Source organism: Phyllobates terribilis, unplaced genomic scaffold (assembly GCF_046119375.1).
Source record: "Phyllobates terribilis strain yellow unplaced genomic scaffold, ASM4611937v1 Scaffold_5__5_contigs__length_657084704, whole genome shotgun sequence".
In the NCBI taxonomy this organism is placed as follows: Eukaryota; Metazoa; Chordata; class Amphibia; order Anura; family Dendrobatidae; genus Phyllobates; species Phyllobates terribilis.
Genome location: NW_027362765.1, coordinates 390,211,307 through 390,431,757, shown reverse-complemented (window position 1 = coordinate 390,431,757; position 220,451 = coordinate 390,211,307). Strand labels below are relative to the sequence as shown.

At 44.9% G+C, this 220,451-nt stretch overlaps 4 protein-coding genes and 3 non-coding genes across 10 annotated transcripts; 4 read left to right on the top strand and 3 right to left on the bottom strand.

The window, feature by feature from the left end:
• Nucleotides 1-4,509: 4,509 nt before the first annotated feature.
• Nucleotides 4,510-29,557, bottom strand: PI4K2A (phosphatidylinositol 4-kinase type 2 alpha). The gene is made up of 9 exons (XM_073684974.1): nucleotides 29,038-29,557; nucleotides 17,240-17,440; nucleotides 15,211-15,342; nucleotides 13,297-13,450; nucleotides 10,967-11,028; nucleotides 10,781-10,880; nucleotides 9,580-9,713; nucleotides 7,974-8,033; nucleotides 4,510-5,545 (listed from the first exon to the last, which is right to left on the bottom strand). The coding sequence occupies exons 1-9, from the start codon at nucleotides 29,410-29,412 to the stop codon at nucleotides 5,384-5,386; spliced, it is 1,380 nt and encodes a 459-aa protein (XP_073541075.1). The 5' UTR covers nucleotides 29,413-29,557; the 3' UTR covers nucleotides 4,510-5,383.
• MORN4 (MORN repeat containing 4) lies at nucleotides 21,934-53,803 on the top strand. Of its 2 annotated transcripts, none has more exons than XM_073684976.1 (5): nucleotides 21,934-22,047; nucleotides 38,578-38,675; nucleotides 39,059-39,173; nucleotides 39,798-39,907; nucleotides 46,274-53,803. In XM_073684976.1, the coding sequence occupies exons 2-5, from the start codon at nucleotides 38,609-38,611 to the stop codon at nucleotides 46,429-46,431; spliced, it is 450 nt and encodes a 149-aa protein (XP_073541077.1). In that variant the 5' UTR covers nucleotides 21,934-22,047; nucleotides 38,578-38,608; the 3' UTR covers nucleotides 46,432-53,803. The 2 variants fall into 2 exon arrangements, with proteins under 2 accessions (XP_073541077.1, XP_073541076.1); XM_073684975.1 differs by lacking the exon at nucleotides 21,934-22,047 and adding an exon at nucleotides 30,181-30,376 and having other exon boundaries at nucleotides 46,274-53,802.
• On the top strand, nucleotides 33,941-34,013 carry TRNAA-AGC (transfer RNA alanine (anticodon AGC)). Its single transcript has one exon. It is a non-coding gene; the product is annotated as a tRNA-Ala (tRNA).
• Nucleotides 35,729-35,800, top strand: TRNAG-UCC (transfer RNA glycine (anticodon UCC)). The gene has a single exon. It is a non-coding gene; the product is annotated as a tRNA-Gly (tRNA).
• TRNAY-GUA (transfer RNA tyrosine (anticodon GUA)) lies at nucleotides 36,831-36,920 on the top strand. The gene is given in 2 exon segments: nucleotides 36,831-36,867; nucleotides 36,885-36,920. It is a non-coding gene; the product is annotated as a tRNA-Tyr (tRNA).
• An 8,385-nt stretch (nucleotides 53,804-62,188) lies between the features above and the next one.
• Nucleotides 62,189-145,584, bottom strand: HOGA1 (4-hydroxy-2-oxoglutarate aldolase 1). 3 transcript variants are annotated; one of them, XM_073684972.1, is made up of 9 exons: nucleotides 145,433-145,584; nucleotides 145,032-145,285; nucleotides 141,467-141,595; nucleotides 130,755-130,882; nucleotides 130,528-130,662; nucleotides 128,897-128,993; nucleotides 104,190-104,323; nucleotides 89,895-89,992; nucleotides 62,189-62,416 (listed from the first exon to the last, which is right to left on the bottom strand). In XM_073684972.1, the coding sequence occupies exons 1-8, from the start codon at nucleotides 145,543-145,545 to the stop codon at nucleotides 89,927-89,929; spliced, it is 1,056 nt and encodes a 351-aa protein (XP_073541073.1). In that variant the 5' UTR covers nucleotides 145,546-145,584; the 3' UTR covers nucleotides 62,189-62,416; nucleotides 89,895-89,926. The 3 variants fall into 3 exon arrangements, with proteins under 3 accessions (XP_073541073.1, XP_073541072.1, XP_073541074.1); XM_073684971.1 differs by lacking the exon at nucleotides 89,895-89,992; XM_073684973.1 differs by lacking the exons at nucleotides 89,895-89,992; nucleotides 104,190-104,323; nucleotides 128,897-128,993; ... (3 more) ...; nucleotides 145,032-145,285; nucleotides 145,433-145,584 and adding an exon at nucleotides 93,172-94,244.
• A 2,182-nt stretch (nucleotides 145,585-147,766) lies between these two features.
• ANKRD2 (ankyrin repeat domain 2) lies at nucleotides 147,767-159,224 on the bottom strand. The gene is made up of 9 exons (XM_073681333.1): nucleotides 158,928-159,224; nucleotides 157,664-157,771; nucleotides 155,026-155,187; nucleotides 154,127-154,234; nucleotides 152,138-152,236; nucleotides 150,747-150,845; nucleotides 150,466-150,564; nucleotides 149,834-149,932; nucleotides 147,767-148,060 (listed from the first exon to the last, which is right to left on the bottom strand). Exons 1-9 carry the CDS (start codon nucleotides 158,994-158,996, stop codon nucleotides 147,962-147,964), a joined length of 942 nt encoding a protein of 313 aa, XP_073537434.1. The 5' UTR covers nucleotides 158,997-159,224; the 3' UTR covers nucleotides 147,767-147,961.
• Between the last annotated feature and the right edge of the window lie 61,227 nt (nucleotides 159,225-220,451).

Sequence of the window (220,451 nt, the reverse complement as noted above, 5' to 3'; positions counted from 1 at the left end):
CCCCCCCCCCCCCCATCCGGAACCGCTCGCATCGGTTGTTATAACCCGATCTACTAGTCTGGACCACTGTATGCCCGAGGTCAGATTTTCCATGTTTGTCCACCATGAAAGGGAATCTACAGCTTCTAGGGAGAGAGAAAACTTCCTTTCTAAACGCCCGCTGAAGGACCTCTGCGCCGACAGGACCTCCCACTGAAGAAGTCTCATATGCCCCTGAGCCCATCTGACTGCTGGGAGACAGGCCGTCATAGAGCCCAGGAGGGACATTGCTTCTCTTAGGGACATCACTGGAGACTGTATGGCTTTCAAGACTAAATTGATTACTTTGCGGACCTAGTCTTCTAGGAGGAAGCAGGCTTGGAGACGAGAATCCAGAATTAGACCCAGGAAGATTTGAGTCCTTGAGAGGGTTAATTTTGATGTTTGGGTATTTATCAACCATCCTAGCTGTTGCAACACCGCCGTGACCTCTAGAAGTTGACTGGAGCAGTGGACTTCTGATTTCTCCATTACCAAAAAGTCAACTAAGTAGGGAACAATCACTACGTTTTTGATTCGTAGAAAGGCTGTTACTTCCACAATTAATTTCGTGAATACTCTCGGGGCTATGGAGAGGCCAAAGGGTAGGGCAGTAAACTAAAAATGCCTCAGTTCTTCCTGAATGAACAGGGCTACTCTCAGATATTTCTGGTAGTCTGGATGAATTGGGACATGATAATATGCGTTCTTCAAGTCTATTACTGCCATAAAGCAATTGTGGTGCAAGAGCTTCACTGCCGAGCCCACTGACTCCATCTTGAAAGTCTGGTTCTTTATCAACTGTTTTAGACTCTTGAGGTGGATGATGGTCCTTAAGGACCCATTTGTGTTTTTTTTTATCATGAACAGAGGGGAATAGAATCCCTTCCTCCTTTGTGGTATCGGAACTTTGAGAAGGACCCGTTTCTTTACTAGCCCTAATATTTCTGACTCCAGAGGTATCTGTTCTTCCTGGACCTTCCTCTTCCTGGCCAAACAGGAGTCTGCCATCACACAGGAGGGAACAGAATTTATGTTTGGATTGTAGGTCGCCTGGACAACCCTTGAGCCACAAGGCCCGTCTGGCAGCATTAGAAATATTTGCTGATCTAGCCGAGAGTCTAACGGAGTCTGCTGAAGAGTCTGCCAGGAAGGCTGACGCTGCCTGCATTAGGGGCAGATTAGAAAGGATTCTGGCCCTAGGGATCTTTTTATCCCTAAGCTGGTCTTCCAATTGTTGGAGCCACACCATGAGAGACCTTGCAACACAGGTGCCAGCTACCGCAGGCTTCAGGCCTCCTGCTGCAGCCTCCCGAGTGTGATGTAGAAAGGAGTCAGCCTTTTTTTATCAAGGGCATCCTCTAAGTGTAGGGATGATTTTTTGGATGACCTGGCCACTGCCCCGTCAACTTTGGGGATTTTATCCCAAGGCTCAGAGTCCTTCTCCTCAAAGGAGTACCTTCTCTTAGAGAAGGAGGGTAGGGTCCCTGATCTTTCTGGTTTCCTCCATTCTCTATCAATGAGGCCCTGAATTTTAGGGTTTACCGGAAAGGAGCGTCTCTTTTTTTCTCCAAGGCCCGCAAACATAAGGTCTTCCTGGAATTTGGATGCCTTCTCCTCCCCACACCCATGGTTGATCTGACTGCTCTGACCAGTTTGTCCATACCTTCGATTGGGAAGCAGGGTCTGCCATTATCCGATGAAGAAGAGGATGATGATTCATTCAGCCCTAGATCCTCGGACTGGGAGGAATCAGAGTCAGAGGAGACATCCTTATGGGATCTTTTCTTCCCTCTAAGTAACCCCCTTCAGGGACCCTTGAACCTCTGGACTATGGACTTTAGATTGGAAAATCCAGAGAAGTTTCTGCTATGGTTTTATTAATGCAGTTTGAGCAAAGCTGTTTTTGCCAATCTATGGGAAGGGAAATTTGGCATAGGGCACAAATCCTGCGCTTTTGCTTGGCGCTATTCTTCTTAGACTCCTACAGAAGGAAGCACAAAAAGACTTCCCATTACTAAAAAGGTGACATTTACAAAGATCACTCACCCCTGAAGTCACAAACGGGTACCGGATTCGGAGGCTGTAGCGGAACATGCGATGGTCCCTTTCTAGATGGTTCAGAGGTGTTTGATACCTTGCTCCTGCCGCTACCATTGCTTCGAGTGGCTGTCCGTGTGAGAGGCGTCAGTCTGCCTCTTCCGTTGCGGAGGTGTGGGGGGGGGGGGGGGTTAGCTGCTGCTCCTGACTATCCTGGTCAGCCATCTCGCTAGAGCATAAGCCGCGCTCCCAGGATACCCCCCCCCCTTAAAATAGGGCCATCCAGAACCTCCTCCGGTTCAAGGCCCCCCCCCCCCCCCGCCTTTGGCTGTGAAACAACCCCATATCATCAGGCTTCCTCCTCCGAACTTAACAATTCTTTTGATTTCTCCATCTGTTAGTCCCTTTTCCCCTTGTTTCTTCCAGACCCATTTGCACTCATCAGAGCCTAGTCTATTGACTTTCGTCTCATTGCTCCAAATCAGCCATTTCCAATCTTGTATTGAGCACTTTTCTGACTTTTTTTTGTTGCAAACTTGAGTTGACATTTCTTAGGACGATATTGAAGTCAAGGCTTCTTCACCTTTTTTCGGGCCACCATATCAGACTTGTGTAATGTGCGTCGCACAATTCTGACATGGACGTCTGTGATCTCACTATTACGAAGCATACGAGCCACCTCCACTGCTGTGTTTCTCGCGCCAGAACTGATAAACCTTGTGATGAGACGACTTGTTTGCCTGGACGTCTACCTCTTGGCTTTTGAATGAATGGAAGGTCTTCATTTCGTACTCTCACAACCGTCATGGCATTCACATGATGCAGTTTGGCAATTTTCTTGGCCGAGAGACCGCTATCGATGTGCTTGATGATGCCATTTCTATTTTCTTGGGAAATCTTCATGGCTGCTCCTCGATTTGAACCAGTGACCATTCTCTTGGGAATCATCCTAATAACACACTGAGCTATTAGTGAATGTGAGAAAAGGTAATTTGTAGTGTACAGGGAGAAAAATAATTTTCCACCACTAGGAACAAAGCAGAACAATGCAGTGACATGACGAGACTCTGCATAACTAATCGCAACTTTTTAGCATATAAGTCAAATTAAAGTATGAGATAGCCAAGATGATTGTCTATAAAATGATGGTAGTCGCACATTCGAAGCAGCAGTGGATGGTGAAATATGGAGCCTGAAAGTCAAAAGTACAAAACATTATTACCCTTCTGCTCGTCAGTGTATATTCTGGTCCACAACAGTAAAGTCACATGCAACCAGAAATCCTTCAGGTTTGGATTTTTGGTACAAGACGTGCTAAAGTCAGAATATGTCGCAAGCTACATTATTATTGCATGGAAAGTCAGTCTGCAAAATGCTTAATGGTAATGGCCAACGACCTGAAGCCAAACTCTTCAAAAGGTTACAATACTCACTTCATAGACTCATTATGGCTCCATTCATTCATGGCTCGTTTTCCTGCCGCTGTCACTTCAATGAAAACTAGACAATGTCAAAGAGGCTTTTCTCCGGAAAGTAGGTAGGAAGGAAATCAGGGATGATTTTTTGTTTTTTATTTTTGCCAAAAATTTTTACCAGCTGAACAACCCCTTTAACGAGAAGCTGTCACCGGGACAAAAGTAGCTACTGTTCCCCTTATTGTATTCCCTTTGCTCCTCTTACATTCGGTTCCAGAGATATATGGTAGCTCTTTTTAGTGCTAATTTTTTTATGGTCTTTACAGGGGTGGGGTGGGGTGGGGTGGGGTGGGGTGGGACGCATGGAACGAGGAACCCTTGGGGGGGCAGGGGTGGGACGACGCGTGGAGGGGCACGTGGATCGCAGGACCCCCCCCCCCGGGGAGGGGCACGTGGATCGCAGGACCCCCCCCCCGGGGAGGGGCACGTGGATCGCAGGACCCCCCTGGGGAGGTGAGCGTGGATCGCAGGACCCCCCCCCCCCAGGGAGGGGCACATGGATCGCAGGACCCCCCTGGGGAGGTGAGCGTGGATCGCAGGACCCCCCCCCCCCCCAGGGAGGGGCACATGGATCGCAGGACCCCCCCCCCCCCAGGGAGGGGCACATGGATCGCAGGACCCCCCCCCCGGGGAGGGGCACGTGGATCGCAGGACCCCCCTGGGGAGGGTCGCATGGATCGCAGGACCCCCCCGGGGGAGGGGCACGTAGGACCCCTTGGGGGGAGGGGGGGCGGGGCATGGATCGCAGGACGCCCGGGGCGTGTCTTTAGATTAATTATGCTGAACAAACCTGTAAGCCACACCAAAAATTACCATAAAAATTAACACTATATAAAAAGGCCCATATCTCTGGAGCCGTACGGCGGATTACTCATGGGAGCAGCGGGAATAAAAGAAGGGCAGACACTGGCCACTTCTGACCCGAGGATGGGTTTTTATTAATCATGACCAACATGTAAAAGAAACACACAACACCTTTACCTTTTACCGGTTAACATTTATTAAATCTGCCATAGGGTTTATGTTAAAAAGGTCATCGCTTTAGCAGTAGCCTCTCTCCTTTCTTCACAAATCCACAAAGATTTGCAGAAACTATAAACGAATTTTATGGAGAAAGCTAAAAGAAAAAAAACGAGCCCTATCAGTCGCTTAAAAAATATATAATACAACCCTCATTGAGGATTTAGAAACTTAAACTTTGGAATAAGTGCAGGGATGGTGAGCGTGTCACTGTGCATACTTCCCAAATACACACAGGGCGGGATGCCTTTGTAGACAGCACGGCTAGCGGTGCATGCAGTACCCTCAGCATCCATCAGGTGGCAGTCTGTACAATACGCGGTTGAACACTCTAGAACATGCACGCGTTAAATAATTACCAATGTGGCACCTCTGGTTCCAGCTATTTCGTTGCAAGGCTAGCGTGCATGACTAGGTTATTTCAAGTTTAGTTTATGGACGAGACATGTGCCCAGTGGACTTTCACAGCCGGTGGAATTATACGTTCCAGCAAGCGGTTCTGAGAGAAGAGGCCCCGGGTGCTAGATGTAATACAATGGCAGGTAGTGTGGACGTTTTCCTGGATGGACTTGGTAATAGGACAATTAAAGGGAAACTCTTCCTGGGTTTTGGGTGTGGGGATTCTGCGCTGGTCGCCCTGATGCCACATACATGCACCCGCTATACATTCAGTGGCAGTGACTTCATCATTTATACCAGTGCTCTCAACATCCGCTTGTCAGTTCCAATCACGTTTCTTTGTTTTCTGTCTTGTGACATGTCCAAGAAGCGGCTTTACAGCAGCACGCTGGCACCTTGGTGGCCTTTCCATACAGAGCGCTGATGGGGTATTACCACCAGGAGAAGAAGGGCTTGCGGCTCTGGAAGCTCTGCGTGTACGACTCGCTGCTGCTCTTCTGATGGGAGCGCGCCGTCTCCACTATCACCGGAGGCGTCTGCACCAGCTGCAGAGGACTCTTTCCATCCTTAAGAGCCTGCGTCAGGTTCAGGATCTGGGGGAAAAAAAAGTGAGGAATCACGTCTCACTGCAATACCGGCATCAAGGGATTACTCCCATCATCCTATTACTGTAAGGGGAGCCGGCTCCTGTGCTCAGTGTCGCCCCCTTGTCAACGAATGCACTTTTTTGTAGAACCATAACGGAGGCAGGAGAGTGCACAGGTTATGGTCAGGTACCTTCTGGCTTATATCCTATAAGAATGGGTTGGCCATGCTGAAATCTAATATGTGGGATCCCTGATTACTTCAAATTTGTCATGGGCGACATATTAAGACATTTTCCACCATAAACATTACTGTCTTCTGTTTCCAGTAAGTTACAGGACATTGACCACTTCACAGCAAAATTTTACAATGCCCTAAACCTGTTGAGTGCCCCTAGAACTGCACTTACAAAGTAATGTGTTATCAGAAAATGACCTGTACCTACATACATGCATACATACAGGGTGGTCCAAAAGTAGGTGGCCAGAAAATAATAACATTTATTTTGATTTATATATAAAATTATATTTACTAACACAAGCATAACATTGACAATTACATTTTATTCTGAACAATAATACAAAAGCCCTTAAATTTTATCAACGCAGGTGCTCATATATGTACAGTACAGACCAAAAGTTTGGACACACCTTCTCATTTAAAGATTTTTCTGTATTTTCTTGACTATGAAAATTGTACATTCACACTGAAGGGATCAAAACTATGAATTAACACGTGTGGAATTATATACTTAACAAAAAAGTGTGAAACAACTGAAAATATGTCTTATATTCTTGGTTCTTCAAAGTAGCCACCTTTTGCTTTGATGACTGCTTTGCACACTCTTGGCATTCTCTTGATGAGCTTCAAGAGGTAGTCACCGGAAATGGTTTTCACTTCACAGGTGTGCCCTGTCAGGTTTAATAAGTGGGATTTCTTGCCTTATAAATGGGGTTGGGACCATCAGTTGTGTTGTGCAGAAGTCTGGTGGATACACAGCTGATAGTCCTACTGAATAGACTGTTAGAATTTGTATTATGGCAAGAAAAAAGCAGCTAAGTAAAGAAAAACGAGTGCCCATCATTACTTTAAGAAATGAAGGTCATTCAGTCCGAAAAATTGGGAAAACTTTCAAAGTGTCCCCAAGTGCAGTTGCAAAAACCATCAAGCGCTACAAAGAAACTGGCTCACATGAGGACCGCCCCAGGAAAGGAAGACCAAGAGTCACCTCTGCTTCTGAGGATAAGTTTATCTGAGTCACCAGCCTCAGAAATCGCAGGTTGACAGCAGCTCAGATTAGAGACCAGGTCAATGCCACACAGAGTTCTAGCAGCAGACACATCTCTACAACAACTGTTAAGAGGAGACTTTGTGCAGCAGGCCTTCATGGTAAAATAGCTGCTAGGAAACCACTGCTAAGGACAGGCAACAAGCAGAAGAGACTTGTTTGGGCTAAAGAACACAAGGAATGGACATTAGACCAGTGGAAATCTGTGCTTTGGTCTGATGAGTCCAAATTTGAGATGTTCGGTTCCAACCACCGTGTCTTTGTGTGACGCAGAAAAGGTGAACGGATGGACTCTACATGCCTGGTTCCCACCGTGAAGCATGGAGGAGGAGGTGTGATGGTGTGGGGGTGCTTTGCTGGTGACACTGTTGGGGATTTATTCAAAATTGAAGGCATACTGAACCAGCATGGCTACCACAGCATCTTGCAGCGGCATGCTATTCCATCCGGTTTGCGTTTAGTTGGACCATCATTTATTTTTCAACAGGACAATGACCCCAAACACACCTCCAGGCTGTGTAAGGGCTATTTGACCAAGAAGGAGAGTGATGGGGTGCTACGCCAGATGACCTGGCCTCCACAGTCACCAGACCTGAACCCAATCGAGATGGTTTGGGGTGAGCTGGACCGCAGAGTGAAGGCAAAAGGGCCAACAAGTGCTAAGCGTCTCTGGGAACTCCTTCAAGATTGTTGGAAGACCATTTCCGGTGACTACCTCTTGAAGCTCATCAAGAGAATGCCAAGAGTGTGCAAAGCAGTCATCAAAGCAAAAGGTGGCTACTTTGAAGAACCTAGAATATAAGACATATTTTCAGTTGTTTCACACTTTTTTGTTAAGTATATAATTCCACACGTGTTAATTCATAGTTTTGATGCCTTCAGTGTGAATGTACAATTTTCATAGTCAAGAAAATACAGAAAAATCTTTAAATGAGAAGGTGTGTCCAAACTTTTGGTCTGTACTAATTATATATATATATAACGATCAGGAATAAAGAAATAGTGGTGAGCTGTGACATTGCTTCCTCTGTGCAGCCACTTAGAGGTCATGGTCGTTATTGACTTCAGTGCCTAAGGGGTTAATCTATAGCAAACCAAAATCAGGCCTACTGGTGTAAAAGCATGCAAGTAAAGGTAACCATACTCACCTGCCCCCTCATAACGGCTATCTGCTTGTGGAACTGTCCTCGGTCAAACCCTGCATCCTTCTATAGAATAGACATTAATAATACAATATTTTAGCATCCCAGTGATGACAGCAAAGGGTTAATGTCACACCCATAAATACACTGCAGAATATATCCCCCAAAATACGGGTCTAGATAGGGGGCAGAGTCAGACACCCCAACAAAATGATATTAGGTTGGCATTATCTGCCACTCTGCACATAACTGGAGTTCCCAAACAGGACATGGAGGATCCACCTCTACCGATCATCGTCAGCTCTTCTATTCCCAGGATGCAAATCACATGGTCAATGAGCGCCCCAAATAAAGGGGTACCCGCAAGTATCCAATGTGTGGCAATAGCGAGGAACTGTCCCAAAAGGCCAACCTTGGCCAAGTGAATGGGCCATTCACCAATGTTCATCCTGAGCCACCTGGTTCATAAATAGAAAACTAGATCTGCTTTGATACAGGGGTAAGGTCAAAGAGGATAAGAAATCAAATAATATTTAAGGATCACGAAAAGCTGGGTGATAACAGAGGCGCAGACTCCAATCATATCATCAAATATCGGGCGGTGTCCCACCATGGGGAGAATCATTCTTCCTACAGATTTGTTTTACTGCCGATTCTCAACTACAAAGTCTTTTTTTTTTCTCTTCTTTTTGAAGAACGACAATCTCTAAATGAGATGAATGTTCACTGTAAACCTTAGAAAAATGTACAATGCGTAGGCAAGAATGTGACCGGCGGAGAACAGAGGTGGTATTGTGAGCCGCGCCCGGCCGGGGACGCACTTTCCTCTAAGCCGCTGATCAGATTACATACTTGCATTCATTTTCATAACAGATTTTGGAGCGTTTGGTTTCTCCATCCTCCGTGTCACGGTACAAAGACTGCAGAATGAGTTACCAGTGAATCTGTCAGTGAGCTCATCTGATGGTCAGTAACCCTTATCCATCTTCTCCAAATCTATCTTGTAGGCAGATTTTTGACCACATCAAAGATTTACTTTGATCCAAGAAGTACAACTTTTTGGGATTAGATAGTTTATGGATTAAAATTTTATTATTTTTATAGAGAAAAACAGGAAAAAAAAAACCTTCAATTCCGCCATTGTTACTAGCAATAATTTTCTTTTCTAGACAGCACTATATGAATAACATAACTACTTCATCCTATGAGTTGGCACAACCACAATGATAGCAATTTATGATTCAATACTTAGTACAGTATAATATATATATATATATATATATATATATATATATATATATATATATATATATATATATATATATATATATATATATATATATATATATATATATATATATATATATATATATCCACATTTCCAGATGTGTAACTTTTTGTGTATCTTGTTAGTACGTCCATTGAGGCAGCCGTATGGGGTGTCGTTTTCATAGTTTGTAAGTATTTTATTTAACTATTTTTATTTTTACTTTTATTTATTTTTTACTTTTATTTCAATCATTTTTAAGAGGTTGTCGATTCTTCAAAGATTAAAGTAAATTGGAAAAAAATAGTGTTTTTTTGGGTGGGGGGGAGGGGGCAGTTCTCTAACCTTGAAAAGCTCGTAGAGATCTTCCTCCAGATCTTTGACAAAGTTGGGGTCTGAGATTTTCGGGAGGATGAGATCTTTGATTTCCTGGGAAAATGGCATTTTGGCTTGTGGTAACCATGCCCAGTAGAAAGGATCTGAAGAGGACAAAAAAAAAAAACAACCCACAATAAACCATAAAAAGTTAAACAGCGCAGTGTGTATAGTACTCCTATTGGCAAGAATATCCCTTAACGCCTTTATTATTATTATTGCTTTTATGTTTTTTTCCTACACACTTTTTCCCCCAACAGCCGTGTCCGTCGACATCACCGTATGGGAGACTGTTTTTTGGGACGAGTTGTAATTTTCATTGATGCCATTCACATTTTATATGGTAATGTGCAAAAAAAAATGTAAAAAAAAAAAAAAAGCAATTCCGCCATTGATTTTTGGGTTTTGCTTCGCCCGGCGTTCATTCTGCGGTGCAGTGCAGTAAAGTGACAGGGCAACATGATTCCCCAGGTCAGTACAATTATGCCGATACCAAACTCGTATATTTTTTTTATTATTAATATAATTTTAGTGGCTTAAAACAAATTCTGAACTTTGTAAAAAAAAAAAAAAAAAATAGTTTTGTGTCACTATTTTCTGAGGTTTCTAACCTTTTTATTTTTCCATTGGTGGACCTGTGTGAGTGCTGGTTTTTGTGTCGCAGGCTTTCAGCAGTCCACCAGCTGCCATGGAGCTGATCGGCACTTGAGCAAACCCGCCGCCATGATTGCGTCACTTAAATACCACCATCAGACACTGACGGCAGCATTTAAGTGGTTGAAAAGCAGTGACTGGAGTTAGCTCTGATCGTTGCTGTTAGAGGTAGGCGTCTGCTGTATAACACTCCCTTAGCCTGATCCATGTAATATAACATGTAATGTGATAAATACTAGATCAGTGAGGGTAAAACTGTTGGACCTTCTTCAATACCAGAACAGTATTCCCCTCTGCTCCATTCAAATACCAGTGGTAGGAGGACATTGATGGACTGTTCTGGCAAGCAGTAGGGGTCCTAGATCGTGGACACCCATCGATACAGCATTTATCCCAGAATAGTCCATTAAAGGCTCCACAGCAATTATTTTAGGGTGTTCGTATTTATGCAGCTACTTAACATTTTCTATAACGTTTCACAATGAGAAGCATTGAGACATTAGAGGCGCAGACTTACAGGCTCTCCAGGAATCTGGATGCTTGAGTGGGAAGGCCAAACCGTTGTCTATGGCGGCGATCTTGATGATGGGTTCTCTTACCAAGACCCAATCTGAATCCTAAGGAGAAGAGAACGGTTACAAAAACCCTGATCCGAACATAAGTAAATGCTGCAGATGTCCATACAAACCCCTGACGTACGGACCTTGGCCGCTGCGTTCTCCATGGGGTAGTCATACTTTATCAGCCAGTTGTCATTACCTCGGTCTAAGGAAAAAGCAAATGCAAATACATCAGCGAGTTGTGCAATAGTCACCGATCAAGGTCTGCACACAGTTTATGCATTTTTGTTGCCTCTTGCTGTACTGGAGATACTCTCCAGTGTCTGTGTTCCCTATGGACTTCACTGAATAGTGATTGCAGAATTCATTGTCAGGGACGGGACCGCTCCTGTTTCGAGTATCAGTGGTTAGACCCCCCCCTCCCCTCCAAACCTAACAGACATTTATGCCATTCTCAATCTCCGAAGTTGGAAGTAGAAATCTTCCCCTATTCCATGATACCTAAGATGATGGAACCACCGTGGCACTGGAGGATTGACAGCAGATCCTGAAATTAAAGGAGTATTCAATAAATATACAACAGATGTGGGTCCCACCGATGGGATCTGCATAGATTTTGAGAGCAGGGCCACGTCAACCTAGAAGTGGTTGGAATTCCCATACAAATGAAGGGGAATAATGACCATCTCTCCACTGACATTGCCGCGCGTCAGGTCCCTATTGGTTAGAGTTGCATTTACTAAACATTCATGGCATATCTTATAGATATGCCATAAATGTACAAGGTCGGAATACCCCTGTAATGGACGTTCACCAATTTTAAAGGTACACTTTATTGAGTTAGCATAAGATTTACAGGTCAACAACTACCAGGGGAACTACACAGCTCAAAAAAATAAAGGGAACACTTAAACAACAGAATATAACTCCATGTAAATCAAACTTCTGTGAAACCAAACTGTCCACTTAGGAAGCAACACTGATTGACAATCAATTTCACATGCTGTTGTGCAAATGGAATAGTCAATAGATGGAAATTATTGGCAATTATCAAGACACCCTCAATAAAGGAGTGGTTCTGCAGGTGGGAACCACGGACCACATCTCAGTACCAATGCTTTCTGGCTGATGTTTTGGTCACTTTTGAATGTTGGTTGTGCTTTCACACTCGTGGTAGCATGAGACGGACTCTACAACCCACAGAAGTTGCTCAGGTAGTGCAGCTCATCCAGGATGGCACATCAATGCGAGCTGTGGCAAGAAGGTTTGCCGTGTCTGTCAGCGTAGTGTCCAGAGGCTGGAGGCACTACCAGGACACAGGCAAGTACACCAGGAGACGTGGAGGGGGCCGTAGGAGGTCAATAACCCAGCAGCAGGACCGCTACCTCCGCCTTGGTGCAAGGAGGAACAGGAGGAGCACTGCCTGAGTCCTGCAAAATGACCTCCAGCAGGCCACAAATGTGCATGTGTCTGCACAAACGGTTAGAAACCAACTCCATGAGGGTGGTATGAGGGCACTACGTCCACAGATGGGGGTTGTGCTCACAGCCCAACACTGTGCAGGACGCTTGGCATTTGCCACAGAACACCAGGATTGGCAAAGTCGCCACTGGCGCCCTGTGCTCTTCACAGATGAAAGCAGGTTCACACTGAGCACATGTGACAGACGTGACAGAGTCTGGAGACGCCGTGGAGAGCGGTCTGCTGCCTGCAACATCCTTCAGCATGACCGGTTTGGCAGTGGGTCAGTAATGGTGTGGGGCGGCATTTCTTTGGAGGGCCGCACAGCTCTCCATGTGCTCGCCAGAGGTAGCCTGACTGCCATTAGGTACCGAGTTGAGCTCCTCAGACCCCTTGTGAGACCATATGCTGGTGCGGTTGTCCCTGGGTTCCTCCTAATGCAGGACAATGCCAGACCTCATGTGGCTGGAGTGTGTCAGCAGTTCCTGCAAGATGAAGGCATTGAAGCTATGGACTGGCCCGCCCGTTCCCCAGACCTGAATCCGATTGAGTACATCTGGGACATCATGTCTCGCTCCATCCACCAACGTCACGTTGCACCACAGACTGTCCAGGAGTTGGCGGATGCTTTAGTCCAGGTCTGGGAGGAGATCCCACAGGAGACCCCGGGATAGGCAATATTATAACTCACTAGGGGTCCTGACCACTGGGACCTCCATCGATCTAGAAAACAGGGCTCTGAAATGTTATATCAAAATAGACCAGTAGCCCCACATGCAACCTTTGTGATTTAGGGGGCTGCTGCAAAAATCCGAGGCCATCTCTGGCAGTAACAGACAATGAATGGAGTGGTGGTCCCCATGTATAGCCACATTCACACATGGCATTTCAGAGCCATGTCTTTAGGACAGATGGCGGTCTCAGAGGGCAGACCTTCACTGATCTGCAGGTCACCACTCATCCTAGGGATAGGCAATAGCCCTTTAAGAAGTCGTGTAAAGAGTAAATGTACCTGTATTTCGGATTATGTAATCTAACACCACCAGCCTCTCGAACTGGAGCTGCAGCTGTCGATTAGTATTTTCAGGAAGAGGTTCAGCCTCAAACCTCCGCAGCCAATAATCTGCGTCCTTATAGCCCTTTACAAACAGCTGGAAGGAGCCAACCTGCAGAAAGAAAGTTATATATATATAATTACATTCTACTCGCAGTATACCATTTACAGTGGGGAAAAAAAGTATTTAGTCCGCCACCAATTGTACAAGTTCTCCCTCTTAAAAAGATGAGGTCGGCCTGTAATTGACATCATAGGTCGACCTCAACTATTAGAGACAAAATGAGAAAACAAATCCTGAAAATCACATTGTCTGATTAGGAAAGGAATTTGTTTCAAATTTTGGTGGAAAATAAGTATTTGGTCAATTACAAACAAGCAAGATTTCTGGCTCTCACAGACCTGTAACTTCTTCTGTAAGAGGCTCCTCTATCCTGCACTCATTACCTGTAGTACTGGCACCTGTCTGAACTTGTTATCAGTATAAAAGACACCTGTCCGCAACCTCAAACAGTCACACTCCAAACTCCACTATGGTGAAGACCAAAGAGCTGTCGAAGGACACCAGAAACAAAACTGTAGCCCTGCACCAGGCTGGGAAGACTGAATCTGCAATAGGCAAGCAGCTTGGTGTGAAGAAATCAACTGTGGGAGCAATAATTAGAAAATGGAAGTCATACAAGACCACTGATAATCTCCCTCAATCTAGGGCGCCAGTCACACAGACACTGTGCATCACACATATCTGTGTGACTGGCGCCCTAAGCAAATTCCATTGGTGTGCATGTATAATACTATACAGCCACCCCCTCCATGATTTGGTAGGTGAGTGAGTGGCTGTCTGCATCAGTATTCTGCACATGTGCGGCCCCCGCCTTTATCATGGAGGCTTGCTGCATCCGGCAGTGCATTGGTAATCTGACCTGATGGTTGGTAAGGCATTATCTTTTACTGTGATGTTTTTTGAAATGATGTCCAATGTTAGCCACGAAGCATGGGGGTGGCAACATCATGCTTTGGGGCTGTTTCTCTGCCAAGGGACCAGGACGACTGATCCGTGTACATGAAAGAATGAATGGGGTCATGTAACATGAGATTTTGAGTGCAAACCTCCTTCCATCAGCAAGAGCATTGAAGATGAAACGTGGCTGGGTCTTTCAGCATGACAATGATCCCAAGCACACCGCCAGGGCAGCGAAGGAGTGGCTTTGTAAGAAGCATTTCAAGGTCCTGGAGGGGCCTAGCCAGTCTCCAGATCTAAACCCTATAGAAAACCTTTGGAGGGAGTTGAAAGTCCGTGTTGCCCAGCGACAACCCCAAAACATCACTGCTCTAGAGGACATCTGCATGGAGGAATGGGCCAACATACCAGCAACAGTGTGTGCCAACCTTGTGAAGACTTACAGAAAACGTTTCACCTCTGTCATTGCCAACAAAGGATATAGAACAAAGTATTGAGATGAACTTTAGCAATTGACCAAATACTTATTTTCCACCAAAATTTTAAAAAAAATTCTTTCCAAATCAGACAATGTGATTTTCAGGATTTGTTTTCTCGTTTTGTCTCTCATAGTTGAGATCGACCTATGATGTCAATTACAGGCCGACCTCATCTTTTTAAGTGGGAGAACTTGCACAATTGGTGGCTGACTAAATACTTTTTTCCCCACTGTATCAAAGATGAGGCCATTATTTCAACTGTCTCTATTACAAAAAAGGTAAGAGATTCACCTAAAGTTTCCTTTAACTTTTTGGTGGTCTAAGGAGATCGCAGTGATCAGATCCCCACAATTTGATATTAGTTATAAATCGCTTTACTCCGATCCTGTCCCCACCGGGCAGCGAGACAAGTCACCGCTTTTCCTCCCTTACCTTAGGAGGCAATCCGATCCGATTAAACCGCTGACCCACTTTTGGCACTTTTTCCAACGCCAGCCGCTTCCCTCTGGACTTCACTCGGTCTATAGCACTGTAATTGAAGGTCTCGCTGGCTAAATATACAACCTGTAAAGTAAGCACAAGACAAATGTGAACATCTACAAACAATTTTGAATCCAGATCAACATGGCCAGATGACATATCTACAAGGAATATGAAAATACAATATAAGGCGGTGCTCAATCACAGTGGTCATGGCCTCGCAAAAAAAAAATAAAAATCATCAGGTGCTCTCATCAACCATCATAGTGATAAACTTTAGCTTGGATACGCTCTTTAATTTTCGCAAGCCCTCCACTATTTTCTATTAGAGAATTCTCTAAAGTTGAAGACCCTTGTGTATAAGTTAGAGCAAAGTTCCCTAAGCTAGAGGACTAATGATGGCATATCAGGCCTGTTTCAGTGACAGGGGGGCATCTTCTATTGGTTAAGGACATACTGGGAGCTATAGATTCATGCAATACAATTGTATATGGGACTAACCTGACACTACAATTGATTGATGTACTAAACTTGGTGCTGTACTAACAGAGGTTCTGGTGCTGCATTCATGTACTGACGGTGATTCTGGTGATGTAGTCATGTACTGAGGGTGGTTCTGTTGTTGCATTCATGTACGGACGGTGGTTCTGATCTTGTACATATATAGAAATCCATAACATGCTTCATGGCTATGTTAAAGCTTAAAAATCCTCAAAACGCAGAGATTTGAGATTATGAGGAGGATTTGGTGAGTTTCTGCTTCAAAAACTCAGTTTAAGTTAGCATGTGTTCACACGGTTTTTTTTTTGTTTTTTAAGCACAAATTCTCCAAATCCCTTTCAAATACTCAAAATTTGATTCTGGTGATGCATTAATGTACTAACGGTGGTTCTGGTGATGTATTCATGTAATTACCCCTTTACATTTTTTTGCAGCCCTTGGGATTGGTCCAGTATGGTAATGTGGCCCTTGGACCAAAAAATGTTGTGCACCCCTGCTCTATGTCTAGAAGAAAGAATGTTTAATTATCACAGACTGCGATTCTTTACTGTACCAGCAGTGAGACTATGGAACCTTTACTGTACCAGCAGTGAGACTATGGAACCTTTACTGTACCAGCAGTGAGACTATGGAACCTTTACTGTACCAGCAGTGAGACTATGGAACCTTTACTGTACCAGCAGTGAGACTATGGAATGCTCTGTCACATGATGTCGTAATGGGTGATTCACTACAAAAGTACAAAGAGGGCCTGGATGCTTTTCTTGAAAAATATTACAGGTACTAGATTTTGTGATGGGACGTTGACCCAGGGAACTAGTCTGATTGCGGCATGTGGAGTCGGGAAGTAATTATTCCCATAATATGGAGCTATTAGTCTCTGCCCCATGGGGTTTTTACCTTCCTCTGAATCAAAATGTTAGACTGTAGGTTGAACTTCATGAACTTAAGTCTACCTTCAACCTTAAAAAACCATGACACGACTGATTTAATGCACATCGGTGTAATGCTTAATTTTCCCTGTGGTTGCACTGCAGGGAAATAGAGGACATGTGACCGGGTTTCCCCACAGATTACAGCTGGGTGCCATGTGATCATTTACACGAAAGGAGGCTTTCCAAAGCAGAAAACCCCATTAAGGTTACATCTGACAGACAATGATTTTCTGCTGCTTGGCCACTGCCCTGGAGTCCAAATGCTAACTCCATTCCTACAACATATGAGTGAGCTAGGTGGGCTTAGCTTGGCAGCAGATGTGTTTTTGTAGCAGCATTGGATGGCAAGCTTGTAATGCATCCACCAAAAAGAGGCCACCATAAAGTGGCAAGTGGGCTCATGCAGTTTGATCAAAATGCAACTTTCCTTCCTAGAAGAAAACATTGAAGCCATGTGCAGACTGTTGTAATATGCAACTTTACTGCAATAACTGCAAATAACTGTAGGCCAAGGTTGGCCACCTGAAAAAGGAAAGCAGCATTACCCTGGTCCGAGGAACAATATTGAGCTCCAGTTTTTGGTCGACTAGACTGGCTCCGGCCTCAGACAGATATCCCTGGTTCAGAACGAGACAGTCCCTCCCGAAGCAGCACGGGCAGCACAGCTTCTGCAGCCACTTTGTCCACTTAGGGTTCAGCTGACCGTACGGCTCCTCTGTTTTCGGTTTGAAGACTGCAATTATTTCCTGGAAGATAAAAGCACATTGTCAACCATATTACCCCTTATTCTATAAGACAGGAGGGGTGGTAATGTAATCTGCACAGAAGGTTAGGAGTTTGGGGCCTTTATACTTTCTGACTTTTCAAAACACGGATGAGCGATCAGTTGGCATATTGGAGGGTATGTCATGTGCACTTCCGTCAGGATGATCGTTGCTGTAGGCACAAACAATGAAAGTTCTGCTGCTTGGCCCTGCACCGTACCCACCCGAGCAATGAAAGTCCTGAAGCTTGGCCCTGCACCCTACCCACCCGAGCAATGAAAGTCCTGAAGCTTGGCCCTGCACCGTACCCACCCGAGCAATGAAAGTCCTGCTGCTTGGCCCTGCACCCTACCCACCCGAGCAATGAAAGTCCTGCTGCTTGGCTCAACACCATACCCACCCGAGCAATGAAAGTCCTGCTGCTTGGCCCGGCACCGTCCTCACCCAAACAATGAAAGTCCTGCTGCTTGGCCCGGCACCGTCCTCACCCAAACAATGAAAGTCCTGCTGCTTGGCCCTGCACCCTACCCACCCGAGCAATGAAAGTCCTGCTGCTTGGCCCTGCACCGTACCCACCTGAGCAATGAAAGTCTTGCACGGTCCTCACCCAAACAATGAAAGTACAGCTGCTTGGCTCTGCACCGTACCCACCCGAGCAATGAAAGCCCCGCGCCGTCCCCACCCAAACAATAAAAGACCTGCTGCTTGGCCCTGCACCGTCCTCACCCAAACAATGAAAGTCCTGCTGCTTGGCCCTGCACCGTCCTCACCCAAACAATGAAAGTCCTGCTGCTTGGCCCTGCATCATCCTCACCCAAACAATGAAAGTCCTGCTGCTTGGCCCGGCACCGTCCTCACCCAAACAATGAAAGTCCTGTGCCGTCCCCATCCAAACAATGAAAGTCCTGCTGCTTGGCCCTGCACCATCCTCACCCAAACAATGAAAGTCCTGTGCCGTCCCCATCCAAACAATGAAAGTCCTGCTGCTTGGCTCTGCACCGTACCCACCCGAGCAATGAAAGTCCTGCTGCTTGGCTCTGCACCATCCTCACCCAAACAACGAAAGTCCTGCTGCTTGGCCCTGCACTATCCTCACCCAAACAACGAAAGTCCTGCTGCTTGGCCCTGCACTATCCTCACCCAAACAATGAAAGTCCTGCTGCTTGCCTCTGCACCGTACCTACCCGAACAATAAAAGATCTGCTGCTTGGCCCTGCATCGTACCCACCCGAGCAATGAAAGTCCTGCTGCTTGGCTCTGAACCGTCCTCACCCAAACAATGAAAGTCCTGCTGCTAGGCTCTGCACCGTACCCACCCAAAGAATGAAAGTCCTGCTGCTTGGCCCTGCATCGTACCCACCTGAGCAATGAAAGTCCTGCTGCTTGGCTCTGCACCGTCCTCACCCAAACAATGAAAGTCCTGCTGCTAGGCTCTGCACCGTACCCACCCAAAGAATGAAAGTCCTGCTGCTTGGCTCTGCACCGTACCCACCCGAGCAATGAAAGTCCTGCTGCTTGGCTCTGCACCGTACCCACCCGAGCAATGAAAGTCCTGCACCGTCCTCACCCAAACAATGAAAGTCCTGCTGCTTGGCCGTGCACTATCCTCACCCAAACAATGAAAGTCCTGCTGCTTGGCCCTGCACTATCCTCACCCAAACAATGGAAGTCCTGCTGCTTGGCTCTGCACTATCCTCACCCAAACAATGAAAGTCCTGCTGCTTGGCTCTGCACTATCCTCGCCCAAACAATGGAAGTCCTGCTGCTTGGCTCTGCACTATCCTCACCCAAACAATGAAAGTCCTGCTGCTTGGCTCTGCACTATCCTCACCCAAACAATAAAAGTCCTGCTGCTTGGCCCTGCACTGTACCCACCCGAGCAATAAAAGTCCTGCTGCTTGGCCCTGCACTGTACCCACCCGAGCAATGAAAGTCCTGCTGCTTGGCTCTGCACTATCCTCACCCAAACAATGAAAGTCCTGCTGCTTGGCTCTGCACTATCCTCGCCCAAACAATGGAAGTCCTGCTGCTTGGCTCTGCACTATCCTCACCCAAACAATGAAAGTCCTGCTGCTTGGCTCTGCACTATCCTCACCCAAACAATAAAAGTCCTGCTGCTTGGCCCTGCACTGTACCCACCCGAGCAATAAAAGTCCTGCTGCTTGGCCATGCACTGTACCCACCCGAGCAATGAAAGTCCTGCTGCTTGGCTCTGCACTGTACCCAAAAATTCAATCACATAGACTTACGCTAGGTCCAACAAGTTTCTGCAATTTTTGATAAGAGGAGTAATACTGGGCTATTCTTGTCACCGAAAATCCTGATAGAATGCAAAAGCCGACACAGACTGTGCTCCGTCCTCACATATATATCACCAGCTCGCTAAATACAATTAACATATTCATAGTCAGCGCTAAACACATGTCAGATTTCTCATAAGCCTCTGAGGTATGTGTTGAAAACCACCCGGAAAATGCGACAGGCAATAGTCCCATTCATGATATTAGGATTAAATGAAGAATTATAGGGGGCTCTGAAAAGCAACCAAGCAAAATAATAACACTATAAGGGTTTATTACTAAGTGATCGCCGGTTTCTTGGGGTAAAAGGGTCGGAGCTTTTGATGCAAGACACAATATTACCCAAGAAGCTAAACCTGCACAACCTGGAACTAAAGGAGTAATGGGATTTCCATGTATGAGGGCATCACAGGTTGCTGGCTATGGGGCTGTAGACCGGTCAGAGAAGGCCCATGCGGACCCCCATGCATTGCTAACAGTGCCTACAATGGCTGGACCATGGAAGTAGGCGGCCTGGTCTGATGAATCATGTTATACATCATATGGAGGATTGTGTGTGGAGGCAGTGTGATGGGGCGATGTCCTGCGGGGAAACCTCAGATCCTGGCATCATCTGGATGTGACATGTACCATCTGCCCAATATCGTGCAGACCAAGTGCATGACCGCAGGGAACAAGTCTGATTCATGAAGGCCACAGCTCACAAGACTAGATCGCCATGTTGGTACGGCTATTTTATTACAAGAAGTAAAAGAATTTAGGACATTTAGTCATGTTCAATACCCCAGCGTGCCGTCCTTTACTTGAAAATCCTCGATTGCATTCAGAGCATTTTACACAAAATTTTACAAGAAAAACTAAAGTATCACATGTAATAAACCCCGGAGACAAGCTTCCAATTATGCAAGAAAATAACTGTGCGGAGGCAGCGAAGACTCATAGCAGAAGTATGAGCAGCCGGCCCCGTGATTGATTAGTCAGTGGGACATAATGTAAATGCAGACATAATACAAATATGGACAAAACAACCAGGACACTCCACCACTGAATTATGGTTACTCATTCAGTCCTATTGCCCCCAGTGTAAAACATCTGGCCCCGGTGGCACAGAGCTCCCAGATACCAGCGCGATCCTGTAATAGGAGCCTCTGGGGTAACAAGTCCGTTCATGACATTTCTTCCTCCTGAATCTTCCCCCATCACCTGTGAGTGATATTATTGAGAAGTAGAAGGAACCGCAGCAACTCAGCCACGAAGTGGAGACCCCACAACGTTACAGAGCGGGGGGGTTGGGTGCTGGGTGCAGAAAAGTCACCACCGCTCTGCTGACCCCATAACTGCAGAGTCCAGACCTCCTCTGATATCAGCACAAACACTGCGCCCCAGCCAGGAGCTTCATGGCTGAGCAGCTGCATGCAGCCGTACATCACTAAGCACAATGACGAGCGTCGGATGCAGTGGTGTAAAGCCGCCACCACTGGACTCTGGAGGAGACGTGTTCTGTGCAGTGATGGATCACACGTCTCTGTCTGATGGAGGAGTCTGGGTTTGGTGATTCCAGGAGGACGTTACCCCCTGACTGCATTTTGCCTGCTGTACAGATGGTGGAGGAGGATAATGCCATGGGCTGTTATCAGGGGGTCAGCATTGGGCCCTTAGTTCTACTGAAGAGAAATCTTAATTCTTCAGCACAAGACATTGTGGATAATTGAAGCTTCAGCTCCGTGGGAACAGTTTGGGGTTCGCCCTTTTCTGTTCCCCATGACTGTGCCCAGAGTACAAGCTCCATACAGACATTGAGGGGAGAACATGAGCGGTCGCACAGAGCCCGGACCTCAGCCCCATCCAACAAAAACAAAAAGCTGGACCTCGCCATCATTGTAGACCAAATGTTCAAATTATTGTCAGACAGGCACATAAAATAGGGCTGTCACCTCGAAAATAAAGACAGAGTGAATGGAAAGAACGTGGAATGAAATCCAACCCATACACCCGGCATCAGTAAGGTGCAGAATCCAGCGGCTCCGCTTCCAAATTCAGAGTTTCCTTTACTTAAACATGAACGGCTGTTTTGTTATTCTAAATAAGAGCTGTAGATAGCGAAGGATCGATTCCGACTGAAGCGATAGGCGCCGACCCAAAATCAATAACCAGCGACCAAAGGGCCGGATAAAAGAAACGAAAATAGAAGCTCAGCAGATCCAGAAGAGCGATAACGCAGCGGCGCGAGCAACCGACAACATTACACGGGCGATAACCGAGGAAAGGCGAAACAGGAGCTCGAGTAAGGTGAGAAAGCGGGCGATAGAAAGACGAGACACTCGACACTTTCACTCCGCAACCTAAGAGATCAAAGGGAGATAGGAAGGGAAGGTCGCTCGGCTGCTCTTGTTTCAGGACACCGCGAAAACACAACAGCTCCAAAAGATGTGAAAAGAAGGGACATCTGAGGGTAAAATACCAGACCAGAAATCACAGGTCACCAGGACTAATGGAAGCGTCAGCAAGCTCCACCGATCTAATGTCTATTGGAAGACCTGAGTGGGTGGGTGATATTGCAGGGAATAGGCTTTCTATAGGAGTAGGCTTTCTATAGCAAGACCGATTTGAAAACAGACCCCCCCCCCCAAACTATCACCCCCATCACTGAGGGGATGGCAGAATTAAAGGGAATCTGTCAGTAGGACCAACCCTCCTACGGCATGCAGGTTACAGGAAGCTGAATAAAATGATACCTTGATACCTGCACTCTGATGTTTTATTTTAGAGAAATCCACATTTTTCTTAATATGTAAATGAGCTGTTAAGATCTATGGGCCGGACAGAGATCTTCCTGAGAATCTGCCTCCAGAGCTCATTTTATATGAAAGGGGGCGTTACCAGTGTGAGACATGTAATGACTGACAGTCTGCTCTCAATCACACACAGCTCTGTAGTGAGAGCAAAGTCGACGCGCTACGGCACAGCAGAGTAAATGAACTTTGTCTCGTTATAAATATTTGTGGCGACACTTGTCCTCTCATGCTGCTGGCAGTTCTGCCGCAGAGCTGAGCCCGATTACAGCTAACAGCACAGCAGAGGTGAACCTTGTCTCATTACAAGCACAAAAAGCACATTTCAGTTGTCTTCTTACACTCCTGTCAGCTTATTTCCCTGTAATAAGACATTGGATTGCAGATATCAAAGTATCATTTTATTCAACTTTCTATGACCTACATGCCCATATAAATGGGTTAAGAGGGTTCATCATACTGACAGATTCCCTTTCTGGACAGTCATCTATAGATCTGGAAAATCCTCATTCAAGGGCCTCTATCTAAGGCGTTATCAGACCTTCACTTGTTGGCTTTGTCTAAAGTCACTGGCAGATCTTAAATTAAGGGCCTTCACAAAAATGTCTGGTAGCAGAACCTGGTTAGAGGGGTTACGTCTAAGGAACTGGCCGCCCTTCACTCTCAGCGTTCACCTAAGGGGCCGCTGCAGACCCACCCTCGAGGAATTTCATCTAAGGCCACGGCCCCACTATTCGTATTTGGTCAGTATTTTTTCTCAAGAGTGGGAGCCAAAACCAGGTGAGGAACAATCAGAGAAAAAGGTATAATAGAAACAAGTCACCAATTCTGTATTTATCACCCACTCCTGGTTTGGGCTCCCACTCCTGAGAAAAAATACTGACCGAATACTGAAAGCGGGGCCGTGGCCTAAAGCCTTTAAGCGGCTGGTCCAGGACCTCACTCAGGAGCCTTCACCATGCGTGGTAGTACACTGTCACAAGAGGGTCTTCATACAAGGATTTTTATCTAGGGGTCTGCTAGACCAGCATGGTATCAATTGGGTTGCCCAACCTTCAGTATCCCCCTTACCAGTTGGAGGCTGTTAGGTGAAAACCCCTATAAAAACATCCAAGGGGCATCTGAGCTGCTAGATAATTGCAGGCGAATGACAGGTGCCTGATACGCTCTCCTCCATACACTGTGTTCCAAATTATTATGCAAATGATATTTTCTCAGATTTTCCCAAATTATCTATATGAATTGCAGTCATTGTAATTTTCCAGTGAAATAACTATTAGAGTACAATTGAAAGGTTTTTGTACAAACTGCCTATGATAACAGTATATTTAAAAAAGTAAAACACTCAAACTGCACTCAAAATGCATGTTCCAAATTATTATGCACAGCAGAGTTTTCAACCTTTTCATTTTAATAAAAAAAAAAAAAAAGGTCATTTTTGAAATGATAAGCATTAGCAGGTTATTACAAACTGAAATCAAACAGTTTTCAACTCAAAACTTTATTCTAGGTGATGTTACATTTGCACATAGGACCCCTTGTTCGAAAGGAGCTTCTGAACTCTCTCGTCCATTGAATTTGTCAGGTTTTGGATGGTTTCTGCTTCAATTGTTTTGCATGAGGACAGAATACCCTCCCAGAGCTGTTGCTTAGATGTGAACTGCCTCCCGCCATCATAGACACTCCTTTTGATGATGCTCCAGAGGTTCTCAATGGGGTTGAGGTCAGGGGAGCATGGGTGCCACACCATAAGTTTGTCCCCTTTTATGCCCATAGCAGCCAGAGATGCAGATGTGTTATGTGCAGCATGAGACGGGGCATTATCATGCATGAAATGATCTTGCTGTGGAATGCACGGTTCTTCTTCTTGAACCATGGAAGGAAGTGCTGTTTGAGAAACTCAACATACATTATGGAGTTCATCTTTACCCCTTCAGGGATCCTAAAGGGGCCGACAATCTCTCTCCCCATGATTCCAGCCCAAAACATTACTCCACCTCCTCCTTGTAAGCGCCGTAGCCGTGTTTGCATGGGGTGTCCATCAACCAGCCATCCTCCACTCCATCCATCTGGACCATCAAGATCATTTCATGCATGATAATGCCCCGTCTCATGCTGCACATAACACATCTGCATCTCTGGCTGCTATGGGCATAAAAGGGGATAAACCTATAGTGTGGCCCCCATGCTCCCCTGACCTCAACCCCATTGAGAACCTCTGGAGCATCATCAAAAGGAGTGTATGATGGCGGGAGGCAGTTCACATCTAAGCAACAGCTCTGGGAGGGTATTCTGTCCTCATGCAAAACAATTAAAGCAGAGACCATCCAAAACCTGACAAATTCAATGGACGAGAGAGTTCAGAAGCTCCTTTCGAACAAGGGGTCCTATGTGCAAATGTAACATCACCTAGAATAAAGTTTTGAGTTGAAAACTGTTTGATTTCAGCTTGTAATAACCTGCTAATGCTTATAATGTCAAAAATGACCATTTTTTTGTTCTTTATTAAAATGAAAAGGTTGAAAACTCTGCTGTGCATAATAATTTGGAACATGCATTTTGAGTGCAGTTTGAGTTTTTTATTTTTTTTAAAATATACTGTTATCATAGGCAGTTTATACAAAAACCTTTCAGTTGTACTCTAATAGTTATTTGACTGGAAAATTACAATGACTGCAATTCATATAGGTAATTTGGGAAAATCTGAGAAAATATCATTTGCATAATAATTTGGAACACAGTGTAGAACATGCGTGTTACGGAGGAAGTGAATCTTCCTGCTTAGAGATTCAATCATCCCAGACAATCACCAATTCATTGGATCTCAGGTTGGACCCACAGTCATGTCTGAATTCAATGAGGGCAGCAGGATACTTAGATGTTCGAGATAGTTAAAAAGATTCTCACTACCCTGGTCTGGCGACCACTTTGGTTCTCCGTTGCATCTGGACCAGGGTAATGCGGACTTCTTCAGCTGACACTCGAATATTGGCATCCTGGACCCCTTGTTATTATTTGGCTCCCGCGACGTCATGACTTCACACAACATGGGGGCCTAGTTGTCACAACAGGCACTCAGGATGCTCGAGGGGGTCCGCGCTGCCCAGATTCGGCTGCCACGGAATATCAATGCAGTCATTAAATCCTTTTCCTCATCTCTATTAGTCCAATGAATGAGATCTTTATCAACTGAATCAAACTCTTCTAGATATTTTAGAGAAGGGACCCTGGCAAGAAGGGGGTTAACGTAGACACTTTTAGTATACCACTCCAATAAATGAGTGGATCCCATGGTGGCCTGGCACGAGGACATGAAATAGTGGAATAGAAAGTGAAAGTCACATGATTTTTGCACCCATGTCCCCTCCCCGTGGTCATCTGCAGCCGTATTACCCCTCCATGAACATTACAATGAGCATTAAAATGCAAGAATCAGTCACCTCTCATATTACTGCTCCGTAAACTAATAGCCACTCCAGTTCTCATTCCTATTTAGAAGCACAAAAAAAGTCTCAAATATCAACTAAAATGTACAAAGTTTATGCAACGTATTTATGTGCAGGATACAATATCCAGCCAACCAAAAATCCCTGTACCTAACTGAATTACTCCTAAGAAATCTTATAAGTATAGGGGATTGTTCATCTGGCGAGACCGGGGGCCATATAACAGGCAGGGAGCTTGGGACCATGTACCCTATCTACGGAAAGTCCTTACTTTCCCTCTGTCCTAGTTCACTCGCAGCAATGAATAATTGAGAATGAGACATTGGAGCGACCGATCCTTAATGACAGACAAGGAGCAAACATGAAGGTGTGTGCAAGAATCCTGGAAATGTCAGACAGGCATGAGGTGACCGTCTCCGCACTCACATTCATGTCAAGTGCATTGCAAGGAGATGACGCAACGGTGGGACACAGGAGTCACAGCTCCTGAAGAAGCCCCCCACCTCCCATCGACCCACCTGGATCTTTTACGACCGACACAAGTAGCACCTACAGATGTTGTTGGTCTCAAGCTGGTATCTCTGCTCTCACCTGAACCTGACAGACTAGGAAAAGCCCTCCTCTGACCCTGGTCATTCCCTGCCTGACCACAGAGATTGGCAACCTTAAATAACACAATGGCGCCCCCACTCGATGACGGCATACCATTAATGTCTTTAGCAGCTCCTGATATAGCTAGAGTAGTAATTCTCTAAAGAATAAAGGAATCACATACAAAACAGCTGCAACCAACATAAACTACAGCGGAGTAAACAAATCCAACAAAGACTATCACCAGCAGGGGAAAGGTATATAAAGCTGCACCCAAAAGGTGATAGGACAGAAATACAGTAAATGAAAAACGCCTGTTACCCAACAGAAACAAAGATAACAGAACTAAAACACCCAAAGAAAAAGTGAATCTGCTGTGGCTCAGCGGAAAGAGACCACAGAATTAAGGGTTCGAATCCAGATGCATGACACCATCGACAGGATAGCGGATGACTTTTATGGTAGGGGTCCAACCACTGATAAACCCACCTTACCAGAAGAGGGTGCTTTCAACCAAATTAGTAATGTTAGTGGCAATGTTCGAGTCATTGATTCTCTATGGGACTGTTGTGGCGCTGTACTTGGCTTTCTCCAGTAGTCTTCCATTGAATCTCTGTGGATAATCAGCAACTGTCTCAGTTATTGGATTTCCCAATACTATTAAACTGTGGCAAAACTAGCGACCGCCGATCACAAAGAGCAGCGGTCCAATCGTAGGACTGCTAAATCACCAGTCGCTGTTCGGCACGACCATCTGCCCACAGACTTGCAAAGTGATTTCCTAGTTCTGCAAATCCCAGGTATAGTAATTTACTATTCAGGCACGATTCCAAGGACGCAGATGCACAGTGACATGTACCAGACTTTTTTGCATTAGACATTTGCATTTTCTGCCGGCTGCTGTGGTTTGGTGGCATGTATATCATTTATCGGTGCACGCCACATGCAAAAGCACCCGACGTGCACAGCCGACACCATCAGGATAATTCTCTCGTTATGGAGACAAGTATAGAACAACACCGGGATAAACAATAAAAACCTGAGGAGCCATAATTACCTCAGTGTCCATAATCTGCCTGCAGAAAGGGATCCAACGTGACAATCGGGCAGTGCGGTAACTTGAATTTCATGGGCCCCAATGTAAAATCTCCTACAGGGCCCCCAACTATGACAGGTCATTAATAGTATTGGTCTTTCATATAGGCCAAAGGGACTGCAGGGTCTACACCCAGGAGCTGTGTGCACCACCACCTAATGGGCATCCAAACAGAACTGATGCCAATTAAAGGGAAACAGTCTTCTCTGCCACCCATTTAAGGGGAATCTTGGAGCTTCATATGCTGCCAACTAATGTGGAAGAACGTACCCATCGATGCCGCCATCTAAGGGTGAACTAAGGACCACTGTGTGCTGTCAGCTAAAGTGACACCCAGCAGTCATGTGCCGTCAGTTAATGATGTATCCAGATCAGCAACTTGTCACCAAAGGGGGACCAAAGAATCCTTGGTGCCGCCAGGCAAAGGGAAACCAAGGACCCACAAATGCTGCCTGCCAAACATGAACTCAGGACTTGTGTTTCCCTGATAAAGGGAAACCCAAGATTCTTGGGTGCCGCCAGCTGCAGGGGAACCCAGGAGCCCCCGGTGCCGCCAGCTGCAGGGGAACCCAGGAGCCCCCGGTGCCGCCAGCTGCAGGGGAACCCAGGAGCCCCCGGTGCCGCCAGCTGCAGGGGAACCCAGGAGCCCCCGGTGCCGCCAGCTGCAGGGGAACCCAGGAGCCCCCGGTGCCGCCAGCTGCAGCGGAACCCAGGAGCCCCCGGTGCCGCCAGCTGCAGCGGAACCCAGGAGCCCCCGGTGCCGCCAGCTGCAGGGGAACCCAGGAGCCCCCGGTGCCGCCAGCTAATGGAGAATGCAGATCAGCCCTGTGTTGCCAGTTAGAGTAACACCCAGGAGCCCCCGGTGCCGCCAGGTAGACGTGAACCGAGGAGACTCGTACGCAGACGCTTAGTGCATCACCACTTAATCCAGATCCCTATTGAGCAGCCTCCTATAAAGGGGAAACCAGGAGCCCCTGCAGCAACAGGAACAATTAACCCCTTCATTCCAAAATCACGAGACCTCCATCCCATAGCCCGAGAGCCAGCAGAGGAGGCGGTGCAGCCGGATCACAGGGCGGTCGTGTGACTCAGGACACAAGATACAACCAAAAAGTGAAGAGACTCCATGTCCCAACAGGGCCCGTCTATAATAACATCCTACCATGTTCTAACCGACTTATCACTAAATCTCTGCTGCTGCCAGTGACTGGAAACGCCATAGATGGAAAACCTTGCTGGATGCAACTTAAGCAGACCCCCTGCTGTGATAAGGATGGGGCCCAGCGCCGCGTACGAGGACCCCCCGGGGCCCAGCGCCGCGTACGAGGACCCCCCGGGGCCCAGCACCGCTCACCTCCTGATCGTCCTTCACGAAGTAGCTGCCGCTGGAGCCCTGGTAGATCCGCTCCGGGAAGATGCCGCGGCTGATCGCCCGCTCCGCCCGCCGCACCACCTCCCTGAACTCCGGGTCGTCGGGGAAGCAGTTCTTGTCCCGGCGGTGGGAGCGCTCCAGCAGCGGCTGCCTCTCCCGCTCTGTGGGTGATCCTGGAGGAGACGGGGCCGGGACACACTGCGGGGAGGACTGCGGGATCCGGACCACCACCCCCGGGACGATGGGGAGGCGAGCTGCGGGGCTGAGCTGTGCCGGGGCCACCGGAGGCGGCGGAGACTGGAAGGTGTAGTCAGGCTGCTCCCGCTCCGGAGACACCAGCGGGCTGCTCTCGTCCATGGCGAACACAGACACCCGGAGAGGAGCGGAGCCTGAGGGGAAACAAGTTCCCGGACACAGCCGGTGACAGCAGCAGAGCAGGTGACAACCAGCTGACTCACAGTCACTACAGGAAACTTCCGGGACTGGCAGCCAATGGGAGCAGGCAGGGGGCGGGGAAATCACCTTATCTCCACCCAATCAGTACATCGTCTCTTTGCCCTTTTCAAAAATGGCCGCTCGGCCTCTCTCCTTAAATTAACCCGTCACAGTTTCTATATCCTCTAGTTGAGACTGTAAAATTCAGTGTCCGCTTTACGTTTCGCAGGCTATAAGGAGCGATTAGAGAGGTGCCGAATGTCATTTGTTTTCCCTCATTAAACATGGCGTCTTTCCTGTATCCTGAGGTTGTCCAATCACAGTGGTCGACGATAAACGTTGTCGTGACAACGTCAAACACTTCCGCATCTAATGGTGGAAGTAAGGAGGCGTGGTAAACAGGAGACTCCGCCTTCTCCGAGCACAAGGGTTAACCCAATGACTATTTACTGTAGACGGGCCGTATTTTCCCGGCGCTCTCATGACGTTCTGCCCTTTTCAAATATGGCCGCTAAGGCTGTGTCGGTATAAAAAAAAAAGAACTTCTAATATTTAAAAACAGGTAGTTAAATATTGGAGCTTGGGTCATTCTTCAGTTTATGTGTTAAGTGTAGAGACAAAATGAATGAAAGTATTTGCTGGAACGTGACGGTCCTATCCATAGTTTCCATCTTTAAAAATGGCCGCTGGACGGCTTTCCTGGTGTCAGTAGCTGTCCAATCACAGGCGTCGATGAGCTGTGTTGTCATGACAACAACCATCAGGACCCGACAGACTGATACCGGGGGTGGGGGGTGAAGGAGACAGGAGCAGAGGCGGCCGGGAGCAGAGCCAGGGAGTGAGCGGCGAGGTGTATGGAGAGCCCCGAGGGCCACAGCCCGGAACTGTAAGTGTCCTACACCTGGCGGGCCAGTCACTGACGTGTGAGCATCACCTGCTGCCTCTGCGGGGGTGACCCGGCCGTTACTATCACATGCAAGTTTATAGCAGCTGTTATGAGGCTGCTGGAACTTTGTTGTGGGGGCACTGTGTGTTATTTCTGCCATTATGGGGGCTGAATTGTTTTGGGGACACTGTGACATGATCAAGTTATGGGGTTCCATAGCACCTGCACTCATTCTGGGGTTAGACGTGACCGCCTGCAGCTGTCAGGAGAGGGGGGAGACGTGGCCGCCTGCGCTTGTCCGGAGAGGGGTTAGACGTGGCCGCCTGCGCTCGTCCGGAGAGGGGATAGACGTGGCCGCCTGCGCTCGTCCGGAGAGGGGATAGACGTGGCCGCCTGCGCTCGTCCGGAGAGGGGATAGACGTGGCCGCCTGCGCTCGTCCGGAGAGGGGTTAGACGTGGCCGCCTGCGCTCGTCCGGAGAGGGGTTAGACGTGGTCGCCTGCGCTCGTCCGGAGAGGGGTTAGACGTGGCCGCCTGCGCTCGTCCGGAGAGGGGTTAGACGTGGCCGCCTGCGCTCGTCCGGAGAGGGGTTAGACGTGGCCGCCTGCGCTCGTCCGGAGAGGGGTTAGACGTGGCCGCCTGCGCTCGTCCGGAGAGGGGTTAGACGTGGCCGCCTGCGCTCGTCCGGAGAGGGGTTAGACGTGGCCGCCTGCGCTCGTCCGGAGAGGGGTTAGACGTGGCCGCCTGCGCTCGTCCGGAGAGGGGTTAGACGTGGCCGCCTGCGCTCGTCCGGAGAGGGGTTAGACGTGGCCGCCTGCGCTCGTCCGGAGAGGGGATAGACGTGGTCGCCTGCGCTTGTCCGGAGAGCGGGGAGACGTGGCCGCCTGCACTTGTTCTGGGAAGGGTGCGATGTGGCCTCCTTTTTTTTTTGCATCAAATTCTTCAAAATGACGCACGCTGTTCGTGAATTTTTGTGCAAAATGAAAAGAAAAGTGCTTATTTTTGCCTAACACGTCGCAAGATTTGTGTTAGAAATAAAAAGCGAACACCTAAAATAACACGCACTCACACACTGCGGACACACACACTGCGCACAGTCACGGACACACACACTGCGCACACTAACACACTGCACACACTCACACTGCGCACACTCTCGCTGCTCTGTATCCGGAGCCTCTGGGGAATCCTCAGCCTTGTTACAGCTCAGTATATTATACACAGGGTGATATTCTGCGCTCCGTCCCCAGGGAATTACTTTGTTGCGATAATTTACCGCTCTCCGTTTCCTCTGACCTCTGCCCCCATCCAGTATTGGAATAATTTATTGCTTTGTGGTTTTGCTTTTCTTGCTAATGCACGGGCCGGGTTTTGTGTTTATGGGCTGCCTTTCTACACTTAGCCGTAAGGGTATGTTCACACTGCTTATTTTTCTGCCATTTTTTGAGCCGTCCGCTGAAAAAAAAAGAGGCAGAAAAAGCGCTAACAAAACGATCAAAAGCTTGGTCCTATTAATTTCTATGTGATAGCGACTCGCTGGTCACACCGTCAGACTTTTGAACATCTTTTAAACGATTCAGGCTTTTAAAGATGACGAGCGTTTTATAAGAAGTGACCCGGCCGATCATCTGTTGTTTTCTGCTAGGATGACGCTCAGTACTTTACAATAGAAGTCAGTGGGAAGGATGTGCATAAAAAAATAAATAAATCGTGTTTTCTTCAAGGTTTAATGGCTTTTTAACAAAATCCATTTAAGACACCCTAAAAAAAAACATCAATGGGAAGAAAACCGTTTGAAAAAGCATTGAAAAAGGGTCCTACTCGTGGTCCTACTATGACACTGGACAACTCCACATGATGCTGAGCTATGGTACGGCACCTATAGACGTGGTCACTGCACCTCTGATTTCACGCCTTTATAATAAGGTGACACATAGGGCACCATGTGGCAGCACACATCCCATGTTCTTTTTGTACACCTGTTACCACTATTAGTGACCCAGGCGTGGATGAGATCTAAAGAAGGAACGCTGCCATGTGGCGACTTGTCATGGAGGTGGAGGACAGTCTATATTAAAGGGGTGGGGTTAGTTGCTTTTCCTATTCTTTACTGTTATTAAGACAAGTGGTGTTCTGGGAATTGTGAGGCAATTGCCCGCTGACATCACACATGAGGAGTGGGCTGCGGGATCCATTACATGATTAAATCATCCCACCGGCTGTCTAGACTTAATTACACAGAGTACCCTTGTACAGCCGACGGCTACTTTTAGGGCTTCTGGAAAGAAAATTGCTGCTGGTATATGGTCTATTGTGATGTATTTAGAACTAGATATACAATCTGGATTAAAAAATATATATATACTTGAGACTCGCCTATACAAGTCTATGGGTCCCATACAGATCATCCGTATAACATCTGATTTTTACGGGCACATTGCAATTCCTTAACATATGAAACTGTATTTGGTCTTGTAAATTGTAATAATTGCTGATGTATGAAAATGGATTGCACGCCCATGACATTCATCCATTTTTTTTACTGGCTGAGAATTGGGCCAAAAATTGGGCGCTACGAAAATTCTCCATGTAGCTCCAGTTGCGGCTCTCAGATAGATTTCCATTTATTCAGGCGCTTGACATTATTATGAATTCAATGCATTTTTCATGGACCAGTCAAAACAGATCAAAAATGCAGACGTGAGCGAGTGTTTTGTAAAGGTCTGGTACCGACCCTGCATCCCAAATCACAATCCCGAGTGCGGCGTTACTCCCTATAACCTTCCTGCTGGTTACAGGCTGGGTCTGATAGGAGACCATCACTTTCATCATTGTCCCTATATTTTGCAAAAAATAAATAAATATATATATAATTTTTTACTTGCTTATATAGCATCACTCATTCTGCAGCGCTGTACAGACATCATCATCTCTGTCCCCATTGGGGCTCACAATATAAATATAAACACCTCCGTAAGAGTCCTATCTATCAAACTATAACATTATCTAACCCGTTAAAAAAGTTAAAACTCCAGAATTGAATGCCCTTTTTTTTTTTTCTATTGTTGCCACTCGTCCTACAAAATATTAAAAAGTGATCGAAATATGTAAAGTGCCCTGAAATGATACTAATAAAAACTACAGAAAAATGAAAAGGTTCCGGGGATCAGAAATTAACAACACAAACCCAATTTTATTTTATTTTTTTTCTAACGATTCATTTTTTTTTTTCATTACTTAAATAACATACAAGTTCGGTGTCATTGTAATTGTTACAGACCGGGAGAATCATTTTGTTGTCAGATCATATTTACTATCCCTCAAATAGAACCTAAAAAAACAATTGTGAATTGATGGGGGTTTCAATATTTCATTGCAACTCGGGTATTTTTTCTGGTTTACCAATATATCATGTGATTGATCTTAGCACTCTAATCAGTAAATAAAAATACTGATCAATAAAAAAAAAAAAAGTACAGACTGGGCTTATGTTTCTTTCTTGTTTAAAGGAACCTTCATCTTTCCTTTTCACAATAAGCCCATCTAGTAGCGCAGCTTCCAGTGAGGGGGATTAGCTCAAATGGTAGAGCGCTCGCTTAGCATGCGAGAGGTAGCGGGATCGATGCCCGCATCCTCCAGTCTTTTCTTTCTATTCATTCATTATTTTAATTTCATTCAGAATATTACCATCATTTAATTATATTTTGATTTCTCCAATTCTTCCTATTGATAAATAAAACTTTTTTTTCAATGTTTTACGTATCATCCACCCTGTGCAATGTTATAGCAGAGGAGGGTAAACATCAGACACGTGTGGGAAAGAGGTGTAATAATGTGTTTAACCAGGCATATAATACCATAGACGGATACACCGGGCATATAATACCATAGACGGATACACCGGGCATATAATGCCATAGACGGATACACCAGGCATATAATGCCATAGACGGATACACCAGGCATATAATACCATAGACGGATACACCGGGCATATAATACCATAGACGGATACACCAGGCATATAATGCCATAGACGGATACACCGGGCATATAATGCCATAGACGGATACACCGGGCATATAATACCATAGACGGATACACCGGGCATATAATGCCATAGACGGATACACCAGGCATATAATACCATAGACGGATACACCGGGCATATAATGCCATAGACGGATACACCAGTCATATAATACCATAGACGGATACACCAGTCATATAATGCCATAGACGGATACACCGGGCATATAATGCCATAGACTGATACACCGGGCATATAATGCCATAGACGGATACACCGGGCATATAATGCCATAGACGGATACACCGGGCATATAATGCCATAGACGGATACACCGGGCATATAATACCATAGACGGATACACCGGGCATATAATACCATAGACGGATACACCGGGCATATAATACCATAGACGGATACACCGGGCATATAATGCCATAGACGGATACACCAGTCATATAATGCCATAGACGGATACACCAGTCATATAATGCCATAGACGGATACACCGGGCATATAATGCCATAGACGGATACACCGGGCATATAATGCCATAGACGGATACACCGGGCATATAATGCCATAGACGGATACACCGGGCATATAATACCATAGACGGATACACCGGGCATATAATACCATAGACGGATACACCGGGCATATAATACCATAGACGGATACACCGGGCATATAATGCCATAGACGGATACACCAGTCATATAATACCATAGACGGATACACCAGTCATATAATGCCATAGACGGATACACCGGGCATATAATGCCATAGACTGATACACCGGGCATATAATGCCATAGACGGATACACCGGGCATATAATACCATAGACGGATACACCAGTCATATAATACCATAGACGGATACACCGGGCATATAATACCATAGACGGATACACCAGTCATATAATGCCATAGACGGATACACCGGGCATATAATGCCATAGACTGATACACCGGGCATATAATGCCATAGACGGATACACCAGTCATATAATACCATAGACGGATACACCGGGCATATAATACCATAGACGGATACACCGGGCATATAATACCATAGACGGATACACCGGGCATATAATACCATAGACGGATACACCGGGCATATAATGCCATAGACGGATACACCAGTCATATAATACCATAGACGGATACACCAAGGGTTAAGTGTTCTGTGTTTCCGGTAAAGTGGACGTTCGAATCTCTTGTTTCATTCCTCGCGGCCATCAGAATGGGGAGGATAGAACGCAGTGTATCAGTGTGAAGCCTACTGGAGAGACTAGAACACTGGCTGTCAATGTGGAGCGTTGGTGGTATAGTGGTGAGCATAGCTGCCTTCCAAGCAGTTGACCCGGGTTCGATTCCCGGCCAACGCAGCAAGATTTTTTTTTTTTCTCCCTGGAAAAAGGTTTTATTTTATATAATTGACAATGTTATATGTTTTATTGCATTTTGATATTCATATTGTGGAATGACCAGACCTTTCCTACATGATTGTGTCCTCAGTAAATATAGTTAGTATAGAATGTGTTTTGGCTGTGAGCACAGGATGTGTGTTGGGGGGATGCTCTGGCTGTGGCTACAGGAGGTGTTTGGGGAGGGGGTGCTTTGGTGGTGACCACAGGAGGTGTTTGGGGAGGGGGTGCTTTGGTGGTGACCACAGGAGGTGTTGGGGGGGGGTGCTTTGATGGTGACCACAGGAGGTGTTGGGGGGGAGTGCTTTGATGGTGACCACAGGAGGTGTTGGGGGGGGTGCTTTGGTGGTGACCACAGGAGGTGTTGGGGGGGAGTGCTTTGATGGTGACCACAGGAGGTGTTTGGGGGGGGTGCTTTGGTGGTGACCACAGGAGGTGTTTGGGGGGGGTGCTTTGGTGGTGACCACAGGAGGTGTTGGGGGGGAGTGCTTTGGTGGTGACCACAGGAGGTGTTTGGGGGGGGGTGCTTTGATGGTGACCACAGGAGGTGTTGGGGGGGAGTGCTTTGATGGTGACCACAGAAGGTGTTTGGGGGGGGTGCTTTGGTGGTGACCACAGGAGGTGTTGGGGGGAGTGCTTTGATGGTGACCACAGGAGGTGTTTGGGGGGGGGGGTGCTTTGGTGGTGACCACAGGAGGTGTTGGGGGGGGGTGCTTTAATGGTGACCACATGAGGTGTTTGGGGGGGTGCTTTGATGGTGACCACAGGAGGTGTTGGGGGGGTGCTTTGGTGGTGACCACAGGAGGTGTTGGGGGGGTGCTTTGGTGGTGACCACAGGAGGTGTTGGGGGGGTGCTTTGGTGGTGACCACAGAAGGTGTTTGGGGAGGTGTGCTTTAGTTGTGAGCAGTGGCATTGGCTGTAGCTGTTGAGTGTGCATACTTTGCTGTGTTGTATGTCTATCTCCCCAGCAGCACAGGCAGCCTGCAGGTTCCTTCGATAGCTCAGCTGGTAGAGCGGAGGACTGTAGTGGAATACGAGGCTGTAATCCTTAGGTCGCTGGTTCGATTCCGGCTCGAAGGAGAATTTTTTTTTTTTCTCTGTAATTACACTATTCATTATTTTGTATAGTTTTTAACGTTTGTAAAGTCCTGAGAATCAAGGAAAATAATTTTTTATTCTTTTAAAATGATGCAATATGCATTAAAAACATTAAAAAAAAAAAAAATCTAATAATACACCAGGGGGCGCCACTGTACTACACAAAAATGGAATAATCACATTACCTGGGAGACGTTAGCGCATTATATTGTAGCTTTGCCTACATAGCATCTACATATTCAAGCGATATCCCATGTTTGTGATACACATGTCGGGGTGCCACATGGTAAATTTGAAGGTTTGCAGGGCAGCGAAGAGGTGGAAATTCATCACTGTCTGCCTTTTCACATGGTGCGTTGACGCAGGGTTTCTAACTTGACTTTTTATTTTTTTTCTGGACAGCTTACCAAAAAAATCACAGACAGACGCATTGATTATAGGTAATAAATGTCCACAGCCTATAATTCTGATACAAGACATCAGCTGCATTCACTGTGAACTGTAAAATAATAAGTCAGAATAATACGTTTCATCAGCTTCAAGAAACTCACGGATGCTTTACATTGTTTTACAGACAGGGCAAAAAAGTGACCACGTTTTTACAGTCTTTCTTGTAATTTCTGGACGGTTGGCGACCCTGGTTGGCAGTGTGCTACTGTGCTTGGTACTAAGGGTGTAGTATTTAAAGGGGATCTGTCACTTGCTGTTAATATTGAATTGTTTTATCCAATGTAAATGCCGCTGTTCTCCTGAATCCGGCGTGGTCTTTCTCTTGTCCCTGCGCCTCTCCGTTCCTGAGATACGACCTCTTCTTTCCCGTACATAACTCTAGTCTTGGAAGCCAATCGGGCGTGGTCCTCAAGGACACGCCCACAGAGAAGAATTGAAGACCACACCCACTTGTTAATAAGATTACATTTATATACTAAGAAGAGGAGGCCGTATCTCAGGAACGGAGAGTCGCAGGAAAAAAAGAAAAACATCGCCGGATTCAGGAGAACAGCGGCATTTATACCTATTTAAAAAATACATATTTATGGAAAGTGACTGGTCCCCTTTAATCAATTGTTTGGTGGCTTTGTACATTATGGCGGGCATTGTGTTGGAGCATTTGTGGATGAGCATGTATCGGGGGGCACAATGGTGACCACTGGCACTGTTATTATGTTGTTATGGGCATTGTGTTTGGCACTGTTTATGGGTTGTTATGGGCATTGTGTTTGGCACTGTTTATGGACACTATGGCTGGTACAGTTTGGGGCACTGTTATGGGCACCATATGTGAAGTACGTTTTGAATGTCACTGTATTAAGCAAACCAGCTGCTAAAAACACACTTGACATGAAACTCTGTTTTAAAAAAAAGAGGTTCTGCAACAGCTCAAGTACATACTAAAAGATACAAGTATCCCTTGTATTAAAGGGGCTTTCCTGGAGTTTCAGATTTGATCACTGAGGGTTCAACTCTCAACAAATAAGGCCAAATGGTGTTCAAGTATGTGCCGCAACCTGTTATTGGTTACCCACCTGTGGTGCCGTACTTGGACTCGCAGGATTGGTGGGAGTGCCGGACCCTCCCGGTAATGAAATATTGATGACCTGTAGTAAGAACTGACACGTCTTCTCTTTTTTTCTAACAGTTTTCGCCCTTCCTTGTGACCTCCCGGAGTCATGACACTGATTAAAGGCTCCTTTACTTATTCCACCGGGGAGGAATATCACGGAGAATGGAGAGAAGGTAAGGACCCGGCCTTAGATCAGCTGCATTGGTTATTCAATGCTTCCCATTCACAAAAAGATGGCTCAGACTCCACTGACTTAAAGGGATTGTCCAAGCACTTGAGCACAACTCGCCTTACCAAGTCCCCATGGCTCCTGTCCCTCCACTTCGCGGTTCCATTCTGGTGTCACAGTGATGCCCCCCTACCATGATGATACTTCAATATGGGCATCTGACCACTGTAGACAATCACTGGCTGCAGCCAACACCACTAAGTTCACCATTGCAGTTATTGATTGGCTACACAGGTCACATGTCCATGTGGGTATATCATTGTTGGCAGCCATGTTTTTGTAATTCTATAGTAATGAACTAATGTGCCCATCACTCTCACCCCGCAGGTCGGAGGCACGGCCTAGGCCAGTTATTATTTGGAGACGGAGCCATGTATGTAGGGCAGTTTGAGAATGGACTATTCAGTGGTTGTGGGGTTCTGACCTTTCCAGATGGCTCAAGGTAAGTGAAAATCAGAAATTGAGTAAGCTGTATAGCTTTTTTTTCTTACTTTCGATGACTATCCGTTTTAGTCTTCCAGAATGCACTAGGTATTCTCAAATGGGGGGAGGGGAGGCTGGGGCTGCTGTCGCTTCTACTAATTCATTTTCCACCCTGAAATGAAGCGTCATCAGGGGGGCAACACGGAGGTCACTTACCACAGCTTCTATCATGGCCGCCCCACATCTTCAGTCCCCGTCACCTCGTTCATTGAAACGAGTCGTCATCAGGGGTCGGCGATAGAAGCAGGGTGAGTGACAGCAATTTCCCACATTTGTTCATCTGCATGGATAGGACCAATTTTGAGGAACCTTCGGTTACTTTGTTGTTTTGTTTCTTTTTAGAAAGTGATAAGAAGTTGTGTTTTTTTGTTTTTGTTTTTTACGTTTTCCTCAGTGTTCAGTTTTTGTATTTATTTATTTTTTTGGCTCTATTTTTGGGATTCCAGTATAAGCCTTTTTGCAATTGCTAAGTAAACACACCAGTGCATTGAGTTAAAAGATAAAGCGATTCTCGCCCTCCCTAATTAATTCCTTTTTGTTTATTGTCATTAACAATGTGTTATTTGTTCCGAATACTAATAAGGTACGAAGGGGAGTTCATTCAAGGAAAATTTCAAGGAGCCGGAGTATTCACCCGATACGACAAGATGAAATATGAGGGTGAATTTAAAGGGGGCCGCGTGGAAGGCTACGGTAAGATGGCTGCTGTCAAATGATGTTATCTTGTCTTCTGTTACCTTCATTTTATCTTTACAAGTCATGACAAATAAGAACGTTGACCCTTTTGACCCAACAACTATTCCCACCTCTCCCCTTTAGACATGCATGGGTGTCTGTCACGCTGTCTCTGTGTACTGGAGGTAGGGGGCCTAAGCTGACCCTAAGCTGGGGCCCTGACTAATCCCTCAACCTGGAGGTACTGTTAAAGGTACAGAGGTCCAGGCCGCCAGCGTAACCCCTACCTCCTGAGGATCCCTGCACCTAAGTAATCTAGTCCTGAGAAGGACCCCGATCACAACAAAAGGGGACAAGTAATAATATGCCCACACACAGTACTTAGACGAACGAGACAGTACAAGGGAAAAACCAAAACCACCTTGCATACAAAAACTACACAACTACAACAGAGGGAACACCAACGGGAAAGGAGATAAATGATAAAGCGAGGAAGGGAAAAAACACTCCAAATACACTTATCTCTGAAACTCCAAATACCACGATCCGCTCTGTTAGTCTGCATGAAATGCTTTCACCGACACTTCCCTAACAGAGCAGCAGACATATGAAGGAGTCTCACTACAGCAGCATTGATTGCAGCTGGGCGAGGCTGGACCTCGTTCGTCTAGCACAGAGAGAGAGAGAATTAACTCCCTCACTGCCGAAAAACACAAAGCACCAAAAAGTCAGCTGCGAGAAGTCAGGCTGTGTAATCGTGACGATCTTCGTGGCGACACACCCGTGACAGTACCCCCCCTTCTACGAGGGGCCTCCGGACCCTCAGGGCCAGGTTTATCCGGGTGAGTTGTGTGGAAGGCCCGAACTAATCGGTCTGCGTTAATATCCGACGCAGGAACCCACATCCTCTCCTCAGGACCATACCCTTTCCAATGAACCAGGTACTGAAGGGACCGGCGATTAAAGCGTGAATCGATGACCCTCGATACCTGGAACTCCAAGTTACCCTTGACCACCACTGGAGGGGGAGGTAAAGGTGACGGTACCACCGGCGCCACATACCTCTTAAGCAACGATCTGTGGAACACGTTGTGAATTTTAAACGTAGGGGGGAGGTCAAGACGGAATGCCACCGGATTAATAATAGAACTGATTCTGTACGGCCCGATGAACCTGGGACCCAGTTTCCAGGAGGGAACCTTAAGTTTTATATTCCTGGTAGACAACCATACCCGATCGTTCACACTTAGGTCCGGACCAGACACTCTCCTCCTATCAGCCATACGTTTGTATCGGTTCCCCATAGTATTCAGATTCTTCAGCACCCCTCTCCATACTGAAGCGAGTGATGAGGAAAATCGTTCCTCCTCAGGAACCCCCGAAGAGCCCCCCCTACTGAAAGTACAAAACTGGGGGTGAAAACCATATGCCCAAAAAAACGGGGACTTACCAGTGGACTCGCTCCGCCTATTATTAAGAGCAAACTCTGCCAGAGGTAAGAAAGAAGCCCAGTCCTCCTGGTTCTCCGACACAAAACACCGGAGATATGTCTCCAAGCTCTGGTTCATACGTTCCGTCTGACCATTGGTCTGAGGATGAAAAGCCGATGAGAACGACAAATGCATCCCCCGCCGTGCACAAAACGCCTTCCAGAACTTGGACACAAACTGAGACCCCCGATCAGACACCACCTTGGAGGGTACCCCGTGAAGCCTCACAATCTCCCCAATGAACACCTGCGCAAGAGTTTTAGCATTAGGGAGAGCCGGAAGAGCGATAAAATGTGCCATCTTGCTGAACCTGTCCACTACAACGAGTATGACCGTTTTACCCGAAGACGGAGGGAGGTCCGTAATAAAGTCCATAGACAGATGAGTCCAAGGACGCTCCGGGATCTTCAAAGGTAAGAGGGCCCCAAACGGACGGGTATGTGAGGTCTTAGAGCGCACACAAACCCCACAGGACGCGACAAAAGTTACCACCTCCTTATGTAAGTTAGGCCACCAAAACCGACGCGAGAGGAGATCCACAGTTGCTCTACTCCCCGGGTGTCCTGCAAAAACTGAGTTATGGTGTGCCTCGATCACCTTTTGTCGCAACTGATCTGGAACAAACAGTCTCCCCGGAGGTCCAACAGGGGCGTCCCCCTGAGCCTCCAATACCTCCTCCTCCAGCTCAGAGCATACTGCCGAAACCACCACCCCCTCCTGAAGGATAGGAATCGGGTCGTCCGTATTCCCGGCCCCAGGGAAACTACGAGATAAGGCATCCGCCTTTACATTTTTTGACCCAGGACGATATGTAACGACAAAATTAAACCTGGTAAAAAACAATGACCACCTAGCTTGTCTGGGATTCAGACGTTTCGCGGACTCCAGATATAGCAGGTTCTTGTGATCGGTGATGACGGTGACCGGATGGATTGCCCCCTCCAAAAAATGGCGCCACTCCTCAAAAGCTAACTTAATGGCCAAGAGTTCCCTATTGCCGACATCGTAATTCCTCTCAGCGGACGACAATTTTTTAGAGAAAAAGGCGCACGGATGCCACTTACCAGGGGACGAACCTTGTGACAATACTGCTCCCACCCCTACCTCGGAAGCGTCTACCTCTACAATGAATGGCTGTGACGCATCAGGTTGAATGAGTATGGGTGCCGAGGCAAAACATTTTTTCAAGGAGGAGAATGCTTGACAAGCCTTGTCAGACCACCTAGAAAAATCCGTCCCCTTTTTAGTCATGTCTGTGAGAGGCTTAACCATGGATGAGAAATTACGAATGAACTTCCGGTAATAATTAGCAAACCCCAGGAAACGTTGTAGTGCCTTAAGATTCTCAGGCCGATCCCACTCAAGAACTGCCCGCACTTTCCCAGGGTCCATACGAAAACCGGACGCTGAAACCAGGAAGCCTAAAAACTGGAGTTCCTGTACGGCGAACACACACTTTTCCCATTTGGCATACAGTTTATTATCCCGCAAAATCTGTAACACCTGCCTAACATGCTCCTGATGAGACACCAGATCCGGCGAGTAAATTAAGATATCATCCAGATATATGACAACAAACTGTCCCACCAGGCGGCGAAAAATGTCATTAACAAAGTGTTGGAACACCGCCGGGGCATTAGTCAGACCGAATGGCATGACAAGGTTCTCATAATGCCCCTCCGGAGTGTTAAACGCCGTCTTCCACTCATCCCCCTCCTTCATCCTAATCAGATTGTACGCCCCCCTGAGATCCAACTTAGAGAACCATTTGGCGCCCACGATCTGATTAAAGAGATCGGGAATAAGTGGGAGCGGATACGGATCTCGGACCGTAATCCGATTAAGTTCACGGAAATCCAGGCAAGGGCGTAGGCCTCCATCTTTCTTCTTAACAAAGAAGAACCCCGCAGCCACCGGTGAAGATGAAGGTCTAATATGCCCCTTAGCCAGACTTTCTGAAATATAATCCTTCATGGCCTGCCTCTCAGGACCAGAAAGGTTATACAACCTAGCTTTAGGTAACTTGGCCTCAGGGAGCAGTTTTACAGAACAGTCATACACGCGATGAGGAGGTAGTTCCTGGCACCCTTTCTCCGAGAATACATCCTCAAAGTCCGCCAGAAATGGAGGTAAGACCCAAGTAGTAACTGCACCGATGACCGTGTTCATGCAGTTTTTATTACAGAATTTACTCCATTGGCTTATCTCTCTGGTTTGCCAATTAATAACCGGGTTATGCTTAGTTAACCAAGGAAGGCCCAACACTATAGGAGTGGGAAGACCCTCCAACACGTAGCAAGACAACAGTTCTTTATGTATCGCCCCCACTTGAAGTTTTACGTCATGCACAGCTTGCAAAAAACTTCCCTGACCGAGAGGCCTGGCATCGATCGAGAATATGGGGATGGGTTTAGCCAACTCACTCAATCGCATACCTTGAACCCGGGCAAACCGAGCATCAACCAGATTAGCCCCGGCCCCACTATCCAGAAGAACAGATATCCTCTCAGTTCTCGTACCCACCACCACCTCCGCCGGTACGAGAAACTGAGACGAACCTAGGGACGAAATACCTACTCCCAGATTGCCGTCCACCACACAACCTGGGATCAACAGTTTTCCGACGACTCTTCACTCTGCAAGGGACGGGATGGACACCCCCCAATAAAATGTCCCTTTCTCCCGCAGAAGAAACACCTTCCTGTCTTATGGCGCACCACCGGTCCCCTCCCCCGAAATGATGTCCCTCCTAATTGCATAGGCTCCTCTGGACTGACCAGGGGAACCACCATATGAGGGGACCTTGTAGGAGGTGGAGTCATCACAGGGGGTGGAGTTATCCCGCACCTCTCCCGAAGCCGTCTGTCAACGCGAATAGCAAGGGCCATAGCGGCTTCCAGTGACGCGGGAGAGTCATACTGTGCCAACACATCCTGTAATTTGTCGGATAAACCTTGACAAAACTGGCTCCTAAGAGCCGGGTCATTCCACTGGGTGTCCGTGGCCCACCTACGGAACTCCGAACAGAATTCCTCCGCCGGACGATCTCCCTGCTGGATCCTACGTAACTTAGACTCAGCAAGGGAGATCCGATCTGGGTCATCATATACGAGTCCCAGAGCAGCGAAAAACCTATCCACTGACTGGAGAGCCGGGGAGCCCGGGGGAAGAGAGAACGCCCAAGATTGTGGGTCCCCTTGTAGGAGCGAGATGACAATTCCCACCCTTTGTTCTTCACTCCCCGATGACCGAGGCCGCAGCCGAAAGTACCACTTACATGCCTCCCGGAAAACAAAAAACTTGTCCCGCCCCCCAGTGAACCTGTCAGGGAGAGCTACTTTAGGTTCTGGTCCGGCTTGCTCCTGAGGATACAAAACCTTGGACCTAACGTCCGCCAGCTCCATGGACAAACTCTGCAACTGCCGAGCTAGACCGTCTACTGGATCCATGGTAGCTGGAGAAAAACTAAGGGGTCGGTGAAAATGTCACGCTGTCTCTGTGTACTGGAGGTAGGGGGCCTAAGCTGACCCTAAGCTGGGGCCCTGACTAATCCCTCAACCTGAAGGTACTGTTAAAGGTACAGAGGTCCAGGCCGCCAGCGTAACCCCTACCTCCTGAGGATCCCTGCACCTAAGTAATCTAGTCCTGAGAAGGACCCCGATCACAACAAAAGGGGACAAGTAATAATATGCCCACACACAGTACTTAGACGAACGAGACAGTACAAGGGAAAAACCAAAACCACCTTGCATACAAAAACTACACAACTACAACAGAGGGAACACCAACGGGAAAGGAGATAAATGATAAAGCGAGGAAGGGAAAAAACACTCCAAATACACTTATCTCTGAAACTCCAAATACCACGATCCGCTCTGTTAGTCTGCATGAAATGCTTTCACCGACACTTCCCTAACAGACCAGCAGACATATGAAGGAGTCTCACTACAGCAGCATTGATTGCAGCTGGGCGAGGCTGGACCTCGTCTAGCACAGAGAGAGAGAGAGAATTAACTCCCTCACTGCCGAAAAACACAAAGCACCAAAAAGTCAGCTGCGAGAAGTCAGGCTGTGTAATCGAGACGATCTTCGTGGCGACACACCCATGACAGTGTCATTGGGGAAGAAGCTAGCTGATGCCAGATTTGCTCGCATCGGCTTATCTCCTTTGAGAATAAATGATCACGCATGTTGAAATTCAACATGCCCAATCAGCTTTACCCCCTACATAGGCAAAACATCTCCCGAATGTCTCAGAAGACCTAAGTCTAGTGGGTATGGCCAGCGTTGGGCACCAAGAGAGGTCGCTGATCGAGTCAATAGGAGCTGAAGAGACTTTGTGCTGGCAAAATCAAACAGCCCCTTTATACTAGTGATCGGGGGGAATCTTGGATTCCAGATCCTCACTGATCCCATAAGGGCACAAAGGCAGCCCACGTGATATATTAGGGCATATGGATGGCATCGAGGTGACCCCCTTTATAAGCTAAAACAGCGATAATCACATTTTGGGGTACTCATCTGTCATCCAATACTGTCTTGTGTAAGTTTTGAGCCGGACTTGCACTAGAAAAGGGGTTGGGTTTGAGTGACTACCCCTATAGTGACCATGGATTTGTAATAAAATGGTGTTCAGGGGGTTCACATACTTTATAATCTTTCTACATATCATCAAAGGGGTTGCAAAGGAATATTAGGAAAATGTGGCTGCCCTTTTCCAGAAGTAGTTGTTTGTGGTTATTGCAGTTTGACGCTGCAGTACCAGACACAGCCTGAGGACAGCAGTCTTTTTTTATAAATATTGGATAACCCCTTTAGTTTATTGTTATTTTTTTTCTTTTACGTACAACCACTTTCCAATTATTTTTTTTTTCGCACTTTTTCAAACTCTCAGGTCTTTTGACATTTTCCGACGGTTCCCATGGAGCGCCTCGAAACGAAGGCCTCTTCGAGAACAATACACTGGTGAAGCGAGAGAAATGTCAAGCGGTAATCCAGAGGGCTATGAGTGCCTCTAAAGCGTCCTGCTGCCTGGCTGCCAACCAAGTCTGAGTGGCCGATGTCCCGGTCCCCGAGGATGGTCGTCCCCCCAACCTCCTCCCTAAGGATGGTCGTCCTACCTGAGGATGGTCGTCCCCCCACCCTCCTCCCTAAGGATGGTCGTCCTACCTGAGGATGGTCGTCCGTCGTCCCCCCCCCCCCCCGATCACGCTCTACAAGTGCACTCAGCTTTTTTCCTTTTTTTTTGGCTTGTTTACACTGCTTGCTGGTAAAAGCAGACAGACTGCTGTATTCTACGCTGTGAATGGCATATAGCGCTATAGAAATATATATATGTTTATTTATTACGGGGACAGAGTCTTCTTCTATGTAATAATCTGCTGCTTAACCCTTCCAAGTGCAATGGAAATGATACAGTGCCTCCTCCAGTGATAAAGAGCCCTCCTCCGCTTCAGCAGCCGGCAACGAATACGATCCCTGCGGTATACTCCGACACCTTCTCTCTTCACAGGGTTTTATTTTTGCACAGTTTTTTTTGCATGGGCATTATATTTAGAGGACTGAAATGCAATACACCTTTCATCGAGATGACACTCCAACAACGTCACAGGTGTATTGCTGAAAGCATGGACTGACATTTTATACCTTAAAGGCATTCGCTGCCTAAGGATGGGGCATGCCTATGCAGAGGTATGTCCCATCCTGCTTCCTCGGGGGCGGTACCTTCTTGAACAGGATCGGCCCCTTCCATAGACATCACAATAACTGCCTTCGAGGACACCTTCCATCTGAAATGGGTGTTATTTTATCTAAGGGCCCTTGTATCCTCCATATTAACCCTTTATTGTTTAATTGATCTAGTTATATCCTTGCTGCGATAGTATCGGCCACATAGAAATAATCTACTGTGGATTGTTATTATCAGCGATAATACGGCGAAGCTTCTTGATATTACAGGTAAAAAAAAAAAGTATTTGCATGGGGTTTTTAGGAATGTTTCCGGTAATGTCTGTATGGGGTGGTCTTCTTCTTTTATTGGCTACACGGGTTTACTGTAGGATGAGAGAGCTGACAACCATCACGTTGCAAATATCAGTGGTACAAAATCAACTTTTTTTTTTGGAATATGATTGAGCCGATGGGTACAAGGCGCTGGCAAGCATCAAGGTATAACGAGAGCATAGCTGGGGTGGGGGCCACGATCGGCCATGTTGCCTCGGTCAGTGGATTCACAAACAACACAGCAAACCAAAGCTGGCAGTTCAAAATATATACAGTCCAATGAGAGCTGAGCTGCAGTACCTGAGAACGGCCACTACGCGGTGTGTGGAGCTGTTGTGTTCTGGTTCTGAACATGGTGTACATCCAATGGCCGAGGCACCGGTGAGCGGTGGGGGTGCCACCAATCTTATATTGATGACCTCGGGTGGGCATAACTGCTTTCATTGGCTCATCTATAAGATTCCTTATCTAAAAGGGACAGGTTTTATGTGAAATATTTTAGCAATGTTCAAGCTGGGGTTTTCCCATTATGTGCCATCATTTTACTATCGGTGGGACTCCGACCTCTGGGACCCCTACTGATCCTGAAGATGAAGGAGATACAACACTTCGTCCACCCAGCAGGGAGGTGCAGCCGTTCCCCCATACACTTGGGACCCCCCACCCATGATGGTGCCAATGGTGACCAGTTTGATACCTGCCCTCTACTATTTTTCTTCTGCACCAAGTATCTGCCAAGAGGAAACTTTACAGGCGTTGGTCTTACTTTATGTCTATCGGACGGGTTGAATGTATTTCACGGCACCGTTCATTGGCAGTTACGAATGTTAAATGTAACGCTCGCCCTTAGTCATTGGGGTATGGTTAGTGATAATGGCCGATAATCCCGCAGACTGGTGAGGGTTATCGTAATTGTTCCATACATAGTCAGGTGCCGGTATTGGCAAAAAAACGTTGTGTAACATTGTCGACACAAACATTTGTTAGATGCCTTTTGCTTGACCCTTACGTTGGGCCACCATGTGCATTATTTCCAGCCCATAAATGTTTACATACTCCTCATCAGTGAACACATGGGATGACGAAAAGGTTGACTTTTGGACCATTTTTGGCCAATTTTGACTATGGTTTCCTTTAGCTCCAGTCCCAACGACGCATTCTCTGACACGGCCCATTTCTTGACCCATTAATCGTAAGGTCTAACCGTACCTAAGCGTAGACAAAGTTCCTATACTGAATACTCATCTAAATGTTAAAAAGCTGGTGCTTACCCCCGGATCCCGTGCGTGTCTTGTTTAGTCACAGTTGGGGTTTGGTTGACCAATATAGATAGGGCTGATATGGAACAAAAGAGAATTTTTGATAGGGATTTCCAAAAATATTTATATAATTGGGGCATTTGTGGGGAAAATATCCTAATGTAGGACAATCCCTCCTTGGACTTGGTGCTTGAGGGGGTCCAAAAGCTCCATATAAAAAAAAAAATCACCAGAATTATAAATGGCAGATGGTAGGTGTGGAGCAAAGGGCCGGTGAGGGATGTTGTGTTGGAGGACAGGCCACCAGTGGCAGCAAACAAGTAAAATGAATATAGTGTTCACTCCATCTTCTTGGTCTTTTCCTTGACACGTTCATCACAAAGTTTCATGTATTAAAATGCACTATTGATTTGTGCAAAATCAGAGTCATAACTTGCAAATCCTGGTCCCCAGTGGAAAATGTATGAAATGGCCCCGACCTACTATGTGACATTAATACAATACTAATTACTAATATTGATGTGTTCTTCTGCAGAAGAACAGCCTTGGGGGCCCCCCGGGCATGAGGTACAAATGCTATTTCTGCACCCCTTTAGATATTCCCCATGGCAAAGACTTGCAAACCTATATATTAAAGATGTTAATATTTGCATAAAAATGGGAATTTATTTATTTCAGTGCTGAAGGCTTCTTTAGTCTGGCCAGTCCAAATAAATCTTCCCAGCAATGTCCTAAATTTCTAAAGCTGAACTGTGCCCTGATGTCTCAATCAGGGGGCTGGAAATAAGTCTGTCCTACGTGCAAACCACCAACTAACCTAGAGAGATAGTTTCACAGGCTCAGACACCTTATGTGGGGCTTAGTATCATTCACTTAATTCACCTATGCATGGTATTTTAGTACATCGTATGAGTTATGTGTTGTAAAATTATTTATGCAATTGGTTTTGATTACATTTTTTCAGCTGTTTTGCTTCTGCAGCTTGCGTGTATTTACAATACACTGCAAGCTGCTCAGTCCTGTTTAGTCTTACTCTCTTTAGCTGGACTCCCTGGGTCAGTCTCCAGCCTCTGTTTACACTTATAAATGCTCATGTAAGCTCAAATCTTATTTTGATTTCAGTAATTGTGATAAGATTTGCGCATAGATGAGCATTCAGGAGAAGTGAGAAGCTGGAGAGTAAGCGGAATCCAGCTGCTTGCAATGTATTGAAATATATGCAAGCTGCTGAAGAGCGTATAAAAGGTTTTAAAGCAAAACCAATTGCAGAAATGTATTTATTACATGACACCAAAACTAAATAATAATACATATTTGGAAATGTGCCACAGAATTTAAATGGGGCTGAGCTGCAGTTTAAAGGCTCAGGAATATGTACAGACATTTCACTGTGCCTGGATGAATAGATAAGTGGCCACGATGCTTGATGGATCACCGTGGCTATTTAAAACTGTTAACTTGTGGGGATCCAAATGGTTAGACACTCACCAGTGGCTCATTGCTAGCCCAGGGCATTGGCCATCAATGTTGTGTTACACCCCACACCCCCTTTAAAGTGCTTCTTCTGTCTTCAACACGGCGGATATAACCATTCTTAGGTGTTTCACCGCTTTTTATGTGAATGTGTCATATTCATCCCTTACTAAGCGCCAATGTTGACCTGAGTAGACCTGCCCAAAAATAAATTACCAAGTATGGAAACTTCTTGACTTTCCCCATCAAAAATTTCCTTTTGTAGTCTTACAGAAAAACTTCTAATGATGTCCATGATGCATGAGATGTTGTCACACTGTCACAGAATACTGGAGGTAGGGGGCCTAAGCTGACCCTAAGCTGGGGCCCTGACTAATCCCTCATCCTGGAGGTACTGTTAAAGGTACAGAGGTCCAGGCCGCCAGCGTAACCCCTACCTCCTGAGGATCCCTGCACCACAGTAATCTAGTCCTGAGAAGGACCCCGATCACAACAATTGGGAACCAGCAATAATATGCCCACACACAGTATTTAGACGAACGAGACAGTACAAGGGAAAAACCAAAACCACCTTGCATACAACTTCAACACAACTACAACAGAGGGAACACCAACGGGAAAGGAGATAAATGATAAAGCGAGGAAAGGGAAATAAAACTTCCAAATACACTTATCTCAGCAACTCCAAACACCACGATCCGCTCTGTAAGTCTGAATGAAAAGCTTTCACCGACACCTCACAAACAGACCTGCAGGAATATAAAGGAGTCTCACTAACGAAGCATTGATTGCAGCTGGGCGAGGCTGGACCTCAGCTAGCCCAGAGAGAGAGAGAATTAACTCCTTCACTGCCGAGAAAACACAAAGCACCAACAAGTCAGCTGCGAGAAGTCAGGCTGTGTACTCGTGACGATCTTCGTGGCAACACACCCGTGACAGATGTGGGGAAAGCATTCCCATTGTTATAGCTGTTTGTAATTTGGGTCTTTGCCCAAATGCCTCATGGTCCAAAAATGGAAAGAAATAAAAACCCACCAACAGCTTAGGTTTTTGGCATCTTGTAGATGATCAACTATGGCTCTGGATTTTCAGTGGTAAATCACTGGGCTTTGGAGTCTATCACCTGTATGATACCTGACATCCCAGTAAAGTTCTGTCTTGAGGTGGCCACACGCATTGGATAGAAGTAGGTTGAAGGATGAAAAACCATCCAACGAAATATCATCTGGAGAACGATCTTTGTTCCGATTCAGCTGTACACCTTTTCAGACCTGGTGGCTGTTACAGGCGTTCAATCTGCCCGTCAATGTTCAATGACGCTAGTCAAAGATGGAACAACCCCTGCCGGGAAGGATCTTTCGTCTGACTAGCGGTCAAGAATTCAATCTTGGCCAACTTCTTTGGTGTGTCATCAGTCAGTCATTCGTTGCTAAACTCCACCCAAGATACATTCATTTTGGCTGATATCGTCCATTTTTCACCAATTTTGGTCTCCTATATCTGGGCACCTTAAAAATCAACCCTCAACTGTATATATGTCAGTAAGATCAACCCCAAACTGTATATATTTGCATTTAGGACTTATAAAAGATAAAGGTGTCGATGGATTTACATTTCAATCAGTTGCTGCATTTCCCCAAAAATTTGCAGTTCTGTTCATATGCAAATGAGGTGTTAAGTGCTCTGGGAGTGACAGAGCACTTAACAAGTCTGAGGTTGAAGCTTGTAGATTGTAGATTGTTTTACATTTCAAAGACCCGTAGGCTCATATATGTGTTTGATGGTGGGGGTTGGAGGTTGATTTTACTGACAAATTCCCTTTAAGACTTAGGGCTGGGTAACTTTGGATCCATTATGACCAATTGGAGGTTTAGTAGTGAAAAAGCATTAAAGTCCAACCAATCACAACATAGGTGTCTTTTTTCAATCGCAAAAGCAGAAATGAAAAATGACTTGAGATTGGCTCATAAATCTCCCAAAGTGTCTACATCGAAGTTGTAGAAACAAAACTGGAAAGACATTTTAATTTTTTTCCTCATAGGGAGATTAAAAATAGCAATTGATTTAAAAAGTGGACCCAGCATTTAAAAAGGTTCTCCTAGGAATATTACATGATCTATCTGCAGGATTGGTTAATTGTTGGAAACCCTACCATCATCCAACTCAAGTTGCCCAACATTCTTTTGCCATCGGCACATGCGCCCACTCCATGGCCTTCATGCCAAATCCCATCCCAGCGTGTCAAGAATAAATCATTTCCAGTATTTTGTATTTGGGTCAGATAGCAGCCTTACCTGCATTGATATCTGTAAATTGGACTTTTTTCATCCCAAGAGTCGTTATGGCAATATTCATTGGAGGTGCCACTCTTAGTAATTAAGTCCTATAAACCTTCAAAGTTGGAAGGTCCCGATACTCTTTCGAAGTGCAATTCTTGGTAATTAGGTTATTTATACCTTGAAACTCTTAATGGTGGGAAGGTGGCGATACTCGTTGATGCCACCCTTGGTATGCGATATAGGTTGTATAAACCTTCAAACTCTCACGCTCAGCAGGTGGCAATACCTGTTGAGTCATATAAACCTCCAAATTCTCAAGGTTGGATGGAAGTTGGAAATAATCTTTTGATAGTGCCACTCTTAATATTTGGGTCATATAGACCTCCAAACTTCCAAGATCAGAAGGTGGTGATACACTTCGGTGGTGCCACTCTTGGCATATAGATCGTTTAAACCTTCAAACGCTCAAGCTCAGAGGGTGGTGATACTTTTTGGTGGTATTCTCTTAGTATTTTTGTCATGTAAGTATCCAAAGTCTGAAGGTGGAGATGCCCTTGGGCGATACCACTCTTGGTATTTGGGTCATGTAAACCTCCAAATTCTAAAGCATAGAAGGTGGCAATATTTTTTGGTGATACCACACTTGGTATTTGAGTCATATAAACCTTCAAATCCTGAACCTTGGAAGGTAGCGATAGATTTTGGTGAGATCAATCTTGGTATTTGGGTCATGTAGACCTCCATACTCTGAAGGTGAGAAGATGGTAATACGCTTTGATGATGCCTTTCTTGGTATTTGAGTCATATAAACCTCCAAATTCTGAAGCTTGGATGGTGGCGATACTTTTTGGTGAGATCATTCTTGGTATTTGGGTCATGTAGACCTCAAAATTCTGAAGCTTGGAAGGTGGCGATACTTGTTGGTGGTATACTCTTGGTATTTGGGTCATGTAGACCTCCAAACTCTTAAGGTGAGAAGGTGGCGATACGCTTTGATGATGCCACTGTTGGTATTTGAGTCATTTAATCCTCCAAACTCTGAAGATTGGAAGGTAGCAATGCTATTTGGTGAGACCATTCTTGGTATTCGGGTCATATAAGCCTTCAGATTTTATTAAGGTACAGGGTTAAGGGTTAGAGTCCATAATTAACCCTAAACTGAGCTCCAGCAACTGAATCTCAGGAGCAGAGATTTATCGAAAGGGATCACTGTCACTATGAAGCCATTTTGGATGTAAATGTTCATTTTGTGAATTGATTTGACATATATGTTCAGCACTTCTCGCTTATTTATATGTGTACCTAAATATTCACTTGCAGTTATTGAATGTCTACGACGCACCACACGATCTGTCTGTTTGGAGACTTGTGCCTTGGTTGTCTTATGTCTGAATTCTACTATACTTGAAATGCATTAAAGTCACATACTCAATCCTTGGCTTGTCTGGTGTATTTATTTTTTATGAGGATCCTTGGCTGGTCCTAAGGGCTGACTGTGGACATTTGTTAACGTCTTGACGGGAGACATTGCAAATACGGGATTTACTTTGGATACATGAGGGAGGAAGACTGGAGCTTGGCAGAAGTAAAGAGCCAACACATACCGGCCACTCCTGTAACTACTACAGGTGGAGGAAGAACAAGATGTAAGAAGTAACCAAAGACATTTGCCCAACTGTTTGTAGAGCTTAGGGTAGCGTAAAAGTTGCAAGTCTATAAGGTCAAAGTCAATGGATTTTTTGCAGTTATCACAAGAGGTAAAAAGTCTCAACGTGTCACTTGCCAAAAGCCTTGCTTGATGGGAGGCTAGCTTTCCAGAGCACAATGAGGATAGCAATGAGTAGAGATATTAAAGGGGTTAACCGGTGAAAATAAATAATCACATATACGCAAGAAACCAACCTCTGGGATCCGCACCGATAGGTAGAATAAGGGATTTGTAATCTGTGATGGAGAACAAAATGGAGCGGCAAGATGGAAGCCCGACCACCGTTCCACTCATTCTCTATGGGGCTGCCGGAAAAAAGCAAGGGCAGTGCTTGGCGACCCCATAGGGAATGCATGGAGCGGCAGTCAAGCATGCGCACCATTGCTCTGTTCTATGCGGGATGAACGTGCCCCGTTCTGCCGATCAGTGCTGGTCCTAGCGGTAGGATCCCCACTGATCAATAGGTGATAACTTGTTTTCACGAGACAGCCCCTTTTAAAGCTTGTAATAGGGAGCATTGCCAATAGCTATAGGTACTATTCTATGGTTGGGGATATGATTGCACTGTATGACATCCTCCTGCCTGGCTGCATTAGCTCTTCTGCAATGGAAATCTTGAGGGTGAGGGTGACATCCTAACGTCTTAGTCATGTGCAATGAAGCCAGGTGTAGTCTCCCCAGCTTCATCGGTGCACTGCACATGCCCATTAGGGAGCAGCAGCACGAGCATGCTCAACATTTCTCGTGCAGAAGAGATGACGCGGACGCGATCGGGAAGACGTAACTCACACCCATGGCGGCATGATTGCAGTATGTAAGGCCGAACTGCTAGAAAAGACTATGTAGTGTAGTTCCAAGGATGTCAATAAAAGGTGTTTTTGCGCATGTTGCAATAGTTGTCCGGGCTATCAGGGACATGATTGGGATACCGAATTAGAATTTAAAATGTTAATTGGGGAAGTCTGAGGGGACTTGGGGGGTCTTGACCGTTTCCCTTTTACCTCTTAAAAGGATTTTCCAAGTTCTGCAAAGAAAAAAAATTGACTGGAAAAATGGAGAATATAATAAAAGAGCCTCTGCTTAACGGTTACACCCACCACCGCTCTCGTGCTCCCCGCTGGTCTTTGTTTGCGTGACTGCAATGATGACAGCACGATAACCAATGTAGTCAGTCAATGGCCTCGGCTGTACCACCATTATGGACCTATCTATTTTGCATCTTTAAAACCATGTAATTATTTTTATTTTTTAATTTTCATCCATAAACACATTCCAGGAGCCTTTTTGCAAAAAGTTCCCGTCAATGAAACTGTACAGGGGCTTTATCTTTTAATGTTTTGTTTTTTTGTCCGTCTGTCTGTGAACTCCATCATGGATGGTATGGCCTAATATAATAACTAAGGCTGACCCTATGTTAGACCATTTACTTGTTATCCCAATAGTATCCTACAAGCCTGTGGCTAGGTGCAAATGGGCTGACAGAACGAGGAGTCTCCTTTCTCTATCAAACCCCTTAGATTCTACTGTCAGCAGCGACCCCAGCATCTAAGGCATTAAAGAATTTGCCCATTACTTGGACAACTCCTTCTCATACCCCACGCTTGACCCCGATAAAATAAAAAAGCTTATACTCAACTCCCATGCCAGCGCCGTTCCAGCGGTGTCGGCACTCGCGGTCCCGGGGCTCTCGTGCGGTTGTTGTGACACGTGAATTCGATGCCCAATCAGAGCTTGCGTCACTGTCTCCTTCTGTCAAATTGACCATGAAAAGGAAGTCCAAGATGCAACTGATCTCTGACTTCCTCTTCATTTTCAATTTCATAGGAGGTATGGACAGCCGACAGTTTCAACAACCACACAGGAGACCCGGGTGTCATGCAAGGTGAGGTAAAGACTAAGTGCACAACGACGGGAAGAGGGAGGGAGCCCAACAACTAGGTAATGGGTGAGTGGAGACCACCTAGGCAGATCTAATACCACCCTGCCTACCCTACCGTCCCTATATAGGTTATACACGTATCGCCGAGCAGGAACCTCAGCTCTGAATGTCCCTAGAGCTTGGCCCTAGATATGGAGGGGACAGGGTGAGCACTAATCAGGCCACACTACAAACTAAAGACAAAGTAAACAAACAAAGGGGATACCCTTAGCTTGAGCAGACACCAGAGAGATAACACCAATTGTCCTACAAGGGCACCAGAGAAGAAGCTAGCCGACTGCTAGTGCTCCAATCCTGCACAAAGGTACATAGAACTATCACTGGCGACTCTCTGGAGCAACTCAGAGTTTTTAACTACCAAGCAAGGGTGTGTCAATCAGCAGCAGAAGGTGGAGGTCGCTGCTGGGTCCTAAAGGAAGAAGGATAAAACTATACTACAGAGATGAGGGAATCAAGAAGGCGTCTGCAATGCCAAGCGCAGTGACCTTCTACAGCCGGCTCCAGAGCGACTGTCTGTCACACCTGACACATTCCCGTGACACTGGGACCGCGAGTGCCAATACCACTGAGTCCCGGGACCGCGAGTGCCGACATTGCTGGAACGGTGCCGACACGGGAGGTGCGTTAAAGCTTTTTTATTTTATCGGGGCCAAACATCTAGATAAAGAAGGGGTTGTCCAAGTAGTGTTGGTTGTATATTACAGCTAGCGCTGACTGACAACGGTGCAGACATCGCTGCTATCACATCCATTAGACATTACGGACAGTGCACTTCAAACAGCACATAATGGAATAGGACAGACGTGACCTTTTGAGCTCCATGATCTTGATATCGTCCGTGAACTCCTTGGTGACTCCTAATCTTCTCATTTACAGTAAGGGCGCATCACCCCCCCCCCCCTATATATTTTGCAGGACTTGACCATTTATGTATTGCTAGAACATTTCCTAATGGCGCCTAAAATCTGATGCAACCGACCAGCACATTTCCTATTTCCATTCACTGCAGTTTTTAATGATGTGTGTACATAATATATGAGGCAGAACGAGCCCTCGGGATGTCACTTTTATTTTTTTTTTGTTTACCTCCGCTTCCCCGTCTGTCAAACACGGCATCAATCATCCGGCGGGAATCTCATGATGAGTAAGTTTATATGCCCTGCTAATGTGAGATCAAACCCTTGGGTAATAATTCGGGGTATGCATTGGTAGAAGGGCACGGCTAATTCTAGAAGTATTTTGTGGCAGCGCATCGTACTGTAATGTAATCATTACGCCTTAGTTTATGTGCAATGGATACCGGCAGCTACATGATTGAAAAATGCTAATGTTCTCACACCCAGCGGATTCTGTGACGCTTCTCTCCAGTTTACATCACATTTCATTCATATTCTCCAAAATTAGAGCTCGGAGTTTGTAGCCGAGTGCTGAAGGAGGCACAGGGCACTAAATACTGAAGACCTGGCTTCACCCTGACTCTCCTTTCTGCATCAATAATAATAGCATTTGTTGTATGGGTTAAATTACTTTGTACATCACCATCATGGGTGTAATAAGTATCCATGGGCCCCCATAACAAAACATAGTCTGGGCCCCCCCGATTACATCATGAACACGGAGCAGCAAGTTCAGAAAATGAATGGCACATAATTAATTTGGTCTCTTGAATGTGCAATAATAGTGCACACAGTGATGTCACAGTACAAGGAGAATACAGGTGCCGGTGTCACAGGACAAGTATAATGCACACTGTGATGTCACAGTACAAAGAAAATGTACACGGCAATGTCACAGTGCAAGGAGAATGCAGGCGGCGATGTCACAGGACAAGGATAATGCAGGCGGCGATGTCACAGGACAAGGAGAATTCACATGACGTTGTCACAGTACAAGGATAATGCAGGTGGTGATATCACAGTACAAGGATAATGCACACAGTGATGTCACAGTACAAGGATAATGCACTCGGAGATATCACAGTACAAGGAAAATGCAGGGGGTGATGTCACAGTACAAGGATAATGCACGCTGTGATGTCACAGTACAAGGATAATGCAGGTGGTGATGTCACAGTACAAGGATAATGCAGGTGGTGATGTCACAGTACAACGATAATGCAGGTGGTGATGTCACAGTACAACGATAATGCAGGTGGTGATATCACAGTACAAGGATAATGCAGGTGGTGATATCACAGTACAAGGATAATACACACAGTGATGTCACAGTACAAGGATAATGCAGGTGGTGATATCACAGTACAAGGATAATGCACACAGTGATGTCACAGTAGAAGGATAATGCACTCAGAGATATCACAGTACAAGGAAAATGCAGGTGGTGATGTCACAGTACAAGGAAAATGCAGGTGGTGATGTCACAGTACAAGGATAATGCACACAGTGATGTCACAGTACAAGGATAATGCACTCGGAGATATCACAGTACAAGGAAAATGCAGGTGGTGATATCACAGTACAAGGATAATGCACACAGTGATGTCACAGTACAAGGATCATGCAGGTGGTGATATCACAGTACAAGGATAATACACACAGTGATGTCACAGTACAAGGATAATGCAGGTGGTGATATCACAGTACAAGGATAATGCACACAGTGATGTCACAGTACAAGGATAATGCACTCGGAGATATCACAGTACAAGGAAAATGCAGGTGGTGATGTCACAGTACAAGGATAATGCACACTGTGATGTCACAGTACAGGGATAATAAATACAGTGATGTCACAGTAGAAGGATAATGCACTCAGAGATATCACAGTACAAGGAAAATGCAGGTGGTGATGTCACAGTACAAGGATAATACACACAGTGATGTCACAGTACAAGGATAATGCAGGTGGTGATATCACAGTACAAGGATAATGCACACAGTGATGTCACAGTAGAAGGATAATGCACTCAGAGATATCACAGTACAAGGAAAATGCAGGTGGTGATGTCACAGTACAAGGAAAATGCAGGTGGTGATGTCACAGTACAAGGATAATGCAGGTGGTGATATCACAGTACAAGGATAATACACACAGTGATGTCACAGTACAAGGAAAATGCAGGTGGTGATGTCACAGTACAAGGAAAATGCAGGTGGTGATGTCACAGTACAAGGATAATGCAGGTGGTGATATCACAGTACAAGGATAATACACACAGTGATGTCACAGTACAAGGATAATGCAGGTGGTGATATCACAGTACAAGGATAATGCACACAGTGATGTCACAGTACAAGGATAATGCACTCGGCGATATCACAGTACAAGGATAATGCACCTCGTGATGTCACAGTACAAGGATAATGCACACGGTGATGTCACAGTACAAAGAAAATGCAGGCGGCGATGTCACAATACCGGTATAATGCACACAGTGATGTCACAGTAAGAAGCATAGCTAAGCATTCAGCAAAACATATCGTATTGGGCCTTCAAGCAGGTAGCGCATGTTTACGACAGCAGGAGCGTACCCTAATAAAAGTGGACACCTCCGCAGACGACAATTCTGTTGCTGAATAAAAATCACAGACCAAGACTGTACCCTGACCAAATATTGGTAGATACCAGTTCTGGATACCATATAAGAGAAAACAATGCAGATATATAGCGGCTCACCATCTTTCCCATCTGGCCCAGACCGTCATGAAGACTTCTTCTTCTTCTTCTTCTTCTTCTTCAAGCCACGAGTCATCTGCAGAGTTTGCATCTCAGACACATTTGACTTCTCACATTTCTAGTACGGTCTCTGCCTATTCTCATCCTACAAAATGCCTTCATCCTGCTGGGCCTTTTGCTGCCCCTGCTGTGTGGTGTGGTACCCTAAATACTGTACTTTACAAATATTGGTGTCATAGTTATTACCCTTTTGTGCCCCATAGACAATAATAAAGACCCATATGAGCCCAACTGAAGGTTATAATATCCCAAGAACCCCCTTATAAAGCAGCAATGCCCTCAGTGTACCCTACAAACTAATAATGCCCTCAGTGTACCTTATAAACTAATAATGCCGTCAGTGTACCCTATAAACTAATAATGCCCTCAGTGCTTCTTTAAAGTAACAATACTCCTTAAAAGCCCCCCTAAAAGTAATAATGCCCCGTTATCAAGTTATATTGTCTTGACTGCCCAACAAAAAGTAATAATCCCTGAGTGACACCAAAAAGTATTAATGCCCCCTAATTACCAAAAAATGCAATAATGATTCTTGCTTGACCCTAAAAAGTAATGATTCTCAATGAGGGTCCCTTAACAAGTAATGATGTCACCTTTGTGGCCCTCAAAATGTAATGATTCCCCCCAAAAAAATCATGCTGCCTGCGCTGGGACCCTGATGTCCTGTGGGGGCGCCCACCTTCCTGGAAGCTGAAGGCATAAAGCGACCTGCAAAATGGCCCATGGCTCGTTGCTTTACCACCACAGTGTATGTAGTTGAGAATGGCGCTCGCCAGGGGATCCGCATGGGACCTGGGCGGACGCTCCTGTTCCTGACCCCCAGTAGCTAAGCTACTGGTCACTGTATAGAGATAATGCACCCGAGAAGGATCACCATGTACTGGTCTACACAACGCCCTACTCAAAAGTAAAGCAAAGTGATAGGGCTCATTCAGACATCTGATTTTTGCGTATGAGTGCTATCCATGATTTTCTGCTCGTACCTGTGATAGTCTATGGGGTCATTCACATGTCCGTGAAAATTGTGGACACATGTCCGACATTGATCCAAGGGTCGGATCACACTCGGCCATGCAAGTCACTGGGTCAGTGAAACAAATCAGATCGCACTCGGTTGCAGAATGCAGAAGATGCAGAATTTTATTTTTTTTTTAATTCTGAACGTATGAGAAACTCTAATCAATCAAGGTCTGATCAAACTCTGATCAATCAAACTCTGATCAAACTGTGATCAAGCAAACTCTGATCAAACTGTGATCAAGCAAACTCTGATCAAACTGTGATCAAGCAAACTCTGATCAATCAAACTCTGATCAAACAGTGATCAAGCAAACTCTGATCAATCAAACACTGATCAATCAAACTCTGATCAAACAGTGATCAAGCAAACTCTGATCAAGCAAACTCTGATCAAACAGTGATCAAGCAAACTCTGATCAATCAAACACTGATCAATCAAACTCTGATCAAACAGTGATCAAGCAAACTCTGATCAATCAAACACTGATCAATCAAACTCTGATCAAACAGTGATCAAGCAAACTCTGATCAATCTAACACTGATCAATCAAACTCTGATCAAACAGTGATCAAGCAAACTCTGATCAAGCAAACTCTGATCAAACTGTGATCAAGCAAACTCTGATCAAACAGTGATCAAGCAAACTCTGATCAAACTCTGATCAATCAAACTCTGATCAAACTGTGATCAAGCAAACTCTGATCAATCAAACTCTGATCAAACTGTGATCAAGCAAACTCTGATCAATCAAACTCTGATCAAACTGTGATCAAGCAAACTCTGATCAATCAAACTCTGATCAAACTGTGATCAAGCAAACTCTGATCAATCAAACTCTGATCAAATAGTGATCAAGCAAACTAATCAAACTGATCAATCAAACTCTGATCAAGCAAACTCTGATCAAATTCTGATCAATCAAACTCTGATCAAGCAAACTCTGATCAAGCAAACTCTGATCAAGCAAACTCTGATCAAGCAAACTCTGATCAAGCAAACTCTGATCAAGCAAACTCTGATCAAGCAAACTCTGATCAAGCAAACTCTGATCAAACTCTGATCAATCAAACTCTGATCAAACTTTGATCAAACTCTGTTCAAACTCTGTTCAAACTCTGTTCAAACTCTGTTCAAACTCTGTTCAAACTCTGTTCAAACTCTGATTAGAATAACAGGTCAGTTTTGCTCATACGTGGAAAGATCAGATGTGTGAATGAAGCCTTATACAGGTTTTTATTTGGAAAGTTGTAAACCAGGAGCAGAGGCTTCTCATCTACTTTTTGCAGAGTCTAAGATCGAACAGGAAACTACAAGGCAAAAAAGTTGGCAAGTCTGGACCCGTCACAGATTTACCCCTTTCAAATTGTGAAAATTAATCCAATCTATAGTACACAACGAAATCTAAAGGAGATAATAAAACATAATGTAGAGTTTTATTTCACCAGCACTTTTATTTTATCAGCATTTCTGTGTAAAGTTTCTGGTTCCGTCTTTGGCTTTGTGCAGTAACTATAGCCACCCGTTATTAGTAAAAACTTTCTTCAGTTCCTTCACCTCCTCCTCAGTCAGTGATACAAGGGGCGAACGGCAGCGGCCTCCATGATATCCAAACCACTCCATGGCCTGCTTCAAGCCTGGGATCCCAAATCTGCGCGTCACCTGAAGACACAGATAAAGGCGAAACATTCGGGAAAAAAATTCTAGTTTGGTCTTAACCACAATTCTTGTACAGTTTAAAGGGGTTTTCCAGGATAACTTTTTTTTTTTAGAACAGTGGCAATCGGTGGAGATATTCGGCTGTGAAAGGTCCTCTGTAAAAGCGAGTGCACCTTTAATACATGTTCCTGTAGTGTCATGTGCCAAGTAACTGAATGTGAAGCCTCCATTATGTGGCTGACCTTCTATAGGTTCACGTTACTTCATTTAATTACGTTCAGTCATTTTCTATAAATAGGAGAGAACAATTCAGACAACGACTTATGATCGAGGGATCTGAGCTCGAGGTTTATGGAGGGAACATGATGTCCATTCTCCGCTCATGCCAACGTGAGTGCCGCCAGGTGCAGAATAATAGACCCCCACCCACCATGTCCAATAACAGCTGGTTAAATATTAATGTACAACTTCACTGCCGTACATGGAATGAAATTAGGGGCTCCGGGTTACGCTACAGATATTTTAAGTTCAGTTCAAAACAATTAAAAAAAAGTTTATCCAACTTTAATATTAAAAATAAAGTTTGTTTATTGGAATTATCTCTCCGCAGACTATCTCTCCCTCCCTCCCTACAAACTTTACAAACTCCTGGCAAACAATTGATTTTGCCAAGAGAGGATGACACAAGCTGTTCATTTTTCCTGCAGTGGCCACTAGAGACGAAATGTGGTACTACAAGTGATGGTTAAAATAAGTGAATTGCTAAAATGTAAACAGGGACCTGATCTTAGGGGGGCTTCTAATCTACATAAGAGAATAACGATGACATATGAAGACAGTATGGGGTGACATGATAGATAAATCTGTAGGGAGGATCACATGCAGTGTAGATGTTATATCTATAGCATGACGATTTATGCTGCAGAATTCCAAACAGATTGCACCTGAGAGTGCAAACGATGAAATCCGAGGAAAACCCCCTGCAAAATCCAATACAAATCTACATATGACAATTCAGATTATTTTTTTTAGTCCAGTGTGGTTGTTCCCTAAATAATCACAAAAGATTGTCATCTATTATGGGGTCATCACTTTTGCACAGGACACCAAAGGCTTAAAGTTCTGTGTACATACATTACATTACTGATCCTGAGTTACATCCTGTATTATACCCAAGAGCTGCACTCACTATTCTGCTGGTGCAGTCACTGTGTACATACATTACATTACTGATCCTGTACTGATCCTGAGTTACATCCTGTATTATACTCCGGAGCTGCACTCACTATTCTGCTGGTGCAGTCACTGTGTACATACATTACATTACTGATCCTGTACTAACCCTGAGTTACATCCAGTATTATACTCCAGAGCTTCACTCACTATTCTGCTGGTGGAGTCACTGTGTACATACATTACATTACAGATCCTGTACTGATCCTGAGTTACATCCTGTATTATACTTCAGAGTTGCACTCACTATTCTGCTGGTGCAGTCACTGTGTACATACATTACATTACTGATCCTGAGTTACATCCTGTATTATACCCAAGAGCTGCACTCACTATTCTGCTGGTGCAGTCACTGTGTACATACATTACATTACTGATCCTGAGTTACATCCTGTATTATACCCCAGAGCTGCACTCACTATTCTGCTGGTGCAGTCACTGTGTACATACATTACATTACAGATCCTGTACTGATCCTGAGTTACATCCTGTATTATACTCCAGAGCTGCACTCACTATTCTTCTGGTGCACTCACTGTGTACATACATTACATTACAGATCCTGTACTGATCCTCAGTTACATCCTGTATTATACTCCAGAGCTGCACTCACTATTCTGCTGGTGCAGTCACTGTGTACATACATTACATTACTGATCCTGAGTTACATCCTGTATTATACTCCAGAGCTGCACTCACTATTCTGCTGGTGCAGTCACTGTGTACATACATTACATTAATGATCCTGTACTAATCCTGAGTTACATCCTGTATTATACTCCAGAGCTGCACTCACTATTCTGCTGGTGGAGCCACTGTATACATACATTACATTACTGATCCTGAGTTACATCCTGTATTATACCCCAGAGTTGCACTCACTATTCTGCTGGTGCAGTCACTGTGTACATACATTACATTACTGATCCTGTACTGATCCTGAGTTACATCCTGTATTATACTCCAGAGCTGCACTCACTATTCTGCGGGTGCAGTCACTGTGTACATACATTACATTACTGATCCTGTACTGATCCTGAGTTACATCCTGTATTATACTCCAGAGCTGCACTCACTATTCTGCTGGTGCAGTCACTGTGTACATACATTACATTACTGATCCTGTACTGATCCTGAGTTACATCCTGTATTATACTCCAGAGCTGCACTCACTATTCTGCTGGTGCAGTCACTGTGTACATACTGTACATTACATTACTGATCCTCTACTGATCCTGAGTTACATCCTGTATTATACCCCAGAGCTGCACTCACTATTCTGCTGGTGCAGTCACTGTGTACATACATTACATTACTGATCCTGAGTTACATCCTGTATTATACCCCAGAGCTGCACTCACTATTCTGCTGGTGCAGTCACTGTGTACATACATTACATTACTGATCCGGAGTTACATCCTGTATTATACTCCAGAGCTGCACTCACTATTCTGCTGGTGCAGTCACTGTGTACATACATTACATTACTGATCCTGTACTGATCCTGAGTTACATCCTGTATTATACCCCAGAGCTGCACTCACTATTCTGCTGGTGCAGTCACTGTGTACATACATTACTGATCCTGAGTTACATCCTGTATTATACCCCAGAGCTGCACTCACTATTCTGCTGGTGCAGTCACTGTGTACATACATTACATTACTGATCCTGTACTGATCCTGAGTTACATCCTGTATTATACTCCAGAGCTGCAGTCACTATTCTGCTGGTGTAGTCACTGTGTACATACTGTACATTACATTACTGATCCTGTACTGATCCTGAGTTACATCCTGTATTATACCCCAGAGCTGCACTCACTATTCTGCTGGTGCAGTCACTGTGTACATACATTACATTACTGATCCTGAGTTACATCCTGTATTATACCCCAGAGCTGCACTCACTATTCTGCTGGTGCAGTCACTGTGTACATACATTACATTACTGATCCTGAGTTACATCCTGTATTATACCCAAGAGCTGCACTCACTATTCTGCTGGTGCAGTCACTGTGTACATACATTATATTACTGATCCTGAGTTACATCCTGTATTATAGCCAAGAGCTGCACTCACTATTCTGCTGGTGCAGTCACTGTGTACATACATTACATTACTGATCCTGAGTTACATCCTGTATTATACCCCAGAGCTGCACTCACTATTCTGCTGGTGCAGTCACTGTGTACATACATTACATTACAGATCCTGTACTGATCCTGAGTTACATCCTGTATTATACTCCAGAGCTGCACTCACTATTCTTCTGGTGCAGTCACTGTGTACATACATTACATTACAGATCCTGTACTGATCCTCAGTTACATCCTGTATTATACTCCAGAGCTGCACTCACTATTCTGCTGGTGCAGTCACTGTGTACATACATTACATTACTGATCCTGAGTTACATCCTGTATTATACTCCAGAGCTGCACTCACTATTCTGCTGGTGCAGTCACTGTGTACATACATTACATTAATGATCCTGTACTGATCCTGAGTTACATCCTGTATTATACTCCAGAGCTGCACTCACTATTCTGCTGGTGGAGCCACTGTATACATACATTACATTACTGATCCTGAGTTACATCCTGTATTATACCCCAGAGTTGCACTCACTATTCTGCTGGTGCAGTCACTGTGTACATACATTACATTACTGATCCTGTACTGATCCTGAGTTACATCCTGTATTATACTCCAGAGCTGCACTCACTATTCTGCTGGTGCAGTCACTGTGTACATACATTACATTACTGATCCTGTACTGATCCTGAGTTACATCCTGTATTATACTCCAGAGCTGCACTCACTATTCTGCGGGTGCAGTCACTGTGTACATACATTACATTACTGATCCTGTACTGATCCTGAGTTACATCCTGTATTATACTCCAGAGCTGCACTCACTATTCTGCTGGTGCAGTCACTGTGTACATACATTACATTACTGATCCTGTACTGATCCTGAGTTACATCCTGTATTATACTCCAGAGCTGCACTCACTATTCTGCTGGTGCAGTCACTGTGTACATACTGTACATTACATTACTGATCCTCTACTGATCCTGAGTTACATCCTGTATTATACCCCAGAGCTGCACTCACTATTCTGCTGGTGCAGTCACTGTGTACATACATTACATTACTGATCCTGAGTTACATCCTGTATTATACCCCAGAGCTGCACTCACTATTCTGCTGGTGCAGTCACTGTGTACATACATTACATTACTGATCCGGAGTTACATCCTGTATTATACTCCAGAGCTGCACTCACTATTCTGCTGGTGCAGTCACTGTGTACATACATTACATTACATTACTGATCCTGTACTGATCCTGAGTTACATCCTGTATTATACCCCAGAGCTGCACTCACTATTCTGCTGGTGCAGTCACTGTGTACATACATTACTGATCCTGAGTTACATCCTGTATTATACCCCAGAGCTGCACTCACTATTCTGCTGGTGCAGTCACTGTGTACATACATTACATTACTGATCCTGTACTGATCCTGAGTTACATCCTGTATTATACTCCAGAGCTGCAGTCACTATTCTGCTGGTGCAGTCACTGTGTACATACTGTACATTACATTACTGATCCTGTACTGATCCTGAGTTACATCCTGTATTATACCCCAGAGCTGCACTCACTATTCTGAGGGTGCAGTCACTGTGTACATACATTACATTACTGATCCTGAGTTACATCCTGTATTATACCCCAGAGCTGCACTCACTATTCTGCTGGTGCAGTCACTGTGTACATACATTACATTACTGATCCTGTACTGATCATGAGTTACATCCTGTATTATACTCCAGAGCTGCACTCACTATTCTGCTGGTGCAGTCACTGTGTACATACATTACATTACTGATCCTGTACTGATCCTGAGTTACATCCTGTATTATACTCCAGAGCTGCACTCACTATTCTGCTGGTGCAGTCACTGTGTACATACATTACATTACTGATCCTGTACTGATCCTGAGTTACATCCTGTATTATACTCCAGAGCTGCACTCACTATTCTGCTGGTGCAGTCACTGTGTACGTACATTACATTACTGATCCTGAGTTACACCCTGTATTATCCTCCAGAGCTGCACTCACTATTCTGCTGGTGCAGTCACTGTGTACATACATTACATTACTGATCCTGAGTTACATCCTGTATTATACTCCAGAGCTGCACTCACTATTCTGCTGGTGCAGTCACTGTGTACATACTGTACATTACATTACTGATCCTGTACTGATCCTGAGTTACATCCTGTATTATACCCCAGAGCTGCACTCACTATTCTGCTGGTGCAGTCACTGTGTACATACATTACATTACTGATCCTGAGTTACATCCTGTATTATACCCCAGAGCTGCACTCACTATTCTGCTGGTGCAGTCACTGTGTACATACATTACATTACTGATCCTGTACTGATCCTGAGTTACATCCTGTATTATACTCCAGAGCTGCACTCACTATTCTGCTGGTGCAGTCACTGTGTACATACATTACATTACTGATCCTGTACTGATCCTGAGTTACATCCTGTATTATACTCCAGAGCTGCACTCACTATTCTGCTGGTGCAGTCACTGTGTACGTACATTACATTACTGATCCTGAGTTACACCCTGTATTATCCTCCAGAGCTGCACTCACTATTCTGCTGGTGCAGTCACTGTGTACGTACATTACATTACTGATCCTGAGTTACATCCTGTATTATACTCCAGAGCTGCACTCACTATTCTGCTGGTGCAGTCACTGTGTACATACATTACATTACATTACTGATCCTGAGTTACATCCTGTATTATACTCCAGAGCTGCACTCACTATTCTGCTGGTGCAGTCACTGTGTACATACATTACATTACAGATCCTGTACTGATCCTGAGTTACATCCTGTATTATACTCCAGAGCTGCACTCACTATTCTTCTGGTGCAGTCACTGTGTACATACATTACATTACAGATCCTGTACTGATCCTCAGTTACATCCTGTATTATACTCCAGAGCTGCACTCACTATTCTGCTGGTGCAGTCACTGTGTACATACATTACATTACTGATCCTGAGTTACATCCTGTATTATACTCCAGAGCTGCACTCACTATTCTGCTGGTGCAGTCACTGTGTACATACATTACATTAATGATCCTGTACTGATCCTGAGTTACATCCTGTATTATACTCCAGAGCTGCACTCACTATTCTGCTGGTGGAGCCACTGTATACATACATTACATTACTGATCCTGAGTTACATCCTGTATTATACCCCAGAGTTGCACTCACTATTCTGCTGGTGCAGTCACTGTGTACATACATTACATTACTGATCCTGTACTGATCCTGAGTTACATCCTGTATTATACTCCAGAGCTGCACTCACTATTCTGCTGGTGCAGTCACTGTGTACATACATTACATTACTGATCCTGTACTGATCCTGAGTTACATCCTGTATTATACTCCAGAGCTGCACTCACTATTCTGCGGGTGCAGTCACTGTGTACATACATTACATTACTGATCCTGTACTGATCCTGAGTTACATCCTGTATTATACTCCAGAGCTGCACTCACTATTCTGCTGGTGCAGTCACTGTGTACATACATTACATTACTGATCCTGTACTGATCCTGAGTTACATCCTGTATTATACTCCAGAGCTGCACTCACTATTCTGCTGGTGCAGTCACTGTGTACATACTGTACATTACATTACTGATCCTCTACTGATCCTGAGTTACATCCTGTATTATACCCCAGAGCTGCACTCACTATTCTGCTGGTGCAGTCACTGTGTACATACATTACATTACTGATCCTGAGTTACATCCTGTATTATACCCCAGAGCTGCACTCACTATTCTGCTGGTGCAGTCACTGTGTACATACATTACATTACTGATCCGGAGTTACATCCTGTATTATACTCCAGAGCTGCACTCACTATTCTGCTGGTGCAGTCACTGTGTACATACATTACATTACATTACTGATCCTGTACTGATCCTGAGTTACATCCTGTATTATACCCCAGAGCTGCACTCACTATTCTGCTGGTGCAGTCACTGTGTACATACATTACTGATCCTGAGTTACATCCTGTATTATACCCCAGAGCTGCACTCACTATTCTGCTGGTGCAGTCACTGTGTACATACATTACATTACTGATCCTGTACTGATCCTGAGTTACATCCTGTATTATACTCCAGAGCTGCAGTCACTATTCTGCTGGTGCAGTCACTGTGTACATACTGTACATTACATTACTGATCCTGTACTGATCCTGAGTTACATCCTGTATTATACCCCAGAGCTGCACTCACTATTCTGCTGGTGCAGTCACTGTGTACATACATTACATTACTGATCCTGAGTTACATCCTGTATTATACCCCAGAGCTGCACTCACTATTCTGCTGGTGCAGTCACTGTGTACATACATTACATTACTGATCCTGTACTGATCATGAGTTACATCCTGTATTATACTCCAGAGCTGCACTCACTATTCTGCTGGTGCAGTCACTGTGTACATACATTACATTACTGATCCTGTACTGATCCTGAGTTACATCCTGTATTATACTCCAGAGCTGCACTCACTATTCTGCTGGTGCAGTCACTGTGTACATACATTACATTACTGATCCTGTACTGATCCTGAGTTACATCCTGTATTATACTCCAGAGCTGCACTCACTATTCTGCTGGTGCAGTCACTGTGTACGTACATTACATTACTGATCCTGAGTTACACCCTGTATTATCCTCCAGAGCTGCACTCACTATTCTGCTGGTGCAGTCACTGTGTACATACATTACATTACTGATCCTGAGTTACATCCTGTATTATACTCCAGAGCTGCACTCACTATTCTGCTGGTGCAGTCACTGTGTACATACTGTACATTACATTACTGATCCTGTACTGATCCTGAGTTACATCCTGTATTATACCCCAGAGCTGCACTCACTATTCTGCTGGTGCAGTCACTGTGTACATACATTACATTACTGATCCTGAGTTACATCCTGTATTATACCCCAGAGCTGCACTCACTATTCTGCTGGTGCAGTCACTGTGTACATACATTACATTACTGATCCTGTACTGATCCTGAGTTACATCCTGTATTATACTCCAGAGCTGCACTCACTATTCTGCTGGTGCAGTCACTGTGTACATACATTACATTACTGATCCTGTACTGATCCTGAGTTACATCCTGTATTATACTCCAGAGCTGCACTCACTATTCTGCTGGTGCAGTCACTGTGTACGTACATTACATTACTGATCCTGAGTTACACCCTGTATTATCCTCCAGAGCTGCACTCACTATTCTGCTGGTGCAGTCACTGTGTACGTACATTACATTACTGATCCTGAGTTACATCCTGTATTATACTCCAGAGCTGCACTCACTATTCTGCTGGTGCAGTCACTGTGTACATACATTACATTACATTACTGATCCTGAGTTACATCCTGTATTATACCCCAGAGCTGCACTCACTATTCTGCTGGTGCAGTCACTGTGTACATACATTACATTACTGATCCTGTACTGATCCTGAGTTACATCCTGTATTATACTCCAGAGCTGCACTCACTATTCTGCTGGTGCAGTCACTGTGTACATACATTACATTACTGATCCTGTACTGATCCTGAGTTACATCCTGTATTATACTCCAGAGCTGCACTCACTATTCTGCTGGTGCAGTCACTGTGTACATACATTACATTACTGATCCTGTACTGATCCTGAGTTACATCCTGTATTATACTCCAGAGCTGCACTCACTATTCTGCTGGTGCAGTCACTGTGTACGTACATTACATTACTGATCCTGAGTTACACCCTGTATTATCCTCCAGAGCTGCACTCACTATTCTGCTGGTGCAGTCACTGTGTACGTACATTACATTACTGATCCTGAGTTACATCCTGTATTATACTCCAGAGCTGCACTCACTATTCTGCTGGTGCAGTCACTGTGTACGTACATTACATTACTGATCCTGAGTTACATCCTGTATTATACTCCAGAGCTTCACTCACTATTCTGCTGGTGCAGTCACTGTGTACATACATTACATTACTGATCCTGTACTGACCCTGAGTTACATCCTGTATTATACTCCAGAGCTGCACTCACTATTCTGCTGGTGCAGTCACTGTGTACGTACATTACATTACTGATCCTGAGTTACATCCTGTATTATACTCCAGAGCTTCACTCACTATTCTGCTGGTGCAGTCACTGTGTACATACATTACATTACTGATCCTGTACTGATCCTGAGTTACATCCTGTATTATACTCCAGAGCTGCACTCGCTATTCTGCTGGTGCAGTCACTGTGTACATACATTACATTACTGATCCTGAGTTACATCCTGTATTATACTCCAGAGCTGCACTCACTATTCTGCTGGTGCAGTCACTGTGTACATACATTACATTACTGATCCTGAGTTACATCCTGTATTATACTCCAGAGCTGCACTCACTATTCTGCTGGTGCAGTCACTGTGTACATACTGTACATTACATTACTGATCCTGTACTGATCCTGAGTTACATCCTGTATTATACCCCAGAGCTGCACTCACTATTCTGCTGGTGCAGTCACTGTGTACATACATTACATTACTGATCCTGAGTTACATCCTGTATTATACCCCAGAGCTGCACTCACTATTCTGCTGGTGCAGTCACTGTGTACATACATTACATTACTGATCCTGTACTGATCCTGAGTTACATCCTGTATTATACTCCAGAGCTGCACTCACTATTCTGCTGGTGCAGTCACTGTGTACATACATTACATTACTGATCCTGTACTGATCCTGAGTTACATCCTGTATTATACTCCAGAGCTGCACTCACTATTCTGCTGGTGCAGTCACTGTGTACATACATTACATTACTGATCCTGAGTTACATCCTGTATTATACTCCAGAGCTGCACTCACTATTCTGCTGGTGCAGTCACTGTGTACATACTGTACATTACATTACTGATCCTGTACTGATCCTGAGTTACATCCTGTATTATACCCCAGAGCTGCACTCACTATTCTGCTGGTGCAGTCACTGTGTACATACATTACATTACTGATCCTGAGTTACATCCTGTATTATACCCCAGAGCTGCACTCACTATTCTGCTGGTGCAGTCACTGTGTACATACATTACATTACTGATCCTGTACTGATCCTGAGTTACATCCTGTATTATACTCCAGAGCTGCACTCACTATTCTGCTGGTGCAGTCACTGTGTACATACATTACATTACTGATCCTGTACTGATCCTGAGTTACATCCTGTATTATACTCCAGAGCTGCACTCACTATTCTGCTGGTGCAGTCACTGTGTACGTACATTACATTACTGATCCTGAGTTACACCCTGTATTATCCTCCAGAGCTGCACTCACTATTCTGCTGGTGCAGTCACTGTGTACGTACATTACATTACTGATCCTGAGTTACATCCTGTATTATACTCCAGAGCTGCACTCACTATTCTGCTGGTGCAGTCACTGTGTACATACATTACATTACATTACTGATCCTGAGTTACATCCTGTATTATACTCCAGAGCTGCACTCACTATTCTGCTGGTGCAGTCACTGTGTACATACATTACATTACTGATCCTGAGTAACATCCTGTATTATACTCCAGAGCTGCACTCACTATTCTGCTGGTGCAGTCACTGTGTACATACATTACATTACAGATCCTGTACTGATCCTGAGTTACATCCTGTATTATACTGCAGAGCTGCACTCACTATTCTTCTGGTGCAGTCACTGTGTACATACATTACATTACAGATCCTGTACTGATCCTCAGTTACATCCTGTATTATACTCCAGAGCTGCACTCACTATTCTGCTGGTGCAGTCACTGTGTACATACATTACATTACTGATCCTGAGTTACATCCTGTATTATACTCCAGAGCTGCACTCACTATTCTGCTGGTGCAGTCACTGTGTACATACATTACATTAATGATCCTGTACTGATCCTGAGTTACATCCTGTATTATACTCCAGAGCTGCACTCACTATTCTGCTGGTGGAGCCACTGTATACATACATTACATTACTGATCCTGAGTTACATCCTGTATTATACTCCAGAGCTGCACTCACTATTCTGCTGGTGCAGTCACTGTGTACATACTGTACATTACATTACTGATCCTCTACTGATCCTGAGTTACATCCTGTATTATACCCCAGAGCTGCACTCACTATTCTGCTGGTGCAGTCACTGTGTACATACATTACATTACTGATCCTGAGTTACATCCTGTATTATACCCCAGAGCTGCACTCACTATTCTGCTGGTGCAGTCACTGTGTACATACATTACAGTACTGATCCGGAGTTACATCCTGTATTATACTCCAGAGCTGCACTCACTATTCTGCTGGTGCAGTCACTGTGTACATACATTACATTACATTACTGATCCTGTACTGATCCTGAGTTACATCCTGTATTATACCCCAGAGCTGCACTCACTATTCTGCTGGTGCAGTCACTGTGTACATACATTACTGATCCTGAGTTACATCCTGTATTATACCCCAGAGCTGCACTCACTATTCTGCTGGTGCAGTCACTGTGTACATACATTACATTACTGATCCTGTACTGATCCTGAGTTACATCCTGTATTATACTCCAGAGCTGCAGTCACTATTCTGCTGGTGCAGTCACTGTGTACATACTGTACATTACATTACTGATCCTGTACTGATCCTGAGTTACATCCTGTATTATACCCCAGAGCTGCACTCACTATTCTGCTGGTGCAGTCACTGTGTACATACATTACATTACTGATCCTGAGTTACATCCTGTATTATACCCCAGAGCTGCACTCACTATTCTGCTGGTGCAGTCACTGTGTACATACATTACATTACTGATCCTGTACTGATCATGAGTTACATCCTGTATTATACTCCAGAGCTGCACTCACTATTCTGCTGGTGCAGTCACTGTGTACATACATTACATTACTGATCCTGTACTGATCCTGAGTTACATCCTGTATTATACTCCAGAGCTGCACTCACTATTCTGCTGGTGCAGTCACTGTGTACATACATTACATTACTGATCCTGTACTGATCCTGAGTTACATCCTGTATTATACTCCAGAGCTGCACTCACTATTCTGCTGGTGCAGTCACTGTGTACGTACATTACATTACTGATCCTGAGTTACACCCTGTATTATCCTCCAGAGCTGCACTCACTATTCTGCTGGTGCAGTCACTGTGTACATACATTACATTACTGATCCTGAGTTACATCCTGTATTATACTCCAGAGCTGCACTCACTATTCTGCTGGTGCAGTCACTGTGTACATACTGTACATTACATTACTGATCCTGTACTGATCCTGAGTTACATCCTGTATTATACCCCAGAACTGCACTCACTATTCTGCTGGTGCAGTCACTGTGTACATACATTACATTACTGATCCTGAGTTACATCCTGTATTATACCCCAGAGCTGCACTCACTATTCTGCTGGTGCAGTCACTGTGTACATACATTACATTACTGATCCTGTACTGATCATGAGTTACATCCTGTATTATACTCCAGAGCTGCACTCACTATTCTGCTGGTGCAGTCACTGTGTACATACATTACATTACTGATCCTGAGTTACATCCTGTATTATACTCCAGAGCTGCACTCACTATTCTGCTGGTGCAGTCACTGTGTACGTACATTACATTACTGATCCTGAGTTACATCCTGTATTATACTCCAGAGCTGCACTCACTATTCTGCTGGTGCAGTCACTGTGTACATACATTACATTACATTACTGATCCTGAGTTACATCCTGTATTATACCCCAGAGCTGCACTCACTATTCTGCTGGTGCAGTCACTGTGTACATACATTACATTACTGATCCTGTACTGATCCTGAGTTACATCCTGTATTATACTCCAGAGCTGCACTCACTATTCTGCTGGTGCAGTCACTGTGTACATACATTACATTACTGATCCTGTACTGATCCTGAGTTACATCCTGTATTATACTCCAGAGCTGCACTCACTATTCTGCTGGTGCAGTCACTGTGTACATACATTACATTACTGATCCTGTACTGATCCTGAGTTACATCCTGTATTATACTCCAGAGCTGCACTCACTATTCTGCTGGTGCAGTCACTGTGTACGTACATTACATTACTGATCCTGAGTTACACCCTGTATTATCCTCCAGAGCTGCACTCACTATTCTGCTGGTGCAGTCACTGTGTACGTACATTACATTACTGATCCTGAGTTACATCCTGTATTATACTCCAGAGCTGCACTCACTATTCTGCTGGTGCAGTCACTGTGTACGTACATTACATTACTGATCCTGAGTTACATCCTGTATTATACTCCAGAGCTTCACTCACTATTCTGCTGGTGCAGTCACTGTGTACATACATTACATTACTGATCCTGTACTGACCCTGAGTTACATCCTGTATTATACTCCAGAGCTGCACTCACTATTCTGCTGGTGCAGTCACTGTGTACGTACATTACATTACTGATCCTGAGTTACATCCTGTATTATACTCCAGAGCTTCACTCACTATTCTGCTGGTGCAGTCACTGTGTACATACATTACATTACTGATCCTGTACTGATCCTGAGTTACATCCTGTATTATACTCCAGAGCTGCACTCGCTATTCTGCTGGTGCAGTCACTGTGTACATACATTACATTACTGATCCTGAGTTACATCCTGTATTATACTCCAGAGCTGCACTCACTATTCTGCTGGTGCAGTCACTGTGTACATACATTACATTACTGATCCTGAGTTACATCCTGTATTATACTCCAGAGCTGCACTCACTATTCTGCTGGTGCAGTCACTGTGTACATACTGTACATTACATTACTGATCCTGTACTGATCCTGAGTTACATCCTGTATTATACCCCAGAGCTGCACTCACTATTCTGCTGGTGCAGTCACTGTGTACATACATTACATTACTGATCCTGAGTTACATCCTGTATTATACCCCAGAGCTGCACTCACTATTCTGCTGGTGCAGTCACTGTGTACATACATTACATTACTGATCCTGTACTGATCCTGAGTTACATCCTGTATTATACTCCAGAGCTGCACTCACTATTCTGCTGGTGCAGTCACTGTGTACATACATTACATTACTGATCCTGTACTGATCCTGAGTTACATCCTGTATTATACTCCAGAGCTGCACTCACTATTCTGCTGGTGCAGTCACTGTGTACGTACATTACATTACTGATCCTGAGTTACACCCTGTATTATCCTCCAGAGCTGCACTCACTATTCTGCTGGTGCAGTCACTGTGTACGTACATTACATTACTGATCCTGAGTTACATCCTGTATTATACTCCAGAGCTGCACTCACTATTCTGCTGGTGCAGTCACTGTGTACATACATTACATTACATTACTGATCCTGAGTTACATCCTGTATTATACTCCAGAGCTGCACTCACTATTCTGCTGGTGCAGTCACTGTGTACATACATTACATTACTGATCCTGAGTTACATCCTGTATTATACTCCAGAGCTGCACTCACTATTCTGCTGGTGCAGTCACTGTGTACATACATTACATTACAGATCCTGTACTGATCCTGAGTTACATCCTGTATTATACTCCAGAGCTGCACTCACTATTCTTCTGGTGCAGTCACTGTGTACATACATTACATTACAGATCCTGTACTGATCCTCAGTTACATCCTGTATTATACTCCAGAGCTGCACTCACTGTTCTGCTGGTGCAGTCACTGTGTACATACATTACATTACTGATCCTGAGTTACATCCTGTATTATACTCCAGAGCTGCACTCACTATTCTGCTGGTGCAGTCACTGTGTACATACATTACATTAATGATCCTGTACTGATCCTGAGTTACATCCTGTATTATACTCCAGAGCTGCACTCACTATTCTGCTGGTGGAGCCACTGTATACATACATTACATTACTGATCCTGAGTTACATCCTGTATTATACCCCAGAGTTGCACTCACTATTCTGCTGGTGCAGTCACTGTGTACATACATTACATTACTGATCCTGTACTGATCCTGAGTTACATCCTGTATTATACTCCAGAGCTGCACTCACTATTCTGCTGGTGCAGTCACTGTGTACATACATTACATTACTGATCCTGTACTGATCCTGAGTTACATCCTGTATTATACTCCAGAGCTGCACTCACTATTCTGCGGGTGCAGTCACTGTGTACATACATTACATTACTGATCCTGTACTGATCCTGAGTTACATCCTGTATTATACTCCAGAGCTGCACTCACTATTCTGCTGGTGCAGTCACTGTGTACATACATTACATTACTGATCCTGTACTGATCCTGAGTTACATCCTGTATTATACTCCAGAGCTGCACTCACTATTCTGCTGGTGCAGTCACTGTGTACATACTGTACATTACATTACTGATCCTCTACTGATCCTGAGTTACATCCTGTATTATACCCCAGAGCTGCACTCACTATTCTGCTGGTGCAGTCACTGTGTACATACATTACATTACTGATCCTGAGTTACATCCTGTATTATACCCCAGAGCTGCACTCACTATTCTGCTGGTGCAGTCACTGTGTACATACATTACATTACTGATCCGGAGTTACATCCTGTATTATACTCCAGAGCTGCACTCACTATTCTGCTGGTGCAGTCACTGTGTACATACATTACATTACATTACTGATCCTGTACTGATCCTGAGTTACATCCTGTATTATACCCCAGAGCTGCACTCACTATTCTGCTGGTGCAGTCACTGTGTACATACATTACTGATCCTGAGTTACATCCTGTATTATACCCCAGAGCTGCACTCACTATTCTGCTGGTGCAGTCACTGTGTACATACATTACATTACTGATCCTGTACTGATCCTGAGTTACATCCTGTATTATACTCCAGAGCTGCAGTCACTATTCTGCTGGTGCAGTCACTGTGTACATACTGTACATTACATTACTGATCCTGTACTGATCCTGAGTTACATCCTGTATTATACCCCAGAGCTGCACTCACTATTCTGCTGGTGCAGTCACTGTGTACATACATTACATTACTGATCCTGAGTTACATCCTGTATTATACCCCAGAGCTGCACTCACTATTCTGCTGGTGCAGTCACTGTGTACATACATTACATTACTGATCCTGTACTGATCATGAGTTACATCCTGTATTATACTCCAGAGCTGCACTCACTATTCTGCTCGTGCAGTCACTGTGTACATACATTACATTACTGATCCTGTACTGATCCTGAGTTACATCCTGTATTATACTCCAGAGCTGCACTCACTATTCTGCTGGTGCAGTCACTGTGTACATACATTACATTACTGATCCTGTACTGATCCTGAGTTACATCCTGTATTATACTCCAGAGCTGCACTCACTATTCTGCTGGTGCAGTCACTGTGTACGTACATTACATTACTGATCCTGAGTTACACCCTGTATTATCCTCCAGAGCTGCACTCACTATTCTGCTGGTGCAGTCACTGTGTACATACATTACATTACTGATCCTGAGTTACATCCTGTATTATACTCCAGAGCTGCACTCACTATTCTGCTGGTGCAGTCACTGTGTACATACTGTACATTACATTACTGATCCTGTACTGATCCTGAGTTACATCCTGTATTATACCCCAGAGCTGCACTCACTATTCTGCTGGTGCAGTCACTGTGTACATACATTACATTACTGATCCTGAGTTACATCCTGTATTATACCCCAGAGCTGCACTCACTATTCTGCTGGTGCAGTCACTGTGTACATACATTACATTACTGATCCTGTACTGATCCTGAGTTACATCCTGTATTATACTCCAGAGCTGCACTCACTATTCTGCTGGTGCAGTCACTGTGTACATACATTACATTACTGATCCTGTACTGATCCTGAGTTACATCCTGTATTATACTCCAGAGCTGCACTCACTATTCTGCTGGTACAGTCACTGTGTACGTACATTACATTACTGATCCTGAGTTACACCCTGTATTATCCTCCAGAGCTGCACTCACTATTCTGCTGGTGCAGTCACTGTGTACGTACATTACATTACTGATCCTGAGTTACATCCTGTATTATACTCCAGAGCTGCACTCACTATTCTGCTGGTGCAGTCACTGTGTACATACATTACATTACATTACTGATCCTGAGTTACATCCTGTATTATACCCCAGAGCTGCACTCACTATTCTGCTGGTGCAGTCACTGTGTACATACATTACATTACTGATCCTGTACTGATCCTGAGTTACATCCTGTATTATACTCCAGAGCTGCACTCACTATTCTGCTGGTGCAGTCACTGTGTACATACATTACATTACTGATCCTGTACTGATCCTGAGTTACATCCTGTATTATACTCCAGAGCTGCACTCACTATTCTGCTGGTGCAGTCACTGTGTACATACATTACATTACTGATCCTGTACTGATCCTGAGTTACATCCTGTATTATACTCCAGAGCTGCACTCACTATTCTGCTGGTGCAGTCACTGTGTACGTACATTACATTACTGATCCTGAGTTACACCCTGTATTATCCTCCAGAGCTGCACTCACTATTCTGCTGGTGCAGTCACTGTGTACGTACATTACATTACTGATCCTGAGTTACATCCTGTATTATACTCCAGAGCTGCACTCACTATTCTGCTGGTGCAGTCACTGTGTACGTACATTACATTACTGATCCTGAGTTACATCCTGTATTATACTCCAGAGCTTCACTCACTATTCTGCTGGTGCAGTCACTGTGTACATACATTACATTACTGATCCTGTACTGACCCTGAGTTACATCCTGTATTATACTCCAGAGCTGCACTCACTATTCTGCTGGTGCAGTCACTGTGTACATACATTACATTACTGATCCTGTACTGATCCTGAGTTACATCCTGTATTATACTCCAGAGCTGCACTCGCTATTCTGCTGGTGCAGTCACTGTGTACATACATTACATTACTGATCCTGAGTTACATCCTGTATTATACTCCAGAGCTGCACTCACTATTCTGCTGGTGCAGTCACTGTGTACATACATTACATTACTGATCCTGAGTTACATCCTGTATTATACTCCAGAGCTGCACTCACTATTCTGCTGGTGCAGTCACTGTGTACGTACATTACATTACTGATCCTGAGTTACACCCTGTATTATCCTCCAGAGCTGCACTCACTATTCTGCTGGTGCAGTCACTGTGTACGTACATTACATTACTGATCCTGAGTTACATCCTGTATTATACTCCAGAGCTGCACTCACTATTCTGCTGGTGCAGTCACTGTGTACATACATTACATTACTGATCCTGAGTTACATCCTGTATTATACTCCAGAGCTTCACTCACTATTCTGCTGGTGCAGTCACTGTGTACATACATTACATTACTGATCCTGTACTGACCCTGAGTTACATCCTGTATTATATTCCAGAGCTGCACTCACTATTCTGCTGGTGCAGTCACTGTGTACATACATTACATTACTGATCCTGTACTGATCCTGAGTTACATCCTGTATTATACTCCAGAGCTGCACTCGCTATTCTGCTGGTGCAGTCACTGTGTACATACATTACATTACTGATCCTGAGTTACATCCTGTATTATACTCCAGAGCTGCACTCACTATTCTGCTGGTGCAGTCACTGTGTACATACATTACATTACTGATCCTGAGTTACATCCTGTATTATACTCCAGAGCTGCACTCACTATTCTGCTGGTGCAGTCACTGTGTACATACATTACTGATCCTGAGTTACATCCTGTAGATCTTTTTATTATAAAAATGAAAAACATAACAATAATAATAACAGAAACATAAGAAAATTAATAACCAGAAAATAAACAATGTAATGCAACTGGTCCAGCCGCTCACTCTCTCCTCACACACATATTATACATATATACACAATAATAACTACCTACACCATGACATCTGGTCCGGTTACCAAACAAATAATAATATAATAAATAATAACCGACAAATTATATACAAACTAATATATACATTTTTTTTTTTTTTTTTTTTAAATAAAATAAATACTAACTATACAAATATATACAAGACAAAACAAAACCCCCCACACTCAAGCCCACCAGTCCCTCCCCGGCACTGACCTGAGAGCTGGTCCTGCGCCTCATGCCTCAGTCCATGTCCAACGTCCATAGGCCAGATCAGGCAGTGCCAGTTTTTCACCCAAATAACCAGTGTCCCACAAGATGAACCCACCTCCCCCCTTTTCCCTCCACCCAACCTAACACCTACACCCAAACCCATATATACAATATATACAGAAACAAACAATACAATAACCACAACTGACAAAGCCCAAGTTCGGCGCCTGCAGCCCTACATCACTGTCTACTGAACAAAACAAAACAAAAATCTATGGTGTCGGCAGCAGCCCACCACCAGGAGAGGAGATGACCAGACTAGGGCACACTAAAAGAAAAGCCCCTCCAGAGGAGAGCGGCCCTCCGTGTACCCAGTCTCTCATACTCCAGAGAAAGCACCTTCACCAGGTCACCGAGTATGGTCCTAAACACATCGTCCACTGGGACGATTTTCCGTTGCGTCGATACTAAGCACCGTGCGTTCCACGTGTGATACCTAACCACTGCGCTAACTAGAAATAAGGTGCAGCGGTCCCGACCACCCAGGTGCCCGAATGCTCCATAGGCCCATTCCGCATAAGAGAGACCGGCCAGCCGGGGCCAGCCAATGGAGGCGCCCACCCTGTTGTACACCTCTGTGTTAAAGGGACAACGAAGAAGGAAGTGGTCCATGCTTTCCAGCATGGTACCACAATGCTCCCGAGGACAGTTCCTGTCCTCAGAGCTCCTACACTTCAGATTGTCCCTCACACACAGTTTCCCATGGAAGCGGCGCCAAGCCAAGTCCCAAATCTTCGAGGGGATCCTGATAGAATTCAAAAGATGCAGACCCACCCCAAGATCCCGACTTGGGCAATCTCTGAGCGCCAGAGGCCTCTGAAAATGGGTCAACAGAACCCTTTTGTCAAGGAGCTTCCTTGGCAGAGTCCTGACCTCCCACATTCCCAGACCCCACCGGCGAATTACCTTCAGAACCACGGTAGCGCAAGCCGGGAGATGTCCATGCGGTGTGCGGAGATCCTTCACTTGCCCTCCTGTCTCCCATTCCTGGAAGAAAGGCTGAAACCATTGCCTACAGGAGAATACCCACGGAGGAGCCCTCTCTTTCCAGAGGTCTGCAATATTGATCTTTATGAAGGTATTTACAAGGAATACCACAGGGTTGACCATACCCAACCCTCCTAATCTCCTCGTACGGTAAGTAACCTCCCTCTTGACCAGGTTCAGTCTATTCCCCCATAACAGTTGGAAGAACAAACTGTAGACCCGAGTCCAGAGAGGCTCCGGCAAGATGCACACACTGCCCAGATAGATCAGCAAAGGGAGCAGGTAAGTTTTGATCAGGATTACCCTTTCCCTTAGGGTCAAAGACCAACCCTTCCATTGGTTCACCTTCTGAGTGGCGATCTCTAGCCTGCTGTCCCAATTTTGTTTGGGGTAATCCCCCTGGCCAAATTCAATGCCAAGAACTTTTGCAGAGACTTTGGGTTCTGGAAGGGTGTCCGGGAGATCAAAACCAGGATCTCCTCCTCCCAGCCAGAGACTCTCACACTTATCCCGGTTGATCTTAGACCCGGATGCCTCCGAGTAGCGATTTACCTCTGACATCAGCCATTCTGCCTCCCCGTCAGAGGAAACAAAAACGGTGACATCATCGGCATACGCCACCACTCTCAGAGTGGCTTCCGGTGCTGCCCGGTCCATCCCGATCCCAGCCAACGGTCCACGCTCCACCCTCCTAAGAAGTGGGTCAATCGCAAACACGTACAGTAGCGGGCTCAAGGGACAACCCTGGCGAACACCACACCCAACCTCAAAAGAGCTGCCAATCCAACCGTTCACAAGCGGGAAACTCTCTGCCCCAGCGTACAAGGTCTTAAGCCAATCAACGAACCCCCCCGGCAGGCCATACCTCAGAAGGACAGACCAGAGGTACTCATGATTAACCCGATCAAACGCTTTTGCCTGGTCCAATCACAGCATGTACCCCTTCCAGTGACCAGCCCTACCCTGCTCCACCGCCTCTCGGACACAGAGTACAGCACTAATTGTACTGCGGCCCGGAACACAGCAATACTGGGCCCTCGAAAGGAGTTGGGGTGCAAGTTTCACCAGCCGATTAAACAGCACCTTTGCCAAAACCTTCCTGTCTGCATTGAGAAGCGCTATGGGACACCAATTCTCAATGCAAGATGGGTCCTTACCCTTTGACAAGATGATCAGGGCAGACCTCCTCATTGACTTTGGCAGAGTGCCCGAGGAAAGACACTCATTGAATACCTCAGTCAAGAGGGGAACCAAGGCGTCCTTAAAGGTCTTATAGAATTCAGATGTTAAGCCATCTGGACCGGGAGATTTCTTTAGGGCAAGCCCTTCAATCGCCAACTTAACTTCCTCTTCCCTGATCATCTCTGTCAAAACGCCAAGAGAGGGTTCTGTTATGTTCTGCTACCAAAGCTAAGGAAAGAGAGGAGATCTGTCCCTACTATGAGACTCAGCTGAATCCCTACGATGTAACAGGGAACCTGATCCTGCGATCAGACCTGCTAAAGTCCTAATCTAGTCTGTACGAAGACCTATAGATGTGGGGAGGGAATCCCTACAAGTACTAAGGACTGGGAGGAATATGGGACACCTCCTAACAGAAATAGTAGCAGACAGACGAACAAACAAAATAGATAGAACATAGAGGTCCGTAGACCAAGCAAACTAACAGAGTTAGATACAGAGCACAGGCTAGCTAGAAAGTAGATATACAATTAAGTCCAGCAAAGCCAGAAGGGCGGAGCAGGACTAAATAGGCCAACAAGGTCATGTGACCAGCAAAGGAAAAAAAACCTAACAGCAAGGTTCTAACAGTACCCCCCCCTTCTAAGAGGATCCTCCGGATCCCCTAGGACCAGGCTTATCAGGAAATCTCCTGTGAAACGCTCTGATAAGTCTGGACGCGGAAACATCATCTGACCTCACCCAAGAGTTATCCTCGGGTCCGAAACCTTTCCAGGCCACAAGATACTGCAAACTACCTCTATACCGTCTAGAGTCAAGGATGCGAGAAATTTCATATTCCCCGTCCTCCACCACCGGAGGAACAGAGGCAGAGGCGTCACCATCCGACACAACAGCTTTTTTTAACAGAGAGACATGAAAGACCGGATTAATTCTCCAGGAGGTAGGAACCTCCAACCTAACAGCAGATTGGTTGACAACCTGAAGCACCTTAAAGGGCCCTACAAACTTGGGACCCAATTTCTTAGAAGGAATCCTCAACCGCAGATTCCTAGAGGACAACCAAACCATGTCACCAACAGCGAACAAAACCTCCTGTCGTTTCCTATCAAAGTAGTCTTTAGATTTTCTGTTGGCCTCCTGAAGATTACCACGCACATCCGTCCAAACTCTTTCCAAATCACCGGAAAAATTCTCCTCCTCAGGCACGGCAGATCCCAACTTGGAGAACGACCCAAACGACGGATGTCTCCCAGAACAACAAAAAAAAGGCGAACAACCAGCAGAAGAAGATGTATGATTGTTCAGAGCAAATTCGGCAAGTGGCAGAAACTCAGACCACCCCTCTTGATTGTCTGCCACAAAACAACGCAAGAACTGCTCAACATCCTGGTTTTTCCTTTCTGTCTGGCCATTAGATTCAGGATGATATCCGGACGAAAACGACAAATGAATTCCCAACCTGTCACAAAAGGCACGCCAAAAACGAGCCACGAACTGAGGACCCCTATCAGAAACAATGTCAGTAGGAACGCCATGAAGTCTGACAATTTCCTTGACAAAGGCCTTAGCGAGAGTTTTAGCGCAGGGCAGTTTGACGAAGGGAACCAAGTGACACATCTTGCTAAAGCGGTCCACGACCACCCAGATGACAGTAAAACCCTCAGAGGGGGGAAGGTCAGTTATAAAGTCCATAGCCAAATGTGTCCAAGGAGCACTGGGGACCTCCAAAGGACAAAGCAACCCCGCAGCAGGAGTATGTGAGGACTTAGATCTAGCACATATAGTACATTGGCGCACCCACTTAATGACTTCCTTCTGCCATCCAGGCCACCAAAAACTGCGACCCACCAGTCTCTTGGTCTCAGAGATTCCGGGATGACCTGCCAACCGAGATTCGTGACACTCAACAAACAAATCTCTCCTAAAGGTCTCAGGCACAAACAACCTCCCATGAGGAGTGTTAGATGGGGCATTCTCCTGTGCTTTAAGAATCTCATCTTCCAAAACGGAGTCCAAAGCAGCTATCACAACACCTTCTTGTAAAATGTTTTCCTCTTTCTCAGCACCGACTATGGGAGAAAAACTGCGAGACAAGGCATCCGCCTTAACATTCTTAGTACCAGGGATGTAAGTAACGGAGAAATTAAACCGCGAGAAAAACAGTGCCCACCTAGCCTGACGGGCATTCAGGCGCTTGGCAGCATCAAGATATATCAGATTTTTATGATCCGTAAGAACCTGAACGGGAAATTCCGCACCTTCCAAGAAGTGGCGCCAGTGTTCAAATGCGAGTTTAATAGCCAATAATTCCCGATTACCAATATCGTAATTCAATTCAGTCTCCGAAAATTTTTTTGAAAAAAAGGCACAGGGATGTAATCCATCCCCGTTATCCTGAGACAATACTGCGCCAACCCCCACAGAGGAAGCATCAACCTCAACCAAAAACGGCCTAGTAACATCAGGCTGCATAAGGATGGGAGCAGAGGTGAACCTCTCCTTGAGATACACAAAAGCTTCAATGGCCTCAGAAGACCACTGAACCGCATCAGCACCTTTCCTGGTGAGATCAGTCAGAGGTTTGACAATACTAGAAAAAATTTTTATGAATTTTCTATAGTAATTGGCGAAACCCAAAAACATCTGTATCGATTTCAAACCAATAGGCCTAGGCCATTCCTGCACAGCCTGAACCTTAACCGGATCCATCTCAAAACCTTTGCTGGAGATAATGTAGCCCAAAAAACTAATTCTCTGTACAGCGAACTCACATTTCTCCAGCTTAGCAAAAAGCGAATTGTCCATTAATAACTGTAATACCTCACGCACGCTCCGCCAATGAGACTCCAGATCTGGCGAATAAATCAAAATGTCATCCAAATACACAACCACATTTTTACCGATCAAAGGTCTAAGGATGTCATTAATCAGATTCTGAAAAAATGCAGGAGCATTAGTAAGACCAAAAGGCATAACCAGATTCTCAAAATGACCCACAGGAGTGTTAAAAGCAGTCTTCCATTCATCACCCTCCTTCATGCGCAACAGATTGTATGCCCCCTTAAGGTCAATTTTAGAGAACCACTTGGCCCCCAATAACTGGTTAAACAGATCAGGAATCAATGGCAGTGGGTAAGGATTGCGTACCGTAATTTTGTTAATCTCACGAAAATCCAGACAAGGACGTAAACCGCCGTCCTTTTTTTTTACAAAAAAAAATCCAACCGCCACAGGAGACTTAGAGGGCCTAATGTGACCGGCGGCCAAGCTTGTCTGTATGTATTCCTCCAAAGCCTTCCTCTCAGGAATAGTAAGGTTAAATAAACGACTCTTAGGAAGAGTCGCTCCAGGGACAAATTCAATAGAACAATCATAGTCTCTATGGGGAGGCAAAACCTGCGATTCCTTCTCAGAAAAAACTCTCCAAAAATCCTGAATAGGAACAGGCAATTCTCCCCTATCCAAAGCTGCAATACGCCCGTTACAACACTTGTCATAACATTTATGGCTCCAGGATTTAATTTCACTGGTAGACCAATCCAGTACAGGATTGTGAAATTTTAACCAGGGCAAACCCAATATTACTGGAGAAGGCAAGTTATTCAACACTACCAAATCCAATTTCTCATGGTGAACACCATTAATAGTGAGAGGAAATTCACAGACCTTGAGAGTAATATTCTTCAAAGGGGAGCCATCCACAGAAACCACAGCAATGGGGGATGACAAAGGTTCAGGTTTTAAATTGAGTTTTTCCACGAATCCCCCATCAATTACATTCAGTGTAGACCCGCAATCAACAAACACCCGAAATTCCATTAATTTTTCCTGAGCAATCGTGGAAGCAGCTAAAAATATACCCTTGGAATTTAAACAGGCAATACGGGCGTGACTGACCATTTTTTTTTCTTTCTTCATACGAAGCTCACAGCCTTTAATCAAATGACCAGATTTTCCGCAGTAGAAACACAAGCCTTGCGAAAAACGACGGTCTTTTTCTTGAGAGCGAGGTGCCACCGATCCAATCTCCATCGGTTCACCACTGTTAGTACACACATTATCATAACCAGAAACTGACATAGCAGAGGATTTGCTCTCATTAACCCTAGCACGCAGTCTTCTATCCACCCGTATAGCTAATTGCATAGCCTGTTGCAAATCTTCAGGTGTAGGATAAGCAATTAGCAGGTCTTTAACCCTTTCACTGAGCCCAGCAAGAAATAGACTTTTCAGAGCAGAATCGTTCCACCCTGTTTGAGTGGACCAACGACGAAAATGTGTACAATATTTTTCCACATTACCCGATCCTTGTTTTAGACGTCTCAACTCAGTCTCAGCTGATGCGACACGGTCAGGATCATCATATAATAGTCCCAAAGCAGAAAAAAAACTATCCACTGATCTGAAGCATGAATCACTAGGTTGCAAAGAAAAGGCCCACTCCTGAGGCTCTTTGCGCAAAAGTGACATTATGAACCCTACGCGCTGGGATTCATCCCCAGAGGACTTAGGTCTCAAACGAAAATACAATAAGCAAGCATTTTTAAATGAAAAAAATTCTCGGTGTTCACCAAAAAACAAATCCGGCAAACATACCTTAGGCTCCAAGAAATGTGCTCCAGGACAGTTACTCACGTGCTGACGGAGCTCGGCCACCTCCAGAGAGAGTCCCTGCAGGCGATGAGCCAAATCCTGAACCGACACCATGATGGAACAGAAAAATCTTTCCTTAGAGAATTTGCTGGCTGGACTTACTGTTATGTTCTGCTACCAAAGCTAAGGAAAGAGAGGAGATCTGTCCCTACTATGAGACTCAGCTGAATCCCTACGATGTAACAGGGAACCTGATCCTGCGATCAGACCTGCTAAAGTCCTAATCTAGTCTGTACGAAGACCTATAGATGTGGGGAGGGAATCCCTACAAGTACTAAGGACTGGGAGGAATATGGGACACCTCCTAACAGAAATAGTAGCAGACAGACGAACAAACAAAATAGATAGAACATAGAGGTCCGTAGACCAAGCAAACTAACAGAGTTAGATACAGAGCACAGGCTAGCTAGAAAGTAGATATACAATGAAGTCCAGCAAAGCCAGAAGGGCGGAGCAGGACTAAATAGGCCAACAAGGTCATGTGACCAGCAAAGGAAAAAAAACCTAACAGCAAGGTTCTAACAGGATCTACCCCTGTTTCAGGGACGGCTTCAGCCAGAAAAGCCGACATCTCATCCCAATCCAGATCCCTCTTCCCCAAGAGGTGCGAGTAGAAGGATCTGACGACCTCCAGGATCCCTGATCTGGATCTTTTCAGGGACCCTGCAGTGTCAACCAGTCCTGTAACAACTTTACTATTCACTGACATCTTGCAGTTTCTGTAAGGGTCGGGCGAGCGGTACTTCCCGTAATCCCTCTCAAAAACCAAAGATGCGTGTCTATCATACTGACACCTCATTAGCAAAGATTTCACTCTGGAGATCTCCTCGCGGCTACCTCCAATTGAGACAAGATGCTCGAGTTTCCTCCTCAGGCCCTGATACAGGCGGTACCTGTCCAGGCTCCTGAGGCTCGAGAGCTGGTGGAAGAATCTCGCCACCCTTTTCTTAAACATCTCCCACCACTCTGACTTACTACTACAAAGATCCAGTAAGGGTACCTGGCTCTGAAGAAAATCCTCAAAGGACTGTCTTATCTCCGCTTCTTCCAAGAGAGACGAATTGAGCCTCCAAAAGCCTCTTCCCATCCGGGGGGTCTCTGTAACATTCAGGGAAAACAAAATCATACAGTGATCGGAGAACTCCACCTCAACAACAGATACTGCTGAAGAGACGGCTTCCTCCTTTAAATAAAACCTGTCTATCCTGGACCTACAGTTACCTCTATGATAGGTGAACCCCTCGTGGCCTGCGGTGTGCCGGATGTGGACATCCACCAGGAGAGCCTCACTAGCTATACTATTAAGGGCGACGCTATCATAAGTCAGCTTGTCTCTGGAACCTCCTCTATCCTGGGGCCTCGTGACAGTGTTGAAGTCCCCTCCAAAGACGACCTGCCGACTCGTAAAAAGGTAGGGCTTGATCCTCGTAAAGAGACACTTCCGGTCCCACTTAGATTGGGGACCATAGATGTTAATGAGCCGGAGCTCTTGTCCCTTCATGAGGACATCTAATATCAGGCACCTCCCCATTTCTAACTCAAGAACCCGTCGGCATTCTACCGGTGCGGTAAAAAGGACCGCCACTCCGCTATATGGCTCGGCCGCAAGAGACCAATAGGAGGGCCCGAGTCTCCACTCCCTCTTAGCTATAAACACCTCTGCCATATTTGGCAGCCTGGTTTCTTGCAAAAAGAAAATGTCAGCTTCAACCCAGTTGAGAAAATCAAAGGCCGCAAATCTAGCCATATTTGACTTAATGCTGGCGACATTAATGGACGCCAGCGTCAACGGAGTGGGTACCGCCATCATTGGTGATTAAGTTAGACGGCTTTCCTCTTCCCACTCCCCTTATCCTCTGCCTCAGACGAGGAATCCTTCCCCCTCTTTAATGACATAGAGGTGTCCATTTCAGCATTTTTCCTTCTTTTCTCGTCCTCGTCTCCGGACTCTGGGCCAGTCCCTCCCCCCAAGGACCTTGCATCCCCAGGAGAAGGAGACTCGGCTCCCCCCTGTAAGCTCCGCTGAAGCCGGAACCTCATCCTCAGCCTCCTCCTCAGAGGAAGAGATGTTATCAAGGGCTTGGAACCGGTTAGAAAGACCAACCAGAGGGGAGTCGGTTTTACCTTCCTTAGGTACCTTGGTCAGAGCGGGAGAAGATGTTTTATCTCCCTTCTTTTTCTTCTTTTTGGTGCCGAGCTTACGCTTGTTCTCTAGCCACCGCTTATTATCCTCATCCATACTTTCATAATGGGAGGATTCTGAGGCAGAGGCAGTTTCCTCCCTGTGGATCCTCCTGACCTCCTCATCCAACTCATCATCCCTCGGGGCCTCAGCAGCAAGACTGGCATCCAGGACAGGGGCTGCCCCGGTAGTCTGGGGCTCGCCCCGCTCCCTCTCCTGTCTGCGCTTGTCTAGACGCCTCAGCTGGGCAGGCGTCTTTTTATTGCTTTTCTTCCCTGGCCCCTCAGCTCCCCCACCCCTGCTAGTCCCCTCCCCAGCAGAATCGGCCTCACGGCTTTCTCCCACCGGGGTCTCGACTGCATTAGCGAAGGAGCGAGGACAACGGCTGAATGGGTGACCTAACTCACCACACAGGTGGCACCTAATCTCCACACAAGAGGCAGCAAGATGGCCGACACCCCCACACAACGCGCATTTCTGCACAGTGCAGTTTGCACTGAAGTGTGTGGGGTCGCCGCACCTGTGACAGAGCTTCGGTTGCCCCTGGTAGAAGACCAGGATACGATCCCTACCCAGGAAGGCAGACGATGGAATGTGGGCAACCGTACCACCTGAACGCTTAAGTTTTACCATAAACGTCCAGGCCCCTGACCAGATACCAAACTCGTCGCGGTTTTTCTTTGGCATCTCCACCACCTCTCCATACCGACCAAGCCACGTCATGATGTCATAGCAAGAAAGCGACTCGTTACGAGTCATCACGGTCACTTTCTTGATCTGGTTTTGGCGAGACACTGCCTGAACGGCAAAGTCTCGCCAGCCGGGCTCATTTTTTGCCAACTCATAATTCGCCCAGAAGAGCTCAAGCCCCTCCGGCCGAACAAAGCTGACATCAAACTCAGGCGTGGAATAGGGATGTATCAAGGCGTAGATGTCAATCGCCTTGAAGCCCATCCTCAGCAGGAGCTCCACAACTTTAGACCTTGGAGGACATGCATCACTGCCCCTCCACCGAAGACGGACCACATTCCTACGCACACTGCCTGGCCCGGCTGTTGGGAGGGACCACACTGTATCCCCCCCCTTTTTGCTCTCGGAAGGCCCCGAGGCCATGCCTCTCTATCCGGAAGGATAGATCAACCTCTCGACCCTCTACCATTAGTGATCTCTCCCCCTTCTTTAGAGCCTCCAGAAGGCGCCGTTGCAACATGCCATCCCCAAAGCCCGGAGACGAGGAGGATGCACTATTTGCCCCGGAGGTGACACTGGCATAACTCTGGACAGGTGTTGCCACCCCCGGGGGGGCAACCGGACCAGTGACCACATCAGCCCCAACAGTATCACCATTACCCACCTCCATCTCACCCTCCACCAAACCAGCAACCACACCACTAGACAATGAATTAGCCTCATTCACCTCCACCACCACATTCATTCCTGCTGGACCAGTAACAATGGTGGATGACCTTTTGACCTCCGCATCAGGCACAAGGGGCTCAGTCACCTCCATAGAACTGGAGACGACCTCTCCCCCGGTCTTATGTGTGCCATCCACATCATTGGTCGGTAATTTCTGCTGTTTGGCATTCGGTATAATGTGCCGCTGACATTTGGCTGCTGTTAGGCGCCGCTGATCTTTAGCATCAGGATCTTCCGGACCAGCGATGCCAACACAAAATAGCACTTTGGTGGGAGGACCGGAACGCTCAGCCCCGACAGCCCCCTCACACTGCCGCCGCTTCTCAACTAAGTGATCAGCGGCAACAGCATTCAGAGGCGCCGAGGCTACCGGAGCTGCCCCCGACACCGGGCCGCTCCCCCCTCCCACTGAGGAGCACACCACAGCATCGTGGCCTGATGGAACGCCTGCCGCCGGGCCGCCCTCACTGTCCAGCCTCTCGGCTGATGCACCTCCTGCTGCGTCCCCGCTACTACAAGCAGAGACGGAGCTCTGCGCCTCACTACCGCGCTCTGTAATCTCCCCGCGCCTTTGCACCGGATCCACAGCAGAACCCGGGCTGGGCTGGGCAACGGGGCTTATACAGCGAGCTGAGCCTGCCGCCGACTCAGGGAGGGGGGCATATACGTATCTTACCGCTTCCTGCAGCTTTGGCTTGGTCTTCTTTGCCTTTTTGTGGCCCCCAGGTGCCTCTTCTGGTAGATCGTCACCAAGATGGAAGTTTTGGAGGCACACTGGGGACTCCAGGAGCTTTATCTCGGCCATTAGCGCCCCTCCCTGGCCGCTGCTGTCACTGTCCTCCCCAGAGCCAGCAGAACTGTGACCGGATGTCACTGTCGCCTGTCCTGCAGGGAGCTCACTGCACGTGGCCTGCGGGTGACTTTGCAGGCTGCCAGGTGGGGCTTCCTGCTGGTCATCATCACTCTCATCATCCACCTGGCTCTCAGGCTGCAGCCCCATCTGCCTTTGCTCTCTGGTATCAGCCATTTCTCTGTAGCGGTCTTCATTTATTAGTTTTTCTTTGAATGGACCACTCTGCTCTCTGATGGTGGCGTTCCTTAATTCCAGCAGGTGAATCTCACTGGTCAGCCTCTTTACTTCAGCCTGGAGCTTGGCCTTCCTTGGTTTGGAGGCCCCTGCAGCTTTTGCGCTTGTGCAGCGCAGCTCCTCCCGGAGCCTCCTGATGTGCTTACTGGCATCTTCATACTCACGGAGGTGGATCATGACCCGGGAGGCATAGGTGGACACAGACTCCCGGGGTCCCTGCAGCGCCCAACCCCCCTCAGTAAGGTGGGCCTCACCTCCATGAGCACTCAGCTTTCCTCCGGAAGGAGCGCCATCATGCACGCCGCTGTCAGGCTTTTCCTCCATGCTGGAAGCCTTGCGGCTTCTAGGGGTCTCCACAATCCCGGGAGGAGTAGGAGTCACATTGCTGCGACTCCTGGTGCAGCGTCTCACCCCCGAGTCCTCTGATATGCAGGCCGGTTGCTGGTTTCTTCTGCCCCCCGCCGGCCTGGTTCGGGAAGCAGAAGCCTGGGATTTGGCTCCTTCACTCATCCCAGAAACCCACTCTCTCTGGAAAAGAGAGAGAGCAGGTCCCCAGGTGGAGAGGTGTTGGTTTCTCAGAGATCAGGAGCTCACAGCAGGATCTGCAGCCACCACACCCGTAATCAGCACACTGACTAGCAGCTGATCAGAGCTGCACCCAGTATGCTGCTGGTGCAGTCACTGTGTACATACATTACATTACTTCTCCTGTACTGACCCTGAGTTACATCCTGTATTATACTCCAGAGCTGCACTCACTATTCTGCTGGTGCAGTCACTGTGTACATACATTACATTACTTCTCCTGTACTGATCCTGAGTTACATCCTGTATTATACTCCAGAGCTGCACTAACTATTCTGCTGGTGCAGTCACTGTGTACATACTGTACATTACATTACTGATCCTGTACTGATCCTGAGTTACATCCTGTATTATACCGCAGAGCTGCACTCACTATTCTGCTGGTGCAGTCACTGTGTACATACATTACATTACTGATCCTGAGTTACATCCTGTATTATACCCCAGAGCTGCACTCACTATTCTGCTGGTGCAGTCACTGTGTACATACATTACATTACTGATCCTGTACTGATCCTGAGTTACATCCTGTATTATACTCCAGAGCTGCACTCACTATTCTGCTGGTGCAGTCACTGTGTACATACATTACATTACTGATCCTGTACTGATCCTGAGTTACATCCTGTATTATACCCCAGAGCTGCACTCACTATTCTGCTGGTGCAGTCACTGTGTACATACATTACATTACCGATCCTGTACTGATCCTGAGTTACATCCTGTATTATACTCCAGAGCTGCACTCACTATTCTCCTGGTGCAGTCACTGTGTACATACATTACATTACTGCTCCTGAGTTACATCCTGTATTATACTCCAGAGCTGCACTCACTATTCTGCTGGTGGAGTCACTGTGTACATACATTACTTTACTGATCCTGAGTTACATCCTGTATTATACTCCAGAGCTGCACTCACTATTCTGCTGGTGGAGTCACTGTGTACATACATTACATTACTGCTCCTGAGTTACATCCTGTATTATACCCCAGAGCTGCACTCACTATTCTGCTGGTGCAGTCACTGTGTACATACATTACATTACTGATCCTGTACTGATCCTGAGTTACATCCTTTATTATACCCAGAGCTGCACTCACTATTCTGCTGGTGGAGTCACTGTGTACATACATTACATTAGTGATCCTGAGTTACATCCTGTATTATACTCCAGAGCTGCACTCACTATTCTGCTGGTGGAGTCACTGTGTACATATATTACATTACTGCTCCTGAGTTGCATCCTGTATTATACCCCAGAGCTGCACTCACTATTCTGCTGGTGCAGTCACTGTGTACATACATTACATTACTGATCCTGTACTGATCCTGAGTTACATCCTGTATTATACTCCAGAGCTGCACTCACTATTCTGCTGGTGCAGTCACTGTGTACATACATTACATTACTGCTCCTGAGTTACATCCTGTATTATACTCCAGAGCTGCACTCACTATTCTGCTGGTGCAGTCACTGTGTACATACATTACATTACTGATCCTGAGTTACATCCTGTATTATACTCCAGAGCTGCACTCACTATTCTGCTGGTGCAGTCACTGTGTACAAACATTACATTACTGATCCTGAGTTACATCCTGTATTATACTCCAGAGCTGAACTCACTATTCTGCCGTTGCAGTCACCGTGCACATACATTACATTACTGATCCTGAGTTACATCCTGTATTATACTCCAGAGCTGCACTCACTATTCTGCTGGTGCAGTCACTGTGTACATACATTACATTACTGATCCTGTACTGATCCTGAGTTACATCCTGTATTATACTCCAGAGCTGCACTCACTATTCTGATGGTGCAGTCACTGTGTACATACATTACATTACTGATCCTGTGCTGATCCTGAGTTACATCCTGTATTATATTCCAGAGCTGCACTCACTATTCTGCTGGTGCAGTCACTGTGTACATACATTATATTACTGATCCTGAGTTACATCCTGTATTATACTCTAGAGCTGCACTCACTATTCTGCTGGTGCAGTCACTGTGTACATACATTACATTACTGATCCTGTACTGATGCTGAGTTACATCCTGTATTATACTCCAGAGCTGCACTCACTATTCTGATGGTGCAGTCACTGTGTACATACATTATATTACTGATCCTGAGTTACATCCTGTATTATACTCTAGAGCTGCACTCACTATTCTGCTGGTGCAGTCACTGTGTACATACATTACATTACTGATCCTGAGTTACATCCTGTATTATACTCCAGAGCTGCGCTCACTATTCTGCTGGTGCAGTCACTGTGTACATACATTACATTACTAATCCTGTACTGATCCTGAGTTACATCCTGTATTATACTCCAGAGCTGCACTCACTATTCTGCTGGTGCAGTCACTGTGTACATACATTCCATTACTGATCCTGAGTTACATCCTGTATTATCCTCCAGAGCTGCACTCACTATTCTGCCGGTGCAGTCACTGTGAACATACATTACATTACTGATCCTGTACTGATCCTGAGTTACATCCTGTATTATACTCCAGAGCTGCACTCACTATTCTGCTGGTGCAGTCACTGTGTATATACTGTACATTACATTACTGATCCTGTACTGATCCTGAGTTACATCCTGTATTATACCCCAGAGCTGCACTCACTATTCTGCTGGTGCAGTCACTGTGTACATACATTACATTACTTATCCTGTACTGATCCTGAGTTACATCCTGTATTATACTCCAGAGCTGCACTCACTATTCTGCTGGTGCAGTCACTGTGTATATACTGTACATTACATTACTGATCCTGTACTGATCCTGAGTTACATCCTGTATTATACCCCAGAGCTGCACTCACTATTCTGCTGGTGCAGTCACTGTGTACATACATTACATTACTGATCCTGTACTGATCCTGAGTTACATCCTGTATTATACTCCAGAGCTGCACTCACTATTCTGCTGGTGCAGTCACTGTGTACATACAATACATTACTGCTCCTGAGTTACATCCTGTATTATACTCCAGAGCTGCACTCACTATTCTGCTGGTGGAGTCACTGTGTACATACATTACATTACTGATCCTGAGTTACATCCTGTATTATACTCCAGAGCTGCACTCACTATTCTGCTGGTGGAATCACTGAGTACATACATTACATTACTGATCCTGAGTTACATCCTGTATTGTACTCCAGAGCTGCACTCACTATTCTGCTGGTGCAGTCACTGTGTACATACATTACATTACTGCTCCTGAGTTACATCCTGTATTATACCCCAGAGCTGCACTCACTATTCTGCTGGTGCAGTCACTGTGTACATACATTACATTACTGATCCTGAGTTACATCCTGTATTATACTCCAGAGCTGCACTCACTATTCTGCCGATGCAGTCACTGTGTACATATATTACATTACTGATCATGAGTTATATCCTGTATTATACTCCAGAGCTACACTCACTATTCTGCTGGTACAGTCACTGTGTACATACATTACATTACTGATCCTGTACTGATCCTGAGTTACATCCTGTATTATACTCCAGAGCTGCACTCACTATTCTGCTGGTGCAGTCACTGTGTACATACATTACATTACTGATCCTGAGTTACATCCTGTATTATACTCCAGAGCTGCACTCACTATTCTGCTGGTGCAGTCACTGTGTACATACATTACATTACTGATCCTGAGTTACATCCTGTATTATACTCCAGAGCTGCACTCACTATTCTGCTGGTGCAGTCACTGTGTACATACATTACATTACTGCTCCTGAGTTACATCCTGTATTATACTCCAGAGCTGCACTCACTATTCTGCTGGTGGAGTCACTGTGTACATACATTACATTACTGATCCTGAGATACATCCTGTATTATACTCCAGAGCTGCACACACTATTCTGCTGGTGGAATCACTGTGTACATACATTACATTACTGATCCTGAGTTACATCCTGTATTATACTCCAGAGCTGCACTCACTATTCTGCTGGTGCAGTCACTGTGTACATACATTACATTACTGATCCTGAGTTCCATCCTGTATTATACTCCAGAGCTGCACTCACTATTCTGCTGGTGCAGTCACTGTGTACATACATTACATTACTGATCCTGAGTTACATCCTGTATTATACTCCAGAGCTGCACTCACTATTCTGCTGGTGCAGTCACTGTGTACATACATTACATTATTGCTCCTGAGTTACATCCTGTATTATACTCCAGAGCTGCACTCACTATTCTGCTGGTGGAGTCACTGTGTACATACATTACATTACTGATCCTGAGATACATCCTGTATTATACTCCAGAGCTGCACACACTATTCTGCTGGTGGAATCACTGTGTACATACATTACATTACTGATCCTGAGTTACATCCTGTATTATACTCCAGAGCTGCACTCACTATTCTGCTGGTGCAGTCACTGTGTACATACATTACATTACTGCTCCTGAGTTACATCCTGTATTATACCCCAGAGCTGGACTCACTATTCTGCTGGTGCAGTCACTGTGTACATACATTACATTACTGATCCTGAGTTACATCCTGTATTATACTCTAGAGCTGCACTCACTATTCTGCTGGTGCAGTCACTGTGTACATACATTACATTACTGATCCTGAGTTACATCCTGTATTATACCCCAGAGCTGCACTCACTATTCTGCTGGTGCAGTCACTGTGTACATACATTACATTACTGATCCTGAGTTACATCCTGTATTATACTCTAGAGCTGCACTCACTATTCTGCTGGTGCAGTCACTGTGTACATACATTACATTACTGATCCTGAGTTACATCCTGTATTATACTCCAGAGCTGCACTCACTATTCTGCTGGTGCAGTCACTGTGTACATACATTACATTACTGATCCTGAGTTACATCCTGTATTATACTCTAGAGCTGCACTCACTATTCTGCTGGTGCAGTCACTGTGTACATACATTACATTACTGATCCTGAGTTACATCCTGTATTATACTCCAGAGCTGCACTCACTATTCTGATGGTGCAGTCACTGTGTACATACATTACATTACTGATCCTGAGTTACATCCTGTATTATACTCCAGAGCTGCACTCACTATTCTGCCGGTGCAGTCACTGTGTACATACATTATATTACTGATCCTGAGTTACATCCTGTATTATACTCTAGAGCTGCACTCACTATTCTGCTGGTGCAGTCACTGTGTACATACATTACATTACTGATCCTGAGTTACATCCTGTATTATACTCCAGAGCTGCGCTCACTATTCTGCTGGTGCAGTCACTGTGTACATACATTACATTACTAATCCTGTACTGATCCTGAGTTACATCCTGTATTATACTCCAGAGCTGCACTCACTATTCTGCTGGTGCAGTCACTGTGTACATACATTCCATTACTGATCCTGAGTTACATCCTGTATTATACTCCAGAGCTTCACTCACTATTCTGCTGGTGCAGTCACTGTGTACATACATTACTGATCCCGAGTTACATCCTGTATTATACTCCAGAGCTGCGCTCACTATTCTGCTGGTGCAGTCACTGTGTACATACATTACATTACTGATCCTGTACTGATCCTGAGTTACATCCTGTATTATACTCCAGAGCTGCACTCACTATTCTGCTGGTGCAGTCACTGTGTACATACATTACATTACTGATCCTGTACTGATCCTGAGTTACATCCTGTATTATACTCCAGAGCTGCACTCACTATTCTGCTGGTGCAGTCACTGTGTACATACATTACATTACTGATCCTGTACTGATCCTGAGTTACATCCTGTATTATACTCCAGAGCTGCGCTCACTATTCTGCTGGTGCAGTCACTGTGTACATACATTACATTACTGATCCTGTACTGATCCTGAGTTACATCCTGTATTATACTCCAGAGCTGCACTCACTATTCTGCTGGTGCAGTCACTGTTTACATACATTACATTACTGATCCTGTACTGATCCTGAGTTACATCCTGTATTATACTCCAGAGCTGCACTCACTATTCTGCTGGTGCAGTCACTGTGTACATACATTACATTACTGCTCCTGAGTTACATCCTGTATTATACTCCAGAGCTGCACTCACTATTCTGCTGGTGGAGTCACTGTGTACATACATTACATTACTGATCCTGAGTTACATCCTGTATTATACTCCAGAGCTGCACTCACTATTCTGCTGGTGCAGTCACTGTGTACATACATTACATTACTGATCCTGTACTGATCCTGAGTTACATCCTGTATTATACTCCAGAGCTGCACTCACTATTCTGCTGGTGCAGTCACTGTGTACATACATTACATTACTGCTCCTGAGTTACATCCTGTATTATACTCCAGAGCTGCACTCACTATTCTGCTGGTGGAGTCACTGTGTACATACATTACATTACTGATCCTGAGTTACATCCTGTATTATACTCCAGAGCTGCACTCACTATTCTGCTGGTGGAATCACTGTGTACATACATTACATTACTGATCCTGAGTTACATCCTGTATTATACTCCAGAGCTGCACTCACTATTCTGCTGGTGCAGTCACTGTGTACATACATTAAATTACTGCTCCTGAGTTACATCCTGTATTATACCCCAGAGCTGCACTCACTATTCTGCTGGTGCAGTCACTGTGTACATACATTACATTACTGATCCTGAGTTACATCCTGTATTATACTCTAGAGCTGCACTCACTATTCTGCTGGTGCAGTCACTGTGTACATACATTACATTACTGATCCTGAGTTGCATCCTGTATTATACTCCAGAGCTGCACTCACTATTCTGCCGGTGCAGTCACTGTGTACATACATTACATTACTGATCCTGAGTTACATCCTGTATTATACTCCAGAGCTGCACTCACTATTCTGCTGGTGCAGTCACTGTGTACATACATTACATTACTGATCCTGTACTGATCCTGAGTTACATCCTGTATTATACTCCAGAGCTGCACTCACTATTCTGCTGGTGCAGTCACTGTGTACATACATTACATTACTGATCCTGTACTGATCCTGAGTTACATCCTGTATTATACTCCAGAGCTGCACTCACTATTCTGCTGGTGCAGTCACTGTGTACATACATTACATTACTGATCCTGTACTGATCCTGAGTTACATCCTGTATTATACTCCAGAGCTGCACTCACTATTCTGCTGGTGCAGTCACTGTGTACATACATTACATTACTGATCCTGTACTGATCCTGAGTTACATCCTGTATTATACTCCAGAGCTGCACTCACTATTCTGCTGGTGCAGTCACTGTGTACATACATTACATTACTGCTCCTGAGTTACATCCTGTATTATACTCCAGAGCTGCACTCACTATTCTGCTGGTGGAGTCACTGTGTACATACATTACATTACTGATCCTGAGTTACATCCTGTATTATACTCCAGAGCTGCACTCACTATTCTGCTGGTGGAATCACTGTGTACATACATTACATTACTGATCCTGAGTTACATCCTGTATTATACTCCAGAGCTGCACTCACTATTCTGCTGGTGCAGTCACTGTGTACATACATTACATTACTGATCCTGAGTTACATCCTGTATTATACTCTAGAGCTGCACTCACTATTCTGCTGGTGCAGTCACTGTGTACATACATTACATTACTGATCCTGAGTTACATCCTGTATTATACTCCAGAGCTGCACTCACTATTCTGCCAGGGCAGTCACTGTGTACATATATTACATTACTGATCATGAGTTACATCCTGTATTATACTCCAGAGCTACACTCACTATTCTGCTGGTACAGTCACTGTGTACATACATTACATTACTGATCCTGTACTGATCCTGAGTCACATCCTGTATTATACTCCAGAGCTGCACTCACTATTCTTCCGGTGCAGTCACTGTGTACATATATTACATTACTGATTCTGAGTTACATCCTGTATTATACTCCAGAGCTGCACTCACTATTCTGCTGGTGCAGTCATTATGTATATACATTACATTACTGATCCTGTACTGATCCTGAGTTACATCCTGTATTATACTCCAGAGCTGCACTCACTATTCTGCTGATGCAGTCACTGTGTACATACATTACATTACTGATCCTGTACTGACCCGGAGTTACATCCTGTATTATACTCCAGAGCTGCACTCACTATTCTGCTGGTGCAGTCACTGTGTACATACATTACATTACTGATCCTGAGTTACATCCTGTATTATACTCCAGAGCTGCACTCACTATTCTGCTGGTGCAGTCACTGTGTACATACATTACATTACTGATCCTGAGTTATATCCTGTATTATACTCCAGAGCTGCACTCACTATTCTGCCAGGGCAGTCACTGTGTACATATATTACATTACTGATCATGAGTTACATCCTGTATTATACTCCAGAGCTACACTCACTATTCTGCTGGTACAGTCACTGTGTACATACATTACATTACTGATCCTGTACTGATCCTGAGTCACATCCTGTATTATACTCCAGAGCTGCACTCACTATTCTTCCGGTGCAGTCACTGTGTACATATATTACATTACTGATTCTGAGTTACATCCTGTATTATACTCCAGAGCTGCACTCACTATTCTGCTGGTGCAGTCATTATGTATATACATTACATTACTGATCCTGTACTGATCCTGAGTTACATCCTGTATTATACTCCAGAGCTGCACTCACTATTCTGCTGATGCAGTCACTGTGTACATACATTACATTACTGATCCTGTACTGACCCGGAGTTACATCCTGTATTATACTCCAGAGCTGCACTCACTATTCTGCTGGTGCAGTCACTGTGTACATACATTACATTACTGATCCTGAGTTACATCCTGTATTATACTCCAGAGCTGCACTCACTATTCTGCTGGTGCAGTCACTGTGTACATACATTACATTACTGATCCTGAGTTATATCCTGTATTATACTCCAGAGCTGCACTCACTATTCTGCTGGTGCAGTCACTGTGTACATACATTACATTACTGATCCTGAGTTATATCCTGTATTATACTCCAGAGCTGCTCTCACTATTCGGCCGGTGCAGTCACTGTATACATACATTACTGATCTTGAGTTACTAACTGCATTATACTACGGAGCTGTACTCACAATTCTGAGAATGTAATAGAAACCCAAAGAAATAGAAGACAAAGCAACCAGAAATAATGGGACCTGTTATACAAGTAATTACAATTTGGATTTTACACTATTGTGAGAGGTGGATCTACGTTGGTTCCTCCTTTCCGCAGACTCGGTGACTCCGGCCGGGGCTCCGTATGGCTCCTCTGGATAATTTATGTTACGTAGACGGCTGCCAATAGGACAGCTGCACATCCCATTACTTATAGAAATGGCAGCTGTGTGGCCAACTGGGCTCCGTCCTGGTTCTTGGAGAGGTTCTGTCTGGTATTTTCTTACCAAGGAACAGACATGAAGTCCTGAGAATGTCTGATGTAAATGATATATACCGGTGTGCTACAAGTCCGAAGAGACTGTTCAGCAATTATTAATAATGGCAACATTAATTCTATATCAAAAGGGAAAAAAATGCTTTTTTCACACTTAGTGCCTGTAATTTCGTAGGGCTATCCTTAATAATTGATGGTCTATCCTACCAGGTAAGATTATGACCCCCGAAACCTCCGCCAATCAGACCAGAGATAAATACTTACATTTAATTACCCTGCTCCTTTAAGACACAGTCAGACTAGACTTAACAGTGATAATATTGGCAAAAACTGCAAAATAGGCAAATGCCATGTGCTACATTATTGGTCTCACTTTCCATCAGATACAGACTAACCATAAGGCCACTGTCCAAGGGACCATGGAAAGACATAAAACAGAGTATAATGATCTGATGCAACACCCCACAAAAGGGGGCAATATAAAATAGAGGTGATACTCTTATGAATTTTCATGTGTTGCTGGACACCGGTGCACAGGGGAATTTAGCCACTTGCAAGATAAAATACTTACAGCACCATTTGGTTCAATTAATCGATACTGCAGCTTTCTCGCCTCCTTCCACTGCCCAGTGACACACAGACGCTCCAGTTCACATAGCTGAGAGCCAAGGATGTTAGCAAGAGCGCAAACCCCTCCGACTGCACCTGTACAGAAAAAAGGTAAGAAAGCAGATAAACAATGTGTAATTTTGTAAAAATGCATGGTACCTTCATATAAGGACATGTGCACATAAGGAGGGATTGTCCTGTTAAAGCACATACTAGCCTGCAAATACGGCCCCTATGTACAAGAATATAACAACTATAATACTGCTCCTATGTACAGGAATATAACAACTATAATACTGCTCCTATGTACAAGAATATAACTACTATAATACTGCCCACTATGTACAAGAATATAACTACTATAATACTGCCCCTATATACAAGAATATAACTATTATAATACTGCTCCTATGTACAAGAATATAACTACTATAATACTGCGCCCTATGTACAAGAATATAACTACTATAATACTGCCCCTATGTACAAGAATATAACTACTATAATACTGCTCCCTATGTACAAGAATACAAATACTATAATACTGCTCCTATGTACAGGAATATAACTACTATAATACTGCCCCTATGTACAAGAATATAACTACTATAATACTGCCCCCTGTGTACAAGAATATAACTACTACAATACTGCCCCCTGTGTACAAGAATATAACTACTATAATACTGCCCCTATGTACAAGACTATAACTACTATAATACTGTCCCTATGTACAAGAATATAACTACTATAATACTGCTCCCTATGTACAAGAATATAACTACTATAATACTGCCTCCTATGTACAAGAATATAACTACTATAATACTGCCCCTATGTACAAGAATATAACTACTATAATACTGCTCCTATGTACAAGAATATAACTACTATAATACTGCCCCTAAGTACAAGAAAAAACCTACTATAATACTGTTCCTATGTACAAGAATATACCTACTATAATACTGCCCCGATGTACAAGAATATAACTACTATAATACTGCCCCTATGTACAAGAATATAACTACTATAATACTGCCCCTATGTACAAGACTATAACTACTATAATACTGTCCCTATGTACAAGAATATAACTACTATAATACTGCCCCCTATGTACAAGAATATAACTACTATAATACTGCTCCTATGTACAAGAATATAACTACTATAATACTGCCTCCTACGTACAAGAATATAACTACTATAATACTGCTCCCTATGTACAAGAATATAACTACTATAATACAGCCCCCTGTGTACAAAAATATAACTACTATAATGCTGCCCCCTATGTACAAAAATATAACTACTATAATACTGCCCTATGTACAAGAATATGACTACTATAATACTTCCCCCTATAGACAAGAATATAACTACTATAATACTGCCCCTATGTACAAAAATATAACTACTATAATACTGCCCCCTGTGTACAAGAATATAACTACTATAATACTGCCTCCTATGTATAAGAATATAACTACTATAATACTGCCTCTATGTACAAGAATATAACTACTATAATACTGCCTCCTATGTACAAGAATATAACTACTATAATACTGCCCCCTGTGTACAAAAATTTAACTACTATAATGCTGCCCCTATGTACAAGAATATAACTACTATAATTCTGCCCTATGTACAAAAATATAACTACTATAATACTTCCCCCTATATACAAGAATATAATTAATATAATACTGCTCCTATGTACAAAAATATAACTACTATAATACTGCCCCCTGTGTACAAGAATATAACTACTATAATACTGCCTCCTATGTACAAGAATATAACTACTATAATACTGCCCCTATGTACAAGAATATAACTACTATAATACTGCTCCTATGTACAAGAATATAACTACTATAATACTGCCCCTAAGTACAAGAAAAAACCTACTATAATACTGTTCCTATGTACAAGAATATACCTACTATAATACTGCCCCGATGTAAAAGAATATAACTACTATAATACTGCCCCTATGTACAAGAATATAACTACTATAATACTGCCCCTATGTACAAGACTATAACTACTAAAATACTGTCCCTATGTACAAGAATATAACTACTATAATACTGCTCCCTATGTACAAGAATATAACTACTATAATACTGCCCCTATGTACAGGAATATAACAACTATAATACTGCTCCTATGTACAGGAATATAACTACTATAATACTGCCCCTATGTACAAGAATATAACTACTATAATACTGTCCCTATGTACAAGAATATAACTACTATAATACTGCCCCCTGTGTACAAGAATATAACTACTATAATACTGCCTCCTATGTACAAGAATATAACTACTATAATACTGCCCTATGTACAAGAATATGACTACTATAATACTTCCCCCTATATACAAGAATATAACTACTATAATACTGCCCCTATGTACAAAAATATAACTACTATAATACTGCCCCCTGTGTACAAGAATATAACTACTATAATACTGCCTCCTATGTATAAGAATATAACTACTATAATACTGCCTCTATGTACAAGAATATAACTAGTATAATACTGCCTCCTATGTACAAGAATATAACTACTATAATACTGCACCCTATGTACAAGAATATAACTACTATAATTCTGCCCTATATACAAGAATATAACTACTATAATACTTCCCCCTATAAACAAGAATATAACTAATATAATACTGCTCCTATGTACAAAAATATAACTACTATAATACTGCCCCCCTGTGTACAAGAATATAACTACTATAATACTGCCTCCTATGTACAAGAATATAACTACTATAATACTGCTCCTATGTACAAGAATATAACTACTATAATACTGCCCCTAAGTACAAGAATATACCTACTATAATACTGTTCCTATGTACATGAATATACCTACTATAATACTGCCCCGATGTACAAGAATATAACTACTATAATACTGCCCCTATGTAAAGAATATAACTACTATAATACTGTCCCTATGTACAAGACTATAACTACTATAATACTGTCCCTATGTACAAGACTATAACTACTATAATACTGTCCCTATGTACAAGAATATAACTACTATAATACTGCTCCTATGTACAAGAATATAACTACTATAATACTGCCCCTATGTACAAGAATATAACTACTATAATACTGCCCCTATGTACAGGAATATAACTACTATAATACTGCCCCTATGTACAAGAATATAACTACTATAATACTGCCCCTATGCACAAGAATATAACTACTATAATACTGCACCTATGTACAAGAGTATAACTACTATAATTCTGCCCCTAAGTACAAGAATAAACCTACTATAATACTGTTCCTATGTACAAGAATATACCTACTATAATACTGCCCCGATGTGCAAGACTATAACTACTATAATACTGTCCTTATGTACAAGAATATAACTACTATAATACTGCTCCCTATGTACAAGAATATAACTACTATAATACTGCCCCTATGTACAGGAATATAACAACTATAATACTGCTCCTATGTACAGGAATATAACTACTATAATACTGCCCCTATGTACAAGAATATAACTACTATAATACTGTCCCTATGTACAAGAATATAACTACTATAATACTGCCCCCTGTGTACAAGAATATAACTACTATAATACTGCCTCCTATGTACAAGAATATAACTACTATAATACTGCCCCCTATGTACAAGAATATAACTACTATAATACTGCCCCCTATGTACAAGAATATAACTACTATAATACTGTCCCCTATGTACAAGAATATAACTACTATAATGCTGCCCCCTATGTACAAGACTATAACTACTATAATACTGCCCCGATGTACAAGAATATAACTACTATAATACTGCCCCTATGTACAAGACTATAACTACTATAATACTGTCCCTATGTACAAGAATATAACTACTATAATACTGCTCCCTATGTACAAGAATATAACTACTATAATACTGCCCCTATGTACAGGAATATAACAACTATAATACTGCTCCTATGTACAGGAATATAACTACTATAATACTGCCCCTATGTACAAGAATATAACTACTATAATACTGTCCCTATGTACAAGAATATAACTACTATAATACTGCCCCCTGTGTACAAGAATATAACTACTATAATACTGCCTCCTATGTACAAGAATATAACTACTATAATACTGCCCCCTATGTACAAGAATATAACTACTATAATACTGCCCCCTGTGTACAAAAATATAACTACTATAATGCTGCCCCCTATGTACAAGAATATAACTACTATAATACTGCCCTATGTACAAGAATATGACTACTATAATACTTCCCCCTATATACAAGAATATAACTACTATAATACTGCCCCTATGTACAAAAATATAACTACTATAATACTGCCCCCTGTGTACAAGAATATAACTACTATAATACTGCTCCTATATACAAGAATATAACTACTATAATACTGCTCCTATGTATAAGAATATAACTACTATAATACTGCCTCCTATGTATAAGAATATAACTACTATAATACTGCCTCCTATGTACAAGAATATAACTACTATAATACTGCCCCCTATGTACAAGAATATAACTACTATAATTCTGCCCTACGTACAGGAATATAACTACTATAATACTTCCCCCTATATACAAGAATATAACTAATATAATACTGCTCCTATGTACAAAAATATAACTACTATAATACTGCCCCCTGTGTACAAGAATATAACTACTATAATACTGCCTCCTATGTACAAGAATATAACTACTATAATACTGCTCCTATGTACAAGAATATAACTACTATAATACTGCCCCTAAGTACAAGAATATACCTACTATAATACTGTTCCTATGTACAAGAATATACCTACTATAATACTGCCCCGATGTACAAGAATATAACTACTATAATACTGCCCATATGTAAAGAATATAACTATTATAATACTGCCCCTATGTACAAGACTATAACTACTATAATACTGTCCCTATGTACAAGAATATAACCACTATAATATTGCTCCCTATGTACAAGAATATAAAAACTATAATACTGCCCCTATGTACAAGAATATAACTACTATAATACTGCCCCTATGTACAAGACTATAACTACTATAATACTGTCCCTATGTACAAGACTATAACTACTATAATACTGTCCCTATGTACAAGACTATAACTACTATAATACTGCTCCTATGTACAAGAATATAACTACTATAATACTGCCCCTATTTACAAGAATATAACAACTATAATACTGCCCCTATGTACAGGAATATAACTACTATAATACTGCCCCTATGTACAAGAATATAACTACTATAATACTGCACCTATGTACAAGAATATAACTACTATAATACTGCCCCTCTGTACAAGAATATAACTACTATAATACAGCCCCTATGTACAAGAATATAACTACTATAATACAGCCCCCTATGTACAAGAATATAACTACTATAATACTGCCCCTATGTACAAGAATATAACTACTATAATACTGCCCCCTATGTACAAGAATATAACTACTATAATACTGCCCCCTATGTACAAGAATATAACTACTATAATACTACCCCTATGTACAAGAATATAACTACTATAATACTGCCCCCTTTGTACAAGAATATAACTACTATAATACTGCTCCTATGTACAAGAATATAACTACTATAATACTGCTCCTATGTACAAGAATATAACTACTATAATACTGCCCCTATATACAAGAATATAACTACTATAATACTGCCTCCTATGTACAAGAATATAACTACTATAATACAGCTCCTATGTACAAGAATATAACTACTATAATACTGCTCCTGTGTACAAGAATATAACTACTATAATACTACCTCCTATGTACAAGAATATAACTACTATAATACTGCCCCCTATGTACAAGAATATAACTACTATAATACTGCCCCTATGTACAAGAATATAACTACTATAATACTGCTCCTATGTACAAGAATATAACTACTATAATACTGCCCCCTGTGTACAAGAATATAACTACTATTATACTGCCCCTATGTACAAGAATATAACTACTATAATACTGCCCCTATGTACAAGAATATAACTACTATAATACTGCCCCCTATGTACAAGAATATAACTACTATAATACTACCCCTATGTACAAGAATATAACTACTATAATACTGCCCCCTATGTACAAGAATATAACTACTATAATACTGCTCCTATGTACAAGAATATAACTACTATAATACTGCTCCTATGTACAAGAATATAACTACTATAATACTGCCCCTATATACAAGAATATAACTACTATAATACTGCCTCCTATGTACAAGAATATAACTACTATAATACTGCTCCTATGTACAAGAATATCACTACTATAATACTGCTCCTGTGTACAAGAATATAACTACTATAATACTACCTCCTATGTACAAGAATATAACTACTATAATACTGCCCCCTATGTACAAGAATATAACTACTATAATACTGCCCCTATGTACAAGAATATAACTACTATAATACTGCTCCTATGTACAAGAATATAACTACTATAATACTGCCCCTATGTACAAGAATATAACTACTATAATACTGCCTCCTATGTACAAGAATATAACTACTATAATACTGTCCCTATATACAAGAATATAACTACTATAATACTGCCTCCTATGTACAAGAATATAACTACTATAATACTGCTCCTGTGTACAAGAATATTACTACTATAATACTGCCCCTATGTACAAGAATATAACTACTATAATACTGCCTCCTATGTACAAGAATATAACTACTATAATACTGCCCCTATATACAAGAATATAACTACTATAATACTGCTCCTATGTACAAAAATATCACTACTATAATACTGTTCCTGTGTACAAGAATATAACTACTATAATACTACCTCCTATGTACAAGAATATAACTACTATAATACTACCCCCTATGTACAAGAATATAACTACTATAATACTGCCCCCTATGTACAAGAATATAACTACTATAATACTGCCTCCTATGTACAAGAATATAACTACTATAATACTGCCCCTATGTACAAGAATATAACTACTATAATACTGCCCCTATGTACAAGAATATAACTACTATAATACTGCCTCCTATGTACAAGAATATAACTACTATAATACTGCCTCCTATGTACAAGAATATAACTACTATAATACTGCTCCTATGTACAAGAATATAACTACTATAATACTGCCCCTATGTACAAGAATATAACTACTATAATACTGCCTCCTATGTACAAGAATATAACTACTATAATACTGCCCCTATATACAAGAATATAACTACTATAATACTGCTCCTATGTACAAGAATATCACTACTATAATACTGCTCCTGTGTACAAGAATATAACTACTATAATACTACCTCCTATGTACAAGAATATAACTACTATAATACTGCCCCCTATGTACAAGAATATAACTACTATAATACTGCCCCTATGTACAAGAATATAACTACTATAATACTGCCCCTATGTACAAGAATATAACTACTATAATACTGCCCCCTATGTACAAGAATATAACTACTATAATAATGCTCCTATATACAAGAATATAACTACTATAATACTGCCCCTATGTACAAGAATATAACTACTATAATACTGCTCCCTATGTACAAGAATATAACTACTATAATACTGCCCCCTGTGTACAAGAATATAACTACTATAATACTGCCCCTATGTACAAGAATATAACTACGATAATACTGCTCCTATGTACAAGAATATAACTACTATAATACTGCTCCTATGTACAAGAATATAACTACTATAATACTGCTCCTATGTACAAGAATATAACTACTATAATACTGCGCCTATGTACAAGACTATAACTACTATAATACTGACCCCTATGTACAAGAATATAACTACTATAATACTGCCCCCTATGTACAAGAATATAACTACTATAATACTGTCCCTATGTACAAGACTATAACTACTATAATACTGTCCCTATGTACAAGACTATAACTACTATAATACTGCTCCTATGTACAAGAATATAACTACTATAATACTGCCCCTATGTACAAGAATATAACTACTATAATACTGCCTCCTATGTACAAGAATATAACTACTATAATACTGCCCCCCTATGTACAAAAATATAACTACTATAATACTGCCCCCCTATGTACAAGAATATACCTACTATAATACTGCTCCTATGTACAAGAATATAACTACTATAATACTACCCCTATGTACAAGAATATAACTACTATAATACTGCCCCCTATGTACAAGAATATAACTACTATAATACTACCCCTATGTACAAGAATATAACTACTATAATACTGCCCCCTATGTACAAGAATATAACTACTATAATACTGCCCCTATGTACAAGAATATAACTACTATAATACTGCTCCTATGTACAAGAATATAACTACTATAATACTGCCCCCTATGTACAAGACTATAACTACTATAATACTGCCTCCTATGTACAAGAATATAACTACTATAATACTGCTCCTATGTACAAGAATATAACTACTATAATACTGCCCCTATGTACAAGAATATAACTACTATAATACTGCTCCTATGTACAAGAATATAACTACTATAATACTGCCCCCTGTGTACAAGAATATAACTACTATTATACTGCCCCTATGTACAAGAATATAACTACTATAATACTGCCCCTATGTACAAGAATATAACTACTATAATACTGCCCCCTATGTACAAGAATATAACTACTATAATACTACCCCTATGTACAAGAATATAACTACTATAATACTGCCCCCTATGTACAAGAATATAACTACTATAATACTGCCCCTATATACAAGAATATAACTACTATAATACTGCCTCCTATGTACAAGAATATAACTACTATAATACTGCTCCTATGTACAAGAATATCACTACTATAATACTGCTCCTGTGTACAAGAATATAACTACTATAATACTACCTCCTATGTACAAGAATATAACTACTATAATACTGCCCCCTATGTACAAGAATATAACTACTATAATACTGCCCCTATGTACAAGAATATAACTACTATAATACTGCTCCTATGTACAAGAATATAACTACTATAATACTGCCCCTATGTACAAGAATATAACTACTATAATACTGCCTCCTATGTACAAGAATATAACTACTATAATACTGTCCCTATATACAAGAATATAACTACTATAATACTGCCTCCTATGTACAAGAATATAACTACTATAATACTGCTCCTGTGTACAAGAATATTACTACTATAATACTGCCCCTATGTACAAGAATATAACTACTATAATACTGCCTCCTATGTACAAGAATATAACTACTATAATACTGCCCCTATATACAAGAATATAACTACTATAATACTGCTCCTATGTACAAAAATATCACTACTATAATACTGTTCCTGTGTACAAGAATATAACTACTATAATACTACCTCCTATGTACAAGAATATAACTACTATAATACTACCCCCTATGTACAAGAATATAACTACTATAATACTGCCCCCTATGTACAAGAATATAACTACTATAATACTGCCTCCTATGTACAAGAATATAACTACTATAATACTGCCCCTATGTACAAGAATATAACTACTATAATACTGCCCCTATGTACAAGAATATAACTACTATAATACTGCCTCCTATGTACAAGAATATAACTACTATAATACTGCCTCCTATGTACAAGAATATAACTACTATAATACTGCTCCTATGTACAAGAATATAACTACTATAATACTGCCCCTATGTACAAGAATATAACTACTATAATACTGCCTCCTATGTACAAGAATATAACTACTATAATACTGCCCCTATATACAAGAATATAACTACTATAATACTGCTCCTATGTACAAGAATATCACTACTATAATACTGCTCCTGTGTACAAGAATATAACTACTATAATACTACCTCCTATGTACAAGAATATAACTACTATAATACTGCCCCCTATGTACAAGAATATAACTACTATAATACTGCCCCTATGTACAAGAATATAACTACTATAATACTGCCCCTATGTACAAGAATATAACTACTATAATACTGCCCCCTATGTACAAGAATATAACTACTATAATAATGCTCCTATATACAAGAATATAACTACTATAATACTGCCCCTATGTACAAGAATATAACTACTATAATACTGCTCCCTATGTACAAGAATATAACTACTATAATACTGCCCCCTGTGTACAAGAATATAACTACTATAATACTGCCCCTATGTACAAGAATATAACTACGATAATACTGCTCCTATGTACAAGAATATAACTACTATAATACTGCTCCTATGTACAAGAATATAACTACTATAATACTGCTCCTATGTACAAGAATATAACTACTATAATACTGCGCCTATGTACAAGACTATAACTACTATAATACTGACCCCTATGTACAAGAATATAACTACTATAATACTGCCCCCTATGTACAAGAATATAACTACTATAATACTGTCCCTATGTACAAGACTATAACTACTATAATACTGTCCCTATGTACAAGACTATAACTACTATAATACTGCTCCTATGTACAAGAATATAACTACTATAATACTGCCCCTATGTACAAGAATATAACTACTATAATACTGCCTCCTATGTACAAGAATATAACTACTATAATACTGCCCCCCTATGTACAAAAATATAACTACTATAATACTGCCCCCCTATGTACAAGAATATACCTACTATAATACTGCTCCTATGTACAAGAATATAACTACTATAATACTACCCCTATGTACAAGAATATAACTACTATAATACTGCCCCCTATGTACAAGAATATAACTACTATAATACTACCCCTATGTACAAGAATATAACTACTATAATACTGCCCCCTATGTACAAGAATATAACTACTATAATACTGCCCCTATGTACAAGAATATAACTACTATAATACTGCTCCTATGTACAAGAATATAACTACTATAATACTGCCCCCTATGTACAAGACTATAACTACTATAATACTGCCTCCTATGTACAAGAATAGAGGTTTCTTTGACCATCTAATTCAAAGAACTTACACGCGCTTTTTTTTTTAATCCATCGCGCCTTCTGCAAAACTTCTTTTTAAAAAAAAAAAGGGCTCAAAAAAATTATTTGAAAAGCAAATTGTTTTTTTCCCATAGAAATGAATAGAAAGAGTTTTCCAAGCTTTTTTGAGGAATATTGTTAAATGAAACCATTCTAAAAATGCCTCAAAAACCTCTGTGTGAACACAGCCTTAGTAATAACCATATTGGTTGTGACTCCTTTCTAAACCAGATATGACTAAGAAATGGCTAAGAGGGTTTAACAGCATCATATATTAGCTAGAAATATTCAAGGAGTTGCCCAGAATAAAACAAAACACTGCTGCGTTCCTTCATAAACAGCGCCACACCAGCCTCCAGGTTCTGTGTGGTATTGCAGCTCTTCCCCATTGACTTCATCAATATCAAACTGCAATACCAGACATAAACAAAGGGGAGGAGTGATGCAATTTCTTAAATAAAGCATCCGTAATTTTTATAATTCTGGACAATTGTCTAATAGCCTTTTTTTTAATGGACGCATTGTCCCTTTAAAAAAAAACAGCTTGACAAAACCATAAGATGAAGTAATGACCTGAGGTTGTGATTGTAGCCAATGTGAAAGTCACTGAGCCAAATGCAAATTCTGAGTCGTGAAACAGCAATGTTCAGTAATAACCTAAAAAATGCATTATTGACTTTTAGTGAAATTTACGTCATGTAAACGGCAGAAGCCCACACAATGCTCCAGAAATTTACTATGTAGTTAATGGAGTCTGCATTATAGCCGGTATTATTAGTGTCTCTCCTGAACATTACAGCGGCAATGATATTCTGCAGAAGATGAGCTGATCATTAGCTCCGCTTCATTAGATATAATTGTAGGGCTGAAGGGGCAGCCTAGTGGATCTCATAGTGATTGTACAGAGAGGAGAGCAAATACTTTAACTCCATGCAGAGTTTTCACAAACTTTCTTGATGGCTGCTGCAAGTACAGCAGACTATGTAATATACTGCACACTAGAGCACAGATTTTACACAACCAGACAAAAGTATTCACACTATAGAGATGAAAAATGTACAAAAATATATCTACTATAATACTGCTCCCCTGTGTAGAAGAATATAACTACTATAATACTGCCCCTATGTACAGGAATATAACTACTATAATACTGCCCCTATGTACAAGAATATAACTACTATAATACTGCTCCTATATACAAGAATTTAACTACTATAATACTGCTCCTATATGCAAGATTATACCTACTATAATACTGCCTCTATGTACAAGAATATAACTACTATAATACTACCCCTATGTACAAGAATATAACTACTATAATACTGCCCACTATGTACAAGAATATAACTACTATAATACTGCCCCCCATATGTAAAAGAATATAACTACTATAATACTGCCCCTATGTACAGGAATATAACTACTATAATACTGCTCCTATGTACAAGAATATAACTACTATAATACTGCTCCTATATACAAGAATATAACTACTATAATACTGCTCCTATATGCAAGATTATACCTACTATAATACTGCCTCTATGTACAAGATTATAACTACTATAATACTACCCCTATGTACAAGAATATAACTACTATAATACTGCCCACTATGTACAAGAATATAACTACTATAATACTGCCCCCCATATGTACAAGAATATAACTACTATAATACTGCCCTTATGTACAAGAATATAACTACTATAATACTGCCCCTATGTACAAGAATATAACTACTATAATACTGCCTCTATGTACAAGAATATAACTACTATAATACTGCCCACTATGTACAAGAATATAACTACTATAATACTGCCCCCCCATATGTACAAGAATATAACTACTATAATACTGACCCTATGTACAAGAATATAACTACTATAATACTGCCCCTATGTACAAGAATATAACTACTATAATACTGCCCCTTATGTACAAGTATATAACTACTATAATACTGCCCCCTATGTACAAGAATATATCTACTATAATACTGTCCCTATGTACAAGAGTATAACTACTATAATACTGCCCCTATATACAAGAATGTAACTACTATAATACTGTCCCTATGTACAAGAATATAACTACTATAATACTGCCCCCTATGTATAAGAATATAATTACTATAATACTGCCCCTATATACAAGAATATAACTACTATAATACTGCTCCCTATGTACAAGAATATAACTACTATAATACTGCCCCTATGTACAAGAATATAACTACTATAATACTGCCCCTTATGTACAAGTATATAACTACTATAATACTGCCCCCTATGTACAAGAATATAACTACTATAATACTGCTCCTATGTAAAAGAATATATCTACTATAATACTGTCCCTATGTACAAGAGTATAACTACAATAATACTGCCCCTATGTACAAGAGTATAACTACTATAACACTGCTCCTATGTATAAGAATATAACTATTATAATACTGCCACTATAGACAAGAATATAACTACTATAATACTACCCCCCATATGTACAAGAATATAACTACTATAATACTGCCCCCCATATGTACAAGAATATAACTACTACTATACTGCCCCTATGTACAAGAATGTAACTACTATAATACTGCCCCTATGTACAAGAATATAACTACTACTATACTGCTCCTATGTATAAGAATATAACTACTATAATACTGCCCCTATGTACAAGAATATAACTACTATAATACTGCCCCTATGTACAAGAATATAACTACTATAATACTGCTCCTATGTACAAGAAAATAACTACTATAATAATGCTCCTATATACAAGATTATACCTACTATAATACTGCCTCTATGTACAAGAATATAACTACTATAATACTGCCCCTATGTACAAGAATATAACTAATATAATACTGCCCCTATGTACAAGAATGTAACTACTATAATACTGCCCCTATGTACAAGAATATAACTACTATTATACTGCCCCTATGTACAAGAATATAACTACTATGATACTGCCCCTATGTACAAGAATATAACTACTATAATACTGCTCCTATGTACAAGAATATAACTACTATAATACTGCCCCTATGTACAAGAATATAACTACTATTATACTGCCCCTATGTACAAGAATATTACTACTATGATACTGCCCCTATGTACAAGAATATAACTACTATAATACTGCTCCTATGTACAAGAATATAACTACTATAATACTGCCCCTATGTACAAGAATATAACTACTATAATACTGCCCCTATATACAAGAATATAACTACTATAATACTGCTCCTATATGCAAGAATATAACTACTATAATACTGCTCCTATATACAAGATTATACCTACTATAATACTGCCTCTATGTACAAGAATATAATTACTATAATACTGCCCCCTATGTACAAGAATATAACTACTATAATACTGCCCCCCATATGTACAAGAATAGAACTACTATAATACTGCCCCTATGTACAATAATATAACTACTATAATACTGCCCCTATGTACAAGAATATAACTACTATAATACTGTCCCTATGTACAAGAATATAACTACTATAATACTGCCCCCTATGTACAAGAATATAACTACTATAATACTGCCCCTATGCACAAGAGTATAACTACTATAATACTGCCCCTATATACAAGAATGTAACTACTATAATACGGCTCCCTATGTACAAGAATATAACTACTATAGTACTGCTCCTATGTACAAGAATATAACTACTATAATACTGCTCCTATGTACAAGAATATAACTACTATAATACTGCTCCTATGTACAAGAATATAACTACTATAATACTGCCCCTATGTACAAGAATATAACTACTATAATACTTCCCCTATGTACAAGAATGTAACTACTATAATACTGCTCCTATGTACAAGAATATAACTACTATAATACTGCTCCTATGTACAAGAATATAACTACTATAATACTGCCCCTATGTACAAGAATATAACTACTATAATACTGCCCCTATATACAAGAATGTAACTACTATAATACGGCTCCCTATGTACAAGAATATAACTACTATAGTACTGCTCCTATGTACAAGAATATAACTACTATAATACTGCTCCTATGTACAAGAATATAACTACTATAATACTGCTCCTATGTACAAGAATATAACTACTATAATACTGCCCCTTATGTACAAGAATATAACTACCATAATATTGCTCCTATGTACAAGAAAATATCTACTATAATACTGCCTCTATGTACAAGAATACAACTACTATAATACTGCCCCTATGTACAAGAATATAACTACTATAATACTGCCCCTATGTACAAGAATATAACTACTATAATACTGCTCCTATGTATAAGAATATAACTACTATAATACTGCTCCTATGTATAAGAATATAACTACTATAATACTGCCACTAAAGACAAGAATATAATTACTATAATACTACCCCCCATATGTACAAGAATATAACTACTATAATACTGCCCCCAATATGTACAAGAATATAACTACTGTAATACTGCCCCTATGTACAAGAATATAACTACTATAATACTGCCCCTATGTACAAGATTATAACTACTATTATACTGCCCCTATGTACAAGAATATAACTACTATAATACTACCCCCCATATGTACAAGAATATAACTACTACTATACTGCTCCTATGTACACGAATATAACTACTATAATACTGCACCTATGTAGAAGAATGTAACTATAATACTGCCCCTATGTACAAGAATATAACTACTACTATACTGCCCCTATGTACAACAATATAACTACTATAATACTGCCCCTATGTACAAGAATATAACTACTATAATACTGCCCCTATGTACAAGAATATAACTACTATAATACTGCTCCTATGTACAAGAATATAACTACTATAATACTGCTCCTATATACAAGATTATACCTACTATAATACTGCCTCTATGTACAAGAATATAACTACTATAATACTGCCCCTATGTACAAGAATATAACTACTATAATACTGCTCCTATGTACAAGAATATAACTACTATAATACTGCCCCTATGTACAAGAATATAACTACTATAATACTGCCCCCTATGTACAAGAATATAACTACTATAATACTGCCCCCTATATACAAGAATATAACTACTATAATACTGCTCCTATGTACAAGAATATAACTACTATAATACTGCTCCTATGTACAAGAATATAACTACAATAATACTGCCCTCTATGTACAAGAATATAACTACAATAATACTGCTCCCTATGTACAAGAATATAACTACTATAATACTGCCCCCTATGTACAAGAATATAACTACTATAATACTGCCCCCTATATACAAGAATATAACTACTATAATACTGCTCCTATGTACAAGAATATAACTACTATAATACTGCTCCTATGTACAAGAATATAACTACTATAATACTGCCCCTATGTACAAGAATATAACTACTATAATACTGCTCTCTATATACAAGAATATAACTACTATAATACTGCCCCCTATGTACAAGAATATAACTACTATAATACTGCCTCCTATGTACAAGAATATAACTATTATAATACTGCCCCCTATATACAAGAATATAACTACTATAATACTGTTCCTATGTACAAGAATATAACTACTATAATACTGCCCCTATGTACAAGAATATAACTACTATAATACTGCCCCTATGTACAAGAATATAACTACTATAATATCGCTCCTATGTACAAGAATATAACTACTATAATACTGCCCCTATGTACAAGAATATAACTACTATAATACTGCCCCTATGTACAAGAATATAACTACTATAATACTGCTCCCTATGTACAGGAATATAACTACTATAATACTGCCCCTATGTACAAGAATATAACTACTATAATACTGCCCCTATGTACAGGAATATAACTACTATAATACTGCCCCTATGTACAAGAATATAACTACTATAATACTGCCCCCTATGTATAAGAATATAACTACTATAATACTGCCCCTATGTACAAGAATATAACTACTATAATACTTCCCCTATGTACAAGAATGTAACTACTATAATACTGCTCCTATGTACAAGAATATAACTACTATAATACTGCTCCTATGTACAAGAATATAACTACTATAATACTGCCCCTATGTACAAGAATATAACTACTATAATACTGCCCCTATATACAAGAATGTAACTACTATAATACGGCTCCCTATGTACAAGAATATAACTACTATAGTACTGCTCCTATGTACAAGAATATAACTACTATAATACTGCTCCTATGTACAAGAATATAACTACTATAATACTGCTCCTATGTACAAGAATATAACTACTATAATACTGCCCCTTATGTACAAGAATATAACTACCATAATATTGCTCCTATGTACAAGAAAATATCTACTATAATACTGCCTCTATGTACAAGAATACAACTACTATAATACTGCCCCTATGTACAAGAATATAACTACTATAATACTGCCCCTATGTACAAGAATATAACTACTATAATACTGCTCCTATGTATAAGAATATAACTACTATAATACTGCTCCTATGTATAAGAATATAACTACTATAATACTGCCACTATAGACAAGAATATAATTACTATAATACTACCCCCCATATGTACAAGAATATAACTACTATAATACTGCCCCCAATATGTACAAGAATATAACTACTGTAATACTGCCCCTATGTACAAGAATATAACTACTATAATACTGCCCCTATGTACAAGATTATAACTACTATTATACTGCCCCTATGTACAAGAATATAACTACTATAATACTACCCCCCATATGTACAAGAATATAACTACTACTATACTGCTCCTATGTACACGAATATAACTACTATAATACTGCACCTATGTAGAAGAATGTAACTATAATACTGCCCCTATGTACAAGAATATAACTACTACTATACTGCCCCTATGTACAACAATATAACTACTATAATACTGCCCCTATGTACAAGAATATAACTACTATAATACTGCCCCTATGTACAAGAATATAACTACTATAATACTGCTCCTATGTACAAGAATATAACTACTATAATACTGCTCCTATATACAAGATTATACCTACTATAATACTGCCTCTATGTACAAGAATATAACTACTATAATACTGCCCCTATGTACAAGAATATAACTACTATAATACTGCTCCTATGTACAAGAATATAACTACTATAATACTGCCCCTATGTACAAGAATATAACTACTATAATACTGCCCCCTATGTACAAGAATATAACTACTATAATACTGCCCCCTATATACAAGAATATAACTACTATAATACTGCTCCTATGTACAAGAATATAACTACTATAATACTGCTCCTATGTACAAGAATATAACTACAATAATACTGCCCTCTATGTACAAGAATATAACTACAATAATACTGCTCCCTATGTACAAGAATATAACTACTATAATACTGCCCCCTATGTACAAGAATATAACTACTATAATACTGCCCCCTATATACAAGAATATAACTACTATAATACTGCTCCTATGTACAAGAATATAACTACTATAATACTGCTCCTATGTACAAGAATATAACTACTATAATACTGCCCCTATGTACAAGAATATAACTACTATAATACTGCTCTCTATATACAAGAATATAACTACTATAATACTGCCCCCTATGTACAAGAATATAACTACTATAATACTGCCTCCTATGTACAAGAATATAACTATTATAATACTGCCCCCTATATACAAGAATATAACTACTATAATACTGTTCCTATGTACAAGAATATAACTACTATAATACTGCCCCTATGTACAAGAATATAACTACTATAATACTGCCCCTATGTACAAGAATATAACTACTATAATATCGCTCCTATGTACAAGAATATAACTACTATAATACTGCCCCTATGTACAAGAATATAACTACTATAATACTGCCCCTATGTACAAGAATATAACTACTATAATACTGCTCCCTATGTACAGGAATATAACTACTATAATACTGCCCCTATGTACAAGAATATAACTACTATAATACTGCCCCTATGTACAGGAATATAACTACTATAATACTGCCCCTATGTACAAGAATATAACTACTATAATACTGCCCCCTATGTATAAGAATATAACTACTATAATACTGCCCCCTATGTACAAGAATATAACTACTATAATACTGCTCCTATGTACAAGAATATAACTACTATAATACTGCTCCTATGTACAAGAATATAACTACTATAATACTGCTCCTATGTAAAGGAATATAACTACTATAATACTGCCCCCTATGTACAAGAATATAACTACTATAATACTGCCCCTATGTACAAGAATATAACTACTATAATACTGCTCCCTATGTACAAGAATATAACTACTATAATACTGCTCCTATGTACAAGAATATAACTACTATAATACTGCCCATATGTACAAGAATATAACTACTATAATACTGCTCCTATGTACAAGAATATAACTACTATAATACTGCTCCCTATGTACAAGAATATAACTACTATAATACTGCTCCTATGTACAAGAATATAACTACTATAATACTGCTCCTATGTACAGGAATATAACTACTATAATACTGCCCCTATGTACAAGAATATAACTACTATAATACTGCCCCCTATGTACAAGAATATAACTACTAAATGTGGTAGTAGGTTTGCGTGTTACGGTTCTTTTAGTTACAAGCTTCATTCCTCTTGCGCCTCCAGATTAATGTGACAACCTTGAGGGTTTGCCGCTGCTGTCCCCCTTTCTGCTTCTGATGACGCTCCTGGTGGTATAGAGGTGACCCTGATGCTTACACGCTGTGAAGATGACTGTACAGATTCCATTCCTAGGATTGCACACCCACATGTTCTTCTGACATCGTGCCTCCTGGAATCTGTGTTGATCACTTGCCTGGAGTTGGAGGACAAGGGTCACCCACTTATACAATGCCATTCTTGTGCTCTCCCAGGAGACTTTCAGGGAACATGAAGTTCTGCTATTTGCAGCAGTGTCAGAGTAACATCAAGGCTTCAGTGCTGGGAATCTGGCTGTGAAATGCTTTTAATGCTTCTAACAGCCGAGATCGGCTCCATTCCCCTTCCACGAATTCTGGGCATTTTATTCCTCTGCTTCTGGCTTTTCGAGCCGCATGCAGCTTTTCATCTATGCATTCTGCCAGCATCGGATCATATACCTGTATATTAAATGCAAATATCTACCTGGAGGTTTCTAACATGTTTTTCTTTTTTAAATTCCAGAATAATTATTCTTAGGTTTTATTTCATTTTTAAAAAGTTTCAAAATTTTGCCAAAAAAAAAAGGCAATGAGGTCTATATATCAACAGCGGCGGAACATGAATGCAAAATACCTGCTTATATAAATTATTAAAAAGATTGCCACTCCTAAACTTTGATTTCTTGGCCTCCCAGCTCCAGCAGTTCACTCTGTTACACTACTTGAGGGACAGTTGTAGAATTTGACACTGATCTAGACCACCAGGGATGTTACAAAAACCAGCTTTCCTTCCCTAGCCCACCAGGAGTTATACTATTAACATGTACACTGTCTTAGCCTACCATGAATATGATACATCTACACTGCCCTAGCCCACAAGGGATGTTATTATTAATACATTCACTGCCCTAGCCCACCTGGGATGTTATTATTAATACCTTCACTGCCCTAGCCCACCAGGGATGTTATTATTAATACCTTCACTGCCCTAGCCCACCCAGGATGTTATTATTAATACATTCACTGCCCTAGCCCACCAGGGATGTTATTATTAATACCTTCACTGCCCTAGCCCACCCAGGATGTTATTATTAATACCTTCACTGCCCTAGCCCAACAGGGATGTTATTATTAATACATTCACTGCCCTAGCCCACCTGTGATGTTATTATTAATACCTTCACTGCCCTAGCCCACCCAGGATGTTATTATTAATACCTTCACTGCCCTAGCCCACCAGGGATGTTATTATTAATACATTCACTGCCCTAGCCCACCCAGGATGTTATTATTAATACCTTCACTGCTCTAGCCCACCAGGGATGTTATTATTAATACATTCACTGCCCTAGCCCACCTGTGATGTTATTATTAATACCTTCACTGCCCTAGCCACCTGGGATGTTATTATTAATACCTTCACTGCTCTAGCCCACCAGGGATGTTATTATTAATACATTCACTGCCCTAGCCCACCTGGGATGTTACAATTAATACCTTCACTGCCCTAGCCCACCTGTGATGTTATTATTAATACCTTCACTGCTCTAGCCCACCAGGGATGTTATTATTAATACATTCACTGCCCTAGCCCACCTGTGATGTTATTATTAATACCTTCACTGCCCTAGCCCACCCAGGATGTTATTATTAATACCTTCACTGCCCTAGCCCACCAGGGATGTTATTATTAATACCTTCACTGCCCTAGCCCACCTGGGATGTTACTGTTAATACCTTCACTGCCCTAGCCCACCTGGGATGTTATTATTAATACCTTCACTGTTCTAGCCCACCTGGGATGTTACAATTAATACCTTCACTGCCCTAGCCCACCTGGGATGTTATTATTAATACCTTCACTGCCCTAGCCCACCTGGGATGTTATTATTAATACCTTCACTGTTCTAGCCCACCTGGGATGTTATTATTAATACCTTCACTGTTCTAGCCCACCTGGGATGTTACAATTAATACCTTCACTGCCCTAGCCCACCTGGGATGTTATTATTAATACCTTCACTGCCCTAGCCCACCTGGGATGTTACTATTAATACCTTCACTGCCCTAGCCCACCTGGGATGTTATTATTAATACCTTCACTGTTCTAGCCCACCTGGGATGTTACAATTAATACCTTCACTGACCTAGCCCACCTGGGATGTTATTATTAATACCTTCACTGCCTTAGCCCACCTGGGATGTTATTATTAATACCTTCACTGCACTAGCCCACCTGGGATGTTATTATTAATACCTTCACTGTTCTAGCCCACCTGGGATGTTATTATTAATACCTTCACTGTTCTAGCCCACCTGGGATGTTACTATTAATACCTTCACTGTTCTAGCCCACCTGGGATGTTATTATTAATACCTTCACTGCCCTAGCCCACCTGGGATGTTATTATTAATACCTTCACTGCCCTAGCCCACCTGGGATGTTATTATTAATACCTTCACTGTTCTAGCCCACCTGGGATGTTATTATTAATACCTTCACTGTTCTAGCCCACCTGGGATGTTACTATTAATACCTTCACTGTTCTAGCCCACCTGGGATGTTATTATTAATACCTTCACTGTTCTAGCCCACCTGGGATGTTACTGTTAATACCTTCACTGCCCTAGCCCAACTGGGATGTTACTATTAATACCTTCACTGCCCTAGCCCACCTGGGATGTTATTATTAATACATTAACTGCCCTAGCCCACCTGGGATGTTACTATTAATACCTTCACTGCCCTAGCCCACCTGGGATGTTACTATTAATACCTTAACTGCCCTAGCCCACCTGGGATGTTACTATTAATACCTTCACTGTTCTAGCCCACCTGGGATGTTACTATTAATACCTTCACTGCCCTAGCCCACCTGGGATGTTATTATTAATACCTTCACTGCTCTAGCCCACCTGGGATGTTATTATTAATACATTCACTGCCCTAGCCCACCTGGGATGTTATTATTAATACCTTCACTGCCCTAGCCCACCCAGGATGTTATTATTAATACCTTCACTGCTCTAGCCCACCTGGGATGTTATTATTAATACCTTCAATGCCCTAGCCCACCTGGGATGTTACTGTTAATACCTTCACTGCCCTAGCCCACCTGGGATGTTATTATTAATACCTTCACTGCTCTAGCCCACCAGGGATGTTATTATTAATACCTTCACTGCCCTAGCCCACCTGGGATGTTACTATTAATACCTTCACTGCTCTAGCCCACCTGGGATGTTATTATTACCTTCACTGCCCTAGCCCACCTGGGATGTTACTATTAATACCTTCACTGCTCTAGCCCACCTGGGATGTTATTATTACCTTCACTGCCCTAGCCCACCTGAGATGTTACTATTAATACCTTCACTGCTCTAGCCCACCTGGGATGTTACTATTAATACCTTCACTGCCCTAGCCCACCTGGGATGTTATTATTAATACCTTCACTGCCCTAGCCCACCTGGGATGTTACTATTAATACCTTCACTGCTCTAGCCCACCTGGGATGTTATTATTAATACCTTCACGGCTTTAGCCCACCTGGGATGTTATTATTAATACCTTCACTGCTTTAGCCCACCTGGGATGTTACTATTAATACCTTCACTGCCCTAGCCCACCTGGGATGGTACTATTAATACCTTAACTGCCCTAGCCCACCTGGGATGTTACTATTATTACCTTCACTGCCCTAGCCCACCTGGGATGTTACTATTAATACCTTCACTGCCCTAGCCCACCTGGGATGTTACTATTAATACCTTCACTGCCCTAGCCCACCTGGGATGGTACTATTAATACCTTCACTGCCCTAGCTCACCAGGAATTGACCAATAATCCCTTCACTGACCTGTATCACCAAGGATGTTGTCATTTAACCCTTCGCTTCTCGAGGCCACCTGGAATATTACCATTAACTCCATCGATGCCCTAGGCCACCAATATATTATCATTTAATCCATCGTGTTACCAGATTTCTTGGAATGTTATCAATATCAGCATCACTGCCATACATTTCCAGGGATTTTACCATTGACCCATTCACTGCCATAAATCACCAAGTAGGTTATCAGTAATCACCTTAATTGCCCTAGGTCACCCGGGATAATACTATTAAGAGTTTTAATGACCTTCATCATCATGTTATCTCCAAGACTTTCATAGTCTTGGCTTAGACCAACCAGGGATGTAATCACTGATCCCTTTCCTGCCCTAGATTGCCAGAAACTTAAAAATTAACCCCTACATCCCTAGATCACCAGTGATTTACCATTAACCTCTTCACTGGAGACGACACATTTACCATCTTCACTGCATCCTTCATCTGAAATACACTGTGCTTGTGCTGCTGTTGGAAACTGGCGCTTTTCATAACATAACCCTCAGACTATTGATTTCCACTTTAGTCCAGTTATTTTTCATCCCACGTTAAAAGGTGTTGTCCAGGGATAAAAAAAGGATAAAAAGTAGTTTGTGTCTGGAAACAGCACCCCTCTTGTCTACAGGTTGCGTCTGGTATTGCAGAGAGGTAAGTGAATGGGTCTAAGTGTCATTACCAGCGACAATCTATGGACAAATGTGATCTTCATTCTGGAAATTATGGTATTCATGGCAGCAATTTTAGTTGTTTTTTTTTATCAATTGCTATAAATATGATGATACAGATTACACTTACCAACGGAGTATCCGGCCAGGAGGAAGCCGGCAGATCCAGATAACACCTGGAAGCCCAGGTGCTGGGTTCTGTGAATAATCAGTCCCATACGTGTGATCTGAAGCAAAAACAGAAGAACGATGATATCGCCGCTAAGAATAAATTAGTCATCACTGTTCCCCATTTTTACATTATTTGGACACATAGGATTAAACCTAAATTGGTCTTCCAGAACTTATATTGTTGACCTATCCATAAGACAGGCTATCAATCGCTGACTGACCCATCGGAGGACTAACGTAAATGTATTCTTGTTTTCCAAGAGGGTATGATCCTCAAAAAAAGTCCATAGAGAAGAGCTAAGGACCATGCCCATTAGGCCAAAAAGACTAGATTTACTTTCAAGGAAGAGGGGGTCCATATCTCATTGCATTTAGATCAGACATAACAATTACTTATTAATGGCATTTGACAGGTCCTCTTTAAATCCACCTAAAATGTCATGAGAGCTTCATGTTGCTGCCCTGTGCTTCCTACATGCTTTACACTGCAGCTCAGATTTGTCCAGATTGGCTGATGTTCATGAGAACTAGCTCAGTGCATTGAGAGTTAAATTGCAATTCAGCAAGAATAAAACTATTATAAGCAGATAAACCATTAATAACCACTACTGATCAGAGTGGAGGAGACTGAGTGTCAGCCCAGGTACAGGTACAGCAGTGTGTATGACACTTGGTACTGAACATACCGAGCTTAATTCTAATATTGTATTAATGTAACACATTTAGTTGTACTATTTGGTTGATTCTGGTACTCTACATATATACTGACTCTGGTACTGTTTGTACTGAGTTTGGTCTTTGTGCCGTATATGTACTGAGCTTGGTTTTGATACTGTATATATTGAGCTTGGTCCTTGTGCTATATGTATGATTTGAGCTTGGTTTTGTTCCTGTATGTCCTTAGCTTGATCTTTGTACTTTATATATGTACTGAGTTTTGATCTGGTGTTGTATGTGCTTGACTAGGTTCTTGTGCTATATATATGTACTGATCTTGGGCCTGTTCTTGAATGCACTCAGCATGGTACTTGTGCTGTATATATGTAATGAGTTTGTTCAGGTACTGTATTTACGATGCTTGGTTTTGATGATGTATACATATGCTGAGATTAGTGTTGTTATTGTATTTACTCAACTTGGTCCTTGTGCTGAATACATGTACTGAGTTTGATTTTTATAATACATGTACTCAGTTTGGTCCTTGTGCTGTATGTATGTGCTGAGTTTGATTATGAATGCACTCAACTTGGTCCTTATGCTGTATTTATGTACTGGCTTTGGTTTTGATTCTGTATGCACTTAGTTTGGTCTGTGTACTGTATATGTGTACTGAACATTGTTTTGGTACTGTATGTACTCAAGTTTGGTCCGTGTATTGTATATATGCTACGGTACTTTTGGAATTTGGAATTGTTTTATTTGATTACTATTCTAGATAACAGTATGCTACACAGCAGCAAACTCACACTCATATTTTAGCCAAATAGTAAAACCTGTTAAAAAATTAATTTTCGCGCCTGTAAACATTAACATACATATCATCTCACATGTATATAAAGATATAGATATTCTCTCCATTAAGTGACTTACATCTCCTCCACTATCTTTGATCCCTATGATATTTGGGTGTTCGGCCAAAGCAACAACTGCATCAACAGGCACGTCCAGCCCTGTGTTTCCGGGCACACTGTAGAGGATAACTGGCACAGGGGAGGAGTCCGCAACCTAAAATTAGGAAATGTGATAAAGTTTGACAAGCAATTCTCAGGATACTACCTGCTCTTATATTATCTCCAGTCATTCACCATTACAGTTACCTTAGTGTAATGGTGTATCAGAGCAGAGCTGGTCATTCTACCTCGATAGTAACAAGGTGTCACCACAAGAACGGCCTCTGCTCCGGCCTCCCCCATCTGACGGCTCATTTCTATGGTGGCCTGTGTAGCTTGGAACAGCACAAGAAAAAAAAATATCAACACAAAAAATACATATAAAGAAACAGCATTAGATCCAACATGTCCGGTCCTTCAGGTCACCAACATACATACAGTACAGACCAAAAGTTTGGACACACCTTCTCATTTAAAGATTTTTCTGTATTTTCATGACTATGAAAACTGTACATTCACACTGAAGGCATCAAAAACTATGAATTAACACATGTGGAATTATATACTTAACAAAAAAGTGTGAAACAACTGAAAATATGTCTTATATTCTAGGTTCTTCAAAGTAGCCACCTTTTGCTTTGATGACTGCTTTGCAGACTCTTGGCATTCTCTTGATGAGCTTCAAGAGGTAGTCACAGGAATTGTTTTTTACTTCACAGGTGTGCCCTGTCAGGTTTAATAAGTGGGACTTCTTGCCTTATAAATGGGGTTGGGACCATCAGTATTGTTGTGCAGAAGTCTGGTGGATGCACAGCTGATAGTCCTACTGAATAGACTGTTAGAATTTGTATTATGGCAAGAAAAAAGCAGCTAAGTAAAGAAAAACGAATGGCCATCATTGCTTTAAGAAATGAAGGTCAGTCAGTCCGAAAAATTGGGAAAACTTTGAAAGTGTCCTCAAGTGCAGTTGCAAAAACTATCAAGTGCTACAAAGAAACTGGCTCTCATGAGGACCGTCCCAGGAAAGGAAGACCAAGAGTCACCTCTGCTTCTGAGGATAAGTTTATCCGAGTCACCAGCCTCAGAAATCGCAGGTTGACAGCAGCTCAGATTAGAGACCAGGTCAATGCCACACAGAGTTCTAGCAGCAGACACATCTATTCAACAACTGTTAAGAGGAGACTTTGTGCAGCAGGCCTTCATGGAAAAATAGCTGCTAGGAAACCACTGCTAAGGACAGGCAACAAGCAGAAGAGACTTGTTTGGGCTAAAGAACACAAGGAATGGACATTAGATGAGTGGAAATCTGTGCTTTGGTCTGATGAGTCCAAATTTGAGATCTTTGGTTCCAACCACCATATCTTTGTGCGACGCAGAAAAGGTGAACGGATGGACTCTATATGCCTGGTTCCCACCGTGAAGCATGGAGGAGGAGGTGTGATGGTGTGGGGGTGCTTTGCTGGTGACACTGTTGGGGATTTATTCAAAATTGAAGGCATACTGAACCAGCATGGCAACCACAGCATGTTGCAGCGGCATGCTATTGACGCGCCCCCTGGGCCAGTGTTGTTGGGGATACCCGGAGCCGGATCAGATGGGGGTTGTAGTCTCCGAGTGGCTGTGACCCGGTCCGTGCCCAGGGTGTCAAGCTCAGTGTGTGGCAGTCCTTATAGATGTTACTAGATGTTCTTTTGTGTCGACTACGCCACCCGTTGAATTGCGGTCAATACGGCCGCCGCTGCAGCAGGGTCCGCTGAGGCTGGTGATGTATGTGCAGCTCAGGTAGTATAACCCCCAACGGGAGGGGTATAGCCTCAGGGGGTCAGTTGCAGAGGATGGGGGTTGTGGTGGTGCAGCGGGGATGGAAATGAGACTCAGAGTCGGGCTGTGCAGTTCAGGGTTTGTTTACTTACTGCAGTTGTTCTGGTCACTCCGGCCTTAAGTGACCACCCGAGCCGTGCTGCGTCCACCAGGTCCTGGACTCGGCCAACCCCCAGGTGATTCTGGAGCGTGGTCCTGAGCTCCCTTTCTGTCCTGTCCTCTTCTCTGGCCTTCCCCACCAGGGATCCACCTATGTCCGGCTCCCTCGGGCCTCTTGGTGGTAAACCCTTGTCTCTGGGTTCCCTGACCCTATTCCTGGTCTGCCTTCCGGGTGGATTTAGTGGGTGGTCGTGGCAGATCCTGCCCACGACCTCCGGTTCCTGGCTAAGGTGTGCTGTAGCCTCTGCCAGCTTGGGATCCGGTACCCTGTTGCCAACTCTTCACCCTCTGGTCTAATTTGGGCTCTTGGAGTTCCTTCTTTCTCCCCCTCTGGGTCTTTCTTTCTCCTCTCTCTCTCTGGGCCTTGGAGCTGCTCTTCTCCTCTGCTCTCTTCCTCTGCTCTGCTCTGACAAAAGACTGACAGACTGACCCTGATCTAAGATGGTGCCCACCTTATATACTCCCTCTATGTGTGAGCTCAGGTGACCAGCACCCAATGAGCTCCTAACTTTACCCAGGCTGCTCCCCCTATCTGCTCCTACACTACTGGGATGTTCCACCCCCCTCCCACTCCAGCCAGGAACAGACACTGTCGTACCTGCACATTTCTCTAGTGGGAGTACCATCGGTCTGTTCCTCGGAAATGGGATGTGTGTAGTGCATGCAGCTAACTGAGCTCAGTTCCACACTCCATCCTTACCCGGGAGTGGAATATCACACCTCTGGCTTGAGGTGCAATACCCCTGTAGCAGCCGAATCCTCAGGGTGCTACATTCCCCCCTGGTAAATCACAGCACGTCCTCGGGCTGTAAGATATAAACATCCACAAACATACATTTTTTTTCATAAACATAAACATATAAAACATATAAAACATCATCAGCAGCAATAAACTTTTCATATAAACATTCTTGTTTCTGGTTCCTCCGGTCACGGTGCAACTTGTGACCGGGTAAAGTGCGACAGTCTCTCTTGGAATAAAACAGTTCCCTATAAAACCGGTAGGGGGCGCTTTAGGAAGCGCAACTATATACAAAAGGGAAGGTGGCCGCTTTCAGTCCTCGGCCAGGTTATGGATAGGGGACACACGGGTTAACAGTTCAATTCGCTGGTCCCAACGGGGACTATAATAGCAGCAACAGTTTTTGGTACCCTTACGGGTAACTATATACAGTCTCTCTCTACCGTACTTCAACGACGGCGTCCTCCTGCTCTTTCTTTGTGGACAGTTTCAGTTTCAGACCCATCCGGGTCCTCTTGTTCCTCCTCACACCGCAGCTCCTCCTCCGTCAGGCGATGCACATGGAGGGCGTAGGGTCCTTTGGCACACTTGTGCCAGGTGAAGGTGACCTCGTCCCCTAAATACAGGTCACGACCTCTGTGTCCCTCCGGTAGGTGGGACTCAACGTCTCTCCTGGTCACGAAGACGTCGCCTGGGGTGCGGTGATCCCTGATGAAACCCCACCCATGCTGCAGATTGAACTTTATCACAGTCCCGATGGTACGGGGACCATGCGCTGCACGGGGGTTTCTCCTGGTCCGGCTCTTCTGCTCCGCGCTCCTTATTTGGGCTTGTTGTTCCCGGACCCGCCTCTCTCTCCGCTCCCTCTCAAAGACCTCGAGCTGCTGGCGGCAGCACTCTGCACGCTCCGCTGCGGCTGCCCGAGTCTCCTGAGTGAACCCCATGAGGTCTTCTCCGGTGGGATCCCACTCAAACTGGGTCTCTTCTAGCGGGGGCGAGATCCTCTTTATGGGCTTTGGAGCCGGGATCAGGGGTTCGCACATGGCCCTTGCTTTTTGCAGCTCCAGCTGGATGTATTCCTGGGGCCATACGAAGGGCTGCCCATCCGGGCACGTATGCTGGGCGAACAGGTCTTCACCCAGGTGCGGCACTCGAGATGTTGAGGGCGCGTTGATGGTAGCGGCGCCTGGGTTGACCAGGCCTTGCGACCAGGCTTGGGGCACCCTAAAGGCAAAGGGCACCGTAAGAACGGCGGCGCCCTGGGTTACTCGGCCCTGCGACCAGGCCGGTGGCTCCGCGGAGGTAGGGGGCGCTGTTGTAATTGCGGGGCCCGGGGGTACTAGGCCTTGCGACCAGGCCGGTGGTATTTCCTGCTTGGCCACGCTCGAGGTCGAGGCGTGTGACATCACAGGGGTCGCGGCCGCGGTTTCCGGTTGAGGCCTTGTCGGCGGCGGTGACGATGCAGCGACGGGCACGGCAGGGGGAACTTCGGGCTCTGCGACGGGGAGCTGGGGCAGGTACACGGTTTCCCGGCTCGGGGTAGAGACGTCCCCTTTACCTGCCTCCATTCGTTCAGCTCCCTTCTCGGCGCCGTCTCCGGCCTTGAGTCCTCCTGCACCATCCTCAGAGGCGGTCTGTCTCCTCGTCTCGGGTGGCGTGCTCCGCTGACGAGTCTCGGTCTGCTGGGCCATCTCTCGGCTCCACTCCGCCAACGTCTCTCGTTGCACCCGGGCCAACCTCTGTGCGAGGCCCTCCAGCGCGGTCTGTGCACACTCCCGGTCTCGGGGGAGCTGTGTTAGGATCTCCAGCAGGCCTTCTGGAGTGGCGACCTGCAACAGGCTCCTGACCACTGGGTCGGTGCTGCCTGGAGTGGCGGCCCGCATCAGGCTCCTGACCGCTGGGTCGGTGCTGCCTGGCTCTCCCTCCATCTCCGGGTAGGCTCTCTCTGGACTCACTTCCAGACGTCTTGTCTCCGGGTGCGCTCTCTCCAGACTGCTCCAGGCGACACCCATCTTTGCTCTCTTGTTCTGTCTCCGCCCACATTGAGGGTGGTCCCGGGGCAACTTTGTGATTGTCAGTTCCAGGGGCAGTTCTCTCACGCTGATGGACACTTCCAGCATCACAGTCTCTGTTGGTGGGGGCGGTTTCCGCTTTTGGCGCCATTCTTCGACCTGGCCCACGATGGGAGGTGACCTCTTGCCACCCTCTGGCACGCCCATAATGGCGTCCGCTCTTCCAAGGCGGGAAATCTTTGGAAATGGCGGGAAAAAGCTGCAAATGGCGGACAACCGGCGGGAAACGACCTGTGATGGGGCCCGATGGCGGGGACCCTCCGGAACCGGCAGGAGACTTCTTTTTAAGGTAACGGTGAACTTTTCTTCAGGCACGCAGTACCCGGTTGTTGCGGGCACGTTATCCTGCCGACTACGCCAAAGTTGACGCGCCCCCTGGGCCAGTGTTGTTGGGGATACCCGGAGCCGGATCAGATGGGGGTTGTAGTCTCCGAGTGGCTGTGACCCGGTCCGTGCCCAGGGTGTCAAGCTCAGTGTGTGGCAGTCCTTATAGATGTTACTAGATGTTCTTTTGTGTCGACTACGCCACCCGTTGAATTGCGGTCAATACGGCCGCCGCTGCAGCAGGGTCCGCTGAGGCTGGTGATGTATGTGCAGCTCAGGTAGTATAACCCCCAACGGGAGGGGTATAGCCTCAGGGGGTCAGTTGCAGAGGATGGGGGTTGTGGTGGTGCAGCGGGGATGGAAATGAGACTCAGAGTCGGGCTGTGCAGTTCAGGGTTTGTTTACTTACTGCAGTTGTTCTGGTCACTCCGGCCTTAAGTGACCACCCGAGCCGTGCTGCGTCCACCAGGTCCTGGACTCGGCCAACCCCCAGGTGATTCTGGAGCGTGGTCCTGAGCTCCCTTTCTGTCCTGTCCTCTTCTCTGGCCTTCCCCACCAGGGATCCACCTATGTCCGGCTCCCTCGGGCCTCTTGGTGGTAAACCCTTGTCTCTGGGTTCCCTGACCCTATTCCTGGTCTGCCTTCCGGGTGGATTTAGTGGGTGGTCGTGGCAGATCCTGCCCACGACCTCCGGTTCCTGGCTAAGGTGTGCTGTAGCCTCTGCCAGCTTGGGATCCGGTACCCTGTTGCCAACTCTTCACCCTCTGGTCTAATTTGGGCTCTTGGAGTTCCTTCTTTCTCCCCCTCTGGGTCTTTCTTTCTCCTCTCTCTCTCTGGGCCTTGGAGCTGCTCTTCTCCTCTGCTCTCTTCCTCTGCTCTGCTCTGACAAAAGATTGACAGACTGACCCTGATCTAAGATGGTGCCCACCTTATATACTCCCTCTATGTGTGAGCTCAGGTGACCAGCACCCAATGAGCTCCTAACTTTACCCAGGCTGCTCCCCCTATCTGCTCCTACACTACTGGGATGTTCCACCCCCCTCCCACTCCAGCCAGGAACAGACACTGTCGTACCTGCACATTTCTCTAGTGGGAGTACCATCGGTCTGTTCCTCGGAAATGGGATGTGTGTAGTGCATGCAGCTAACTGAGCTCAGTTCCACACTCCATCCTTACCCGGGAGTGGAATATCACACCTCTGGCTTGAGGTGCAATACCCCTGTAGCAGCCGAATCCTCAGGGTGCTACACTATTCCATCCGGTTTGCGTTTAGTTGGACCATCATTTATTTTTCAACAGGACAATGACCCCAAACACACCTCCAGGCTGTGTAAGGGCTATTTGACCAAGAAGGAGAATGATGGGGTGCTACGCCAGATGACCTGGCCTTCACAGTCACCAGACCTGAACCCAATCAAGATGGTTTGGGGCGAGCTGGACCGCAGAGTGAAGGCAAGAGGGCCAACAAGTGCTAAGAATCTCTGGGAACTCCTTCAAGATTGTTGGAAGACCATTTCCGGTGACTACCTCTTGAAGCTCATCAAGAGAATGCCAAGAGTGTGCAAAGCAGTCATCAAAGCAAAAGGTGGCTACTTTGAAGAACCTAGAATGTAAGACATATTTTCTGTTGTTTCACACTTTTTTGTTAAGTATATAATTCCACATGTGTTATTTCATAGTTTTGATGCCTTCAGTGTGAATGTACAATTTTCAAAGTCATGAAAATACAGAAAAATCTTTAAATGAGAAGGTGTGTCCAAACTTTTGGTCTGTACTGTATATTAGTCAGTGAAGGTTCAACTCCTTTAAATACACATATTTTAGGCTAAAAATCATTTTTGCAATTTGGGTTTCATTAAAAACTTTGCACTGTTTATCTTATATACACTTTTTTGCTTCCCTTCACATTGCTGGACACAGAATCGTTCAGCGAGCTCCTTCTGATGGGGAGTTTGTAATTCTTTTATCTGTCTTTCTCTGAGCTCCTGAAAGTTGAAATGAACTATTTGGCCATAAATCAACACAGAGGATAAATCAACACAGAGGAGCTCAGTAAAAGACAGATAATAGAGTTATAAACGCTCCATCAGAAGGAACTTACTGACAAATTCACTTAATTTATTCTGCAGTCTGCAATGTGTGAAAGTCAAATGGTGCAATATTTTTTTTAATAAAATCCAATTGCAAAAATGTTTTTTTTAGAAAAAAATGCATGAATTTAAGGAAAAAAAAAATTGTACCCAAAAAGTGTCCACATACTTTAATATTTTACTTCTCCAGGAGTCTACACACTCAATACGTGAGTCTCCTTTATCCAGTCTGGATATCTCATATGTTGGCTAAATGTATTGCAATATTTTGCATAGATTATAGCTGAATATAATCTGTAATTTCCTGTTATTTTGTCCATGTTGGGTCATAATAAATTACAAATAGATTGAAGCATAAAACTTCTTTTATAAATTGAATCCAAACAGTCCATGTTTGTTAGTAAGAATCCCTGACAATAGGGAGTCCTGCTACTGAAACCACCAGTCATCTGTTTCAACTGAAGATGAACCTGGAAGGAAGTGTTTAGTTTACCTGCAGTGCCCCCACAGGAGAAACGAAGCATTACACAGCACTCACTGAAATCAATAGGCTGTTCATGTAATGTTGGGTCCTCCAGGACAGGAGACTATCCCTAATATTTAAAAAGGATTTTTTTCAAAATCAGACAACTTTGGAGAAAAAAATCAGCCTTACCCATAATTAATTACCAATCAGATGTGGATTTCTAGAAACGTCATTATCTCTATATAAATGCGGCTATTAAAGTCTGAAAGGAAGATAAAAAGCCCTCGAGAAATATCCATTACTCATTAAATCTGCATTTTGTTTTTGGGAGTTCCTATTTCCTCAGCTGTCTGGAAGGAGGTTGATTCCTTAATCTATGGTGACAATTTTGACTCTCGTTAATCACATGGCAGTCCATTGATAATGCGGATGCACTGTGCAGCCATTCCCTGTAAATCATCCCCCTGTTGGGTATATCCTTCATGTCGTTCATCAGAGCATAGTTGTTAAGATTTTACAGTCGTGCGGTTTTTAGAATATTCGAGGGAACAGTCCAGGAGAAATTGTAGACACCAACAAGGGGCATGGCTGACTTCCCTGCCCAGAAGAGAACACCTTAGTGGCCGCTGCAATGGGAGCAGTATTGGTGGCACTGTCATGGAGGTTCTGCAGCTGGCACTGTAGGGCTATGTTCACATGGAGTTTTAAAACAAATTGTCCCAAGTGAAAACCACTTCAGGAAACACTTTTATTTGGGATTGAAGGAGGTGTTGAAAGAGTTTTAGTTTTCCGATTTGACAGTGCCTAGTTTGGAGTTCGGATTCCATCAAGGTTTTTGGAGCGGATTCTCTTTAGAAAAAAAAAACTAAAAAAAAACTCTTTGTGAGCATTATTGAGCATTGTGGCTGCTGGCTGGTACTTTATTTGACACTGGTTTAGAGCATTGTGGGTGACACTGTGGGTGGTATTGTGTGTGGCACTGTTATGGAAGTACTACAGCTTACATTGTTTTTGAGCTTTGCAGCTGGCACGGTTTGCATCACTTTTATGCAGCATTGTGGGTGGCATTGTTATGGAGGTATCATGGCTGATACTAATACTGGAGTACAGTGTGTTGCACTATTATGGAAATACTGTGTGTGACACTGTTATCAACTATTGTGGATGGCACAGTTATAGAGATACTTTGGGTGGCACAGTTATAGAGATACTGTGGGTGACATTGTTATGGAGATACTGTGTGCAGCACTATTACGGAGCAATATAGGCAGCACTATTAAGAGATACTGTGGCTGATAGTGTGGGTGGTGCTGTTATTGAGGTACTATGGATGTTACTGGAGCACGGTGGGTGATGCTGTTATGAAAGAACTGCGTGAGACACTATCATGAAGAATTGTGTTTGGCACTGTCATTAAGATACTTTGGGTGGCACTGTTATGTAGATAGCGTATGCGTAGCACTGTTATGGATGTACATTGTGCAGCACTGCTATCGAGCATTGTGGATGGCACTGTTATAGTGGTACTATAGATGATAATGTTACTGGTGCGCAGTGGGTGATGCTGTAATGAAAGAACTGTGTACAACATTATTATGAAGCACTGGAGGTGGCACTGTTACGAAGATACTGTGGGTGGCACTGGTGTGGAGAAGCTGAAGAAGGATTGTGGCTGGCTCTGTTGTGGGAGGATTGTGGCTGGCTCGGTGGAGGGAGGATTGTGGCTGGCTCGGTTGAGGGAGGATTGTGGCTGGCTCGGTTGAGGGAGGATTGTGGCTGGCTCGGTTGAGGGAGGATTGTGGCTGGCTCGGTTGAGGGAGGATTGTGGCTGGCTCGGTTGAGGGAGGATTGTGGCTGGCTCGGTGGAGGGAGGATTGTGGCTGGCTCGGTTGAGGGAGGATTGTGGCTGGCTCGGTTGAGGGAGGATTGTGGCTAACTCGGTTAAGGGAGGATTGTGGCTGGTTCGGTTGAGGGAGGTTTGTGGCTGGTTCGGTTGAGGGAAGTTTGTGGCTGGCTCGGTTGTGGGAGGATTGTGGCTGGCTCAGTTGTGGGAGGATTGTGGCTGGCTCGGTTGTGGGAGGTTTGTGACTGGCTCGGTTGTGGGAGGTTTGTGGCTGGCTCGGTTGTGGGAGGATTGTGGCTGGCTCGGTTGTGGGAGGATTGTGGCTGGCTCGGTTGTGGGAGATTTGTGGCTGGCTCGGTGAAGGAGGATTGTGGCTGGCTCGGTGGAGGGAGGATTGTGGCTGGCTCGGTTGTGGGAGGATTGTGGCTGACTCGGTTGTGGGAGGTTTGTGGCTGGCTTGGTTGTGGGAGGATTGTAGCTGGCTCGGTTGTGGGAGGATTGTGGCTGGCTCGGTTGAGGGAGGATTGTGGCTGGCTCGGTTGTGGGAGGATTGTGGCTGGCTCGGTTGTGGGAGGATTGTGGCTGGCTCGGTTGTGGGAGGATTGTGGCTGGCTCGGTTGTGGGAGGATTGTGGCTGGCTCGGTTGTGGGAGGATTGTGGCTGGCTCGGTGGAGGGAGGATTGTGGCTGGAATGGTTGTGGGAGGATTGTGGCTGGCTCGGTTGAGGAAGAATTGTGGCTGGCTCGGTTGAGGGAGGATTGTGGCTGGCTCGGCAGAGGGAGGATTGTGGCTTGCTCGGCGGTGGGAGGATTCGTGGCTGGCTCGGCGGAGGGAGGATTTGTGGCTGGCTTGATGGAGGGAGGATCGTGGCTGGCTCGGTGGAGGGAGGATCGTGGCTGGCTCGGCGGAGGGAGGATTTGTGGCTGGCTTGATGGAGGGAGGATCGTGGCTGGCTCGGTGGAGGGAGGATCGTGGCTGGCTCGGATGAGGGAGGATTGTGGCTGGCTCGGTGGAGGGAGGATTGTGGCTGGCTCGGTGGAAGGAGGATTGTGGCTGGCTCGGTTGAGGGAGGATTGTGGCTGGCTCGGTTGAGGGAGGATTGTGGCTGGCTTGGTGAGAGAGGATTGTGGCTGGCTCGGTTGTGAGAGGATTGTGGCTGGCTTGGTGAGGGAGGATTGTGGCTGGCTTGGTTGTGGGAGGATTGTGGCTGGCTTGGTGAGGGAGGATTGTGGCTGGCTTGGTTGTGGGAGGATTGTGGCTGGCTTGGTGAGGGAGGATTGTGGCTGGCTCAGTTGTGGACCAGATGACCGTGGGACACTGTGGTTTGACCAGATGACTGTGCAGTGTTTACAGCCAGTGTTATACACATATGGGGTATATAATAAAGTTATGGCGCACACACATTCACATCCTGATCCCGCTATAAGTATCTTCTCCTTAGGGAGCTTCTGACGGACCCGGTGCACGACCTCCAGCCTCTCCTCCCTGCTCAGGTAAGCGTATTCTCCATTTGACCCTTGGACAACTATTCCTGCAAAACAAAACCTAGTTATTACCTTGTGCAATTTCAGACCTGTTCTCTAATCTTCTGCCAATTCTGCTGCCAGATTATCAGAAATTCTGCATTGTTGGAAAGGTAAAGATTACAGCTGCTGATATAAATTCCTACATGATGATTCAAGCTGAATATTGGGCTTTAGAATTTTGAGAAGTTTCACATTATATGTTGTAGAAACAATGGATTATTAGACTTTTTGGATTATTGCACATCAGATTTGGTCCACAAATAACATTTTTCACTTGAGCAAAAAGATTCACAGGACAGCGGCTCGGCGACTACGTCAGTAATCTGTGACCACCATCTGTGACCACCGGACCAGAGACATGTGGTACGCCTCCTACCTCGCATCCCCAGAGCCTCTTCTGATTAGTAAATCCAGTGCAACCTCATAGATTGTCGCTGCGCACCGGGTCTACTAATCAGAAGAGGCACCAGGAATATGAGATAGGAGGCAGTACGCAGGTCTTTGGTCTGTTGGACACTAAATACTGACATGGCCACTGCATCAGGGTCTTGCAAATTTTTTTGCACAACTGTATTTATTACGTATCCCGCTCCCGATCCTTCTATTCCCTGGCGACATTTGTCGTGAAAGAGTCGAGATGGCCCCATGCACACTCATTTTCCGCCTATATGAATCTAATATGTGTGCGGTCCGGAGGTCAGTGGTCACCTGTGTGGACAATGTGTTGTTTTTTTGTTTTTTTTTACTTAAATACATGTATTTATAATAATTTTTGCAATAGGGTTTCCTTAAAAATGTTGAATCCTTTGGCTTTTCCAGGCTCTTTATTTCCCTGCCCGTTACACTTTGATGTGGTCTTTGGTCATAAATCAGCAGATATAAGAGTTAGAATTCGTCCCATTGAACCGTCAGAATTTTGTAATGAAACCAAATTGAAAAAATGTTTTTTTTTGCTCAAAAATAAATGCAGCTAAGTAAGAAATGAAATAAAAAAATTGGCCTCAAAAGTGGACAACCCTCAAATGAATGACCGATATACACAACTACGAAAGACGCCAGTTTTCCAGGGAACATATGTGTAAATTGCCCAGAATTTGGAGAAATAATCCCAATTTTTTGGAAACAATTCCAGCAATTTTGTGGCATCCGAGGCCAAAAAGGGGTTAGGATGGTAATTGCACAGGGAAGGCACTCTCTGTTTTCAGCATTCCTCACCTTGTCATGCTGACAAATGAGGCATGAGCAGGGCGGTATTATCATATCACTTTGCATAAGATTAAGAGATTTATTTATTAATTACTTTCTCTTTAGGGGGTTGTATAAGATTGAGAGAAACATGGCTGCTCTCTTCCTGAAACAGCGCCACACCTGTGCACATGATGCATGCGTTATTGCAGCTCAGCCTGATTCACTTTAATGGGGCTGAGCTGCAATACTACATGCGTCCTGTAGACAGGTGCGGCGCTGTTTTGTTTTTTTTATTTTAAAGAAGCCATGTTTTTCTAAATCTGTACAAGAGAAAGCAATTAATAAAGAAGCTTCCATCTGACATCTCACAATCATGAAATTTGGCTGCGAGCCCTATTCTAATTTATAGTTATGCAAAGTGATAATGTGATAATCCCACCCTGCTAATTCCTCATATATCAGTGCGATCCCATTATGCAATACCTAATACCGCAGGGGGATCTTCGCCGTCAGTCGTTCCCATGAATATCTGACTATTCTTAGTTTTCATGCACTTATAATGATGAGCCTCATTACCCCATAATCAGTCTCTTATACGGTCACATGCGCCAGTGGAAACCTTATATGTAAGAGAGAATTCTAACATTTAAGCGAGATCAGGATGTAACAATGCCCCTTTTAAAGGAATTGTCCAGAATTAGAAAAGAGAATCAATTTTACAGAAACAGCATCACATCTGTCTGATGGCTGTGCCAGGTACTGCAGCTCAGCTCTACACATTTAAAGAGGACATATCATTTTCCATAATTATGTGATTTTTTATTTTTCACCTGATTCATCAAGGCTAGCATTGTTCAGTCCGATCTTAATAAGGGCGCACTATATATAATAAATATAAATATATATATATATATATATATATATATATATACATATATAAAAATAAATATAATATAATATATTATATATTTATTTATTTATTATTTGCTGGTGTAATTCCCACTGTTCTTCTGAATCTGGCGATGTTTTTATTTTGTTCCTGCTCCTCTCCATTCCTGAAATATGACTCTTTCTCCCCTTTATATAAATCTATTTTTGTTAGTCAAGTGGGCGTTGTCCTCAACTCCCTTTTATGGGCGTCTTCTTGAGGGCACGCCCATTTGACTAACAATATTAGATTTATATATAGGGAAGAGGAGGCCGTAGCTCAGGAACGGAGAGGCGCAGGAACAAAAGAAAAACATTGCCGGATTCAGGAGAACAGCGGGACAAATCCTTTACATACCCAAAATATCATAAAATAATATTCTAGTGATATTGGGGGGCAGGACTGTGTTATAGCATGGACAAAAAGGGAAATTAACCACACGGTCTCATTGCTATATTTGCTGCACTTTTAATATTCTCTTGGTGGACAGTAACAAATCCACGCCATAATGCTATTTGTATCATTAATTAAGCCCTATATGGTGGCATTAGATGGGCGCTATGTGTATATTTGTCCAGCACTCTGCAGTTGAATCCTCACCAAACGCTGCTATACAGGTACATTTAGATGGTTATGTTCGCTAAATGATGATTCCAAGGCAGAATTTACGCAGCGGAAAAACTGCAAAGAAATCCGCAGCAGAAAGGGTGCAAATTTGCTGCAGATTTACATTTTTTTAAATGTTTCAAATCTCCAGCATCAATTGTTTTATGCTGTGGAGTGTCCCAGAGATTGCACCTTAGCCGGCATTTTTTGGTATATCTTGTGCAGATGCCATAAATGTGTAAGTTATCAATACCCCTTTAAACTGTATTGAAGGGTTTGTCCCATTTCGTACCTTTATGGCATATCCACAGGATGTGTCTGATCTACATTGAAAGAAGTCGCTCCTCGAATAGTAGGATCTTGACCAAGCGGGTTCTGCACACTCCTATACCAATGAAAAGAAAGAACCTGCACAGCCACCGCTCCATTCCCAATGACGACGGTGTCCAGCGATGAGACATAACCTGCTTATGTGCCATAAAAGTACAAGATGGGACAACTCCTTGAAGGGCTTCTGCGCAGGGGCTGTATGGATGGAGCAGAAACTTGTTCTAAAATATGGAAGGAATTCAGAATCCCCACATATCTGATCCTTCGTCCCCATAGAATCTGCCTGACAGCCGCTCACCCATCTTTCCTCAATGTGATAAATATGCACGCGGCTCTGCTGCCATGTAAATGGGGGTCATAATAGTCAAATCTTGCATCAAAATACGCACCTCGAAATGGGACGCTTGAGTACTTTTGTAGGTTCTCATCCAGCTTGTCGTAGTCCACCTGTTCCCGGTCATCGAAGGGGGTTGATATGGGAGGGTAAATGCCCGAGATGTCCAGGGCAGGCTTCGTGCTGCTCGCCAGCTTGTGCATGAACCTGGGGGTCCCAGTGTTGCAGAATCCCCTCATACAGAGCGGGAAAAGAGATCTGAGCAGCATTTTTGGAGCAGTATTCCCCAGTGAGAGTCTCCCAGCTGGCCTGGAAGGAGTTAATGATTAATGCAGGTTCATCATGCACTGTGTAAGTTACTCAAAACACCAAGCAAAACTTTTGCTTCCGGTTCTGTTAACACCAGAGCTGCAAACATGGCACCATACACCACAAATATATGGAGAAACCACCAACCTCTCCCGATGTCTTCCGATGTCTTGTGCAGAGGCCTGTGTGAAAACCTCCAAACCTGCCTGATCACATGAGACCTCCTTGCAGCCCCCTGCTGGTTCAGTGACTGTATACATATACTGATGCAATGCTTTCTGAGAAAAGTGGAGTTTGCAATTCATTAAAACTGTTCAGACGTGCGTCACGTACCCCCAGATATTGTCCATAGGTGACTACAGTTGTACTCAGTGTCCATTTCTATGTATCCTTTTCTTTCTTTGTTTGTTGCAAAGTTTCAGTGTAAATACAATGTATCACCCTAGAGAGGATTGTCTAAACTGGCAGCAACAGTGACAAACTCTCAGCTGTGAGAAGTATTAGGTCTATACTTGTTTGCAGTCTCCGGATAGTAACAAGAATGTTCTATTCACTGAGATCAAGCAGATATTAAAAACAAATAGGGATTGAAACAAAAAGACCCCGATTCATCAAAGAGTTTTCGCTACACTTCAGGCATAAAATAGTTTTAAATGTTGCAACATTTTGCTACATTTGATCATTTTCCGCCAGTCTTGGCCAGCTTTGATAGCATTTTGAAAAGTGATCGTAGCTTTGCTGGAAGGGGTGGCCGAGTGCTGAGGAGTAGAGGGCAGAAAAGTCACCAACACTCTGCTGACTCCATAACTGCAGAGTACAGACCTCCTCTGGTATTAACATCAGCACAAACACTGCGCCCCCGCCAGGAGCTTCATGGCCAAGCAGCAGCATGCAGCCTTACATCACCAAGCACAATGCCGAGCGTCGGATGAAGTGGTGTAAAGCCGCCACCACTGGACTCTGGAGGAGACGTGTTCTGTGCAGTGAAGGATCACACTTCTCTATTTGCGCCTGATGGAGGGGTCTGGGTTTGGAGATTTCAGGAGAACGTTACCCCCTGACTGCATTGTGCCGCTGTACAGATGGTGGAGGAGGATAATTCTATGGGCTGTTATCAGGGGTCAGCATTGGGCCCTTAGTTCCAGTGAAGGGAAATCTTAATCTTCAGCACAAGACAGTGAGGACAATTGTAGCTTCAGCTTTGTGGGAACAGTTTGGGGTTCGCCCTTTTCTGATCCCCATGACTGTACTCACTGCACAAACTCCATACAGACATTGAGGGGAGAACATGAGCGGCCGCACAGAGCCCGGACCTCTGCCCCATCCAACACCTTTGGGATGAACTAGAAGGGAGATTGTCTATGTATGTAGAATGGGAGGTCAGAAAATCTTCTCTGTGTAACGTCCCAGTACTTGTGTCCATATTGTATACGTCTGTTCACACTGTGTTTGCCGTCTTATGACCTGAGAGCTCTAGAAGTAAAACTCAGTTAAACATTGAAAGTCTGGTCTTAATGATCTAAACCTAAATGTTCAAAGTCTGCAGTCATCGTGATTTTGATTAAAGGGACTTTTGGTTAAGAAAAGTAATTTCCGAATACAGGACACTCGTAGATAATATATGGGACTCCTTGATATTTAACCCCTATAATATTGGTCAGTGCAGAGAGTGGTTGCAATGGCCGCGTCTCTTCTTGGGAGGATCCGGAACGCGGCCGCCCATGCATCAGCCACACAGGACATCTATAACTGTGGTATCTTTGCTGCCCCTTAGTCACCAAGGCCTGGGTGCAATGGATACCTGTGCAGCACTATAGCTGTGCCCCGAGTTTCCTAGTGATGTTTGATTGAGATGGTGAAACTCATGAAACAGCTGGCATCACTCAATATTTACTGGTGATTTCATGGTTTTGGTGCAAATACTTTTTAAAGGGGTTGTCAAATTTTTATTTACCCTATTAGAGCATTTGGGACCCTCATATCAGTCAGACCAGATAGACCACTGATTTGTGTAATGCTACATATCCCCTGTGGTGGCGCTGCAGAGAAACTGAACACTTGTCCAGAGATTGCAGATAATTGCTCCAGATTCTAGGACACCTTTTAATCAGCTTATCCTTGGGGCAATTCTTTAACGAAGATGAATTATCAAAAGCCCTTTAATAATGAGGAGCTCTTACTTAAGTCTTCCATCAAGCAGCTAAAAGAGTATACAGTATATCTTTCTCTGGAGGACCCAGCACATCCATTACATTACATTGATGTACATGGGCATCATGTAATACCTCCTCAATCCTGCGGAGGTGCTGCTTCAGAATAGAACAAGACAAAACAAGATCAGTTAATTATCAGGGGACTTAGCCAATAAAAAAGTTATTGTAAAATGGAAATAGTGATAGGGGAAAGAAATGTCAGCACCCGGACAGGAGAGACGTATCCGAAGTTTTCCGTATCCACTGCACTCCCCTTATACCATGAAACTTTATTTTACTAAGAAGCGATGCTTTATACAACAGTATACACAATATATAACAAGGAGACGACTGTACATAATTCACTGTACACCATATTAATAATTTACAAAAATAATATTCAGAAGCGATGACTATAATCACATCCAGGAATCTACTATGTGCACATCAGCAATAAATAAGAAGCCAATGACTTGTCTCCACTTTACAGCTGCTTCTCCGAGCCGTCGTTTGATCGTTTCACCAATGCCTCCCGGGTGTCCGACTGCCACTGTTGCACGAGATCTGTGGGGGTCTTACCATCCTGGACCGCACAAAAAGAACAAAGGGGATTACTTCATTGATATCTGTAATTCTATTAGTCACAACCATACAAGCTCGGACTGGCCCACGGGGGAACAGGGTAATCCTCCGGTAGGCCGCTGTGAAGGAATGCTGAAGAGCATTGGATTGGAAACTGGGTTGAAAACACAAAATTTTGATTTTTTTTTTCCAAGAAAGTTCATCTCTAAAGCCAGACACAACAGTGGTTTTTCAGTGCCTCACTTGTAAGTCATGAACGGAGGCTGAGATGTAGCGTGAGACCAGCCTTAGATTAAAGACTTAGAGAAATTATTTATAAGCACAAATCTAGAACGAGAGAAGAACATGCCCTAATAAAAGGGGGTTGTCCAGGCAGTATTGGACTGGGTTGAAAAAGGCCCACCAGTAATATTGATTCTTGGGGTCCACTGTTCAGCTACATGCAAAAAATGACCTGACCCAAGCACACAAATTTTACTTTTTAGTAATATTTATTAGGCTAGCTTGTTTACTGAAAGATTAGATTATATCTTTTTCTGCAAATAGTGAATCAAGTGCAATAGCGTGGCTCATTAGCTCTCCTTCACAGGGGCCTACCGGAGGATTCTCCTGTTTCCCTGTGGGCCAGTCCGAGCCGTGTCTAGGGTATAATGTTGATGATATTTCCTTTATATAGGCCACATTAGCGGATATAAGGTATTCTGTGGCCCCACTTTTGTACGGGAATGCAGCTCACTTGAACCTAAAAGGGATTTATCACTCCAGATCCTAGATGCCTATCAGATAAATAGTCGTTAGGACTATATCAAGTGAAAATTATCCCCCCCCACCCCTCACTCATTCCTCCTCCATAGTTGCTAGTATTCGGCTAAGTGCCCACGATGCAGAAATGCTGCAGATTTTTTCCACATCTCCCTGGCAGGAAAAACACATGCGGATTTTACATGCGTTTTTCCTGCCAGTAGAGCGTTTTTGCATGCGGGTTATCAAGCACTTTTCTAAGCAATTTTAGCATCACCTGGAAAGTGCTTGACAACTTGGTCACACTATATAAATCCAAGCAACCGGCATATATAGTGTGACCAATTTAATAGTTGAAAAAAAGAATAAAAATGGTAAAAACAAAAAACATTATACTCACCTTCTGATGGCCCCCGGTCTTCTCTCCGCTGCGTCCGGTCACTTGTACGGCTCGCGGTGGTGTGAAAGGACCTTTCATGATGTCATGAAAGGTCCTTTTAGACCATCGTGAGCCGCCGGGGAGCCAGGACGCATCATACAGGAGACCGGGAGACATCAGAAGGTGAGTATATGTTTATTTTTTATTTTAAATTCTTTTTTTTACAGGTTCTATGGTACCCGGGTCTGGAGGAGAGTCTCCTGTCCTCCACACCCGGGTACCATCCGCACATTGAATCGCTTAATATCCGCATGTGCACATGTAGTCATGCGGATATGAAGCGATTGAATGTAAGTCAATGGTGGCAATTACGCTGCGTGTCCGCAAAATTAATGGACATGCTGCGTATTTTTTCGCAATGATAATCCGCAGCGGTAATTTCCGCAGCATGTGCACAGCACATGAGGATTATCATTGGGCACCATGGGGCGCGTATTACCAAGATCTTTTTAAGCATTTTCGCTGCAGAAATTCCGCGGCAAAAACGCTTGAAAAACACATAGTGGACACGCAGCCTAAAAAAATTATTGAAAGAGCCAAGACAGGTCGGTGGCACCCTACCGGCCGTTGTAGGTGTGGTGGGGTCGTACTCACCCAGTTTTTTGTCATCATGTTGGCACCATATATTATCAGCATTTTGATGATTTTATACCGGTTAAGTCGTACGGCATCATGTAACGCAGTATCACCCTCCTGTAGCCAAAAAAGCAAGAGTACAGCGTTAGGCCTCCTACATGTACGAGAAAAACGGACCGATTATATTGATCAGAGTTTGGTCCGAGCGTCATCAGTTTTTCTCGTACGTGGAAAAAAAGTTTCTCCACCTTCTCCTTTCTGACAGTCTATGAAAATTGGACCACACTCAGATGGCATCCAAGTGCAGTCCGATTTTTACACGGACCCATAGACTTGCATTGCCGATTTTGATACAACCCTCGGATCAAAATCGAACGACATGTGAATGGCCCCATAGACTATCACAAGTACAATCCGTGAAAACCATAGACAACACTTATCCACCAAAGTCGGATGTCTGAATGAGCCCTTAATAAATTTATATGGAACTTGGCTTATGGCACATGCACGGCCACCGTTCCATTCCTACAGGGCAATTCACATCTCTGACTTGTACAACTTGTCAGGAAACTCATTACTTAGAGTCTTTTATTGACTTGTCTACTATTTTCTAGACAGTCAAAAAAAAAAAAAAAAGTCATGAATCTTACCCTGTCTTTGGCGTTTATATCCACCCCAGTAGCAATCAGATGCTCCACTATGTCTGCATGGCCTGTACGTGTAGCAACATGCAGGGGGGTACTAAGAACCTAAAAAATAAAAAAAAAATTGCAAAAATTATACAAATTTATTGAATTGAATAACTGTTATTATTGGCAAACAAAAAGAAAATTGCGAACATTTTCTTCTGTTTAATTACTTTAAAGGGTGATGAGACGTGGAGACGCTCGGTGCCCCAGGGGAGTTCCTAGAAATGTGCGGATTCTATTACCTTGTCTTTTACATTGATTTCAGCCCCGTTTTCCTGAAGAAGCTTTATGACGTCCAGCTTACCCCCACGACAGGCCCAGTGGATGGCGGTGCAATCCAGCTATGTAGAAAAGATGAAAAAAAAAGATCCTATTTTCATTGTTATTTAATAATATGACTGGGCCTGTATTCACACGTTGTGGCCATGAACTGTTTTTGTTTTTTTTTTTGGCAACGTAGAACCGCAACGTTTTTTATGCAATTTTGGTAAATTACGACAAAACGCTGTCTGGTTACAATCTATGAAAGCAGCAAAAGGCTGTGTGCACACGGAGTCTTTTTGATGAGTTTTCAGAGCAGAAACTCCAAGTAATTCAGGAATTTTTAGTTTTTTGAGGAGGACAAAGTCCGCTCAGTTTCTGCTCCAAAAACTCAGTGTGAACATACCCTAATAGAAGTCATAATGCAAAGATCAGTACAAAGCAGAGTTTATAAGAGGGTTGCTACCTTCTCCAGCAAAAAAAATAGTGGCTGTACTAAAAGGAGCGTTGATCATACTTTTTAATACCACTGGGATCCAGGGAACTTTATCAACATCCCTTGTGCACTAAGGAGGTGAAGTTGCTAAGGTAAGTATCCCTGGTTATCTAGGGCAGGGGAGACATCATTGCTGATATCCCTGGTGGGTTAGAGAAGTGATGCGGTTCATTTGCTTTCCATATATGGCCATAAGGTCACATGGTTAGACCACATGACCGAGTCTTGTGCTTAACAGTGAAGGTAAGAAGACATTTTGTGTATGAGATGTCCTAGAGAGGCTGCAGGAGCAGGTAAGGGAGCAGCCATAGCTCCTGTATATGAGAAATCACAGCCTCAGCAGCAGTTAGCTGTGTGATCAGGACCGTGCATATAAGTAGAAACTCAGAAATCACTGCACCATTTATAAATCTGCATTACTATACTGGAAAATAACTGTGCTTGCTGCATAGGAATTGAATCTCTGTTCAAATCATCATTTAGCTGGATGTACCTGTGCAGCAAGTAAAAGTTATCAACAGCCCCTCTGGCCTCACTGTTTTCTGGACTATTTGGAGTGCACCACATTACATCACACTACCAGGAAGCAGAGGTTAATTAAGTGCACCCTGGCATCACAAACTTTCTTTTATTTTATTTACTTTGTCACACAACTTGGCATATTGCATGACACATGGAAGGTGAAATAACTCAGACTTAGAAAGAAAACTAAGGAGTAACTGTCCTGAGGACCATAGCAACTGAAGGCATGTTAGAAAGGGCACATGCCAAACCCTCTTTTCCAGAAATGAGGGTTGTGATGGCATTGTCCAGCATTATGTAGGGGTCCCCACTTTTTTTGCCATTGTTTGCTTATAATACAAATTACTGTCTTACCCGATCTCTAAAGTTGACAGAAGATCCAGTGTCTATGAGTTTCTTAATGATTTCCATGTGACCCTCCAGGGAAGCTCGATGAAGAGCTGTCCGCTTGAACTGAAAAATAATGCCCCCAATAAATCCACACATTAGATTTAATGGGGTTTTTCCAAAATTAATTACGGGGGTCCACAGAGAACCTATTGCATCTTTGTATAGGGTGGGATTAATTTACTAGGAGCAATTACTACCATTAGGTCAATTACTACATTTTCTCGCCTTCAAGAAGTTCTCCACTTTCTCCATCAAGTCATGGTCTAAAGTAAACCACAGGATATGTTCTATGCAGGTACTGAGATAGGGAGCCGAGTGGAGGTCCTCTATATAAGAAGGTCTGTCATCTAGAAGTACAGATCATATTTATCTCTAGAACCCCTTTCAGAAAATGGGCCCACCATCACATTTCAGCATGGCTCACCTCCTGCCTAGCAGTTAACCCACAGGGTCTACACCATTTCCCTTAGATTGGACAGACCTTATGCCAAAATGGGACAAATTTCACATTGCCCAAACCCCAATTTGTCTACAATTTCCACTTTAAAGATCTTGTCCATTTAAAACAAGTTATCACCTATCTACTTGTGTATCAGTGAGGGTCCAACCCTGCAACTTGCATGAATCAGTAGAACGAGGAACTTTTATACCTGTAAGACTAAAGAGGCAGTGTGCATGCGCTCCATTTATTCCCTAAAGGTGTCACGGGTGTGTCAGATGTAACAGACAGTCGCTCTGCAGCTGGCTGTAGAAGGTCACTTTGTTTGGCTTTGCAGGCACCTTCTTAAATCTGTCTTACTTTAGGACCCAGCTACTACCTCCCTCCTGCTCTGATTGACACCCTGGCCTGAGTGTTTAAATACTTTCAGTTTGCTATAGGGAGGCGCCGGTGATATTCACATGTTCCTTTGTGAAGGCTTGGAGCTATTGCAGTCGACTTACTTCCTGTCTGGTGCTTCAGAGGACATTTAGTGTAATCTCTCTGAAGTCTGCTCAAGCTAAGATTCTCCCACCCTGTGTTTGTCTCCCTTGTTGTCTGTAGTTTATAGTGGGGACTGACCAGTGCTCATTCCCCCCTTCCCTATCCATGGCCTAGCTCTAGGGTCTTGCAGGGCTTAGGTTTCCTGTTCGGCGATTGGTGAGGAACCAATATAGGGACGGAAGGGGAGAGAGAGTGATATTAGATCAGCCTAGAGGTCTCCACTCCCCCTTTCCCTAGTGTTTGGGCTCCCTTTCCCTCATCCCTTCGTGTTGCACTTAGCATTTCCTATACTGTGAGTGACAAAAGGGCTGCCAAACACTGCGCTCAGCTTTTCCAGCAGCTCCATAGGGAATGAATGGAGCCTCGGTTAAGCATCCAACCTGCCATGCCATCTTGTAATGGAGATCTACTGTGGTTGCGGGTCCCATTGGTGGGACATCCACTGATCAGCAAGGTATCACTGGAAACCTCCATTAACCTAAACAACTTGGACTAATGGACCACTATATGTGGGAAGGGGGGTCCATTTTTGTTCATACATCAGTTGCTTTTACAACAGATGTCCCTTAGAGAGTCCTCTGTCCTTGATCTCACCCCTACTCCGAGCTGCGGGACTTTTACATGTAATTGAAATTCATTACAGCCACAGAGCATCCCAAAAGGATTTGGTGCTCCTATTTTTAGGCTAATAAATAAATAATTGCAGACATGTCACATGAGCGGATCGCCTTACGGCTCGTCTGGTGATATGTGCAGCGCTTGCGGCTTTCGAACACATTATCGGTAAATTAGACCAATGTTAATGATTGTTATGATTATCGTACGTAGAACTTAATCTCTGGGCAAACCTTTGGCTCAGGCGATGGAATGGAATGCAAAAAGTTGGCCAAGAAATGCCTTGATGAGATACCGTTGATACCCAAATGTCTTAGATAGTGCGAACAAGCCAAGGAGACCTATTTTAGACGTACCTCATCACAAGTGTCTGGGGAACCACCATCTTCTAAGAACTTCTCGATTATATTCATTTTTCCTTCAGCGGCGGCTTTCAGGAATGTGTCTGGACTGATGGGTTCTGTCTGTAGGGCAAAAATGGATCTTGTGACTGATATTGTATTTATGTAATCTCAGAGAACAGCAGAGTTCTCCTTTGCTGAATATTTTGGATTATTGGAGGATCTACAATAGGATTTTAAAATAATCCGATCCATATATGTCCTCCGTTCTGGCAATTGGTGGGAGCCAACCCACGTGGATTCACTAATCACCTATCCCCTAATTTTTAGGAATGAAATAAATCTTAAAGCTTTTTTTTAAGTCTTCTAAATATATTCAAGGTTGGGCCACATGACCTCGAGACTCCACATTACTGTATAAATAATAATTTTGATTACAAATCAAGAAGTCTGATGTATCGTTGGATCTATCAGTGGTAGAGGCCGTTTTATACATTTATTAAAGGGCAACTGTCACTTGCAATAAATATCTTTTTTTTTAATAAATAACCTGATATAAATGCCGCTCTTCTCCTGGATCCAGTGTTGTTTTTCTTTTTTTCCTGCCCCTCTCCATTCCCGAGTTATAACCCCCTCTTACCTGTATACAAATCAAGTAATTTAATCAAAGTGGGCGTGGTCCTAACGTCTTCATTGTGGGCATCTCCTTGGGGACCACTCCTACTTACTTAACAAGGCTATATTTCTGTACAGGAAAGAGATGGCCATATCTCAGGAATGGAGAGGCACAGGAACAAAAGAAAAACAACGCCGGATTCAGGAGAACAGCGGCATTTACATGGGTTAAAAAAAAATACATGTTTATCACAAGTGACAAGTCCACTTTAAGCATACTAAATAGAACACATACTTACAATCTCTTCTATTTCTGGCTTAGGTTCTGGAGCTACCACTTGTGACTTTTTCTTCTTACGCTCTTGCCTCCTTTTGCGTATTTCAATAAAGTTTTGTATTCCGCCAATATCTACTATTTCTTTACGCAAATCCACAGAAGTTTTCCGTACCCGATCTTCACCCTGTGAGAGTTAATGTGTATTGGGTGGTCAGTCTATTATTACCTACAGGCCTGAGAGTACAAATAATAAAGAACAAAAATCTTGAAGGAAGTTTTTAAACAGGACTTCTCACTAGGTGAAAAGTAGCTTTCATTTTACCCCCAAAGCTAACGAGAATTCAATTTTATTTATTTATTATTTTTAATTTGCTATACGGTCCTAGAGATTTGGTCCTTACAAGGGGGTGTGGCTCAAAGGTTAATTATGCAAAGCAGCCCAAAGACACGCCCCAGAGGATCACATGAGCCACACCACCTGGGTAAAGACCATAAAAACTAGCACTAAATAAAAAGGCCCATATCTCTGGATTTAGAAAAAAAGGAAAAATTGCAAGATTTCTGATTTATTTTTTTGTATAAAATAGTGATATAGCGAATTGAGCAAAATGATCAAAATTTTTTTAAAAAGTATACATTTTAACATAAAAATTTGACGTCAACAATAGGTTATTTTGTGATGACGGATTCCTGTTATTAACTTGGCCATGTTAAGCTATTTTTTTTTTACATACTTGATAAATGGATAGATATTTGTGTTTTTTTTTAATTTTTTTCATTAATATTTTTGGGGGGTTTTATATGACAACTACAGTTTATTTTTTTTATTTTTCTATTTTTATTATTTTTTAAATTAATATTTTTCCTAAACTCATACCTTAAAATATAATTTATTTTATTTTCTATGTGTAATGAACTAGTTATTTAATATAATACTTTAAAAATGTTGTAATTTACCCTTTTTTTGTTGTTCATGTCATTATGCAAATTGTCTCTTGCATATTTAATTTCCCAGAGGAGCATTGCATGGCCTATAAGTCTCCTTACACAAGCATGTCAGGCATGTCACTCTCCACAAAAAGAGCCACTACCCCTTAGACACCAGAATGCCATAAAATTTTGCAGTAACATCGGAGGACAACAAGGACAATCTGGGACAGCTTTAGATCAGCGCTTACAATTCCTATCAAAACGAGCTTGTAAGCACAGCATGTACTGTCTAATAGCAATGGCCGGTAACTTAGACTACAGACATGATTTTTAATAAGAGGTGAATTGAAAAGTTGCTTATTTTTACAAGAATTTTTGCAATTTTATCTATTGGAGGCATTGAGAAAAACCCATTAAGGGTGGGGAAAAACAGAAAGCCATATTATTATTAAGAAGCAAAAAGCCTAAGAAAGGTAAAATACAGTATTGTCAATAGATCTAATAGACCTTGATGGGATTTTCAGGCAATATAATGTTTACATGACCTGGTCGAGGCCCCTCATGGGTGGCCATTAGTTATCTGAAAGAAGGGCTTTTTCTTGTTTGATTCTCCTTATCTTTATTCCCTATGGGGAAGGTTAGAATCCCTCTTAACATGGAAATCCCAAATCAACATGTTAGACCATACTTTGACCCATTCAGGAACGCCAAGAAAACCACCCACTTTTGGATAAATTCTGGATCAATTTTTGGAGACTCGTTTTGAGGTATAAAGTTAGCCGGTCAAAGACTTGTTCATCCTAAAGCTATCTCTCCTGCTGTCTTCACTAACAAGACGCTTGGCCCAGCCCCACAATGACAAAGGATTGGGCATTTTAAAATCCAACATGTCCCATCATATTTTACACCCTGGAATTAGGAGACCTTCATACAAATTGGATTGTTGGCCAATCACACTGAAATTGGCAAGTTGTTCTCCGGGAGACAAGCCCCTGCCAGAGGAGAGAACTTAGGGTCACTCGGTGGGACTCAGGAGCGATGGCTGTCGGACAAATAATCTATTGCCTAGGTGGCTTTAAACGCTAGGCATTAGCCTTCCAACTGGATTAGCAATATTAGGTTTTATTACATTTCTGTAACTTTTAGAAGGACAAGACCTACTTTTTGACCCAAAAACTTATGTCAATAAAGTCATCAAATCAATTGCAAATTCTGCCTGCCCGGCTCTCATGTCTGGCTTTGTATGTTCTTTTGTAATTCAGAGTTCTGCGCTGCTCGTAGTTATGTGTGTTCAGCTGCTCTCTGTAATAATGAAAGACCGACCGCTGAATGTTATTTATCACACAAAAGCCGGAGAATGAAATGTGGGCAATAATGGGGCCAGGGTCAGTGGCCGCAATATACGGGAGATCTATAACTTCATTGTATATTAATGGCCAAGAAAGTAATGTGGAAATAAACTGTACTGCCAGAGTGTGGGTAAAGAGAGATGGATAGGTAGATAGGTAGATAGGTAGATAGATAGATAGATAGATAGATAATAGATAGATATATAGAGATAGATAGATAGATAATAGATAGATATATAGAGATAGATAGATAGATAGATAGATAATAGATAGATATATAGAGATAGATAGATAGATAGATAGATAGATAGATAGATAGATAGATAGATAGATAGATAGATAAGAGAACGAAAGAAAGAAAAAAATGAGAAAGATAGATACCTGCAAATTTGCCAGATTCCGGTTCACTGGGGGTTTGCAATTCTCTTTATTTAATTCATTCCGGTCTATGTCAATCACACCAATCTTCCGAAAGCGAGGTTTCAAGATCTAAAATAAATGTAGTCATGTGTTTTTAGTTATAGTTATATTCTTATAAAAGAAAGAATAGAAGAATAAAACGATTGAAGAGAAAGAAAAATATATATTAAATATAGGGGTTGAATCATAAACCACAATTATTATTATTATTATTGTTAGCATTATTAGTAGTAGTAATACTACTATTAATATATTAATTCTATTATCATATATAAAAGTCTATTGCTCTATCCTGAGATTATTTATAAACTATGTTATCTCATAACACTTTTTGGATCACTATGATTAGTGATTGCACTTATGACACTGATATTTGGCATCAGATTACCTGAATGATACCAGTTAGATGATACGGTATTACTGACTGTACTGTGACAGAACAGCAGAGGCTGGGTCTATTTATTAATTCTGTTAATTTATGCTATTATTTTATTATAAGCTCCAAAAATGAGAATCAATTATTAAAAGTATTTGTTAGACCTTTTTGTTACTTTTAATCGTCATCTCCAATGTTCGATCTGATTTCAACTACTGATCTATCTATCTATCTATCTATCTATCTATCTATCTATCTATCTATCTATCTATCTATCTATCCATCTCTATGTATCTATCTATCTATCTATCTATCTATCTATCTATCTATCTATTGATATATCTATCTATCTATTACCTATCTATCTATCCCATATCTATCTATTATCTATCTATCTATCTATCCCATATCTATCTATTATCTATCTATCTATCTATCCCATATCTATCTATTATCTATCTATCTATCCCATATCTATCTGTCAGTCTGCCTTTTTATTTATCATGGTTTATAAATCAATCTGTTTATCTATAGCATAGAATTTTACCAAAATTTGGGCCAATTTTCTACTGCTTTTCCTATCTAATACAATTTTCTATATATCTACAGTATGGTTAAATAACCATTATTCAAGGAGACAAAAAAGAATACCATTTCAACACCTTCCATACTGAATTATATTCATTGACTTATGTAAAAAAAAAAACTTATTTTCAAACAAAAATACTTGCAAAAAAAAAGTTAAAAATGATTAAAGTTAGTTAAAAAAAAAATCTGAGAAAAGGCAAATATTGCAATAAATATAATAACATATGTACTGTAATATAACAGCATAAAGTTATCACTCACCTCATTTTCTTTCTCGAGTTCCAATTTTTGGTCAATAATCTCGGTGGCCCATTTCACATTGTCCTCCATTTTTAATATTCCAGAACAGAATTGTAAATCGAGACTGATTTTGGCGCTGAATGCTTGGTGTTTAGCTATAGTTTGATACAACAGACAGCAGGGTGGTTTTTAGAGGATGATGGGAGTAGAGGGAAGAGTTGTTCATTTCATCTCCAATTCTCAGGGAACTTTATAGAGAATGTCCAGGGACAGCTCCACCCATGCATCTATCAGAAGATTCAGGACCCACCATTCCAAAACCAACAGGTGTAGCCTTCTCGCACATGACCTGGGAGTCTTCAGCATGAGCTCATCCTGCCACATTATGTCATGTCTCCAGCCCTGACCTTATGTCACATTTACGCCCCCTCCTAAAGTGCCTCATGTCACAACAGTACCAGGACCATCCTCCCTGCTCTTGTTGTCGTCCTTGATGAAGAATGGAGCATGCTTTCGAGAGCAGGAATATTTTTATTAAAAAATAAATAAAATAAATAAAAATAAAAAATAAATAAAAGTAAAGGATTATCTTTATAAGAATGTATAACACACCCCAATAACATACTACTAATATAACACTAGTAAGATAACAAACTAATATACTGATAAACTATTATAGTAAAATACTTCCACACTATTGCAGTAATATAATACTATCATAATGCACTGCTACTGTGTTTTTTTTTTATACATTTTTGAAAAAATACACAAACTTTGGTGTATGGTCCACGTACTTTCAGACAACTTGATAAATAGGCAATCTGCAAATTACTTTATTCATAAACTATATTGTCTTACAAAAAATTCCTGAAAAGTTCCAGACACAAGGTGTTTCCCTGTGTGACTGTGTGTGACTTGGTACCCACTGCCTGTTGTCAAGTGTAATCTATAGAAACTTCAACATGGATTATATTATGTGTGGCTCCACTTCTACTGGAAGTGAGTGGGTCTTTATCTGTACAGGAAGTGGGGATAATCTTTGTCTCGCTATAGGAAGAGGAGGCAGGTGTTTGGTTCTCTAAAGGAAGTGAGGGTGGGTCTTTTGCTCTCTACAGGAATTGAGGCGGGTCGCTGTCTCTCTACAGGAAGTGGAGGAGGGTTTTTGTCTCATCACAGGAAGTAGCGGTAGGTTTTTGTATCTCTACAGGAAGTGAGGACGGTTCTTTGTATCTCTACAGGAAGTGGGGGTGGGTCTTTGTATCTGTACAGGAAGTGAGGGTGGTTCTTTGTATCGCTACAGGAAGTGAGGGTGGTTCTTTGTATCTCTACAAGAAGTGGGGGCAGATCTTTGTATCGCTACAGGAAGTGGGGACAGTTCTTTGTATCGCTACAGGAAGTGAGGGCGGTTCTTTGTATCTCTTCAGGAAGTGAGGATGGTTCTTTGTATCTGTACAGGAAGTGAGGACGGTTCTTTGTATCACTACTGGAAGTGAGGGCGGTTCTTTGTATCTCTACAGGAAGTGAGGGCGGTTCTTTATATCGCTACAGGAAGTGGGGACAGTTCTTTGTATCGCTACAGGAAGTGAGGGTGGTTCTTTGTATCTCTACAGGAAGTGAGAGCGGTTCTTTGTATCTGTACAGGAAGTGAGGACGGTTCTTTGCATCGCTACAGGAAGTGGGGACAGTTCTTTGTATCACAACAGGAAGTGAGGGCGGTTCTTTGTAGCTCTACAGGGAGTGAGGGTGGTTCTTTGTATCTCTACAGGGAGTGAGGACGATTCTTTGTATCTCTACAGGAAGTGGGGACAGTTCTTTGTATCTCTACAGGAAGTGAGGACGGTTCTTTGTATCTCTACAGGAAGTGAGGGTGGTTCTTTGTATCTGTACAGGAAGTGAGGGCGGTTCTTTGTATCTCTACAGGAAGTGAGGGCGTTTCTTTCTATCTCTACAGGAAGTGAGGGCGGTTCTTTGTATCTCTACAGGAAGTGAGGGCGGTTCTTTGTATCTCTACAGGAAGTGAGGGCGGTTCTTTGTATTGCTACAGAAAGTGAGGACGGTACTTTGTATCACTATAGGAAGTGAGGGTAGTTCTTTGTATCTCTGCAGGAAGTGAGGATGGTTCTTTGTATGTCTCTACAGGAAGTGGGGGGCAGCTCTTTGTATCTCTAACTGGAATGGAAGTTCCAGCACCTATAGTGCTAACAAAATGCTGATGAAGAGGAACCACCCAGTAAACTGTATCATGACAATCAGGACTATTCCAGGACATATTAGACTGGTCTGTGCACCAAAAGCAGTTTTACCTTTCTGTGGGGGGTGAGGGCCATGCTTTTTGAAAACTAGGTGTATAAATCCATAAAATTTATGTCATGCTGATCTCAAGAAAGAGGTAAGTACATACCCCAAAATCAGTGTGTTATGCTTTCAAATATCTGCTGGATTGTTTAGGCTTAGGCTGTGTTCACATGTCCAATAGTGATCAGTTACAACGGATCCAGCAGCAATATGTTGGCAACAAAGTTGTGCAGACAAAACTTTTTAGTCTGTTTTTAAATAACTGCTCTCTGCTGGATCAGTTTTTTTTTAACACTGAAGTCTATGGAAAAGGGATCTGTTAATTAGCCATCTGTTTTTCTTTCATTTGTAAAGGATCCGATCTTTGCTTACTGGATCCACAACTTTTTTTGCCAGCGTATTGCTGCTGGATCTGTTCTAACTGATCACAACTGAACATATCCTTAGTTATACCCGGCCGGCTCTGTTCTGAGGTCATACAGACAGATAAGGTCGCTCCTTACATTTACTTCTTGTTTTGCAATGCTGCAGTACAACTTGTTCTAGGTAATTTAATGAAATGGTGCAAGAGATCTGATTCCTTGTACAAAAAAAAATCCACACCAAACAACTGTGCAGAAGAGAGAAGTTATGCAACGTTGGTGTTAAATCCCAAGGTCTGATTATAGAGGGAACCTCAAAACTATCCGAAGTATCCCAGGACTAGACCTGTAAACTTGTTATAGAGTTGACTCGGCACAACTAGGGTCATTCTTGAAATATATCGAAGCAATAAAAGGTCTAAAAGCTGCCGGTAATAAACAGAACTCCCTGTTGTGGTCAGTTCAAGATGTAAGACGTTAATTATCTTTACACAGGCTTGTGCGCCGTGCAGTAAAACAAATGACCAAGGCTATGTTCCCATTTACACTGGAGGGGGGGTTATGATACATAGAGGGAAATATAACACAGTGTAGTGGTTGTTAACAAGTACTGCAGCTCAGATCACATTCACTTCAATATGGGCTGAGCTGCAGTACCCTAGAACGGCCACTACACAGTGGGCGGCGCTGTCGTGTTCTGGTTCCATGCACTTTTTAATTTAGAGACCTGCAAACAGCTGATATCTGGTAGTACCGACAATCTGATATTAATGATCTATCCTATCCTAAAATAATTCAGTTGTGCGCATTTAGCCGTTCCTCAGTTGTCCATCGTGGAAATATTTGCATAAGTTGACAAGCGTTCTGTTCCTCAATGTGGCAGTGACGGACTATGTTGGAGCATATCCTATTGACAAGCGCATTGGTAAAGCCCTATTCTAGATTTATTAATATTCAGAATTTCCAGGAGGAATAACAGAGGCTTCTATTATTTTAATCAAAGCTTTTTTTTTGTGCATACCCAGATTGTCTTACTTATTAACCCAAGATTATCCAATCAGTCTGCAGGCCGTTCACATGCCGTCACTGTTCTATATGGAGGCGCATCCTAAGAACTACGGATCTATCAACAGCAACTTGTTGGCAGTTTCCAGGTAGCAGTAAATGGTACAGTATGTTGCTCACTCTCTTACCTGTAAAATTTGACCAAAATATAAAATAAAGGATCAGGTATTGGATAGAAATATAGGGGTCTTGGCTCCTAAAGGGGCTCTAAGTACCTAAAAACGATATGAGGGGCCAGTAACATGTATGTTAATTAGCCATTAGGGGTTGTGATTATACAGTATGTGATCTGTTATGGTATATGGATGCTACATAAAGAGACTATTTACTGGGGACCAAGCAGATGCTTTTATTTTTGGATCATTCTGTAAAAGCCTCTTCTGTCATTTTCCGCCTCTGTTTTTCACCCCATGTTTCACTATCAAATATAAAATACAGTACAAGCCATGGCGCGTCCACTATGCCACAGATTATATCTGATTTTGATTTCGGAATAACTATTGTTCCTGTATTCGGAATGTTAAGGAAACCTGGATACGAAGTGGAGCAGCAACATGTCAGAAGAACAGTGTTTTCTCATGGACGACAGGAGCTTCTAAATCAAAGATGATGAAAAAATGATTACCCTGAAGGACTCTACACACCCTCCATGTGTAGTGTGGGGTCTGTCACTCTCTACCTGTCCTCCATGTGTAGTGCGGGGTCTGTCACTTTCTACCTGTCCTCCATGTGTAGTGCGGGGTCTCTCACTCTCTACCTGCCCTCCATGTGTAGTGTGGGGTCTGTCACTCTCTACCTGTCCTCCATGTGTAGTGCGGGGTCTGTCACTTTCTACCTGTCCTCCATGTGTAGTGCGGGGTCTCTCACTCTCTACCTGCCCTCCATGTGTAGTGTGGGGTCTGTCACTTTCTACCTGTCCTCCATGTGTAGTGTGGGGTCTGTCACTCTCTACCTGTCCCCCATGTGTAGTGTGGGGTCTGTCACTTTCTACCTGTCCTCCATGTGTAGTGTGGGGTCTGTCACTTTCTACCTGTCCTCCATGTGTAGTGTGGGGTCTGTCACTTTCTACCTGTCCCCCATGTGTAGTGTGGGGTCTGTCACTCTCTACCTGTCCTCCATGTGTAGTGTGGGGTCTGTCACTTTCTACCTGTCCCCCATGTGTAGTGTGGGGTCTGTCACTTTCTACCTGTCCTCCATGTGTAGTGTGGGGTCTGTCACTCTCTACCTGTCCTCCATGTGTAGTGCGGGGTCTGTCACTCTCTACCTGTCCTCCATGTGTAGTGTGGGGTCTGTCACTCTCTACCTGTCCTCCAGGTGTAGTGTGGGGTCTGTCACTCTCTACCTGTCCTCCATGTGTAGTGTGGGGTCTGTCACTCTCTACCTGTCCTCCATGTGTAGTGTGGGGTCTGTCACTCTCTACCTGTCCTCCATGTGTAGTGCGGGGTCTGTCACTCTCTACCTGTCCTCCATGTGTAGTGCGCGGTCTGTCACTCTCTACCTGTCCTCCATGTGTAGTGCGGGGTCTGTCACTCTCTAGCGGTCCTCCATGTGTAGTGTGGGGTCTGTCACTCTCTACCTGTCCTCCATGTGTAGTGCGGGGTCTGTCACTCTCTACCTGTCCTCCATGTGTAGTGCGGGGTCTGTCACTCTCTACCTGTCCTCCATGTGTAGTGCGCGGTCTGTCACTCTCTACCTGTCCTCCATGTGTAGTGCGGGGTCTGTCACTCTCTAGCGGTCCTCCATGTGTAGTGTGGGGTCTGTCGCTCTCTAACTGTCCTCCATGTGCAGTGTGGGATCTGTCACTCTCTCCCTGTCCTCTATGTGTAGTGTGTGGTCTGTCACTCTCTACCTTTCCTCCATGTGTAGTGCGGGGTCTGTCAATCTCTACCTGCCCTCCGTGTGTAGTGTGGGGTCTGTCACTCTCTACCTGTCCTCCATGTGTAGTGCAGGGTCTGTCACTCTCTACATGTCCTCCATGTGTAGTGCGGGGTCTGTCACTCTCTATCCTGTCCTCCATGTGTAGTGTGGGGTCTGTCACTCTCTACCTGTCCTCCATGTGTAGTGCGGGGTCTGTCACTCTCTACCTGTCCTCCATGTGTAGTGCGGGGTCTGTCACTCTCTACCTGTCCTCCATGTGTAGTGTGGGGTCTGTCACTCTCTACCTGTCCTCCATGTGCAGTGTGGGGTCTGTCACTATCTACCTGTCCTCCATGTGTAGTGTGGGGTCTGTCACTCTCTACCTGTCCTCCATGTGTAGTGTGGGGTCTGTCACTCTATACCTGTCCTCCATGTGTAGTGTGGGGTCTGTCACTCTCTCCCTGTCCTCCATGTGTAGTGTGGGGTCTGTCACTCTCTACCTGTCCTCCATGTGTAGTGTGGGATCTGTCGCTCTCTACCTGTCCTCCATGTGCAGTGTGGGATCTGTCACTCTCTCCCTGTCCTCCATGTGTAGTGTGGGGTCTGTCACTCTCTACCTGTCCTCCATGTGTAGTGCGGGGTCTGTCACTCTCTACCTGTCCTCCATGTGTAGTGCGGGGTCTGTCACTTTCTACCTGTCCTCCATGTGTAGTGTGGGGTCTGTCACTCTCTACCTGTCCTCCATGTGTAGTGTGGGGTCTGTCACTTTCTACCTGTCCTCCATGTGTAGTGAGGGGTCTGTCACTTTCTACCTGTCCTCCATGTGTAGTGTGGGGTCTGTCACTCTCTACCTGTCCTCCATGTGTAGTGTGGGGTCTGTCACTCTCTACCTGTCCTCCATGTGTAGTGTGGGGTCTGTCACTCTCTATCCTGTCCTCCATGTGTAGTGTGGGGTCTGTCACTCTCTACCTGTCCTCCATGTGTAGTGCGGGGTCTGTCACTCTCTACCTGTCCTCCATGTGTAGTGCGGGGTCTGTCACTCTCTACCTGTCCTCCATGTGTAGTGTGGGGTCTGTCACTCTCTACCTGTCCTCCATGTGCAGTGTGGGGTCTGTCACTATCTACCTGCCCTCCATGTGTAGTGTGGGGTCTGTCACTCTCTACCTGTCCTCCATGTGTAGTGTGGGGTCTGTCACTTTCTACCTGTCCTCCATGTGTAGTGTGGGGTCTGTCACTCTCTACCTGTCCCCCATGTGTAGTGTGGGGTCTGTCACTTTCTACCTGTCCTCCATGTGTAGTGTGGGGTCTGTCACTTTCTACCTGTCCTCCTTGTGTAGTGTGGGGTCTGTCACTTTCTACCTGTCCCCCATGTGTAGTGTGAGGTCTGTCACTCTCTACCTGTCCTCCATGTGTAGTGTGGGGTCTGTCACTTTCTACCTGTCCCCCATGTGTAGTGTGGGGTCTGTCACTTTCTACCTGTCCTCCATGTGTAGTGTGGGGTCTGTCACTCTCTACCTGTCCTCCATGTGTAGTGCGGGGTCTGTCACTCTCTACCTGTCCTCCATGTGTAGTGTGGGGTCTGTCACTCTCTACCTGTCCTCCAGGTGTAGTGTGGGGTCTGTCACTCTCTACCTGTCCTCCATGTGTAGTGTGGGGTCTGTCACTCTCTACCTGTCCTCCATGTGTAGTGTGGGGTCTGTCACTCTCTACCTGTCCTCCAGGTGTAGTGTGGGGTCTGTCACTCTCTACCTGTCCTCCATGTGTAGTGCGGGGTCTCTCACTCTCTACCTGCCCTCCATGTGTAGTGTGGGGTCTGTCACTCTCTACCTGTCCTCCATGTGTAGTGTGGGGTCTGTCACTTTCTACCTGTCCTCCATGTGTAGTGTGGGGTCTGTCACTCTCTACCTGTCCCCCATGTGTAGTGTGGGGTCTGTCACTTTCTACCTGTCCTCCATGTGTAGTGTGGGGTCTGTCACTTTCTACCTGTCCTCCATGTGTAGTGTGGGGTCTGTCACTTTCTACCTGTCCCCCATGTGTAGTGTGGGGTCTGTCACTCTCTACCTGTCCTCCATGTGTAGTGTGGGGTCTGTCACTTTCTACCTGTCCCCCATGTGTAGTGTGGGGTCTGTCACTTTCTACCTGTCCTCCATGTGTAGTGTGGGGTCTGTCACTCTCTACCTGTCCTCCATGTGTAGTGCGGGGTCTGTCACTCTCTACCTGTCCTCCATGTGTAGTGTGGGGTCTGTCACTCTCTACCTGTCCTCCAGGTGTAGTGTGGGGTCTGTCACTCTCTACCTGTCCTCCATGTGTAGTGTGGGGTCTGTCACTCTCTACCTGTCCTCCATGTGTAGTGTGGGGTCTGTCACTTTCTACCTGTCCTCCATGTGTAGTGCGGGGTCTGTCACTCTCTACCTGTCCTGCATGTGCAGTGCAGGGTCTGTCACTTTCTACCTGTCCTCCATGTGTAGTGTGGGGTCTGTCACTCTCTACTTGTCCTCCATGTGTAGTGCGGGGTCTGTCACTCTCTACCTGTCCTCCATGTGTAGTGCGCGGTCTGTCACTCTCTACCTGTCCTCCATGTGTAGTGCGGGGTCTGTCACTCTCTACCTGTCCTCCATGTGTAGTGCGGGGTCTGTCACTCTCTACCTGTCCTCCATGTGTAGTGCGCGGTCTGTCACTCTCTACCTGTCCTCCATGTGTAGTGCGGGGTCTGTAACTCTCTAGCGGTCCTCCATGTGTAGTGTGGGGTCTGTCGCTCTCTAACTGTCCTCCATGTGCAGTATGGGATCTGTCACTCTCTCCCTGTCCTCTATGTGTAGTGTGTGGTCTGTCACTCTCTACCTTTCCTCCATGTGTAGTGCGGGGTCTGTCAATCTCTACCTGCCCTCCGTGTGTAGTGTGGGGTCTGTCACTCTCTACCTGTCCTCCATGTGTAGTGCAGGGTCTGTCACTCTCTACATGTCCTCCATGTGTAGTGCGGGGTCTGTCACTCTCTATCCTGTCCTCCATGTGTAGTGTGGGGTCTGTCACTCTCTACCTGTCCTCCATGTGTAGTGCGGGGTCTGTCACTCTCTACCTGTCCTCCATGTGTAGTGCGGGGTCTGTCACTCTCTACCTGTCCTCCATGTGTAGTGTGGGGTCTGTCACTCTCTACCTGTCCTCCATGTGCAGTGTGGGGTCTGTCACTATCTACCTGTCCTCCATGTGTAGTGTGGGGTCTGTCACTCTCTACCTGTCCTCCATGTGTAGTGTGGGGTCTGTCACTCTATACCTGTCCTCCATGTGTAGTGTGGGGTCTGTCACTCTCTCCCTGTCCTCCATGTGTAGTGTGGGGTCTGTCACTCTCTACCTGTCCTCCATGTGTAGTGTGGGGTCTGTCGCTCTCTACCTGTCCTCCATGTGCAGTGTGGGATCTGTCACTCTCTCCCTGTCCTCCATGTGTAGTGTGGGGTCTGTCACTCTCTACCTGTCCTCCATGTGTAGTGCGGGGTCTGTCACTCTCTACCTGTCCTCCATGTGTAGTGCGGGGTCTGTCACTTTCTACCTGTCCTCCATGTGTAGTGTGGGGTCTGTCACTCTCTACCTGTCCTCCATGTGTAGTGTGGGGTCTGTCACTTTCTACCTGTCCTCCATGTGTAGTGAGGGGTCTGTCACTTTCTACCTGTCCTCCATGTGTAGTGTGGGGTCTGTCACTCTCTACCTGTCCTCCATGTGTAGTGTGGGGTCTGTCACTCTCTACCTGTCCTCCATGTGTAGTGTGGGGTCTGTCACTCTCTATCCTGTCCTCCATGTGTAGTGTGGGGTCTGTCACTCTCTACCTGTCCTCCATGTGTAGTGCGGGGTCTGTCACTCTCTACCTGTCCTCCATGTGTAGTGCGGGGTCTGTCACTCTCTACCTGTCCTCCATGTGTAGTGTGGGGTCTGTCACTCTCTACCTGTCCTCCATGTGCAGTGTGGGGTCTGTCACTATCTACCTGTCCTCCATGTGTAGTGTGGGGTCTGTCACTCTCTACCTGTCCTCCATGTGTAGTGTGGGGTCTGTCACTCTATACCTGACCTCCATGTGTAGTGTGGGGTCTGTCACTCTCTCCCTGTCCTCCATGTGTAGTGTGGGGTCTGTCACTCTCTACCTGTCCTTCATGTGTAGTGTGGGGTCTGTCGCTCTCTACCTGTCCTCCATGTGCAGTGTGGGATCTGTCACTCTCTCCCTGTCCTCCATGTGTAGTGTGGGGTCTGTCACTCTCTACCTGTCCTCCATGTGTAGTGCGGGGTCTGTCACTCTCTACCTGTCCTCCATGTGTAGTGTGGGGTCTGTCATTGTCTACCTGTCCTCCATGTGTAGTGCGGGGGTCTGTCACTCTCTACCTGTCCTCCATGTGTAGTGTGGGGTCTGTCACTCTCTACCTGTCCTCCATGTGTAGTTTGGGGTCTGTCACTTTCTACCTGTCCTCCATGTGTAGTGAGGGGTCTGTCACTTTCTACCTGTCCTCCATGTGTAGTGTGGGGTCTGTCACTCTCTACCTGTCCTCCATGTGTAGTGTGGGGTCTGTCACTCTCTACCTGTCCTCCATGTGTAGTGTGGGGTCTGTCACTCTCTACCTGTCCTCCATGTGTAGTGTGGGGTCTGTCACTCTCTACCTGTCCTCCATGTGTAGTGAGAGGTCTGTCACTCTCTACCTGTCCTGCATGTGCAGTGCAGGGTCTGTCACTTTCTACCTGTCCTCCATGTGTAGTGTGGGGTCTGTCACTCTCTACCTGTCCTCCATGTGTAGTGTGGGGTCTGTCACTCTCTACCTGTCCTCCATGTGTAGTGCGGGGTCTGTCACTCTCTACCTGTCCTCCATGTGTAGTGCGGGGTCTGTCACTCTCTACCTGTCCTCCATGTGTAGTGCGGGGTCTGTCACTCTCTAACTGTCCTCCATGTGTAGTGCGGGGGTCTGTCGCTCTCTAACTGTCCTCCATGTGCAGTGTGGGGTCTGTCACTTTCTACCTGTCCTCTATGTGTAGTGTGTGGTCTGTCACTCTCTACCTTTCCTCCATGTGTAGTGCGGGGTCTGTCACTCTCTACCTGCCCTCCATGTGTAGTGTGGAGTCTGTCACTCTCTACCTGTCCTCCATGTGTAGTGTGGAGTCTGTCACCCTCTACCTGTCCTCCATGTGTAGTGTGGGGTCTGTCACTCTCTACCTGTCCTCCATGTGTAGTGCGGGGTCTGTCACTCTCTACCTGTCCTCCATGTGTAGTGCGGAGTCTGTCACTCTCTACCTGTCCTCCATGTGTAGTGTGGGGTCTGTCACTCTCTACCTGTCCTCCATGTGCAGTGTGGGGTCTGTCACTATCTACCTGTCCTCCATGTGTAGTGTGGGGTCTGTCACTCTCTACCTGTCCTCCATGTGTAATGTGGGGTCTGTCACTCTATACCTGTCCTCCATGTGTAGTGTGGGGTCTGTCACTCTCTCCCTGTCCTCCATGTGTAGTGTGGGGTCTGTCACTCTCTACCTGTCCTCCATGTGTAGTGTGGGGTCTGTCGCTCTCTACCTGTCCTCCATGTGCAGTGTGGGATCTGTCACTCTCTCCCTGTCCTCCATGTGTAGTGTGGGGTCTGTCACTCTCTCCCTGTCCTCCATGTGTAGTGTGGGGTCTGTCACTCTCTACCTGTCCTCCATGTGTAGTGTGGGGTCTGTCACTCTCTACCTGTCCTACATGTGTAGTGTGGGGTCTGTCACTCTCTACCTGTCCTACATGTGTAGTGTGGGGTCTGTCACTCTCTACCTGTCCTCCATGTGTAGTGTGGGGTCTGTTGCTCTCTCCCTGTCCTCCATGTGTAGTGCGGGGTCTGTCACTCTCTACCTGTCCTCCATGTGTAGTGCAGGGTCTGTCACTCTCTACCTGTCCTACATGTGCAGTGCGGGGTCTGTCACTATCTACCTGTCCTCCATGTGTAGTGCGGGGTCTGTCACTCTCTACCTGTCCTCCATGTGTAGTCCGGGGTCTGTCACTCTCTACCTGTCCTCCATGTGTAGTGTGGGGTCTGTCACTCTCTACCTGTCCTCCATGTGTAGTGTGGGGTCTGTTGCTCTCTCCCTGTCCTCCATGTGTAGTGCGGGGTCTGTCACTCTCTACCTGTCCTCCATGTGTAGTGCGGGGTCTGTCACTCTCTTCCTGTCCTCCATGTGTAGTTTGGGGTCTGTCACTCTCTACCTGTCTTCCATGTGCAGTGTGGGTTCTGTCACTCTCTACCTGTCTTTCATGTGTAGTGTGGGGTCTGTCAGTCTATACCTGTCCTCCATGTGCAGTGTGGGGTCTGTCACTCTCTACCTCTCCTCCATGTGTAGTGTGGGGTCTGTCGCTCTCTCCCTGTCCTCCATGTGTAGTGAGGGGTCTGTCACTCTCTACCTGTCCTCCATGTGTAGTGTGGGGTCTGTCACTCTCTACCAGTCCTCCATGTGTAGTGTGGGGTCTGTCACTCTCTACCTGTCCTCCATGTGCAGTGTGGGGTCTGTCACTCTCTACCTGTCCTCCTTGTGTAGTGCGGGGTCTGTCACTCTCTACCTGTCCTCCATGTGTAGTGTGGGATCTGTCACTCTCTACATGTCCTCCATGTGTAGTGTGGGGTCGGTCACTCTCTACCTGTCCTCCATGTGTAGTGTGGGGTCTTTCGCTCTCTACCTGTCCTCCATGTGCAGTGTGGAATCTCTCACTCTCTCCCTGTCCTCCATGTGTAGTGTGGGGTCTGTCACTCTCTACCTGTCCTCCATGTGTAGTGTGGGGTCTGTCGCTCTCTCCCTGTCCTCCATGTGTAGTGCGGGGTCTGTCACTCTCTACTTGTCCTCCATGTGTAGTGCGGGGTCTGTCACTCTCTACCTGTCCTCCATGTATAATGTGGGGTCTGTCACTCTCTACCTGTCCTCCATGTGTAGTGCGGTGTCTGTCACTTTCAATCTGTCCTCCATGTGTAGTGCGGGATCTGTCACTCTCTACCTGCCCTCCATGTGTAGTGCCGGGTTTGTCACTCTCTACCTGTCCTCCATGTATAGTGTGGGGTCTGTAACTCTCTACCTGTCCTTCATGTGTAGTGCGGGGTCTGTCACTTTCTACCTGTCCTCCATGTGTAGTGTGGGGTCTGTCGCTCTCTACCTGTCCTCCATGTGTAGTGTGGAGTCTGTCACTCTCTACCTGTCCTCCACGTATAGTGTGGGGTCTGTCACTTTCTACCTGTCCTCCATTTGTAGTGTGGAGTCTGTGTCACTCTCTTCCTGTCCTCCATGTGTAGTGCGGGATCTGTCACTCTCTCCCTGTCCTCCATGTGTAGTGTGGGGTCTGTCACTCTCTACCTGTCCTCTATGTATAGTGCGGGATCTTTCACTCTCTACCTGTCCTCCATGTGTAGTGTGGTGTCTGTCACTTTCTACCTGTCCTCCATGTGTAGTGCGGGGTTCTGTCATTCTCTACCTGTCCTCCATGTGTAGTGTGGGGTCTGTGTCACTCTCTACCTGTCCTCCATGTGTAGTGTGGGGTCTGTCATTCTCTACCTGTCCTCCATGTGTAGTGCGGGGTCTGTCACTCTCTACCTGTCCTCCATGTGTAGTGCGAGGTCTGTCACTCCACCTGTCCTCCATGTGTAGTGCGAGGTCTGTCACTCTCTACCTGTCCTCCATGTGTAGTGTGGGGTCTGTCACTCTCTCCCTGTCCTCCATGTGTAGTGCGGGGTTCTGTCATTCTCTACCTGTCCTCCATGTGTAGTGTGGGGTCTGTCACTCTCTACCAGTCCTCCATGTGTAGTGTGGGGTCTGTCACTCTCTACCTGTCCTCCATGTGCAGTGTAGGGTCTGTCACTCTCTACCTGTCCTCCTTGTGTAGTGCGGGGTCTGTAACTCTCTACCTGTCCTCCATGTGTAGTGTGGGATCTGTCACTCTCTACATGTCCTCCATGTGTAGTGTGGGGTCGGTCACTCTCTACCTGTCCTCCATGTGTAGTGTGGGGTCTTTCGCTCTCTACCTGTCCTCCATGTGCAGTGTGGGATCTCTCACTCTCTCCCTGTCCTCCATGTGTAGTGTGGGGTCTGTCACTCTCTACCTGTCCTCCATGTGTAGTGTGGGGTCTGTCGCTCTCTCCCTGTCCTCCATGTGTAGTGCGGGGTCTGTCACTCTCTACTTGTCCTCCATGTGTAGTGCGGGGTCTGTCACTCTCTACCTGTCCTCCATGTATAATGTGGGGTCTGTCACTCTCTACCTGTCCTCCATGTGTAGTGCGGTGTCTGTCACTTTCAATCTGTCCTCCATGTGTAGTGCGGGGTCTGTCACTCTCTACCTGCCCTCCATGTGTAGTGCCGGGTTTGTCACTCTCTACCTGTCCTCCATGTATAGTGTGGGGTCTGTAACTCTCTACCAGTCCTTCATGTGTAGTGCGGGGTCTGTCACTTTCTACCTGTCCTCCATGTGTAGTGTGGGGTCTGTCGCTCTCTACCTGTCCTCCATGTGTAGTGTGGGGTCTGTCACTCTCTACCTGTCCTCCACGTATAGTGTGGGGTCTGTCACTTTCTACCTGTCCTCCATTTGTAGTGTGGAGTCTGTGTCACTCTCTTCCTGTCCTCCATGTGTAGTGCGGGATCTGTCACTCTCTACCTGTCCTCCATGTGTAGTGTGGGGTCTGTCACTCTCTACCTGTCCTCTATGTATAGTGCGGGATCTTTCACTCTCTACCTGTCATCCATGTGTAGTGTGGTGTCTGTCACTTTCTACCTGTCCTCCATGTGTAGTGCGGGATTCTGTCATTCTCTACCTGTCCTCCATGTGTAGTGTGGGGTCTGTGTCACTCTCTACCTGTCCTCCATGTGTAGTGTGGGGTCTGTCATTCTCTACCTGTCCTCCAAGTGTAGTGCGGGGTCTGTCACTCTACCTGTCCTCCATGTGTAGTGCGTGGTCTGTCACTCTCTCCCTGTCCTCCATGTGTAGTGCGGGTTTCTGTCATTCTCTACCTGTCCTCCATGTGTAGTGTGGGGTCTGTGTCACTCTCTACCTGTCCTCCATGTGTAGTGTGGGGTCTGTCACTCTCTACCTGTCCTCCATGTGTAGTGTGGGGTCTGTGTCACTCTCTACCTGTCCTCCATGTGTAGTGTGGGGTCTCTCACTCTCTACCTGTCCTCCATGTGTAGTGTGGAGTCTGTGTCACTCTCTACCTGTCCTCCATGTGTAGTGTGGGGTCTGTCACTATCTACCTGTCCTCCATGTATAGTGCGGGATCTGTCACTCTCTACCTGTCCTCCATGTGTAGTGTGGTGTCTGTCACTCTCTACCTGTCCTCCATGTGTAGTGTGGGGTCTGTCACTCTCTACCTGTCCTCCATGTGTAGTGTGGGGTCTGTCACTCTCTACCTGTCCTCCATGTGTAGTGCGGGGTCTGTCACTCTCTCCCTGTCCTCCATGTGTAGTGCGGGGTTCTGTCATTCTCTACCTGTCCTCCATGTGTAGTGTGGGGTCTGTGTCACTCTCTACCTGTCCTCCATGTGTAGTGTGGTGTCTGTCACTCTCTACCTGTCCTCCATGTGTAGTGTGGGGTCTGTCACTCTCTACCTGTCCTCTATCTGTAGTGCGGAGGTCTGTCACTCTCTACCTGTCCTCCATGTGTAGTGCGGGGTCTGTCACTCTCTACCTGTCCTCCATGTGTAGTGTGGGGTCTGTCACTCTCTACCTGTCCTCCATGTGTAGTGCGGGGTCTGTCACTCTCTACCTGTCCTCCATGTGTAGCGCGGGATCTTTCACTCTCTACCTGTCCTTCATGTGTAGTGTGGTGTCTGTCACTCTCTACCTGTCCTCCATGTGTAGTGCGGGGTTCTGTCATTCTCTACCTGTCCTCCATGTGTAGTGTGGGGTCTGTGTCACTCTCTACCTGTCCTCCATGTGTAGTGTGGGGTCTGTCATTCTCTACCTGTCCTCCATGTGTAGTGCGGGGTCTGTCACTCTCTACCTGTCCTCCATGTGTAGTGCGAGGTCTGTCACTCTACCTGTCCTCCATGTGTAGTGCGGGGTCTGTCACTTTCTCCCTGTCCTCCATGTGTAGTGCGGGGTTCTGTCATTCTCTACCTGTCCTCCATGTGTAGTGTGGGGTCTGTGTCACTCTCTACCTGTCCTCCATGTGTAGTGTGGGGTCTGTCACTCTCTACCTGTCCTCCATGTGTAGTGTGGGGTCTGTGTCACTCTCTACCTGTCCTCCATGTGTAGTGTGGGGTCTCTCACTCTCTACCTGTCCTCCATGTGTAGTGTGCAGTCTGTGTCACTCTCTACTTGTCCTCCATGTGCAGTGTGGGGTCTGTCACTCTCTACCTGTCCTCCATGTGTAGTGTGGGGTCTGTCACTCTCTACCTGTCCTCCATGTGTAGTGTGGGGTCTGTCACTCTCTACCTGTCCTCCATGTGCAGTGTTGGGTCTGTCACTTTCTACCTGTCCTCCATGTGTAGTGCGGGGTCTGTCACTCTCTACCTGTCCTCCATGTGTAGTGTGGGGTCTGTCACTCTCTACCTGTCCTCCACGTATAGTGTGGGGTCTGTCACTTTCTACCTGTCCTCCATTTGTAGTGTGGAGTCTGTGTCACTCTCTTCCTGTCCTCCATGTGTAGTGCGGGATCTGTCACTCTCTACCTGTCCTCCATGTGTAGTGTGGGTCTGTCACTCTCTACCTGTCCTCCATGTGTAGTTTGGGGTCAGTCACTCTCTCCCTGTCCTCCATGTGTAGTGTGGGGTCTGTCACTCTCTATCTGTCCTCCATGTGTAGTGTGGGGTCTGTCAGTCTATACCTGTCCTCCATGTGCAGTGTGGGGTCTGTCACTCTCTACCTGTCTTCCATGTGTAGTGTGGGGTCTGTCAGTCTATACCTGTCCTCCATGTGCAGTGTGGGGTCTGTCACTCTCTACCTGTCTTCCATGTGTAGTGTGGGGTCTGTCACTCTCTACCTGTCCTCCATGTGTAGTGTGGGGTCTGTCACTCTCTACCTGTCCTCTATGTGTAGTGTGGGGTCTGTCACTCTCTACATGTCCTCCATGTGTAGTGCGGGGGTCTGTCACTCTCTACCTGTCCTCCATGTGTAGTGTGGGGTCTGTCATTGTCTACCTGTCCTCTATGTGTAGTGCGGGGTCTGTCACTCTCTACCTGTCCTCCATGTGTAGTGTGGGGTCTGTCACTCTCTACCTGTCCTCCATGTGTAGTGCGGGAGTCTGTCACTCTCTACCTGTCCTCTATGTGTAGTGTGGGGTCTGTCACTCTCTACATGCCCTCCATGTGTAGTGCGGGGGTCTGTCACTCTCTACCTGTCCTCCATGTGTAGTGCGGGGGTCTGTCACTCTCTACCTGTCCTCCATGTGTAGTGTGGGGTCTGTCACTCTCTACCTGTCCTCCATGTGTAGTGCGGGGTCTGTCACTCTCTACCTGTCCTCCATGTGTAGTGCGGGGTCTGTCACTCTCTACCTGTCCTCCATGTGTAGTGTAGGGTCTGTCACTCTCTACCTGTCCTCCATGTGTAGTGTGGGGTCTGTCACTATCTACCTGTCCTCCATGTGTAGTGTGGGGTCTGTCACTCTCTACCTGTCCTCCATGTGTAGTGTGGGGTCTGTCACTCTATACCTGTCCTCCATGTGTAGTGTGGGGTCTGTCACTCTCTCCCTGTCCTCCATGTGTAGTGCGGGGTCTGTCACTCTCTACCTGTCCTCCATGTGTAGCGTAGGGTCTGTCACTCTCTACCTGTCCTCCATGTATAGTGTGGGGTCTGTCACTCTCTACCTGTCCTCCATGTGTAGTGTGGGGTCTGTCACTCTCTACCTGTCCTCCATGTGTAGTGTAGGGTCTGTCACTCTCTGCCTGTCCTCCATGTGTAGTGTGGGGTCTGTCACTATCTACCTGTCCTCCATGTGTAGTGTGGGGTCTGTCACTCTCTACCTGTCCTCCATGTGTAGTGTGGGGTCTGTCACTCTATACCTGTCCTCCATGTGTAGTGTGGGGTCTGTCACTCTCTCCCTGTCCTCCATGTGTAGTGTGGGTTCTGTCACTCTCTACCTGTCCTCCATGTGTAGTGTGGGGTCTGTCGCTCTCTACCTGTCCTCCATGTGCAGTGTGGGATCTGTCACTCTCTCCCTGTCCTCCATGTGTAGTGAGGGGTCTGTCACTCTCTACCTGTCCTCCATGTGTAGTGTGGGGTCTGTCACTCTCTACCAGTCCTCCATGTGTAGTGTGGGGTCTGTCACTCTCTACCTGTCCTCCATGTGCAGTGTGGGGTCTATCACTCTCTTCCTGTCCTCCTTGTGTAGTGCGGGGTCGGTCACTCTCTACCTGTCCTCCATGTGTAGTGTGGGGTCTTTCGCTCTCTACCTGTCCTCCATGTGCAGTGTGGGATCTCTCACTCTCTCCCTGTCCTCCATGTGTAGTGTGGGGTCTGTCACTCTCTACCTGTCCTCCATGTGTAGTGTGGGGTCTGCCACTCTCTACCTGTCCTCCATGTGTAGTGTGGGGTCTGTCACTCTCTACCTGTCCCCCATGTGTAGTGTGGGGTCTGTCACTCTCTACATGTCCTCCATGTGTAGTGCGGAGGTCTGTCACTCTCTACCTGTCCTCCATGTGTAATTTGGTGTCTGTCACTCTCTACATGTCCTCCATGTGTAGTGCGGGGTCTGTCACTCTCTACCTGTTGTCCTCCATGTGTAGTGTGGGGTCTGTCATTCTCTACCTGTCCTCCATGTGCAGTGCGGGGGTCTGTCACTCTCTACCTGTCCTCCATGTGTAGTGTGGGGTCTGTCACTCTCTACCTGTCCTCTATGTGTAGTGTGGGGTCTGTCACTCTCTACATGTCCTCCATGTGTAGTGCGGGGGTCTGTCACTCTCTACCTGTCCTCCATGTGTAGTGTGGGGTCTGTCATTGTCTACCTGTCCTCTATGTGTAGTGCGGGGTCTGTCACTCTCTACCTGTCCTCCATGTGTAGTGTGGGGTCTGTCACTCTCTACCTGTCCTCCATGTGTAGTGCGGGATCTGTCACTCTCTACCTGTCCTCCATGTGTAGTTTGGGGTCTGTCACTCTCTCCCTGTTCTCCATGTGTAGTGTGGGGTCTGTCACTCTCTACCTGTCCTCCATGTGTAGTGCGGGGTCTGTCATTCTCTACCTGTCCTCCATGTGTAGTGTGGGGTCTGTCACTCTCTACCTGTCCTCCATGTGTAGTGTGGGGTCTGTCACTCTCTACCTGTCCCCCATGTGTAGTGTGGGGTCTGTCACTCTCTACATGTCCTCCATGTGTAGTGCGGAGGTCTGTCACTCTCTACGTGTCCTCCATGTGTAATTTGGTGTCTGTCACTCTCTACATGTCCTCCATGTGTAGTGCGGGGTCTGTCACTCTCTACCTGTTGTCCTCCATGTGTAGTGTGGGGTCTGTCACTCTCTACCTGTCCTCCATGTGCAGTGCGGGGGTCTGTCAGTCTCTACCTGTCCTCCATGTGTAGTGTGTGGTCTGTCACTCTCTACCTGTCCTCCATGTGTAGTGTGGGGTCTGTCACTCTCTACCTGTCTTCTATGTGTAGTGTGGGGTCTGTCAGTCTATACCTGTCCTCCATGTGCAGTGTGGGGTCTGTCACTCTCTACCTGTCTTCCATGTGTAGTGTGGGGTCTGTCAGTCTATACCTGTCCTCCATGTGCAGTGTGGGGTCTGTCACTCTCTACCTGTCCTCCATGTGTAGTGTGGGGTCTGTCGCTCTCTCCCTGTCCTCCATGTGTAGTGAGGGGTCTGTCACTCTCTACCTGTCCTCCATGTGTAGTGTGGGGTCTGTCACTCTCTACCAGTCCTCCATGTGTAGTGTGGGGTCTGTCACTCTCTACCTGTCCTCAATGTGCAGTGTGGGATCTCTCACTCTCTCCCTGTCCTCCATGTGTAGTGTGGGGTCTGTCACTCTCTACCTGTCCTCCATGTGTAGTGTGGGGTCTGTCGCTCTCTCCCTGTCCTCCATGTGTAGTGCGGGGTCTTTCACTCTCTACTTGTCCTCCATGTGTAGTGCGGGATCTGTCACTCTCTACCTGTCCTCCATGTATAATGTGGGGTCTGTCACTCTCTACCTGTCCTCCATGTGTAGTGCGGTGTCTGTCACTTTCTACCTGTCCTCCATGTGTAGTGTGGGGTCTCTCACTCTCTACCTGTCCTCCATGTGTAGTGAGGGGTCTGTCACTCTCTACCTGTCCTCCATGTGTAGTGTGGAATCTGTGTCACTCTCTACCTGTCCTCCATGTGTAGTGTGGGGTCTGTCACTCTCTACCTGTCCTCCATGTGTAGTGTGGGGTCTGTCACTCTCTACCTGTCCTCCATGTGTAGTGTGGGGTCTGTCACTCTCTACCTGTCCTCCATGTGCAGTGTTGGGTCTGTCACTTTCTGTCTGTCCTCCATGTGTAGTGCGGGGTCTGTCACTCTCTACCTGTCCTCCATGTGTAGTGTGGGGTCTGTCACTCTCTACCTGTCCTCCATGTGTAGTGCGGGGTCTGTCACTCTCTACCTGTCCTCCATGTGTAGTGTGGGGTCTGTCACTCTCTCCCTGTCTTCCATGTGTAGTGCGGGGTCTGTCACTCTCTACCTGTCCTCCATGTGTAGTGCGGGGTCTGTCACTCTCTACCTGTCCTCCATGTGTAGTGCGGGGGTCTGTCATTCTCTACCTGTCCTCCATGTGTAGTGTGGGGTCTCTCACTTTCTACCTGTCCTCCATGTGTAGCGTGGGGTCTGTCACTCTCTACCTGTTCTTCATGTTTAGTGCGGGGGTCTGTCACTCTCTATCTGTCCTCCATGTGTAGTGCGGGATCTGTCACTCTCTACCTGTCCTCCAAGTGTAGTGTGGGGTCTGTCACTCTCTATCTGTCCTCCATGTGTAGTGCGGGATCTGTCACTCTCTACCTGTCCTCCATGTGTAGTGCGGGGTCTGTCACTCTCTACCTGTCCTCCATGTGTAGTGCGGGATCTGTCACTCTCTACCTGTCCTCCATGTGTAGTTTGGGGTCTGTCACTCTCTCCCTGTCCTCCATGTGTAGTGTGGGGTCTGTCACTCTCTACCTGTCCTCCATGTGTAGTGCGGGGTCTGTCATTCTCTACCTGTCCTCCATGTGTAATGTGGGGTCTGTCACTCTCTACCTGTCCTCCATGTGTAGTGTGGGGTCTGTCACTCTCTACCTGTCCCCCATGTGTAGTGTGGGGTCTGTCACTCTCTACATGTCCTCCATGTGTAGTGCGGAGGTCTGTCACTCTCTACCTGTCCTCCATGTGTAATTTGGTGTCTGTCACTCTCTACATGTCCTCCATGTGTAGTGCGGGGTCTGTCACTCTCTACCTGTTGTCCTCCATGTGTAGTGTGGGGTCTGTCACTCTCTACCTGTCCTCCATGTGCAGTGCGGGGGTCTGTCACTCTCTACCTGTCCTCCATGTGTAGTGTGGGGTCTGTCACTCTCTACCTGTCCTCTATGTGTAGTGTGGAGTCTGTCACTCTCTACATGTCCTCCATGTGTAGTGCGGGGGTCTGTCACTCTCTACCTGTCCTCCATGTTTAGTGTGGGGTCTGTCATTGTCTACCTGTCCTCTATGTGTAGTGCGGGGTCTGTCACTCTCTACCTGTCCTCCATGTGTAGTGTGGGGTCTGTCACTCTCTACCTGTCCTCCATGTGTAGTGCGGGATCTGTCACTCTCTACCTGTCCTCCATGTGTAGTTTGGGGTCTGTCACTCTCTCCCTGTCCTCCATGTGTAGTTTGGGGTCTGTCACTCTCTCCCTGTCCTCCATGTGTAGTGTGGGGTCTGTCACTCTCTACCTGTCCTCCATGTGTAGTGTGGGGTCTGTCACTCTCTACCTGTCCCCCATGTGTAGTGTGGGGTCTGTCACTCTCTACATGTCCTCCATGTGTAGTGTGGGGTCTGTCACTCTCTACCTGTCCTCCATGTGTAGTTTGGGGTCTGTCACTCTCTCCCTGTCCTCCATGTGTAGTTTGGGGTCTGTCACTCTCTCCCTGTCCTCCATGTGTAGTGTGGGGTCTATCACTCTCTCCCTGTCCTCCATGTGTAGTGTGGGGTCTGTCACTCTCTACCTGTCCTCCATGTGTAGTGTGGGGTCTGTCACTCTCTCCCTGTCCTCCATGTGTAGTGTGGGGTCTGTCACTCTCTACCTGTCCTCCATGTGTAGTGTGGGGTCTGTCACTCTCTACCTGTCCCCCATGTGTAGTGTGGGGTCTGTCACTCTCTACATGTCCTCCATGTGTAGTGTGGGGTCTGTCACTCTCTACCTGTCCTCCATGTGTAGTTTGGGATCTGTCACTCTCTACCTGTCCTCCATGTGTAGTTTGGGGTCTGTCACTCTCTCCCTGTCCTCCATGTGTAGTTTGGGGTCTGTCACTCTCTCCCTGTCCTCCATGTGTAGTGTGGGGTCTGTCACTCTCTACCTGTCCTCCATGTGTAGTGTGGGGTTTGTCACTCTCTACCTGTCCTCCATGTGTAGTGTGGGGTCTGTCACTCTCTACCTGTCCCCCATGTGTAGTGTGGGGTCTGTCACTCTCTACGTGTCCTCAATGTGTAGTGTGGGGTCTGTCACTCTCTACCTGTCCCCCATGTGTAGTGTGGGGTCTGTCACTCTCTACCTGTCTTCCATGTGTAATTTGGTGTCTGTCACTCTCTACATGTCCTCCATGTGTAGTGTTGGGTCTGTCACTCTCTACCTGTTGTCCTCCATGTGTAGTGTGGGGTTTGTCACTCTCTACCTGTCCTCCATGTGCAGTGCGGGGGTCTGTCACTCTCTACCTGTCCTCCATGTGTAGTGTGTGGTCTGTCACTCTCTACCTGTCCTCCATGTGTAGTGTGGGGTCTGTCACTCTCTACCTGTCTTCTATGTGTAGTGTGGGGTCTGTCAGTCTATACCTGTCTTCTATGTGTAGTGTGGGGTCTGTCAGTCTATACCTGTCCTCCATGTGCAGTGTGGGGTCTGTCACTCTCTACCTGTCTTCCATGTGTAGTGTGGGGTCTGTCAGTCTATACCTGTCCTCCATGTGCAGTGTGGGGTCTGTCACTCTCTACCTGTCCTCCATGTGTAGTGTGGGGTCTGTCGCTCTCTTCCTGTCCTCCATGTGTAGTGAGGGGTCTGTCACTCTCTACCTGTCCTCCATGTGTAGTGTGGGGTCTGTCACTCTCTACCAGTCCTCCATGTGTAGTGTGGGGTCTGTCACTCTCTACCTGTCCTCCATGTGCAGTGTGGGGTCTGTCACTCTCTACCAGTCCTCCATGTGTAGTGTGGGGTCTGTCACTCTCTATCTGTCCTCCATGTGTAGTGTGGGGTCTTTCGCTCTCTACCTGTCCTCCATGTGCAGTGTGGGATCTCTCACTCTCTCCCTGTCCTCCATGTGTAGTGTGGGGTCTGTCGCTCTCTCCCTGTCCTCCATGTGTAGTGTGGGGTCTGTCGCTCTCTCCCTGTCCTCCATGTGTAGTGCGGGGTCTGTCACTCTCTACTTGTCCTCCATGTGTAGTGCGGGGTCTGTCACTCTCTACCTGTCCTCCATGTATAATGTGGGGTCTGTCAATCTCTACCTGTCCTCCATGTGTAGTGCGGTGTCTGTCACTTTCTACCTGTCCTCCATGTGTAGTGCGGGGTCTGTCACTCTCTACCTGCCCTCCATGTTTAGTGCCGGGTTTGTCACTCCTTACCTGTCCTCCATGTATAGTGTGGGGTCTGTAACTCTCTACCTGTCCTTCATGTGTAGTGCGGGGTCTGTCACTTTCTACCTGTCCTCCATGTGTAGTGTGGGGTCTGTCACTCTCTACCTGTCCTCCATGTGTAGTGTGGGGTCTGTCACTCTCTACCTGTCCTCCACGTATAGTGTGGGGTCTGTCACTTTCTACCTGTCCTCCATTTGTAGTGTGGAGTCTGTGTCACTCTCTTCCTGTCCTCCATGTGTAGTGCGGGATCTGTCACTCTCTACCTGTCCTCCATGTGTAGTGTGGAGTCTGTCTCTCTCTACCTGTCCTCTATGTATAGTGCGGGATCTGTCACTCTCTACCTGTCCTCCATGTGTAGTGTGGTGTCTGTCACTCTCTACCTGTCCTCCATGTGTAGTGTGGGGTCTGTCACTCTCTACCTGTCCTCCATGTGTAGTGTGGGGTCTGTCACTCTCTACCTCTCCTCCATGTGTAGTGCGGGGTCTGTCACTCTCTCCCTGTCCTCCATGTGTAGTGCAGGATTCTGTCATTCTCTACCTGTCCTCCATGTGTAGTGTGGGGTCTGTGTCACTCTCTACCTGTCCTCCATGTGTAGCGTGGGGTCTGTCACTCTCTACCTGTCCTCCATGTGTAGTTCGGGGTCTGTCACTCTCTCCCTGTCCTCCATGTGTAGTGCGGGGTTCTGTCATTCTCTACCAGTCCTCCATGTGTAGTGTGGGGTCTGTCACTCTCTACCTGTCCTCCATGTGTAGTATGGGGTCTGTCACTCTCTCCCTGTCCTCCATGTGTAGTGCGGCGTCTGTCACTCTCTACCTGTCCTCCATGTGTAGTGCGGGGTTCTGTCATTCTCCACCTGTCCTCCATGTGTAGTGTGGGGTCTGTCACTCTCTACCTGTCCTCCATGTGTAGTGTGGGGTCTGTGTTACTCTCTACCTGTCCTCCATGTGTAGTGTTGGGTCTCTCACTCTCTACCTGTCCTCCATGTGTAGTGAGGGGTCTGTCACTCTCTACCTGTCCTCCATGTGTAGTGTGGAGTCTGTGTCACTCTCTACCTGTCCTCCATGTGTAGTGTGGGGTCTGTCACTCTCTACCTGTCCTCCATGTGTAGTGTGGGGTCTGTCACTCTCTACCCGTCCTCCATGTGTAGTGTGGGGTCTGTCACTCTCTACCTGTCCTCCATGTGCAGTGTTGGGTCTGTCACTTTCTACCTGTCCTCCATGTGTAGTGTGGGGTCTGTCACTCTCTTCCTGTCCTCCATGTGTAGTGTGGGGTCTGTCACTCTCTACCTGTCCTCCATGTGTAGTGCGGGGTCTGTCACTCTCTACCTGTCCTCCATGTGTAGTGTGGGGTCTGTCACTCTCTCCCTGTCTTCCATGTGTAGTGCGGGGTCTGTCACTCTCTACCTGTCCTCCATGTGTAGTGCGGGGTCTGTCACTCTCTACCTGTCCTCCATGTGTAGTGCGGGGGTCTGTCATTCTCTACCTGTCCTCCATGTGTAGTGTGGGGTCTCTCACTTTCTACCTGTCCTCCATGTGTAGCGTGGGGTCTGTCACTCTCTACCTGTTCTTCATGTGTAGTGCGGGGGTCTGTCACTCTCTATCTGTCCTCCATGTGTAGTGCGGGATCTGTCACTCTCTACCTGTCCTCCATGTGTAGTGTGGGGTCTGTCACTCTCTATCTGTCCTCCATGTGTAGTGCGGGATCTGTCACTCTCTACCTGTCCTCCATGTGTAGTGCGGAGTCTGTCACTCTCTACCTGTCCTCCATGTGTAGTGCGGGATCTGTCACTCTCTACCTGTCCTCCATGTGTAGTTTGGGGTCTGTCACTCTCTCCCTGTCCTCCATGTGTAGTGTGGGGTCTGTCACTCTCTACCTGTCCTCCATGTGTAGTGCGGGGTCTGTCATTCTCTACCTGTCCTCCATGTGTAGTGTGGGGTCTGTCACTCTCTACCTGTCCTCCATGTGTATTGTGGGGTCTGTCACTCTCTACCTGTCCCCCTTGTGTAGTGTGGGGTCTGTCACTCTCTACATGTCCTCCATGTGTAGTGCGGAGGTCTGTCACTCTCTACCTGTCCTCCATGTGTAATTTGGTGTCTGTCACTCTCTACATGTCCTCCATGTGTAGTGCGGGGTCTGTCACTCTCTACCTGTTGTCCTCCATGTGTAGTGTGGGGTCTGTCACTCTCTACCTGTCCTCCATGTGCAGTGCGGGGGTCTGTCACTCTCTACCTGTCCTCCATGTGTAGTGTGGGGTCTGTCACTCTCTACCTGTCCTCTTTGTGTAGTGTGGGGTCTGTCACTCTCTACATGTCCTCCATGTGCAGTGCGGGGGTCTGTCACTCTCTACCTGTCCTCCATGTGTAGTGTGGGGTCTGTCATTGTCTACCTGTCCTCTATGTGTAGTGCGGGGTCTGTCACTCTCTACCTGTCCTCCATGTGTAGTGTGGGGTCTGTCACTCTCTACCTGTCCTCCATGTGTAGTGCGGGATCTGTCACTCTCTACCTGTCCTCCATGTGTAGTTTGGGGTCTGTCACTCTCTCCCTGTCCTCCATGTGTAGTGTGGGGTCTGTCATTCTCTACCTGTCCTCCATGTGTAGTGCGGGGTCTGTCATTCTCTACCTGTCCTCCATGTGTAGTGTGTGGTCTGTCACTCTCTACCTGTCCTCCATGTGTAGTGTGGGGTCTGTCACTCTCTACCTGTCCCCCATGTGTAGTGTGGGGTCTGTCACTCTCTACATGTCCTCCATGTGTAGTGCGGAGGTCTGTCACTCTCTACCTGTCCTTCATGTGTAATTTGGTGTCTGTCACTCTCTACATGTCCTCTATGTGTAGTGCGGGGTCTGTCACTCTCTACCTGTTGTCCTCCATGTGTAGTGTGGGGTCTGTCACTCTCTACCTGTCCTCCATGTGCAGTGCGGGGGTCTGTCACTCTCTACCTGTCCTCCATGTGTAGTGTGGGGTCTGTCACTCTCTACCTGTCCTCTATGTGTAGTGTGGGGTCTGTCACTCTCTACATGTCCTCCATGTGTAGTGCGGGGGTCTGTCACTCTCTACCTGTCCTCCATGTGTAGTGTGGAGTCTGTCATTCTCTACCTGTCCTCTATGTGTAGTGCGGGGTCTGTCACTCTCTACCTGTCCTCCATGTTTAGTGTGGGGTCTGTCACTCTCTACCTGTCCTCCAGGTGTAGTGTGGGGTCTGTCACTCTCTACCTGTCCTCCATGTGTAGTGTGGGGTCTGTCACTCTCTACCTGTCCTCCATGTGTAGTGCGGGATCTGTCACTCTCTACCTGTCCTCTATGTGTAGTGTGGGGTCTGTCACTCTCTACATGCCCTCCATGTGTAGTGCGGGGGTCTGTCACTCTCTACCTGTCCTCCATGTGTAGTGCGGGGGTCTGTCACTCTCTACCTGTCCTCCATGTGTAGTGTGGGGTCTGTCACTCTCTACCTGTCCTCTATGTGTAGTGTGGGGTCTGTCACTCTCTACATGTCCTCCATGTGTAGTGCGGGGTCTGTCACTCTCTACCTGTCCTCCATGTGTAGTGTGGGGTCTGTCACTCTCTACATGCCCTCCATGTGTAGTGCGGGGGTCTGTCACTCTCTACCTGTCCTCCATGTGTAGTGTGGGGTCTGTCACTCTCTACCTGTCCTCCATGTGTAGTGTGGGGTCTGTCACTCTCTACCTGTCCTCTATATGTAGTGTGGGGTCTGTCACTCTCTACATGTCCTCCATGTGTAGTGTGGGGTCTGTCACTCTCTACATGTCCTCCATGTGTAGTGCGGGGTCTGTCACTCTCTACCTGTCCTCCATGTGTAGTGCGGGGTCTGTCACTCTCTACCTGTCCTCCATGTGTAGTGCGGGGTCTGTCACTCTCTGCCTGTCCTCAATGTGTAGTGTGGGGTCTGTCACTCTCTACCTGTCCTCTATGTGTAGTGCGGGGGTCTGTCACTTTCTACCTGTCCTCCATGTGTAGTGTGGGATCTGTCACTCTCTACCTGTCCTCCATGTGTTGTGTGGGGTCTGTCACTCTCTACCTGCCCTCCATGTGTAGTGCGAGGTCTGTCACTCTCTACCTGTCCTCCCTGTGTAGCGTGGGGTCTGTCACTCTCTACCTGTCCTCCATGTGTAGTGTGGGATCTGTCACTCTCTACCTGTCCTCCATGTGTAGTGCGGGGGTCTGTCACTCTCTACCTGTCCTCCATGTGTAGTGTGGGATTTGTCACTCTCTACCTGTCCTCCATGTGTAGTGTGGGATCTGTCACTCTCTACCTGTCCTCCATGCATAGTGCGGGGGTCTGTCGCTCTCTACCTGTCCTCCATGTGTAGTGCGGGTTCTGTCACTTTCTACCTGTCCTCCATGTGTAGTGTGGGGTCTGTCACTCTCTATCTGTACTCCATGTGTAGTGTGGGGTCTATCACTCTCTACCTGTCCTCCATGTGTAGCGTGGGGTCTGTCACTCTCTACCTGTCCTCCATGTGTAGTGTGGGGTCTGTCACTCTCTACCTGCCCTCCATGTGTAGTGCGGGGTCTGTCACTCTCTACCTGTCCTCCATGTGCAGTGTGGGGTCTGTCACTCTCTACCTGTTCTCCATGTGTAGTGTGGGGTCTGTCACTCTCTACCTGTCCTCCATGTGTAGTGCGGGGTCTGTCACTCTCTACCTGTCCTCCATGTGTAGTGTGGGGTCTGTCACTCTCTACCTGTCCCCCATGTGTAGTGCGGGGTCTGTCACTCTCTACCTGTCCTCCATGTGTAGTGCGGGGTCTGTCACTCTCTACCTGTCCTCCATGTGTAATGCGGGGTCTGTCACTCTCTACCTGTCCTCCATGTGTAGTCGGGGTCTGTCACTCTCTACCTGTCCTCCATGTGTAGTGCAGGGTCTGTCACTCTCTACCTGTACTCCATGTGTAGTGCGGGGTCTGTCACTCTCTACCTGTCCTCCATGTGTAGTGCAGGGTCTGTCACTCTCTACCTGTCCTCCATGTGTAGTGTGGGGTCTGTCACTCTCTACCTGTCCTCCATGTGTAGTGCGGGGTCTGTCACTCTCTACCTGTACTCCATGTGTAGTGCGGGGTCTGTCACTCTCTACCTGTCCTCCATGTGTAGTGCAGGGTCTGTCACTCTCTACCTGTCCTCTATGCGTAGTGTGGGTTCTGTCACTCTCTACCTGTCCTCCATGTGTAGTGCGGGATCTGTCACTCTCTAACTGTCCTCCATGTGTAGTACGGGGTCTGTCACTCTCTACCTGTCCTCCAAGTGTAGTCTGGGGTCTGTCACTCCCTACCTGCCCTCCATGTGTAGTGTGGGTCTGTCACTCTCTACCTGTCCTCCATGTGTAGTGTGGGGTCTGTCACTCTCTACCTGTCCTCCATGTGTAGTGTGGGGTCTGTCACTCTCTACCTGTCCTCCATGGGTAGTACGGGGTCTGTCACTCTCTCCCTGCCCTCCATACTATGCACTTTATTAGTAATGCCCCCTGAGATTCTAATGTATCATATAACCCCCAGTTCCCCCACATATAATCCCCCCTAAAGCTTCCCCAAGAGCTTTTGGAGATTTTTAGCACATTAAAGGGGTTTTCCACTTTTAGAAAACCATGTCTGTCATCCTCCCCAGGTCTACCACTGAGTCTCCGCCGCTGCTGTCAGTGTCTTTAAATGTCTGCAGCGCTGACATCTCATCGACTATGCTGCAGCCAATCACCGAGCACAGCAGCTCTGCACAAGTTAACAGCATGAGTCGCTGAACTCAGTGATTGGCTGCAGTGCTGTCTATGTGATGTCAGCGCTGTAGACAATAACAGACGTCGGGAGCGGTCTCGGAAACTCAGCGCTGGACCCAGGAATGGTGGGTGAAGAACAGTTTGTTTGGATTTTTTAAGCAAATTGCATCCAGGGGACAAAGGTTCTCCGAAAATAAAGAAAACCCCTTTAAGGAGTTGTTTGAAAGGAAAACAAATCATTGTTCTCATTCCTCTCTAGAAATTATTAAAGAAATTGTGTCTGTGAACTGACCATGAATTAGTATAAATGAGCAGACGGCACAGACGCCCAGGGCAAGGATTAAACCACGGTTACCCAAGAGGGCGTTTAAGGAACACAATTTCCAAAGTCCATCTCCATTTCCATTTGGATGCAATCTGTTGTTTCCCGGTATCATGTCCTAAAGTGTAGGATCATAGTGTTCTACTGATAGGACGTCCATAAAATGTCTGCCCCCATGATCACTATTTTATATGATATATCTTAAGATCAGGAAGATTTACAGTACATCCATAGGTAAGGATAATAGTAGCAGCTCGTTTGCATTTTGGTTTTAACGTTCCGCTACTATTGAAAGTGGACCCATCTGTACTTACCCTTTAAGTACATGGTAACGGATTATTGTATAATGGGTTTACTTAGAAGAACTTCTGTTACTTGAAACATCCAGAGTCCAATGATCACGAGTAAGCAGAAATCAAAAGATAGAACCCCTAGAGGAGTATGCCCACCCAAGCTGTCATCCGATCTCCGGCTCGTCTGCCATCTAAGATCAGCTATCAGTTTCTGCTGTCGTGGGAACCCAGCTGAGAAGACGAAGACTTTTGGTTAAATAAGTCAAGAGCCTGTTCCTATCAATGGAACTTACAATGTCTCCTCGCCAAGGGTGGGAGAACTGTCCTGGCAGCTGTTAAGACTTGCATGCATGTGTCAGCGTATGGGAACCATGCACATTGATTTCATTCTACGTGGGGCCCTTCGATTTCTATTTAGGTGTCTTATAGACTGTCACTTTGTGCATTACATGGTTAAGGTCAAGTGAAGCAAGAGCCAAAGATTCTTGCTCTTGAGCTTTGCATAGCGACTCTTTTGTTAAAGATTAGGTTGCATGTTAATGAAGAACATAATACTCAGAAAGGTTGAAAAAAAAAAAGTCATCGAGTCCATCATGGACATCCATCATAGTGACGATGTGTTGACTCCGACTCCGAGAAAGCAAAGACAAAGTAACCTAGTAAAAGAGTCGCTGAATTCATCCTCATTTCGTAAATCCCAAAAACATACAGGGCGTGTAAATCTTTTTTTCTTATTATTTGGGTATATGGACACTATGCAAAAGGAGGCGGGGAGGTCCTGTTTGTTGTCCACTCAAACCATCCATCTTTCCTGCGAGGGCCACTCAAAACCAGAAAATCTGCTATGAAAAAAGTTATCTGCATGTAGGGAAGCCCTTTAAATCAACTGAAAATGGTGCCTAAATTAAAAAAACTTATATTAAATAACTTTTGCCATGAGTTTTAATCAGTGGGACTTGGGTACCGAGATCCATATAAGAATAACCAATGTAAATGAGAATAAGGGCTTAGCTGGGCATTGTGCCTATTCGTTTCTGATCGTCTCTTCTCGGAGAGTGGAGAGAGCGCTGTACACATTCATGGACACTTTATGGGTAGAGATAGCACCTGGAAGGTCTATAGCATTTCTATGATCCATGTACCAATTATTCAGCTCTTGGAGGCCAACAGGTCCCATCACAAATGTAGTCATATAGGTGTAAGGGTGGTGGACTGGACTGTCGCATTCCTACCCCTGAAGACACCAATTGCTTTATGTGTATTTTGTCTTGCATCTTTCTATATATTATGTCATGTGTAGTGTAATATGTATAATGTGTAGTAATATAAGATAGGTAATGTAGGGATGTACAGTTTCGGGATTAGTACATAAAGTTGGTAGTATAAGATAGTTGACTGTAGTTTAGGTAATGACATTAGGGTAAGTTAGAGTTAATGTTTGGGACTAGCCCAAAGTGGCAGGGGATTAGTGTTAGGGCAAGTGACTGCTTCCTGTAGATAGATAGGGTCGAGTTCAAGTAGAAGTAGGAAATGTTATGTGATCAGTGCTGCCATGTTGGGTGAACTACAGGAAAAGGAGACTAAGGGACAAGAGAGTAGTGAGATCCTGAGATAACCGATGAGACAGACTGGCCTTCCAGAAAAGGAGTCCTCTGATAGGACGACGAGCCATGAGAAACCCTGAACTTACAAAACGTTACAAAAGTAACGGATCTAAACAGAACTGAGCTTGTGGGTCTTGTGATGGTCCTGAGCGGTAGATCCAGGGAGCCAGTAGTGGAAGAAATAGGACGCGGAACTGCTGAGCAGGTAGAGAGACCTGGTGATCAGGAGTGTGGCGAGAAGCTGGGCTGTGACGAAGTAGGGAGAAACAGCGTGCTTCACCGGCCCTGGAGTAGACTACAGTGGAAGGAGAATGTGTGTATGAAAATGCCTCATACTGTAAAGGGAACATTCATAAAACTTTATACCCGCTATCCTTTGTACATAACCCTTACCAAGTTACCGTTCAGTAATGACTGTGTTTTAGAACGGAAGTCTCCTTTATCGAACTGCGGAACCTATAGTCCTGGCCCGCCAACACCACCGGCTACCAGCAGCCTGCACGGGCCCAAGGCCCTCACAAGACTAACACCAGCACCCAGCCGGGACCCACACTTTCATGTAAAAGGAAGAGATGAGTGCCTCGCCTGCGGCTACCGCGCCGCACTACATATGTGACACCCCAGGGGTCTGGTTGCCACAGTAACGTAATGTTATGTCTGAGAGCAGGTGGGAGGTCCTTTGGTCAGGGATCCTGTGCATGCCACACCTCCTGCCCAGTCTTGGGAGGGGAAGAACTTCCCCTATAAAAACCTGGGGCTGAGGCAGGGTGAGTGAGTAGAAGAAGAGAAGAAGTAGAGACAGCATAGGAAGAAACAGCAGTTACAAGGAGTCAGGGGCTGGCAGCTGCAGAGTTCGCCCTGACTAAGAAGACTTTTTACCGGACCCGGAGTCCGAGGCTGTGGGGACTAATTCCTGCCCAGCAGCAGAATCCGTCAGGCAGGGGATTTCAGGTCCTCTGGCCCAGAAGCCCGAAGGCACGGTCACACGCGTGGGACCAGCACCGCCATCGTGGAGCGGAAGCCATTAGAAGGCCCCGAGTCACCGGCCATACGGGTGAGCACCACACGGTACACTCAGGGACGTGGGCTACTTACATCAGCTCCTAGCAAGGTAGCCAGAAGAGTACAGTCAGTTTGGGAGGCCTACAACTACGCCTGGCCAGGGGAGATCCCATCTGCTCAAGGACTGACCAGGCCCCATCCGCTAGCAAGTACTCCGGGAGGGTCTTTTGTTGTTACCAGTAAAGACCCTGAACTACACCGTACCGTCTCTGAGTGGTTCCTGCTACCCCCATCATCCACGTCGGCTGCCCTGAGGCCATACCCCTCCCGTTGGGGGTTATACTATCACGCTGCACAATCCCACCATCGGCCTCAGCGGTCGGCCCTGCAGCAGCAGCCCCCTGGCTGCACTCAACGGGTGGCGTAGTCATCAACCATTTACTACTAATGGACTGCCGTCTAGTTTGACTCCCTGGGCACGGACCGGGTCACCGCCACGAGACTACAACCCTCCACAGATCCGGCTCCGGGTAAGCTCCCGCATGCGCAGCGCAGCGCGACACAGGCCCAGGGGCGCGTCAACTTTGGCGTAGTCGGCAGGATTTCGTGCCCGCAACCACCGGGTACTGCGTGCCTGAAAAGCAAAGACTGTTCAAACTTACCAGTGGTGAAGATTCCCGCTATCCGTGGAGTTTTCCCGCCATCCGGCGCCATCTTCGACCTTCTTCCCGCCATCCGTGGAGTTTTCCCGCCATTGGACGCCATCTTGAGGACGCCGCGCGGGAAGAAGAGGGGCGTGGACTCCGAAAGCGCGCGAGAACTGAAGCCCCGCCTCACGTCCGGACGTTGCGTAAGGTCCTGGAAGGAGCCCAGCAGACGCCGACGTCACAGGAGCGCGACGGAAGGTCCTCAACCCTGACGATCCACTGCGGAGCCGCGGCCTACGGAAGAGGATCATCGCAAGGTAGGCCACGGTCCACTAGGGGGGAGGAAGATGTCGGATACGGAGGAGAGCTTCACTGCCTCAACCCCCGCCAGCGCTACCGCTGCTGCAGTTATGCCCTTCACCATGCCCTATATCCCGGGAGCAGCTTGGCTACCCCAGTACTCAGGGGAGTCACATACCCTGCATGACTTTAGAGAAAAGCTGGATAGCCTCTTCCAGGTGTACCCCCTCACAGAAGAGCAAAAAGTGAGCATCCTGGTGGCCCAACTAACAGGGGCAGCCAAAAGGGAAGTAAAATCCTGGCCACCTGGGAGGAAGACTGTCGCAGGGATACTAACCCGGCTGAAGGACACCTTTGATACCCGCACCTCAGCCGAGATTAAGCTTAGATTCTACGGGTGCAAGCAGCGAGCGCATGAGAGTATAAGGGACTATGCACTAAACCTACAAGAGGCCCTGAGGGCCATAAAGCAGACCGACCCTGATGGGGTGGGAAACGAGGACAGGCTGTTGACTGAACAATTTATAGAGGGTTTATATTGCAATGCCCACCGAACCCAGTTGCGGGCAATGGCCTTACAGGATCCCCATCTGGACTTTGCACAGTTCAAGGACAGAGCCATCCGGGTGCTCCGAGAACCGGCACCAGGTGGCGTTGTGACCCACAGACGCCCCACTACCACTTACTACCAGGAGGCGGCGCCCTTGTCAGCAGGGCCTGTGAGAGCTGATGCGCAGGCTTTGGACAATGACCCGGCTCCAGACCTACACCATCAGGTCCAAGAGCTAGCTAAGAGCGTTGCTGCGCTAACCCGAACTGTGCAGTCTTTACAGGTTTCCACCCCAGGGAAGATCCAGCTGGCATCCGGACCGGAGGACATCCCGTGGCGTCGACCAAGGAGGACCCCACCGGCCAGAGGAAGACCCAGTGACCGATACAGCGAGGACGGACGACCCATCTGCCGCCGCTGCAATCAACCCGGACATATGGAAAGGTACTGTTCTTTAAACGGGCACAACCTGGGGTAGAGGGCCAACCCCCAGGAAAAAGATCACCAGGCCCATCGAACTGGCGCGACAGATATGTGGGAGGACGTCCAGTCTTGCCTGTGGTACTGGATGGCATTCCCATGAGTGCCCTACTGGATACCGGGTCACAGGTCACCACCATCCCGTACGTGCTCTTCAAGCAGTACTGGAATGACTCGGATATTACCCGCTACCCTGACGACGACTTGAGTATCATCGCCAGCAATGGCCAGCCCGTGCCACAGATCGGATTTAAAGAGGTGACCCTCAAAATCGGTAGAGTCGAACTGGCCGCACAGGGACTGATCATTGTAGATATTGATAAACATGAGAGTCACCCAAAAATAACTCTAGGAACTAACGTAATTGAAAATTGTCTTGCAGAGGTGATTTTCCTTTTACAGCAGGTTGCCAAGAACGCCAGCTCCGGCGAGCAGCGGGTGCTCCAGAAAGAGATCTGGGCACTGATGCAACGGCAACAAGTGGAACTCTCCGGCGGTGAGATTGGTAGCGTAAGAATGTGTGACCCTTTTCCTATTGCCATGCCCCCAAAAAGTGAAATGATGATTTGGTGCCGGGCAGCTATTGGTCTGAGAGGTAGAGATTACCAGGCAATGGTAGAACCAGTTTACTCAGACAGTAGGCCCACCATTTTGACAGCACGGGGGGTGGTCAATGTACGCCATGGGAGGGTGCCCGTTCGCATAATAAATATCGGGGAGAGGGAAGTGTACCTGCCCCGGTATGCCACGCTAGCCAAATTATATACCACTAATCAAAATTCTATACAATCTGTGGAACCCTTGCCTCCATCTCACCCGGAGGAAGGTAACGGCTCTAAGAAAGACATGGAGGACTGGTGTCAGCAACTACATCTGGGTACTGACTCCACTCCCTCACATCAGAAACAAGGAGTCTATCGGGTGGTTCAAGAGTATGAGAGAGTGTTTAGTAAACACCCGTTAGACTTCGGGCGAGTCAAGGGGGTAGAACACCGCATCCCCACGGGAGATCATCCTCCCATAAAAGAGAGGTATCGACCCGTACCCCCTGCACATTACCAACACGCCAAGGGGATGCTTAGAGACATGAAGGAGGCTGGGGTAATCCGGGATAGCTGTAGCCCCTGGGCAGCCCCACTAGTTTTAGTCAAAAAGAAAGACAACACCATGAGGATGTGTGTAGATTACCGGAAAATCAACCGTATCACACACAAGGATGCGTACCCCTTACCAAGGATAGAGGAGTCATTGGCTGCTTTAAGATCTGCTAACTTCTTCTCTACCTTGGATCTCACTAGCGGGTACTGGCAGGTTCCTGTAGCAGAGGCGGACCGGGAGAAGACCGCATTCACCACCCCGATGGGACTTAGCGAGTTCACCTGCATGCCGTTCGGACTCTGCAACGCCCCAGGAACCTTCCAACGATTAATGGAGTGCTGTCTGGGCCACAGAAACTTCGAGACGGTCCTGTTGTACCTGGACGATGTCATCGTATACTCCAAAACTTATGAGGACCACCTGAAACACCTGGCGGAGGTGTTCGAAGCTCTGGCGAGTTACGGCCTAAAGGTGAAACCCTCCAAGTGTCACCTCCTGAAACCAAAGGTGCAATACCTGGGACACGTGGTGAGCGCTGACGGAGTGGCTCCCGACCCCGATAAGATCACCGCAATTAAGGGATGGCCAAGCCCCTCCAGCGTAAAAGAAGTGCGGCAGTTCCTAGGGTTGGTAGGCTACTACCGAAGGTTTATTCCCGGTTTCACCAAAAAGGCAGCACCTATGCAGGACCTCCTGATAGGCCAGTCCCGGAAGGCCAAGAACCAGAAGCCGCCCTTCAAATGGGAAAAGCTAGAAGAAGAGTCCTTCCGCCAGCTGAAGATGGCCCTCACGGGGGATGAAATCTTGGCGTACCCGGACTATAGCCAGCCCTTCATCCTCTACACCGACGCCAGTAACATCGGGCTAGGAGCCGTACTGTCCCAGATTCAGCAGGGGAGAGAACGAGTAATCTCCTATGCCAGCCGAAAACTGCGACCCACCGAAAGGAACCCCGAGAATTACAGCTCATTTAAGCTAGAGTTCCTGGCCGTGGTATGGGCAGTCACCGAGCGCTTTAGGCATTACCTCGCTTCTTCCCGGTTCACCGTATACACGGATAACAACCCGTTGACACACCTGGACACGGCAAGACTCGGTGCCCTGGAGCAGAGGTGGATGGCCCGTCTGTCCAACTACGAGTTCACAATCAAATACCGGGCAGGACGCTCCAATACTAACGCGGACGCCCTGTCCAGGATGCCCAACCTGCCGGACGAAGGAGAAGATCCGGAGGGACTGGAAGAAGTTGAACTCCCTGCGTTCCACCGTCATGGGACTATTCAGTATTCCCACCGGGTAAGGGGTAAGCAGGCTGCTACGTTGAACCCCTTACCCCACTACAACTGGGCGGAAACGCAAGACAGCGACCCTGCCGTCCGACTGGTGAAGGAGATGCTGACTCGGCCGGAGGCTCGCCTTGAACCAGACGCTCCGGAGGAAGCCAAACAACTATGGGCAGAGAAGAGTCGACTGTTCCTTTACAAAGGGAAGTTGTGCCGCAGAATGGTTAACTCCCGGACGCATGAATTACTCTGGCAAGTAGTGGTGCCACGAAGAGACGCAGCCATGGTGATGGAGGCATACCACGACGGAGCTGGACACTTTGGGTGGAAAAAGCTGGAGTTCCTGCTGCGCGAGCGGTTCCACTGGGTAGGCATGAGGGGAACCATCGAGAAGTGGTGCAGAGATTGTGGCCCGTGCAACCTGAGAAGGAAGGACCGAGCCAGCCAGAAGACTCCCCTGCAGTCCATCGTCACCCGGCAACCGTTGGAACTGGTAGCCTTGGATCATGTAAAACTGACCCCAAGCAGAAGTGGCTACGTCTACGCGTTAACCATCGTGGATCATTACTCCCGGTTCTTGGTTGTCGTCCCCGTCAAGGACTTAACGGCTCAAACAGCAGCTAGAGCCTTCCAGCAGCACTTCTGCCGTCCACACGGGTACCCGGACCAAGTGCTGACGGACCAGGGACCTGCCTTTGAAGCGGAGGTCTTTCAGGAATTCTGCAATCTGTATGGCTGCCGGAAGATAAGGACGACACCCTACCATCCGCAGACTAATGGACTTTGTGAAAAAATGAACCAGGTGGTAATGGATCTTCTAAAAACGTTGCCCCTGGAAGAACGCAGTCTGTGGCCTGAAAAGTTGCCCGATCTGGTGGACCTATACAACCACATCCCGGTAGGTTCCACCAACTGTACCCCGGCTTACCTAATGAGGGCAAGACCTGGTAAGTTACCTGTTGACCTGGAAATGGGAGTCCTGACCCCCGAGGACACTTCACCAGAAACAGACTGGGACACAGAGAGGCAGCAGCAGTACCGGAGAGTACAGGAGAGCGTGGAGCGAAGTCTCTGTCAGGCTAGGGAAAGACAAGAGAAAACTTACAACCAGTATGCTCCCGCTGTTCCCCTGGTACCCGGAGAGCAGGTCTTGAAGAGGAAGAGACGGCTCCACAAGTTGGACGACCAGTGGGAGAAGGACCCGTACACCGTACTGCCCTCAAGCCACGAGAACCCGAAGGTCTGTACCATCAGTAAAGACGGAGGGGAAACCACAGCCATTGTATCCCGGGACCACCTGAAGAAGTGTCCCGAACAACTGAGGAACCCTGAAGAGGAACAAGAAGACCATCGACCCGTGGAAGAAAGGGAAGATATGGTTAGTACCGTGCTCGGGGACTTTCCTCAGTCTTGGACTCAAGTCAATGGTGCAGTTGTGGTACCCGTACTCACCTTCCTCCAACCATCATCCCAAGAACCTACGGAGCAACGGGTAGAGCTGGAAGAACAGCCGGTCCAGGAGGCAGAAGACTCCACACAAGCAGAACAGGAGAATCAACCCTCTGCTTATAGTGAGCCTGCCGTACCCCTAGTGAGACAAAGAGCCGGTAGACAGCTGCCCAGTTTACCCTTGACAGCTCCTACACCCTGTAGTTCAGGGCCAGACAGTCAGCTCCGTAGGTCCACTCGGGCCACTAGAGGCCAGTTACCCGCACGCTGGAGAATTTAAAGTGTATAAATTGTTTTATCTATGTTTTTCTGTGTCTTGTTGCTTGTGTATAATTTTGTGTTTCTAGTTATTTTTAGGAAACCTTGGTGGATTTACCGGGAATCCTTGTATATAGTTGGAGCGTAACCCAGGATGGACTAGAGACTGTTAAGGACTCGGGGTAGGACAGACCCCTACCTGGTTACGTCTCCCTGTGTTGGTGAAATGGACACCTTTGCTTTTCTTCAAAGACTGCATCCGGTTGCGGACACGCCGTAACCATCTTATGTGTTTTTCTTATAGTATTGTTATTGTTATACTTTGTTATGTTTTTCTAAATGTGTTTAGTCCCGGAGTACTAAATTTTACTAGGGGGGAATGTGACACCCCAGGGGTCTGGTTGCCACAGTAACGTAATGTTATGTCTGAGAGCAGGTGGGAGGTCCTTTGGTCAGGGATCCTGTGCATGCCACACCTCCTGCCCAGTCTTGGGAGGGGAAGAACTTCCCCTATAAAAACCTGGGGCTGAGGCAGGGTGAGTGAGTAGAAGAAGAGAAGAAGTAGAGACAGCATAGGAAGAAACAGCAGTTACAAGGAGTCAGGGGCTGGCAGCTGCAGAGTTCGCCCTGACTAAGAAGACTTTTTACCGGACCCGGAGTCCGAGGCTGTGGGGACTAATTCCTGCCCAGCAGCAGAATCCGTCAGGCAGGGGATTTCAGGTCCTCTGGCCCAGAAGCCCGAAGGCACGGTCACACGCGTGGGACCAGCACCGCCATCGTGGAGCGGAAGCCATTAGAAGGCCCCGAGTCACCGGCCATACGGGTGAGCACCACACGGTACACTCAGGGACGTGGGCTACTTACATCAGCTCCTAGCAAGGTAGCCAGAAGAGTACAGTCAGTTTGGGAGGCCTACAACTACGCCTGGCCAGGGGAGATCCCATCTGCTCAAGGACTGACCAGGCCCCATCCGCTAGCAAGTACTCCGGGAGGGTCTTTTGTTGTTACCAGTAAAGACCCTGAACTACACCGTACCGTCTCTGAGTGGTTCCTGCTACCCCCATCATCCACGTCGGCTGCCCTGAGGCCATACCCCTCCCGTTGGGGGTTATACTATCACGCTGCACAATCCCACCATCGGCCTCAGCGGTCGGCCCTGCAGCAGCAGCCCCCTGGCTGCACTCAACGGGTGGCGTAGTCATCAACCATTTACTACTAATGGACTGCCGTCTAGTTTGACTCCCTGGGCACGGACCGGGTCACCACCACGAGACTACAACCCTCCACAGATCCGGCTCCGGGTAAGCTCCCGCATGCGCAGCGCAGCGCGACACAGGCCCAGGGGCGCGTCACATACAGTACAGACCAAAAGTTTGCACACACCTTCTCATTTAAAGATTTTTCTCTATTTTCATGACTATGAAAATTGTACATTTACACTGAAGGCATCAAAACTATGAATTAACACATGTGGAATTATATACTTAACAAAAAAGTGTGAAACAACTGAAAATATGTCTTATATTCTAGGTTCTTCAAAGTAGCCACCTTTTGCTTTGATGACTGCTTTGCACACTCTTGGCATTCTCTTGATGAGCTTCAAGAGGTAGTCACTGGAAATGGTCTTCCAACAATCTTGAAGGAGTTCCCAGAGATGCTTAGCACTTGTTGGCTCTTTTGCCTTCACTCTGCGGCCCAGCTCACCCCAAACCATCTCGATTGGGTTCGGGTCTGGTGACTGTGGAGGCCAGGTCATCTGGCGTAGCACCCCATCACTCTCCTTCTTGGTCAAATAGCCCTTACACAGCCGGAGGTGTGTTTGGGGTCATTGTCCTGTTGAAAAATAAATGATGGTCGAACTAAACGCAAACCGGATGGAATAGCATGCCGCTGCAAGATGCTGTGGTAGCCATGCTGGTTCAGTATGCCTTCAATTTTGAATAAATCCCCAACAGTGACACCAGCAAAGCACCCCCACACCATCACACCTCCTCCTCCATGCTTCACGGTGGGAACCAGGCATGTAGAGTCCATCCGTTCACCTTTTCTGCGTCGCACAAAGACACGGTGGTTGGAACCAAAGATCTCAAATTTGGACTCATCAGACCAAAGCACAGATTTCCACTGGTCTAATGTCCATTCCTTGTGTTCTTTAGCCCAAACAAGTCTCTTCTGCTTGTTGCCTGTCCTTAGCAGTGGTTTGCTAGCAGCTATTTTACCATGAAGGCCTGCTGCACAAAGTCTCCTCTTAACAGTTGTTGTAGAGATGTGTCTGCTGCTAGAACTCTGTGTGGCATTGACCTGGTCTCTAATCTGAGCTGCTGTTAACCTGCGATTTCTGAGGCTGGTGACTCGGATAAACTTATCCTCAGAAGCAGAGGTGACTCTTGGTCTTCCTTTCCTGGGGCGGTCCTCATGTGAGCCAGTTTCTTTGTAGCGCTTGATGGTTTTTGCAACTGCACTTGGGGACACTTTCAAAGTTTTCCCAATTTTTCGGACTGACTGACATTAATTTCTTAAAGTATTGATGGCCACTCGTTTTTCTTTACTTAGCTGCTTTTTTCTTGCCATAATACAAATTCTAACAGTCTATTCAGTAGGACTATCAGCTGTGTATCCACCAGACTTCTGCACAACACAACTGATGGTCCCAACCCCATTTATAAGCCAAGAAATCCCACTTATTAAACCTGACAGGACACACCTGTGAAGTTAAAACCATTTCCGGTGACTACCTCTTGAAGCTCATCAAGAGAATGCCAAGAGTGTGCAAAGCAGTCATCAAAGCAAAAGGTGGCTACTTTAAAGAACCTAGAATATGAGACATATTTTCAGTTGTTTCACACTTTTTTGTTAAGTATATAATTCCACATGTGTTAATTCATAGTTTTGATGCCTTCAGTGTGAATGTACAATTTTCAAAGTCATGAAAATAGAGAAAAATCTTTAAATGAGAAGGTGTGTCCAAACTTTTGGTCTGTACTGTAGCTGTCAGGTAAGTGCTTCTCCCCTTTTGATTTTGTAACCGTGAGGGGTCTCAGCACCTGGTCCTCCACTGACCAAAACTTCTGACATGTCAAAAGTTTTTTCAAATGATAGGTACCTAGAAAAGACTAATGTTACAAGATTCATGGAGATACAACTCTTCTAGTATACTAAAAACATCTTTATACTCATCCTCAGGGGGGAACATTGGTGAAACCTGTGCAGCCGAACAAGGGTCCAAGAAGTAAGGGGACCCATTTCCAACCTCCAATTATGCAGTATTATGAGCTATTGAACTGCAAGGGGCCCATATACTGCTCTTTCACAAGGGCCCTCTTCTGTCTATGTCCACCTCTGCAGCTCCTTCAAGCGCAGGGATGTCAAACACACAGAGAGCCAAAATTAAAAACTAGGACAAAGTCGAGGGCCAACCAGTATACAATATAATGGGGGCTACAAAGTCCTCCATACAGAATAAGGCGCCCTACATACAAAATAATGGGCCCCACATAGTCCTCCATACAGAATAATGGGCCCCACATAGTCCTCCATACAGAATAATGGCCCTACATAGTCCTACATACAGAATAATGGGCCCATATAGTCCTCCATACAGAATAATGGCCCCACATAGTCCTCCATACAGAATAATGGGCCCAGATAGTCCTCCATACAGAATAATGGCCCCACATAGTCCTCCATACAGTATAATGGCTCCACATAGTCCTCCATACAGTATTATGGGCCCCACATAGTCCTCCATACAGTATAATGGCCACACATAGTCCTCCATACAGAATAATGGGCCCCACATAGTCCTCCATACAGTATAATGGGGCCCACATAGTCCTCCATACAGTATAGTGGGCCAACATAGTCCTCCATACAGTATAATGGGCCCCACATAGTCCTCTATACAGAATAATAGGCCCCATATAGTCCTCCATACTGTATAATAGACCCCACATAGTCATCCATACAGTATAATGGCCCCACAAAGTTCTCCATACAGTATAATGGGCCCCACATAGTCCTCCATACAGTATAATGGCCCCACATAGTTCTCCATACAGGATAATGGCCCCACATAGTCCTCTATACAGTATAATGGCCCCACATAGCCCTCCATACAATATAATGGCAACACATTGTCATCCATACAGTATAATGGCCCACATAGTCCTCCATACAGTATAATGGGCCCCACATAGTCCTCCATACAGTATAATGGCCCCACATAGTCATCCATACAGTATAATGGCCCCACATAGTTCTCCATACAGTATAATGGGCCCCACATAGTCCTCTATACAGTATAATGGGCCCCACATAGTCCTCCATACAATATAATGGCCACACATAGTTATCCATACAGTATAATGGGCCCCACATAGTCCTCCATACAGTATAATGGGCCCCACATAGTCCTCCATACAGTATAATGGCCCCACATAGTTCTCCATACAGTATAATGGCCACACATAGTCCTCCATACAAAATAATAGGCCCAACATAGTCCTCCATACTGTATAATGGGCCCACATAGTTCTCCATACAGTATAATGGCCACACATAGTCCTCCATACAGAATAATAGGCCCAACATAGTCCTCCATACTGTATAATGGGCCCCACGTAGTCCTCCATACAGTATAATGGGCCCACATAGTCCTCCATACAGAATAATGGGCCCCACAAAGTCTTCCATACAGTATAATGGGCCCCACATAGTCATCCATATAGTATAATGGCCCCACATAGTCCTCCATACAATATAATGACCCCACATAGTCCTCCATACAGTATAATGGCCCCACATAGTCCTCCATACAGTATAATGGCCCCACATAGTCCTCTATACAGAACAATGGCCCCACATTGTCCTCCATACAGAATAATGGGCCCCACATAGTCCTCCATACAGAATAATGGCCCCCACATAGTCCTCCATACAGAATAATGGGCCCCACATATCTCTATATACAGAATAATGGCCACACATAGGGGTGTCTGTTCTGGTGTTCTGGGCCAAATAAAACCACCCTGCGGGCCAGATTTGGCCAGCGGGCCGGAGTGTGACATGAGTGCTCTAGCGGCTTATTATATAAATAAGCCCAAATACTGACATTAAAAAAACAACAACTGAATGTCTCTCGTTGGATCATTTTCCTCACATTATTCCTTAATCAATATGAACCTTTGTGGTGGGAAAAAGTGGTGAAATCCCCCAGTGCTGGTTGCAGGAGCGGCTGATGCCCCCAGCAGGTGCATTGCGTCTGCAGTGTCCAGTAAGGTGATACCTCAGTGAATGGAGGCCGGGACAAATATTAGTTCTCAGTCTTTGAAGTCTGAAATTCCTGTTAAATGCCAAACTCACAGGGAAATGAAGGAAAAACCTAAAGATTGCCATTTAAAGGGGTTGTCCATTACTTTTAAACAATTTATTAATGCGCCCAATGTTGTGCCAAAGACAAGGAAAAACAAAACCATACTGGTGCCACTCCTCCGTTGTACTTTTGGTGTTCTGTGCAGGGCTCCCGGCTTCCTCTTCTGGCGATTGGTTGCAGTGGTCACTTGATGCCACCTAATGGAAGAGAATGCCAGGAGCCCTGGGGGTTCTAAACTGGGCACATTAGTGAAATGTCTAAAAAATTCACTGAATAATACCTTTAATGTTTACTGTAATCATGTTTTCACAGCCTTTTAAAGGGGTTTTACCTTATTAAAAACCATGACTGCTTTCTCCCAAAAAATGCATCACATCGGTCCTCAGGTTGTTTGTCTTTTTGCAGCTCAGCTAGATTGTTTGTTTAAGGGACATAGTGTATAGAAAACCCTATATACTGATAAAATGTCGGGGCAAGATCATCTCCTCTGTTGATTCCATAACTGCAGAGTCCAGACCTCCTCTGGTATAAACACTGTGCCCCCGCCGGTAGCTTCATGGCTGAGCAGCTGCTTGCAGCCGTACATCACCAAACACAATGCCAAGGGTCGGATGGAGGGGTGTAAAGCCGCCACCACTGGACTCTCAAGGAGACGGGTTCTGTGCAGTGACAGATCGCACTTCTCTCCCTGCGTCTGATGGAGGAGTCTGGGTTTGGTGATTCCAGGAAGACGTTACCCCCTGACTGCATTGTGCCACTGTATGATAATGCTATGGACTGTTATCAGGGGTCAGCATTGGGCCCTTACTTCTAGTGAACAGAAATTCTAACCATTAAGCACAAGACATTGAGGACAATTGTAGCTTCAGCTTTGTGGGAACAGTTTGGGGTTAACCCTTATCTGTTCCCCATGACTGTGCCCAGTGCACAAGCTCCATTCAAACATGGAGGGGAACATGAGTGGCCGCACAGAGCCCGGACCTCAGCCCCATCCTACAACCCCTGGCAAAAATTATGTAATCACCGGGCTCTGAGGATGTTCATTCAGTTGTTCATTGTTGAAAAAAAGCAGATCACAGACATGGCACAAAACTAAAGTCATTTCAAATGACAGCTTTATGGCTTTAAGAAACACTAAAAGAAATCAAGATAAAAAATGTGGTACTCAGTAAGGGTAATTTTTTTCAGACCAAGCAGAGGGAAAAAATTATGGAATCACTCAATTCTGAGGAAAAAATTATGGAATCACCCTGTAAATTTTCATTTCTTAAACTAACACCTGCATCAAATTAGATCTGTTCGTTAGTCTGCATCTAAAAAGGAGTGATCACACCTTGGAGAGCTGTTGCACAAAGTGGACTGACATGAATCATGGCTCCAACACAAGAGATGTCAATTGAAACAAAGTAGAGGATTATCAAACTCTTAAAAGAAGGTAAATCATCATGCAATGTTGCAAAAGATATTGGTTGTTCACAGTCAGCTGCGTCTAAAATCTGGACCAAATACAAACAACATGGGAAGGTTGTTAAAGGCAAACATACTGGTAGACCAAGGAAGACATCAATGAGTCAAGACCGGAAACTTAAAGCAATATGTCTCCAAAACAGGAAATGCACAGCGAAACAAATGAGGAACGTATGGGAGGAAACTGGAGTTAATGTCTGTGACCGAACTGTAAGAAACCGCCTAAAGGAAATGGGATTTACGGTACATACAGAAAAGCTAAACATAAGCCATCATTAACACCTAAACAGAAAAAAACAAGGTTACAATGGGCTAAGGAAAAGCAATAGTGGACTGTGGATGACTGGATGAAAGTGATATTCAGTAATGAATCGCGAATCTGCATTGGGCAAGGTGATGATATTGGAACTTTTGTTTGGTGCCGTTCCAATGAGATTTATAAAGATGACTGCATGAAGAGAACATGCAAATTTCCACAGTCATTGATGATATTGGGCTGCATGTCAGGTAAAGGCACTGGGGAGATGGCTGTCATTACATCTTCAATAAATGCACAAGTTTACATTGATACTTTGGACAGTTTTCTTATCCCATCAATTAAAAGGATGTTTGGGGATGATGACATCATTTTTCAAGATGATAATGCATCCTGCCATAGAGCAAAAACTGTGAAAACATTCCTTGAAAGAAGACACATAAGGTCAATGTCATGGCCTGAAAATATTCCGGATCTCAATCCAATTGAAAATCTTTGGTGGAAGTTGAAGAAAATGGTCCATGACAAGGCTCCAACCTGCAAAGCTGATCTGGCAACAGCAATCAGAGAAAGTTGGAGGCAGATTGATGAAGAGTACTCTTTGTCTCTCATTAAGTCCATGCCTCAGAGACTGCAAGCTGATATTAAAGCCAGAGGTGGTGCAACAAAATACTAGCGATGTATTGTTCTTTTGTGTGTTTGTTTTTCATGATTCCATAATTTTTTCGCTCTGTTTGGTCTGAAAAAAATTACCCTTACTGAGTACCACATTTTTTTTTTCTTGATTTCTTTTAGTGTTTCTTAAAGCCATAAAGTTGCCATTTGAAATGAGTTTAGTTTTGTGCCATGTCTATGATCTGCTTTTTTTCAACAACATTAAACAACTGAATGAACATCCTCCGAGCCCGGTGATTCCATAATTTTTGCCAGGGGTTGTATAATGGAGATTGTGAGCTCGGTCTCCCCCCAACATCAGGGTCTGACCCCACAAATGCTCTTCTGGATGAAGAGGCAAATATTCCCACAGACGCCTCCAACATGTTGTAGAAATCCTTCCCAGAAGAGCAGGAGCCGTTATATCTGCAGAGGAGCGACTCCATATTAATGTCTATGGATGTAGGATGGGAGGTCAGAGAAGCTCCTGCAGGTGTAATTTGGAGGGGGCACAAACTTTTGTCCACATAGTATAAGATCCAGGATAAATGGGGTCTTAAAGCAATGGTTAGACAGGCACTGGGATTTTTGTATGTTTTATGTCCAATATGACAACGTTTGGTACATTACAAATGAATAGATTACACCACATAGATTTCTCTCCTGGCTGCTTTCTACACAGCAAGAAGGTGCATGTAAGAAACAAAATCCTTCGTTGCTCCCCTCTGTCTCAGGGAACAGTGCACCCAAGCGATTCAAATGAGTAACAAGGGGAATAAAATGTAGGCTGCACCTGACCAGCATAATGATTGTATTTCTCTTCAAAAACCATAACTAAAAACCTCAGGCTAAAAAGACCAGAGTGGCGGTAATCAGGCAGCAAGGGCTCCTCCGCACCCCGCATGTTGATTATAATTGATATATATCTTGTTTTAATATCATATATGAAATAAAGTCTCAGAAAAAGTCTCTTGGGTGATGACAGCGACAGTCACGACTTTCCAAATACTGGTAACGCTTGTGCCACCTAGTGGTCGACACATCTACACTGCCTCACCGGGACCTAAAAAAACTAGACTGACCAGGTCTGAGGGACAGATAGTGACGCTGTGCACACTGAGTTTTTTGGAGCAGATCCTTTCCAAAAACTGCTTTGAAATTTCCTATTAATTTCTATGGGAAAATCCACATTGCTTTTCATATAAGGAGTTTTTTCCATTTTTTTCTTTTTTTAGGTTTTGAAAAATCTCTAGTGATAAAAAGAAAGTGCATGTCACTCCTTTAAAGAGAAACCCGAAAATTACCTCTCCAAACTATGTACTGTTTAATCAAAAGTCTGAAGAAAAAAAAAAAACTTTTCCAAATCTCTTCAAAAACAGCATCAGGAAAATAAAAACTCATTCAAAACCTGCCTGTAGAAAAGAGAATTTTCTGATGCTGTTTCCCCTTGAAAAATTCTTGGTTTTTGAATGTCTCAAAGTAAAACTCAGTGTGAACATAGCCCAAGCGCACATGGGACTTATCCGCGGGAATTAGTGTAGTGTAAAATCAGCAACGAAATTGTTCATATTTACTGCAGATTTGACCTTTTACATTACAGAGTATTAAATGTGTGGTGAACATAATTTTCCATGTTCTGCATTTTTCTTGCTTTTCCGATCCTCTTGGTTTCGCCTTTATAATTTGAGTCCACATATCTCAGGCCTATGCTACGACATCCACTCACCAAGGAGGTCCATGCTTAGCGGCTCTTGTGCCAGTAATTTTCGAAAGCATGGTTGCTTATTTATAATGATTGCAGTTGTTGTCCTATGCTGGCTCTCTGCCTTTGATGCGTGCTCAGGAACGGAGCCCGCATCATTTCCAGTAGATGATGGCTGTGATATTCAGCCATCATCTGCCTCTAAGACCCACAGCTGTTAACCTGTTCCACTGTCAATCTCTGACAGCGGCATTTAAAGAGCGCTGTTTTTAAAAATTATATAAAAAAAATACAAAGTTTAAATCACCCCTCTTTTACCCTATTAAAAATAAAGAAATAAAAAAAAAACACATGTGGTATCGATACACACATAAAAGTCCGATCAAAATATAAAATTAACTTGATCAGTAAATGGTGTAATGATAAAAAAAAAAAAAATCTAACAATGCCAGAATTACGTTTTTTTGGTCGCAGCAACACTGCAAAATGCTATAAGAGGTGATCAAAACATATCTACGCCCAAATGGTACCAATAAAAACGTCAGTTCAGCGTGCAAAAAATAAGCCGTCACACAGCTCCACCATTGCTAAAAAATAAAAACAGTCACGGCTCTCGGAAAATGGTGACACAGGCAATTTTTTTTTTTTTTACAAATTTCCTAATTTATTTTCTTTATTTAAATAAGAAGAAAACTATACATGTTTGATATCTTCATGATTGTACTGTCCTGGAGAATCATATGGTCAGGTCATTTTTATCATATAGTGAACATAGTAAATTATAGTAAAAAAAAAAATTTGAGAAGTTGCACAATTTTTGCATTTTTACCACACTTGGAATTTCTTTTCCACGCTGTTCAATACATCACATGCTAAAATTAATGGTGTCATTCAAAAAATACAACTTGTCCTGCCAAAAAAAAGCGAGCCCTCATATGGCCTCTGAGAAGAAGTAAAAGGTAAAAAACGGATATGCAAAAAAAAAAGGAAAATAGCCATGTCAGGAAAGGGTTAACAGCCATTGTCCCGGAACGGGCTAGCTACTGGTATCTTAAGATGCATCAAATTTATTATCATTCAGCACTTGAGAAATTTGGCGCAAAAAACTTCAACGCTTTTACAAAAAAAACTGAATTGTAAAATTCCCGTCTCAATAAATCCCCCCCCCACCACCACCACCTTTCTACAATTGACTTCTAGAGGTTAAAAATGTTGCAGATTTCTTGGACTCCAGCAGTCAGACATTTGTGGGAGAAACCATAGTGAACTTGAGACATACAGGAATTGTACAAATCATCAACGGAGAGGAAAAACCAAACTTATCCAAAGATGGCCGCCATACTAGAGAGTGACAGTTGAAACAAGAGAACCAGTTAAGCTACACTACATATTATTAAGCATCTACAGATATGACAGTGCCATCTGCTGACGCTGCAATGTAACTCCTCCAACTTATAATAAGTCTGTAGCTTGTTGCATATATTTCAACAAAAAATGGTTCCCAAACAGATCCGATAGAATATGCTCCGTAATGAAAGCACATCATGGAATTTATTATGAGGGAAACTTTCAGGCCAAGACCCCACTATCAGTATTCGGTCAGTATTTTTTCTCAGAAGTGGGAGACAAAACCAGGTGAGGAACAATCAGAGAAAAGGTATAATAGAAACAAGTCACCAATTCTGCATTTATCACCCACTCCTGGTTTTGTCTCCCACTCCTGAGAAAAAATACTGACCGAATACTGACCAAATACTGATAGTGGGGCTGTGTCCTTAAGGTCAGTTTTGTTTGTACATGCGTTGCTGTTATTTGCACCAAATTTACCAAGTGTCTTCTGGTGTGTGATCAGTTTAGTGCATATTAAGATAATACAATTCTGTTCAAAAAAATTACTCCACTTTTTACATTGCAAAAACAAAAATGTGCAAAATTGGCAATATTTTCCATCTGCTTAAAAGAATTAAAAATATACTGGCAACTTTTTTTTTTGTTTGTTTCCTTTTCAATCAAAAAAAAAAGAAATTAAAGCAGATTTGTCACCAGATGTCAACGTAAAACCTGTATGCTTTATTAAATAGATCTGATGAAGCTGGCTTACTTTCTATAAGGCCCCCCTCACACATCCGTATAAAACCGGTAGCAGAAAAAAAAACAGTACTGGTGTCATCCGTGTTTTGGATCAGTGTGTCATCAGTGGTTTTCCGGTATGGCTACAAAAAAAAGAAATTATAAAACTTCTTCTTTACTTTAAAATATGGACATGTGAGCAGCCCCATATGTTAAGCAGGGGCGTAAAACACACAGGGGACCATGCCAAATCACATAGTTTGGCGACTGGGGCGACACCAAACTCAGGCATCATAAAAGGATAAAAAGCCTAACAAGACCAAGTGGTATATAGGCAGTATGGAGCAATGTCCTTAAAGTTAAATAGCCATAATTACTGTACAAAAACAAGACCTGATGTTGGTGTTCCTATCAAAGCATGGAAGTCCGAACAAGAAAAATACATGGCTTACCCTGAGTGAGCACAACGCCCAAGATGACAGATAAATATGTATTGCTACCCGACGTGCACATCTTGTAGTAATGTGCCCATCCTAGTCCCCATCTTGTAGTAATGCCTCATCCTGGTCCCTATCTTGTAGTAATGTGCCTATCCTGGTCCCCATCTTGTAGTAATGCCTCATCTTGGTCCCCATCTTGTAGTAATGTGCCCATCCCAGTCCCCATCTTGTAGTAATGTCCCCATCCTAGTCCCCATCTTGTAGTAATGCCTCATCCTGGTCCCCATCTTGTAGTAATGTGCCCATCTTGGTCCCCATCTTGTAGTAATGTGCCCATCTTGGTCCCCATCTTGTAGTAATGTGCCCATCTTGGTCCCCATCTTGTAGTAATGTGCCTATCTTGGTCCCCATCTTGTAATAATGGCCCATGCTGGTCCCTAACTTGTAGAACATTCAAGTGAAAAGAATCACTGACTTCGGCGGCCCTCACGACCAGGCCGCAATCATTACGGGGGCTCTGGTGCCTGCGGGCAGCGTGTTTGAGACCCCTGCTTTAGATAGACTCATGAAATCCTCCTTTTGATATCAGGATTATGCATCTATTCTGACTTTGGGTTTTAATGTTAAAGATACCAGCTCCATCAGGTCTAAGAGATCCATTTAATAACGTATGCAGTATTGTAACATTTTATTCACTTTAATATAGTTTCGTAACAGGCAAGTGCATGTGGTATAGTCTTATTAGTTACACAGAGCCTTGAGGGACCCCGCAGGTAAAGCTTCCTAGGTGTGACGGTAAAGTATCTATGATTAATACAGCACCGCACCTCGCTATACTAATAGCTTGTGCAGCTTGAGTGTGAAATGCATCAGAAGCAAATTCCACACCTTTCTCATTATGGAAAATCCTAAAATACACTATATAGGGCAGGGGTCTGTACCCTACAGCTATTAATCCGTTGTGTGACTACAATTCCCAGCATGACCTGAGTAGTAGTCTCAGGTTCTGAAGAGACATCTTGTAGTAATGTTCCAATCCCGGTCCCCATCTTGTAGTAATGTGCCAATCCTATTCCCCATCTTGTAGTAATGTGCCCATCCCGGTCCCCTTCTTGTAGTAATGTGCCCATCCCATTCCCCATCTTGTAGTAACGTGCCCATCCCGGTCCCCATCTTGTAGTAATGTGCCCATCTTGGTCCCTATCTTGTAGTAATGTGCCTATCCTGGTCCCCATCTTGTAGTAATGCCTCATCCTGGTCCCCATCTTGTAGTAATGTGCTTATCCTAGTCCCCATCTTGTAGTAATGCCTCATCCTGGTCCCCATCTTGTAGTAAGGTGCCCATCCCGGTCCCCATCTTGTAGTAATGTGCCCATCTTGGTCCCTATCTTGTAGTAATGTGCCTATCCTGGTCCCCATCTTGTAGTAATGCCTCATCTTGGTCCCCATCTTGTAGTAATGTGCCCATCCTGGTCCCCATCTTGTAGTAATGTGCCCATCCTAGTCCCCATCTCGTAGTAATGCCCAATACTGGTCCCTATCTTGTAGTAATGTGCCTATCCTGGTCCCCATCTTGTAGTAATGCCTCATCCTGGTCCCCATCTTGTAGTAATGTGCTTATCCTAGTCCCCATCTTGTAGTAATGCCTCATCCTGGTCCCCATCTTGTAGTAAGGTGCCCATCCCGGTCCCCATCTTGTAGTAATGTGCCCATCTTGGTCCCTATCTTGTAGTAATGTGCCTATCCTGGTCCCCATCTTGTAGTAATGCCTCATCTTGGTCCCCATCTTGTAGTAATGTGCCCATCCCGGTCCCCATCTTGTAGTAATGTGCCCATCCTAGTCCCCATCTCGTAGTAATGCCCCATACTGGTCCCTATCTTGTAGTAATGTGCCTATCCTGGTCCCCATCTCGTAATAATGCCTCATCCTGGTCCCTATCTTGTAGTAATGTGCCTATCCTGGTCGCCATCTTGTAGTAATTCCTCATCTTGGTCCCCATCTTGTAGTAATGTGCCCATCCCGGTCCCCATCTTGTAGTAATGCCTCATCCTGGTCCCCATCTTGTAGTAATGTGCCCATCCCGGTCCCCATCTTGTAGTAATGTGCCCATCCTAGTCCCCATCTTGTAGTAATGCCTCATCCTGGTCCCTATCTTGTAGTAATGTGCCTATCCTGGTCCCCATCTTGTAGTAATGCCTCATCTTGGTCCCCATCTTGTAGTAATGTGCCCATCCCGGTCCCCATCTTGTAGTAATGTCCCCATCCTAGTCCCCATCTTGTAGTAATGCCTCATCCTGGTCCCCATCTTGTAGTAATGTGCCCATCTTGGTCCCCATCTTGTAGTAATGTGCCTATCTTGGTCCCCATCTTGTAGTAATGTGCCTATCTTGGTCCCCATCTTGTAATAATGGCCCATGCTGGTCCCTAACTTGTAGAACATTCAAGTGAAAAGAATCACTGACTTCGGCGGCCCTCACGACCAGGCCGCAATCATTACGGGGGCTCTGGTGCCTGCGGGCAGCGTGTTTGAGACCCCTGCTTTAGATAGACTCATGAAATCCTCCTTTTGATATCAGGATTATGCATCTATTCTGACTTTGGGTTTTAATGTTAAAGATACCAGCTCCATCAGGTCTAAGAGATCCATTTAATAACGTATGCAGTATTGTAACATTTTATTCACTTTAGTATAGTTTCGTAATAGGCAAGTGCATGTGGTATAGTCTTATTAGTTACACAGAGCCTTGAGGGACCCCGCAGGTAAAGCTTCCTAGGTGTGACGGTAAAGTATCTATGATTAATACAGCACCGCACCTCGCTATACTAATAGCTTGTGCAGCTTGAGTGTGAAATGCATCAGAAGCAAATTCCACACCTTTCTCATTATGGAAAATCCTAAAATACACTATATAGGGCAGGGGTCTGTACCCTACAGCTATTAATCAGTTGTGTGACTACAATTCCCAGCATGACCTGAGTAGTAGTCTCAGGTTCTGAAGAGACAAAGCGTGCAGGCCCCTACTATGGAGATATATTATAAGGTTATGGTCTATGGGCTTACACACGTGGTCAAAATTGTTGGTACCCCTCGTTTAATGAAAGAAAATCCCACAATGGTCACAGAAATAACTTGAATCTGACAAAAGTAATAATAAATTAAAAATCTATGAAAATGAACAAATGAAAGTCAGACATTGTTTTTCAGGCAATCACTGCAATCAAACGATCCCTGTAATGGTCAATGAGACTTCTGCACCTCTCCACAGGTATTTTGGCCACTCCTCATGAGCAAACTGCTCCAGTTGTCTTGTGTGTGAAGGTTGCCTTTTCCAGACGACATGTTTCAGCTCTTTCCAAAGATGTTCAATAGGATTTAGGTCAGGGCTCATAGAAGCCACTTCAGAATAGTCTAATGTTTTCCTCTTAGCCAGTCTTGGGTGTTTTTAGCTGTGTGTTTTGAGTCATTATCCTGTTTCAAGACCCATGACCTGCGACCGAGACCAAGCTTTCTGACACTGGGCAGCACATTTCTCTCTAGAATCCCTTGATAGTCTTGAGATTTCATTGTACCTTGCACAGATTCAAGGCACCCTATGCCAGATGCAGCAAAGCAAACCCAGAACATAACAGCGCCTCCTCCATGTTTCACAGTAGGGACAGTGTTCTTTTCTTGATATGCTTCATTTTTCCATCTGTAAACATAGAGCTGATGTGCCTTGCCAAAAACTTCCATTTTTGTCTCATCTGTCCATAGGACATTCTCCCAGAAGCTTTGTGGCTTGTCAACATGTACTTTGGCAAATTCCTGTCTGGCTTTTTTATGATTTTTTTTCAACAATGGTGTTCTCCTTGGTCGCCTCCCATGAAGTCCACTTTGGATCAAACAACGACGGATGGTGCGATCTGCCACTGATGTTCCTTGAGCTTGAAGTTCACCTTTAATCTCTTTAGAAGTTATCCTGGGCTCTTTTGTTACCATTCGTATCATCCGTCTCTTTGATTTGTCATCAATTTTCCTCCTGAGGCCACGTCCAGGGAGGTTGGCTACAGTCCCATGGGTCTTAAATTTCTGAATAATATGTGCAACTGTAGTCACAGGAACATCAAGCTGCTTGGAGATGGTCTTATAACCTTTACATTTAACATGCTTGTCTATAATTTTCTTTCTAATCTCCTGAGACAACTCTTTCCTTTGCTTGCTCTGGTCCATGTTGAGTGTGGTACACACCATGTCACCAAACAGCAGGAGGCACAATTGAAGATTCCAGAAAAAGGTTTACTTTACAGCTTAACTCTTGTAGTTATGCACAATTACAGTAGGTAAAAAGAACTTATTTTGAACCAGAGATGCAGACTCGTGTACTTCTTAATATGACTGACATACAGAATGAGGAAGAAGAAGGGAGGGGTTACTGACATCAGAGCTGCATCAGAGTCACATGGAGAGAGGGAGGGCAACTTCTAAAGGGGGAAACCATATTACAAGGCAACATAACAACAACACAATGATCATACAATACTGTCTGTATGATTCCTAAATCATGGGACATGACCCTCCCCATCTGAAATTTCACGATAATTCCATCTTGACATGATGTCCTTCGATGATTTGCACTGCCATTCTAGGAACCTGAAAGACAAAAAAGAAGCAAAAAACATGCAACAATAAACTGTAAACAATTGTAAAGTCCAATTTACGGTTGGTGGCCAGTAGTCCACAACAGTCATAGGATAATCCAAATCCGATTGGAAACCCATCTTCGGATTGGGGAAGCCACAACTTGCCAATACTTCTACCAACTCAATAATCGAAGTGGAGAATGTTTTAAGTTCTAACACAGCTGGAGGTATGTGGAGGTATGCTGCCCGACATGAGAGGTGTCCAGTAGTAGTGTCTTATATCAAGTGATATCCTCCTTTGGCAGAAGCAGAACAAGTTTAGTGTCAGGGCGAAGGAAAACTCGTGCTGAGCCACCTTTTGTTACCTTAACTTCCACCATTCGAGTTTTACCATTTTCGCTAAGCATAACCTTGGTGATAAGACCCATTGGCCAGTCACTACAATGCACCTCTTTATCTTTTAGAAGGATAAGGTCTCCTTCTTAGACGTTAGGCCTTGACGTCTGCCATTTTGTGACGGCCTTGAAGCAAACGCATGTATTCAGTCTTCTAGCGGTTCCAAAACACATTGGACAGGTGTTGTCCCTGCTTCCACTGGCATCTGAAAATGTCACTGTGGTAAAAATTCCCTGGAGGGATTGAAGCAGCTCCAACCTTCCGCGTAAGAGGTGTGGTCAGACTAAGAATTATTGGAGCATCAGGGTCCGATGATACTGGTACTGATGGTCTTGAATTTATAATAGCAGAAACTTCAGCGAGAAGGGTGACCAGAACTTCATGGGTGAGAGGCAACTTGTGGTCCAGCAACATGGAATCAAGGATTCTTTGTGTGATTCCAATCATGCGTTCCCAGGATTCCCCCATATGTGATGAATGTGGGGGGTTGAACACCCAGGCGCACCCATTGTCAGCCAAGAAGTTGACTTATCTGCAGTTCCTTGCAGGCTCCTACAAAGTTAGTGCCGCAGTCAGACCTAAGTTGTTTGACAGGTCCCCGGATGGAAAAGAACCTTCTGAGGACATTAATGAAGCAAGAGGAATCCATGGACTCAATCAGCTCAATGTGAACTGCTCAGATGCTAAGACAGGTGAACAGCACAGCGCACCGCTTACTGTTTGCGGCTCCACCACAGGTCCTTCTCGTAACAACCAACCATGGGCCAAAGATGTCTACACCGACGTATGGAAATGGCTGGTCTGTACTTAGCCAATCTGCCTGGAGATTCGCTATCTGTTGATTTTGGGGTTTTCCTCTTAACCTTTGACACTTAATGCATCTATGGAGCACTGAGGAGACATCTCTTCATTCCCACAATCCATAAGCCAGCTGTCCTGATGGTGCTTTCAGTAAGCGGTCTTCCTTGTTGCTGCACTGATTCATGATACTGGCGGACCAGTAAAATAGCGATGTAGTGCTGGCCCAGAACAATGATTGGATTCTGCTCCTTATCGCATAGATCAGACTTCTCTATAGGACCACCCACTCTTAGCAATTTGTGATGATGAACCACTGGGTTCAATTCGAGCAATGTACTGTTCTTGGACAGGCTGGTACCCCTTTATGATAGGCTCAATCTCGTGAAGATATTTTTCTTGTTGCACACACGATGACGACTTGTTCGGCATGTTCGATGTCGGTGACAGTAGGGTGCCCTTTACACATATGCCAGCCACGACTGATGATTTGTCGCTGGTAAAGCAGTGAGCGATGTGAATAAGACTGGCTACTGCCCAAACTACACCTCAAGCGATGAGGCTTTAGCTTCAATTTTGGTATCACAGAAGTGTAGTGAGTAGAGATGATTGGTCTAATTTCTTTAACAGATTCTGGTTCCACCGGCTCGTAAGTGTTGTTGGGGCCCTGGAATGTTGCTACATGCAAACGTCCATTAAGATGACATGGACACCTTCTAGATAATTATTTTTATTTATTTGACTTAGTCCATGTTCACTCAATGCTCAATTAATCAGTGAGCTCACTCGGATCGGGAATTTATAAACTTTTAAATTGGTCCTTTAACGAGCTCCTCTCTAACGATTTACGACCACAAACCACATCAAATGACGGCTGAACCTTGCAGTCATGAATCAAGGAAGCTCAGCATAGACAGATGACGAGAACGACCTCACTGACAGATTCTCAGTTAACCGATTCTGTAGCCAGTAGGGTTGAGCGAGTATGTTCTATCCGAGTATGCTCGGGACGAGCTCCGATTATTTACAGCTGCTCGGTGATATGGTTGAATCGCTCCCATGTGCATGACTTGCAACTGTTAGACATTCCTCCCATGTAATAAAGCTGTCTAACAGTTGCAAATCATGCACACGGGAGCGATTCAACCTTATCACCGAGCAGCTGTAAATACTCGGAGCTCGGCCCGAGCATACTCGGCGAAAGGGTTAATAGAACATACTCGCGCAACACTAGCAGCTAGCAATAGTGTAACACAAAGCAAACCGTGCAAAAGTTTAAAATAAACCCAAATTGCAGAATTTAAACCCAAAATATATGTTTCTTTTTTTTTTTAAGTTTAGTATGCATTTGTTTATAGGATGTTTTCCGCATCATATTGCATCCTATGTGACCACTATAGACAGTTTGTCCTCATTGACAGATACAGCTTCAACAGTCATGACTTCAAGACCGACACTGAAGGCCTTATAGAAATGGATGAATCACTAGTAAAAATAAATAAATAAATAAATAAAAAATAATATGTAAAGCTTCCAGATTTGTTCTGGAAAGTGTTATCAAATCTGCAACATGTGAACATATCCCAAAGGGAATTATATGATGGGAACAATTTCTTGGAGCCCAATGTCCACCATTCTGTCTGAATGTGCAAGGAGCTGTGCACTGGACCCAAAAAAAAAAAAAAAAAGTGGCATTTTCATTAACTGATCCCATATTGGCTTATAAGATTAAAATCATAATTGGATGCATTAATCAAAAAGTATGCCGACGTCTTTACCACCTGTTATGTCAGTTGAGCCTCCGACCATCAGAGTTGCCTTGAGACCAACTCATCTGTTCACAAACCTTCCGTATATAAATTTACCATGAGAATTAGAGGATACAGTGGTCAGTAATCAAATCTAGCTGAAGTCACAAACCGTACACAGTCTGTTAGGATTCCATTGGTAATTTAGAGCCCCACAAAGACATATGTGTCACCCCAGGCCTGGATGCCACAAATATTAAAGGCTGTGTCTGAGAGCAGGAGGGAGGTTCCCTGGTCAGGGACCATTAGCATGCAGCACCTCCTGTCCCAGGCCAGTAGGGGGAGCAGGCTGCCCCTATAAAAGCTGGAACTGGGGCAGGGTTGGTGAGACCAGAACCCACTTCTGAAGTGTCCAGAAGGGTTCTCAGAGAAGAGGGACAGGTCAGCAGCAGCTGAGGAGTCCGTGAGGCAGAGGAGAGACTGCGAGCCAGGGACAGAGGCGACGAGAGCCGGTCCTGGCTGAGAGAATCACCACCGGACATTGGGGTCCGAGGCTGTCAGGGTTGCAAGCCCAGCAGCAGAGAACCAACCCGCGAGGGATTTCAGGTCCCTTGGCCTAAGAAGCTTGGAGGCTCCGCCACACAAAGGGACCAGTACAGCGAGGAGAAAGCAAAAGGTACCTAAGGCCCGAGTCGCAAGCCATACAGGCAAAGTACACGGCCAGCTCAGGGACGTGGGCTATTACACCACGAAGAGGGGGATAGTCAGAAAGAGCATAGAGAGAACGGTAGACCTACACACTCACCCTGACCAGTGGGGCTCGCCCGAATGCTCTCAGACACCCAGGCCCACTCCTAACCGGTACTCCTGTTGGGTCAGTAATAACATCTGCAATAAAGACCCTGGACTGTTTGAAGCGGACTCTGAACTCTTACTATTGCGGCCTGCACTATCACCCCCAGCATTCACCTACACTGCCCTGAGGCTACACCCGTGGGGAGTTGTCCTACCCCTGTGCTGCACACCAACATCAGCCTCAGTGGTCTGCCTCGCAGCGGCGATCACCCCTGACCGCAATCCACGGGTGGCGTAGTCGGACATTCAAAACACTGATAAATAGACTGCCACAATTTTGTCTGACCACCCTGAGTCACGGGATCGGGTTGCCACTACTACCCCCAGCATCGCATAGAAGCCCGGTTCCGGGTGCCCCACAGCCCAGGGGCCGAGTCAGCTTTGGCGTAGTTGGCAGGATTGTGACCAACCCGCCACAAACGGGTATTGCGTGCCTGAAAAAGACTTTATGCTTACCGGAGTGAAGTTTACCGTCATTCGGGGCCGTTTCCCGCCATTCGGAGCCGTTTCCCGACATCGGGCGCCATCTTCGGGACACCGCGCGGGAAGAAGAGGGGCGTGGACGTCCAAACCGCGCGAGACCTGAACCTGCACCGACGCTGCGCAAGGTCCTGGAAGGAGAGAGAGCGACGCTGACATCACCAGGACGCGACGCAAGATCCTCGCCCGGAGCAGCACCAGCGGAGCCGCGGCCTACGGAAGAGGATCAACGGAAGGTAGGCCACGGCTAACTAGGGGGGGGAGGAAGATGTCGGAAGCGGAGGCCCCCTCTACCACCAGCGTGGCTGCAGCAGCGGTGATGCCGTTCTCCATGCCATATATCCCCGGAGCGGCCTGGCTGCCCCAATACTCAGGGGAATCCCATACATTAACTGACTTTAAGGAAAGACTGCACAGTTTATTTAAAGTTTATCCCCTGACAGAAGAACAGAAAGTAAGCATACTGATAGGGCAGTTAACTGGTGCGGCCCAGCGGGAGGTAAAGTCTTGGACAGCTGAGGAGAAAAGGACTGTAAAGGACATTCTGACCCGGCTGCGGGGTACCTTTGACACCCGTACCTCAGCAGAGATCAAAATGCGGTTCTATGGCTGTAAGCAGCGAGCCCAAGATAGTATCAGAGACTATGCCTTGAACCTGCAAGAAGCTCTGAGAGCAATCAAACAAGCTGACCCTGGTAGCGTGCAGGATACCGATAAACTGTTGACTGATCAGTTCATAGAAGGTCTGCTGTCCAGCGCCCACAGGACTCAGCTGCGCCTGATGGCCCTACAGAACCCCGATTTGACTTTTGCACAGTTCAAAGATAGGGCCATCCGGGTGCTCCGAGAACCTGCACCAGGTGGCGCTGTAGTTTCCCGGCGCCCTGCCATCACTTACCACCAGGAGGCAGCGCCCTACCCTGCAGACCTTGTGGGGGCTGATGCGCAGGCCCTAAATCCATCTTCGCCTGCAAACCTGCACCATCAGGTCCAGGAACTAACAAAGAGTGTTGCTGCATTGACCAGGACCGTACAGTCGTTACAGATGGACCCGTCAGGACCAATCAAGCTGGCTTCCAGTCCGGAGGATGTCCCGTGGCGTCGACGGAGGAGGATCCCGTCGTTCAGAGAGATGACCATTAAGATTGGTAAAGTTGAACTGCTTTCACAGGGAGTGATCATTGTGGACATTGACCGTCGAGAAAGTCACCCTAAAATAACCTTAGGTACTAACGTGATTGAAAATTGTCTTTCAGAAGTAATTGTAATTTTGCAGCAGGTGGCGATGAATGCGAGCTCCAGCCAACAGATGGTCCTCCAGAAAGAGATAAGAGCCCTGATGAGACGGCAACAGGTAAAACTGTCTGGTGGTGAGATCGGTAGCGTGAGGATGAGCGACCCGTTCCCCATAGGCCATGCCTCCCAAAAGTGAAATGATGATCTGGTGTCGGACTGCAATCGGGTTAAGAGGTAGAGACTACCAAGCCATGGTAGACCCCGTGTACTCAGACAGCAGGCCCACCATTTTGACAGCCCGGGGGTTGGTTGATGTCCGCCATGGAAGGGTGCCCGTCCGAATCTTAAACATTGGGGAAAGGGAAGTACACTTGCCCCGGTACGCTACATTAGCCAAATTGTTTGCCGTCGAGCACAATGCTCTCAGGGTCGTGGAGCCCTTGCCTCCATCTCCACCGGTGGAGGATAATGGCTCCCAGAAACACAAGGAGGACTGGTGCCAGAAACTCCACGTGGGTGCTGACTCCACTCCCTCGCACCAAAAACAAGGAGTCTACCGGGTGGTTCAGGAGTACGAGAGAATCTTTAGTAAGCACCCGCTAGACTTCGGCAGGGTGAAAGGGGTAGAACACCACATCCCCACGGGGAGCCACCCACCAATAAAAGAGACACAGACCTGTACCCCCTGCACATTATCAGAACGCAAAGGGCATGCTGAGAGAAATGAAAGAAGCCGGGGTCATTAGAGACAGCTGTAGCCCCCGGGCAGCCCCCTTGGTTCTGGTAAAAAAGAAAGCCGGTACCATGAGAATGTGCGTGGACTATAGACAAATCTATCGTATCACCCATAAAGACGCGTACCCGTTACCTAGGATAGAGGAGTCTTTAGCTGCACTAAAATCAGCTAATTTCTTCTCTACTTTGGACCTTACTAGCGGGTACTGGCAGGTTCCTGTGGCAGAGGCTGACAAGGAGAAGACCGCCTTCACCACCCCGATGGGATTGAGTGAATTCAACTGTGTGCCATTCGGGCTCTGCAACGCACCCGGGACCTTCCAGAGGCTGATGGAATGCTGTCTAGGGCACCGAAACTTCGAGACGGTCCTACTTTACCTGGATGACGTGATTGTCTATTCAAAGACTTACGAGGACCATCTAAAGCACCTGGCCG

What these genes read in the sequence shown, in the direction of transcription:
- ANKRD2 (XM_073681333.1), bottom strand. Translation starts at nt 158,996, where the DNA reads ATGGAGGACAATGTGAAATGGGCCACCGAGATTATTGACCAAAAATTG. An exon ending in GGAATCTGGCAAATTTGCAG is followed by an intron (nt 155,188 to 157,663) that starts GTATCTATCTTT and finishes TAACTCTCACAG; the next exon opens with GGTGAAGATCGGGTACGGAA. An exon ending in ACATGATGACAAAAAACTGG is followed by an intron (nt 148,061 to 149,833) that starts GTGAGTACGACC and finishes TGTGCGGTCCAG; the next exon opens with GATGGTAAGACCCCCACAGA.
- PI4K2A (XM_073684974.1), bottom strand. Translation starts at nt 29,412, where the DNA reads ATGGACGAGAGCAGCCCGCTGGTGTCTCCGGAGCGGGAGCAGCCTGAC. An exon ending in TGGAGAACGCAGCGGCCAAG is followed by an intron (nt 10,881 to 10,966) that starts GTCCGTACGTCA and finishes TCTTCTCCTTAG; the next exon opens with GATTCAGATTGGGTCTTGGT. An exon ending in TAGCCGTTATGAGGGGGCAG is followed by an intron (nt 5,546 to 7,973) that starts GTGAGTATGGTT and finishes TTTTTCCCCCAG; the next exon opens with ATCCTGAACCTGACGCAGGC.
- MORN4 (XM_073684976.1), top strand. Translation starts at nt 38,609, where the DNA reads ATGACACTGATTAAAGGCTCCTTTACTTATTCCACCGGGGAGGAATAT. An exon ending in TCACGGAGAATGGAGAGAAG is followed by an intron (nt 38,676 to 39,058) that starts GTAAGGACCCGG and finishes CTCACCCCGCAG; the next exon opens with GTCGGAGGCACGGCCTAGGC. An exon ending in GGGCCGCGTGGAAGGCTACG is followed by an intron (nt 39,908 to 46,273) that starts GTAAGATGGCTG and finishes TCAAACTCTCAG; the next exon opens with GTCTTTTGACATTTTCCGAC.
- HOGA1 (XM_073684971.1), bottom strand. Translation starts at nt 145,545, where the DNA reads ATGTATACAGTCACTGAACCAGCAGGGGGCTGCAAGGAGGTCTCATGT. An exon ending in ATCGGAAGACATCGGGAGAG is followed by an intron (nt 145,286 to 145,432) that starts GTTGGTGGTTTC and finishes AACTCCTTCCAG; the next exon opens with GCCAGCTGGGAGACTCTCAC. An exon ending in CCTGGCCGGATACTCCGTTG is followed by an intron (nt 104,324 to 128,896) that starts GTAAGTGTAATC and finishes TTTTCTGTACAG; the next exon opens with GTGCAGTCGGAGGGGTTTGC.